A 240,593-nucleotide genomic window follows, 5' to 3' on the forward strand; every position below is an offset into this window, starting at 1 on the left:
GATGAGTGATTAGTAAATCCGATCAGTCTATATGTGGTTACACACAGCGGAGCTGAAGCTTAGATAATTATTTGGACTGACCTTAGACTGTGTGTGACCGCACACAGGCTGATCAGATTCAAATCATGCACAGAGCAGATCTGCTTCTCTCAGCCTACAAAATTACTCAGGCTGAAACAGCCGCTGACAACAGCCTATGTTCCCATAGCATAAGACAAGACCCAATCGTTTGGTGAGGTTGCCAAACAAGCGGATCTTTCTCCTGATATGTCCACCCAATGCATCATACTAATTCAATCATTCGGCCCTAGGGCCAAAAGATCAGATTACAAGAATGGGAATGGGAATCAACTAATCCTCGATCTCAGGGTAAATCAAACCTGCCTGATCAATATCTGTTCTATTTTTGGCCAGATATCGGGTGGGGGGGGCCGTCGGACGGACCCGTACATGGGCAGAATCGCCTAAAGGACCCGAATCGGCAGCTTAAAGGAACAGTTCAATGTGAAAAGAAAAACTGTGTAAATAGATAGGCTGTGCAAAATAAAATATGTTTCTAATATAGTTAGTTAGGCAAACATGTAATGTATAAAGGCTGGAGTGACTGGATGTCTAATATAATAGCCAGAACACTACTTCCTGCTTTTCAGCTCAACTCTGAATTAGTCAGCGACTTGAAGGGGGGCCGCATGGGACATATCTGTTCAGTGAGTTTGCAATTGATTCTCAGCATTAAGCTTAGATTCAAAAGCAACAGATATGACCCATGTGCCCCCCCCCAGGTCACTGATTGGTTACTGCCTGGTAACCAGGGTAACCGGTCAGTGTAAACCAAGAGAGCTGCAAAGCAGGAAGTAGTGTTCTGGCTATTATATTAGACATCCAGTCACTCCAGCCTTTATACATTACATTTTTGCCTAACTAACTATATTAGAAACATTTTTTATTTTGCACAGCCTATCTATTTACCCAGTTTTTATATTTACACTGAACAATTCCTTTAAATCTGCCTGTGTATGTCCACCTTAAGCCTCTGTAGAGGACTGAGCTTTTATACTATTTATAGTGGCAGGTTGTAGAACGCCTACTGGCAGGGGCGATCCTAGCCCCTCCACAGCCTGAGGCAGTAGCAGTTGCTGCCGTCCCCCTCCCCTGTGCGCTTACCTTTTTGCGCCTGAGGGGGTCCAAGGGGGTCCACGAGGGTGGTTGGAAAACCAGAAATTCGGTTCTTAAAGTACCAGGAGCAGCATTTTTGCCGCCCCTGGTACCTAGTGGGGCGCTGCCGCCTGAGGAGAGAGCCTCAACTCGCCTCATTGGCGAAGCACCCCTGCCTACTGGTGTGTTAGACAAACGAACGCTAATGTTTAACAATATAAACCCATTATATGCTAATTTTGTTCAAGTTATCCATTAACCTGCAAGTTGAAAATCCCCCATGCGGCTCTTTTTTCCAACAGCTGAATCAGCTTGCTTGATCATGTGCTTTCTTTCCCTCTAGTTGGCATCTGGGTACTAATCCAAATTCGACTATTCACCACCTTAAACCTGCAGAATTTCTGTATAAGTCAATGGGAGAAGTCCAGGGATAATTTTGGTGTTTGCAGCCTTCCTGGCATTTGAGGGTTTTTTTGGAGAAAAAACTTGAATCAAGTTATTTTAAATTCAATCCGAGTTTTTCTAATTCAAATCAAATTCAATTCGAGTTTTCGGGTTGATTCAATCATCCGGGATGATAAAATTAGATTTTGTTAATAAATTTCAATTGGTCGAATTTCGAGTTTATGGGAGTTTTAAAAAACTCACATGAATTAGAAATTCAACCCTTGATACATGTGCCTCTAATTGTTCTAAATCAGCCCAATGAAATAATTTACAGTGATACACTATATATCTGCTGCACATTGATTCACCCCTCATGACCTCTTTACTGAGTACCTACTTGCTGTGCCTTAGCCATTCTATTGCCTTTCTCCCATAACACTTAAAGAAGTCAACCAGAACTATCTTTCTCCTAGGTCCATAATCTAAGGCTGCAAACAAAAGGTGGGAATGCTTTCAAGGCCTCCTAAATATCTACCTTCACTTTGGCTGACACAACGCCTGGCAGTTGCTCAGCCTCTCTTTGTTTCACAACAAAGACAGCATCATCAAACAAAGAGCCCTAATATAAAATAAAGAGGTTAAGCATATTCTCAAATTTGGCTTACACCACTTTATCAAAACACTCCTCTGTCTGATATCTGTAAAAGTGTCTCACAAGGTTTTTTCATTTGTTTTTAAGTACTTAGCAGGTCAATTATGTGGCTAATACCCTGTTGCTGCAAGGTGATACACAAAAACAAAAGGGCCTATAGCAGTTGGTATGTTTGTGTTTGTTATAAAACAGTCTTTCCTTTTAAGGTGTAAACCCCTTTGTAAGATCAGTGGTTTAGTGTGATTGGTCTGCCACTGCTGAGTGATAGCATGATCCTTTCTGACAGCGTAAATGTTTTATAAGAAAATAAAACAATATAGATGCAAGCGTTTGAGTTATCCTACACCTTCATCAGTTGTTAAGCAAAATGTTATTCACTGTACAGGTATGGGACCTGTTATCCAGAATGATCGGGACCTGTAGCTTTCTGGATAATGGATATTTCCGTAATTTGGATCTTCATACCTTAAGTCTACTAAAAAAATCATTATATAAACCCAAACAGGCTGGTTTTGCTTCCAATAAGGACTAATTATATCTTAGTTTGGAAAAGTACAAGCTACTTTTTTATTATTACAGAGAAAAAATGGACATTTTTTAAAATTTGGATTACCTGGATAAAGTGGAGTTTATGAGAGACTGCTTTTCCATAATTCTGAGCTTTCTGGATAATGGATTTCTGGATAACGGATCCCCTACCTGTACTATTGCATTATTGTCCTCTAAATCCAACATGATGGACTATAAAGTCATTTGCAAAAAGATACAAAGCACTTTCACTTTTTAAAATCTAAGCATGTTCCACAGACAGAGCAGGGCACACAAAGGCAAAGTATGGCACACTCAAGGACCATAGGTCAGGCAGTGTATGGCACATCCAGGGAGCATAGGGGGGGGGGCAGAGTATAGCACACACAGGGAGCATAGGGCAGGCAGCGTATGGCACACACAAGGATCATGGGGCAGGCAGAGTATGGCACACACAGGTAGCATGGGGCAGATAGATTATGGCACATGCAGGCAGAGTAGAAACAGGCAAAGTATGGCACACACAGGGAGCATTTAGGGTTGTAAACAATAGAGGTGTTACTAGTGTAAACAATGCAGGGGGTTAAAGTCAATTTGAGGTTTAAACAATGCAAGGGCCAGTTAATCACTGTAGTGATACCTTTTAAAGCTTACACATGGTAAGCAGACACAACAGGCAGACTTTCATGTGGGAGGGGGCACACAAGGGGGCCGCCAGTTTGACAGCCCTTCTTTAAAGGATACACCCCCTGATGCTTGATGATGGTGATGGCTGAAATGCTTTGTGTAGCAGTGCGTGACTGGAGAATCACTATTGTACAGTATAGAACATAACAGGAAAATACAGCATATGCCGATTGAAACCTAAGATCCAAAATGAGTGCAAATAGTTGACTATAATGCGACCACACACAGAGAAACACTGTGAAACAGTTTGTGTGATTGTTGGACACATGGCCTTAAAAGTGTTTTATGTGGGTTTTGAGTGGTAGTTTTGGCCTCTGTTATTCACAATTCATGGCCTTTGTCATTCACGATATAGGGTTCTCATATTTTACCCAATTGTTATGGTCCAAACTTAATGCATTAAAGAGGAGAAGGAAAGGTACCGAAAGCAGTTTATTCTCAGTAGATGAGCTGCAATAGTGCAAGCTATAACATTATTTTTTTTTCTGTAGAATGCTTTACCATACCTGGGTAAACAGCTCTAGATCCTCTCTGTTTGTTCAGGATAGCAGCTGCCATATTCACGTGGTGTGACATCACATCAGGCCTGAGTTTCCCTGCTCAATCATAGCTGTGGGTTCAGATTACAGCAGGGAGGGGAGGAGGGAGGGGGAGAGGAGTAAACTGAGCATGCTCAAGCCCTAGCCCTGGAGGTTTAAGATGAAAACAGGAAGTCTGATACAGAAGCCCATGTGTACACAACTGAAGGACAGAAATGCAATGTTTCTTTTGACAGAGGACTCAGAGCAGCATTACTTTGAGGGTTTACTGGTATATTTATATAGACCTTTCAGATAAAGCTTACTTAAAGGAAAACTATACCCACAAAATGAAAACTTAAGCAACAGATAGTTTATATCAAATTGAATGACATATTAAAGAATCTTACCAAACTGAAATATATATTTACATAAATATTGCCCTTTTACATCTCTTGTCTTGAACCACCATTTCGTGACTCTATCTGTGCTGCCTCAGAGATCACCTGACTAGAAATACTACAACACTAACTGTAACAGGAAGAAGTGTTGAAGCAAAAGGCAGAACTCTGTCTTTTAATTGGCTCATGTGACCTTACATGTGGTTTGTATGTGTACACAGTGAATCTTACGATCTCAGGGGGCGGCCCTTATTTTTTAAAATGGCAATTTTCTATTTATGATTACCCAATGGCACATACTACTAAAAAAGTATATTATTATGATAATGGTTCATTTACATGAAGCAGGGTTTTACACATGAGCTGTTTTACTCAGTGGGGAAAATTCACTAAGATTCGAAGTTGCGCCAGGCGCAACTTCGCCGCTCTTCGCCGCACTTCGCCAGGCGAATTTTCGCCAGGGCTCGGCAAATTCACTAAAATGCGAAGTTGCGCACAGGGGTAGCGTAAGTTTGCGAAGTTGCGCTAGCGTTGTTTCGCTATATAAAGCGAAGTTGCGCTAGCGAAGGCTAATTTGCATACGGCGCGAAATTCAAATTTCAATGGAGGAACACATATCTGCACTACAAATGCCTAGAAAACCTTCAAATCAGCCAATAAAAATTTTATTTTGCCCTACACATGTGCCCACTGTCTAGGTAAGTTGCCATGAGTCAGGAAATGTAGGGGGGAGGAAGGGGAGCCCCAAAAAAATGTTGATCTTTTTCAGCCTATCACCCGTCATGTAGAAAACACGCCAGCGTTTTTTGGGACTTAGAAAAAATGTTGACTTTTTTTTAAACAATCCCTATCTACTCTTTTGCGCTTCGCCAGGTCGGAGGTGGCGAAGGAAGTCTAGCGTAAAAGGTAGCGTTCGCTACACTGCGAAAGTTAGTGAATTTGCGTAGTTTTGTCGAAAATTCGTTAGTGAATTTGCGCAGTAGCGAAAATGCCGAACGCTAGCGAAAAAACGCTAGCGTTCGGCGCTTCGCGCCTTAGTGAATTTGCCCCAGTATCTTTTAAAAGAGACCTACATTGTTTGGGGGGTATAGTTTTCCTTTAATTTTAGCCTTTCCTTCTACTTTAAATTGATATTTAAAAAATGTGCATGGCTCTGTGAAACTAAATTCTCTACATCTAAATCAGGCAGTGGTGACCAAATCCTCTTAGCGGTGTCTGCCTTTAAAACAAACCTAACAATGCTAAAGTGAGAGCAGCACGTAAGAAGTAAGAATACTCTGATGGAAGCCGACATCCATGAACATGCTCTGTGGTAGTTAATGAACTCTGCCAAAGGAAAATAAAGGGATTATTTGTTTGGGATTGATAAATAACAATGTTGTATGGATTGTGAAAAAGAAACATCCTTGATGGATTCAAGTAGGATATCAATTCAGAGAAGGGTGACTAAGACCATCACTTTACAAAGAGCTAGCAGAAGTACAAGTGATCAAATTCCAAACCTGCGTCTTAGATGTTCCAAAAAATTTAAATGGAGTAATAAGAAAAAACATCACTAAACCAACAAGGTGCTTTGTTCTCCTCACTTCTGAAAGAACATCTCTTAAGCTGGTGTCTGGGACTAGGCAGTGGTCAGATAGAAAGCCCTATTCCTTACCATAACGTTAATGTGTTAATCCACAAAGTCATTTGCTAATACCCTTTTCTAGATGAAAAGGTTCAGTAAGTGATGGCAGAAAATAGCTATAACAAGCAGCCTATGAGTTACAAGAGAGACAGCCAGTAACGGTTGCATCACTTTATATATTTTTAGCTCTGACACATCTTTCAAGCTCAGTTCCAAACCCTTACTCCAACTCTCCATAGACTATGCATCTCTAGAAAACTGTTGTCTAGGATCAGTGGAACCCTACCACAGGCAAATAATAAGCTCTTTGAGTGCACTTTTCAACTATGGATCCCTAGTTTGACCCCAGACCAATGTGAAGAGGCAACAGCTACAATTTGCTAATTTCCCTCATTGAATAAAAGTTCCTCCACCAACGCTACATTGCACCCCTTAAGCTAAAAAAAGGTTTGGTAGAGCACAGGAAGACCACTTCCCGAGATGTTATTCTCCCAGGGACAATTTTTTATATGGTTTGGTCCTGTCCCTTTCGGAAGTGATGAATACCTTAGTGACGGTAAATAGTAGTTTGCCTCTGGGGAACAGTGAAAGATTTACTGGCCATCATCCCATCCATGACAAGATTAAGTTGCCTCAAATTCTATGCCAAAAAAAAAAAGTCATAAATGGTGGATGAGCACATGGTGTGATTGAGGAGTGTGGAACTGAATGTATTGAACTATCTTAACTCTACTGGGGACCAGGGGGTGGATTTAGAAGGCATGGTTTTGGGAAATGTTATTAGTGTTCCATGTTGGTGCCTCCTACTGTTGTTGGTTGCGGGTGCATGTTTTTAGTCTGCACCAATCGCTCAATGCCAATTTATGTAATATGTAAATTAGTTTTGCTTGGTTTTGAATATGAATACAATACAATATTAAACAATTGTACATGATCATTAATGCAATATAGAAATCATGCCTAGAATATATAATAAAATGTTTACCCCTATCACTCAGGTCCATACTAGCCTTCCTCCAACTTCTACTGTCCACTGTTCTATCATCCCATTCCACCACTCTCTTAGTCCTGTGTCAATTAATTTTGGTAATACTGAGATTGGAGGTTCACTGAATTGAGTTTCTCATTGAACAAAAAAGAAGATGGGGTCACAAGCAGTGGTAAGGGGGTTCCAGTCTGAGGGCCAGTTCGGGTGATATCAATGGATGACAAATATTCTTTGATATTACTTCTGTCCCTTGTAGTGTACAGTCAGCTAGAGCTGCTTCATGTACATGAGTTGTATTATTATGGGCTTCTCATCTTGGGAAAATTAAGTCTTAAAATCACCTACCAATAACTAAACATAAGAAAACTGATGTAATGTTATAGCCTCATCACAAGGAGATGATGAAAGCTATAATACAAAAGTTTTTTTTAATCAGATTTATGAACGTGCTTCAAGTCAAAGGTCAGTGTTATTTACTTATTATTACAGTCTTTTTCAGATTTGTGGAATCAAGGCACCTCATTACAGTCCACTATTTAATTTGCATGGTTGCAGGTTATAGATAAATACAAATTAATTCAGCCACATGGTTATTCATCACAGAGAGTCTTAATTATCTAAAACATGCTGCTTGATCCTCAAAAGCTAACTTGAATTCATCCCTTCAATAAACTCTATCATAAAATGACTGAATGTTTTACTAAGCAAAAAAATCTGATTTAATCATCTTATTGAGATATGAGTGCTCACCACTGGGTGCAAATTTACATGTGTTAAGAGGAGTGCAAAACCTATAGAGCTCTATGCAATAATTGCTTGCAACAATCACTTGCACCTAGCCCCTCCAGCAGTACCTCTGCTCTATAGTTACATAGTTGCATAGTTAAATTGGGTTGAAAAAAGACAAAGTACATCAAGTTCAACCCCTCCAAATGAAAACCCAGCATCCATACATACACCCCTCTCTACTTTTGATTAAATTCTATATACCCATACCTATACTAACTATAGAGATTAGTATCACAATAGCCTTTGATATTATGTCTGTCCAAAAAATCATCCAAGTCATTCTTATAGTCATTAACTGAATCAGCATCACAACATCACCCGGCAGTGCATTCCACAACCTCACTGTCCTGACTGTGAAGAACCACCTACGTTGCTTCAAATGAAAGTTCTTTTCTTCTAGTCTAAAGGGGTGGCCTCTGGTACGGTGATCCACTTTATGGGTAAAAAGGTCCCCTGCTATTTGTCTATAATGTCCTTTAATGTACTTTTAAAGTGTAATCATGTCCCCTCGCAAGCACCTTTTTTCCAGAGAAAACAACCCCAACCTTGACAGTCTACCCTCATAATTTAAGTCTTCCGTCCCTCTAACCAATTTAGTTGCACTTAGTCTCTGCACTCTCTCCAGCTCATTTATATCCCTCTTAAGGACTGGAGTCCAAAACTGCACTGCATACTCCAGATGAGGCCTTACCAGGGACCTATAAAGAGGCATAATAATGTTTTCATCCCTTGAGTTAATGCCTTTTTTTATGCAAGACAGAACTTTATTTGCTTTAGTAGCCACAGAATGACACTGCCCAGAGTTAGACAACGTGTTATCTACAAAGACCCCTAGATCCTTCTCATTTAAGGAAACTCCCAACACACTGCCATTTAGTGTATAACTTGCATTTATATTATTTTTGCCAAAGTGCATAACCTTGCATTTATCAACATTGAACCTCATTTTCCAGTTGTCTGCCCAGTTTTCCAGTTTAGACAAATCACTCTGCAAAGTGGCAGCATCCTGCATGGAACCTATAGTTCTGCACAATTTAGTATCATCTGCAAAAATAGAAACAGTACTTTCAATGCCCACCTCCAGGTCATTAATAAACAAGTTGAAAAGCAAGGGACCTAGTACAGAGCCCTGCGGTACTCCACTAACAACACTGGTCCAATTAGAAAATGTTCCATTTACCACCACTCTTTGTAGTCTATCTTTTAGCCAGTTCTCTATCCAGGTATAAATACCATGTTCCAGGCCAACATTCCTTAATTTAACCAGTAACCCTTTGTGTGGAACTGTATCAAATGCTTTAGCAAAATCTAAGTAAATCACATCCACTGCCATCCCAGAATCGAGGTCTCTACTTACATTCTCATAAAAAGAAATTAAGTTAGTCTGGCAAGATCTATTACGCATAAAACCGTGCTGGCACAAACTATGTGATGAATTAAAAATTTGTAGCAAGGTGAATGCAAAGTGAGTACCCTTGGCTGGTATGCTCTCAACATGGGCACTGTGTAGGCCTTTGGTATAGTAAGTAGGCACGGCACACTTGATGGGATTGAACAACCTCTCCCAGTTTCACAGAGTAGACTAGAGCCAATTGACCAAGAACTTTTAGTTACACTTTACCAAGGATCCTCTCTTATCCTCACTATCTTTCACACAGTATCCTGGAAGATTTCTCTGCTGAATCTTCCAAGATCCATGTAATGTCGAAGTGCAGTGGCCATTAGTCGTTGAGGGGCCTCCTCTCCCAATAACTGTCCCCCTGCTTCTCTGCGGTGTCCAGCGTACAGTGGACCTGGCTTTACCCGAGCTGTCTCAATACAGCTCCACTAAGCTGCCACTAACCTAGTCCTATATGCTCTCAATCAGGTTGTCCCTGCCAGCTACCTGACCTACCTCCTGCTCCTAGAGTGAACAAATAACAATCCCCAACCCACCTATCTAATCCTAGCAAGGAACAGGTACCCACCTAGTCTCAGTATGTCTGCTCACCTGCTGTTGTTAGGCTGAAAAGGAATTCTCTAACTTGTGCACTTCGTTATATAGGCTCCTGAAGGGAAATCCTCCCTGGTAGTTGAACTAAATATTGCCTGAACTATTTACATTTAGAAAAATCAAAAAAATATGTTTTACATGAAGATTGATCTTAGGTGCAAGGGACCCTGTATTTGAGTGCCTAAGTAGGTGGTACATAGAGAGCTCCTTCCATCCCCTGTGACACCAAACTCCAATGAACAAATACCCACTAACTTCAAAACATTTAGCATGAACCAAAGCCGTGAATGATATTACCCAATGACTTAAATGTAATTTATGTAGAAAAAAATGAGAATCAATTTCACAAATTCTTTGGCATAGTGAATTGACTACTCAAAGGCCTACACTTTGCACACAGTTCAACCCTGAATACGCAAAGCAGCCTGAAACAGGTAAGTGTAAATTCAGGGCCCTGTTACATCTTGTGTATTTTGGTGCTCCCTTTTTATTGAGTGGATTGCTAGTTTTTGAGCGCCCTACGTTCTGCGGGTCTGAATCAGCCCACCCATTATGTATACAGCTTACTTTTGGCAGTGCCATATCTAGTAGAGGTGCAGGTCTTTGTGCCGCATTCTGGAACACCTTTACCTACGGGTGCTAAGCTTGGGTAAAAAGTACAAAAACATGGAGGTTGGAGCTTTTTTTGAACTTTACTCCATGTCCCACTTGTAATGAATGTGGTCCTTGCAGTTTGTTTGCACTCTACACCCTGTCCCATTTTTTATAAAAATCCATAAAGAAATAGATGAATAGTATAAGGATGTATTTTTGTGTTTATGGTGTTTATAAACACCATCGCCAGCAGCTTCAGAGCATTGGAGTATATTTCCATACAATCAAAATATACTTTTAAATGCCCTGGCTTGTTTTTGTTTGTAGATGTGGAAAAATGTTTTCTTAGCAGTTGTAAATACCTCTCAGGAATCTCACACATAAATAATAATGTAAGTATTTAATCGACTGATGCTGACAGTATGAAATGGGATCTATCTGTATGGGTATGGTGAATTAAGTGCAGACAAATGAACCGGTGTGGAGAGATGATATCTGAGAACAAGTGAATCTCTGCTGACCATTGTACAAGATTAACTGATGATTTAAATAATGAGGAAGTTAGTTGTACAACTGCTAAGTGTTTTTTTTTTGTCATGCTTTAGGGGGATTATTTATCAAATTAAAATCTTAGAGTAATGTGAATATTTTAAACTCAAATTAGATTTTATTCACAATTCGAATGGTGTGTTATTTGTGAAAAAAATCTAAAATTTGATCGAATAGTTGAATTCGAATCAAGTTTTCCTCAGAAAAAAAACTCGACTTTTGAATGTCAATTTGTTTTTTTGACACGCAATGTTTCTTTTCTCCAATTGGAGTCTAAGGGGGTCATTTTCTAAGCGAAACTTGGCAAAAATGTGGGTCATCACTACTATTAACATCCTCAGATAGTTCAAGGGACCTCTGCCATTAACTTCTACGTGAACTTTGCAGGTTTTAGGTGGAGAATAGTCAAATTAAAACTGTTTCCAGGGTTGAGGAGTGATAAATCTCACATTCAAATTCAAATTTGATTTGGTGGTTTTAAATTCGAAATTTGAACCTTAGTAAATCTGACCCTAGGGGGCATATTTATCAAGGATCGAATATCTCAAGGATCGAATTTCGAAGTAAAAAAACTTTGAAATTCGACCATCGAATTTGAGTATTTCGATAGTCAAAGTATTTTTTCCAGCGAAAACGGGCATATTCGATCAAAGAACGATCAAAGTAAAATCGTGTGATCGAACGATTTAACCCTTCAAATCAAACGATTCGAAGGATATTTTAAAAAAAAACTTTGACTTCTCAAAACTTGCCCAAAAGCCTCAGATAGGTTCTAGGAGGTTCGCTATAGGCAAAACAGCAATTCGGCAGGTTTTCGGTGGCGAAGTGTCGAAGTGGAAGTTTTTTAAAGAGACAGTATTTCGATTTTCGAGTGGTCGAATTTTCAAAGGTTTTTCAATTTGAGTCGAAGTCGAATTTGGCCTATTCGATGGTCGAAGTACCCAAAAATTACTTCAAACTTCGAAGTTTTTTACTTCAAAAATTCACTTTGACCTTTGATAAATCTGCCCCTAAATGTTCAGTACCATTTGTATATAGATCATTGTTATTCAGGCTCAGTTTTCATTATTAGCTATAAATAAATTATACTTTTAAGATGATGGAGTATATGCTGTTTCTCTACCAGTCGTAATTAACATTGAAAAAAATTTTGAACTAAGAAAAACTTTTTGAAATTGTTATTCTAGTAACTCTAAAATGTTACTGTTTTAGACTTATTTGTGCAAGTAACTGCTACTGCAAGCAGTGTTTGTCTAATTCTGTTCTCTGCACTGCAACTTTTAACTAAAAAATTAAGCAGAATCCAGCCTATTAACAGACTTTCAGTCCTGCTGGCTGCTGCATTGTTTTATGGGTCAGTGCCAGCAGTGCAGAAAAAAGACAAATAGGTAGCAAGTAGGTAGTAGAGTTACTAAGTACTGTGACCATCAAAAGGGAAGTCCACCTTTAAAAAACTATTAATTTGCTCTAGGCATTGATTAAGACAAATTGAAATTGACATTAGGGCGCTGATTCAATAAGGGTCGAATATCGACTGGGAATTGAAATCCTTCGACTTCGAATATTGAAGTCGAAGGATTTAGCGCAGGTAGTACAATCAAACGATTATTCCTTCGATCGAACGATTAAATCCTTCGAATCTAACTATTCGAAGGATTTAAATCCAACGATCGAAGGAATATCCTTCGATCAAAAAAAGTTAGCCAAGCCTATGGGGACCTTCCCCATAGGCTAACATTGACTTCGGTAGCTTTTAGATGGCGAACTAGGGGGTCGAAGTTTTTTTTAAAGAGACAGTACTTCGACTATCGAATGGTCGAATAGTCGAACGATTTTTACTTCGAATCCTTCGATTCGAAGTCGTAGTCAAAGGTCGAAGTAGCCCATTCGATGGTCGAAGTAGCCCAAAAAAACTTCGAAATCCGAAGTTTTTTACCTTCGAATCCTTCAATCGAAGTTAGTGAATCGGCCCCTTATTTATTTTGTTTTGTAAATTTCATTATATACAAAATTTATTTCCGTATATACTCGAGTATAGGCCAACCCGAGCATAAGCCGAGGTACCTAATTTTAAAACTCGGCTTATACTCGAGTATATACGGTATTTAGCTTTTTGTTCAGCAGCTCTCCAGTTATTTACCCTAGCATCCAGGCAATGGTTTGCATGAGAAATTGGAATATGAATAAAGAGAGTGAGTGTGTAGCATGATAACTAATAAAAATTAGCAATAACAATAAAACTGAAGCCTCAAAGAGCAATAGTTTTTTTGGCTGCCAGGGTCAGTGAACCCCATTTAAAAAAAAGAAGTGGAAAGATGAAGACAAATAATTTAAAAAAAGGACAAAAGAATAAATAAGGAAGACCAATTGCAAAGTTGATAGGAATAGGGCATTCTATAACATACTTAAAGGTAAATTAAAGGTGAACCACTCCTTTAAGTTCTTTTAAATTATGTGCAATAAAAGTTGCTTTGTTAGCTTAATTTTATTATGCAAACAAATGTGTAATGATTTCTTATCTTATGTGCATAAATGAGGCATATATGTGTATTTAACTCCATATTATAGCACTTTATCATTGGTCTCAAATGGATCCTCCCTCCTCTTTGTTTTCATGATGGTGTGTGTGTGTTTTTGAGAGAACACTAATAAAATGAAACGCTTGTTAACAGATAGCTTCATTTGTAATGTCTGTTTGTAATGTAATTTCTTTCCTAGTTTGTCATAATTTATCTACATCAGAACGATACAAGACTGTGATTTGTTTTACAGTTAAAAGAAATCTTCAGAAAGAAGAATGAGAACACGGAAAAGAGAAGAGGAGAAATGTGCACAACTGGTAACAAATATTTTTCTTTTTTACTACCATAATGCATTGGGACATGGTATCCAAATCTGGGGTATGCGCCATACAGCATAATGTTCATAAGAATATTCTCTGGGGAGTCCCAGGAGGCCCAGTCCAACACTGCCTTTAAGCCTCATTTAAGTATGTCCTGTTCAAAATTGTTAGAGTACTAAGGGGTATTAAATATTAGTTCATCTAGGGGCATATTTATCAAGGGTCGAATTTAGAATTGAAAAAACGTCGAAATTTGAATTCAAAAAGTTCTTTTGGAGAAGTTTTTTTTTTTGGTCAAATAGGTCCATTTTCAATCGAATAGGTCTATATTCGGCCGAATTCGAATCGTACGAATTGAAGGAATAATGCATTCGATCGAATTTCAACGTTTTTCCCAAAAAAAACTTTGATTTTTCAAAGTCCACCAATTGACTCCAAATAGGTTCTATGAGATCCCCATAGGCTAAAACAGAAATTTGGCAGGGTTTAGATGGCGATAATGATGATAATAATGATACATGATAAATTTCGATATTCAAATTTTTAAATTTTTTTCAAATTCAAATCGAATTTGGACTATTCCCTAGTCAAAGTACACAAAAAACAGCTCAAAATTAGATTTTTTTTTTCATTCGAAAATTCACCTCGACCATTGATAAATCTGCCCCCTATTTTTCAGTTTAGATACCATTTATACATTTTCAAATGTTAAAATCAATGAAGGCTTTGGGGCATGAAGAACTACAGCCACAAGTATAATACAGCTTAGCTCGATTTTAGCCAGGCAATACAGGTTTTATCAGTTATCCAGTATGGTACCAATGGATTGAAGTCAATGTAATTTCAATGTTTATAGAAGGTTTACGGCCTGTACGTTTGACCTATGTTGTTAAGAATTTATGGCATTATAAGTAAGAAAATTTTTACAGGACAGGTCGTGTCAAAGAAATCTACTTGCAATGTAGTAAGCAGAAAGTTGTAGATGAGGACTACTTAGTGCCGAGACCCCAGGTACCAGGTTGAATTAAATTCTTCTTTCTGAAACAAGCTTCTTTGGTCTTGGTGAGATTAAGTGGGTTATTTATCAAAGTCCGAAATTTATCTCAATATTTTCTGAAAAAACTCTGACTAAATACGTTCGATTTTTTCCGATTTTTCACCCGAAAACTCAGAATTTTGCCCGAAAACTCAGAAAACTTCGGGGTATTGCAAAAAACCCAGCGCACATCAAAAAATCATTGGGACTTCTCCCATTGATTATATGCAACCTCGACAGGTCTGAGATGCTGGATTTTCATATTCAGACTTTCCCAACCTTGGGGTTTAATAAAAAAAAAAAATTGTGATTTTTTTTTAAATAATTTTTCATGTTTTTCATTCAGAGTTTAGTAAATAACCCCCTAATTGTGCATGGATAGAGAACTGGCCTGGCATTGGATCAGAGCAGTCAATTCTACCTTTTGTAACTGGACAAAGAATTTGGAGAATTATTTAGAAAGAAATTAATTTAAATCAGCAAACATTAAGGGGGTGATTTATTAAAGTTTTTATTTTTCTGATTGTACTTTTAAAGGGGAAAAACACAATTTCTTTGTGGGGAAAAAAAAACTTTTTTTGTGATTTATTAAACCCTGATGGTGTCAAAAGTCCAAATAAAAAAGTACTCAAACTCAGACGCCGAGTTCATGTAGAAGTCAATGGCAGACGTCCCGAAGATATCCTGATTTGCGATGGGTTTCTGAAAAAGTTGTGGTATTTGCCCATCAAATCCAAAAAAAATTGCGCTATTCGGGCGTCAAATCCAACAAAGTTGCGGTATTCAGGCATCAAATCAAAAAATTTGTGTATTCAGATTTTTCTTACAATTTTATTGCGGTTTTCAACAAAATGTATTGATAAATAGGGGGAATAATCTGTGCCGATTTGTTCGCAGTCGTTTTCAAATAATTGTCAGATTTTGTTTCAGATTAGTTTTCAGGAGATTTTCAGATTTCGATAAATAACCCCCCTAGATGTTTGGATTGTTTGATTGTTTGAATCCAAACCAGTAGCAAAAAAGATTTTTCTACACTGCGTTCATGTAGTAGCTGTCACCTTTAAACTTTTATTTAGTGTTTCCTCTAAATAAACTGTCTGTAACTTGTGGGTTCCCTTTGTCATGTTTTGTTTTGTTGCTCAAATTCTGTTCCATTTACAGTGGGACAGATGTGTTATCTCAGATGGGATTAGTATTTATGCTCCAGCTGTTCTGTACAGTAGCAAAAGCCATAGGCAAATTATACTTTTATTTTTCTAGAGCAAATATATTATTTCTTACGTTTGGTTTGCATTCGACCATATTATATCTGAATTTGTGGTCTTTTCTGTCACTTCTGATGTGGAATATTATTGTGCTTGGGAAACAATGAACGAACAGGGCAAACAGGCACTTGATAAAACAAAACTCAGTATTTCCAGAGTTTCTTCACACATGAATGTTTAACTGCAGCAAAATTACTCATTTAAAACATTTATTGTGTATGTCAGGCTGCTTAAAATCTTTGCATAGTTTTCCTTTAACAGCACATTTTAGCTCACGTGTTTGGTTAAGGCAACTGTTTATGGGACTTATACAAGAATAGACATTTTAGTAGAAGTGGAACAACGAGTCTGCACAAGCACGGTTGGCTAGTGGGTTTCATCCGAGTTTTCTGTTTGGGACCACCCAGTATGATTTTACGTTATGAGCAGCTTAGCATTTCTGCACTGAGATCATCCATATTAACTGACAGTTAGAGCGGCATATCAGGGACAGACCTTTTGCACTCCAGCTGTTGCAGAACCATTTCCAGCACCCCTGTCTTACTTACAGATCAGGTGATGTTTCCCAAAGATTCCAATTAAAGGGCAACCAAGTTTGGGAGTTTTACTTTGAAAGCAGCAAGTAAGTTTCAGGTAATACTTAGGGGCAGATTCATCAAAGGTCGAGGTGAATTTTTGAATGAAAAAAATTCAAAATTCAAGCTATTTTTTGTGTACTTCGACTAGGGAATAGTCCAAATGTGATTCGAATTTGAAAAAAAAAATTAGAAAATTAGAATATCAAAATTTATCATGTATTGTCTTGTATTTATCATGTATTGTTTGATCGAATGCGCTATTCCTTTGATTCGTACGATTTGAATTCGGCCGAAAACAGACCTATTTGACCATAAAAAACCTTCGACTTAATATCGGTTGGTCTTTTTGAATTCGAATTTCAACGTTTTTTCAATTCAAAATTCGACCCTTGATAAATATGCCCCTTAGTCTCTTTTTAAAATGTATAATGAAGCAACAGAATTCTAAATGAATCAGATGAAAATTGAGCATAGGACTGGCCAGATATGGGATGACTTTGACGTAGTTGGTCAGCTTAAATATATTGCAATATATGGACAAACAATCCCTGTTTTGTTTAAAGGGGGAGGCATTTTTAGTAGCTTAAGGCACAAAATGTTTCAATGTCCATTGCACGCCCGCTTAATGTTTTTAAAAATTAGTGGTGAGCACAACTTTCCCTTTGTGAAAGTTTCCCAAAGATTGGCTGTATCTCTTGAGTGTTTATCTGGTACTTTAACACACACAAAATCACCTTTCCACTGGCTGCCAAATCAGCTAACTTTGGACATTTCATGTTGCAAGTTATTTCTCTCATTTCAAGATCTTTTTCTAGGACAGGAGACCAGTATCTTGAATATTGTGGCCAGATACAATAAATTGCACAGTGTTCTAGAACCAGCTACCTAAGACTGTGAAAGTACAGGTATGGTACCTGTTGCCCAGAATGTTCAGGGTTTTCCAGATAAGGGCACTTTCCGTAATTTGGATCTCCATCTCTTCAAAAAAAATAATCGAATATTAAATAAACCCAATAAGATGGTTTTGCTTCAAATAAGGATTAATTATATCTTCGTTTGGATCAAGTACAAGGCACAGTTTTATTATTACACAGAAAATGGAAAATTATTGTTAAAAATGTGAAGTATTTGATTAAAATGGAGTCTATGGAAGATGACGTTCCCATAATTCTGAGCTTTCTAGATGACGGGTTTCTGGATAAATCCTTTATTCCTGTTATAGAAATTCTAGTAAGTGATAGTGCCTGCTCAAGGAATGCACAGGAACTAAAGAAAAATGGTGACCATGTGCACCAGGCTGATTTGTTGCACCAACCTGTGGCATTTTTGTTTACTAACAGTGCCTATAAACGTAGTCCCCTTTCCACTGATTGAAAAAAAATCACAGTTTACCTTTTTCTGATCCAAGCACAATGACTGCACACAGAATATAATATATAAATATAAATAGAATATAAATATAATACATTTAAAGAGAAATGTATTTGTATACTCTTTAACTGTGCTAACCATTTAGGGAAGTATATATCTAAATAATACTCCTATTTCTTACTTTTAAATGCAAGGTTTTCTCATCTCCTATTTATACACAATCTGCAGTGATTTATATAGGTATGAGAGCCCTTATCTGGAAACCCTTTATCCAGAAAGCTCCAAATTATTTTAATCAAATACTTCACATTTTAAAAATAATTTTCCTTTTTCTGTGTAATAATAAAACAGTAGCTTGTACTTGATCAAAACTAAGATATAATTAATCCTTATTGGAAGCAAAACCAGCCTATTGGGCTTATTTGATTTTCTAGTAGACTTAAGGTATAACGATCCAAATTACGGAAAGATACATTATCTGGAAAACCTCAAGTCCCAAGCCTTTTGGATAACAGGTTCCATACCTCTATATATATATATATATATATATATATATATATATAGTCCCTAGTTTTTTCTGCACTCCATACGTAGTAAGTGACCCAGGTGCTACCCATAATAAAGTAAATAATAAATATTCAAATGAGTGGGTGCACACCAGGAACGTTTAAACAACTTTTTTAAAACGTGAACATATTTTATTAGAATGATTAAAAACAGGTCAATGTTTCGGTCTCCTCCTCAGACCTTCGGGTCTTGATTAAGGTCTGAGGAGGAGACCGAAACGTTGGCCTGTTTTTAATCATTCTAATAAAATATGTTTAAATTTTAAAAAAGTTGTTTAAACATTCCTGGTGTGCACCCACTCATTCAAATATATATATACAGTGTCCGACTGGCCCACCGGGATACCAGGAAAACTCCCGGTGGGCCCAGGTGTCAGTGGGCCCTCATGCTGGTAAACATTTGCTCTATTTCATGGTCATTGCCTATTTCTATAAGAATAAAGGCTAAATAGATGGAATAACAGGTGATAGTATGTAAAGAAAAGAGAATTGGAGAATAAAGGTTGAGTCAGGAGAGAAATAAAATAATTCTTAGAGTGGGCCCCTGGTCTAAAGGTTTTTGGGTGGGCCCCTGGTCTAAGGGTTTTTGGTGGGCCCTTGGTGTCCCAGTCTGACACTGTATACTGTATATATATTATCGACAGAAAAGTATTTGATGATTGTTCGTAGTCGGAAAAATGTTTCAGTGACGTTGCAAAATGATGTTCAAATAGTAAGCTTTCTGTTGTCTGTATATTTTGAACAATGTGCATGCCTTAACCTATTCTGTTTGTCTTCTTTCCTTTTATCCTGCTTGTCACGACTTCACTCTGAAATGTGATACTTCACTTGGGCCTTGTTTGTAAGTGTCTTCAACTTTATGGATACCTTGCAACAACTAACGGTGTATGTACTTTATAAATGTGCAGTTGTTTACCATGCTGTATACAAGATGGCAAAGGGGGTCTAATCAAATGTTTGTTTAGCATAGCAAACATTACACACATTCTCCTTTGTTATGATTACATACCAATTTGGAAAGCATAAATGCTAAATAATAGGCATTATTTCTCACTCTGGACCAGCAACATGATGTTACAGACTTAGGAGATGTGATGACAGACTGGTTTGACTTAAAATTCTATGGAATTAAATCTTTCCCCATACTCCCTTTCTCTGGAATAATATTCTATCCAACAAGTCCACAGAATGAAAATTAACTACCGTATATACTCGAGTATAAGCCGACCCGAGTATAAGCCGAGGTACCTAATTTTACCTACGAAAACTGGGAAAACTTATTGACTCTAGTATAAGCCTAGACACAACTACAGCCCTGTCTCCCAGCAGCGCACATTCTGCCAAAGCGACCCCCCCAGCGATCAACCGGACTTCTTTGCAAAGTTGATGGTGACAGAGAATTGCCAAACGGATTACTGTGTGCATTGTCCCACTGTCCCACTACCATGTGCAGAGGGTGCTGTGTGATATTGCCATCACTGTTAATCTTTCATATAACCAACAGAGGGCGCACTGTTATTCTTTCATATAACCAACAGATGGCGCTGTGTGATATTGCAGTCACTGTTATTCTTTCATATAACCAACAGAGGGCGCACTGTTATTCTTTCATATAACCAACAGATGGCGCTGTGTGATATTGCAGTCACTGTTATTCTTTCATAAAACCAACAGAGGGCGCACTGTTATTCTTTCATATAACCAACAGAGGGCATTGTGGGATATTGCAGTCTCTCCCCAAGTGAACTGTTGGTATAGGAATGATTAAAAGTGACTGCAATCTCAGCTACTGCCCGCTGACCCGAGTATAAGCCGAGGTAGACTTTTTCAGCACATTTTGGATGCTGAAAAACTCGGCTTATACTCGAGTATATGCGGTAATAAAAACAATAAATGGAATACAATTAAACAGTGGCATAACTAGAGTGTGCCAGGACAAACAAAACATTTTTGGAGGGGCCTGATGCACTGAGATCCCCATCCTATCTCCCGCCCATTCACTGCCCTGTGTCCACCTGCTTCCCATCCCCATCTGCCTACTCCCACACCCCATTAAGAAGTTTCCCAACAGCCCGTTTCCCCCTTCCCTGCCACAGTTAAAAAAGGGGGGTATTCTTATCAGCATAGAGGAAGCAGATCCCATGGTCTAGGCACCCCTATGATCTTGGGGTCTGTGTCCAATATAGTTACGCCATTGCAATGAAATGGTTTTCTAAAAACTTGGTTTAGTCCTTGAGGCTTAAGGCCAATAAAACTGGATTTCAGATAAGTAGCGGTATGCATGTCAACATTTTTTGACCTTCAAGGAATCCTGTCATCGGAAAACATGTTTTTTTCAAAATTAATCAGTTAATAGTGCTACTCCAGCAGAATTCTGCACTGAAATACATTTCTCAAAAGAGCAAACAGATTTTTTTATATTCAATTTCTGACATGGGGCTAGACATTTTGTCAATTTCCCAGCTGCCCCATGTCATGTGACTTGTGCATGCACTTTAGGAGAGAACTGCTTTCTGGCAGGCTGCTGTTTTTCCTTCTCAATGTAACTGAAGGAGTCTCAGTGGGACATGGGTTTTTACTATCGAGTGCTGTTCTTAGATCTACCAGGCAGCTGTTATCTTGTGTTAGGGAGCTGCTATCTAGTTACCTTCCCATTGTTCTGTTGTTTGGCTGCTGGGGGGACAAAGGGAGGGGGTGATATCACTCCAACTTGCAGTACAGCAGTAAAGAGTGATTGAAGTTTATCAGAGCACAAGTCACATGACTGGAGGCAGCTGGGAAATTGACAATATGTCTAGCCCCATGTCAGATTTCAAAATTGAATATAAAAAAATCTGTTTGCTCTTTTGAGAAATGGATTTCAGTGCAGAATTCTGCTGGAGCAGCACTATTAACTGATTCATTTTGAAAAAATGTTTTTTTCCCATGACAGTATCCCTTTAACCCCTATGTTTCCCCACTACAACTCTGGTCCTCTCTTCCACCAACATTACATTCAACCAATAGCTGGACCCAACTTCATAAAGTCACCCAATGGCAGTGACAGCCAGAGTGGTTATTTAATTTTGTCCTGCACCCATGGGTGTTGCCTGATTTTTCTGCTCTCACTTTCTTAGCCCCTACATTACCATTTAAAAGCATTTTTTGTAATTAAAGTGTGACTGTAACAAGGGTAGAGAGCATGAATCAGAGCATATAGGGCAAAAACCAAAAGCTAACATAAGGAAGCACTGCTTTTAAAAAGGGTAAATAAATGCACGGAACAGCCCTAATGGTGACTAATTTAGTAAGGGAATATAAAGTTCATATAAAATAGATACAAATCAAGATAGACTGCCAAATATAACTCTTGCTCTAACTGTCCTTTAAGTTGCAAATGAACAATTGCTCATTTGTAATGGATTTAAATATGTGTTTTATGATCACAGGGATTCTCAGGACAGGCTTTGCAGTCACCTTCATTATGATGAAGCCCGGAAGGACAAACCGGCTGTGTGTGAGTAGGTTTCAGGACATTCTTATCCAATGCTAGCGCTGCTACAAATATTTGCTATACAGCTACTTCATATATCTCCGACAGCATTGCACTACAAATACAGATCTGCATGCTGTAGTAGAAAAGCATTTGCTTGTATTCTAGTAGATGCTTATTCACTCAAAACTGTGCCTTGAAGGAAGGCGAATATTTTTTCTTAATATTGCTTTATAAGGGTTCACAATGTATAATCTTTACTCACAGGAATACATTCTCAGTTCCCTACATTGCAGTCATTATATTACAGATAATGTTCATATTAAAGGGCAAGTGAACCCCAAAATAAAAAAACTGGCTAATAAAAGAAAATATACGTCTAAGTAACTTTCCAATATGCATTTATTAAAAATGTTCTAAATGTTGCTATTGATAGAAGCATTTGCTTAACTCCTGCTTGTTATATTTTAAACCCTGTTGCAAAAGTCTTAGTTCCCCAGCAAATACAAGTCTGTTAATCAGCTGGCTTTTCTTACATTGCTTCATAAGTCGGAGTCACCAGGGCAGAGAATGGAAAGGGGCAGATAAACACTTCAATGGCAATAAATATACAATGTAATGTATAAAGGGTTGAATAGTAAATTAAAATTATCAAGTTCCAAGATTCACACATTCGAATTTTAATCCTCCTATTCGAATGTAAATTATCACAGCTCAACCATTGAAACAGTCCTAATTTGAATATTCGCTACCTAAAACCTGCCGAGTTTATGTGCAAGTCCATTGCAGAGATCCGTTGAGCCATTTTGAGCTGTTAATAGCCTTCCTGACATTCAAGTTTTTTTTTAGGGAGAAAAACTTGATTTCGTACGAATCAAATACAAATCAAATATGATTCGAATTTTCGGGTCGGAACCATTCGATCGAATATTAGAAAAACGTGATTTGTACGAATCAAATATGATTCGAATTTTCGGGTAGGAACCATTCGATCGAATATTAGACATTCGACCTTTGATAAATGGGCCTCCCCAAGTCATTTTAAACTGATTAGTAAATGTTTAAATGTATGTACATTGTAAATTTGCTTAGTATTATATTTCAACATTATATTATTTGCTTAAAAAAAACTGTTTTGGGTGGAGACTCTTTTTGATTTTCACTAGTAACACAATTTGGGTTGGTACTTTAATTAGGCCACTCAAATTCATTGATGCAGAGTCAATGTTTGTTACTGTATTGCTAATTGCACCTTGAAATTCTGGATGTTAAATGCAAGGTTTGGACCAACTTTGGTAAAATGACCAAGAATATCTCTAATAAAGGCATAATATAATATTGAATCCTTTTCCAGAAGCAATTTATAATTTTTCCTATGCAAATAAAAGATACATTTCCGATGAATAACAGTGACATTGCCATAAGAATCCCAAGCACTTCTGCACACTGGCATGTTGTTGTAAGAAATGCTGAAAACATTTGTAATTTTGATAATTCATTATAAAAACAAGCTTGTGTGTTCATAAAGGCCAATAATAATAATACTTACATGTATTTATACAACTTGGCTTTGGTGGGTTGTATCTGTCTTCCGATTGAAGAAGGAATGTTATTGTAAGGAGACACTGCAGTTTAGCCGCAAGCAAAGAATGAAAACGTACATAAGGAAGCCTTTATATTCCCCCCATTCAATAGGCCTCATTTACATTGTAGTATCTCTGCTTACTTCTCCTTCCCAAACACTTGTACATAACTGAAAAAACTCCTCAGTGCCACAAGATCATGATCATAGAGGAGCAATGCTAAAACCTTTTGCTCTCTAGAGTGAGTTTATTATTTTTTAGTGTCAATACCAACTAAGGAATCCAGACCACAGCACAAGTTCTGCAATGTAATGATTGAGTTATGCCATCATGATGGCCTTGCCCAGGTTTATCTTTACATAAACTGCTATACCAACATAACCTTAGCCAATTCTGTCCCCACACATAGGGGCAGATTTATCAAAGGTCGAATTTTGAAGTTATGTGCATTTTTTTTAACTCTAATACATTTGAATGTGCTCATAACTCCAATGGGAGCTTATTTATAAAAAAAAAACTTGAACGATTGAATACAAACAACCCGAAAATTCTAATAAGATTCAGTTTGAATCGAGTTTGCCTCTGAAAAAAACTTGAATGTCACGAAGGCATTAACATCTTCAAAATGATCCAACAGACCTCTGCTATTGACTTCTACATGAATTTGGCAGGTTTTAGGTGGGGAATATTCAAATTAGAACTGTTTCCAGGGTTGGTGGTTTAAAATTCGATTTATGAGTTTTGACAAATTTTTTTTTTAGAAAACTCGAATTTACCATTCGAACCTTAATAAATCTGCTAGCAAATGTTTACTTTTTTGATGTTCAAGTATTAACCTGCTGGTAATTACATAAGAGCAGGAGTACAATTACACAGAATCTGTTAAGGATGATTCATTATTTCAATAATAGTGTAAAGGTGCTCCATTTGTGTCTGGTTTCAGTTGACGAAACAGACAGGAATTTAGTCTCTTTTTCCTTTGGTTTATACTAGAGATACTAAAGCCATTACCAATTATAAAGCATATAGAAGCCATATGTTGTTTATTATAACAAAATGGTATTGTGGTCCAAAATCAGCCTTATTCCTTCATGTTAGAAATATATCAAGTATGTTTAATCGCATCAATAGCATAATTGAGTAAAATACTTTAGCCTGAAATTTTGATTTATAGATGACATTTATAGATGATCAAAAGATGAGGGGGGTGTTGGGAGCAGATAATATTACTAAACCAGCGGATAGCATTGTAATGTTCTACCCAATTATCAAGGACCTCTGTCATAATACATATATATGGGTATTTATTTTTTGTTGTATTCATATTATCTTTTAGGACAATCATCCTGAACATCTTGTTATTATGAGAATAATATACTGTGTAATTTTAGATTTCATTAGTTTTGACTAAAATAATTATTGCCCAGACAAATTAGTGGTAACGTATATACAATGATATCTATTTATTGTTTATTTGTTCTTATGTTGTGATTAATTTGCTAATTTGACTAATACAGCTCAAATAAATATTTAAAATTACATTTCCTCAGCTCTACTAATTTTTTATGTCATTTGCTTGATCTTTGTCATCTTCTTTTCATGGGAGAGAATGTACTGAGATAACAGAGCCAACAAAACTCTTTCTTCAAATCACTACCCAGCCAGCATTTTAACCTGTATTGCCAATTGAACCCATCTTTATATTTTGTAATAATTTCTACAGCCAGTAGAATAGATGTACAGTCATTAAATTCATGCTTGTTCCTTTTAATAAATGTCTCGCAGTATTTTTGCAGTAATTAACTAAACTCAGCTCTGTAATTAAATGCGGGTATGGGGTATATTATCCAGAAACATTGGGACCTGGGAGATATTTCCATAATTTGTAGGAAATTTACAGGGGGGCATGGTCAGGGAATATTAAGTTAAGATAACTTCTAATACTCTGTGCATTATCCTTCATAATATATGAGATGCTGGGTGTTTATGAGCAGTTTTATACCAGAATGTGGTGAATGTGTGGCATAAGGAGCTAGAATCTCTCTTTATATATATCCAGGAAGTGTTTTCAAGCTAACCTACACATTGAGAAATATTGGTTTAGGACAAGTGTGGATATGGAAATATGGAAATTCCCAGCCTACACATAACTAGCAGGCACCAGTTGTCTTAACTGTTTGATACATTAATTGATACATTTACATGTATTTTACAACATTTTTTCTAGCCCCCTTGAAAATGTAAAATAGGGTTTCTAGTGTAAATCATAATGGTATTTAAAAGTACAGAGTACTAATTTAAAAAGTCATTATTTGTGGTCTACTGCTTGCAAACAAGGTATGCAGGTGAACTGCTACTTGAAGGCATTGTGATGGTATTTAACTATTATTATAAAAGTGACCGATGTGTACATTTCATCTCCCAAGAAAAGTGGTCTTTGTGCTGACTATCACTAACAGATGGGTAATTATGTATAGGCACAAGTAGAATTGCCAAGTAGGACGTGGTTTTCTAACAATTCATGGGGAAAATTCACTAAAGGGCGAATTTTCGCAAGCGACCACTTCGCCAGGCGCAAATTCGTTACCACTACGCTAATTCCCTAAAATGCGAAGTTGCGTCTTAGTAGCCGAACGCTGATGAAATTTTCGCTAGCATTACTTCAACTGGGTGAGCATTTCCTAGTGAATTTTCGCTAGCGTTCATTTCAGCCTAGCGAACTCTTATGCTTAGGTTAATTTGAATATGGCGGGTACCTAATAGTCGTATGGACGTCTTTATTAGTAATGTTGGTGCAAATGTTTGAAGTGGCCACTTTTTTAAACACATGTCCACATGTCCAAACCTCCTAACGGAGGTTTGGGAATTGCTCTTTATAAAATAGATTCATTGGGTAGGTTTATTAAAGCACTGGTTCCTAAACTGCGAGGAGGAACCTAGAGCAGAGGGTGAGGGGCTCAGTCTGAAGGCCGGTTAGTTTAAAGCCTGGGTATAATGCCATTTTCCCTCCTCGATGCCTCTGAAAGACCATCTTGAAAGTCAGGGTGAGATTTGGGTATATATAGTACACCTATATTCTGTCTTAGTTATTCCTGGAACTGAATGGCTAATACAGTCTCCTGTATCTGTTACTTTGTTATAAACTTAGTGGGGCCCTAAACAAATATTGGTCCTCCAAGGAAGCTTGACCAAAATAGTCTGAAAGCCTTAGTATTAAGGGGATACAAGCATCAAGGACGTGTTTTATTCTCCTGAAACTTTTGTACATAGTGCAGATCCCCTTGACTGACACCTTCCACGCAGATTGATATTCCTTTTGTTGGTCATTTGACCTGTGAGCTGAATGTTGTATATATACCAAAGAACACCACAGATTCATTGTAATCAGCTTGAAAAATGAACTAAAATGTTCTGAAAGCTTGCTATGATTATATTAGTTAGTCAATAAAAGTATCACCTTTATATCACTTTGTTATTTTTTATTTCAAAATGGTTTCCCTGTTACATACAGTAGTTTAGTTGATTATTTAGTTGATAAGTTGCCTTATACACATGGGCTTATCATCTGTCTGAAACTTGTGATTGTCACTCTGACCAAAAAACTTTTTAAACAAATTGTCTATTTTACTCAACTTATATATACTTAAAGGGGTTATTCACATTTGAATAAACTTTTAGTATGATTTGGAGAGTTGTTATGATCCAAATTAACCATGCAACCATGCATTTATTTGAATAAGAGACTGGAATATGAATAGGAGAGGCCTGAGTTGAAAGAGGAGCAATACAAGTAGCAATAACAATACATTTGTAGCCTTCCAGAACATTGTTAGATGCAGTCAGTCATTTAAAAAGCTAGAAAGAGTCAGAAGAAGAACTAATAATAATAATAATAATAACGCTAATAATTCAAAAACTATGAAAATGAAAAAATTAAGGCCTCCGACATATATCAGCAATTTCACTTCACTCTTTCCTGTTTCAAAGGATGTTCTTGGAAAACGTAACATAGTTATTGATCGCTGAAGATCCAAGATCCATGGAATGGACTGATTGTGTGAAGCCAGTCTGACTGACTCATTTTTCATGAAGTTGTTAACTTGGTACCTGAGCCATAGAAATGCCTATTAGCAGTGAAATGCATCAATGCAAACCAATAAGGTTACAAGTAGCCCTTGAGGCGTGGGATGTTTTGGATAAATTCCTCTGTTTGTATTTGTGGTGGGATCAGCTTAATCTGTTCTTAGGAAAACTTCCAAATAGTTTGCCTTTGCCTGAAATGGCTACACTTTGAGAGCGTTGACAGTTAATCTTGTGGAAGTAGAAAACTCAAAGTGTAACGTCTATTGTTCCAGTGACTTTCATCCTGCTTAGTGGCCGAAGGTTGAATGACCTTTAATTGAGTTAAAAGTAAATGGCACCGTGTAAATGCAGTTGTTGTTACAGAATGCAAAGGGATGCTGTTGCTTTTCACTTTGCTCTTTATTTGCATCATATAATTACCCACATGATTAGGATTTATTTTAATTGTAATAAATATAGTTTCTTTAATCATGCATTAACTAACATATTTATATGGGCTTGGATTAGCCATATTAATGCTAAATAACAAGTCTAAAACACTATGGCCTGCCTTTGTTGATCCCATTGCTTTATAGAGTCTAAGAGCAGTGGACAGTTGGTTAAAATTTCACTTACACTGACATGTTTGCACCTGGGCATGAACCCATAGCAACTGATAAATGATAATCTTCATGTTCAGCCAACTGAATGTACAACAATGAAATCAAATGATTGAATCTAGTACAGGCATGGAACCTGTTATTCAGAATAGTTGGGACCTAGAGTATTCTAGATAAGGGGTCTTTCTGTAATTTGGAACTTCTTGCCTTAAGTCTGCTAAAATAATTTAAACAAAAAAGCGGTATATTTTAAAATGTTTAATTATGTAATTTAAATAGAGTCTATGGGACACAACTGTCCTGTAATTCTGATTAGTTCTGGATAATGGGTTTCAAGATTACGCATCCTATACCTGTATATACACAGTTGGAGTAAAAGTCATAAGCTACATGTTGCTCACAAGCCACTGTTTGGGGATGAAAAAAAGTGTCAAGGATGTACCACCTTACCATGCGAGTGGTTTTCATGCCTCAGATATCCAATTCATTATTCTGGAATTTCAATACCATTGTATACTTCTGGTTTGCTGAAAATTGTCATCTTTTAGGTGAGTTTAGAGCTCTTTAGTTTCCCAGCAAACAGTGGTTTTTGGAATTTTGGAATTTTTTACATAAATATATTCCCATCCTTTGAGAATCCTGTTTTGGGCTTTGACATAGTTCCTTTGAATACGCCAGGCAGTGCCAGACCAAGGCAACCAAGCGCCCTAGGTAACACAGCCAGCCAGGCCACTACCAGTTGTGCGCATGTGCACAGTAACAGAGGGGAGGGTAAAGGAGGGGAGGGAGAGGGAGAAGGAGGGGAGGGTGAAGGAGAGGGAGAAGGAGAGGGGATGGTGAAGGAGAGAGGAGGAGGAAGGGTAAAAGAAAGTGGAAGAGGGAGAATAAGAGGGAGGTGAGAGAGGGAGGGAGGGAGGGAGGGAGGTGAGAGAAAATGAGTGGGGAGGATGAAGGAGAGGGGGAGGGAGGAGAGGATGAAGGAGAGGGGAGGAGGAAGGGTGAAGAAGTAGGGAGGAGAGGGAGAAGGAGAGGGGGAGGGTGAAGGAGAGGGGAGGAGGGAGGTGAGGGAGAAGGAGAGGGGAGGAGGAAGGGTGAAGGAGAGGGGAGGAGGAAGGAGAGGGAGAAGAGAGGGAGAAGGAGAGGGGAGGGTGAAGGAGAGGGGAGAATGGAGGGTGAAGGAGAGGGGAGGAGGGAGGAGAGGGAGAAGGGGAGGGTGAAGGAGAGGGGAGGAGGGTGAAGGAGAGGGGAGGGGGAGGTAAGGGAGAAGGAGAGGGGAGGGTGAAGGAGAGGGGAGGAGGGAGGGTGAAGGAGATGGGAAGAGGGAGGTGATGGAGAAGGAGAGTGGAGGGTGAAGGAGAGGGGAGGGGGGAGAGGGAGAGGGGAGGGTAAAGGAGAGGGGAGGAGGGAGGGTGAAGGAGAGGAGGGAGGTGAGAAGGAGGGAGGGAAGGGAGAGCTAGAGAGGGCAGAGAACCCAGACTAGGGGTAGGCAGAAGATGCTTAATGAGTACCTGCGAAGCTCCCCCTTATCGTTGCACCCTAGGCAGTGTCTCTTCTGCCTACCTTTAGTTCCAGCCCTGACACCAGGCAAGGCAAGTAGCATTTGTCACTGTACCTTGCTCAGATAAATGAGCGCACTCTTAGGAAGTCTGAAGGTGAAAGAGTTGAGTTGGAGCCATCTTCTGTCCTACTTCTGCTGTTCACCTACAGACTAATTTATAAAAATTTGATTTTTTGTGCCATCTAACTAAACTGCAGCAACAACTACTTATAGGAAGATAGATGTGAGGGAGTTATAAAAAAAAACAAACTAACAAGGTGAAATAATGCAACACAACACAGATATAGTAAACAGAATAAAACAGTGAGTCACACTGTGTATAGACACATTCAGCACACGTAGTCCATAGTCTGGATGCACATATAATTACCAAAGAATTGACTTTCAACTTTCTAGGACAAAGGGATGAATACAAGCGAACAGATACACAGATGAGCGTGCATTTGCTAAACTTCAAAGATATTGGCACAAGCAGACATGACATAAAGTCACTGAGAAATTCACACACACAGAGGTGCTGACAGACTTCATGCCTCACAAAAGGGTCATCTATCATGAAGCCAATGACACGGTTAGAGAGCATACCCTCCATGGCTTTTCAGTGTTGGGCTCTTTGCTCTAGGGCCATTAAATACATCAGCAGGTTCTTGAGGCCATCAACACTTCCTATGAGAATACCCACATTTGCTCATTGGGCCCATGTCCAAAGCTTATCACAGACTGGTTACTGTGGTTGTTGGATGGAACAAATTGAAACCCTTATTACTAGAAAGTCAAGTCAATAGGGTTCATTGTGGTGAGTGCTCTAAATGTTTAAAGGGAAATAGATGGAATCATTTGCTTTTAACATATATTTTCATACATACAGGGGCGCTGCACCAATGAGGCAAGTTGATGCCTATAGTGGTAGTGCCAAACAAGATAACAGGGGCAGCAAAAAGCTGGAAAATTGGTTCTTCTATTGCAGAAAGTGCATTTAAGTTCTCTGCACTAGTGATGTAGTCCCCAGACCCCCTCTAGCACTGAAAAGGTGAGTGGGGGAGGGGGAACGGGGGGCACAAGAAAGCTGCCTCAGGGAGATATTGTGGTCAGGATCCCCCCTGCAAACATAGGAATGAGTTTCTCTCCTCTATGGTATATACATTAAAGAGGCAGATTCATCAAGGGTCAAACAGTCAATTAGAATTAGAATTTTCGAGTTTAAAAATTCACACATTTCGAATCTTAATCCCCCTATTTGAATGTAAATTAGAATGTGAGATTTATCCCCTCCCGACCATGGAAACAGTCCTAATTCGAATATTCGCCACCTAAAACCTGCCGAGTTCATGTACAAGTCAATGGCAGAGGTCCGCTGAGCCATTTGGAGATGTCAATAGCCTTCCTGACATTTGAATTTTTTCGGAAGAAAATTTTGATTCGTACGAATTGAATATGAATCGAATACAATTCAAATTTTTGGGTCGGAACCATTCAAATTTTTTCATAAATAACCTCCCAGTCGAATTGCGAGTATATCGAATTTTAAAAAATTCACATGAATTCTAAATTCATGGGCCTCTAAATATCAATTGCATCCGCAAGTTAGGGTCATAATTTTAACATCTGACAAAAGTAACAATAATTACTTGTATGGGGGCTACGGGATTGTCAACTGGAGGTAGTTGCAATATAAAGCTCTGAGAAGACTCCAAAACCACCATAAAACAGAGCCACTAAGAATAAAGATGTGGAAGTTTGTTCTGTTCTGTAGTGGTTTAGGAGTGTGCTAAGTCGTTTACTATAGCTGTATAAATATGTGGTTTTCTCTATCTTTGGTTTGAGAGTTAACAGTGGGAGCCAGTACTGTATTTGTGCTACAATCATTTAACTATGAGGTTATCTTTAGTACAAGCTGAATTGTCCAGTATTGTAGATACTTTGTCAAGTCTGGCTCTTTTAATAGTGTTAAAACGTTAAAGTAGGTGTTTGCTTATACATTTGTAGTGTGTCTTTCATGTAAGTAAACACTATTTGGAACTGCCTTTCCTTTTCTTTTCTTTCTGACTCGTAATTGATGTGAATACCCCAGTTAAAAATCGAACATACCTTCCATTCTTTGAAGGTTAACCCATTCTACGGGAACCTTTTTCCTTGCAACTTACAGAGAAGAAAAGTTAAAAAAAAAAAGGGAAAACAAAACCAGTAAAGTAGATACCAAATGAAAAGTAAACAGTGCTCATCTATGACAAATTAATAATACAGTAAGATACGTTTGAAAATGTTCTTCTGCAGGAAAAAGGAGTCAGGAGAATTTAGTTACAATTTTAAGTTTTGAGGGAAAGCAAAAAAAAAAAAAAAGGTTGTAAAATCCAGGAAAATCAGGGCAATGCATTATGAATTACAGTATACTGTATATTGATGGGAACATAACAGTTTAAATGAGGGAAAACTTAAAGGTGTGGGTCACCTTTAATTTAACTTATAGTATACTATAGAATGGTTAATTCTAAGCAACTTTTCAATTGGTCTTCATTTTTTCTTTTTTATTGAATTATTTTTCTTTTTCTCTTTCCAGCTTTCAAATGGGGGGTCACTGACCCCATCTACAAAAGAAATGCTCGGGAACGCTACAAATTTAAAATTATAGCTTCTTTTTATTAGTCATCTTTTTCTTATTCATATTCCAGTCTCTTATTCATACTGTATAAGTGCATGGTTGCTAGGGTGACCTAGCAACCAGATTGCTGAAATTGCAAACTGGATAGCTGCTGAATAAAAAGCTAAATAACTCAACCCCCGCAAATAAAACAAATTGAAAGTCAATTGCAAATTGCATCAAAATATCACTCTCCACTTCATACTAAAAGTTAATTTAAAGGTCAACAACCCACTCTGCACTTCAATGCCAAATATATAAATAACTATTTTCAGACCAACACACCCTATAAAAAATATGTGACTTTATTATAGACACATTGTATAAACCAGAGTTTCTGTCCTGTTTAGGACCAAATGTTGGTCACATTTTTTTTATAGGGTGTGTCTGTCTGAATGAATTATATATATATATATATATATATATATATATATATATATATATATATATATATATATATATATATATATATATATACAGTGTGTAAAGTTTAAAGCTAAAGACAATCATAGGCCATATAATATCAGCCTTAGAATAAAATGTAAATAAAAATTCAAGGGCTATTTGAGCCTTTGTAGGGAAATTAGTGACAGAAGGGTCAATATCAAAATCATTGCCATGCCTTCTCCACCCCTAATAAAAAGTTTCCCAGCCTTAAAACTATTAATTAGCCTCAAGCAAAACTACTGTACTAGCATAATGATTAGGGCAATTATAACACACAGCTTATTTTTAAAGATTACATCCACTGTTGCTTTTAAGTCTGCCCTAAGCTTAACCCATCTTCAAAAAATGTCGGCAAGTACACCTTGAAAACCAAGAAACCAAGTTTCTTTCAGGTGAGTTATTTATGTGACATTATAGTGACCAATACTGGGGCTTCAGGAGTAGAAAAAGATGGCATTTGGTTTGAATTAAAGCCATCAAAAACTTTTCTCTTGGGTGCACATCATGAAGCCAAAGAAACTGTTGGCAAAATGAACAGGTTACAGCTCTGATTTTAGTTTTAAATTTCATCATTAAGTTGATCTCATTGCCCTTCTACGGCACTTTAAAAGAAAAGCAATCTAGCAATTTGAAATTACTCTTAAATTAGCTCATTACTGTTGATGTGGATTAAGTCGAGCTTTGGGCTATTTTGCAGAGGAAATTAAGAATTCTCTAGAAAACTCTAGGCAAAATATACGAGCTAAAATAGACAACAACTATTTTAAGACATTGAAACTAGTCAATGGATTCAAAGGGTAAGATGTTCTTAGCTGCAGGAACTTTTTCTTGCACCTACCATCCACTGAAGCTGATGAATAAAAATGTAAATTAAATTTTTTAGGCAAACAAGGATCTATCCTCTCAAATCTGGCATGCTTTTTTAATGTTTTTATTTGTGTTTTTTAAACATATTATACAGAAGGAAAGAAGAGACAACAGAGCTGTCACTGAATAATCTTGTCTGCAAATCACACATATACTGTACATGGTACCACATAAGGAGATCTATGCATGGGATTCTACGCTTGGAGGGTAGGAACCTAAAGGTCTGAAAAACAACTCCCAACAGTAAAATTGAACATTTCCATCTCTTTGTGCCTTTGTAGCTTAGTCAAGTTGGGCTTCAGGGTTGAAATCCAACCAAGAGGCCCAAATATTTTTAAATTTATCTGGGCAACCATCGGGCCACGTAGGTTACTTTGTAAAACTTTGTTGACCAGTGCAATCCAGAAGACCACAAGCGAGGGTGGCTGAACTGCTATCTATTTGGTTATCAACAGTTTTTTTGCATAGAATAAAATCTGGCAGGCTTTGCATCTGTTAAAACAAGTGGAAGTTTTTCATGTCCACAACTTACCATAAGATATGGGATTTTTTGGCACCTGGTGCACATTGAGCTCACAACATTTCCACTGATATCATAGCACCGCCCATAAATTCCTTATATTCTGGACTTCTCTGCATAATATCCCTAAGAAAATAGGAAAATAGAAATTACCCTTGAGCTTTGCAGTAAAAAAAGATACTTGATCATTTTATGCAACCCACTATAATATGGTGATTCCATAGGAGGTTCCAAGGTGATTTACTGTTCTTTTAAAGCATGTGGTGCCTCACATTCTACATAAAACAGAACTTAAAATCTCATGCATGCATTAACTTAAAAGTCTAGTTAAAGTGGACCTGTCACCCAGACACAAAAATCTGGATAATAAAAGTCCTTTTCAAATTAAACATGAAATCCAATTTCTATTTTTTATTAAAGCGTTCATAGCTGTTGTAAGCTCATTGTCAGCTGTCAATCAAATATTGTCTGCCCCTCCTCTATGCCATGGGCATAGAGGCGGGACAGACAATTACTTTCACTTTCCATTCAGCACTTCCTAGATGTCACTGCTCTCCACACATTCCCCTGTTCTCTTTACCATTTAATTGTGTAGCCAGGGCATGGGGATGGACATCGGGATAGACATCGGGTCCTGTTCTGGCGCACAAACAAGATTCTGAAATGACGCAAGGCTCGTCTTAATAACAGTGTCCACAAAATGGCTGCTGCCTGCTTGCTATAATTTTTAAATCCCAGACTGAAGGAAACAAGATTCAAATAATTTATATAGTGTAATTAAAGTTCATTTTGCTTGACTAATGTGATAAAATAGGATTTTGAATAATTTTTTTGGGCGACGGGTCCCCTTTAAAGGAATTAAGGTTTTATTACTAAATTACACTGTGTACATTGCAGGTAATTAATTCTACAATTTACAATTTTATTCTTAAAACAATACGTTTTTTTTTATTTCAGTTGTAATACAGGTGTGTAGGTAGCCACCTCAGGTCATTGTGTCTGATGCTGTGTTTTCAGAAAGAGCCAGCACTTCACAGTGGAACTGCTTTCAGCTATTGTTTCTCCTTCTCAATGTAACTGGAGGAGTTGCGACATGGGTTAGCTGGACTTGGATTCTGTTCTCATATCTACCACCAGGTTGGGCATGGTAACTGTTTTAGCAATGCAGGTGTAAGGGAGCTATTATCCTCTTATCCTCTTCCCATTGTTCTGTTGATAGGCTGCTGGGGGGGAGGGAGGGAGGATATCACTCCAACTTGCAGAGTAGCAGTAAACAGTGATTCATCACATGACTTGGGGCACCTTGGAAACATTTCTAGCCCATGTTAGATTTCAAAATGAAAAACAGATTTCAATGCAGGATTCTGCTGGAGGAGCACTATTAACTGCTGCATTTTGTCATGCCATATTCCTTTTATGTTAGCTGTTATATCACTGTAAAATGTCTTATATGTACTAAATGCTTAACAATGTCTGCATTCCACTTACTGCTGCTAACAGACATTTTAAAACATGTCAGCTGTAACCTTCAGTAATGTCTTTGCCTCGGTGTAATTATGAGATCTGTGTTCCTTTTGCTGGCTGAAGCACAGAGAGATATGGAGGTTTAGATCAGCACAGGAAATATCACATTACATGTTATAACTTCTAAATGACTTTTATTCATCGCCTGCCGACACTTTCATCTGCATATCTCGATAAAGTTGTATAGAATGTAATGTAGACTTTTTTTTGTTTGTTCCCTAGGGAATCTCATTTGACAAATTCAGATCTTTATGAACAAACTGGAAGATTTTGCAATTGCCATTCAGATGTACAACTTTGCAAATCAATCTATTGGCCAAGGTGAGAAAAAGACAATACTAACGAATAGCTGAGAAAATCACATTTTAGCAGGTTTTTTAACTTTTTTTTGTCTATGTACAGGAACTGTGCATTATTCATGTTTTACTTTTTATGACAGGAATATAAATGAAAGAGAAAAATAATGGTTAGTTTATAAATTTCTCAGCAGCATCTGTGTTCTATTGTATCAATTGCAACAGCTCAGGGATTCTGCTCAGCAGGGATGAAGATATCATTTAGAACAGTTATCTGATAGGGCCATCAGGGGGGCACAGTGGGTACAGCTGTACCGGGCCCGTCAGTTTTTAAGCTTTTTTAAGGCCCCCTTAAGTCGCAAAGAAGCAAAAGCCCCCACCGAATGGACCTGAAAGGACCCGAAGCTGATGAAAGGATCCGAAAGGACCCAAAGCCACCGAAAGGACCTGAAGCTGCCAAAAGGACCAGAAAGCTGCCTAAAGGACCCCAAGCTGACAAAGAGCTGAAGAAGAGGAGAACTATCTGAAAAGCAATATGCTGGCATGTAATTGCCCCTCTGTGCTTAAAGCTAGGCCTGACTCATCTAGACCTACTCAACTATCCATTTGGGAGTAATACACTTAAAGGGGACCCGTCGCCAAACAAATTATTTAAAATCCTATTTTATCACATTAGTCAAGCAAAATAAACTTTAATTACACTTTATAAATTATTTGAATCTTGTTTCCTTTAGTCTGGGGATTCATAATTATAGCAAGCAGGCAGGAGCCATTTTGTGGACACTGTTATTAAGACAAGCCAGAATGGGGGACTCGATGTCCATCCCCATCCCCTGGCTACACAATTAAAAGGTGAAGAGAACGGGGGAATGTGTGAAGAGTAGTGACATCTATTTAGCTGAATGAAGTGAAAGTAATTGCCTAAGGCATAGAGGAGGGGCAGACAATATTTGATTGAGAGCTGAGATGTTTAAATGAACTTACAACAGCTATGAATGCTTTAATAAAAAATTGAAATTGGATTTCATGTTTAATTTGAAAAGGACTTTTATTATACAGCTTTTTGTGTCTGGGTGACAGGTCCATTTTAATGGATAATATGATACAGCAGATTTTTTTTTTATGGCCACTAACTTTTGCAAAGCATTCTCAGCACTCCAATACTTCAATTTGCTGTTGGGTGATGGGAGTTATCAGCACCCTCCTCCAAATTCAGTGCAAAAGCTAAACTTACTTCAGCACACTTGATGAAAGGGCACAAAAATATTGTGTATAGCTGTTTTTGACACAATAAACCACTGGGACATCTGAATCTGTGTGATCATTATGTTTTTGCATCCACAAATGGTTTGAGGCATATATCAATAAATGGGTGGACACACAGTAAGGGTCATTTACAATTGTAAGTCCAGTGTGCAAAGTGCAATTTCATAAGCAAATATGCCATGTTTTTTTACCAACAATGAAGCATTGTTTCTATAATTCCAACATTATTGTTAATGAGCGGGGAATTCCACCCAGTGAGTCAAAATGGAAATCTTTTTTTTTTTTTAAATAAAAAACAATATAAAAATATAAACCCATGAATTCAGTATAATAGATCCTTCCCATACATTTTATAGGCACAAAAGTCTATATCCTCCCATGGAAAGCAAGTGATTCATCAAAAAAGCACAGAGGAAATTGCACACAGCCATGAGACATTGACTTTTCTGTGTGTCGGGCCGTTTCCTCTTCGTGTCTGCCACCTTTTTGGGAAATCTTTTGAATTTAGCAACATTTCCAAGAAGAAGCTCATCTACGGGTTTAAAAGTTATTTGCATTGGAAAAAAGACTGCTTACGCACACTAACTTTGTTTCAATTTACTGGACCCTGCTTAAAGTTGCTGTGAATACAATGAGTTCTGTTTAAGGCAAGTAACTACATCTACCTACATGTGCATATACGCATCTGTGCATAAATAATAAGCCTTCCCTACAGAAATAATGTCTTCTAAATGCACTTCTTTACAGGAAAGCCTAATGTAGACCACATATCCCAGACCACCTGGTGAAGGGCAGTAGTAAACAATAACACCAGTGTGCTTAGTAAAGGTATGGGATCAGTTACCTGGAAACCCGACATCCAGAAAGCTCTGAATTATGGGAAGGCCATCTCACATAGATTCCATTTTAATCAAATAACTCAAATTTTACAATATTATTTCCTTTTTTTCTTCTGTAATAAAAATAATAAAGCAATACCCTATACTTCATCCTAACAGAGAATTAATTAATTCTTATTCAGTGTCGGACTGGCCCAGCGGGGCACCGGGAAAAAACCCGATCCTTAATGAGCCCCCGCCGGGCCAGTCCCCACTCCCGATCAGATTTGGGGGGAAAAAAGTTTTTTCAGGCGCCGCAGCGCCTTCATCCATGTGCGCTCTGCGCGTCATTGTAGGGGAGGGTCGGCAGGAGGGGGCCCTGGACACTAGTCCTGGTGGGCCCTGGGCCCCCAAGTCCGACCCTGTTCTTATTGGAGGCAAAACAATCATATTGGGTTTATTAAATACTTAAATTATTTTAGGAATACTTAAGGTATTGAGATCCAAATTGCACAAAGATCCCTTATCCAGAGTACCCCAGATCTCGAGCTTTCTGAATAACAGTAAATGCCCATATTTTGTTGTTCCATTTCCAAATACAGATATAGACCTGTAGTTGGAAATGGAACAACAAAGTATGGCCATTTACTTCTGTCAGTGAATAGCTAGGCAACCATTCACTACCAAGCATCCCTTAACATAACAAAATATGTAACATATGGATAACCACTAAATACTCCCTTAATGGGATCGTATGACTCAGTAATGTTTATAAGCCTTTACAAATTGTCATATTTTAACATTTATTCAAGTGAGAGATGAATCAAGCCCTGTACCTGTCCCAGTAATGAATCACTGAAACAATGTTGGGTTTGACAGTTACAGTACATAGGGGCAAATACAATAATTCACTAAAATGCAAAGTTGCATCTCAGCAGCCTAACGCTGGTGAATTTTCACTTGTATTAATTTGTCAGCGCAACCATTTCAAAGTGAACTTTCCCTAATGTTCAGTTCTGCCTAGCGAAACTTCGTTAGTACTCTTGCGCTTAGGTCAATTTGAATAGGGCAGGTACATATAGGTCATGTAGACGTCTTTATTAGAGATGCAAATGATTGAAGTGGCCACTTATTATTACACATGTCCAAGGAAGCAAACCAAAGAATAAAGAGATCCTCTATTGTCCTAGACATGAGCCCACCCTAAAACAAATGTGGCATGCCCCTCAAATGGTTGGTAAAAAATGTTAACACAAAAAATTTAACTTTAATAGTTAGAACTTTTGAAGACAATCTTTAAAATATGAAAAAACGCCAGGGTTTTTTTTTTTAGAACTTTTATGACTTTTCAGCACACAGGATATGATGTCACTGACATAAGATTGGGGAGGATGTAGCTTCATCTTATCAGTTCACCAGGTCTAAGCTGGTAAAAGAAACTCTGGTGAAAGGGGTAACGTTATGGAGAAATCGTAACTAGTAATGATCGTTTGCCTGAGCAAAATTTCACCTGGAGATATGGCGCAAAAGTGAGCTTCGAATGTGTCTCTTTCGCTAGCGAATTGTCCTCTATGAATGTTAGTAAATTGGTGATGTCCCTGCAGATGGGATTTCTGGTGAATTTTTGCTAGTGACCTTTAGTAAATCTGCCCCATGATCTCATCTGTATAATAGCACTAAGCCATTAATGTATACAAACCTATATCTGCTAATATATACAGCAATGCCATCCTCACAAATTGTGGATAACCAATTAAATTTTTTATATTTTCTAAACATGTTTCTGAATGTAGTAATTAAGGAAACAAAAGTGATGTCAAGCCTCATGTAATCTGTTTTTACTGTTAACCTAAAGACTTTGCTTGTTGAACACTAGCATGTGAAAACTATATGTTAAAAGATATCCAAGCCTGCAGCAATCGCATGTATCTCAGCCTCAGAGCTGATTATTAGAGCTGTTAATGGCACAACATGAGCAGAAGATTTCTCCTTGATGGTAATGATCGGTTTCACGCATTTGATGTGTTTCTCAACAGATGAGTTCAAGCGTGCTGTATATGTAGGAACAGGCCTGAAGCTGTCTCCACATTTGGTCAACACAGTCTTCAAGATCTTTGATGTTGACAAAGATGATCAATTGAGCTATAAAGAGTTTATTTAGATTTATTTAGGATTTAGGGTAAGGCATTACATATAATATATCTGAGTGCCATTGTATCAAAACAAACAGTATAAGTATAAAATACATGATACAGTCACATCTATTACTGCTTACTACTGTTTACAACTAATAAATGCAAACTATCTCCAAGGCACCCATGTCTAAATGGCCTAATGAGGGCATATCAGAATCACACTTTGCTTAAAGCTAAAAGCATAGGTCAGAGGAGAAATGTGAAGCTGTAAAGAGATTTTTGTTTATACCTTCCCTAGAGAAGGACAAATAAGTGTGATAAATGTCAAACTCGGAATCAGTGTCGGAATGGCCTGCCCGCAGGTGTCACGGGGCCCTCATGCTGCTAAAGATTTAGCCTATTTTATGGCCATTTCCTATTTCTTTGAGAACAAAGAGGCTAAATAGATGGAATAATAGATTATAGTATGTAAGAATAGAGACTAGGAGAATAGAAGTGAGTGAGGAGAATAATAATAATAGTACTGAGAGTGGGCCCTGGTCTATGGTCTATTTTTCTGGGCCCCATGTCCAAGGTTTTAGGATGGGCCCTTGGTGTCCCAGTCAAACACTGCTCGAAATGCCCAGTGTGAATTCTAATTCCATAACCTTTTAGAAATGATAGCATGACTCATGAAACAACTACCTAAGTAAAAAAAAAAAGACCCATCTGCTACCTGTTCCATTTGTAGCATGCTTCAGGTTACTAAACAATAGGCATGTTCAAAGCTAATACAAGTCCATTGTTTAAAAGTGTTAAAGGACACTCCAACCGTGATCCCCAACCAGTAGCTCGCGAGCAACATGTTGCTCACAAACACCTTGGATGTCGCTCCCAGTGGCCTCAAAGCAGGTGCTTGTTTTGAATTCCTAGTTTTTAGGTAAGTTTTGGTTGCATAAAAACCATGTGTGCTGCCACAGGGCTTCTTGTAGGCTGCCAGTCCACATAGGCCATAGACCAAATAGCCAATCACAGCCTTTTTTGTCATCTACAGGAACTTGTTCATGCATGTGTTGCTCCCCAACTCTTTTTGCATTTGAATGTGGCTCATGGGTAAAAAAGGTTGGGGACCCCTGCTCTAGAAGCATAGCAAGAACTTTACACAGTTTGTCTGTGCCACATGAAAGCTGCCCAGAATTAGTAGATAATTTTTGTTTGTTTGTAGAGTCATGCAACATGACTGTAATATATAGAGCCAAAGGGAAACGTAGATGAGAGACCTTCTATAAAATGAGCTGTTCTGTATTGCCACAGAGACATCACACCGTTGGGATAGCTGCATTCTTTCTTCTGGCACCATGCTGTCTACATTTTTGATATGTGAGACTGAGTCTTCCTGCTGATTATAGTCACATAGTTAAATCGGTTTGCAAAAAGACCAAAATCCAACCCCTCCAAATGAAATGCAGCATCAATACATACACACACTGACACTGACCCCTACTTAGACTCACATAAACTATATATACCCATATCTATACTAACAATAGAATTTAGTATCACAATAGCCTTTGATATTATGTTTGTCCAAGAAATTACCCAAGCCCCTCTTAAAGTCATTAACAGAATCAGCCATCACAACATTCAACAACCTCACTGTCCTCACTGTGAAGAACCACCTACACTGCCTCGTATGAAAGTTTTTCTTTTCTAGTCTGAAAGGGTGGCCTCTGGTGCAATGATCCATTATCTGTCTATGATGTCCTCTAATGTACTTTTAAAGTGTAATCATGTCCCCTCTCAAGTGTATTTTTTCTCCAGACAAAACAACCCCAACCTTGACAGACTACCCTCATAATTTAAGTCTTCCATCCCTCTAACCAGTTTAGTTGCACTTAGTCTCTGCACTCTCTCCAGCTCATTTATATCTCTCCTAAGGACTGGAGTCCATAACTGCACTGCATACTCCAGATGAGGCCTTACCAGGGACCTATAAAGAGGCAAAATTATGTTTTCATTCCTTTTATGCCCTTTTTTATGCAAAACAGAACTTTATTTGTTACCATAGAATATTCCCAAATATGTAACACATATGATTAATGTTTAGATACATCACATAATTATGTTTCTTTCATATTTCACAGATAGATACACTTCTAGAGAATTGGGTATGATTTTTGTCTCATATATTTTCATTTTTGATTACTTCCTATGGATCATTTATTTACCGGTTTACAGCTTTTATTCCACCTCTTGACATGTAGTTTGCTCGGTTTTAGATCGATCTGGCCAACATACCTGTAAAGCCCTAGCGCACGTTTTTAGATATCCTTTGGATATCTATAGAAAGGTTTCACTAAGTAAAACTAATTTTTTATAGCATACAAAATTGTGTGGTCCGTAAAATCTCATTATTAGTCCATTTTAGTGTTTCAACGTAACTTTTAATTACATGACAATATAAACTTAAGATAGAGATCAATTCAAAGAGGGCATTTTAGATAAATTTGCTTAAATTGAGATTATTTATATGGGTGCTATCTTCACACTATTACTCTTCAATCTAGTAAATGAACTTTCGGCATTCCATTTATCGCTTTCTGCTTATTGTTATGATATAGATTAATTTGTTTAATGAATTGTGAAATTGTATAACGCGTTTGTGTTTGAATTCATTTCAAGGGTTAAATTGTTCATGTTGTTTTTAGTCAGGGTTAATCAATAGTGTTTTTTCAATTAAACAATTAATGATGTAATGTCTGTTTTTCAGATTTAAATAAGCCAATGTGCACCCCTGAATGTTTTGCCTATGACTATGTATCGTGGATACGAAACGCGTCAGGTGTTTTGTTTTTAACCTGTTGAAATAAATTCTTGATTTTACCCACTGTGTGGACCTGGAGTGCTCGCCGATTTGGTACACACTGCTGCTCACCTCAAGCTACGGGCTCGGGGCGATGCACCCGGCCACCCTCTTCATTTGGTGAGTACGCTTCTTCCCCTGCTTGCATTTCCTCAGCAAGTTAGCAGCAACAGCTGACCCAGGAGTGGGACCCGGGGTTTATACATTTACACCTGGGTCACTGTGTTTAATGGGTGCGCAGATTTTTAGTCTTGGGATGGACTGCTTTCACATATATATATTACATTAATAATGCTTGTATTTGGCAAAGTTCCATAAGATGCATTAGCGGTAATCCCTTGACGATTAATCAATACATTTTAAATGAGCTGGACCAAACAAAAATCCCCTTTTTTTCTTACCATAGAATGACACGGCCTGGAATAGAACTTGTTATCTACAAAAAACCCTAGATCCTTCTCAGTTAAGGAAACTCCCAACACATTGATTATTGTGCTACGTGTGGAATTCTTGTTGTAAGTCACCCAGTCAATCAGGAACAAACATCCTGTTGGAGTGTCATTCATAGTGAGACATGTTTCATTGGGGGGAAAAAGTAGGCTCCTCAAGCAACTGATCATTCCTCCCCAAAAGTCAACATACTTAATCAGTGCAGTTTGAGTGTCAAGGAATTGACCCATGGACTAAATGATTGCACCACTTTTTGACTTATGGAAGATCTCAAGGAACACGATCCCCTTGTTGTTGTATCAATAGGAAAGCAGTCAAGCACTGAATGCGCATAAGATGCTACATGTTGCATCTCATGTGTGTGTTTTAATGTAGTCCTGTTGGTATAGGCATAATAAGAAACTTTATTTGTCCATCATAGTGGAAACAAGGCATCCAAATCCATTGAATGTAGTGAATGATTAGTAATTTCTTATAGTTATGGTGAAATTATTAGTGTGCTCCTTCAACCTTAATTTTTCTTAATGCAAGCAACTAAAAACATACATTGTACCAGTGGTACATTGCAAATAACTCATTCTGGAATCACCAAGTAAAAGCAGGTGAAATCTGTCAGTGACTGCATGAAGAAAATAAAATGTTAAATATATGAACAGCTGTAATGATACAATTAAAAAACGAATAAAGACTAAAAGGGTTATTAAACATGTGCTATAATCTATATAGGAATGTCTGAATACAACATTGAATACTGGATAGCCACCCTATCATTCTTTACTTCCTAGTTCTAAGGGGAAAAAGACTGCAAATATGTCTTTAGTAGACAATATTAGCATGAATTATGGACAACAGAAATATTTGGGGTATTTGTGAAGTCTTGTACATGAGAGCTTGTCATTAAGTGACAGCAGTTAAACACTGAGCAGGCTTTGATATTTGGAATCACACCTCAGCCAAGCCTTCTAGCTAGTATATTGTTATTTTATGACATACATTTTATTTTTAGAGCAAGCCCAAATATATCTATAATCTTTCCAGCATGTTTTGAGCATGATGTAAGGATCTTCCAGATGTTAATAGTGCAGTGTCTTCTTTTGTTTTGCCTTTGAGAGAAAGGAGACGAGTAGTTAAGAGAAGCATATCACATACTAAACTGCCACCTGCTGTCCAGACCTTGGATTTGTTTTTTGCTGGAATTCTATGGGGCAAATTCAGGATGAATTTTCGACAGCTACTGATTCGCACACTTGCGCCACTTCTCCAGGTGCAAATTCATTACCACTATGTTAATTCACTAAAATGCTAAGTTGCGTCTGAGTAGCCGAGCGCTGGTGAATTTTCGCTAGCATTACATCGGAATCTTTACTAGCAGCCTAGGGAAATTTCGTTAGTACTCTTAAGCTTAGGTGAATTTGAATAGGGCGGGTACCTAAAAGTCGCATGGACGTCTTCATTAGTAATGTTGGTTCAATGTTTGAAATTAACACTTTTTCAAACCACGTCCAATGAGCCATAATAAAGACAGAAGAGGTCCTCTAATGCACTAGACATGAGCCCACCCAAAAACAAATGTGGCATGCCCCTCAAATTAGTTAAAAAAGATTTTCACACATAAATCTTTAATAGTTAGGACTTTTGAAGGCAATCCTGCTTTAGGGTAGGACTCCACGAGCGTTTTCAGCGCAATCCGACGTGACGCGTTTTGTCGCAGTGCGTCGGAAACTCTGGTGAGAGGTAACGTTCAGTAAAATTCACAGCTTAGTGAATTTGTGGATTAATGACCATACGACAGAGTGAAAAGTCGCCTTGTGAAACGAACGCTAGAGACAGTCTCTTCCTCTAGAGAATTGTCCTCTACGTCAGTGAATTGGCGATGTCCCTGCGGATGAGATTTTTGGCGAATTGTTGCTAGAGACGGCCACTTCGCCCTTTAGTAAATCTGCCCCATCGACTACAAAAAGATAAGTAGGCCTTCAATACAAACCATTGGTTCCACTGGTTATAGTCCAGAAGACAGGTGCAGAGCTCCATGTTTTTGCAGTCTGCACCTTGCGCAGCATTTAACATCTGAAGTGCAGTTCTTGTGATCTTAGATCACTTTACATAAAATAATCAACATTTCATAAACAGTTCACAAATCATACAACAAATATAACCAAAAATTTCACGAACCCATCCATATCGCAATAGTCCATCGCTCTGTCCTTCGGTAACTTTCCACCAAGCACACCAAATCAAAGGCCAGTTTCCAAAGTTTTGGTTTGTCCATACAGTCTTCCATCCCAGAAGATGAACATCCCAGAAAAGTCTTTCCTGGACCAACCTCTTCCAGTTTCCATCACCAAACAAAAACAAAACATCAAACTTTCTTTCATATTCAGATCTGAATCAATTCTCCCAGGCTACAGAAGGCTGCACCTCCAGCATTACATATCACTAGAGGTTTTTACCATAACAGCTGATGATCAAGGTTACAGTGTGCTCTAATTACAATATGAACTATATATCATTATTATAATATATACAGTAAAACTAATGGTAAATCACAGTTCACACACACACATACACATACACACACACACACACATACATATATATATATATAACTGACCACAAGCTGGTGCACTCTAAACTCCTCGAGTCGTCACTGCCTGGGTGCTGGTTATATATACTTATGTAAGAATTCCAAAAAAGAACCGCCTGAAGACAGCTTGTGTTTAGAGCCGAAACGTTGAAATAAATAAGTATTATATTTTTTCACTTTACAAAAGTCCTGAGTGTGCGGTTCTTTTTTTGAATTCACATATATATATATATATATATATATATATATACTATTGGGTCATAGTAACTTGTTTTTGAAGTATATTTTACTCTGGGCTATATTATTTTAGCATGAAGTCACTCAATAATTGGGTATAAAATACATTTGCCACTAATAATTATAATGTATTACGTCCGATGAAACAATCGGCTCTATGTCATGAAGAGTACTTGTATAGCAATCATCACTTTGCTTCAGCACAGAGGTATCTTACTTTTTTCATTGTTGCTCCCCTGGCTCCAGAGAGACTCATTTTAGAGGGGGTTGTTGAATGATTCTGAAGGAATCCACAGAGGCATAGATTATAACAATGTAATCGAGACACAAAAAATTCATATTTTGTCTTTTTTTTTATACAGGGTTTATTAAAAAGCAACGTATGCATCTTTTGAAAGCAGTAATGTTTGCCAACAATATATAATATTCCTCCTGTCATTGAACAATGCAGTAACATACTGTGTTGTTATATATAATTTTATTTGTAAACCTGTAGTTTTCCGGATAATGGATCTTTCCGTAATTTGGATCTTCATACCTTAAGTCTACTAGAAAACCATGAAAATATTAAATAAATCCATTAGGCTGGTTTTGCTTCCAATAAGGATTAATTATATCTTAGTTCGGATCAAGTACAAGCTACTGTTTTATTACTACAGAGAAAAAAGAAATAATTTTTAAAAACGTGGATTCTTTGATTATAATGGAGTCTATGAGAGGCAGCCTTTCCGTAATTCTGAGCTTTCTGGATAACGGGTTTCCGTGTATCGGATCCCATACTTGTATTTATTTTATTTCTTTTAAAGTTCAGTGCTTCTCCTTACAGCTCCTCAATAAGTCTCCTGGCACTAGGGGTATAATCTCTATTGGTATTATCAGTTAGCACCCACACCTGATGGAGGAGCCATAGGGAAAAAAAATCACAGTGACAAGTAGAGTGAAAAATTTACCGAACTACATGTATTACTTAACACAATATTATCCATTGTTTTCAGCAGCTTTAGGCTCATGTAATAACAGGTGCAAAGTTTGCTCTCAAGCAAACCAAATGTTTTCTTTTATCAGTAAGTGCTTACTAATGATTGGTGGATATTGATTACTAGAACTCTAGCAAACATGTTACCTCTAGCATAGGGTCACACAGGAGTCGAAATCAGCTAGCTCAAATTTAGGGCTTACAAATGCGGAAAAGAGAAGAAGCTACTGCTGCAGTTAATCTGAAATCAGCCAGCATATTTCGGGTAGCTAATTACGGCCCATGTGTGGTCCTTGCCTTACAATCCCCTCTCATTATTCAGAAGACACCAGCTCTTTACCTAAGAGTAAATACATTGTTTACCTTGTTTAAGTATATATGCTACTTCTACCAATGCAGGTAAGATAAAATGGAATACGGTTAGTTGGTCATATACAAGTTTGCTTGCACTGATCATTTGGCTTCTGGCTTAAAGGGCATGTGAAGTGTAAAATAGAATAAGGCTAGAAATGCTGTATTTTGTATACTAAATATAAACATGAACTTACTGCACCACAAGCCTAATCAAACAAATAATTTATGCTTTCAAAGTTGGCTACAGGGGGTCACCATCTTGTAACTTTGTTATAGATCTTTGCAAGACTAAGACTGTGCACATGCTCAGTGTGGTCTGGTCTGCTTGGGGATCGTCATAAACAAAGTTGCTTGAGTTCTGCATGGCTGGGAATTAAGGTGGGGGCTCCCTCTGCTGTTCATAAGTATGATTGTTTCCCTGCTCAGCAGTTAGGGACCGTCTGACAATTCCTATCCACAGCAGTAAATGAAGGAAGAATTTCACTGCATACAGTCAGGTTCCTTATAAAAACGGTACACATTTTTGGATTAAAGCATATTGGAGATAGGTTTCTTTTTCATTAAAGAAAGTAAAAATGGGATTTTATTTTTTTGCCTTTACATGCCCTTTAACAACCATTTTAGAACATGGTAGAAAGGACCACAGCCATGTCCCAGTGTAGTCCTAGCCATCCGAGATATCATTTTTTGCTTATGCCTGAACCTGTTAGCTACCAAGAGTAAACAAGTCAACAGCTAGTATTGGCCTGTGTATGACCAGGTCTACGACCTTGCAGGATCTACAAGACAAAAATTGAATAACTTGTTAAAAATGTCTTGGAAATCCCCCACTATAAACTACATTATGTTTAAAAATAAAATCAACTGGATATTCACAAATGAGAAGCTAACAGGCATAGCTACTGACAGGCTACAGACGGTTCAAAAGGTCTGGAAGCAGTGGATAACATACAGGTTCAGTGATGTGCCCCCAGATCGACTCCTCGCAACATAGCAATAATGTCCCTAAAATAGAGGCAAAGGACAGGTACTTAATTTGAAATTATATCCAATAGTTTAGTTTAGCTTTGACTAGACTAGTTAGTCTTACTAAGTTAAATGGTTTGTAATACTCACCTTTCCTTTTTCGTATGATTTTTAAAAGATATTTGTCAATATCCAGGAGTAATCTTCGGTTCGGGAATCTGAGTTAAATAAAATTTGAGCTATACTGCACAACTTACGGTAAATGTAAAGAGCACTAATACAGAAATTAACAGGACTGGATATGGCACACCATTGTAATGTTTATATTTGTAAAAATTCTCAGAAATAAAAATATTTTTAAACTTTTCCACTAACAGTTATTATGATATATTAGCACAGGTAGACCTTTCCTTCTGGTACATATAGACATGGGGTGCACCAAATCTACTATTTTAGGATTCGGCCGAATCCGGAATTTTTCACAAAAGATTTGGTCAAATACCAAACCAAATCTGAACCCTAATTAGCATATGCAAATGTTTTTACTTTCTTGTAGTGTGACAAAAAGTCACTTGATTTTTAGGATTTGGATTCATTCTTCTTTCTCTCAGTTATACCCTAACCAGCACTTTAGTTCCTATATTAAGTACAACATAATCTTTTTTTTTGGTTCCATTCCAGCCAGCACACTACCACTTCCTACTTGTTTTCATTCCACACCACTACTCCTTCACCTTCACATTTACAGTCGCATACACATTCTTTCAGTTGTCAGAGAAGGAATTTCGGCAATGTAGCTACTGTGTTAATTCATTTGTACCCGTGATGCACATTTTTAGAATTCATTTTCGTACTGAATGTGGCTTAATATTCTTAAACAGTGTATTCATATTGATACAAACAGAAGAATACATTCACTAGTATATGTATTTGTTATACCTCATATTGTACCAATGTTTAGCTTGATATAAAGTCTTCAATTTCACATGCACAGAGTACCCAAAGTTTTACCCCATTTGCTTTTGGAGTGGAATTTCATTGTGCCTTATAATCTGGCTTGCCTCAGAATCCTGTTCTGCCCACTGACGCCTCTTGAAGGGAGGCACAATATCCTGGTAGGCTGTATAAACAATACAATAAGGATTGGAAGGTAGAGAAGAGGTTCTACATTTAGGGGGTTATTTATCATAATCCGAAAATATCTCATTATTTTCTGAAAGCTACTCCGATCAAATCCACACTGTTCTTTCCCCTTTATTTATCAATACATTTTTCAGAAAATTTCCTGTGCAGGGAAAAAAATCTTGAAAAAAAATGTACGAATTTTTCAGATCTGAAGGTCAAGATCAGCAATTTTCCAGCAGACAAATTTACTTTTATAGGCATTCACTTGTCATACAAAATACTTTCCTTTGTGAAAGATTCAACCGAATACTGAACTAAATCCGACTCTGCATATGCAAATTAGAGGCAGGAAAGGAAAAAGTGGGGAAATTTTTTTTTTACTTCCTTGTTTTGTGACAAAAAGTCACCTGATTTCTCTTCCTGACCCTAATTTATTTATGCATATGCAAATTAGGATTCAGATTAGGAATGACTAGGCACAAGGATTCATCAGCCGTCTCCGGATCTGGTTAAAAAAGGCAGAATCCGGAACCAAATCCTGGACTCGGTGCATCAATAGTATATACCCACACAAACACACACTTATGCAAATAGAAACAGTTGCATGTTTACAGGCCAGGGACACTATACAACGCACGTTGATGCATAATGATGAAGTGTGTTCTGGTGCTGTAGTGTTAGGTGGCATACAGTATCTAGTAAAATGCTTGCTCAGAAAACACTCAAATTCTCTCAGAAATAAAGGGCAATTGATGACAAATGTGGTGTTCAAAACAGATTAATTCTCCACTATGTTTCATTGGCCTACGAATTCGGATGTAACAATAGTAAAAGAATAAAAAGGGTTAGAAGGTGCACACCCAACAGAGTCACCAAAACATAGTACACATTCAGAAAAAATTGAAGATTGCACACTCAAAGGAAAAATGTATCCGTTTTATTCTATACAAAATTTACAAAAACTAAAATATTGGCCCTATTGGCCAAGTTTTTAGGTTTTTTGTAACTTTTATATGGAATTAAACGGATTAATTTTTCCTTTGAGTGTGCAATCTTCAATTTTTTTCTGAATGTAACATTAGTAAAAGGGAATATTTGAGAGTAACAGATGTTACAGAGAACCACTAACTTAGCCTTTGTATCCATTAAAAAGCCATTAGACACCAATGGAATATTGAAGTATGTATTACGTCCATGTCAGTCGCTGTTGTTACACAGAACATCACAGAGTCAATAGTCATAACAATACACGAAAGGGATACCTGCATCAGACTGAGAACAAAAGCCACAGCACACAAAGTGACTATGTGCACCAGACATAAATCAAACCACAAACCAGAGACACAGTTAATAATTGATGATTTCTGGCCCACGTGTATCAATCGCCCTATACGAATCAAATGGCTATCTCACCTAAAAAATATAATGCTTGAAATGTGTATATGTAGACCAATAATATCTATAATGCTGTTATAAATAGAAATGCTAATAGAGAGGTGCAGAATAATCATTTTGATGTATTTTATACCATAGGCATTAACATGAGTGGAGCCATAAAGCAGTGTAATGACTGTGTAATTATTGAGATTTTGTTGGCAAAAATAAAAATAAGCATAGATTTGAAACTGGCATAGACACAACTTTAACAATCCATACAATTTTACATTCCATACCATGGTGTGGTGTATTTCAATGCTGTTTTTACACAAATGTATAAATGTATGTTATCTAAGGCTCCCTTAAACAAAAGGGACATGGTGGGTATTTTTAAGGCAACAGATAACATCAGCCGAAAATAGAAAAGCTGATAGCAAACACACTGCAGTAAACAGCTGGAATTCTGCTATATAGGGCCAGTAATACCGTACCATGTAAAGGTTATATCTGTTCAACACCTACAAATACAATATCTTCTACAGACAGAAACAGATCCCCAACCTTTTTTACCCGTGAGCTACATTCACATGTAAAAAGAGTTGGGAAGCAACACAAGCATGAACAAATCCCTGTGGGTGCCAAATAAAGGATATAATTGGTTATTTAGTAGCCCTTTGTGGACTGGTAGCCTACAGGAGGCTCTGTTTGGCCATAAATCAGTTTTTTTTGCAACCAAACCTTTCCCCCAAGACAGGAATTTAAAAATAAGCACCTGCTTTGGGAGCAACATTAAAGGAGTTGGTTAGCAACATGTTGTTGGGAGTTTAGGAGAATTTTAAAACTCACATGAATTTGAAATTCGATCTTTGATAAATGTGTCTCTAACACATTTTGTGTAAAAAGCTACTAAGAAAACGCCTTCCGTTTTAAACAAAACAGGGGTTGTTTATCCATATATGGCACTATATTGAAGCTGGCCAACTATATCACAAGTCCCCTTGGTCTGGCCAATCCTACAATCCAAAATGGTTGTCCCTTTTTTAACTGGACACCACATAGATCACCTAATAGAATCTTGGAATTATAACATTATTGGCCTATATCTGCCTCAACGTTTGTAAAATTCCACTTCTTTAACAAGATACAGTATGTGGCTCTAAATACCTGAAAAATGGAAATAAAATAACATTTTTCATAATGTAGAGTTATATATATGAATGAAATATTACAACAGATTTCATAGACCCTATATGCCCCAGTAATCCTAACTTACATTGCCAGGCCAAAAAATCCCATAACAATAAGTCAAGTATACAGTCTAACAAATCCCGACCCTAAAATTAAAATAATGCACACATATTTTCATGGCAGACTATTCAGCTAGAGCAAATACAAAACAAATGGTGGCATGACTTCACAGCAGTCAGTCCTAAGAGGTGTAAAAAGTAGTGATGGGTGAATTTATTTCCGCATTTCGCCATCTGAAATTTTTTTCGCGAAAAAAAAAAAATTGCCGCTGAGAAATTTTGCTGTGACAAAAAATTGGTTGTGTAAAAATTGTCGCGCATCAAAATAATTTTGATGCCCATTAACTTTAATGCATTTCGCAAATTTTCCGGTGAAGCAAAATGTGACAGATTCGCTCATCACTAGTGAAAAGATGGATTATTATTTTGATACAAATTACTATTATTCTCCTAAAGGGGCCTTGCCTTTATGTGCTCATTTTCCTGGCATGTGCATACATAGAAGCTCAGAGAAAGAGCAGGTACATTCTTATCCTTGCTTTCCCTCCAAAGGACTCCCCTGTTTCAGTAGCTGATGTTTGTATGGCAACTTAACACCACATTTGTCAGCAAGAATGGGCAAACTAGGTGGGCCAAGTGATCCTTATCCGGCACTAGTTTCCTATAACACCAGCAATGGGAATACTTCTCATATCTACAAGGCAGAATTCTTTCATTTGACAAGCTTATTAAAGAATAAAGAATGCTCACACTTGACAAACCAATTCTTTTGTTATGGTTTGTTGATTTAATGTATTGCCACTCACATGAGATGAGTGGGACACAATGTTGCAGACAGCATGCATCTATGGTGCTTCTTTGAGTATAAGAGATAGATATATAGTGAAAAAAGTACCCCTATTGGAAAATATGAGGATATTATAATTTACTGAGGAGTTTTATGATCATATAAAAGCACAAGGCTGAAGGCCGAGTAATTTTACACAGGTCATGGAACTCCGAGGTTACTTCTAATATCCTCATATTTTCCAGTGAGGGGTACTTTTATAATACACAAGTTTCAGGGGGTTATTTATCAAGCTCTGAACATCCGAACCTCGAATAATTCATAGTAGAGTCCTGCAGCGGGTCAGGTACCGCAAAAACCTGCGGTACCCTGCAGGTTGAAGTTCCTGGTGCGGGTATAGACATGGGTCGGTCGGTGGTTTTGCAGGTTTGCGGGTCGGGCCGTGGGTCTTCTCAATAGCGTTTTTTACTCCTTTCTTCCGATCACGCCTATTCCAATGATGTCCCTTCCGGTTTACAATGACAGCACTTGTTGGTCAGCGGGTCCGGGTTGCGGATAAGGTACTTGCGAGTTGGGGGTCCAAGCGGGTAAGAATGCGGGTTGTGGGTCCGGGTTCCAAAAAATGGACCCGCGCAAGACTCTTCGTAGTTTTTGGAGGAAAAGAAAAGTCCGATGGTTTAAAAACTTTGAATCCGAGACCCCGGCATCTAAAAGCTCTCAAGGTCCTATATAAGTCAATGTGGAAGGTCCCAGTGTCTGTAAATTAACATTTTTGAATTGTTTTTTGGTCAAAACTCACAAATTCGAATTTAAAAGCACCAACTCGAATTTGAAATCGAATGTAAGATTTGTCACATCTCAACCCCGGAAACAGTTCTATTTCGACTATTGTCCACCTAAAACCTGCCGAGTTCATGTAGAAGTCAATGGCAGAGGTCCCTTGAACTATTTTAAGATGTTAGTAGTGATGAGTCACAAGTTTTGCCTTGTTTCACTTCGAAAATGTGAAGTTTTGACCCATAGACTCCAATGGGAGAAAAAACATTTTGCGCATCAAAAGAATTTGTCGCACAAAACTCCAGTTTTTTTTTTTTCAAATGAAAATTCAATTAAAGTTTTCAAGTTGAGACTTCGATCGAATTTTAGACGTTCACATTTTTCATAAATAACATACCATTAGATTTGTGAATAAAAACGATTTTATTAGAGTTTACAAAAATCAACCATTGAATCGACCATTGATAAATAAGCCCCTAAGAGCTGATATAATTTACAGGATATTCATGGCTTTAGTATTATATATATATATATATACACACACACACATACATACATACATACAGGTATGGGATCTGTTATCCAGAACTCCCGGGACTTGGAGTTTTCCGGATTACGGATCTTTCCATATCTTGGATCTTCATACCTTAAGTCTAGGCTGGTTTTGCTTCCAATAAGAATTAATTATATCTTAGTTTGGATCAAGTACAAGGTACTGTTTTATTATTATTACAGAGAAAAAGGAAGTATTTTTTAAAAAATTTGATTTTTGGGATAAAATGGAGTCTATGGGAGACGGCCTTTCAGTAATTCAGAGCTTTCGGGATAACGATTTCTGGATAACGGATCCCATACCTTTATATATACCTTTATATACGTGAAGACTAACTGCTGGTTAGTATGATTGTGTCAAGGTACTTTGCTTTATTTCTGTGCTTGGTTTTAGAGATTGGGACACTTGTGAGAGGTGCGATGTGGGTGAAATGGGATTTTGCTACGTGACTGGCATAGAAGAAATGAAATAACCAAGAAATAATTTTTAAAACAATGGATATGTGCCAAATAAAAGAAAATATAATCCCAAGTACATTTCAATATACATTTATAACAAATCTGCAATGGGTTTAATGTGATTTGTAAGCAATTCAATTAACAAAGAACTGTGAGACTGGAGAACATTTTTCATTAATGTATATTGGAAAGTTGGCTGGGATTACATTTTTTTTTTATTGGCCAATGTTTTATTTTTGTATATACATCCCCTGTGTTACCGCATCACAAATTGTACTGCATTGCTGTATTTCCCAACTAATATTAACCACGTCATCACAATCACAGCAGAAAGTTAAATACATGAGGATAGTTACATAGTTAAATTGGGTTGAAAAAAGACAAAGTCCATCAAGTCCAACCTTTCCAAATGAAAACCCAGCATCCATACACACACCCCTCCATATTATATCAATGGCCTTTACACATCTTATTAGATCATGGTTAATAGAATATAAAAAAAGGAAAGTTTATATTCAGTGTAATATTGTATAATATTGTTCAGCTAACAGCAATACAACTAATGATTCCCGACATTGTTTGGTTATAGTACTACAACACATTCTCTTTACAGTAGGTACTTAGCTGCACCATTAGAATTATCAATAGGAACCAACAAGAGCATTGCATACATTTTATAATAACTGGTAGTAGACTGATCATAACTACTTGCTGATTGGCTGCTGGCGTAACTGTACTGATGCACTTTACATTAGTAAACGCCATTGCAGCAGTGCATTGGGTTACCAACTTTAAAGGAACAGTAACACCAAAAAAAACCAAGTGTTTTAAAGTAATACAAATATAATGTGGTGCTGCTACTAAACTTTGACACAGAGCGCAGAGTTCATCCCTATACTTTATAGTTTTAAAAGGAAGCTCGATTGGGATCACAATTTATCGTATTAAATAAAGGAAGGGGGGCGCAAATGAAAATCAGAATTTTTAATTAATTTCGATGAGGCTGTAATATAACGACTGAACATCAGGTTCAAATACATCACCCACCCCATTGAGTTTTTTATTCTAATTATCAAGACTGTTTTCATTTGCTAAATCTTGAAAATTCAAAACTATGTGTGTATTGTGTATTTTTTTTTGTTTTGAATTGCAGAAAACTGCAAAAAATAAATGATAAATTTGCAGCCATCTGCAGACAAATACAGTATGGGGCAAATTCATCAAGGGTCGCATATCGAGGGTTAATTAAGGAATGAAAACCCATCGCGTTTGAATATCGAAGTCGAAGGATTTTGCGCAAATACTGCGATCGAACTATCGAAGGAATAATCGTTCGATCGAACGATTCGAAGGATTTCAATCCAACCAGTGTCGGACTGGGGCACCTGGGGCCCACCAGAGAACCTGATCTGAAGGGCCCCTCCATATACTCACGAAAGCCAACAAGGGGGGAAAAAAAAGAAAATGCATACCAATGTAAACATTTTTATCATCAAGCAAAATCGGTAGCAAGCATACAATTGCCCAAATAAACGTATATTTAATATATACGAGTGTTGGCATAAATGGATTGCATAAATTTATAAACATACAACTAACTATAGATCACCATCCAAGCCCTTCTTAAAGGCATTAACAGAATCAGCACGAAATCACAACATCTTCTGCATTCCCCAACCTCACTGTTCTCAATGTGAAGAACCATATCCACTGCTGCAGGTTAAATTTCTGATAGGAATTTTATAGGGCCTTCTGATAGTATGTGATAGGGACCTTACATTGTAAGCTCACCGAGGCAGGAACTGATGTGAATAAAATAGGGACTTTAGATTGTAAGCTCAATGGGCAGCGACTGATCAAAATGTGATAACACCTGGTATGCAAAGTCCACACAACTGAAGCTTGAAAGGCAGGCCATTTGCAAATAAAGTAGGAAAACTATATTATACACATTTTATAAACACCAGTACTCAATCAGCTTTATGAATTGTATTCTATTTAATCAATTGGTAATTCATTCATTGATTTAAAAATTCATGTTATACTGAATTAAGCAAGTAAAAAAATCATTGAGCATTTCATTTATTTTATCATTTTTATTTCATTTTATTTTATCATTTTTACTTTAACCATTCCCATCCCAGTCCCAATAAAATAATTCATATATCAGCTTCAATGCAACTACTGGCAAAGACTGGAGATTGACAGTGACTACAGGAGATGGTCAGATTAAAAAAAAAAAAAAAAAAAGTCCATGTGGATTATGGGGCTAATTAAGGCCAACATAGTTCATAGTCCATGTCCCCCAGCCCCCCCCCCTTCCGCCCCCTTAGATCATTGCTCACTAGTCCAGCACTGAATGTAGTTTATTCTCCTGGACTGGCAGAGGAGACAGGGAGAAGAGGACTGTCCGACTGCTGCTGCAATAGTCATCACCAGCCCAACTTGACAAGAAAAAAGCAAATGATGTAGCCAGGAACCTGGAGCAGTATGGCAGCAGTACCGCTCGCACTCTGATGCACGTCGCAACTCTCTCCTCCCCCACGTGAAGGACGCCGGCTAGTCCGTGATGTCATCATCAGGCGCAATGTCGCATAGGCAGGCACAGCTAATACGTGATGATGCGCATAGCAACCACCATCCAACCGGAGCACAGCGCGCAAAATCAGGGAGCAGCTTTGCCAGTTCGGTACTGGGCAAGGGGCCCAGTAGGAGTAGTAATGGCAGTGCTGTGGGGCCCATTGCTGGGGAGGATTGCGCAAAACCGGAGCGCAGCACTGACAAAAAATACATTATTGTGGTCGTGGGGGCCCACAAGGACTGGGGCCCACCAGGATTTTTCCCGGTATCCCGGTGGGCCAGTCCGACGCTGAATCAAACGATCGAAGGATTATCCTTCGACCAAAAAAACTTAGCCAAGCCTATGGGGACCTTCCCCATAGGCTAACATTGAGTTCGGTAGGTTTTAGGTGGCGAACTAGGGGGTCGAAGCTTTTTCTTAAAGAGACAGTACTTCGACTATCGAATAGTCGAACAGTCGATTTTTAGTTCGAATCCTTCGATTCGAAGTCGTGGTCGAAGGTCGTAATAGCCCATTCGATGTTCGAAGTAGCCCAAAAAACACTTCGAAATTCAAAGTTTTTTTACTTTGAATCCTTCACTCGAGCTTGGTGAATTGGCCCCTGTGTGTATCGTGTTTTTTTTTTTTTTTTGAATTGCAGAAAACTGCAAAAAATATTTGATGAATTTGCAGCCATCTGCAGACAAATACAGTATATGTAATGGGGACAAACTATTCTTCTGCCTGTCACGGTCTACAGAAAATAGGCAAAAGCAAAACACTTCTCTTTATTCACAAATATTTTCCAGTTATTTAGCAAGTTATTCAGTTTAGCCTGGCAAGATTTCTGCCCATTAGACTTATGCAGATTACTACTTTAAAGTGGTGGATGCCTTCTAATGAAACTGCCATTGTTATCATTTAAGATTGATCATATGCTCTCACGGTGCTACACCGATGTCCGGGGGTAACTGTAATCAACTAATAACGGGCATATATTCGCTTTTTCCACTAGATGGCAGCATATAATTTAAAAAGAGAAAAAATTCCCAAAAGCAGGCAATATCCTGTAATACTTCTGCAATACCATTTTGACCAAATAGACAGTTTGAATCAGAAATATTAAGGGTGCATTTTCAGGCAAAATTTGCCATATTTTTACCCAGAAGGCAGTCTTTCGCCCATAATCAATGCCTAATTGCCGCTGGGGGGGGGAATATACACCTGATGCAGTTGAATCAGGATTGCATATTTTCCAATGCTTAGAGGCACATTTATCAAGGGTCGAATTTCGAACTCATGTGAGGTTTTTTTTAACTCATATGAATTTGATTTTACTCGAAATTCGAATATTTATTAAAAAAAATTGAATATGTGAAACTCGGACGAATTTTACAGACTCCAAAACTCGAATTGGAATTCGACCAAATTCGATTTGAGTTTTTTGTCAAGGAAGGCTAGAAACAGCTCCAAATTAGTCACTGCACCTCTCCCATTGACTTATACAGTAATTCACCAGGTTTTAGGTGTAGAATAGTCGAATTTGAATTCTTAAAGGGCAAGCATATGATAAATCTTGAAAATCAAATTTGAATTTAAAAAAAAAAACGCGAATTGAGTTTGGATAATTCCCTAGTCGAATTTGACAGTTTTGACCATAAAAAAAAATTGAAAATGTAAATTTTCAATTTGACCCTTAATAACTCTGCCCCTTAATGTCAAAATAACATGTGTGTGTGTGATTCTTTAGGCACACGTATGGTGCATCCATTGATGCAGGATACTGTGGAAACAGAGCATTAATAAGTATACTTTTGTGTGTTATCATTACAGTGATGCAAGTATGCAAGATTCAATATAGATTCAAATACCTTTAATACCTCCAATGCATGGAGTCAATTACCCCAACGTGTCAACATTATCATGAATAACAACATAGTGCATTATACCATTCCCTTCACAGATTACTTGCACTGGTTTTACATTTATATAAAATTGGTCAGAACTTTATTTTTAAAGGGTACACATACAGACTAGAGAATATACAGTAGCAGTATATAAGGGGTTAACAAACCTGCTAAGACCTTTCTATAATTTTATAGACCAAGGTCAGTGCTTTGTTCTGTACATGGGGAACAAAAGTAGTATGTGTATGTCATTAAACTGTAATAGTACAAACAGAGGGACAATCATTTCAATGTATGCACAGTATCAAGCTTTGGCACAAAAAAGTGGCATCTGTTAGGAGACAGAGGAGCAAAGCAGTGTCTGTCCTGTAGAGCTTACAATCTAACCATTAAAGTACCTTTTTACATTATTTTAAGCTTCACCTGTGCTTCTTTGGTTAAAAGCAGCAATAAGGGCGCAACAAAATATATTTCCTGCCATAAGATAGATTCTGCCTCATGGCAGCGTATCCATATCCTGATAAGAAATGTTAAACCCATATATAAATGTGCTATAAATTATAATATTTGGGAAAACCTGCTCTTTACTCTTTCACTGCTAGCTAGAACTTGTAGATCTGTGATATAAGCTCTTTAGGACAAGGACCCCTGTCTGTTTTTCCAGACCAGGGATTTCCAACATTGTTTTCCCTGAGCCACATAGAAATGTAAAAAGTGTTTGGGAGCAGCACAAGCATCAAACAACAGCTGTGATTGGCTTTTTTTTATAGGCCCATGTGGACTGGCCACCTGAAGGAGGCAGTCCACATTCAAAGCCAGGAATTCAAATCCTGTGCATTTAGAACACTAGGAGCAACATCACAGGGGCCAACACGTTGCTTGCAAGACACTAGATCACTGCTCTAGAATGTGATGCTGGTCTGCTTGTCATCTATTTGGCCTGTTTTACCGTTTTTGAGCTTTACTCTCTCATTGCTGACCTTGAACCATCACTGGATTACTGCTTAAAAGATGTAAGAGTTTTATCTTGCCTCTTTCTAACCAGGGATGCTTTCGGGATTTGGAATCCTTCTGACCGAATTTGCATATGTAAATTAGGGGTGGGGAGGCGTGACTTTTTGTCACAAAACAAGGAAGTACAAAATGTTTTCCCCTTCCCACTCCTAATTTGCATATGCAAATCATGATTCGGTTCAGTTTTTGGCCAAATCTGTCTCGAAGGATTCGGGGGTTCGGCCGAATCCAAAATAGTGGATTCGGTGCATCCCTACTTCTAACATCTGTATTCATCCTTTTGCCATGAGTCATGTTCTCTGTTACTTATCGTTTGCCTTAGGCATATTGCAGAATTTGGCATACTAACCTACCCACAGTTATTTAGAAAAGAGATGCCACCAACCAGAACATAGGCAATACTACATGCAATGCAAGAAGTGCACTGGGGCACAGAAGCTTAAGGTGACAACAGGCATGTGATTATGAATGTTAACAATTCTTTAGTAGAATGACTTGTGTGTTTAAGATCATTGTCTTGCTGCATGATCCACTGTCTCTTGGGATTCAGATCTGGACAGATGTCTTGACATATTCCTTTACAATTCTCTGGTATAGTTCAGAATCCATTGTTCCATCAATGATGACAAGTTGTCCAGGCCCAGATGCAGCAAAATAGGCCCAAACCAGGACACTCCCACCACCATGTTTGGCTTCATCTTTCCATAAAACATCCTTCCAGTATCCTTCTGGTTTGTCCACATGATCTTTAACAAACTGTAGAAAGTCAGCAATATTTTTGGGGGAGAGCAGTGGTATCCTCCTTGCTACCCTGACATACACACCATTGCTGTTTAGTGTTCTCCTGCTGGTGGACTCATGAATATTGGCCAATGAGAGACAAGCCTTCAGTTGCTTAGAAATTACCCTGGGTTTCTTTGTAACCTCTCAGACTATTAGACGCCTTGAAGTTTGATGGTCAACCACTTCTGGGTAGGGTCTTGAATTTTCTCTATTTGTACACAATCTGTCTGACTGTTGATTGGTGGAGTCCAAACTCTTCAGAGATAGTCTTGTAACCTTTTTAAGCTTTACTCTTTTTCTGATGTGCTCAGTCACTTCCTTTGTTCAAGACATGATACACATCCACAAATGTGTTGTATGTGTGATCAGACTTTGCTGGATCTCCATTCTTTAAATAAAACAGTGTCTCTCACTCACACCTGATTGTCATCCCATTGACTGAAAACACCAGACTGTTGTTATTGGATCTTTTTTTTTTCAATAATATATGACCAAATATAATCATTTTTGTTTAAAGGAGAACGAAAGTTAGGCACCCCCGAGTGATTCTATTTTTACTTACCTGACACCCCGGGCGGTGCTCCTATCAGCTCCTATGCACTGACCAGGTTCTTCCAGTGAGCACCACGGAGCGATCCTCTTCCTGTTTCCTCGATCTTCTAGCAGGTGTGCATGCCCAGCAGAGCAATTAGCTGAATTTTAACAGAAAAGCCAACTGTTTTGTTCCACTGTGCATGCGTCTGCCCTGGGATATTTGAAACCCGCAGAAGAAAGAAGAGGTGAACAACCCCTTCATTCAAAAATGAGCAAACCCTTTAAAGGAAAGAATATACATATTTGCAGAACATTATTGTAGGAACAACACATCCTGAATTAAAATGACATGTATTTTCTCCACATATCTTTTCTACATTTTCAAATGGAAATATCTACTGGCATATTTGGTCTATAAATAAATGCAGTTTAGTCACGCAAACTATTCCCAGCATGAAATTTCTGTTGTTGCCTTAGCAAAAAACTTCCCTTCTGTACCAAACATTAACATATTAAAACCAAAGTCATCTGGGCCTTGTCAGAAAATCTTTTCTGCTGCTCTGGCTTCTCACCGGTGACATATATATCGATAGCTTCCTTCTCTAGGCAAATACTTAAGAGAAACTGAGAAATAATGCACCCAATCAAGTCCTAACATATTGATGGCAACACAAGATCTCTCCCTCATTCTGACTATCTCTCTCTCTCTCTCTATATATATATATTTATATATAACTTAAGATAATTAAGACTTCATTGATTACAGTATATACATGAAATGCATAAAGTTTGCAGAATATTGAATAAAAGTGTAAGTTCAACTTACAATGATGACAGGATGCCACAGTTCAACTGTGCCGCAAGTGTTATCAACATGGAGCCATATGCCAGATCAGACACTTTATATTGTCTCATCCTGATACTAACAGCATAATGAGACAAACAGCATACTGCAAGTGATGACAATCCATCTGTCCATATAATAATGCACAGGATCCATGATTATCATGTAAATTGTACCCTTATACACAGTGATCAGTGATATCATAAGGTATAATCTATTATTAGTGATGTCATTTGTCACGTCTGAAACTTGCATGTTATATTAAATAATTTACCTCCTGTTCCATGTCCATATGCCTTTATATGAGCATGGACAGGGCCGTAACTAAGACATGACACAGGTTGTTTTTAACTTTTTAATAATTTTACAAAAACAGTTTTAATTGTGTTATACTCTTTATCTCCTAGAAAACATCATCTCATTGACCATACAGGAACAAAAGAATAGATGGTTGTATAAGTATCTGTGTATTATGATATACTATGATGAAATACATGAAATCACATCTGTTGGTGATTATTATAGTAATGTGTATCAACTATATATGAACCCTGAGATATGGATGGTTAAATTTAAATATATGCAATTATGGGTGATGACCACTAGTTGATATGGGTATAAAAAAGGGAAGTGCTAATGATGCTTTGTTAGCTTGAAAAAGGACCTTGTGTGTCCAAAACGTCGCTATGCTATACCTGGAATAAAGGCGGTTTTCATTATTTATTGGGAGTGCTGCAATTTTTGTATATCTGCAGTTGAAGGTATGTGGAGATGAACACATTCCATTGCGGGCACCCTACGAAGGAAAAAGTGAAGTGTGCTGGATAATTGATGTGATTGGTCTAACAGGGTGTGACCAAAAAATGCAAAACCAGCATGTATTTTTGGTGGTGTAACCCTGGTATGACATTTGGCTTGCCCATAACATTACTATGCTCTTTATTGGACAGTAGGTTCTTGCACATCACCAAGGGAACCCTTGCACTAAGTAGGTAGTTTAAGGATATGGCAGTACCTGCTTCATTTGCATCTGTACAAACAGCATAATTAACATAGGAAACTGCTAATTAGCCTGGCAAATTTCCCATCTAAACCTGATTCTCAGTCAGGGGTGCAAAGTATGAACTGTATTGACTATAGAGCAAGTAATTTCTCAGAAATCTGCCGCCCACTGACAATAGATTGTACAGTAGAACCCCCATTTTACATCCCCTGATTTTAAGTTTTCCCCCATTCTACATTGTTGTTTTGTGGTCCCACCTATACTGTAAGTGTATATTATGCATAATACACTTCTATGGTTTTACATAATTTTTTTCTGGTCCCCTGAAAAACATAAATTGGGGGTTCTACTGTATGTTCCTGCTATTTTACCAATAATAAGAAAAGACTACGGCCTCTGGCACACAGGCCTGGAAACAGGTGCAGTGCAAAAAAAGCCTCAACCCCAGTGGATAGAGGTGACGGAGCAGTAGGGATGCACCAAATCCACTATTTTGGATTTGGCCTAACCCCCGAATCATTCGCGAAAAATTCGGCCGAATACCGAACCGAATCCTAATTTGCATATGCAAATTAGGGATGGGTAGGGGAAACATTTTTTACCTCCTTGTTTTCTGACAAAAAGTCACTTGATTTCCCTCCCTGCCCCTAATTTGCAAATTAGGATTCGAATTCGGCCGAATCCGAATCCTGCTGAAAAAGGCCGAATCCCGAACCGAATTTTGGATTCGGTGCATCCCTATGGAGCAGTGTATTGACAGATGCCTATTGTTGGCCTGTGGAGAGCAGTGGGCAAATTACCCCATGTGCCATTAGCTTTAAAGGGCACCCATTTGGCAAAAATATTATCCCCAATGAAGGAGCGGGCTAATGGAGCCCACATTCTGGTTGGCGGTAACAGTGTTTTTTGCGCTCGGCCACTTGCACAGGGAGGGAGCTCGAAATGCAAGCAGCCATGTCGTGCATAGCGCATGCTCATAATGACCAGGTTGCGGCATTTGCTCATTATGCGCATGCATCGTACCCGGAGCTCCCTTATAGTGCAGGTGGCCCAGCTCTGGAGGGGGGCGATTTATAAAAAATAATCTACAACTATACTATATAGGGTTCTGGGTAGGCTGTTTTATTGAGTCCTATGGTAATGCAGTCACTGTATATTTAGTGCTTCTTCTTGATAATTAAAGTTTTGGTCAGGGATGTAGCTCTGCTAGTATAAGCTGCAGGTACATCAAGTTTTAGTCTAAATATATATTCACACTGCATTTGTAGATTTGGTTTAGAATCTCAAAATATGCCTGTTGTTTAAAGGAATTGTTCAGTGTAAAAATAAAAACCTGGGTAAATAGATAGGCTGTGCAAAATAAAAAATATTTTCAATATAGTTAGCCAAAAATGTAATGTATAAAGGCTGGAGTGACTGGATGTGTAACATAATAGCCAGAACACTACTTCCTGCTTTGCAGCTCTCTTGGTTTACACTGATTGGTTACCAGGAAGTAACCAATAAGAGACTTGAGGGGGGCCACATGGGCCATATCTGTTGCTTTTTAATATGAGCTGAATGCTGAGGATCAATTGCAAACTCACTGAACAGAAATGTACCATGTGGCCCCCTTTCAAGTCGCTGACTATCTCAGAGTTATAGAGCTAAAAAGCAAGAAGTAGTGTTCTGGCTATTGTGTTACACATCCAGTCACTCCAGCCTTTATACATTACATTTTTGCCTAACTAACTATATTAGAAACATTTTTTATTTTGCACATCCTATTTACACCGTTTTTATTTTTAAACTGAACTGTTCCTTTAAGGCCTGAAGTTTTGCCTATTCACTGAACATACAGCATATCACAGTAAAGGATGGTACCTGCATTATCTCAGAGTCTCAGTCTCTGTGGGCTGCTCTTTGCTTCCTACTGGGCACAATTGTGACTGAAACCTCTGTGCCAGACAGAAAGGAAACATTGCATGCGCCCTGCCGTTTCACTCAGCTTCATATGATATTGATTCTTTCTTTACAAAACTATATAAAGGCATTGGGCATTTGCCAGAATCTTTATTGGTCAGAAGAACCAAACTTGACTCCAAACCTTTTGTGGAGGATTTAATATTCAGCCAATTCTAAGGGCAATATTAAGTTTCCTTGTGAGGCAACTTCTGTTTTATCTTTGATTCACTTTATAACGGGTGGGAAGCATTCGGAGGAGATTAGTCACCTGCAGAAGAGGAGATCTGTCACGGGCAACTAATCTCCTCATCTACCATTGCCCTAAAATGTATAAACTTAGTGCATCAAATTAAATAAAATATATATTTTGAAGAAAGTGCTTTGAATTTCTTGTAGGGATGCACCAAATCCACTATTTTGGATTTGGCCGAACCCCCGAATTCTTTGCGCAAGATTCGGCCGAATACTGAACTGAATCCTAATTTGCATATGCAAATTAGGGATGGGTAGGGGAAAACATTTTTTACTTCCTTGTTTTCTGACAAAAAGTCACTTGATTTCCCTCCCTGCCCCTAATTTGCATATGCAAATTAGGATTCAGATTCGGTTTGGCTGGGCAGAAGGATTTGGCCGAATCCGAATCCTGCTGAAAAAGGCCGGATCCCGAACCGAATCCTGGATTCGGTGCATCCCTACTTTAAATGGGAACTATCATTAAAATTAAAATGTAATACAAGTTTCAGTTTACTGAAATTAGAAACTTTCTAAATACGACCAATTAAATAGTCTGCATTGTTTCTGATATAATCAAGTTTATCTTCACCATCATTCTGTCTTCTTACAGCAGTTGGTTGCAGATATTCATTGACATTTAGATCCAATATATCTTATAGGGGGGCTCATGTCTCTCTATTTGCAGGATTTGTGCAAAAGGCAGTTATTTTGTTAGATTTTGTTTGTACTGGAATCAGTTATTTGAGTGAGCTCTAATTCATCTACTAGGAAAGGTCAATGAATATCTGACACCCAACTGCTGAATGAAGACTGAATGAAGAGAAACAGATGCTGAGAGAGGAATAGTGAACATAAACTTGATTATCTCAGAAACCATGCCGCATTTTTAATTGATTGTATTTAGAAAGTTTATTTCAGTATGAGGAAGCTTACATTAACTTTTCATTTTCACAATAGTTCCCCTTTAAAATAGAGCATGTGACAGAGAAAAGGGGAATAATTCAGCCCTGTAAGCACATGTGCCATGTCATGGCTCCTCATTATACCTGAGCCCTAAATTGCCCATTGCTATCAATCTGTAGTGCATTTGAAATCACTGAAAACAATGTGAACTGAGTAGGGAGACCTGGGGGTATTTATGGCAGAAATTAAAAATTCACTTTAAATTCAAATCGTCTGATCAAAGCAATTGTGCGAGTTTACAAACAAACAAAAACAGATCAGTGTTGATTATACTTCACATTTCAGGCACGGCTCTGTGGGGTAAAAAAAACAAAACAGGGTGAACGGTGCACTTTAAGGTTTTGGTAAATGTGATTCTGTTTACTTCGCTTTACTCCAATTTCAGTTTACTCCACTTTACTTACCCTTAAATGACCAGTAACATCAACATTTTTAAAAAAAATTAGTTAGAATACATCAAAAAAAAAAACCACTAAGACAAATTAAACTTTCAAATCGCAAAGTCTTTATTAAGAAATAACTTACTGAAATGCCGCTTGTGTTCCTCTTCAGAAAGCGATCATGCGATCCATCGTGCGACGCTCAATTTCTCCTCCCTGCCTTCCTTATAGGAGATAGCCAGGGAGGAGAAATCGAGCACAACACGATGGATCTACGCTGTGTTGCCTTTTCTGAAGAGGAGGGCAAGCGGAGTTTCGTAAGTTATTTCTTAATAAAGATTTTGCGATTTGAAAGTTTAATTTATCTTGGTGGTTTTTTTCGATGTATACTAATGAATTTTTTTAAAATTTTTTATGTTACTTGTCCTTTATAGGAGAACAAAACCCCTTCGGCGCTAAACACAGGGGAGGGATTTTAGCGCCAAAGCGGTTGACTTCTCCTTTAACGGAGAAACTCTAGTGAGAAAGTCACGGAATGGTTAGGCTACACCAGTAAGGAGCTGCTTGCTCTAAATCCTGAATGGCAACTAGGCACAAGTAGGCAATCGTAATACAGGTATGGGATTGTTATCTGGAAACCCGTTATCCAGAATCCATAGTTTACATATATTCCATGCTCCAGCAGTCCAGCATATATTTCAGAGAAAGAATAGAAAACAAAAAAATCCAAAAGTCATTATCGGAGGCAGTTCGATAGTTAGGTTGAGCAGGCGAGAAACTGAATAAAAAAAAAGAGAAGGATTAAAAACTAACAATAACAACATTTTAGCGTCACAAAACAATAGTTTTTGGCTGCTGGAGTAAATAACTTCTATGTAAAGCTGTAAAGAGTCAGATGAGGAAGGCAAAAAAAATAAATAAATAAATGACAAATGAAAAGTTGCTAAGAATGGGACATTCTATAATGTGCAATTACATTTATTTGTTTAATGAGAAAACCAAGTAAATAATTAATCAGCATCCATTACTCTTACTCTAAGCACTCACGGGAGTCGACGACTGTACAAACACATTATCAGATGAGCAGTAACAACAACAGCAAGAAGTGGGCACTGTAATATCTGCTTCTGTATCAGAGACAGTGATGTAACTAGATGTTAAAACTGTAGACTGCTAGACCAAGGAACGTAGGGCTGTAAACTTTTTCAGCCAAATCCTTGTACGTACCTCCTCCTCAAGTACAAATTCAATAGAGAGCACGATTATAGAGGGGAAGGAATGGACAAATTTAATTTAGGGCCCTAAAATATTGGTAAACTGACCTATTCTACCAAAATATACTGAAATTGCGGATTAATTATAGCCTTTTATAACTTCTAGGGGGGACCCTGGTAACCAGTGGTTTTTTTTTAACTTTTATGGAGGCCTGCCCACCTTTTTTTACATTTATGGGGGGGACCTGGCCTCCAATGTTTTTTTTTTTAACTGCAGGAAGGGCCTGGCCACCATTTTTGTTAAGTGTTATTGGGGAGCCCTGACCAACAATCATTTGTTTTACTTTTATGGAGGGACCTCGACCCCCTATGGGTTTTACTCACTGTTTTTACTGTTTCAGCACTCACATCTGTGTGGCCTTTTTACTGCGGTGTGGGGCCCTTGGGGTGAGCCGAGCAATTCGGCAGGTTTTAGATGGCGAATGGTCGAAGTTGAAGTACATAAAAAAATTGCTCAAAATTCGAATTTTTTTCATTTGGAAATTCACCTCAACCTTTGATAAATCTGCCCCTTGGCGTGAGTGTGTGTGTGACAGATACATTAGAGACAATTCAACAGGACAGCACCCATCTCTGTTGTTATCTTCCTTCACGACTTGTAAAATTAGTATGGAGTATCCTTTCCTTCTTGGTGACTGGCATGGTTGCCAGGTCTAAAAACCAGCCAAAGTTTTTTTTTTTTAAATTTCTTTATTTTCAGTTTTCCAACAGGGGTACAGAACAAAAACAAAGGGAAAAGGGAAATGAAAAAAGAAAGGGTGATATAATTTGCACTTACATGTATCCACGCATATAGTTTATATATTACATATACAACATTTCACTTCTTTTATTTGCCTATTATTATATCCTTAAAAGGTCATTCAAGTAACCAGCCAAAGTTTGCTACTAAGTCAGCCCAAAACTAGTCAAGGGTACTTCAAAAGTAGCCCAAAAATAGCACAAAGTGTGCAGTGAAAAAAAGTTTAAAAAATAAATGAATATATGTGAGAATATGCCTTTTACAAATTCTCACTGTTACGCAAATTTTTCCATGAAGCAAAATGGGACAGATTCACCCATGGGCGTAACTACAGAGGGGGGCACAGGATGTATAGGGGCCCCATAAAGCCCTAATACACATACAGTTTCAATAAATATTGGTAAAACAGGTCAGTCCCATTTAGTGTTGCCACCTGTTCGGTTTTGACCCGAATAGTTTGGTTTTCAGCCATGTGAAACCCGAACATTAATCTGGCAAAATAAAAAAAAACAATTAAATACCAAGATACTCGCCTTGACATGGCTTAGATATTATGCAGTTCATTTCTTGTTATTAAAGAAACAGAAATAAGCCAATCAATCAAAATTAAGAAATAGTTTTTCTAAATGATCATTGCTGTATTTCAGAGCTTTCTGGATAACTGATATCTGTATAATAGATCCTATACCTGTAGATAAAGGATTGGTCTTACTCGTCAGGCAGAATAGATAGTTACATAGTAACATAGTTAAATTGGGTTGAAAAAAGACAAAGTCCATCAAGTTCAACCCCTCCAAATGAAAACCCAGCATCCATACACACATCCCTCCATACTTTTAATTACATTCTATATACCCATACCTATACTAACTATAGAGCTTAGTATCACAATAGCCTTTGATATTATGCCTGTCCAAAAAATCATCCAAGCCATTCTTAAAGGCATTAACTGAATCAGCATCACAACATCACCCGGCAGTGCATTCCACAACCTCACTGTCCTGACTGTGAAGAACCCCTACGTTGCTTCAAATGAAAGTTCTTTTCTTCTAGTCTGAAGGGGAGGTCTCTGGTACGGTGATCCACTTTATGGGTAAAAAGGTCCCCTGTTATTTGTCTATAATGTCCTCTAATGTACTTGTAAAGTGTAATCATGTCCCCTCGCAAGCGCCTTTTTTCCAGAGAAAACAACCCCAACCTTGACAGTCTACCCTCATAATTTAAGTCTTCCGTCCCTCTAACCAATTTCGTTGCACTTAGTCTCTGCACTCTCTCCAGCTCATTTATATCCCTCTTAAGGACTGGAGTCCAAAACTGAACTGCATACTCCAGATGATAGAAGTAGGGTTTCCAGCCATGTGGGTTTCAATCTCAGTTTGTCTAGGGCTGTCCTTTCAAAACTTTCTGTCCCATTTAAAACATTGCGAAAACTGGACAGAAATCCATCCATTTGCATATAAGTGATGTAATAACCCTAACCCGGCATCATAACTCCACGACATCTCTATAATGGATTTACACTCATTAGCCGCACTTTTGGTATAGCTAGACGTTGTGTTTCCCTGGAAGCTCCGTCCCTGGCCTCCTCTTATAAATCACAGTTTTGTCGAAGTATGGGAATCACACGCTGTAGGCAGAATAACTGCATTTAAGATTTATTAAATTTCCACACAACATGTTTCGGGCACCAAGGCCCTTTATCAAGTGTGAAGAACTCCACGACATCATTGTGCCTGCCTTTGATGTCATCATGCCAATCCCAAGATCACTGTACCACCCACAATGCTATCTGCCCCACCCCCATTGTTCGGGTTTAGCCACCGGTAAAGGTGGCAACATTAGTCCCATTGCATGCTGGGTATTGTAGTCTTACATTAAACTTGGCCATTGGCAAACTATTAAACAAAAATTACATTACCCAACATGCATTGGGAGACACAGGCTTGGCACTTTAGGGCCAATGTACAAACCAGCCAAAGACCCAAAAAGTAGCCCAAATCTGTAGCTTGGCTAGTTTGTACTTTGAACCCCCCCCCCAAGAGTTTAAATTATTAGCCCAATTTGGCTGGACCAAACTGGCAACCCTGGTGACTGGTTAAATGCCAGCTGGCACCTCTGCATTGAGAGAGAGAGTGAATGAGAGAGTGTGTGAAAGAGAGAGAGAGAATGAGAGAGTGAATGAGAGTGTGTGAAAGAGAGAGATAGAGTGAATGAGAGTGTGTGAAAGAGAGAGAATGAGAGAGTGAATGAGAGTATGTGTGAAAGAGAGAGAATGAGAGAGAGTGAATCAGAGTGTGTGAAAGAGAGAGAGTGAATGAGAGAGTGTGTGAAAGAGAGAGAATGAGAGAGTGAATGAGAGTGTGTGAAAGAGAGAGAATGAGAGAGTGAATGAGAGTGTGTGAAAGAGAGAGATAGAGTGAATGAGAGTGTGTGAAAGAGAGAGAATGAGAGAGTGAATGAGAGTGTGTGAAAGAGAGAGAATGAGAGAGAGTGAATCAGAGTGTGTGAAAGAGAGAGATAGAGAGAATGAGAGAGTGTTTGAAAGAGAGAGAAAATGAGAGAGTGAATGAGAGTGTGTGAAAGAGAGAATTAGAGTGTGTGAAAAAGAGAGAATGAGAGAGTGTGTGAAAGAAGAGAGAATGTGAGAGAGAGAAAGAGCAGTATTTCCCTGTGGGGAGGGCATTATTTCTATGTGTTGAACAATACTGCAGGCTGTTGATTCAATACGATTTGCAGTATGTATCAGGTATTTAGTTTGCGGTTTAATATGAATCTGTGGTGGGGGCGGTCTGACAGGAGGCAGGGTGTTACTCGGCACAGCTGGGCGCAGAGTAGGGTTGCCAGTGGAGAGAGAGAGGCTGCAGTGGCCTGGGCTCGCACTGGGAAACTGTCTGGACAGGAGGGAGGGTCGGGGAGGAGTCGCAGCTGCACAACAAACACTACACACGCACTGCACCTCTCCCCGCACACTCCGCCTGGGCTCTCCCTGTCACGGCCACTCACTCGGCGCCGGATCCCTGTACCTTGGCCGAACTGTGCCCTTCCCACTGCCCATGAAGAAACCCCCGCCGGATCATGGCGCCAGCGGGCCCTAGCAGCGTGAGGCGGCAGTGCAGGAGGTGCCTGTACTGGATCCCGGTGCTTTTTATCTTCATCATCGTGTGTTGGTCCTACTACGCCTGTGTCATCCAGCTGTGTATAGGTGAGTGCTGCCCACTAGCCCGTCTACTGCACCAATTAGTAGCGCTCTCCACTCCCGGCGCCCTCATTGGTCGCTAATGAACCTTCACAGGACAGTTCCACTATTACTAATCGGGTGGGTCCGCTGTGTCTCCCCTCATTGTGTCCCACAAGTAAAGTCTCCACATAACCCTCATTTGTATTTTATCATAACAGGGGGGTGAAATGTGCTGCTCACTGCCAGCCTCCTGCTCTTGTCTTGTTTGTTTACTTTCTCTCTCACCTTCTGTTTCAATGTATCCCCCCGAGTTATTCATAGGCGATTCCTTGGCCTCCAGGCTGGACACAGGGCTGTTTTTCCTTTAGCATTCCTATCAGCTTTTAGATTTATAAATAGCCAGTGTGATGTGGTTTCTATGGGTAATGTATACAAAAAGACTTTACTACAGGTGCTGCTGCTGCTGAATTATTGATCCAACATAGGAATGTGTCAGGATTGATTTGCTTTATGATTATTAACATGTATTCCTCCTACCTGCTGCACAATAGGGTATTAAAGAATCTTAGTGCGCCCACATGCTCCATAGTCTGGCTTTGTGTGTGGCCAATGGTGTGGCCAACTGCACTGCTACATAGATGTTTCTTGGGTGCTCAGCCATATAAAGTGGCAGGTTAAAGGAGAAGCAAAGGCTTGGTGCACTTGGGGTGCCAAATGTTATGCACACCCAAGTGATTGTATTGACACCTGAAAACTGCACCAGCCGGGGTTATACCAGTGAACAACACAGAGCGATCCCTTACTGGCTTCTTCTATCTTCAAATTTCCCGGGGCAAACACATGCGCAGTTAACTAAATAGCCGACTTTTTAGTTAAGGTTCAGCTTTTAGTTCTACTGCACATGCGCAGCCGCACGAATAGAGAGGTAGAAGGAAGAGGATCGCTCCGTGGTGCTCACTGGTATAACCCTGGGCCCCTGCAGTTTTCTGCTGATAGGAGCAACAGCCCGGGGTTTCAGGTAAGTCAATGCAATCAGTTGGGGGTGCCTAACATTTGGAACCCCGAAGTACACAAAGCCTTTCCTTCTCTTTTAAAAGAGTGTAAGTTGTTGGTGTGTAGTATGCACAAAACTGGGCCTAGGGGGGGACAACTGCCCATTATATGGCCATGATGGAGGAGAGATCAGTGTTAGGAGAACCCAGATGATAATTGGGGCATATAGCTGGTTGCATAGAAGTGGTGTCCTGTATCACCAGTAAACCAATGATATATTGGGTTTTTGTACTTCAGAACTCACGTTAACTCTTCCTTCCCTGCCACTATACTAGAACAGTTGGGCTTAGGAGGTCGTAGAGTCTAGCTAAATGATAGCCCCCTCTAGCTCCGTGGGATCTAATGCAAACACACCATTAATCTGCCCATGATAATGCATCAGTATTACCCTACCTAGATGGTTGTAGGCAATGCCTGGCGTGCTCTTTCTCTGCCGCCCTTAATTCACGTGTCTATAATAAGCAGATGCCATGAAGTCACAAGCTCAAGCAGTGGGCGAGGCTTATACTCTCAGAACCTTGAATAAGGTGTCTTGAATATGTAAAAACTAAAAAAACATTGGAACTGGAATGTGGTTGCTAGGGGCCACTTTCCCTAGAAACCAGTTAGTGCTTTGAATGACAGGGTGGAAGATAAGCAGTAGAGGGTCTGAAGAGAAAGATAAGGGTTAAGGAAAGCCAAAATTGAAAGCAGATGTCGAAATAAAAAAATGAAGACCAATTGCAGATGGCCTCAGAATATTGCTGTCTTCATCGTGCTAAAAGTTAACTTTAACTAGTTGTTTTGGGTTAAAACAGGAAAAAACATAAAGGCTGTATCTGCAGTAAAAACAAAGGGCAGAGGTTGGCATGTGGGGCTTCCATCTGCAGTATCTTTATCAGAGAATGGAAAGACTCATTCCCAAAAATGATAATATTATATAAATATAAATAATACTAGAAATAACAGCTATATAATGATTTGCTTGATACAGCAGCAAAGCAAAGGCAAATGATTGTAGCAACTGTGAGTATACATGAGTTATCTTCAGGTCTCATTCACTTTATCTCAATGACTGTTCCCATGTGTAAGCACAGAGCTCAGCCAGAGTAAGGAAATAATTAAGCAAAGAGACCATATTGGAGCCAATTTCCCAGGCTTCATAGAGTTTTTCTGAAAAGCATTTGGCTGCATTGCATGAGCAGTATGTCTGATCAGTACTGGCTATGGTGTTTTTTCTATAAAAAGAACTGCATCAGATTAATAAACTTATATATATAGTGAACAAGGATTGCGGCACTCACAGGGTTTTAGTGAAAAAACAAAAACAATTTTTATTATTAAGCTTCAACGTTTTGATCCCCCATAGGGATCTTCATCCTGACGAAGGTCCCTGTGGGGGATCGAGGCTTAATAATAAAATTTTGTTTTGTTTTTTCACTAAAACCCTGTGAGTGCCGCAATCCTTGTTCACTGCTTATTTCCCATGCTGGCACCCAGGTATTAATTTTGTCTACGGAGTGCACCATTCCTATATATATATATATATATCAGTAGTACAGCTTAATGGGACCAGTACAATGAGTAGTGGATGCTGAAAGATAAAGGCATATAGATGTCCGTACTGGGTGGGATCACTGTGGCCCTCAGGAAAAAGAGCAGCATCCAAAATTCCTTCAGATCTCTTCCCATCCCCTTCCTTTTCGCACCTGCTGTGACAGCTCATTTCCTTTATACTCATTGAGGTGCATCCCAGGTAGTTTGGGGTATTTCTTGCTGATTATACCCTAAGAACCCTTTTAAATATAAAATGTGGCTACTATATTATTTCCTCTATACTTCTTGCTAGGTTTGAGCAGATCTTCTGCATTGTGGCTCTCATTTAGCAGCATAGGTGCCAAAGTTCATAGCCAAGGAGTCATAACTCTTGGTTAGTTACTAAGGTAGCATAGACCTGTGTTATTAGCTCAGGGCATGTGTGTTTAAACTGTGAGTGATGGCGTTTTCTGTTTGGTTCATAGCTTTACACTTACAACCCATGTGGCCCTTTTTTGCCAGCTGAGAAGCCCCCTTATTGCCCACTGCTCCTCCCCATTAATTCCAATGGCAAACCCTAAAAATGTAACAATCAGATCTTTGCCTTCATGGACTGATTGTCTACTTGTGTGTAATTGCATTAGTGCAGTGTAGCACCTCCGATAGTAAATGGTCCATCCAGTCTAAAGCCCATTGCTTACGTCACTGCAGAGTCTGGAGCGCTTAAACACAGTGATGTAAATAGCCTGGCAACAGCTCTGTGGTAGATTTAAATATCACATTTTATGAGAACCAGATATATTAAGTAACTGAAAACAGCAAAATTCTATTTACAGCATAATAAAATGTTGTTTTTTGAAATAAAAAGTGAAATTTGGGTGGGGATGGCTAATAAAGTTCTTTCAACTGTGGGCGAGCTCCTCGAAGGAAACCAGTGGAAAGGGGGCTTCGGCCCCAATAGTGACACTATCAACCATGTTTTGATGTATCCATAACCTTGTTATGAGCAAAAGGGGTCTGGCCAAATGTTTGACAGCCAAGAGGGGGGGGGGGCTAAAAGTCTAAAGACCTGTTTTAAAGTTTTAAGCCAGTGTATAACTTTTTGGTGGCACCTCCATTTCCGCTGCATTGGCCCAGAAATGCTGTGTCTTCATTTAAAAGTATCCATTAACCCCTTTGTTTATAAATTCATTCCTTTTGGGGACTTTTTGAGGGGGGGCAAGTTGGTACAATTGGGGTAGGGGCTCTACTGCCTTTCACATAAGGGTTTGGTTTTTTTTAAAGTACACATTCTACTACCTTGTTCTTGTCATGACAAAACAGCAGTCCACTGAAAAATAAGTCTGTATAATGAGTTGCTCCTCTTACAAAGGGAAGTAGAGGACTGTTTATAAAGAGGGCTTCTCAATAGACTGCTTACTTATTTTGTCTGTGCTCGTAAGAGCCAGAAGTAGATGTAGCAAAAACCAATGCATATTTCATTGAACTATGACTGCATAAAGGGCTGCTGCCCCTTTAAAACATTTTAGAAGCATTTTTAGCTGTGGAAGTCAACTAAGGTTATTGATCTAGCAAGAAATCTGATCTGTTGAGGTCAGGTAGGAATTCATTGTTTTAACCTCTGTGGCTAAATAAGCTAATGCCTTGTGGATCAATATATATTTAGGCAACTTGTAATGCTGAATATGATTTGTATATTATTATTATGATCATGTATTTATAAAGAGAAAATGTATTCTGCAGCGCTGTACAGTAGGTTTATACATCAAACATATGAATACTGACCAATACATGAGGGAAAGAGGAATGTGAAATATTTATTTTACATCTTTATTATTGGGATGTCATTTGTAGAAAACGAGTGCAATATATATATATCACCGAACCGAACAGTGTTGGTGTCAGCCCATGAAGTTTTATATTTCTCTAATAGTACAGGTAGGGGATCCCTTATCCAGAAACCCCATTATGGAATGGAACGTCTCCCATAGACTCCATTTTATCCAAATAATCCAAATTTTAAAAATAGATTTCCTTTTCTCTGTACTAATAAAACAGTACCTTGTACTTGATCCAAACTAAGAGATAATTAATCCTCATTGGAGGCCAAACCAGCCTGTTAGGTTTATTTAATGTTTACATGATTTTCTAGTAGACTTAAGGTATGTAGATCCAAATTACGGAAAGATCCCATATCCGGAAACCCCCGGGTCCCAAGCATTCTGGATAACAGGTCCCATACCTGTAATACTTATTTGAATTTGTCCATTTTCACTGTAAGTTTTTACATCCAGAAATTCAAGGGCAAATAAACAGCCTGAAAGTTTTACATACTGCAGTGCTTCTTGCGGTATTTCAGTTCAATCCCACCATGGAGGTCCAGCTTTTGGTCAAATACCTTATAACACATTTTCAGATATTGGAAAATATCAGTGTATCAGCCATCCAGTCAATGTTTAATATCTAGAACCTAGATGTCTAGCATTTTCCCCCACTAAGTCTCACTTTAATTGATCTTTTTGCTTGGTTTTTACATGTATCTAGGAGAGTAAATAGACTGAGCACATCTGCAAGTTCTCTGAGCCCCTTCCTCCACCAGACAAACAGTTTGGGAACCAATTTCTTGTTACAGAAGCAAACTGTTGGTGGCAAGTCACTCAATTAGACTTGCTTTCTTTAGATTCAAGTGACAGTAACAAAGCTTCCTAGTTTTTCCTCTCGTCTCATGCCTTTTGTTGGGACTGGTACACGTGAAGCAGGCAGACTTAAGCAGCACTTTTCTTGAGCTTTGAACAGAGATCATCTGATAGCATGTGGATGACATATAATGCAACAATACCACACTTTCTCATAATTGGTTGAATTAGCACATGATTACACATGTGAGCAGTAACGCCACGTCAAGGCTTCAACCCTGTTACTGTCCATTCACTCCGGGTGTAACATTCCTCAGGGGGTCTAATAATATTATAGCAACAGTTAATAAATAATATCATTAGAAAATAGCGAGGCTTACTCATGTCTGTGAAGTTTACCCTTTGCGCAATACATTCCTAATAAACTTCTAGTTCATCTGCAGGAAGGTAAAAAACCCCCATGTTCTGGGGGGAAAAAAACCCTTCCTGGCATAGATGATTGGACTATAAGCATTAATATCAGGGTGTGGGTTCAACAGACATGTGTATGAAGGCAAAGCTGAATGTTAAATGTTAGACCCCCTTGCCCTCTTGTTACACCCTTGGCCTTTCATATCTCACATTCACTCACACATTCACACACCATTCACTTCAACAATTAACTGTAACTAATAATTATACTTACCCGTACCTGTAGGAAGGAAAATGTTAATAAAAACATTTAATAACTATATACATAGTATAAGGTCCTACAACAGGAAGGACAGAGGATTGTCCTCAGTTGGCATGGAATGCTCCATTGGAGGCTGCAGGAAAAAAGAGAAAAACATTCTTTCAGCCAAGATGATATGGAATATGCTAACATGTAATGATATTAATCCAGTCTATATTTATATTTAATTATCATTCAGCAATCATGTACTTACTGCTCTTAGCAGGGAAGGGGGTGGTATTGTTTTCCTTTCCAGCTCCACCCAGTCGATAGAAGAAAAAAATGGGTGGTGTTTTATATTTCCATGAGCACCAAGGCGCTTATGTGGATCCTTCTCCAGGAGCTAAAGGAAAAAAACAAAATTGCATATTTAATATTTGTATTTCTTCCAAGTAACATGTCTACATGTTACATGGTTGGTATTTGGAGTGTTTGAGCTCCCTAGATTTGAATGCATAGATGAGCCCATTTTCTCACTTCATCCAACTGCTCACACTCACCTTTGTCAGAAGATCCTTTAGATCGTCATTCAGCCAACGAGGAATCCTGGGCTCATCATTGATGGTAGAGTTTATGATTTCCTCCCTGTTGTTGCCTTCATAAAAAGGGGAGTCCCCAGATGCCATCTGACAGATGATGATTCCAACTGCCCACCAATCAACTGCAGCATTGTATCTCTGCCTTTGCAAGACCTTGAAAACAAAGTGAATGCCAAACTTTAAAATGCTCTGAATTAACTCTCCCTGTGACATACTGAATAGTGAAACTACACTGCTCACCTCTGGAGCCATGTACCCCAGTGTCCCTGCCCGGCCTTTGGTGGTCCTGTTGCCAAACATGTTAGGAACTGCCAGGCCAAAGTCTGATATTTTGACATGGCCGTCTTGGTCCAGCAGGATGTTGTCAGGTTTCAAATCTCTGTAATATAGAAAAGGAAAATGTCTAGAGGCAGATAGGATAGCTCAAAGAGATATAGAAACATTTTAACAGAATCAAATTGAAGATTGGAAGCAATGTAAGAGTGAATAAAATATAGATAACCCAATAGAAACATTATTGAAATGAGAAGCTATACTGACCGATGAACAATGCCGCAGCTGTGCAGAAACTCCAGGCCGCACACGATCTCCGCTGCATGGAAACTTTTAAAGAAAAATAAAATGTCAACAATGAATAAAATAATTCATAGCATATTCACTTATTTTTATCACTTTTATGTTGCCAAAAAAACAAGTGTAATGCTTTATTATTTATTTTATTTTCCTAAAATCCCCCCATATCACTTACAGCACTGTGTCAAGCTCCAGGCTCCCGTAGAAATCCAGGTGACAGGCAAGGCTTCCTCCACTGAGGTAGTCCATCACCATGAAAACATGACGCTGGTTATACGGACAAATGAAAAGAGATTAAAACTCTGGAAACAATGGTGCAAAAGTGAATAAATGCCAATATTGTCCCAGTTTTTTACCTCCGTCTCAAACGTTGAATAGCCTTGGCAAAGGAATGGATTCAGATGAGGCATCATGAGCACACTGGCCTCTATCCGGATGCTGTTGTAATTGCATTTAGGCGTTTTCTTGATGACCTTCACGGCCAGTTTCCGGTTGGCAAATGTAGCCAACATAACCTGTGAAAGCCATAGAGAAATAAGTATTACATGTTTTCTTGTAGGGACACTACCAATCAGTCATACTGATACACTTATTAGGTAGAAGGATCAGAGCACTGACTGGACTTCAGTACAAATAATGGAACTGTGGGAGAAGTACAAACTTATTAAGTAAAATAACATTTAGAAACCATAATAAAGATTATATAAGATAATCATGTTAGTTGCAGAATATGTCTTTAAAACAAAAATAATTGCCTGTCTTTGCAACCACTTTTAGTTTTTACAATAATAATCTGTTTAAGGAAACTGGTCACTCACTTTGCCGAATCCTCCTTGCCCAAGAATGGAATGGAAGTCGTAATTGTGGACATCCAGTGGGCTCAATCCAACTCCTGTGGGGAAAAAAGCGTAAACTCAGCTTTGGACCCATTAACCCTGATACATAATGCATTCCAAACCATATCTCTCTTCTAGTAAGTGATGCCACCTATTGCTTCAATGATATAGGCCAACTTAGCAACATAATGATGAGACTTGGGATCCAGCACTAACATAGTAGGGGTGACTTTCTAACTGAAACAAGCCTACTTGCAATTAGAAACCAAGATAATTGCTTTTATCTTTATATTATTCTTATGGTATACTGAAAAAACTGATTGCTCATTGGTTGTTACTGGCAGCTGCAAATTTTTTGCTGATGTTATTTTGGCAATCGAATTTGGAATGTAGCACCTATTTTCATAAATATTCTCTGATATATAAATAGATGGATAAAAAAACACAGCTATATATTGATGCCCAAAAAGTCTTACTTTATTAATCAACACCACACAGGGGTGGTCTTCCTCAAGACAAATGAATCCACCAATATACACAAAATAAATCACAAATACATGGAAAATATTTGTCCTGCTTAAAATGTGATTTACTACTAAAGATCCCAATTCCGTAAAGATATGATGCACACAGAGTAGGGAGAATTCAATGAAAAAAAATCATTATTTGCTGCATACTGTAATATGGACAGGTAACATGGTTATATTTGTGCCTAAAACATGAGGGAGATCCCTGCTAGATAATAAACTTTTTCTCCATATATAAAATAGCAGCCAAACTAATCCACATCTCAGCAAGATAACAAATAATAAATATAAAAATCCCCAAAAAGCAAATTGTGGCAACACAACAGGGGCCAGTGACAGTTTAACAGCTTTTCCCAGAGGGATGTCCCTTTACCTCTCTGTCTCTTCTCCATCTTCTCTTGGCGACGATCCTTTCTTCTTTTCTTCAATATCTGACCTTAATGCACCTCTGTCTCCTTCTCTCCCACTCCTAGAGGGCTCAGGTACAAATATCTCTCCAAAATTCAATGCTCTGTATCCGCTTTGAAAGCCAAAAAACTTGCGAGACTCTCACCAACACTCCTCTCTCACAAGCAGTCCCATCAAAAGACAGTTGGGCACATGCACGACATCATCACCTTGGGCTCATGCTGGAAGATACCATTGCAGCAGCGCAGGGGCACAGCTCAACAGTTACTACAGAGCAGACACAGTTACACCTGTACCTGCAGTGGTTTCTGGTTGGAGCCATCTTGAGCAATTAGGGGGGGTTAAGAGTGTTCAGAGGCTGATTTGTTTAAGAAATTGCACTTCAAAACACCTTTCATCGTGACCTTTTCTTCAATCAGATCAACATTTGAAGTACCACTGCCTGCACAAACCTCATATCACTTATACCGAATCTATGACTTGGCAAGTGCAAAGTTGCAAGTGTTGCCATGGCAATACACTAAAACAGCATCACCATAATATTATGGTAATATATCATTGGCAAACAATGGCCCAGTGAAAGTACTAGAAGTCCTGGGTTCTGAGTTCAGTTGTGTCTTTGGCACTACATTATATGGATCTCTGTAAAGTAATATCTGTGCTCCTGTCTGAATGCTGCATTTAAAACGCCTCGAAACGCCTCTGCACTTGGTCAGTATACACATTTTAGTTTGTTTTTACCACGGCAGGTTATAGCAATCTTGAAACCATTAAAGATGAGTTACATTCATAATAACGGAATATTGTTATTATAAGGAATTTCCTGGTTTTCTGGCTCATTTAGGGGGTTATTTACTAAGCCCCGAATGCAAAAATCATGAAAAATTTGTGATTTTTTTTTATAAAAAAAAAATTCTGAATTTTTTAAACCCCCGAGGCTGGAAAACTCAGAACCTGAAATCCCGACATCTCAGACCTGTGAGGTTGCATATAAGTCAATGGGAGAAGTCCCAATGATTTTATTGTTTTTAGCTGGGTCCCGTGCCAAACCCTGAAGTTTTCAGAGCAGTGACGTAACTAGAGGGGGGCGGGAATCGTGGCGCATGAGCTGCCGGGGAGGGGCCCTGAGGGGATGCGGGCCCTGGCCCAATCGCACCCCTTGCTCCCCCAGTAGTTACGCCACTGTTTCAGAGGTTTCGGGCAAAAATCTGAGGTTTCGGGTAAAAACACAGAAAAAATCATGAAAATCTGAATATTTACCGCAAAGCAAATTTTCGGGAAAATTTAATAAATAACCGTTAAAAACCAGAGCGGCTTAGATGGGAGTTTGTAGCAGCCAATATTGAGTTAATTTTGGACCTTGATAAATAACCCCCAAAGTGTTATTCTTATTTTTCATTGCTTATTTGTCTTTAATATTCACCTTCCATTCTGATTTACTAACTGCTGGCAGTTCACTGGGTTAACAAAGCACTAGAACCCAGACAGCCATTTAAATTAGGATTACACCACACACAAAAAAAAAAGAAAATGAAATGCAGATCACATTTTGAACACTGTACAATAGCAATATTTTAAGGTGTACTGCCCTTTTGACTGTGAGTGCCAGTAACAACCATTATGGGTGGATAGCATTTGCATTATACTGTATTTTGTCATGAGTACTTACAGTTGCAACTTCATCTCTCCATGGTTTTTTTAGTAATTAGAATTAGGTGCAATCGGATGGCTGCACTGGTTTCTAACCAGTCACACGGCATGTGCATTTAATACGTCTCTAGTTTTATGAGGATGAAGTTGCAATCCCACCAATTTCTAACGGTGTGCAAGACTACATAGGTTTAGCAAGAAATAACACAATCTTCTAGGCTAGAAATGTCACCAATATTCCATACAGGGAGGGTTCCCAACACATCCATTCAAGTCTCAGCATATAAAATCAATGTGCTACATGGAGCATTAGTAGTAACTATATGCAGCCTGGAGGGTTACACAGGAGCCAATATTAGGGTCATTGAAAGAGGCCCCAAACGCAAGTGCTAGACCCCCAAGTGTTAAATTATACCCCTTTCTTCTGTCTGTCTGAGGCATCTTAAAGACCACTGTGGGAAATAGGACAAAATCTACCCTGTATGAAAGTTAGCCTGTATGCAGCCAGCTTAACCCACCCAATATTTATGTTTGGTCTGTTTGCAAATCCCACACATTTATATTTCACCAGGAACCTTATTCCCTGATCTGAGATACCAGTCAAGTGGGACCTCCCTATGTATCAAGAGTCTAACTAAATATACTGCATTGGGAGGTAATCATCATGCATCCACATCCAGTCTCTCTAGGCGTGAAAAGCTATTATAATAATGCTCCAAGTAACACCTACTGTCCAGCTGGTGCAGCATGAACTTTAATAATTGTATATCTTCTGACTTAAGCCTAAGGCAGAGGCACAGTGGGCACAAATGGTAAAACCTGGGGGAAGCACTTTAAGAAATATAGTGTACATGATCGTCTTTAGCAACCATACATTTAATATACTTTTCATTATTTGTGCTCCTTTTGTAGCAATTCTGTCATCAATTCCTGACCTAGGCTACTAATATTCAAAAGGGGAAAAATAGTGACACAGGTATATTTTTTCACCCACCCAGCAACCCACAACAAAAGAATCATTGATTATCTTTGGTTTGTGTGGTGCCAATAAACTTATGAAATACAATATCTGTGGTTACTCGACCAATGCCATGTTGTTTTGGTTGATAAATGATAAACTCAGTTTTAGGAAACAGTAAGAATTTTTGCCAGTATTGTTTCTTATTTTTCACAAAAGCAATAATTTATTTTTAGTAATCCTTTCCTGCCCCACACCATCAGTAAGGTGAAAATGAGACCAAAAGGCAAACCATGTGTAGAGACCACAACATAGACATAGACAGGATGATTCTGTTATCCTGAAATCTGTTATCCAGAAACTCTAAATTACGGAAAGGCTATCTCCTATAGACTCCATATTATCCAAATAATCCACATTTTTAAAAAAACGATTTCCTTTTTCTCTGTAATATTAAAAAAAGTAGCTTGTACTTGATCCCAACTAAGATATTATGAATCCTTATTAAAAGCAAAACCAGCCTATTGGGTTTACGTCAATTTCTAGTAGACTTAAGGTATGAAGATCCAAATTATGAAAAGAACCGTTATCCGAAAAATCTCAAGTCCCGACCATTGTGGATAACTGGTCCCATACCTGTACTGTATGGAACTGTACCATTGGATGCATCCTTCTATAGCCTTTTGTGTTAAGCTAAAAACTGACCTAATATTTGTGAACTTTTAGTGAGTTATTTGTGAGACTTCTTTATTAAGAGTAGGGAAAGGAGACTGCATCTTGGGGAGAGTAAGTGTATGCCTATTCTTTTATATTTGTATATTCTTTATAATGAGTGAAAATGCTTATTTAATGAAAGCCATTCTCAAAGATTATTTTAAGCATTTCAGTGCCTCAGGACAGCACCATATTTGATAACTAAATTGCTTAATGTTTTAGACATCTTACCTGGTCCCTTGTGAGACACCAGCTCAATTCTGCAGCTAATATTAATGATAAATTGGCTTCCCGGGAAACTGTCAAACATCTGAAGGAGCTTGGATATTGACTAATCTTCCTAAGACACTATCTCTCAAGAATCTTGTGAAATTAGATTACTCTCTTTTATTCGCTGTCACTTTGAACTGCAGAACAAGATGCAGACGGAGCAATATGTGTGTTAAACTGTCATTAGTCAGCAATTGTATATACAGTGTCCTATCCCTTTAACAGCATGAATAATTGTTTACTGTTTGTCATTTGACTAGGATTGGAATAACCCCAGGGATGTTTGTTGCCAGATTTTTATAAATCTGCACTCTCTGTACAATCAGGACGTTGGTAATTTGCTAATATCATGAGCTGTGAATAAATAAAAGAAACAGTTTCTAGGCTTCAGCAGCCAGTTCTACTCATTAATTCTGTCAAGTTCTGCATACAGAATAGATGGCTTGATTATTCCCGCAACAAAATGTTATAATGGCTTATCTACAAGTAACAAATCATTAAGAATGAGCTTATTTCTGCCACATTATGATTGATTTAGGGGTCAGAAACTTGTCTAGACGAGTAAGCTTGGTCTTCAGTATTCCTTCAGTATTTCCCATAGTATCCAGTTGTATCAAGAACTAGAACTGCCCTATATGCATTTACTTGTATTATATATTTAATGTGCAGATGGTTTCTGGTGACCCCTAAGCCCAGCTTCTCATCAGCAGCACAGAGCACACTGAGCATGTGCAGTGTCACTGACACAAAAAAGATGCGCTCCTGTGTACAAAGGCATGGATAATTACTATAATAGAGCTGCTGAACCTATTTGCTGTTACCGTAAATTCAGCATATAAAATACAACAGTGCTAGCCATAATCTTTTTTTAGTACTGGTTATATATATATATCTATATATATATATATATCTATATATATATCTATATATATATATATATATCTATATATATATATCTATATATATATATATATCTATATATATATATCTATATATATATATATATATATATATATATATATATCCTTCAAAATGGACCAGCACACCAAGTTTTCAAGTGTTCAAATTTCCTTTATTGCCATAACACTCGTGCATCCAACGTTTCGGCCCGCATTGGGGCCTTTATCAATCCTTGATCAATCCTTGATAAAGGCCCCAATGCGGGCCAAAACGTTGGATGCACGAGTGTTATGGCAATAAAGGAAATTTGAACACTTGAAAACTTGGTGTGCTGGTCCATTTTGAAGGATATATATATGTGGGGTAGTTTGTAACACTCCAATAAAAGATATACTTTGATCACTACAACCGTGAGTGCTCCTGATTGCATCTATTTGTTCCCCCCTGAGGAGCACCCGGGACTTGATATATTGAGGGTGAGTGCCGGTGGATTATTTGACTATATATATATATATATATATATGCACTCATGCACTCAACCCATTATCAATATATTTAAGACAGACATTTTGTGCATACTGCTACTGAAAAATGCCTTACCCTTGAAACAAAACAGGGATTGTTTGTCCATATATTGCAATATATTTAAGCTGGCCAACTACGTCAAAGTCATCCCATATCTGGCCAGTCCTATGCTCAATTTTCATCTGATTCATTAAGATGGAATGGAATTCTTATTGAATCAGATGAAAATTGAGCATAGGACTGGCCAGATATGGGATGACTACAGAACACACACCATTATCCAAAGAATAAAGCCTGGGTGGCAGCTTGGAAAAAATAGACATCTGGAACAGTAGACGGCACACCAAGGACACCGTTACTCCAAGTTCAACTTGAAAAATTGTGGAGGTTTATTAAACCTCCACGATTTTTCAAGCTGAACTTTGTGTAAAGGTGTCCTTGGTGTGCCGTCTACTGTTCCAGTATGTTTTGAGACAAAGGTTTCAGCAAACAAAATTAGGTTTATTGGTTCCAACGTTTCAGTTCCACACTGGGATCATCATCAGTTCCACACTGGAACTTTCCCTGTTGAATAAACCTACATTTTGTTTGCTGAAACCTTTGCCTCAAAACTTCCTTGGAGTGTTGTCAACTCACCTTGTTATATATATATATATATATATATATATATATATATATATATATATATATATATAGATAGATAGATAGATAGATAGATATATAGATATATAGTTATAGCTATATATATATATATATATACATACATACACATACTTATAGATCTATCTATGCACCCACATATATAAACTATATATATGGAGACATAACTACTAACTGTAGATCTTAAGATCCCTATATCTATAGCTTTAGATATTATGCCTGTCCAAGAAATCACCCAAGTCCCTTTTAAATGCATTAACAGAGTCAGCCATCACAACAGCATCCGGCAGTGTATTCCACATCCTCACTGTCCTCACTGTGAAGAACCACCTACACTGTTTCAGATGCAAGTTCTGTCCTAGTCTTTTGTATTTTCTATTGGGGAAAAAAAAGATCCCCCACTATTCATACTTGTAATAATGTCCTCTCACTAGCACCTTTTTTCCTAGAGAAAACAACCCCAACCGTGACAGTCTACCCTCATACAGTAGTTTAATTCTTCCATACACTATTTACAATTATAGTATAAAAATAATAACCAGTACTATATATCAATTGAGTGGAATAATCTTTGTCATGTGTGTTTGGGCTACAAGTTTAGCATTATGCATATTGCTTGAGATAAAGACCTCATATTTATGGGTTTATAGTTGATGGCAGTTTAGTTGTCTTCTCAGTATGCACTGGATACAAGGGTTGTTTTACAGAAATACTATGCCTCCTCATGTACAGCACTACAGAATATGTTGGGCCTTTTTATAATAGGTGTTAATAATTCATAAGAAATTGAGCATGCATTGAGAAGATGCCTGAAGTATGAGATACAGATGTGTTACTGTGGGTTTTCACAGAAAAGCTTTACGAGTACTTAGACTGTAGCTCCGTGGGAATTTGCTAGAAGACTGTGTATCCTTCAGGGACTACTTTCTTAAAAGAGACATTATGGCGTTGTGGGATTCTTAGTTTCCTATTCTGCATTCCACCTGTGTTTTCAGTGCAACCTAGCGGCTAAAGACGTATTTAGGCTATAACTACATCTGCCACAGATTTGCTTAGGGACAACATTTCTTGTAGCATAATCTTTGTCTTAATACTCAGGACTGCTACACTAGCTTTCTTGTTCATTATTGTGCACCACTTAACAACCTCTCTGAATGCTCCCCCACGAAATCAGAAACCTGCATGTGGAAATAATGTTTTTGTAATAAATGTATAGGATGTTGGAAGTCACCAAGAGTTTCATGAGTAGGTACCATGGACCACTGTATGAGTGCTTGTTATTGCTGAGGGACCTCTGGCTGTTCCTGCAGGAACATATTTACAGAGGGGTTATTTTGTCTTTATGAATAACCTATTTCTAGAAGCAGTCACCTGTTGTTTCTTGGTTTGAAATAAATATGATATTGTGTGCTACCTGATACTGTTGCTAAGCTCCAGGAGGGTTTTGCTGCATAATCATTTCGATGTAAAATGCAAAAGATCTGCATTCTCGTATGAAAGATGAACATTTGACAAAATCCTGCCATAAAGAAATGAATACACATGCAGGACTAATGCTGGCCAGTTGGGAGCAAGAATACACCAGTCAGCACAATCTGGGGACGCTGAAATGGCTGCGCCAAGTAAAATGAGCAGTAATGCTCCCGGGGAAGTGAAACGCATGGGGAGATGTATTGTGAATAGCAGAATAGCTCACCTATTTATACTGTGTTTTTCTTTCATATTCTGTAGTTGTATACTTTATGCAGGAAAAATGCACTTGCAAACAGGGTCACATAATACATGGGCAAAAGCAGCATTTGCCCAGGTCCAACCTGACCGAGGCGTGCCATTTAACCTTGTTATCTGTAGGGATGCACTGAATCCACTATTTTAGGATTCTGCCGAATACCGAACTGAATCCAAACCCTAATTTATGCAGGGCTGAAAGAACAATTTGTTACTTCTTTTGTCACATGAATTTTAGGATTTTGATTGCCTAGTGACTTTGGCCAAATCCAGGCGGAATCCCGAACCGAATACAGGTATGGGATCCGTTATCTGGAAACCCATTATCCGTAACTCAGAATTATGGAAAGGTTGTCTCCGATAGACTCCATTATAATCAAATAATTTTCTTTTTTCTCTGTAATAATAAAACAGTACCCTGTACTTGATCCCAACTAAGATATAATTAATCATTATTGGAAGCAAAACCAGCCTATTGGGTTCATTTAGTATTTAAAAGATTTTCTAGTAGACTTAAAGGGGTTTTTCATCTTCCAAACACTTTTTTCAATTCAGTTGTTTTTAGATTGTTCCCCAGAAATAAAGACTTTTTTTCAATTACTTTCCATTATTTATTTTTTACTTTTTTTCCACAATCTAAGTTTAAAGATGAATGTTCGTGTCTCTGGTGTTTTTTAGTCTGGCAGCTCAGTTATCCAGGAGCATATTCTGAACTGTTGCAATTTTGCAACATTTAGTTGACACATTTTTCAGCAGCATCTCTGGAGTATTAGCAACTATTGTATCAATTCTAACAGCTGCCTGTAGTGAAACCCAGAGATTCTGCTCAGCAGGGACAAAGAAATGTATCAACTAAATGTATCCATTTAGAACAGTTTACAGGGTCGGCGACCCCCCTTCCCAGAGCTGCTTCGCTTCAAAAGGTGAAAAATTACACTTTGCACTTCAATATTAGAAAAACAGTCACACGTAGAAAATAGGAAGTCATTGGAAAAAGTCATTATTTCTGGTGATCTATCTGAAAACAACTAGTTGTTTGAAGGTGAACCACCCCTTTAAGGTATGAAGATCCAACTCATGGAAAGATCCGTTATCCCAGATGAGCCCCCCCCAAAAAAAGATCAGGAATACCCCAGTTCCCAAGCACTCTGGATAACAGGTCCTATACCTGTACTGGATTCCCTAGTTTTCTGTAATAAAATGTGAATCAAGCATCCCATTTAGCTTTCATTTACCAAGACCTAAGCACTAAGGAGTTGAAAAGAAAGATGACAGCCTCAGTTGCACACCTGGATGCCAGATAGAGGCAATACTGTACATTCTAGATATTGTACACAAAACATGTTCAAATTACACAAACCTTTTTCTAATTTTACTTTGTACAGGATTTGATCTGACTCAACACGTGCCTCGGATCTGACTCAACACGTGCATCAGTCAGAGGGAGAGCTAAACTTTAACTGGGCCATGCTATTCCCCCTAAACAGGATGGTCACTGATGTGGCTCCAGTACTTTCCAAAACAAGCAGCTTGGCAATTTGTATGAAAAATATGGCAACTTTTTAAATTATAACTGCATTTGTAGAAAGCATACCTCCCAACTGTCCCTTTTTCGGAGAGACAGTCCCTCTTTTGACAGCTCAACCGGCAGTCCCTCATTTGTACTGGAAAGTCCCTCTTTTCTCTGCACTGAACAGTCAGAAAAAGAAACAAAGTTTCTCACTTAATTGGCTTTTAGCAGAGAGCCCAGAACAGCCACAGGTGCAAATAAGATACTTTGTAACAATTTTGAGACACAAAAACACAGTTTAGATAAGGAGAAATATTTTCAAACTTTCATAACCTGGCAAATTTTGTAAAACAAACATGGTAATTAGGGGGTGTGGCCACAGAAAGGGTGTGGTCAAAAAATTGCTGCGCTACAGGCGGAAAAAAATTTTTTGTCCCTCTTTTTACTTCCAAAATGTTGGGAGGTATGGTAGAAAGTACTGGGCCGATTATTCAGTTCAGTGGCACCAAGCCGCTCTGGAGAGTATAACATCTCACAATTAGAGTATTGCACTTTGAGTCCTACTGCAGATTTCTTTGACGTTGCAGCAATCCTATTGGCTGCCAATGCCAATAAAAACAAAAGAGACCTGACATGCAAATTAACAATTCAAAATCTCTCTGTCCCATCTTCTCTGAACTTTTTTCTTGCCAAACACTGAATGAGCACTGATGGGTGCCACTAAATCCATTGATCGAGTCAGAACTCATTATATTCATATATATATATATTATGAATCCAAATTGCTAAACTACTTATTTTAAAAATTAAATTACAAGAGCAAGTTCATTGAATGGGAAAATCCCCTTGAATATGCCCATCGAAATTACGTTAACTCTAAATATTCTGTACAAAAAAATATACTCCTAAAGCATAGGAGCAGATGCTGCTTTATTGTTTTGTGCCATACTTATTTATGATATCCCTACATGCCTTAAATATTTCCATGCAATAGTGCATGCATGTAATGCATGTCAGATGTGGGTTCCATATGGGCCTAAGTGCATGCCAGAACTGTAGAAAATGTCCCTGAAACTATAAATAGGTAAATATTATTCCAAGCTCCTTTACAGGCCTACAATTTCAAACTGCTCATCTCCTCCCCTCTTTTCCCAGAGGAATACATTACAAGGTTCTTGCAAAACATTAGCTAGCATTATTTCTTTAGATTAAAAAAAAATGACAGCTGTTCTAAGTATTTAAATCACATCAATGAATTAGAATCCTACAGCGGGTCAGGTACATGCAGGTTACCCGCAGAATGAGGGAAGGATTTTCAGGTGCGGGTATACCCGCAGATCACAGGTCTGTGGGTCGGGTTTGGGTCTCATCTAAATTTCTTATCTTATGTAATATTGTCTATATTTTACACCTTTTAAAGTTTTACTAAATTTGTTTCTGTCCCCACCCTCTTTTGATGATGTCACGTCCGGTTTGCAGCACCATCACTTCCTGTTTGACGGTGGTCGGCGGGTTGCGGGTCTTAGAAATTGATTCCTCGCAGGACTCTACAATGAATATCATATAGTAATAATTAGGGATGCACCGAATCCACTATTTTGGATTTGACCGAACCCCCGAATCCTTAGTGAAAGATTCGGCCGAATCCGAACCCTAGTTTGCATATGCAAATTAGGGGTGGGAAGGGGAAATTTTTTTTACTTCCTTGTTTTGTGACAAAAATGCATGCAATTTCCCTCCCCGCCCCTAATTTGCATATGCAAATTCGGATTCGGTTCAGCCAGGCAGAAGGATTCGGCCGAATCCTGCTGAAAAAGGATTTGGTGCATCTCTACTAATAATGTTTGGAAAAGTCCAAATGCTTTGCAGGTTGGGTGCTTTGATTCAGAACTTTATTTAGGAGCATGCAATCAAAATCCAGAAAAGGTTATAGCCCACTTACAGTGTGGGTAACACTGCATTCTTTTAAATCGTAATACCAGAATTTTTTTATCTTTTCAATTTAAACAAGTAGATTTTTTTTCTTTTACTATCTGCAATTAATTGAAGGGGGACTGTTTTGTTGCATGATATACTGTCTGCCATGCAAGTATTCCTTTACATAATATCATATTCATGCACAGTATCCGTTGTTTTTTTTTCTAGAGTGGTTATTGCTCTATATTTATCGGCTAGGTATGATACCATATGTTTCATTTGATGCATTGGGGCTTTAACTGCCTATTTTTCCAGCAGAGGATGTTAAATGTGGCTGACCATATGGCATGTTGTGGGTTGTCCCAGGAATATATATATATATAGTAACTTATGCTAAATGAAACCTTTTATTAAATGCCTTAATAAGATCAAGAACAGCATGAACCATTTATTAAGATTCAGTTGATTCTGTCAGTTTTCAGAGTATTAAATATAATGCTGTATAGCTATTTAATCTTTTGGAAGTTAAACGAACAGTAAGACCAAAAAATGAAAGTATTTTAAAGGAATGACAATATAATGTACTTGTGCCCTGCACTGGTAAAACTGGTGTGTTTCACTTAGAGTTCCTAGTTGGCAACTAGGTGATACAAGTACTGTTTTATAATAATAGAGAAAAAGGAAATATTTTTTTTAAATTTTGAGCTATTTGTATAAAATGGAGTCTATGGGAAATGGCCTTTCTGTAATTCAGAGCTTTCTGGATAATGGGTTTTGGGATAACTGATCCTATACCGGTAATCATAATTCATACTTAATAGTTGCATAATCTTTTTATCAATTTGTATGCAAATATTAATGATGAAATATGATCACAGGTATAGGATCAGTTATCCCACAACCCGTTATCCAGAAAGCTCTGAATTATAGAAAGGCCATTTCCACTAGACTCCATTTTATCCAAACAGACCAATTTTTTTAAAAATGATTTCATTTTTCTCTGTAATAATAAAACAGTAGCTTGTACTTGATCCCAACTACGATATAATTAATCCTTATTGGAAGCAAAACCAGCCTATTGGGTTCATTTAATGTTTACATGATTTTCTATTAGAGTTAAGGTATGAAGATCCAAATTATGGAAAGATACGATATCTGGAAAACCCCAGGTCCCCAACATTCTAGATAACCAATCCAATACCTGTATTATGTTATAAGGTCATTTGGACTTTTGGAAGTGAATAGGTTGTGGTAATCTTATTGAAGGCAAAACAATGCTATTGGATTTATTTACTGTTTCAATTATTTTTAGTAGATTTAAAGTGTGGAGAGCCAAATTATGGATCTCTTATGCAGAAAACCCTAGTTCTCAACCATTCTGGATAACAGTGTACCCTTATTAGCATTTTATTTAAAAACCAAAAACATATAGGCATGGAATCTATTATCCAGAATGCTTGGGACCTTGGGTTTTTTAAAATTCAAATTATTTACGATAATTAAAACTAAGCCTATGGCGGATGGCAATTCAGAGCTTTCTGGATAATGGGTTTCCGGATAATGGATCCCATAACTGTATAACCATAAAAATTTTTACTTTACAGTCAAACTACTTTGCAAACCATAGGGGCCACCTATCTAAGCAACCAATCAAATGTCTAAATTCCATGTTGATCAGATGCAATTTTTTAAGTAAAACGTCTTTATGTTGGGTATATATATATATATATATATATATATTCTTATCCACCCTAGTTTGCCCCTAATCTAACAGACAGCCATTTGAGGTCAATTTGCTTAGGTTTACCAAGGTACTGGAGATATTATATTAGAAGGGGGTGTTCGCTTTAAATGCAGAGGATAAAAACTAGAGGTTAGTTTCAGCATGAAAACCCTGAAAATTTTAGCTCAGGGAAGATGTGCTTCATCACCTATGGAAATCACTACTCTATTTTATTTTCCTCCTAAATTAAAAACCCTTGACCCCCTGTACCCTTTTCCTAAGGCACGGCTGTTCAGCATGGTTGGAGTTCCCTAGGCTTTTAGTTTATCCAGGCCAGCAGTCGGCACAAGAAAACATGGCAGCAGAAGTGAAGAGGCTGAACATATAGGAAGACATATATGAGGGAGCAAGGTTGTTTTGGGATGCAAGGTTGCATTAGTTCAGGAGAGGAGGGGGCCCTATGTTGATTAAGTATGTAATGTTTTTTTCTGTTTCAAGTTCTTTCTTTGCATGAATAATGTTGGATTATTACACTTTTGTCTTTACAGTGACCATGGAGAACATTGGTGAGAAAAGTAAGTTACCGTATGCACTTTTTTATGTTATTTTGTTAAAATTTCACTTGTGTTCATAATAATTGTGTTGCCTGTAAGCCGTATTCATCGTGTGGCGTTCTGCTAATTCTCTGAATCGTAGATTCCAGTAATACATAGCCCCCCTGGTCACTCTGTACCTGTTTGACAACAACTAAACTTAACCAACTCATTACATCTCCACACAGAACTTGTTGCACCTGTGGGTGCCCTAGTTTTACTTACATTTCAGCACATTTCATTGGAGAAGTAACATCTCACATTGCCCCTGTTGCCTCCCATTGATGCAAATGGGAACCACTGGAACATTTTTTTTGGCAGTTCCAGCCTTAAGATGTTCTAGTACTTGTTTTCTGGACCAGAATCACGGATACTGTCTGCTGTTTTCACCAATGCTGACACTTCTCATAATAGTGGTGGTTTGAGATGTTTCTGTGCCAATGGTGGTGGAGTTATTGTATTGAGTGATTATAGCTTAAAGAAGAAGGCTTCTATATCATCCTGCCGGCAATTTACTAAAATATAAATAGGCGGTGGGATGGTACTCGGAGCGATTCGTTTTCCGAAATTGCCTGATGTTTCCTCTTGAGGCAACTTCAGGCAACTTCAGAAAACGAAACGTTCCGAGTGCCATCCTGCCGGCGATTTACATTTTAGCCGACAGGGAGGCAGTTTGGGGAGATTAGTCGCCCTGAAGAAAAGGAGATTTGTTGCCGGGCAACTAATCTCCCCGAATCTGCCTGTGTACCCTGACCCTAAACCTCCAGGGCACGGCATGAGCATGCTCAGTTTGCTCCTCTCACCCCCCCTTTTTTTTCTCCCCTCTCTGCAATAAACTGAACCCAGAGTTATGAGTGAGCAGGGAGAGACTCAAACAGGAAGTGATGTCACACCATGCTAATATGGCAGCTTCTATCTTAAACAAACACAGACAGTTTCTAGAGCTGTTTACTCTGGAATGGTAAAGCATGCTGCAGAATAAATACAGGGTTATAGCTTGCACTATTGTGACTAATCTATTGGCAATAAACAGTCTCTGTAGCTTTCCTTCTTCTTTAAGATGATAGAAACCAGCTTTTAGCATGTCCAATAATGTTTGCATTGATTCCTACAGTTTCTTTAATATATGGCACAGGCATATGGACACTGTAAGTGAAACTTTATAAGATTGTGTTGTACGAAAATTGTGGGTTTTTAGATCTGGCAGAATGCCAGAGTACATGGGCCTAGGCCCTAGGAGCTGGTGGCTGGTAGAGTACTTTGTGTTCCTATTTGTTTGTGGAGTAAGCAAAAACTACAGGTCACAGTTAAAGTTCTATACATGGTTCCCCATAATTGCACCTTGTTTTAAAACACTGATTCTGACACAGTGGAGCACTGCAGTTAACACCTGTCTCGAGGACGTATTAATTCCAGGGCTCCTTTTACATACTGTAGCAGCCCTACCCACGTACCAAATAATTCCTTGATGCAGTTTACACCCACATTGACGCCAGCAAAACACAGATTCAACTTGTACATGATTTACCAATTCTATCTTGTGTCCACACTGGCAATTGCAATTTGCAGCTGTTTCAGTTAAATGCACATTGCACTTGTGTTACTCAATGAACCCTGTAGTGTATCACCTACAATTTTAAATCATCAGCAAGAATATCGAACACCCTAGGACTAATTTATGAATTGAGCACAGTGTTTAAAGTGCACTTTTCATGCACAAGCTGTGGGTTTTTTTTCGTTACAATTCCAGCATCATTGGGGGCACACACTAAATTGCCTTTGGTGCAGTTGTACATAATGGGCCAAAACGTGCGGTAGTTACTTTGTGTAGTGAATAGGATAAGTTGTGGCATTTTCAGAGTAGAGATGGAGTCACTATAGTTGGCAGACCTTTAAGTCATGGACAGGATTCAAACACAAATTGGATATCTCCTTAGTGTAGTTGTGTCAAATGCTCAATCACACAGTGGTGGGGTTCGCCAAGTCCACATATTATTTGTACCTTTAAGTCATGGACCCTTTAACAAAACATACTTTGTACTTTTCTTCAGTCTTTCAATTTTAGAAGCAGTAAAATAAAGGCAGAATGGAGCCCAATTTGAAACCCAAATCTATTTTTCAATTCCTGCTCGAAGGAGACCCATTTAGGAGAAGCCATTGTTCTGTTCCTCTAATGAGAGACATTTATGCAGAACAGTTCTTGGATGTTTCACTGATAATAATTCAGTTTAACATGTAGCAATATAAATCATTTGGCGATAACAACCAAAAATGTCTCCGAATGTGTCCTCGGGAGATTTTGTTTCTACACAACTCTTATATTCAAATGATATCTGTCTAAAAGCATGCGCTGTGAATTCTATTTAATCTATTCCCATAACAGGAGGGAGCGCTCCCCTAATGTGTGTTGCACCACAAGTCATTTGTTGCGTCTGTAATTCATCAGTCTGAAACAACAAAGATCTGACATTTATATCTTGTTTATTTACAGAAACATGCAAATAATCTAGGCTACTATACAGCCTTTTTTTTTTTCAAGCCACACTTTCAAGACCAGCCTTGATCCAGCTCCCCCTTAGCGCTTAACAAAGTTACAGATAGAGGGAAAACGTGTTGTGCATACATTTAATTACATGCTGTAGGTTTTGTTGATGTCAACATGCCTTTATTGCTGTCAGTATAATATATCTTATATTTAACATTGGATTTACAATATTTTCCAGTTTGTATGGTTATTTTGGTTATTTTAAATCTTAAACCTTAGAAAATCCCTAAACATAAAAGTGTTTTATTATGTTTTCTTTTCTCTGTAATTAATATCCCATAAAGATTAAGACTGCACATGTTCTTATCCAAAAAGCATTGCTTCAGAATGAGATTCCAATGAAATTGAACATAATTGTAATCTTTCTTTGAATCACTTTCTAATAATTATAGAGTGAAGACGCAGGAAAGGAGAACCATAATTTTTTTTCGCAAAATACATTGTTCTTCTGTTGCAAGACACAATCACTGCAGATGAGAAAATATGAATATCATTTCAGTGGTTATTTTTAGTTCCTTTCCAGATATTTTAAGGAATATTATCAATCTAGTTTAGACTTTGTTGCTCATCTCCATGTGTGTTAAGGCACCATATACAACATGAATCAAATAAATATAGTATTTAAAATGCCCACATTTTACACATAATACCCACTTATTGGTTCTTTTGAGAAATAGAAAAATATATTTTCCTTCTCCTTTTTAGATGAACTTCAGATGAACACTTTTTCCAGTTCAGCCTTTTTTCAGTTCCCTTCATCTTTTATTTTGTTACTGTTTTCCAAAATGTCATTTTAAAGTTTAAAGGGCATGTAAAGGCAAAAAAATAAAATCCCATTTTTTCTTTCTTTAATGAAAAAGAAACCTATCTCTAATAAAAAATGTGTACCGTTTTTATCATAAACTGGCCTGTATGCAGTGAAATTCTCCCTTCATTTACTGCTGTGGAGAGGAATTGCCAGATGGTCCCTAACTGCTCTGCAGGGAAACAATCATACTTATGAACAGCAGGGGGAGCCCCCACCTTACTTTTGAGCCATGCAGAACTCAAGCAGCTTTGTTTGTTTCCCTGTAGAGCAGTTGGCGACTGTGTAAAGATTTGTATTGGATTTTATTTTTGCCTTTACATCCCCTTTACTGTTTCCAACTCCAGCTGCAGGGACAAAGATCGTGGAGCCGGATTAGAACAGATAAACTGGGATTCTATTTGGAGGATTATTTTGCTGCAGTCACTGGTTCTGCAGAGTTGGAGAAAGTTTGTATTAAACAATACAAAAATAATAAAATCCACATTAGATTACCTGACAACACAGGTCCCAGTGCAGTCTGCCTAATCTGATTATTGATCAGTCTTGTTGTATCGACTTCTGGCAGATATTATTTGACTTGTGCTGTTTTGATAATTTATGATGATCCCTAAGCAGCCCAGACCACATTGAGCATGTGCACAGTCTTGGTCTTAGAAATATTTTTGTACAAGTCATTCTGAATTGAGAAAAGCCAGTCGAATGATTAGTGAAAAAATACAGTCCAGTTGATTTGACTTATTTCTATAGCTGTACCGGTAAGTCTGCTGTGCTGGATAATTAAGAGTTCAAAGAACAGTAACACCAAATATATAAAGGTTTTTAAGTAATGAAAATATAATGTAGCCTTGCACTGAACTGGTGTGTATGCTTCAGATACACTACTGTATTTTATATAAAGAAGCTGCTGTGTAGCCATGGGGCAGCCATTTAAAGCTGGAAAAAAGGAGAAAAGGCACAGGATACACAGCCAATAACAGATACTGGGTATCCTGTGCTTGAATATATAAACTATAGTTGAGTTTCTAAAGCAAACACACCTGTTTTACTAGTGTGGGGCAACAGTACATTTTATTATCATTCCTTTAAAGGAGAAGGAAAGTTGTTTACCACTTGGGGGGTGCTAAATGTTATGCACCCCCAAGTGAATGTATTTACTTACCTGAAACACCGGCAGAAAACTGCACCGGCCCGGGGTTATTCCAGTGAGCACCACAGAGCGATCCTCTTCCGGTTTCTTCTTTCTTTACGTGGCTGTGCATGTACATTAGTGTGAAAAGCTGAACTCTAACTTAAAAGCCGGCTATTTCATTCTACTGCGCATGTGTTTGCCCCGGGAAATTTGAAGGAAGAAGAAGATGGAAGAGGATCGTTCTGTGGTGCTTCGGGCCGGTGCAGTTTTCTGCTGATAGGAGCACCGGCCCTGAGTTTTAGGTAAGTAAATACATTCACTTGGGGTGCCTAACTGTAACGATCGCCGCCCGGAGCAGGCCCAGGAGCTCCGGGCGGCGCGTCCATCTTCGCCGGCGTCGCTCCCAAAATGGCGGCGCCCATGGCCGCCACGTGGGTAGCGGCGCCGGGCGATGACGTCAGCGCGCCGACGTCGGCGCAAGAGCGTCAATGATGTCAGAATGGCGCCAAATTTGAAAATAAAAACGCCAACTAGACGCCAGAATGGCGCCCAAGAATAGGATTACTTTCCTGAAGCATATCCTGGGTTTCCTGTGTGCCTTATTGCCTAATCTTGTTCCTGCCTTGTATCCTGACCCTTTGCCTGGACTTTGGACTTTGTTTGTATTCTGCCTGCCTGTGAACTCTTGCCTGATCCTGACTATTCTCCGTTTAACCCTTTGGATACCGCGACCTTGTTCCCTCAAGAGGGCTTCCTCCTTGATCCAGACAACCTCCCTGGAGGGAGCTCCCGGCTCCCTGACATTATTCTTGGGCCATGGATCCTTCTGAGGAAGCCACACCTCATGTCGGACGAGCGCTCCGCGGACTGGCATCCCGCATGGAGGACTACGAAAACCAGCAGGTTCGCATTGGGCAAGCACTTGATGTCCTGCTGGCTCAAGTGCCTTCTGCGTCCTCCACTGCTCCACCTTCTGGGGATCCCCCCATGGCGGCAGCCCCCACGAACACAAGCTACCCGACAGGTGAGCCTCGCATTCCACCTCCCCCTCGTTTCAGTGGGGACCCACAAGCTTGCAGGGGATTTGCCACGCAATGCCAAATTCAATTTGAGTTCCAACCCACACAGTTTCCAAGCGAGCGTTCCAAGGTGGGGTATGTGATGTCTCGATTGGAAGGCAAGCCACTGGAGTGGGCAACGTCTCTTTGGGAGAAGAATTCCCCGCTGACTTTTGATGTTAAAGACTTTCTCCAAGCTTTTCGTATAGTCTTTGATGCTCCAGGTCGGGTTACGAACGCCCCTGCCCGTCTCTTGCAGCTCCGGCAAGGAAGCCGCAGTGTCAATGAGTATGCTATAGACTTCCGAACACTGATGGCGGAGACTTCCTGGTGTGATGACGCTTACAAGGCTGTATACTACCAAGGCCTATCCATCCGCATCAAAGATGATCTCGTCTCCAGAGAGACTCCTGACACCCTGGAAGGGTTGATCGCTCTATCCATTAAGGTGGACACTCGTCTCAGAGAGCACCAGGTGGAGAGAGAGCGCAGTAGACGATTTTCTCCCATGTTGGCCCCTCGCTTTCAAAGGCCGATTCTGCAAACACCCGCTGTTCCTGTGACCCATGTGTCGACGTCTCCCTTGGAGGAACCCATGCAAGTAGGAAAGACTCGCCTCTCCGAGCAGGAAAGACTCCGAAGACGTATGGCAGGTCTCTGTTTATACTGTGGTGGGCATTCCCATTTTGCCAACGCCTGTCCTGCCAAAGCCAAGAGTTTTGTACCCCGAGGTATGTCTCAGGTTTCTCATGTAGGGGGCATCACTCGAGGTTCTCTGGAGAAGTATCAAGAAAATTCACGCAGGCTTCTCCTTCCTTTGCAGATTCACCTGGCAAGTAAGTCTATCTTCGAAAGGGCCTTCCTCGACTCCGGAGCGGATGGCAATTTCATGGATGCCTTTTTTGCCGAACGCATGAAGATTCCTCTGCTTCCATTGTCTTCTCCCCTGCGAATTACTGCCATAGATGACAAACCCCTGGAGTTTGAATTCGTCACAAAGTTCACGGCGGAACTATCTGTACAAGTTGGGGCGCTGCATCAAGAAAAACTTTCATTCTTCATCATCCCCTGTCCTTCTACTCCAGTGATATTGGGTCTTCCATGGTTACGTCTGCATAACCCCACCATAGACTGGTCCACTGGGCAGATCTCTCGTTGGAGTTTATTTTGCCTGCAACATTGCCTTCCGCCAAAACCCCTCGAGAAGGTGAATGTCTCCTCTGCGGAATTAAAGACTTTGCCCTCCACTTACAAGGGATTTTCCGATGTGTTTTGTAAAAAGTCTGCAGAGTTCCTTCCCCCACATCGCTCCTACGACTGTCCGGTTGAACTCCTGCCTGGAGCTATGCCCCCCAGAGGGCGCACCTACCCTCTCTCTCCTGCAGAGACTACCGCTATGAAGGAGTACATCCAAGAAAATCTCCAGCGGGGGTTTATCCGCCCTTCTACCTCTCCTGCAGGGGCTGGGTTCTTCTTCGTGGAGAAGAAGGACGGAGGCCTTCGGCCTTGTATAGACTATCGGGGTCTGAATAAGATCACCGTGAAAAACAGATACCCTCTGCCCCTGATTGCCGAGCTCTTTGACCAGCTGAAAGGGGCAAAGATTTTCTCCAAGTTGGATCTCCGGGGGGCCTACAACCTCATTCGCATCCGGGAGGGTGACGAATGGAAGACGGCATTCAACACTCGGGATGGGCACTATGAATATCTCGTTATGCCCTTCGGCCTATGCAATGCCCCTGCCGTCTTCCAGGAGTTTGTGAATGATGTGTTCCGAGATCTCCTAGGAAGGTTCGTAGTCGTATACTTGGACGACATCCTGATCTTTTCCAAGGACCTTGAAAGTCATCGCTCCCAGGTGAAGGAGGTACTCTCTCGTCTGAGGAAGAACTCTCTCTTCGCCAAGTTGGAGAAGTGTGTTTTCGAGGTATCCAAGATCCCCTTCCTAGGATACATTATCTCTCCAGAGGGATTTGAGATGGACCCCGTGAAAGTGTCGGCCATCCAGGAGTGGCCTCTCCCACTGAGTACCAAAGCAATCCAGAGATTCATCGGATTTGCTAATTATTATCGACAGTTCATCCGGGGGTTCTCTTCCCGCATTGCACCTATCCTGGCCCTCATCCGAAAAGGGGGTAAACCCAGCCTGTGGCCTCCATCTGCTATAGAAGCCTTTCAGTCCTTGAAAGAGGCCTTCACGTCCGCTCCTGTTCTTCGACATCCCAATCCTGCACTACACTTCTGCATCGAAGTTGATGCTTCTGAAGTCGGAGCCGGAGCTATCCTGTCTCAGAGACATTCCTCTGATGGAAAATTGCACCCCTGTGCGTTTTTCTCCAAGAAGTTCTCATCCGCAGAGCAGAACTATGACGTCGGGAATCGAGAACTCTTGGCAGTCAAGCTTGCCCTTGAAGAATGGCGTCACCTCCTGGAGGGTTCTGAAATTCCTGTCCAGATTTTCACTGATCACAAGAATCTGGAGTTCATACAGTCCCTCAAGAGGCTAAATCCCAGACAAGCCAGGTGGGCCCTTTTCTTTTCCCGATTTAACTTTGTTTTGACTTATCGCCCAGGTTCCAAAAATCTGAAGGCCGACGCCTTGTCTCGTAGCTTCACTCCGGTGGACCGTGACCCTGAGAGACAGGAACCAATCATTCCACCAGTCAAGATCATTGCCTCTCTGTATCCCCAATTTGCCGACCAGATTCTGGCTGGGCAGTCCTCGGCTCCTCAAGATACTCCGATTGGCATGGCCTTCGTCCCTCCAGAACTTCGCCTGGCCATCCTGCAACAAACCCACTGCTCCAGGCAAGCTGGACATCCTGGTTCGGCTAAGACCCTTGAACTCTTGAGGCGCCTAGTCTGGTGGCCTGATATCCGCAAGGATGTAAAGGACTTTGTGGCTGCTTGTAATGTCTGCGCCACTTCTAAGCCTAGCCATTCCCGCCCCAGTGGGTTGTTACAGCCTTTGCCGGTACCCTCTCGTCCATGGACGCACCTCTCTATGGACTTTATTGTCGAACTTCCTCCCTCCGGTGGGAATACTGTGATCTGGGTTGTTATTGACCGCTTCTCCAAAATGGCCCATTTCATCCCTCTGAAGAAGTTGCCCTCTGCGGTGGAGTTGTCCCAGCTATTTATCCAGTACATCTTCCGACTGCATGGTTTCCCGGTGGAGATCGTCTCCGATAGAGGCACCCAGTTTACTGCCAAGTTCTGGCGTTCCTTATGCAAAGTCCTGGGAATTGTTCTTCAGTTTTCATCTGCATACCACCCGCAAACGAATGGGGCAGCTGAACGTGTCAACCAAGCCCTGGAGCAGTTCCTGAGGAACCACGTATCCCTCTGCCAGGATGACTGGTCTGATCTCCTCCCATGGGCGGAATTCGCTCATAATAATGCTTGTCATTCCTCTACAGGAAGGTCTCCGTTCATGTCGGTGTATGGTCAGCATCCTCAAGCTTTTCCCCAAGACTTTGTGCTATCTGACGTCCCGGCTGCTGACGACTCCGCAGCCCATATGTCTGCTATTTGGGCTGCGACCAAGTTGAACCTAGAGAAGAGTGCTCTTGTTCATAAGACTTTCGCGGATCGTCGTCGAAGATCCTCTCCTCTCTACAAGGTGGGTGATAATGTCTGGCTCTCTTCCAGGAATATCCGGTTGAAGATACCATCTCCCAAGTTGGGTCCAAAATTCGTGGGACCATTTCCCATCTTGGAGATAATCAACCCTGTGGCTGTCAGACTCCAGCTTCCACCAGAGATGAGAATCCCCAACGTGTTCCACGTGTCTCTGGTGAAACCCGCCATCACCAACCGGTTCTCTGGCGGTCAGTCTCCTCCTCCTGCCATCTCAGTGGAGGGTCAACTCGAGTACGAGGTGGAGAAAATCCTAGACTCCAGAATCTCCAGAGGGTCCCTTCAGTACCTCATTCAGTGGAAGGGCTTTGGCCCTGAAGAATGCTCCTGGGAAGGACACCGTGATGTTCACGCTCCTCGTCTGGTGAGGGAGTTCCATTCCAAGTTTCCCCAGAAGCCAAGTCCTGGTGGTCCAGAGGCCCCCCGTGAGGGGGGGGGTACTGTAACGATCGCCGCCCGGAGCAGGCCCAGGAGCTCCAGGCGGCGCGTCCATCTTCGCCGGCGTCGCTCCCAAAATGGCGGCGCCCATGGCCGCCACGTGGGTAGCGGCGCCGGGCGATGACGTCAGCGCGCCGACGTCGGCGCAAGAGCGTCAATGACGTCAGAATGGCGCCAAATTTGAAAATAAAAACGCCAACTAGACGCCAGAATGGCGCCCAAGAATAGGATTACTTTCCTGAAGCATATCCTGGGTTTCCTGTGTGCCTTATTGCCTAATCTTGTTCCTGCCTTGTATCCTGACCCTTTGCCTGGACTTTGGACTTTGTTTGTATTCTGCCTGCCTGTGAACTCTTGCCTGATCCTGACTATTCTCCGTTTAACCCTTTGGATACCGCGACCTTGTTCCCTCAAGAGGGCTTCCTCCTTGATCCAGACAACCTCCCTGGAGGGAGCTCCCGGCTCCCTGACATTAACATTTGGCACCCCCAAATGGTAAACAACTTTCCTTCTCCTTTAAAATACTTTAATTTTTTGGTGTTACTGTTCCTTTAAAACAATAACTAAAATAATCTGTGTGACAACATGTAATTGTTTGTATTCCTATTCTTTTTTCAGTTGTGTGCCTGATAGCCTATCACTTCTTTCTGCTTCTCTTTGTGTGGTCCTACTGGAAAACCATTTTTACATCACCGATGAATCCTGCTAAAGACGTAAGTGGAACCTTTGATGATTAAAACGTTTTTAATCGATAAAGCATGTGTGATTATTTTGACCTAGAATGTTAATGTTTTGTAGTAATGGACCTGTAAGAGCAAACATTGATACACGTCAAGTGAGAATGGACTTCCTAGAATAACTGCAGTTGTTCAAGAAAAACAATGGTTTTCATATGTTCTAAAACTGCTGAGTTATGTAGCATTATTAAAGGAAAACTACAACTTTTCAATGTTCTGACGATGTCCACGAAGGTTTCCAAACTGATATCCTACTCAAATCTGTTTGGTCGAGCTTAGAATGAATCAAAGAGTCTATGAAGTTCACTGTTTCAGATGGCATACCTTGGTCAGTTTATTTGCTGGAGTATCAGGGGAGACTCATTCCTTATGTGAAACTTGATTTTGGATATCATGGATTGAGAGAAGTTGAGCCCAAGCAGCTTGTTAGATTATATAGACTTTATAGCATCGATCTAGCTAAGGTAAACCTTTAAAATGCTGAGAGTAAAAGTTTTATTTTAAATAAACTGGTGACATAAAACACATATTGGACATAGGGTAGTCAATGGTGATAAAGTCCCTCTTAAATGTACCAGATGATTTTAACAAACAGACTATGTCCATGTGTACAGGTATAGGATACCTTATCCGGAAACCCGTTATCCAGAAAGTTCTGAATTAGGGAAAGGTCATCTCCCATAGACTTCATTTTGTCCAATTAATTAAAATTTTTAAAACGTGTTTTTCTCTGTAATAATAAAACAGTAACTTGTACTTGATCCTAACTAAGATATAATTAAGCCTTATTGGAAGCAAAACCAGCCTATTGGGTTTATCATTTTTTAGTAGACTTAAGGTGTGAAGATCCAAATTATGGAAAGATCCGTTATCCGGAAAAACCCAAGTTCCAAGAATAACATATCCCATACCTGTATATATGTGTAGCTGTTTTTATGATGTATAACACCTAGTAGAGATCACAAACATATCATGTGCTGATCTGCAACTTATTTAAAACTTTAGCTTTAGGATAGGACTACATTGACGTTTTCGGCGCGATCCAACATAACACCGGCTTCAAAACGCATGCGACGGAAATGAGGTAAGTAATGGAAATGTCGGATGGTGTCGCAGCGTTGATCTCTCTGAAAACGTCCATGTAGTCCTACTCTTAAATGGAGTTTAATTAATCATTACACAAAATGTAAACCAAACCCTTGCCGCAGACAAACAAGTCATCAAATTAAAGCAAAAGGCATGGTTTAATGCACGATCAGAATTGCATTCTGTGCTGTAATTAAAAATAGTCCAACTCACAGCTCAGCAATCAAAATGCTATAGGAACTATAGAATAGTTATTTTCGCCATAAATAGTGGTAGGGGTGGAGTTTGGTGATTTTTATGTTAGAATCAGCAGCTGCTCCTCCTGGTTCACTTGTTTTTTGTCATCAATTCACAAAATCTGTGAATTGTTTCTTTGAGAAACGCTTTGATTAAAACACTGTCACTTCTTAGGGGATGGTGACATCATTTTGAGTGAATATGAAATTGATTAATTTTCAATGCACGATACTAATGAAGAGTTACAATGTGCCATTGTGATTGGATTAGTGGAAGAGTTTAAATGCTGAGAACTTCCCACACCAGTCAGTTGAACTGAAGAAGCTGCTCGGATGAGTAGTGAAACGTCTTCATTGATTACTCAGCAAGTCCAGTTGTTTTTAGATTTACCTATACTAGATATACCATGACCTGGATGATTGAAATCTTCATAGTCATAATGAATTAATGCAAACTCAATATTCGATGGATTTAGATGAAATTGATGTTTCTAAAGAAGGCAATAATGAAATGAATTAATGCAAAGTAAACAAGGGAACTCTCATGGTGATCAGATTATGAATTTATCTCAGTATGTGTTGGATCCAGATGAAATTGATGTCCTTACATTTCTGCCCTACTGCTGAAATGAGCCAATTTAACGCTTATGTAGATGTGCCGAAATTTATTTGAAAAATTGCTTTAAAAATTTATATGCGGACAAAGATAATTGAATTAATTCAGATGTTTCACTTGAGGCTAATATCATGGTGTCTGATTTTGATGTACAGGAAACAGAAATTATTAAATTCATGGAGCAATGTCAGAGAGAAGGGGAAGTAAATCAAATAGTAGAGAGTGAAGATAACGATGTTTCAAATTGTGCATAGTGGTTTAAAACAAAATTCAACTTTTCAACCAAATGTCCCCCCAGGAAGTGGTATTCTAATGTCTAGAAAACCAATTGAACAAGACTTAGTTAAGATTTTCTCCCACAGACCGTTAAATTATAGATATAAGGGTAATATTAATAACAAACAAAAAAAGTAAATTACAGAAAAATGACCAAATCTGTATATAAAAAGGGCAGATAAAGGTGGCAAAGTGGTTATTTTAAACAAAAGTTACTATATAAATATGGTGGAAGAGATTTTGAAAGAGGAAAATTCTGGATAGCAGGTCCCATACCTGTATTACTATGTTGTCCTGGCTATTGGGAGCCCCCATTATTAATCTATCTAATAATATACACCAGATATAGCATATTAATCTAAATAATAATAGAAATACTATCAGTATAAGCCCAATGCAGCATATCACTTTCACAGCAAGATATGTCAACATAAGGATCACATCATCCACACAAAACACAATCATAACTAGATATGGATATAAAATTAGCAATATATAGTCATCCCGGCCAATATAAATATATATATATATATATATATATATATATATATATATATATCAATAGTGTAGTAGAACCGGCACTCACCCTCAAATCATCGAGCCCCGGGTGCTGCTTCAAGGGTTTGCATATTAGATCATTTAAGAGCACTCACGGGTGTTTGTGAAGAATACTTTTTATTGGAGTGTTACAATCTACCCCACATCAACGCGTTTCGGTTCTTTCTGAACCGTCGTCAGGATGCATCCTGACGACGGTTCAGAAAGAACCGAAACGCGTTGATGTGGGGTAGATTGTAACACTCCAATAAAAAGTATTCTTCACAAACACCCGTGAGTGCTCTTAAATGATCTAATATATATATATATATATATATATATATATATATATATATATATATACTCGAACTGATCGATTTGCACCCCTAAATGATCTGATCATTGGTACTGCTATTCAGCCAGATCAGTGCAGTTTAAATGTGTGTGAAATCACATTACACAATATTCCACTGACTGTCCTATAGAAAGATGGGTTTGCCATTGGGGTCTGGGACTGCTTTAATCATACATCAGGGATCTGGATTGATAAAAGGGATGCTGTGTATTATAGAGCAGATGATTTATCTTGCAAACTGCCAACCTTTCAAGAATTAGTTTGCAATAATTTATACTGACAGTAACATATACAAGAAAATGTTCGCATTTAGCTGTAAATCAGATCAATCACTCACATAATATGTAATTACAATTTTAAAATAATAGTTTAAAAACCCAGAAATACTTCAAAAGAAAAACCTTTGCCAAGCAAGCTTGCTCATATTGTATTTAAGGAAGATGAAGCCAGTTGAATGGAACAAACGTCTAGCAACACGGAAGCAGCATTAAATATTTACTCTGCCTGCTGAATGGAAATTGGATGCCAGAAAAGGAAACCTCCGAGCTTCCAACTCTTCAATTTGTTGGCTCAGAGTGCCAGCAAAAATACAAACGTTACTATCCATATGCCATCCTGCATGAAATGTATTACCCTCAAGATGCCTTTTCTACGTTTCAATAACAATGCATATGCTGATTTGGAAAATCAATTTTGAAGAAATAAAACTGCTTTGGAAAGTCCAATAGACCAATAAATAAGGGAATAAATAAATGCGTGTACAAGCGATAAACTAGGCTTTGTATAATGTTAAAGGGAACCTGTCACTCAGACATAAAAGTTGTACAGGTATGGGATCTGTTACCTAGAAACCTGATATCCAGAAAGCTCCAAATTACAGAAAGATCATCTCCCATAGACTCCATTATAATCAAATAATCCAAATTTTTAAAAATGATTTCCCTTTTCTCTGTAATAATAAAACACTAGCTTGTACTTGCTCCCAACTAAGATCTAATGAATCCTTATTGGAAGTAATGTCAGATGATAGGGTTTATTTAATGTTTACATGATTTTGTAGTAAACTTAAGGTATGAAGATCCAAATTACAGAAAGATCTGTTATCTGGAAAACCACAGGTCCCAAGCATTCCTTTTCAATTTAAACATGAAATCCAAATTCTTTTTTTCAATTAAAACATCCATCCATAAGTTATAAATGTATTTAAATATCAACTGTCAGTCCCTTACTGGCACATAAAGAAGATTTTGTCGTGATGGAAATCTTGCCTTAATAACCGTTTACAAAATAGTACCTGCTTCTTGCTGTGATTGTAAATTCCCAGACTGAAGGGAACACAATTTATATAATTTATATAGTGTACATTTATTTTTCTTGACTAACATGATAAAATAAGATTTGGAATTATTTGTTGGGATTACCAGTCCCCTTAAAGTTTGTAGTTTGGGCCTTGGTTAATTTTCCCTTGGAAGTGGAATTTAAACAGCCTGGAGTCTATGGGATAGGGGAGATACCTCTTTGGGGGCCCAGGAGGTATAGGAGCCCCCATAAGGCCCTAGTTAATGAGCATTTCAACATATATTGGTAAAACATGACAACCTCTGGATATGTGGGAGCCCTAAAATCAAATTGCCCAGTAAAATCAAGTTACGCCACAGAACATCTTAGGTGGAAACACCAGGATCCCAGAACAGAATTGGCAAGGCTTGTTTGTTGCAGAATATATAGGGTCTTGTTAGTGGCAGGTTATTTCAGTTATAACCTGCTTCAGAAATAAAAACCAGTGAGTCCCCAAAGTTAACCCACAAGGGCAACTTTGCCATAAAACTGCATTCATGTAATGCAAATTGGTCTAGAAATGGGTGAAAGAATCATAACTCTGTGTGGGTGCCATTCCAGTGCTCCATGACTGCGGTTCAATAAAAACGAAATGCTTGCAAAATGTATGCTCTCTAAACACTAAAGACCTGAACTGTTACGTGTGTGTTCCAGCTGTGACACACTGGGGCAACTGGAGCAATGAGAAAAAATAGGGGGTTTGATCAATGCACATTCCCTGGTCCCCTGTCTCATAAGTAATTCATTATCTATGCAAGTGTATGTGTTTACAAGAAGTTATCATAAAATTGGTAACCACCATACCACGTCAAGGTAAACCCCGTATGGCGGTCTCTAACTATTTACCTCTGGTCATAGTATTCAAAGGCTGGCACCTCCCTGCATGGTAGCATTTCTTGGGATAAGTGTCTCCTGACCTGGGCATTGGTTTCAGACAGAGGCCATAGCCCCCCCCCCCCCCCCCGCTGTTAAGTGAGAGAGATTAACCACAGCATTGGTTCTACAGGTTTAATCCTCCCCTGCTTGCGGCTTTTAAAGGAGAAATCAACCTGTGGGGTAAAAACCCTGTGCCCCCCACCCCAGGTAGACCGCCCTCCCTTCTCCCCTCAGGCTAACTACCCCCCCAGGGAAATGCCCCATACTCCATACTTACCTCACAGCACAGATTCTTCCAGAAAAGTTCCACGCGTCCATCTTTCGACTCCTTTGAGAGATCGTCAATCTCCGTGTAATTCCGCGCATGCGCAGTTTTGCAAATCGACAAACTGCTCCAACTGCGCATGCACAGAAATACCGATCTCCCAGTCAACTTACAGAAGATGGATTTGTGCAACTCCGCTGGAAGAATATGCGCTGATGGGAAAGTATGGAGTATGGGGCATTTCCCCCGGGGGGGGGGAGTAGTTAGCCTGGGGGAGCAGGGTGGGAGGTCTATATAGGGTGGGGGGTACAGGGTTTTTTCCCCACAGGTTGATTTCTCCTTTAAGAGAGAAAGACTGCCCACACCTACACCTATTTTTAAAGGCATTGAATGCACATGCAACTCCAAGTAATTGCCATTGAAATGAAAGAGCAGCAATATTGTCACCAGCCCTACTGAGCTGGAACTTGGGAGTAAACCACATTGGGGCTCAATATGTCATATATATAATGTTATAGTTATAAGAGGTGTGTTATGAGCAGTAAGATAATAGTAGCCATAATTATCAAGTATAAAAGCCACTTGAGTGCAAGTAAATATAATCAAAGCTATGAAAATGCCCTCATACACCAACATGGTATTCCCTGGTACTTCCTTCCTAATATTACTTGAATATACACCTACTAACCAGGGTTATTATGATAACAGATTTATTTTAGTAGGGTTTATTTCACTGTGAGAAATATCTATCATACTATCGTGCTATAATAAGGCAAAAGTCACCCCTACATTATCATATCATTTATGTTGTTTTAGTTTCATCTGTCATATTCAGATAAAGAAATTTTGGAGAGGGAGCCAAGGGGAGAATCTCAGCAAGATATTCTGAGAAGGATGGCCAAGGATCTTCCTGTCTACACCAGAACAATGTCAGGAGGTAGGTATCTATATTTCAGATCTGTAACTGACCAATGTCAGGAGGTAGGTATCTATATTTCAGATCTGTAACTGACCAATGTCAGGAGGTAGGTATCTATATTTCAGATCTGTAACTGACCAAAGCAGAAGCCACTAATGACTCTCCACAGGTGCGCGAATAAAACTTGTAGCAGTATAAAAATACTACAGGTATCTGTTCAGCAAGACTCTGAGCACCATTCAGCATTAAATACTGTTATAACTATTAGATGGTTCAGTACTGTAGAAATCACTTTCTATCAAACAGAGAAACTGGACATTATTAGCACACGGGAATTAGAAAGGCTTTTGATTTCGTTTTGGTGAAGAAATGGCTAGATAGTTATTATAAAAGATGCTACATTATTTTGCTTGTTAATTAAGTGGGAAAAGTTCAACTTGTAGATTTCTATGGCAATGGATCTGAGAGAGAAGAATGACTAAGCCAAGGACAATCTATTACCAATGCAGTTCCCTGTTAGAGCTGAGTCACATATACAATCTCTCCTTAATTTGCACCCATTCCAGGAACTCTCTAGCATCTTCTTTTAGAAAAGCTTCCACAGAATCCACATCTGACATTTGTTTTGGGATAACTGTGAGCTAGGGGAGAGACTAATAGAAATGATGTAAAATATCTGTAAATCGCTGCTGTGACAGTATACAGTATATATAACAGATAAATAAATTTTTTGCCATATGGTGGAGGTTTATACTTTGCATATCTTGCCAACACATTCATCAATATACTTCACTGCAGGCCTGTACCCAGATGCAGTTTAAAACCTTATGAGGACAGAGTCTAACGGAGTTATTTATTGTGAAAATTTGCATATGTGCAATTTTAGAGTTTTTTTATACCTTGATTTAAACTCACATTTAAAAAGCCACATGTCTACTTATTTAATAAAAGATCCGAATATAAATGCTTGAAGGAATAATAGGGATGCACCGAATCCAGGATTCGGTTCGGGATTCGGGCATGATTCAGCCTTTTTCAGCAGGATTCGGATTCGGCCGAATCCTTCTGCCCGGCCGAATCCTAATTTGCGTATGCAAATGGGGAGGGAAATCACGTGACTTTTTGTCAGAAAACAAGGAAGTAAAAAATGTTTTCCCCTTCCCACGCCTAATTTGCATATGCAAATTAGGATTCGGTTCGGTATTCGCCCGAATCTTTCACGAAGGATTCGGGGGTTCGGCCGAATCCAAAATACTGGATTCGGTACATCCCTAATGAATAAAAACGCAGAGTCAATATGAAAATATCAAAATCCTCTTTTTCCCAAGAATTTTTGTGCAATTCCAAACACCCACCCCCCAAAAACCTCAAAAGGCAAAGAAACATTTTATAATTGAAGCATAAATCGCAATAACTTCTTCATGAACTCCCCAGCTTTAAGATAGCAGGATTTTGTATTCAAGTTTTTTTTGTGGTTTTTACATTTAATAAATAATAAAAAAAATTGTGGTTTAGAGTCATTATTCAAATAGAAGGATTTTAGCACTGAGACGTTTGATTTGACGAAATCAGTAAACATAATGGGTGCGGATCGATAATGTGGAGGGATGGGCCGATTATATCAGGGATGGGGCTATGACATGGAGATTAGCCACTGCCAAATCACCAATTCAATCTCGGCAAATCCTGCCTGGTTTGGAAAACCGACCAAGCAGTTTTTACCAGGACAGCCCTTCAAAATACCAGGCTGTCCGGGTCAAAACTGAACAACCTTACCTCAATTGCATTTTCCCTTTTGTAATTTTTTTTTTATAACCATGAACTGTGAGGTGTTCAGGGAATGTACCTCCAGTGATGTTCCTCCTTTTACTCCCACATAGTTGACCTCGTATTGGAAGACCTGAGCTATCTTAAAACCCTGTCCTTTCCCCATTGCTTATTGGTGATTGTAGATGATTTATTCCACCAAATGATGCTAGAACAACTTCTGGGCTTTTCACCTTGGAGTACATGATGCTTAAAGTGGACCTGACACCCAGACATAAAAAACTGTATAAAAAAGTCCTTTTTAAAGGCATAGAGGCGGGGCAGGCAGTTATTTTCACTTTCTATTCAGCACTTCCTAGATGTCACTGCTCTCCCTACATTCCCCCCATTCTCTTTACCATTTAATTGTGTAGCCAGGGCATGGGGATAAACATCAGGTCCCCCATTCTGGTGCACAAACAAGATTCTGAGATGATGCAAGACTTGCCTTAATAACAGTGTCCACAAAGTGGCTCCTGCCTTCTTGTTATAATTCAGACATCTCAGACTGAAGGAAACAAAATTCAAATAATTTATACAGTGTAACTAAAGTTTATTTTGCTTGACTAATGTGATAAGATAGGATTTGGAATATTTTTTTTAGATGATGGGTCCCCTTTAAGTTGCATTTTATACTTTTCCCCAATCTCACACCATTTTTTTCCCAGTAGAATGTGGGTTCTACAGTCCTGGTAACTAATGTTTATTTAAATGATTCTTTAAGTTTGGTAAATCTGATGGATTCATATTATCGTAGGGCAGCTGCTGATAAGACTTAATATATTATCCAGACTGAGATAATTTCTATCAAGATATTAACTCCCGTCCTATAATTTTCTCTTCTCAGCCATCAGATACTGTGACAGATGCCAGCTTGTGAAGCCTGACCGCTGTCATCACTGCTCCGTCTGTGATAAGTATGGCCTTATTTTCCTCTGATCACTGGTTCAAGATTAGATACAGGGGTTGGTAATGCCCTGTCAGGATGCCTGTATAAATCATGGTTTTGTTTCGCTATGAGACGTATTGACAGTTGAGCTCGGCTGCTCTCTAATGCTTACTGTCGTAAATTGAACGAAAGCCAGAAAAGCCATAATTAACCACAAAGCTGAGCTGTGTTTCAGTCTTAGGAATCTATATGCTGCACGCAGGGAAGTCTAGTTATTTATCACATACACAATACTTTGCATTGTCCAAAAGTTAAATAAATATGTACACAATGGCAAGCCAGCGTACAGTCCATCTGCTAATGTACATTGGCTGCACCATCGTAGTTGAGCATTCATACAGTATAATAGCTATCTCCTAGCACCTAGCATAACTAATCCTAAAGAAATTACACCCCCTAGCAACACAAGAGTACAGATAGTGCCAGCCTTTAGGCTGAGTTGTTCTTAATAATACAGGTATGGGATCTGTTATCCAGAATGCTCAGGACCTGGGGTTTTCTGGAAAACTGATCTTTCTGTAATTTGGATCTTTATACCTACGTCTCCTAGAAAATCATGTAAACATTACATAAACCCGATAAGCTGGTTTTGCTTCCAATAAGGATTAATTATATCTTAGTTAGTTACTTAGTATTGTTTTATTATTACAAAGAACATTTTGATTATTTAATTATATTGGAGTCCATGATTTTGCATCTTTCTGGATTATAGGCTTTCAGATATCAGATCCCATACAATGGCGTAACTTTGGTCTGCTTCCTCGGAAGTTACGCCACTGATCCCACACCTGTACTTTGTTAGTGAAATATACTAATAAACACTAACTTGAGATATTGAAGTCTCTAGTGCTAGTGCTGTATTGATCTTATTAGATCAATACATTAGTGCAATTGGAAGCAGTATTTGAATTATAACAGGCACATGTAGGGGTTATTTATCAAAACCCAATTTCTCTAAATACAAAAAGTCCAACCAAGCTAGAATCCACAATTTGACCTCATTTATTATTAGGGATGCACCGAATCCAGGATTCGGTTCGGGATTCGGCCAGGATTCGGATTCGGATTTCAGCAGGATTCGGATTCGGCCGAATCCTTCTGCCAGGCCGAACCGAATCCGAACCCTAATTTGCATATGCAAATTAGGGGCGAGGAGGGAAATCACGTTACTTTTTGTCAGAAAACAAGGAAGTAAAAAAATTTTCCCCTTCCCACCCCTAATTTGCATATGCAAATTAGGGTTCGGATTCGGTTCGGTATTCGGCCAAATCTTTCACAAAGGATTCGGGGGTTCGGCCGAATCCAAAATAGTGGATTCGGTGCATCCCTATTTATTATTAAAGGGATACTGTCATGGGAAAAAACATTTTTTTCAAAATTAATCAGTTAATAGTGCCGCTCCAGCAGAATTTTGCACTGAAATCCATTTCTCAAAAGAGCAAACAGATTTTTTTATATTCAATTTTGAAATCTGACATGGGGATAGACATATTGTCAATTTCCCAGCTGCCCCAAGTCATGTGACTTGTGCTCTGATAAACTTCAATCACTCTTTACTGCTGTACTGCAAGGTGGAGTGATATCACCCCCTCCCTTTTCCCCCCCAGCAGCCAAACAAAAGAACAATGGGAAGGTAACCAGATAACAGCTCCCTAACACAAGATAACAGCTGCCTGGTAGATCTAAGAACAGCACTCAATAGTAAAAACCCATGTCCCACTGAGACACATTCTGTTACATTGAGAAGGAAAAACAGCAGCCTGCCAGAAAGCATTTCTCTCCTACAGTGCAGGCACAAGTCACATGACCAGGGGCAGCTGGGAAATTGACAATATGTCTAGCCCCATGTCAGATTTCAAAATTGAATATAAAAAAATCTGTTTGCTCTTTTGAGAAATGGATTTCAGTGCAGAATTCTGCTGGAGCAGCACTATTAACTGATTCATTTTGAAGAAAATGTTTTTCCCATGACAGTATCCCTTTAAAAGCTCAATTTAATCGGTTCTGGTAAAAATTCGAGAAAATCAAGCAAAAATCCAAATCGTACGATTTTTCTTGGAGAATCAAACGCTATTTTTTTGGGCTTTTTTTCGAATTGCCCGAAAAGGTTAGATTTTCGGGCTAATTCCAGCGCAGACTACAGAAAATTCAACAAATTTGCACCTGTGCAGTAACCCCTACCAACTATTTAGTGATTAGCATTTTTAGCCATCTGAAGGTAGACCAATGAAAGTGGAATGAATGTATGAGAAGTGCATTGGTTCATAGATCTCAGGAAAAGATGAGTGGATTTATTTGAAATTCTTTAAAGAAGAACTTGTGGTATACAGTATCAAGTTTTCAATTGGTCTTCATTATATTTTTTATAGTTTTTTTAATTATTTGAATTTGTCTTCAGAGTCAGAAAGGCTACAGTAAGGATACAAATGTATTGTTATTGCTATTTAGACCCTAGCAGCAAGATTGTTGGAGAAAAATAACTCATAAACCACACATAATAAAAAAAATTTAAATCAGTTTAAATTGTCTCAGAATATCACGCTCTATGTCATATTAAAAGTTACCTCAAAGGTGGGATGGTATAGTAGTACGGAACTCAATTTTTTTTATAGGAGTTGGCAATTTGTTTAATTTTATTTACTTTTGTTCATTCTTCTTCTTTCATTTTAATTGTGTTTTTGGTCCGTTTAGGTGCATCCTGAAAATGGACCATCATTGCCCTTGGTAAGCACCAATTTTTTCTTGCTTGGAAACCCAGTATACTCTCATGTTTATTACTGAATAAAAATCAGACACTGAGACGTTGAAATTGTGATGACCCATTGAGAATGCCGGTGCCATTGTTTTCCTCAGCAGGTCTGTCTCATTACCCAGTGGTACATGATTGTCCCTGTGTGCACAGTACAGAATGGCCACTACTGTTCATGGTAGAGGGTTAGCAATGGCAGTGCTGCAAATTATCCCAAATATTCTCAACATACTTTGTATGTAGGGCAAAATTTGAAAATGAAATTGAAGCAATATTCTTCTGCCCGATCTGAACAAGCAGTCAAACAAACAAGCAGTGATAAACTACACAGCTGGTTAATCTCACCACAGGTGTCAGCCCTGGTGTTCCATATTGTCCTGTGGTGCTTCAAGGGATTACACAGTACACCCCATTAACCCCGCTGCTAGAGTCCTGCGCGGGTCCATTTTTTGGGACCCGACCCGTACCCGCAACCTGCAATCCGCAACCCGCACCCGCAACCCGCATTCTTACCCGCTTGGACCCGCAACCCGACCCGACCCGCAAGTACCTTCTCTGCAACCCGGACCCGCGACCCGCTGACCATCAAGAATCAGGAAGTGCTGTCATTATAAACCGGAAGTGACATCATCGGAAGTAGATATGATCAGAAAAAGGGGAGTAAAACCGGAAGTGCTGTCATTCTGTACCGGAAATGACATCATCGGAAGTGGGCGTGACCAGAAAAAAGGAGCAAATAGTTATATTGAGAAGATCCGCAGCCCGACCCGCAACCCCGCAGAACCGCCGACCCGCGGGTATACCCGCACCTTGAACTTCAACGAAAAACCCGCATGGTACTGCAGGTTTTTGCGGGTAACCCGCGGGTACCCGACCCCGGCAGGACTCTACCCGCTGCTTCTCAGCACAGAACTGCTCTTACTTACTAGTGCGGGCTATCTTACACCCCCTAGAATGTAGTATAATAGGAGATAGAATGCAACTAACTGTTTCTCATTCATGGGGCCCCTACAGTACAGCAACCACCCGCCCTCCCTCCACCCGCTCCCGCTCGAGCCTGACTTTCAGGTTCCTTTTATAGACACGCACCGCCGATGACGTCACAAAAGGGGCAGGTCGTGTAGGCGCGCGTCTATAAAAGTTCAATCTGGAAGTCGAAAGCCGGCATTAGTAAGGTCGCGGGCGGGGAGAGCAGCAACCCGCCCACGACCCGGAAAGGGAGGTGCAGGGTCAGCCCGCACATCACTACTACAGCCCTGACTTGCTTTGTTGTTCTTGAAGCCTTTCTCCACCTCACGCTGTCAGTGCCGGATTTGCCGGGCAGGAACCCCTAGGCTGCGCAGTCGTAGCACCTGGCCACGCAGTCCTAGTGCCTGCCTGCACTACCCCCAGCTGGCGCAAGAGCACTGGGGAGCAGCGCGTCCCCAGTGCTCCCCATAGAGCGGCTGGGCGGCATGCCTTCCCTAATAAATTGCCGCCCTAGGCCCGAGCCTTTGTGGCCTTGCCACAAATCTGGGCCTGCAGGATACTACTATATTAAGGGTATTTTCATCTTATTTAGTGTGTGTAAACATTTTCCATGTAGTAAAATAGAGTACATGTCACGTCTAAGGTTTGACTGTAATAAAATCATAATGTTATACAGATAGGTCTTTGCAGTTGTTAAGCAGGGGCCATAAAAACTCTTTAAAGGTCTTTATCCACATTGTAGGCCTTTGGTTGGACAGCACTGCGTTGTCTGTGTGATCAATAATTGGTTTAGCAACTTTTGGATATTTCCAAAATCTTCCCAAAGCATCTCTCTAGTTTTGCTTCCATTCTGCACTGCACAAACCCTAAAAATGGAAAATTAACAGCTACTACATGCTGTGCTTCTATGCCTATTTTTAGAAAGTTAAATCTGTTTCTGGGAGCACCTCTTTTGAGCAGCCTATTCATGTCTCAAGGGAATTCAAGGACTACGTTGTTGTATTTCAGGCAGTCTATTGGCACCGGGTCAAATTGATTAAATAAGAAAGGCAAAATCGTAGGGCAAAAAAGAAGCAAGATGGGGATTTAACAGTAAATTTGAAATGTGTGTGGGTTTTTGCTTTTTTTTTTTTTTTTTAGAAATACGTGCATAAATATCCCCCAAAAAACGGTATTATAACTTATTTTTGCTCTTTTTATTTGAGAGTTGGACATTTGTATGAAAGCTTTTGTCTTACTAATTCTATCCACCTTTCTTTCAATTAGGGTGAATAATTGTGTTGGATTCTCCAACTATAAGTTTTTTCTGCTCTTCTTGGCCTATTCGCTGCTCTACTGCCTTTTTATTGTTGCCACAGATTTACAGTATTTCATCAAATTTTGGACAGTAAGTTCTGATAACATGTTTTTTTTCTAAATGCATCAGTTAATAGTGCTGCTCCAGCAGACTTCTGCACTGAAATCTGTTTTTCATAAGAGCAAACATATTTTTTTATATTTCATTTTTAAATCTGACATGGGGCTAGACAAATTGTCAGTTTCCCAGGTACCCCCAGTCATGTGACTTGCGCTCTGATAAACTTCAATCACTCTTTACTGCTGCAATGCAAGTTGGAGTGATGTGAGAAAGAGCTATCCACCTGGCAACAAATCTCTTCTTCTTCAGGGCCACTTATCTCCCCAATCTGCCTTCCCGCCGGCTAGAATGAAAATCGTAGACGGGATGGCACTCGGAGCACTTAGTTTTCCGAAGTCGCCCAAAGTTTCCTCGTGAGGCAACTTCAGATGACTTCAGAAAAAGAAACACTCTGAGTGCCATCCCGCCAGTGATTTTCATTCTAGCCGGTGGGGAGGCAGTTCGGGGAGATTAGTCGCCCCGAAGAAGAGTAGATTTATCGCCGGGCGACTAATGTTCCAGAATTGCTGCTTGTGTCTCTACCCTAAAGTGTCAGTTTACTGCAAAAATAGATATGTAAAGGGGGTATTCTAACATAATTTGCAGTTGTTCTTCATTTTATTGTTTGGTTTGATTTTAAGCTACCTCCCGAACTACTAACCACACTACTTCACATTGGAGCACAGAGCTTTACCCATCTTCACCTTTCAGCTTTGCCTCATTTTATCTTGAATAGCTTTCTAGGTGTCAGGGTCAGTGACCCTCATTGCCCCCCCATTACTATTTTGTATCTTTTCATTCAGTCCCACCCCTATTCATCTTGCGGTTTGCTATTAAATACACTGAGCCTAGCAACCAGTTAACTGTCCCAAACTGCAAAAAAAAAACATTTATTTATATAGCGCCAGCAAATTACATAGCACTTATATTCTTACATAAATTTATAACAAACAAGAATCTTGCAAAAAATTAACAAACGGGTTTACAGAGTAAGAATAGAATTATATATATATATATATCTCTCTATATATATATATATATAGATATATAGATTATATATATGGCCGACAGTACTAAGCCTAATGCTGATACTTTTGCTGTTCTTTTGGCTTCAGATTGACTACACCTTTATATTCTTACAGTGAACATAAACCACTAAAAACAATAAAACTACTAAAAACTGTCTCAAAGTGTCTCAAAACACTTCCTAGATAAATCAATACATTTTTTTTTAAATTTCTTTTAGTCAAATAAACAGTGTCCATTCGTATTGGCCTGATGGATATAATAAGAGACTAATACATTTATATAAATGAGTAATATAATAAAACTTGCACAATTTGAGTATCTCTAGTAACTTGTAGCAACCAAATATTTGTCACTAGTGTCTTAAAGCAACTCACCAGTAACTGCCAACTGCTTATTAGTTGCCATGGGAAACTAGACCACTAGGAAGCTTCTCAACTTTTAATATGTTACGCCCACTTTTCTAATCCTGTCTTAAATGCCGCTTGTTCTAACATGTTTTAGTCACTAAAGTTTATGGCAGACATGGCATATCCTCAATAATGAAGAAACATCAGTGAAAATCTGATATTGCCATTTGCTTCAATGGCATCCACCCATCATCAGAAGCCTAAGGAAAACCATCTGTAGCTTCAAAGGATGACTTGGGAAGTGGTCTTGCTGTTGTGCCATGGGCTAATTGCATTGGAGCCACAAAGAGAATGAAATAAACGTTTAATGATATTGAGCAGGCACGACATTGATATTTTGATATTAGACTGCATTTAGATAGATCACTGACTGCATCCTTTCTGCTTCTACTGGCATGCAAGCTGCACATATATTAACCTGCCCATACTGTATAGTAAGAATTATGGAGCTAAATATTTTACAGACAGCTGGGAATCCTTTTGCCCTCTCTGTGTTCAAATGAACTTATAAAACACCTGGTTCTGGCCATATCTTCCTAATCATCCGGACATTTTCAGTAATATTCTCAGACAGTATCTGGCCTTGATTATTACAAACACAATATTTTCTGCAATTGCCCCAGTGATGCTGGATGCAAAAACTTGTGACTTCTAATTAGAACACTTAATTGTTAACAGTTTTAAAGTTGACCTTTCATTGCTCAGCGTCTTTCCTTCTTCTAACTCTGAGGTTTAAAAGGTCAGGAGATAATTTCATTTTATGTCTGATGTCTTCTCCTTATTTCCCCAACAGAACGGCCTGCCCGACACACAGGCTAAATTCCACATCATGTTTTTATTTTTTGCTGCTGCCATGTTCTCCGTGAGCCTCTCTTCTCTTTTTGGCTATCATTGTTGGCTTGTATGCAAGAATAGGTCTACATTAGGTAAGTCCTGTATGAAATGGAATTAAAGGAGACATATTGTGTAAAAAATAAGAATGTACCAGTGCATTATACTCATTTAGATATAGAAGAATTGTGCTTAAAAAAGTAGTGTTTCAGGCTGATTTATTTAATATTTCTGCAAAAAGCCTAATAATCCCTCCCTTCTTTTCCACTTCCTGCTCCCTGAATTCCCAGGCTGTGCAGGGGAGCCGGCAGCTCTCAGCTCACTGCACTGTAGGACAGGAACCAATCAGCAGCTAGCAGGACTTGATAGGGAACTGAAGCATGTCTGTGCTTGTGTGACTGCAGGACTGTGATTGGCTTTCCCCCTCCTGCTTCTGGCAGGGACCGTTAGGACATGCCCACTCCTCATTCGAAACACGACAGGGGCCAGAGAACATCTATAGGGAGCTCCAATAAAAGGGGCTATTTTTAAAGATAATATTAATTTTTAGCACCATGTAAAAGCAACACCATATATTACCTATAATTGCTTAAAAAATTAGGATTTGTTTCACTTATCCTATATGTCTCCTTTAAAATTGCTGGTGCTTTTGCATTGGTGTTCTGCATTCGTTGCTCACTGTAGTTGAGCACAATCTGGTTTATGTGCAGAATATTCCTCCTGGTCAGCTAATACTTCCAGCATTCTCTGCACCAGCTCTTGAAGATACACCGAATTTTAATTCTTGGATAATGTCTCTTTACCTTGATATATCCATTTATTGTTTATGAAGAGAAATTTATGAAGAGAAGTGGGGATAAAGCATCATTAAATGTCAATGTTATGGCATGCCACATTAGAATTACAGGATAAGGATTAGTTAATGGAGTATTAAAGTGATATTACAATTAGAAGAGGGATATTATAGATCTTTTAGACCATAACCATTTTATAATATTGTTACATGAGTGACATGAGTGTGTAGAGAACCTTGGGTGATATGATTCCTATTTAGCTGATCCAGATAAATCCCATCTGAAAGCATGGGCAAGTCTGTTCTAGCTTTAGTGTGGCTTAGTTAACAGTTCCAGTCAGTGTTGTACTATATATATGAATTCCCAATTTCCCATAGCCATGTATTATCTGACTTGGTGAAAATTATTCAACTTTTTAAACATGCACATGCCTGTGACCTCAGGAGCCAGGTTGTTTTTTGGAAGAAACCAGACCATCTGTGCGAAATCACAATCAAAACAGGGAGAATATTTAATTTCCATACACATAAACTATGGGGCAAATTCACTAAGAATCGTCGTTGCGCCAGGCGCAACTTCGCCGCACTTCGCCACACTTCGCCAGGCGTAGTTTCGCAAATTCAATAAAATCCGAAGTTGCGCACACAGGGGTAGCATAAGGTTGCGAAGTTGCGCTAGCATTGATTCGCTAAGCGAAGTTACGCTAGCGATGGTTAATTTGCATACCGCGCCAAATTCAAATTTCAATGGAGGAATACGTAGAATCACTACAAATGTCTGGGAAACCTTCAAAACATCAAATAATTTTTTTTTTTTTGCCCTACACATGTGCCCACTGTATAGTTAAGTTGCCATGAGCTAGGAAATGTAGGGGGGAAGGAGGGGAGCCCCAAAAATGTTTTCGATCTTTTTCAGCCTATCACCCATAATATAGAAAACACGCCAGCGTTTTTTGGGACTTAGAAAAAATTTGACCTTTTTTTGAAGCAATCCCTATCTACTCTATTGCGCTTCGCCTGGTCTGAGGTAGCAAAGGAAGTCTAGCGTAAAAGGTAGCGTTCAGTACACTGCGCGCGTTAGTGAATTTGCGTAGTTACGTCCGTATCGAAAATTCACCAGGCGTAAGGGTGCGAAGTAACACTAGCGAATTTACACCAGCGTGCCCAACGCTAGCGAATTGACGCTATCGTTAGTCCCTTAATGAATTTGGGTCTATGTCTCTAGTCATCAAATCAAAGAGAAGACCTCAGCGCCACTGTTTTTACTGCAGAGAGAGACTCTCCAAATTCTGCACAGCTCCTTTCTTCTCCTCTCAAGACATGTCCTATGAAAAGTTCTATTAGGGAATAGACTACATCTTGACACAAAATGATCCTGTGTTCCCCAAAAGCTCCTGTCCTATGATTACGGATGCACCGTTTTGGATTCAGCCGAAGCCCCGAATCCTTCGCGAAAGATTTGGCAGAATAGCAAATCCTGATATGCATATGCAAATTAGGGGTGGGAAGGGGAAAACATTTTGTACTTCCTTGTTTTGTGACAAAAAGTCACGTGATTTCCCTCCCCGCCCCTAATTTGCATACATAGTTTAGAATTTGGATTCAGTTTGGCCGGCAGAAGGATTCGGCCGAAACCTGCTGAAAAAGGCCTAAGCCTGGCCAAATCCCGAACCGAATCCTGGATTTGGTGCATCCCTACCTATGATGCAAACCATCCTATCTTAGACGTAGTCTATTAAGAATAAAATCATAATTGATCCCTCACTCTTGTCTTTTTGGTGAGGAATGTAATTTGAGACTCTTGGCATATGAGTCAAACATGCATTAGCAGAGCTTTGCAATCATAAAGTGTATTTGTAATGTTACTAAAAGAAAACATGGCATTAATGTATTCATTATGAATAATCGTTCAAAATACACTGAAATAGCCAAGTGTGAAAATGATTATCATTTTATCATAGTTAAATATAATTAAAGCACATAAGAAATTGATTACAATATAAATATGGGTCGAGCACAACTTATGTTAATGCACTAGAACTAAGTATTATGTGCCATGATACTCTCTTGTTTTATGATTGTCCAAAAAATGTCAAATATTTGTGTACATGTTCCTATATACACAAATGTACATGTTCATATAAGCCCAGTAATGTCAAGGCAAATGTGTGCGTATTCTTTTCACTAGAGGCTTTCAGAGCTCCAGTATTCAGGCATGGGACAGATAAGAATGGCTTTAGCCTTGGCTTTAGCAAAAACCTGAGGCAGGTATTTGGGGATGAAAGGAAGTTCTGGTTGCTGCCTGTATTTACAAGGTAAGTTACAAAATGTATCATCATAAAGAAAATCACTGCATAGGTGCACCATGCTGAATTTCTAACTTAAATGAAGGCGCCTAAAGTCTATAACATACTATATAAATGTTTTAAAATAAGCTTTGCTAAAAAATGAGCATAGGCCAGCAACCCTTGTGATGTTCTTCTACAATGTCTCTGCTTAAATATGACCCTCAATATTCACATGGGTTTGACATTGTATAGTATTTGCTATCTGAAATATATTTTGCAGTTAAAGGGACACTCTCAACTCCTGTAACCTTCATTTAACTTAAACTAAATGTATACATGTGTATTAAAAACCTATATTCTAATTAGAAATCCAGTAATGGACGGCTGCTAACAAAACAGTAACAGCAAAGGGGGGAGGGAGGGGTTGTATAATAGTATCTAATTATCTGCTTTGCAAGGACCAAACATGAAGTAGCCTCAATTTTCTTGTTTGCCCTGTTGGTCAAGCGTTCGTCACATGTTACTTTGGCCCATGAACATTGTATTTAACCAGCTAGAGTTTCCCACCCAGCCTGTTGAATATCTGAACAAATATGAGTAGATACCAATCAGAAATAAGAATCTTTCAACTTTTCGGTCAAGAAAAGTGAAGTAAAGTGCTCATAGCGGAACAAAATAACTACTACAAATGTTCAGCTGCATAAAGGTAAATAAAAAGATGTGTAGTGATGTGCGAATTTGTCTCGTTTCTCTTCGTCGGAAAATTTGTGAATTTCCCACAAAAATCGTGAAACGGTGAAAAATTTGCGAAACTTCGGCGACAATTGGACCGCATTAAAGTCAATGGGCATGCGTACAAAACTTTGACGCCAACGAAAATGCGACCTCGAACTTTCGCAGCAATTTCGCAAATTAATTAGTTGCCGACGAAATGCGGAAATTTGACCGTGAATTCGCACCTGGCAAATAAATTCACCCATCCCTAGTGATGTGTAATCATTTTCATAAGAATAATAGATACCTTCACAGTTTACATCCGCACAATTCATTTACAATCCGCACGACTCAAGTTTAAGTTTATTTTTTCAATTATTTTATTGTGGAGCCTGCACAATAAAATATTTAAGCTGTTTCGCACTGAGCCCTGAGTTGTGCAGACTTACTTGTTCTGCTGGATACCTACTCTATGGACTGCACCAAGGCAAATATATATATATATATATTGTTAATCTAATGTTTAATCATACACTACTGGATCCAATTCTTACAACAAAGGCAATCCAGTAATGTACTTTACCCTATCCGGAATTTTGTGTTCTTTGTATTGTGTAATAATGCAGTTTATGTTTTTGACAGGATATATCCTCATATTACCTGTATAAATCTGGAATTGATTTATATGTTTTCTTGTAGTTTGGGTGATGGTTGCTCATTCCCTACCTGCCTTGTAAACCAGGATCCTGAGCAGGCCTCCACACCAACTGGCGCTAACACAGCAACAAAAAGGTAATGCATGTAAAAACATCAGTTGCTTCTCTCTGCTTATATATAATAATGTCTATTGTTCATAAGAGAGAAAATATTCTGATGCTGTGATAAACCGGTTTTAGGAGTAACATATAATTGATTTCCTGGCTCCATTCTACGAACCATAAAATATACTAAATAGTACTATCATTGTAGGCTTTGGGATTGATATTATCCTGCCTTGAAGCCTACCTGGGTGTGGGCCCACTAGGAGATTCCTTGGCACCCTGGTTGGCCTGTCCCATGCAGCCTAGATGCTTACTAAACCTTAAAGCAATTTTAACCAATTACTTAAGGAAGGGAAGTCCTTGCTCCTTGTACATGACAGTAGGTATGAACAGCAAAGGTAGTGGCTTTGACCATTATAACTACTGTCATGTACAAGATGCAAGGAATTCACTCAGTACCTCAGAAGGCCGAGTCTTAGAAGTGAGGTTGGCCACACATAGAAGAATGAAGACCAGTTTTCTTTAAACTGTGGGGTATACCTCCTAGTGGTAGGGTCACCCCCTGCACATTGCCTCCCTGCACTGTCCCACAACTGAGCATAGACCTACTCCCTACTCTTTCCCCCTTCTGTCCCAATAACATTAGTTGTTTACACCAGGTCTAAAGTGGTGTCAAATACTGGTGTCATTTAAGGCATGGCATTAATTCATATAGGACTACAATTAAGCTTAATAAACATTGTAGTTTGCAGTCAACTTTATTTTGCATGATTGCCTTACCTTTACAACATTAGTTTTTTCCTTCTGCCACTCTCTGGTCCTTACATGACTGGACCATAAAACAGACTTGATGAGACTGCCTGGAAAGCATTCCATTAAAAAATGCCTTTATCACAGATCAGGAAAATAGAAGCAGTGTGTCCAAATTTCTGCTTCTGTGGCCCTGTAGTAAAATAATGAACATTTTAATTTTCTTTATAGTCATTTGCAGTCTGGCTGCACCAGTTGTTATTTTGTCCAGAGGGATTAGTCTGAGCCTCCTGCAAGTAGTGATTATACATGTTGTGATGACACATAGGCTAACGCAAAGCAACAATGCACATCCCCATATAAACCTCTGGTCATGTCCACGTAGCAAAAACGTGCTTTTATTCTATATTTCAGTATCTAAGCACTTCGTTAATGCAAAATAGCTCTGAGAAGCAATTTGTACCATTATGTGGCTAAAATGATTCTAACGCCAACAAATCTTGTTAACTTGATCAGCAAAGCCTTAAATGCACCATGAGTTGTGGCTGCTGGGAATAACCAATGTAGAACTGCTGTGTCTAGAACAGAACTCTCTGCCTAAAGTCTTCTTAGCGTAGTGTTTTCATTTGCTCTTATTATTCTCTGTAATGGTCAAAAGGCCCATCATGCCATATGATTTGGATCTTATCTTAAAAGTTGATATGAAATTTGCATTAAAATCTACCAGAGCTTAAAACTGTCTGCCATTACCCTTAACTGATTTTTAAGCAGTGGTGTACCTAAATGTTTATGGACCCCACCGCAAATTGATTTTAGGGCCCCCAACATATGCAGAGGTTGTCCTTTTTTACCAATATATGTTGAAATTGCTCATTAATTAGGGCCTCTATACCCTTGGCACCCCCTGCAGTCTCAGGGTCTGCTTCCTCTGTTTTGCCCCTGTTTTGTCCAGAAAATAGATCCATAAATATATAATTTTTATACTTATTTTAAAAATGTGACAGAATTATTTTATCCCATGGAAATGTCATTTTTTTAAATGAGAATCCATTTTGTGCTAAAGATCAAACATTCAAATAAATCTGAAAGTTCCTAATGTAATTAGAGAGAGTCTATACAGTATAAAATCATTATTTCTGAAATCAGTTGCAACAGCATTGGCCTAAATGTCATACTTCATACATTCCTTCATGTGAAGAAAGTCCCACTAGCCCTTGCTCCAGTCCAGTAACCTGTGACTACCAGTCATTTACAGTGACTAATAGTATACTTTAAGAAGTAATTCATATTGTCCCGTGCTCATATCTGGGTTAAATTAATCACAAATAGTTAAAAAGAAAATTTCTTAAGAGGCCTAAATCTACACTAAGATATAGTATACAAAATAACTCTTGTGTCTATTCAGCATTGACTTGTGACCACCGCCTAAAAGGCAGCAGATGACATTTAACCATTTGAATCTACTTTACAGCTAAAATGCAGTTAATTCAGCCATGACCTGAATTCCCAAATCGCCAACAATCCTCCCCTTGTTAACTACAGCCGACTTGGAATTTACAAAATAGATGGAAGGCCCGAACAAATCACAGTGCAATACTTTTTAGATAATACAGGTATGGGATCCAATATCCAAAAAAACATTATCCAGAAAGCTCCAAATTAAGGAAATGCTGTCTGCCAAAGACTCCATTTTATCCAAATAATCCACATTTTGAAATATGATTTCCTTTTTCTCTGTAATAGTAAAACCGTACCTTGTACTTGATCCCATCTAAGATACAATTGATCCTTATTGGAAGCAAAACCAGCCTATTGGGTTTATTTAATGTTTATATGAATTTCTAGTAGACTTATAGTATGAAGATTATGGAAAGATCCGTCATCTGGAAATCCCCAGGTCCCAAGCATTCTGGATAACTGGTCCCATACCTGTACTGCTAAAAAATACATTAAACCCAACTCAACCCATCAGTTAAAATATAAGTAAAGGCAATAAATACATAATTTAATTTTCAGTAGCCTTATAGTGATTCCCTGCCTGCAAGTGAGTGGGACCCCTGCACAATCAGCAATATGTTTATATAGAAAAACATAGTGCACTGTAACCAGGACCATATTTCTATACAGGCACTTGAGGCCTATGCCGGCAGCTTTAGGTGGGTCTATGTAGCCAAATACTTTATGCTAAATCTTCAGTGGACCAGAGGGTACCCTTTTCTCCCACAATCGGCGCATTTCAAACCATCCTACACAAGCTCCATTAGGGGAGAGGGTAGAAGTCCAGTGTCTAGGCCAGTGTCGGACCTAAACACAGTCCGTAATTATTATTATAGCATGGTGGTTTAGTCTTATCTTGCAACAAAACCATTTGTCACATCACAGCTGTGACATTTTTTTTTAACAAATGCCAGATATGTCTCTATATGGTTTTTTTTTAACAATGGCTTCTTGTGTGTCATCCTCCCATATAGGCTGGTGTTATGGAGAGTACCTGACTGATGCACCTTTGCTCCTCTCTGTGGTTTATAGTGAATAGCTTATTCCAGTATTTTTATTTTTCATAATATATATATTTTTTTAAAATGTTTTTCAGTATTGAAAACCATCCGTTCCCAGCAAAGCCTCTGCGTGAATCTCAGAGCCACCTTCTTACAGATTCCCAAACATGGAATGAGAATAATGGGAACAGTGAAAAAGGAAAACTTGGTAAGATACAGACCATTTTAAATATAATAGTCATTCTCTGGGGATATATCCATTTGTGAAGGCTTGCCTTGTAACTTTATGATACAAATTTCTATAAGAGAGACTTTCTTTCCGTTAAAGCTGGACACATAACACAATTTTGGGGCTATCCAATCAGAATGCTAATAGAATAATCAGTGGGATCATTACAGAAGGGTGGCCCTATCTGCTTACTATACAGCAGTGTGGGTTCTGGGTCAACAATAGTTGCTGTTTTGGGTTATTCTTCTGCGATTTTGACCTTGCAGACAAATTGCAGTGTAGATACACATGTAGGGTGCCCTGCATGGATGCATCTAATTTTAGATTACACTCTGAGATAATCCGTTGCATTTAAGGGACATTAGTGGTAACTAACCAAGTAGTCACAATGTAGTAAATAAACTGGGCAAATACAGCTTTATTGAAGAACTTAAAAGCGACCGACTACCCACAGTAATTTCAGTGTCACCCTTAGCTTAGTTACTGGACACCGTCTCAAGATGACTAGTAGTTATTTCTGCCCTCATACACAAAATTGGGACTAGGTTGCTGGATATCACTCAGGTACCAGCCCCACTCACACTTCTTGATGAAGGAATAGACTAGACTGCCTGCTAATTTGTCTCTAGCGTCTCAGTGTAGGCTCTAGCCCTATTATTGGCTATACTAATCCCTGATTTAAAATGAACTTACATGGAAAGATCTGCTTGTATGGCAAGATGACCAAATATGCATCTTTCTCTGATATACTCACTTGAGGTGCAAGGACCAAACAATGGGATCATAATTGATGGGAATACAGGCAATTGGGGAAAGGACTGCATTAACAAGCTGATGTGGTCCTTGTCCGACAGGGTTTTTAAACCTATCTAATCTGCATCTGGGCAAATCTTGGGAAGGCCTGTTTGAGTGCCCCATGCATGTGCAGGTCTGAATGGACTCAATCAGCAGCTTAATTCTGCGCTTGTATGGCCACCTTTAGGCTTTACTGTGGTCTTATGTCCCAGTTGTCTTTCAAGAGAATGATTGTGAGTCTTCCATCTCCTTTTATATACAGTAGAACCCCCATTTTACGTTTTTCAGGGGACCAAAAAAATTGTGTAAATTCCAGGAAAATGTAAAATCAGGAAATTTTATTATGCATAATATATTGGTGGGACCCCGAAACAACGATGTAAAATGAGGGAACTTAAAATCAGGGGATGTAAAATTGAGGTTCCACTACCAGATGTTTAAACAGGTGACCAGTAAATGCTACCCACTGTTAAGCTGCTATGGGTTATTAGACCTGGTGCAAATTATAGGTGGCCATATACGGGCCGATAAAAGCTGCCGACAGACCGAGACGGCAGCTTATTGGGCCATGCTGGCTTTAATATTGTGTCCATCCTATCTTATGCCTTAGTTCGTTGTAATAATTTCCAGGTCAGTTCAAAGGGAAACGTGGGCTTCTTTGCCATGATAAGTGGGTGGATTGGCAGCATCAAGAGGAACTAAGTGGATTTAAGTGGCATTTAAGTGGCACAACAGAGCTCCACTCCCAAAGTAAAATGGTGGCTATGATGCCTAGTGCCCCTTGTGCCTTCTGAAGTTTCCCATATGACATTAGATTTGTTAATATATGGCTTTGCTTCCAGCAGGTATGAGCAACCCGGGATTAACCATCGAAAATGAAACCTAGATCTTCACAAAAGATGGAGCCGGTGTACAAAGTATGTTGTATTGCAGTCAGATTTCTGACCCAACTTGGTCCATTAATTGGCTCATGTGACCTAACATGTATGTGTGCCCTTGGTTTGTTTGTGTGCACTGTGAATCGTAGGAACCAGTGGGGACCCTTAGAACTTAAAATGGAAATATTCTATTTAGGATTAACCAGCAGGGTATTATATATATGAGTTTTTTATAGAGACCTACACTGTTCGGGAGTATAGTTTTCCTATAATATCTCAGTGTAATGAAACCAATAACATTCCCAATAAAGTTGCTGCTGGGAGAGATATCAAGAAGTGCAGTGAAAAGGTTCTCAGATTAAAAAGCAATAATACATTTTTTTATCTGAATAAATGCTCTAGGCGCTTCACTTTTGTTCCTGGATTTCTGGTGATGGAACAACCCTCAATTCATATGCTCCACTCCTTATTCATATGCTCCACTCTCAATTCATATGCTCCACTCCCAATTCGTATGCTCCACTCTCAATTCATATGCTCCACTCTCAATTCATATGCTCCACTCCCAATTCGTATGCTCCACTCTCAATTCATATGCTCCACTCTCAATTCATATGCTCCACTCCCAATTCATATGCTCCACTCTCAATTCATATGCTCCACTCCCAATTCATATGCTCCTGTGTGCTGATCAGAGCCAGTAACATGTCAGACACGATGGCTGTCAATTGTGCACAGTTTTGTTATTGTTCTTCACTCACTGCTGGTTCTGACTATTGAAACAGTAGAGCAAAAGCCAGCTCCAGCAAATGCCTTATGGTTCTTCAGCTGTAATGTTTCGATAGTCAGAAAGACTAAAGTTAAAGGGATGGTTAACATTTAAGTTAACTTTTAGTATGTTGTAGAAGGGCCAATTCTAAGCATCTTTTCAGTTGCCCTTTATTTATTTCTTTTTTTTATCGTTTTTGAATTATTTGCCTTCTTCTACTGACTCTTTCCAGCTTTGAAATGGGGGTCACTGACCCCATCTAAAATCAAATGCTCTGTAAGGCTACAAATTTATTGTTATTCCTACTTTTTATTACTCAACTTTCTTTTAAGGCCCTCTCCTAATCATATTCCAGTCTCGTATTCAAATCAATGCATGGTTGCTAGGGTAATTTGGACCCTAAAAACCCGAAATGGCAAACCGGAGAGCTGCTGAATATAAAGCTAAATAACTCAAAAACCACAAATAATATAAAATGAAAACCAATTGCAAATTGTCTTAGAATATCACTCTCTACATCATTTAACAACAAAGACCAAACGTTACAAGGTCAAAGATGCCTCCTTTAAATTCCATATAGATATGTATTTTGGGGTCAAACAGGGCTATCTGATGACTGTGCATGCGCTGACAGCAGGATTGGAATTGGCCCGGCTGAACCGAATCCTAATTTGCATATGCTAATTAGGGATGAGGAGGGGAATTATGTGACTTTTTGTCACAAAACAATGAATATGCAAATTAGGCATATGCAATTTAGGATTCGGTTCAGTATTCGGCCAAATCTTTCTCAAAGGATTCGGGGGTTCGGCCGAATCCAGAATAGTGGATTTGGTGCATCCCTACTTTCCAAAGATTCAAGTCCCAATACCAACGCGCTTCGTCACTCAAGGTGACTTCTTCAGGGTTAAAAAATAAATATATTGACATAAATATTTCTAGAGGCAGAAGTGATATCAGAGTCACGCAGTGTCTTTGTATAAATAGTGCTCCAATTACCATCAATCTGGTGAATTTTGCCCACATGTAAAATGGCTTCAGTTGCCTCAATTTGGCAAATGCGCATGTGCCAGAAATTACAACCAATCAGGCTGATTTCCAAAAGTCACAGGAAGTTCTTCAGTGCTGTGCAGGCCGGGCAACGCTTCCTGGTCATTACGTTGCTGCCCGCAAATATAAACTGGCCCTTAATGCTTCAATTTGGCAAATGTGCCAAAATTTGTTATTTTTTATTTTTTTTGTTTTAAGATCATCCAGCTTAATTAAAACTGCGCATGCCTAAAGTTTTTCCTTTAAAGACTGTTATAAAGCGCTCCTTACTTACTAATATATTTTTTACTAATTGATAATACATTCTAAATGGATGGATTCATCCTCATGCCTCAAACCAAAACCAATTTTGCAGAATATTCCACATCATACTAAAAAGTTAAATGAACGGTGAACAACACCATTAAAATTATATTTATCTTCAATAGGCAAAATGTGTTTCTTAACGCTCACATCCCCTTTATATAAAAGGCAGCTCCGATCTTTATTTATTACTCTCTTCAATCCATTGTGCAGGTATGAGAGCAAGCAGTTTATGTTGGAAAGAAGTCACGCTCCCATTGGCTCACTTTACATTTGTGATGAGGCGGATGTGATCACAGCGAACGATAACAGCACCTGATTGGCTCCCTCCATCCCCGCTTCAAACATGGCAACAGCTTCCTGGCGCTCTGGTATTATACGAACAGGGAAAGGTGAACAAACAAAAAAACTCCATTGTGGAACTGTAGACTAACGAGGTTGGAAGTCATTATAGTACATAGCTGGAAGTCGTACCTGTGTTGTAAGCAATGTAAGACTGTATTCTGACTGTGTTTATGATACGATAGCACAAACCACATCAATGTGATTCCTGCTCTAAAATCCCTTTATCTTCTATTTCTTGAATGCAAAAAAAATTGTTTTCCCAAAATAGAACAATGGCAGTATATTTTGTACTGTAGGAGTAACAGTATCCTATTTAATGAGGCCAAAATAAGTCTCACCGATATCATACACTCACATTAAATGAAACAGAAAATAATGTTATTTGCACATAGGGGTTACTAGGTAAATAATCACTGTAAAATGCTATTTAAGTCCAATGCTAACAAGGCCTGTATTTTCCCCAAAGCATTCCTTTCATTCATCTGGACTTCTTTCTACTAGTTTTATTGTTTTACCCTGTAAAATGACATTTTTAAAAAACAAAAAAAAATACTTCTTTTGGTTGGAATGTAGCACGTTTGGCAACACCGGAGCATTATTTTTGCACAAGTTCTGGAATGCCCTCAGTTCTTTATAGGGACTGCTCGCGTCTCAAAAATAAACTCATCAAGTATTTTAATGAATTTTATTCCGAGCCGTAAAGCAGCAGTAAAACAAAAATAATTCACTGGACTCAACATGCTATTTCTTTCTTTGCAATACATACAGAATTAACACACTTATTTCATTGTTTGTTTATATGCTCATGTCTGCAGATGACTTTAATATGTTGAATAAGCAACCGCCCATTCAGTTCCAGAGTATAGTAATAATAAATGGGTTTCTGTGTAAATACATGTGTGTGTGTGGCCCTTTGTGCCTACAGGTACATCAGCTTTTTCACACTAACATATTCCCCTTTAAAAATCCCACTAGAAAAATGTGAGCTTTAAAGGACAAGGAAAGTCTAAAATAGAATAAGGCTAGAAATGCTGTATTCTGTATACTAAACATAAGCATGAACTTACTGCACCACAAGCCTAATCAAACAAATGATTTATGCTTTTTAAAGTTGGCCATAGGGGGTCACCATCTTGTAACTTTGTTAAACATCTGTGCCTGACCCTGACCCTGCACATGCTCAGTGTGGTCTGGGCTGCTTAGGGATCGTCATAAACAAAGCTGCTTGAATTCTGCATGGCTGGTAAGTAAGGCGAGGGCTCCCCCTGCTGTTCATAAGTATGATTGTTTTCCTGCTCAGCAGTTAGGGACCATCTGACAATTCCTATCCACAGCAGTAAATGAAGGGAGAATTTCACTGCATACAGTCAGGTTTCTTATAAAAACGGTACATATTTTTTAATTAAAGTATATTGGAGATAGGTTTCTTTTTCATTAAAAAAAGTAAAAATGGGATTTTATTTTTTTGCCTTTCCTTGTCCTTTAATAAATAGGTCCCTTAAGCTGGCCATAGATGTTGAGATTTTTAAAAGATCCGATCCTCATCGTGAGATCACGATTTTCTCGGAACGATCGTACGAATTTACCATCAACTAAAAGACCAATTTGCCAGGAAAACAAAGGGGAGCTGCCTGCTTGGCCCTGCAAACATAGATAGATTGCACTGGGACCGACAAAGATTTTTTGACCTGGCCGATCAATTTCCCGACAGATGTCGGCCGAAAAATCGTAAGATGTACGATCGTTCGAATCCCACTAACCGCACGATTATTTCGAAGGATTGGTCGGACTTCCCTAAAATCGGTCGTTCGGCAAGAAGAATCTATGGGGAGTCTATGGGGAGCTTAAGTTACACCACTGACTCTTGGAAGAATGATACAACTTTCATTGCACATTTAATTCCAGAGAATGCCTCTGCCAAGGGAAACAACATAAATGCAAATAGAGAACCTGGCAGCACAACTGTATATTGCTTCACTTAAAGATTATTAAAAATGACAATAAACCCCCCCCCCCAGAAAAGCCAATGGAACTTAGAAGATGTATTGAAATTGTACAATTGTGTTCAGAATAATAGCAGTCAGACATCACTAACCTGATCAATCACTTTTTTGGTAAAAATTACATTTCCTCATGGCAAATAATTTACTAGTAGGTGTAGTAGAGGAATAGAAAACCAACAGACCCAACAGTCATGACATTTCTGATTCTGTTTCATTGATTAATTGAGGCTTGTTCCAAATAATATCAGTGTTCAAAATAATAATAACTTGTTCCTAATAATAGCAGTGTGGAGTTCAATTAGTGAGGTTATTCATTCTGTGAAAAAACAGGTGTCAATAATGGCCCTTATTTAAGGAAGGAAGGAGCAAATGTTGTGCTGATTATAGTGTATTTCTCTCTGAAAATCTTAGTAAAATAGCGCGTTCCAGACATTGTTCAGAAAAACAGCGTACTTTGATTAAAAAGTTGATGGGGGAAAACATATAAAGAAGTGCAGAAAATGATAGGCTGCTCAGCTAAAATGATCTCAAATGCTTTAAAATTGCAACCAAAACCTGAAAGCTGTTGAAGAAAACTACCATTGGAATGGCTAGAAGAATAGCCAAAATGGCAAAGACTCAGCCAATGATCAACTCCAGGAAGAGAAGGTCTAAAGTTACCTGTGATAATTTTACAATTAAAACATGTCTATGTGAAGCAAGGAGAAGTGCGGAAGAGCTTAGAATTCGCCAAAAACATTGACTGGCCTAAAGAGAAATGGCGCAACATTTTGTGGACTGATGAAAGCAAAATTGTTCTTTTTGGGTCTAGGGGCTGCAGACAGTTTGTCCGACGACCCCCAAACACTGAATACAAGCCACAGTACAGTGTGAAGACAGTGAAACATGGTGACATAAGCAACATTATATGGGGATGTTTCTCATACTATGGTGTTGGGCCTATTTATCTCATACCAGGGATCATGGATCAGTTTCAATACATCAAAATACTTGAAGAGATCATGTTGCCTTATGCCGAAGAGGAAATGCCCTTGAAATGGGGGTTACAACAAGACAATGACCCCAAACACACCAGTAAATGAGCAACATCTTGGTTCCAGACCAAAAAGATTGATGTTATGGAGTGACCAGTCCAATCCCCAGACCTTAATCCAATAGAAAACTTGTGGGGTGACATAAAAATGCTGTTTCTGAGGCAAAACCAAGAAATGCAGAAGAATTGTGGAATGTAACAGGTGCCAGACGTTGGTGGACTCCATGAAACACAGATGTGCAGCAGTTCTCAGAAACACTGATTATACAACTAAATATTAGTTCTGTGATTCAAAGGAAAGCAAAATCTTGAAACAATTTTCAGTTTATACAGTGAATGAGTTTGTAAAGAAGAATGCAGACAATGATATAACATTCCCTTTTCTTCACTTTCTGTAAAGGAATAACACAAATTTGATACATTTTGCTTCATGTTTTCATTTGGAATAGAATGTGCAGTGTCCCCAGTCCATTTGTGTGTATGGAAATAAAAGTTATTATAAGGATTTTGAGCTTGATTTTGTTTTTTAAACACACTGCTGTTATTCTGAAGACTATATAGCTGTCAATAGGAACCTCAGTCTCATTGGCCTGTCAATATCTCTGGATTGTACTTATTTGGGAACCAAACGGTTCACTTCCCAACTATCAACAGATTCATTTTAAAATGTTATTATTTTGGTGCCGTACTGAAGTAGGAACTCTAAAGTGGTCTGTCCTCTAATCACCCGCCCCGTCTCCCACTCCCATTAAAAGTGTACCAGGCTGTTTGCTGCATGAAAACAAATGAAACATGGCAGTCTTATAAATAACATCACCTGTGTTTAAATGTTAATGTTATAGTTGTGCTGAAGTGCCTTCTGCAAGTCGACGATTGTATCTTATATATTTCTCTATAACTGATTAAAGGCTGTCACTTTTTGAATTCATTTGACCCTAATTTTGCAGCTCACGCAATTACAGATGAGCACCGGGGCCCCCAAAACAAAATTCAAAACAAGAATCAGAATTACAACTATAAAAATATATACATTTTAGCAGTACTCATCCATAAAAAGCGATTTTTGGAGAATTTTGGCCTGGTATGGTAAAAAAAAAATGAAGACCAATTATAAATGGTCTCAGAATATTACTATTTGTTGTGGTTTTTGAATTATTATTTTTTAGCGGCTTTCCAGTTAGGAATGTGTTTGCTTGTGTTCAATTTAGCAACTAGGCTGTTTGAATGTGAGACTGGAATATGAACAGGTAATAAAGAATAAAAATAAAATCGTAGGCTTATGGGGCTAAAACTATTTTGGGATAATGGGTTAAGGCTTCAAAGTGTCAGAAAAGGAAGGCTAATAAACTATAAGAAATTAAGACCAAATGAAGTGTTGTTAGGAATAGGACATTGTGTTACATACATACTGTACATACATGCTAAATCACCCCATAAATGACCAGACCTATGGACCCAGAGTTTGCTTGGGGCTGATATATTAAAGCTTCATACATTTTTTGCAACAAGATGTATATAAGAGAAAGGGGTGCTAACTGGTTTAAAGGAGAAACAAACCCCCTATTGAAAAAAAACCCTACCCTACAAAGACCCCTCCTCCCCTCAGCCTAGCTGCTACCCTGGGCAAATGCCCTTAACTTTTTACTTACTCCTCGGTGCAGATTCAGGGATCGCAGTTCACGGCAGCCATCTTCTGGGTCTTCGGTAATCTGAGAATAAGACCGGTGAAGCAGCACATGCGCAGTTGGAGCAATTTCCCGGTTCGCGACAACTGTGCATGCGCCGAAATTGACGGAAGTTGCCGAAGCTCTGGAAGAAGCACAAAGACCCAGAAGATGGCTGCCGTGAGCTGCGATCCCTGCAGTGCCGGGCCAACCTGGGCAGGCGCCCCAGGCAGCCTGGCCCGGTAAAGCGCCCAATACCCGAGTGCGCATGCGCAAAGAAAATACGAGTGCGCATGTGTGGAAAAATACGAGTGCGCATGCGCGAAGAAAATACGAGTGTGCACTTCCGGTTTTTCGCGCAAACACGCATACGCCGGCCAGAACAGGGACCGGACTAGGGGGATAGCAGAGGCAGAGTAGGTGCGTGCCTGGCGCGCCTCCAGCTTTGCGCCCTAGGCACGTGGCTTCTCTGCCTACCCCTAGTTCCGGCCCTGGATCCCTGAATCTGCAGGGTAATTAAAAAGTTAGGGGCATTTGCCCAGGGTAGCAGCTAGGATGGAGCGGGGAGAAGGGAGGGGGTCTATGTGGGGTAGGGTTTTTTAATAAGGGGTTTGTTTCTCCTTTAAGGCAGTTATGTGTAGAAGCGAATAATGCACACGAATAACAAAGTCCAAATACTCCAAAAGGTCAAATACAAATGTTCGATGCTCCAAGGGTTAAATACAAATTATCCGACAACTCCAACAAATGTTCCACGTGGGGTGCTGCTTCCTTAATCTGCTGCTGCCAAACAGGCAAAGTCTACAAATAAACATAAAAGAAGGGGCGCTTTCCCATCGTGTAAAATTGTATCGGCACCTTTAATCAAAGAAATAAATGTTTCTCTTACAATTTAACAGAAAATGATTCATCAATAAAATCTGTTAAATCTGTTTACCCAGCGCGTTTCATCGTGTCCCGACTTTCTCACTAGTGATGGAGTGTAATGGTTACAGGGGGGGCTCCAGTCAGAGGCCTCATGGCAGGGGAAAATAGAAGAAATACAGAAGTGCAGCTTTTCTACTTGGTGCAGTTTTGGTGGATCATAGGCACAGGTTTGGCATAACGGGGCATGGTCAGAGCAGATCAGGGGCATGATGAGGCTGTGCAAGTCTTTTTTTCCATTTAGGACCCATTTTACTTACACATAGGGCACCCAGCTGACCAATGGGCTAATAATTGTGGCCCTTTGGGAGGAGGGGGCTGCTAAATTAGTAGTATTAGGTATTTCAGTTTCACATGGCACAGTCTCTAACATTGCCTCCCACTGTACCCTGCGTCTAATTGCCGGCCTGTTTTCACACTGGATCAAGCTGTTCTGATTATAGGGTAAGATTTCAAGCAAACGACTGGCTATGAACAAGGAACAGCTAGTTGTGTGCTGTAGTTGTGGAATAAATGACATTTTAGCAGCTTGAGATTAGAAGGCTGGCCTAAAAATATATCTGGTCCTTTCAGCAAATTGCAATTTTATATATGTACTGTAATTACTTCTGCCACTCTTTCATCTCCTGAATAAAGGATTAGGCCTGGTAGAGATCTGCTATGTGCTGAACTATAACCAGAGACAATTAGCACAGGCTGCAAGTAAAGGACTCGTGTATCTGATGGAAGTGACAGTGTACTTGCCAGGAAACTTCAACATGGCACATACCACTTGTGTGCCTCCATAGTCTATAACTTCTTCTGGTACCTCTTCTATTAGCCTTGGGGGGGGGGGGTTCCCTGGTTCCAAGATTGCAATAAAACCCGTCCCTGAATCAACAATGTACAACCACTGATTTCTCCTCTTTGAACCTTCAAATAACTATTTTCTTCTAATCTCAAGCAGTACAGGGATCTATTCCCTCTATAGCTGCTCTACTGCTGAATAAAGTTTGTCTCCCACTGCAATTTATTTACAGCGACACAAGTGCAGGCAGAGGATTGATTGCCGGACAGGTTTCTCTGCAAGCTCCGAGGATTATTTTGCTGGGGGTACCCAGCGCCTTGTCATTTCACTACTGGTCTCAAGAAATACTCTCATCTTCTGGAAGGAACTACTAGTGAGTTGCCCTTCTTTAGACTTTTTATGACTATCCTGTTTCATTACTGGAGACCAACAATTCTTAAGCTGGCCATAGACTATTTTCGAACCATGTGTGGAGAGTCCCGACATTTTTCGTCCCACGGAGATCAGTCGATCGGACAGGTTAAAAGAATTCTGTCGGCTGCCGATAATATCTCTGCATGTATTGCCGATGGGACGATTTTGAGTGCGAGACTGTCACTAGCCTTTGTCGGACATAAACTTTCGTACGATTGCTGTCAGGGGCAGAACATCGGCTCATCTGTTCTTTTACTACTTTATTTGATCTGAATGGTTAGTGGCAGGTCTGGAGATGGGGAAGTCCAATCTTTCCAGGATTCGAACAATCAGATCTTTGTGTCTATGGCCAGCTTTAGTAAGCAGATGAGGCTGTAGGTGCTTAATGGACAAGGAAAGTTAAACTAAAGAAGTAGCTAGAAATGTTGTACATTATGGGGCACATTTACAAAGCTCGAGTGAAGGATTCGAATTAAAAAAACTTAGAATTTTGAAGTGTTTTTTGGGTTACTTCGACCATCGAATGGGCTACTTCGACTACGAATCGAACAATTCGAACTAAAAAACGTTCGACCATTCGATAATCGAAGTACTGTCTCTTTAAGAAAAACTTCGACCCCCTACTTCGGCAGCTAAAAGCTACCGAAGTCAATGTTAGCCTATGGGGAAGGTCCCCATAGGCTTGCCTGAGATTTTTTGATCGAAGGATATTCCTTCGATCGTTGGATTAAAATCCTTCGAATCGTTCGATTAGAAGGATTTAATCGTTCGATCAAAGGAATAATCCTTCGATCGTTCGATCGCAGGATTTGCGCTAAATCGTTTGACTTCGATATTCGAAGTCGAACGATTTTAGTTCCTAGTCGAATATCGAGGGTTAATTAACCCTCGATATTCGACCCTTCATACATCTGCCCCTATGTTTTGTGCTTCTGTACCAGCCCAAGGCAACCACAGCCCTTTAGCAGTAAATATCTGTGTCTCCAAAAAATGCCCCAGTAGCTCCCCATCTTCTTTTCTGCTGATTCACTGCACATGCTCTGTGCTGCTGTCACTTACTGAGCTTAGGGACCCACTCACAATATACAGTACACATAGAATAGAAATGTCACAATATAAGGCTGATTAGTAATTAATACAGATAATTACTACATGGCAGCACAGAAACCAGTGCAACTAGCATCAGAATTTAATAGCCTTGTAGCATCAGCTTATATTACAGACCAACCTCATTTTCTGCTTGTAAATTTGTGACGTCCCCTAAGCTTAGCTTCTCAACAGCTGCTTTCCAAGATGGTGACCCCCTGTGACAAATTTAAAGTCCTGGATCATTGCTGCTATTGACAAGCTGAAACTTTAGGCTGGTGCAATAAGTTCAGTGTATAAAACATGGCAGTTTTAGCCCTATTCATTTTTTGGGTTTAGTTCTCCTTTAATGTAAACCTTGCACAGCAGAGTGGAAGGATCTGGAGGAATGGCGTCTGCTTATCCATGTTTTTTTATCAACTCCCCCCTGAGAGTAAATATAGATGTGTAGTAGAGCTGCTACTGCCCACAACAATCACTGCTGTTACAACAAGGCTGGTGTGGGCTCTGTATAGGGGTGAGTCTGTGCAGTATGTAGCTTTATGCATTCAGATTTGCCTTTCTCTCTTATTCTAGGCTCTGGCAGCTGTAGAAAGACCCACTCAGTTGATTCTCTTCCCTCGTGTCTCTCCAAACATTAGTACAATACAATATGGTGCACAATATGGTGTGCTGACATTAAATTACTACAAAATCATATGTTCTGTGCCTCTGTTGTACTAACATGCCTGGAAGTTTCCAGTTGGAACCATAATGATCTGAAAAAAATGGAATATTTAAATGTACGGCACACTCTTTCTTTCATTATCAAGATACTTGGCCATTTCAGAACATACACTTTATTATTTTTTATACCATTCTATGGTAGAACGACTTGTGTGTTTAGGATTGTTGTCTTGCTGCATGATCCACTGTCTCTTGAGATTCAGTTCACAGACAGATGTCTTGACATATTCCTTTACAATTCTCTGGTATAGTTCAGAATCCATTGTTCCATCAATGATGACAAGTTGTCCAGGCCCAGATGCAACAAAACAGGCCCAAACCAGGACGCTCCCACCACCATGTTTCAGAGATGGGAAATAATTCTTATGCTAGAATGCAGTGTTTTGCTTTCTCCAAATATAATGATTCTCATTTAGGCCAAAAAGTTCTATTTTGGCTTCATCAATCCACAAAACATCCTTCTGGTTTGTCCACATGATCTTTAACAAACTGTAGAAAGTCAGCAATATTTTTGGGGGAGAGCAGTGGCTTTCTCCTTGCTACCCTGCCATACACACCATTGCTGTTTAGTGTTCTCCTGCTGGTGGACTCATGAACATTGGCCTTCAGTTACTTAGAAACTGTCCTGGGTTCCTTTGTAAGCTCTTGGACTATAAGGGCAGGGTCACACAAAGCTACTGGGGAAGATAAGTCGCCCAGCGACAAACCGATTCCGGCGACTAATCTCCCCAAACTGCCTCCCCGCTGGCTAGAATCTAAATCGCCGGTGGGGTGGCTTTGTTTTCCTCGTGAGGCAACTTTGGCCGACTTTGGAAAACAAAGTCCTACAAGTGCCATCCCGCCGGAGGGGAGGGAGTTTGAAGAGATTATTCACCCGAAAAAGAAGTGATTTGTCGCTGGCCAACTAATCTCCCCCAGTAGCTTTGTGTGCCCCTGCCCTTAGACGGCTAGTAGTTGGAGTTAACTTTGATAATTGACCACTTCTGGGTAACAACGATATTGAATTTCCTCCATTTGTACACAATCTGTCTGACTGTTGATTGGTGGAGTCCAAACTCTTTAGAGATCTTGGAACCTTTTTAAGCTTTATGGGCATCAACAACTCTTTTTCTGAGGTGCTCAGTCACCTCCTTTGTTAGAGCCATGATATATATCCACACATGTGTTGTAGGTGTGATCAGGCTTTGCTGGATCCCCGTTAAATAAAACAGTGTCTCTCCCTCACACCTGCATCTGATTTCACCTTCAAATTAGATAATAATCCTAAGGATTCACTTACTTTTGCCACACACAGAAATGTAACTGGATCATTTCTTTTCAATAAATACATGACCATTTGGGAGTACAGCTCACTGCCAATTTTGATTCCCTATACGAGAAAAATGAAATACCTCTGCTCACTACCCTAAAAACAAATCTACAGACCTGGAGTAAATATGGTATATTATGGTTCAGTCGGATCTCAGCGAAAAAGATGACACTGCTACCAAAAATCCTATACTTATTCCGAGTACTTCCAGTGCATTTCCCGGAAGGAGTAGCTAACTGCCTACAAAAATCCATTACACAGTTCTTCTCAAACGCCCCAGAATTAAATTAGACATTATGACCAAACCAAAAACTGTTTGGCTTGGGAGTGCCTCATACCTTCCGCTACTACATGGCAGCCAGACTCTCTGACATAATTATGATGCATAGATGTTGTTGCTAGACATAGAAAATGATAGTTTCACCCCCGCAGATAATTTGGATACCTAAATGAGACAGGAGAACAATTGAGGACTTACCTCCCACGACAAACCATTCTATACCGTTATGGGACAAATATAGAGAAAAATTGCCCATAAAAAAATATGTTGCTCCTTTCTGGGAAAGAAATGATTCCCCCCGGTGGAAGACATGAAAGCTTTTCTCCCCTGGATCACAAATAAAGCCCTGTTATGCACCACGCTAGTCTCAGAACAGGAAGTACGGACATTTCATGATCTCAAAGAAAACCTTCTGATGTTGTCCAGTCAGTTCTTCAGGTACCTGCAGATACACCATTTCATCTCCCAGACATTCTTACAAAGGGACACTCCCCCGCCATCCCCCACATATTTTGAGCTTTTATGTAACGCTTCAGACCAGAACACCCACTTCATAGCATCGTTATATAACAATCTGGCGGTTGATAATACCACTTTAAAGCAACCCTACATGATAAAATGGGAGGAAAATCTAGGGGAGGAAATCACTCCTGAGACTAACAAACTGGCAACACACTTAAGGGCCGATTGACTAACTTCGAGTGAAGGATTCGAAGTTAAAAACTTCGAATTTCGAAGTTTTTTTTGGGCTACTTCGACCATCGAATGGGCTTCTTCGACCTTCGACTTCAAATCGAAGGATTCGAATTAAAAATCGTTCGACTATTCGACCATTCGATAGTCGAAGTACTGTCTCTTTAAAAAAAACTTCGACCCCCTAGTTCGCCATCTAAAAGCTACCAAAGTCAATGTTAGCCTATGGGGAAGGTCCCCATAGGCTTGGCTAACTTTTTTTGATCGAAGGATATTCCTTCGATCGTTGGATTAAAATCCTTCGAATCGTTCGATTCGTTGGATTTTATCGTTCGATCGAAGGAATTATCCTTCGATCGTTCGATTGAACTATCTGCGCTAAATCCTTCAACTTCGATATTCGAAGTCGAAGGATTTTAATTCCTAGTCGAATATCGAGAGTTAATTAACCCTCGATGTTCGACCCTTAGTGAATCGGCTCCATAGAGTCAGATTTACTGAGGAAAATTCGCTAACGAAGGAGATAGACTCAAGCGGTAATTCACTCCCTTACGCCTGCCAAATTTGCGCTTTGGCCAATGGAAGTTACTACGCAAATTCACTAAGATGCGGATTTACCTGAACGTTACCTCTTGCGCCAGACTTGCCTTCACTACCTCAGACCAGGCGAAGTGCAATAGAGTAGATAGGGATTCCTCAAAAAAAAAAAAAAAAAGACATTTTTTCTAAGTCCCAAAAAACGCTGGCAACTTCATTTTTCAGGGTGATAGGCTGCAAAAGATCGAAATTTTTTCTGGGGGTAACCGGCTTCCCCCCTACATTTCCTAACATATGGCACATAAACTATACACTGGGCTCATTTAACAACTTTATTTTATTTTATTAAGCTTCCCAGGCTTGTGTAGTGTAATGTATTTGCTGCAACATATACGTCCATTGTACTTTAACTTCCCGCTGTATGCAAATTAGGCAACGCTAGCGCAACTTCGATTTTAGTGAATTAGCGTTGTCCTGGAGAATCTACTCCTGGCAAAGTGTTGTAATGTGAACGAAGCGGACGCTATCGCAAATTCGGCGCTTAGTGAATCTGCCCCATATTGAGGACTGCAAAAATACTCTGAGCAGCTCAGTGGAAAAGTACTTCTCTCCCAAACAACAGGCTCTCATTAACAAATGGGTCAGAACAATGGAAACTATTAGAGCATATTTGCAAGGCAAGGGATAGTTTTTTTTTAATTATTTGCCTTTTTCTTCTAACTTTTCCAGTTTTCCAAAGGGGGGTCTCTGACCCCATCTAAAAACAAATGCTCTGTAAGGCTACACGTGTATTGTTATTGATACTTTTTATTACTCCTCTTTCTATTCAGGCCTCTCCTATTCATATTCCAGTCTCTAATTCAAATCAGTGCATGGTTGCTAGGGGAATTTGGACACTAACAGACAGATTGCTGAAACTGCAAACTGAAGAGCTGCTGAATAAAAAGCTAAATAACTCAAATACCACAAATAATAAAAAAAATGTAAACTAAATGCAAATTGTCTCAGAATTTCACTCTCTACATCATACTAAAAGTTAACTCAAAAGTGAACAAACCCTTTAATGTTTCAGTGATTTTTAGTAGACTTATGGTATCGAGATCTAAATTACACAAAGATCCCTTATCCAGAAAACCCCCGGCCCCAGCCGTTTGGATAACATACCTGTGTTATGTGTCTTGTGTAATTAAAAAAAATATATAATGCTGTAAAACAATGGAAAATTACTCCATAAAAAGTACTTTTTGCAAGTTACATCAGGTCTTTTTTACTTTCAAAATATCAGCAGGTTTTTACAGTCAATAAAATGAAGTTGAAACAACAGAGCCACCTTGTGTTCATTTAGTCACATTGAACACAGAAAATGAAATGATAAAAGATTGTGATGTCAGGAAATGATGTTCATGAGAAGTCCTGTCTTCATCAATACTCGTGATCTGGATCTCTGAAACTGCACTGCAATGCTGAGGGGTTGCACAGACATTATTAGTACATTAGTTTAAAAATAATAATCCTTTAAAAATAGGCCTGCATGGATACCAAACTTTCCTTTAGAGTGTGACTTTAATACTTTACATTGAGCCCATTTATTTTGATGGATGTGCAATGCACTGCTCAGTCTGACTTCAATCAAATCTCCTTTTAATGCATAAGACCGTTGTACCCACTATCTGGCACACAGAGCAGAAATCCAAACTAAATTTATTTTAAATCACGTAAAAAATGAATTAAATGCATCCGTGTAGTATGTAGGTTGGTTCAGGCAGGTCTACATTACTAAGTTTGCAGATGAACTGTATCTACCAGTGCAGATCAATTTCTGGAGTGATCGTTCTGGATCTGTAAGAGTTAGGATACTATCATCTGCAAAAAGTGTGAGTTTATGTTCCACAGTATTTGTTTTCATTCCTGATATGTCTAATGTGTCTCTGATTCTTTTGGCTAATGGTTCTAGAATTAAGTTAAATATTAGTGGAGACAATGGGCATCCCTGCCTTGTTCCGTTGGTAATGTGAAATCTGTCTGATAGGAATCCCATATTTATGACCTGTGCTGAGGGTTTGTAATATAGCGCCATTATAGCATGAAAAGTATTCCCTTGAAAGCCAAATGATTGTACAGTTTCTGCCATATAATGCCAATGTACTCTGTCGAACATCTTCTCTGCATCAAGTGCTAGTAAAATTGTTGATGTTTTTTGTCAAGTGACGTTTGCTACGATTGATATTTTCCCAGTGTTGTCCAATACTTGTCTCCCTGCGGTGAATCCTGATTGGTCTTGATGAATGATTCTTGGCAGGATTCCTTTCAATCTGTTTGCTAGCACTTTTGCATATAGTTTGGTGTCATTATTTAACAGATAGTTGGAGCATTGAACTGGAGATTTACCTGGTTTGGGAATTGTCAGAGGGGAGGGCAAGAGCGACAGACGGGAGGATGGAGAGTGGTGGAGGGGGAAACCAAAGAGGGCTGCAAAAGCGGACTAGGGGTAGGCATATGACAATTTAAGAGGGACCTGCCGAGTACGCTCCTATCATTGTGCCCTAGGCAGGTGCCTCTTCTACCTACCTGGCCCTGGCTACCCCCTGCAGGGTCTATATTTGTAGTTACACCACTGATATTATGAACTTTTGTGCATTCAACAGCTATCAATGGTAAAACTAACAAATGTTTTAATGTCCTAATTATATTGTAATGGAAGTGCAGAGGATATTGTCTTTGTCTGCGTGGAGTTTGTGGTCACGCCTATATTGCACCCCTGATTCATGGTTTAAAATGGTCAGTGTCTTCCTTTGAACGCTGGAAAGAGGCAAAAATTCAACAACTGTTAAAAAAGTGGAGACCAATTGATCATGTACCAAGCACAGGACAAAAGCTAGATATTAAAGGGGACCAGTCACCCTGAAAAAAGTAATCCAAATCCTATTTTATCACATAATGAACTTTAATTACACTATATAAATTATTTGTATCTTGTTTCCATCAGTCTGGGAATTCATAATTATAACAGGCAGGAGCCATTTTGTGGACACTGTTATTAAGCAAGCCTTGTATCATCTCAGAATCTTGTTTGTGCACCAGAATGGGGGACCTGATGTCCATCCCCATGTCCTGGCTACACAATTAAATGGTAAAGAGAGAAGCGGAATGTGTGGAGAGCAGTGACATCTAGGAAAGTGAAAGTAATGGACTCGGGCATAGAGGAGGGGCAGACAATATTTGATTGAGAGCTAAGAATTTTAATTGCGTTTACAACAGCTATGAATGCTGTAATAAAAAATAGAATTTGGATTTCATGTTTAATTTGAAAATGACTTATTATACAGCTTTTTATGTCTGGGTGACAGGTCCCCTTTAACATAAATGTGAACTATACCTTTAATGAAATAAGATCATGGGCCAGACATAGCTGAATCATGACTAAAGGACAACTAATAGGGCTTGGCATGTTCAGGATAATTCACATCTCAGCTGTCCAGTTAATAACACACTAGACTGAAAAGAGCAGCTTTTTTTCTGTGCATGTTCCTTATCAGCCACCATCCAGGGATCACCACTAAAAACCACAAGCTGACAAAGGTCCAGGGGAGCCCAAGCATTGCTGTGCCCTTTACTTGGAAATGAGAGTGCTCTGATTTGAATCAATACCGCTGCTGTTAAACTTGTGTGGCTTCTAGTTCATAAACTGTTTATAAACTATAACCGGATATCAATAAAAAAAAAAAAAGCACAACAAATATTTTAAGCCTTTATTTACAAAAGCTCTAAAAACAAATAATATCCTTTGTTTGCACATTGTTTTTCTTATGCATTAAAAAGGACCACTCTCGTTACACAATTGTAACTCATTTGGAAAGAAAATAAAGCCATTCCAAAGGTAGAAAGGCAGGTGTATCTGAATGGCAGACTTGCTGGTATCTCACCCACGTTGGTGTGATGGTACAATCCACACGTTTAAGGTTTGGGGAAACACTCGTGAGCCATTGTCAAAAAAACCAAAAACTCCTAGTCTACGATTTCTCTAGTTAACATCCAATGACAGGACAGGAAAGTACTCCCACCGTCTACACCGACAATATATATTTATATATAAAAATATATTGCAGAGATATTGTCAAAAAAAGTAATCTACTATTACACTACAGCTGCAACGATTGTTCAGCTACGACTTCAATAAGGTTTTTTTTGTTGTTACAACAAATAATTACACGTCATTTTAGCGAATACAAAAGAATATTGTATATTCCTCATCTAAACCAAGCCAAATTAATTTGCAAGCTTCTGTTTTGCCTGTCGTGGGTTTTCTTTTGTTGTTGTTTTTCTTTTTTTTTTTTTTGCATGAGGCTTTTTTGTTTTTTTTCAACAGACTTTTTTTCTTCACTTCCATGAAAAACGAAGCACCCAATAAATAATAAACGGAGCCATGTTGGAGTTTAGGTTTACAGATTGCAAAAAAAGGGCCAGGCATACGGCAGTTTATAAGGAAAAAACCGGCAGTTATCCAGTGGGTTGGTAGATCTATAGATGACAGATCTATGTGCGGAGGCAAATGAATGGCATGTACTCAGTGGTTATCAGTGTGTAGGTACAACAATGTACGGATGCTCGAAATGATTCATTTATGGATACATCGTCTTTTCTCTATTCATGGAGACAAAAGAACTCAAGGCCAGAATCAATAGAGCTAAAAGTACTGATATTGAGGACAATAGTTGGAATATTGCTGATCGTTTCCACTTTGGAAGCATGAGGATGGTTGTTGTGAAAAGGCGAGTAAATAAGGCAAAAACATCTTTCACCGTACGATGAAGCGTTACTGTGTGATGTGATGTTCTGATTGGTGCAATGCGGTCAGCTGATCTCTAGCTAAGGCAAATAGGAGTTAAGAGACACAGATCTCCCCAAGGTCAAGTGCTTCCACGTAGGAAAATAAAGGCAGAACACGGGGACATTTAGGAATATCACCAGAGATAAAACGTGTACAAATTCTATAATGAAAAGTGCAGTTTGTCTTGGTGTCAAGATTGTTTATTGGCTTCCTCTTCATATGCGTTGCCTGTACCGTTCTGTACGTAAGAAGACCCCGAGCCCAAGCCGTATAAATGGCCGCAGTATTTTGCATCATCTATGTGATCTTCGAAGAACATCTGAATAAACACACAAGCATGCGATGTATTAAAGGTATTGGGTGAAAGATGAACATACAGTAGTAATAATATTGAAGTAACACCATCCAGGCAGTTTACACTTTAAAACCCAACCACTGCTGAAGGCGATTTAAAGGTTTTTAAAACAAGCTGAGAACATAATTACTAGTGCTGCACATTCTATGATTGGCCAACTAAGGTCACATGTCAGAGACACCTAAAGATCTTGACTTGGAGGAATCCTGAGTTAAGTATCTCACTTACTGCACTTAAAGGACAATTCAACCCCCCCAGTCAAAAGTCCCCACTGCCCTCACCCCCTGCACACTGTTACACCAGAATTGTGTCCCTTTAAAAATATTGACCCGCATATGCATAACAGCACAGCGGCGCCATGTACACCGGCCTCAGCCTCTTCATTAAGCGAACGTGATATGTCCATATATGGCAAATGCGCAGTTGCAGCCGGAAAGCTCCGTAAATTACCAAACGGCAAGAAAAGGATCCGGAAGAAGCCAAGGGTGACGAACATGGCGCCCCTGTGCTCCGCTGCGCTGTTCTGCATGTGTGGGTCAGTATTTCTAAAGGGACACAATTCTGGTGTAACAGTGTGCAGGGGGCGAGACGGGGGGGGGGTGCAGTGAGGACTTTTGACTGTGGGGGGTTGAATTCTCCTTTAAAGTAGGGATGCACTGAATCCACTATTTTGGATCCAGCCGAACCCCCGAATCCTTTGTGAAAGAATCGGCCGAATACCGAACCGAATCTGAATTTGCACATGCAAATTAGGGGTGGGAAGGGGAAAACATTTTTTACTTCCTTGTTTTGTGACAAAAAGGCATGTGATGCAAATTAGGATTCGGTTTGGCCAGGCAGAAGGATTCGGCCGAATCCGAATCCTGCTGAAAAAGGCCGAATCTCGAACCGAATCCTGGATTCGGTGCATCCCTACTTTAAAGGTCAATTCAACCCTATTGAAATAACCCCGTTATATTTTATATAATCATCATCATACTGAAATAAGAAGTTTTCTAAATACAATTAATTAAAAATTCTGTACCATTTCTGAAATTATCAAGTTTATCTTCACTATTCCTCTCTCAGCATCTGTTTCTCTTTATTCTGTCTTCATGCAGCAGTTGGGTGTCAGATATTCATTGACAGTTCCAATATATCTTATAGGGGGGCTCCTTTTGCCTAGAAGATGTATTAGATAGAGCTCCCTCTATTAAAATCACCAGACATCATGCCTCTCTACATGCAGAACTTGTGTAAAAGGCAGTTATTTTGTTAGATTTTGTTTGTACTGGAATCAGTTATTTAACTGAGCTCTTATACATCTGCTGGGAAAGGGAGCCCCCCTATAAGATATATTGGATAATTCATCTGACACTCAACTCCAGCATGAAGACAGAATGAAGAGAAACAGATGCTGAGAGAGGAACAGTAAAGATAAACTTGATTATTTCAGACAGGCAGAATTGATTATATTTAGGAAGTTTCTTATTTCAGTATGAGGCTTATATTAAATTTTCATTTTCGCAAGTTTAAAGAACTGTTCAGCGTAAAAATAAAAAAACAATATATATATATATATATATATATATATATATATATATAATATATATATATATATATATATATATATATATAAAATTAATAAATAAATATAAAATTGGGGGGCACATGGGACATAGCTGTTCAGTTCGTTTCTGGGGCATGCAGGTCAGATGCCAAGGCAAACTAGCTGGATATAAAAACGGTATTAATTTTCTAACTGAAGTATTGCAAATATGATTCTTTTTACCGTATATACCCGAGTATAAGCCGAGTTTATCAGCATCCAAAATGTGCTGAAAAAGTCTACCTCGGCTTATACTCGGGTCAGCGGTACCCGACCCGAGTAGCTGAGTTGCAGTCACTTTTAATCATTCCTATACCAACTGTTCACTTGGGGAGAGACTGCAATATCCCACAATGCCCTCTGTTGGTTATATGAAAGAATAACAGTGCGCCCTCTGTTGGTTATATGAAAGAATAACAGTGACTGCAATATCACACAGCACCCTCTGTTGGTTATATGAAAGAATAACAGTGCGCCCTCTGTTGGTTATATGAAAGAATAACAGTGACTGCAATATCACACAGCACCCTCTGTTGGTTATATGAAAGAATAACAGTGACTGCAATATCACACAGCACCCTCTGTTGGTTATATGAAAGAATAACAGTGCGCCCTCTGTTGGTTATATGAAAGAATAACAGTGACTGCAATATCACACAGCGCCATCTGTTGGTTATATGAAAGAATAACAGTGACTGCAATATCACACAGTGCCATCTGTTGGTTATATGAAAGAATAATAGTGACTGCAATATCACACAGCGCCATCTGTTGGTTATATGAAAGAATAACAGTGACTGCAATATCACACAGTGCCCTCTGTTGGTTATATGAAAGAATAACAGTGACTGCAATATCACACAGCACCCTCTGTTGGTTATATGAAAGAATAACAGTGACTGCAATATCACACAGCACCCTCTGTTGGTTATATGAAAGAATAACAGTGACTGCAATATCACACAGCACCCTCTGTTGGTTATATGAAAGAATAACAGTGACTGCAATATCACACAGCGCCCTCTGTTGGTTATATGGAAGAATAACAGTGACTGCAATATCACACAGTGCCCTCTGTTGGTTATATGAAAGATTAACAGTGACTGCAATATCACACAGCGCCCTCTGTTGGTTATATGGAAGAATAACAGTGACTGCAATATCACACAGTGCCCTCTGTTGGTTATATGAAAGATTAACAGTGACTGCAATATCACACAGCGCCCTCTGTTGGTTATATGAAAGAATAACAGTGACTGCAATATCACACAGCGCCCTCTGTTGGTTATACGAAAGATTAACAGTGATGGCAATATCAAACAGCACCCTCTGCACATGGTAGTGGGACAGTGGGACAATGCACACAGTAATCCCTTTAGCAATTCTCTGTCACTATCAACTTTGCAAAGAAGTCCGGTTGGTCGCCGGGGGGTCGCTTTGGCAGAATGTGCGCTGCTGGGAGACAGGGCTGTAGTTGTGTCTAGGCTTATACTAGAGTCAATAAGGTAGGTAAAATTAGGTACCTCGGCTTATACTCGGGTCGGCTTATACTCGAGTATATACGGTAGGTGGTATAGCAGTAAATGCAATATCATTTTTCGCCTTTACATGCCCTTTAAACAACCATTCACTCCAGCTTTTATAGATTACATTTCGGCTAAGTATATTAAAAAAGTTATCTATTTAGTGCAGCCTATTTACTTACCCAGCTTTATTTTTACACTGAACGGTTTCTTTAAAGGAATTCTGTCATGATTTTTATGATGTCGTTTTTATTTTTAATTACACTGCAAATAATTCACTCTACAATATATAATTTAATTTGAACCAGCAAGTGTATTTTTTTCAGTTTTAATATTGGTGTGTAGATGCTCAGATCTCAGGTCATTTTGCCTGGTCATGTGCTTTCAGAAAGAGACAGCATGTTAGGATGGAACTGCTTTCTGGCAGGCTGTTGTTTCTCCTACACAATGTAACTGAATGTGTCGTAGTGGGACCTGGATTTTACTATTGAGTGCTGTTCTTAGATCTACCAGGCAGCTGTTATCTTGTGTTAGGGAGCTGCTATCTGATTACCTTCCCATTGTTCTGCTGATGGGCTGCTGTGGGGGGGGGAGGAGGTAATATCACTCCAACTTGCAATACAGCGATTAAGAGTGACTGAAGTTTATCAGAGCACAAGTCACATGACTGGGGCACCTGGGAAACTGACAATATGTCTAGCCCCATGTCAAATTTCAAAATTAAATATAAAAAAATCTGTTTGCTCTTTTGAGAAACTGATTTCAGTGCAGAATTCTGATGCAGCACTATTAACTGATGTGTTTTGAAAAAAACATGTTATCCCATGACAGTATCCCTTTAAAGGAACAGTAACTCCAAAATATGAAAGGGTTTTAAAGTAATGAAAATTTCATGTACTGTTGCCCTGCACTGGTAAAACACTACTATAGTTCATATAAACAAGCTGCTGTGTAGCAATGGTGGAAACGGAAAAAGGCTATATGGCACAGGTTAAATAGTGGATAACAGATAAAGCGATCATGTTCTACAGAGCTTATCTGATGTGTAATCTGAGCCTTTTCTCCTTTGAATGGCTGCCCCCATTGCTACACAGCAGCTTATTTATATAAACAATAGTAGTGTTTCTGAAGCAAACACACCAGTTTTACCAGTGCAGGGCAACATTATATTTGTATTACTTAAAAGCACTCATTTTTTGACGTTACTGTTCCTTTAAGGGATAAGGGCATCCAAGCTGCCTTTTAATGTTTTCTTTATTTTATTATTATCTAATATTTGCTTTGCAACTGCAAAATGACAACATGCAAGCATTTCATGAACACGTGATCTTACTTCTCTCATTTTGAAGAATGCCATCCCTGTAAGTAAGGAGTCAGATCCTGCCTGATGCTGAGGGCCAATCCGCTCAAGTTCCAGCTGCTCGGCCACTTCCTGCAGTCCACCCTGCCACGAGACAATGGGAACGTGTTACACAACTCAAGTGCTATGGACCAAGTTTTTTTTCTTTTAGTGGATTCTGTATGTGAGCACAGCAATGCCCATCACTGGAAGCCTTAGAATACAATAGTAATGTTTAGCCAAACGAATTCTAGCAGAAAAATATCCACATTTCCACCATGTTTTACAAGATTCCTTTGTCAATACAGACCATATACAGTTATACAGCTGTATCGAAATCACGTTTCACTCAGCCCCCCCCCCCATGGTGCATTTACATATAGAAAGAGTATTTGAGGAAACATATAAGGTGACGGGTGCAGGAAATATAATCGATATATAATATCGTTTTTCGATATTATCGTGTTAAAGGAGAAGGAAAAGGAACCAAAGCAGTTTATTGCCAATAGTTTAGCCACAATAGTGCAAGCTATAACACTATATTTATTCTGCAGAATGCTTTACTATACCTGAGTAAACAGCTCTAGAAGCTCTCCGTTGGTTTAGGATAGCAGCTGCCATATTAACTTGGTGTGACATCACTTCCTGCCTGAGTCTCTCCCTGTTCACTCATAGCTCTGGGCTCAGACAGCAGGGAGGGAGAGAGGAGCAAACTGAGCATGCTCAAGCCCTGCCCTGGACATTTAAGTTGAAAACAGGAAGTCTGATACAGAAGCCCATGTGTACACAATAGAAGGAAAGAAATGAGTTATTTCTGAGGACTGAGAGCAGCATTACTTTGAGGGTTTACTGGTGTATTTATATTGAACTTTCTGATAAAGCTTACTTAGTTTTAGCCTTTACAGTTGGGAGATGGGTGGGAGAGGTTCTCCTATGATTTTTTCTGCAGTTTTCACAATCCGCTGCAGAGATTTTTGTTTTGCGACAGTGCAGTTTCCAAAATATAGTGTGATGTAGCTGCTCTCGATGGTGCCTCCATAGAATGTTGTGAGAATCTTTGGGGGAAGACCGTCTTTCTTAGCTTCCGTAGAAAATGGAGGCGTTGTTGGGCTTTCTTTGTGATAGAGATAGTGTTTAGGGTCCAGGAGAGGTCGTCTGCCATATGTACTCCTAGAAACTTCACACTGTTGACTATCTCATTGATGAACAGTGGTGAGTAGCAGAGTTCTTTCTAAAGTCAACAACCATTTTAGTTTTTTCGACATTTAGAGTCAGGTTGTTGTTGTTGTTCTGGCACCAGTCTGACAAATGTCTTACTTCTTCTCTGTATGCAGACTCAGCATTTGTCCTAAAACAATGTAACTTCCAAAACCAAGCGTGTTCCCAGTCCAGCAATTGTCAGGCTCTCTTCTGCCTCCAAAAACAAATTTCAAAAGTGAATTGCTGTACTCCTCAAAAAAGGTTTTTTGAGGGGAAAAAACCAGAAAAATTAATATAGTGTAGTAAGCTTATTTAGTATGGCACCAAGCACATGTTAAGTGTTATTTTCTGCCTCCAGTCCACTAATCAAATAACACTAAACACGTGTTTGGTGCCATACTAATTAAGCTTACTACACTATATTAATTTTTCAGTTTTTTTCAGCTCAAAAAACCTTTTTTGAGGAGTACAGCGATTCAGTTTTGAAATGCATAATTTTTTCTAACAAGACCAGTCGAATCTCACGACATTCTATCGAGGCACCATCGAGAGTGTTCTCTGCAGCTCCATTACGCTATGGTTTGGAAACTGCACTGTCGCAGAACTAAAATCTCTCCAGCTGATCATAGGAGAAAACCTCCCACCCAACTCTACCGGAAACACATTATACGGTGAGCAAATTTGTAAGCAAAAGACATCTCCCATCCGTCTCATTCTCTGTTCTCTCTGTTGCCATCTGGAAGAAAGTTCCGCAGCATTCAAACTAAAACTACCAGACATTGCAAAAGCTTCTTCCCACAAGCAATTAAGAGTCCTTAACACGATAATATCGATAACTGTTGTATCACCTGCGAACTTGATGATGCGATTTGCACTGTACTGGGCAGTGCAATCATGTGCCAGTAGGGTAAATAGAAGAGGGCTAAGCAGACATACCATTATATTTAACAAAACAAGACTTGTACGTTTTGGCTTCACCCACCTTGAGATTTTTGCAGCTTTTCATCAGGTATTTGACATCGTATATCACAGGGAAAAACAGACGCAGGATTTCAAAAAAGTCTTGTTCTACCTCAGGCAAGTTTGAATTTGTCAGAATTTTTATTAGGTAGCCAAAGTCATAGCCACTGCAGCGGGAAGAGGTACAGAAAGGTCAGCCATGATATGGCATCCATTCACAACGCTAATGCACACAAATCAAGCTTGTCTGCGAATGAGAATGAATGTCATTTGTATGATTTTAATCAGGCCATGACATCATCTAAAAGTGGTCCATAAGCAAATTACTAGGGATGCACTGAATCCACCATTCGGGATTTGGCCGAATCCCTGAATCCTTGGTGAAAGAATCGGCCGAATACCGAACCAAATCCTAATTTGGGACAGGAAAGAAAAAAGTGTAAAAAAAATCTACCTGCCCCTAATTTACATATGCAAATTAGGATTCAGATTCTGTTCGGGCAGGCACAAGGATTTGGCCGAATCCAAATCCTGCTGAAAAAGGTTGAATACTGCCCGATTTCCGAACCGAATCCTGGATTCGGTGCATCCCTACAAATTACAGTACCGGCCTATTTTGTTCATATGAAAATATATACTGTAATGTATAAATGTATCCCTGTAATCAGGTCCGGACTGAGATTAAAATAGGCCCTGGTATTTCAGGTACACAGAGGCCCAATCAGCCCACATAGAGGCCCAAACAATCCCCACCAGCCCACGAAATACTGACTTTCTATGGGACCTTATAGCAGCCCCTCTGGGGGGCCAGTCCGGGCCTGCCTGTAATAATGTATAACGTAGAGGGAATAATGTACCCCCTATTGTAAAATATAAGCATATTATAAGCCAAAGAGGAGTTCCAGGGCTATTAAAGGCACAAGGCTGAAGGTTGTGTTCTTTTATACATTTCATGGGCTTTAATATCCTCATATTTAACAAATTGGGATTCATTATTTATTTTAAAGGGGTTGTTCACCTTTGAGTTAATATTGTTAGTATGACGTAGAGAGTAATATACTGAGACAATTTGCAATTAGTTTTCGTTATTAGTGGTTTTTGAGTTATTAAGCTTTTTATTCTGCAGCTCTCCAGTTTGCCGTTTCAGCTGTCTGGTTGCTAGGGTACAAATTACCCAAGCACTGACTTGAATAAGAGACTGGAATATGAATAGGAGAGAGCCTGAATAGAAAGATGAGGAATAAGTAGCAATAACTATCACTTTGTGCCTTACAGAGAATTTGTTTTTAGATGGGGTCAGTGACCCCTATTTGAAAGCTGGAAACAGTCAGAAGAAAAAGGCAAATAATTAAAAAACTATAAAAAAAATGAACAATGAAGACCAATTGAAAAGTTGCTTAGAAATGGTCATTCTATAACATACTAAAAGTTAACTGAAAGGTGAAGCACCCCTTTAATACATAAATGGCAGGGAGTCATGTGACAGAAATGACATCATTTTAGAACATTCATGGCTATTATGTATTCTATCAAGATACTAATTAGACATTGAGCCTAGCTTACAGTGCAACATAAAACATTATAAAGGGTTAGCAAGTATGGAGTCACAAGCACTGATCCCAATGACCCGCCAGAGACCTGCCTCATTGTACTGATTGCACAGTATGACAAACTCTCTGTAGAAAGAATAATTCAGCAATAAAAGAACTGCTGTGGAAGAATGAAAGAGGATCTCTAGTGGAAAGTTCCAGAGTACAGAACAACTGCCTCTGTAGAAAGGAGGGAGAGATGGGAAAACATTCTCTTGCTTATACAGAGAGGCCACAGGTACATGTGGATAAAATAGTCTTTTATAGTTTTTAATTTTTAAAAAAACTGACTGCGGTAGCTTACTCTTCATTTTCAAAATTAACTAAACATGCCATTTGGCATAGGGTACCCAAACTTTTGCTTTCAGCTGTAAATTAGGTGTATAATATAAAAGTCACCTTGCCTTTTCCTTCTGACTTTCAAACGGGCATCACTGACCCCATCTAAAAAAACAAATGCTCTGTAAGGCTACAAATGTATTGTCATTACTACATTTTATTACTACTCTTTCTATCCAGGCCTCTCCTGTTCATATTCCAGTCTCTTATTCAAAGCAATGCATGGTAGAGTCCTGCAAAAAAAGCAGGCACCCTGCGGAATGAGGGAAGGATTTTCAGGTGCAGGTATACCCGCCGGTCTCATTTTATGTAATATTGTCTATATTTTACTCCTTTTAAAGTTTTACAAAACTTGTTTCTGTGCCTGCCCACTTTTGATGACTTCACTTCCGGTGTGCAGCACCATCACTTCCTGTTTGATGGTGGTCGGCGGGTTGCGGATAAGGCAGTTGCGGGTCCTGGTCGGGTAGCGAATCAAAGTAGGTACATATGTGGGTTGCGGTTCGGGTCTTAGAAATTGGTTCCACGCAGGACTCTAATGCAACGTTGCTAGGTAAATTTGACCCATTGCAACTAGATTGCTGAAAAAGCTACCGCAGTCAGTTTAGAAAAAAAAAACAAGGTACAGTGACCCATTTGACGATGTTAAAGGGGAAGTATGATTACGTATCCTTTGATACGAAACGCAGTAGGACGCATTCCTTTTAACTAAATGGAATAAAAGTTACGAATTTTTAACCTCCATTGCCATGGTCGCAGGAGTGCGTGCATATTTATTTTAAAGGGGAAGTAAAGTCAAAAATAGAATAAGGCTAGAAATGCTGTATTTTGTATACTAAACATAAACTTACTGCACCACAAGTCTAATCAAACAAATAATTTATGCTTTCAAAGTTGGCCACAGGGGGTCACCATCTTGTAACTTTGTTAAACATGTTTGCAAGACCAAGACACATGCTCAGTGCGGTCTGGGCTGCTTAGGGATCTATAATAATATCTGCCAGAAGCCGATACAGCAAGACTGATTAATAATCAGAATAGGAAGACTGCACTGGGTCCTGTGTTGTCATGTAATCTAATGTGGATTTTATAGTTTTTATATTGTTTAATACAAACTTTATCCAACTCTGCAGAACCAGTGGCTGCAGCAAAATTATCCTCTAAATAGAATCCCAGGTTATCTGTTTAAAGGCAAAAATAAAATCCAATACAAATCACTACACAGTCCCCGACTGCTCTACAGGGTAAAACAAAGCTGTTTGAGTTCTGTATGGCTGTGAAGTTAGGCGGGGGCTCCCCCTGCTGTTCATAAGTATGATTGTTTCCCTGCAGAGCAGTTAGGGACCGTCTGACAATTCCTATCCACAGCAGTAAATGAAGGAAGAATTTCACTGCATACAGTCAGATTTCTTATAAAAAACTGTGCACATTTTTTAATTAAAGTATATTGGAGATAGGTTTCTTTTTCATTAAAGAAAGTAAAAATGGGATATATTTTTTTGCCTTTACATGCCCTTTTATAGCCTTCCTGACATTCGAGGTTTTTTCGGAGAAAAAACTCGAACCGAGTTTAGTCGAATTCGATTTGAGTTTTTGAGTTGGTAATATTCGTCCGAGTTTTTGGATTTTTTCTTAAAGAACCTCCCATTCAAATTTTTAAGTATATTCGAATTTATTAGAGTAAAAAAAAAAATACACAGACCTTTGATAAATGGGCCTCTCGGTTTCAAAATTACTCTTTGATCCAGAGACTTATCAAAGAGTAAAGTTAGAGATCACCACAGTCCTCTAGAGTAGGGGTGTCCAACCTTTTGGCTTCCCTGGGCCACATTGGAAAAAGAAAATTTGTCTGGGGCCACACATGAAATACACAAACACTTTTGATTTGTAAAAATAAAGAAAATACACAGAAAAGAACTACAATACCAGTTGGATAACCAGATGGAGCCATACACTGGAATATGGGAAACGTGGATATTTAATATACTTATTTATTACATTATTATGATGTTTCCTCGGGAACTGAGCATTTCAAGCTGGGCCACATTCATATTCATCCTGGGCCGCAAGCGGCCCTCGGGCTGCAGGTTGGACACCGTTGCTCTAGAGTAAAATTCCGCCACTCTATTCATTTCTATGGGATTTTTAAATGAGTATTTATCAATAGGTGAGAAGAAAGTTCATCCTTTGATAAATACGCCTTTCAAAATCCCATAGAAATGAATGGAGAGTGGCGGAATTTCACGCTAGAGGACTGTGGCGATCTATAACTTCACTCTTTGATAAGCTCCTGTTTGTAAGAATGCCATTTACAGGATATTTGAGGCTTTTGTGTATTATTCTAATAGTGTAACTTACCTGTGAAAGGAAAGCCATTTTACTCCTTCACAAAGTACTACCCCAGACGTCATAAATAACTCTGCAAAGTACTGGGTTTCAATGCCTTCCTCCTCGTGCTTTTTAAACTGGATCCCAGAGGATGTGAGCAGCTCTATGGAATCTTGGGCGTACATGTCTTCCCTGCAGAAGAGACCATAGAAAGTCTCCTATACACAGATCTGATACAAGATTTCATAGACAATTGACCAACATACAGCAAATGTCCATCAACAAAACTAATAGGACTTTGTGCAGCTAAATCTGATGTGATGGAGTCTTTACCTTCCAAGTTTAAATGTCATTTTATTGCCTCTTGGAAAATTCTGTGTTCTGAGATTAGAAACACTAATCACATCTCTACCATATGTTTATTATGTTTGCTAAAGCTGGCCATAGATGTAAAGATTTTTAAAAGATCCGATCATCATCGTGAGACCACGATTATCTCGAAACGATAGTACGAATTGTCCATCAACTAAAAAGAACAATTTGGCAGGAAAACAAAGGGTAACTTTCAGCTTGGCACTGCAAACAGATAGATTGCACTGGGACCGATAAAGATTTATTAACCTGGCTGATCAATTTCCTGACAGATGTCGGCTAAAAAAATTGTAAGATGTTAGATCGTTCGAATCCCACTAACCGGACAATAATTTCGAAGGATTGGTCGGACTTCGATAAAATCGATTGTTCGGCAAGAGAAATCTTTGCGTCTATAGGGAGCTTAAGATACTGGCCATAGTAACTAGCTTAAAGGAAAACTATACCCCCAAAATGAACACTTAAGCAACAGATAGTTCATATAATATTAAGTGGCATATTAAAGAATCTTACCAAACTGGAATATATATTTAAGTAAATATTGCCCTTTTACATCTCTTGCCTTGAGCCACCATTTCGTGATGGTCTCTGTGCTGCCTCAGAGATCACCTGACCAGAAATACTACAACTCTAACTGTAACGGGAAGAAGTGCGGAAGCAAAAGACACAACTCTGTTAATTGGCTCATGTGACCTAACATGTATGGTTTGTTGGTATGTTTGTGAGTACAGTGAATCCTACGATCCCAGGGGCCGGCCCTTATTTTTTTAAAATGGCAATTTTCTATTTATGATTACCCAATGGCACATACTACTAGAAAAGTATATTATTATGAAAATGATTTATTTACATGAAGCAGGATTTTACATATTAGCTGTTTTATGCAATATCTTTTTATAGAGACCTACATTGTTTGGGGGGTATAGTTTTCCTTTAAGCTTTAGTAGCAGAAGTATGGTCTTGTTATTGCAGCACATAAAGTATGTCTCATCAGTCTGAATGCATTTCAGGGATGCACAAATCCAGGATTCGGTTCGGGATTCGGCCCCATTCAGCAGGATTTTGAAATGCATATTCAAATTAGGGGCAGGGAGGGAAATCACGTGACTTTTTGTCACAAAACAAGTAAAAAATGGATTCCCCTTCTCACCCCTAAATTGCATATGCAAATTAGGATTCGGATTCAGTCCGTTATTCGGCCAAATCTTTCGTGAAGGATTTGGGGGTTCGGCCGAATCCAAAATACTGGATTCGGTGCATCCCTAATGCATATATATATTTATTTATATATATATATATATATATATATATATATATATATATATATATATATATATATATTTTTTTTTTATACAGGTATGGGACCTGTTATCCATAATGCTCAGGACCTGGGGCCTTCCGAATAACGGATCTGTTGGTAATTTCAATCTACTTACCTTAAATCTACTAGCGAATCATATAAACATTTAATAACTCCAACCAGCTGGTTCTGCTTCCAATAAGGATTAATTATATCTTAGTTTGGATCAAGTACAAGCTACTGTTCAGAGAAAGGGGAAATCATTTTTTAAAATTTAGATTATTTGGATAAGATGGAGTCTATGAGAGATGGCCTATTCGCACTTCGGAGCATTCTGGATAATGGATTTCTGGATAATGCATCCCATACCTGTATTTGTTAATGGAATATCAATCCAAAAACTACTAAAAAACGAGGAGCATTCTATAAAGGGATTCTGTCATGATTTTTATGATGTAGTTCTTATTTCTAATTTACACAGTTTACACTGCAAATAATTCACTCTACAATAAAATATTTCATTCCTGAATCAACAAGCGTTTTTTTTTTTTTTACTTAAAAAGTAATATTGGTGTGTAGGCGCCATCTCAGGTCATTTTGCCTGGTCATGTGCTTTCAGAAAGAGCCAGCACTTTAGGATGGAACTGCTTTCTAGCAGGCTGTTGTTTGTAACTGAATGTGTTGTAATGGGACCTGGATTCTACTATTGAGTGTTGTTCTTAGATCCAGGCAGCGGTTAGCTTGTGTGAGGGAGCTGCTATCTGGTTACCTTCCTATTGTTCTGTTGTTAGGCTGCTGGGGGGAAGAAGGGAGGGGGGTGATATCACTCCAACTTGCAGTACAGCAGTAAAGAGTGATTGAAAATTATCAGAGCACAAGTCACATGACTGGGGGCAGCTGGGAAACTGACAATATGTCTAGCCCCATGTCAGATTTCAAAATTAAATATGAAAAAATCTGTTTGCTCTTTTGAGAAACGGATTTCATTGTAGAATTCGGCTGGATCAGCACTATTAACTGATGCATTAAGAAAAAAACATGTTTTCCCATGACAGTATTCTTTTAAGTTAGCCAATTAATAATCTAAATGTATTACTTAAAAATAATTGCACTATAATAAAATAAACAAAAAAAAATAAAACAACAAAATAGAAAAAACAATGTATTGTAAATATTTGGAGTTATCGATTCTGATAAATAATTGGATTGTGCAACTTACGTTAAATTAAATTTAAAATTAAATTGCCACGTGGAGGTTCCTGGTGGGTATTCTCCTTGTTCATTCATAAATGTCAGCCCTAACTGTATGATCTTTAACAGGTCAACGTTACATCGTAGAAGCTGGTATTGATAGTCAGCATTGCTTCGGAATTCTCCTATTGGTCTCGCCACAACCCCTGGAAACTCTGTGTCCTGCAATGGATAAAGGCAAAATAAGCTGCAACTTACAGTCATATGAAAAAGTTTGGGAACCCCTCTTAATTCTTTGGAGTTTTGTTTGTTATTGGCTGAGCTTTCAAAGTAGCAACTTCCTTTTAATATATAACATGCCTCATGGAAACTGTAGTATATCAGCAGTGATATAAAGTTTATTGGATTAACAGAAAATATGCAATATTCATCATAACAAAATTAGACAGGTACATAAATTTGGGCACCCCAACAGAGATATTACTTGAATACTTAGTTGAGCCTCCTTTTGCAAATGTAACAGCCTCTAGACGCCTCCTATAGCCTTTGATGAGTGTCTGGATTCTGGATGGTGGTATTTTTGACCATTCGTCCATACAAATTCTCTCCAGTTCAGTTAAATTTGATGGCTGTCGAGCATGGACAGTCTGCTTCAAATCATCCTATAGATTTTCCATGATATTCAAGTCGGGGGACTGTGACGGCCATTCCAGAATATTGTAGATTTCCAAATTTGTTTAGGGTCATTGTCTTGTTGGAATATACAACCGCTGCGTAACTTCAACTTTGTGACTGATGCTTGAACATTATCCTGAAGAATTTGTTGATATTGGGTCGAATTCATAAACCCAATAGGCTGGTTTTGCTTTCAATAAGGATTAATTATATCTTTGTTTGGATCAAGTACAAGCTACTGTTTTATTATTACACAGAAAAAGGTAATCTTTTACTAAAATTTGGATTATTTGCAGTTTATGGGAAGACTGTCATTCCGTAATTCAGAGCTTTCTGGATAACGGATCCCATACCTGTATTATCTGTTGAGTCTCTTTAATTGATTAGATAGAGCTTGTAACTGTCTATACACTTTCCAGGCAAACACTGGCCCAAACTCTTATCAGGTGATTCTTATGTAACTCTATGAAGGGCTTGTTTTGCAGTCACATTTTGGACTCCTTAAAGATACGGCGCTCAAAGTCCCAGCACCATGTGCAACTATCCTAAGGGGTTTTGTGGCTACCTAGACTGCTCAAGGCCCTTTTATATATGTTAAAAGTGATCAACTGCAAAACGAACCTGTCCAAGATGCAGAAACGAAAGATTACTGGAAACAGCAACAATATTAATAACAATACTTGTTTACTTAAAGGAGAACAAAAGCTCAACAAATAATTAGGCAAAAGGTGTAGCCCTTATCTTTTGTGCTTTGGTACCAGGTCAAAGCCACCATAGCCATTTTGTTGCAGTTAATGTCTGTGCCTTTAAATATGTCCCAAGCAGCTCCCTTATTCCTTTCTACTGATTCACAGAGCATGATCTGAGCTGCTGAGAGTTAATAATTAGCATCGTATAGCAAATTGTATATTATATACTGAATGTTGGTCCCTACTCTCAGGAAACAAATTCACACTCACATGGTCTGAGCTGCTATCAGTTTCCTGAGCTTAGGCCCCAACATACTGTATATAAATTTGCTCTACAATGCTAATTATTAACAAATTCAGACTCACATTGCACAACAGCCTTGAAACCAGTGCATCAGGAAGTATTAATATCCTCACTTTCTGATAATGCTTTAACGATTTCCAACAAGCATTAATATTAGCGTCTCAGCAGCAGAACAGAGCACAATGAGTATGTGCAGTGCCATTAACTCTCAAAGATGGTTTAAACACATCAGAGGATGGAGAGATAAATTTCATGGCTGTACCATTATAAATCTGAAGAACCTCTAGGCTGCTTCAGCAGGCAAAGCACAGTAAGCAGCTTATAACACTCCAATAAAAGTAAGTTATTCCGTAACAGTGTGTCTGAATCAAGGAAATGGTTTCTGCATCCCTTTGGAATGGTCAGAAATAGAAATTGCCATTTCCCTGTAAATAATCAAATTTAATTATGCCACTGACAAAAATTGCTTATAAACATTCCCTTAAATGAGAACGTAAGCTTAACTAAAGAAGTAGCTAGAAATGTTGTATATTATGTTTTGGGCTTCTGTACCAGCCCAATGCAACCACAGGCCTCTAGATCTGTACCTCCAAAGATGCCCCAGTAGCTTCTCATCTTCTTTTCTGCTCATTCATTGCCCATGCTCTGTGCTGCTGTCACTTACTGAGCTTAGGGACCCACTCACAATATACAGTACACATAGAATAGAAATATCACACTATAAGGCTGATTAGTAATTAATACAGATAATTACTACATGGCAGCACAGAAAAACAGTGTAACTAGCATCAGAATTTAATAATCAGCCCTGTAGCATCAGCTTATATTACAGACCAACCTCATTTTCGGTTTGATAATTTGCAACGACCCCTAAGCTTAGCTTCTCAATAGCTGCTCAGAGCCCACTGAGCATGCGAGTGTCGCAGACACTTTCCAAGATGGTGACCCCCTGTGACAAGTTTGAAGTCCTGGACTTTAGGTTGGCGCAATAAATTTATTATATAAAATATGACATTTTAGCCATATTCATTTTTAGGATTTAGCTCTCCTTTAAAGGGGGCTCATAAACCTATAAAATATTCTATTCCTGAACTCTGAGAGCCAATTTAAGAGCATAAAACGTTTTTTTTGTGGGGCAACAAACAGCCTAAACATACCATTGCAACGTAATTATACTTGCGTATAACTTGTCGGATTCTTTTCATCTGATCATCCAGGTTGCAAGCCCAGACTTCGCAAATTCGCTGGCTGTGGTCCACTGTTGCGGCTGGCATAGTGGGTCTGGGGGAGGGACTCAGAGGCAGGCATCAAAATTTCGCAATTAGCTATTTAAGGGTTTCATAGGTGGTGGGCCGAGGCCGAAATCCGCAGGTAAATCTAAAATGAAAGGAAGAAAAATAGTTATTTTTTTTTATTACCAAGAATAAAGGTGTACATAATCACATAGTGCTTTTATATCCATGGCAATAACTTTAAAGGGATTGTTCACCTTTGAGTTAACTTTTAGTATGATGTAGAGAGTGATATTCTGAGACAATTTGCAGTTGGGTTTTCTTTTTTTTATTATTTGTGGTTTTTGAGTTATATAGCCTTTTATTCAGCAGCTCTCCAGTTTGCAATTTTAGCAGTCTGGTTGCTAGGGTCCAAATTACCCTAGCAACCATGCACTCATATGAATAAGAGAATGGAATATGAATAGAAGTGGGTGTGAATAGAAATATGAGTAATAGAAAGTAGGAATAACACACTCAGTGACCCCTATCGGAAAGCTGGAAAGTGTCAGAAGAAAAAGGCAAATAATTAAAAAAACTATAATAAAAAAATAAATAATGCAGACCAACTGAAAAGTTGATTAGAATTATAACATACTATAAGTTTATTTAAAGTGGACCTGTCACGCAGGCATAAAAAGCTGTCTTTTCAAATTAAACATGAAATCCAAATTCTTTTTTTTTCTTTTTTAAAGCATTCATAGCTGTTGTAAACTCATTCTCAGCTGTCAATCAAATACTGCCTGCCCCTCCTCTATGCCTTAGGCATAGAGGCGGGGCAAGCAATGACTTTCACTTTGTATTCAGCACTTCCTAGATGTCACTGCTCTCCCTACATACCCCCAGTTCTCTTTACCATTTAATTGTATAGCCAGGGCATGGGGATGGACATCAGGTCCCCCATTCTGGTGCACAAACAAGATTCTGAGATGATACAAGGCTTGTCTTAATAACAGTGTCCACAAAATGGCTCCTGCCTGCTTGTTATAATTGTGAGTTCCCAGACCAATAGAACAAGATTCAAATAATTTATACAGTATAATTAAAGTTCATTTTGCTGGAATAACATGATAAAATTGTATTTGAAATAGTTTTTTTGGTCGACGGGAGCATTATATTTCTGTTTTGCCTAAAAGGAACAGTAACACCAAAAAATTAAACTGTTTCAAAGTAATGAAAATATGTTGTGTAGTCATGGGGGCAGCCATTCAAGCACAGGATACAAAGTAGAACAGATATCCCATTAGAATCCCATTGTATACTACAGAGCTTATATGTTATCCGTTATCCTGTGCCTTTTCTCCTTTTTCAGCTTTGAATGGCTGCCCCCCATAGCTACACAGCAGCTTGTTTATATAAACGATTGTAGAGTTTCTGAAGCAAACACACCAGTTCACCAGTGCAGATCAAAAGAACATTATATTTTCATTACTTTAAAACATTTTCATTTCTTGTTGTTACTGGTCCTTTAAGCTTCTATACAATTAAAGGCCAACAATCTGAGCTTCTATTTACAGAAGAGAAGGCCAACAGCCAAGTTTGGAGGCTTCTATAGGTTAGTTTAATTTGGACTAGTGGTACTCTACAAACCCTGTATAATGACAAAAGTTATTTACATAAGAATCTTGTGAGTTTGTCATGCATGTGTAGAGATACAGTACTGCTGGTAGCTTGGGTTTGAGCATTAAGGGGGTTATTTACTAAACTCCGAATGCAAAAATCACTAACAATTCGTGACTTTTTTTTTTTTTTATAAAATTGGACATGTTCAGGTTGCATATAAGTCAATGGAAAAAGTCCCAATGATTTTTTGATGTGCGCTGGGTTTCGTGCAATACCCCGAAGTTTTCGTGCAAAAAGCATGAGAAATCTGAGTTTTCGGGTGAAAAATCCAAAAAAATCGTGAAAATCGGAGGAAATATCTGAAAAAAATCATGAAAATCGGATTTTTTTTTCCCGCAAACTAAATTTTAGGGAAAATGTTATAATAAGTGTATAAAACCCCAAGCATATTTGATTGGAGTTTGTAGCAGAAAATATTGAGATAAATTCGTACTTTGATAAATAACCCCCTAAAACATGCAGCAGAATAATATGCCAGGAGTACAATACAGATCTAGCATTCAAATATGTATGAATCCAATATATTATATACTACAGGTATGGGACCTGTTATCTGGAATGCTCGGGACCTGGGGTTTTCCGGATAACGGATCTTTCCATAATTTGGGTCTTAATGCCTTATGACTACTAGAAATTCATTTAAACATTAAATAAACCCAATAGGCTGGTTTTGCTTCCAATAAGGATTAATTATATTTTAGGGATCAAGTACAAGGTATTATTACAGAGAAAAAGGAAATCATTTTTATTTGGATAAAATGGAGTCTATGGGAGACAGCCATTCCGTAATTAGGAGCTTTCTGGATATCAGGTTTCCGGATAAGGGATCCTATACCTGTACTGTAAACAAAGTTGTATTCTAAATGTCATTTCCTTTAAACCTATTAGATAGGCTGGATGGACAGATGACAGACAGACATGAGGTATTTTATAAACAAGTTCAGCAACTTATGTAAAACATATAAACATATATTATATAAAAGGAATATGGATTTTGATGTGTTCTATGAATATCAGTGATGTCCCTCCAGAGATAATTATTGGCCAACGATGAGCATAATGCCCAAATAATTAATCACTGCAAATGTATCCAAGCCTAAATTCCATAGCTGAAAAGCACCAGGCAGTTAATGAGATCAACAGAAGAGGCACCCCATGTCCATAGGGGCCCAGAAAACAATGTGGAATATGTAATAAGCCGAGCTATATCCAGACTCATTCCCTAATATATAATTGTGAAGAATAAAATCATGGGACTGCAGGGATGGGCTGGACAAGAGATATGGCAGGCGTAGCCATGTGATGAGAAGGGACTTGGGCAAATACTATCTGTGCTCCAGCCTGAATAAATAGATGCCATGCGTTATGTGGATCATGTGTTAGAGAGGGGCGGCGTATACCTTTATACAACATGGGCAAAATAATGAGAATTTATGCAGAAAATATGGGTGGTCTGTCCTTTTAATGATCTAGAGACGCTGAGTTCTGTACAGACAGCCCCAATTCCTTCACCCTTTGTTACGCCTGCTTTGTCTCAAAGATCAAGTTCCTCTGGGCACTGGTAATGATTTACCTGGCACACTGAGTGTTGCAGCTTTAACTTCCTTTTTAGCCCAAGAAATAACAAAAACTACAGATTTTTGGAAATTAAAACAAGGGGCAAAAAAGCATGTTCAGCACAAGCCCTATCCATTGCACTCATAGGGGGGGCTGTTAAACTGTGTTTAATAAAAGGAAGAATGAATAGGGAATATACTACGACATATCCTTTGGCTGCTGGGGGATGCTGGGTATTGTAGTTTATCAGCTAAGGGTTCGCCATGCAGTTGAAAGCTGTCCAAGTACAAGTATCACAGTCTTCCATCCCTTGTGCTTTAACGTACACTCGGACTGGAAATAAGCTCAGGGTCACGTTATTGTACATTACACCGCTGCTCAGCAATGCCTAGGGATGCGTGTGAGAGACAATACAGCCATCTCTGTGTGTATGTGTTACAGCCCTCTGCTCCATTACTCACATCCCCACACTCTCCCTGCCCTACCTAAGGTAACTCTGGGCGCCGGCGGTCTGTCACTGAGTCTTTCAGTTCCTCCTCACAGCCTCGCTCCCACAACTCGCATAGCCGATTACCGAGGCCCCTACACGTCATAGGAGCGACGCGCCAGTCCCACTGCAGGTCCCTGGTAACCTCCTCCCGGGCGCACTTGGATGACGTTTGCCCGCCAAGGTAGGCGTGGAAAACCACGCCTCTTCTCAGTCTGGTAGGTGACATAATGTCACAGGGGCTGTGAGTCACATGGCGCGACCTATGGAGAGTGAAAGTAAGTGGGAACTGTGGTTGCACTGGGTGGGGGTAAACACAGAACTGTGTTATTATCATTTATGTAGTTTTTTGTGTGTGTCTGGCTTGTGTGAGATAAGCTGCTGTGTATGCAGTGTTACATGTTGTGTTCTATGTAAGGGATAACTGGGCGGATAATGTGTATAAAGTGACAGCTGACTGTATAGTGTGTCAGATACCGGCCTCTTAGACTATGCTGGGCGATATATATATAGATATATAGATATATATGTATATGTATATGTGTGTGTATATAATGTGTATGTGTATATATATATATATATATATATATATATATATATATATATATATATTGTGTCTATATAGGTGTGTGGGTAGAATCTGGTTGTTAACAAGAGCAGTGATTAATAAGGTGTGTTTATGAAGTGGGGGGAGGAACAAGGGGAGAGGTTAATAGGGAGAAAACGTATGAATTGGTGGGGGAGAGGTTAATAAGCTCCATTATAAAGTCTGTATATCAAGGATACACCCATTTCATTATTTGTAGAGCTAAATGAATATTTATTCTTTATCCAATGATTCAGCTGAATGTCAGACTGACTTATCACCCCCCCCCCCCCATCTGCATTTCTTTAATAATTGTATCCTCTGAATTAGGGATGCACCAAATCCACTATTTTGGATTCGGCCGAAACCCCCAAATCCTTTGTGAAAGATGCGCTGAATACCGAACCCTAATTTGCATATGCAAATTAGGGATGGGAAGGGGGAAACATTTTTACTTCCTTGTTTTCTGACAAAATCCTGTGATTTCCCTCACTCCCCTAATTTGCATATGCAAATTAGGGTTCGGCCGAATCCTACTGAAAAGGGCCAAATCCCGAACCGAATCCTGGATTCGGTGCATCCCTACTCTGAATACAGATTGTTCATATTCAGTTGGCTGGTGTGTCAGTCATTTAGTTTTGGAACGGTAGCACTTTGTCCTTATCCTACAAGTGTGTTGCTTTGTCCAAATCCTGGATTCCATGCAACCCTAGTGCCGTTATGGGATCTATAAGGCCAACTGAATGCTGGGCTGGCTCGTAGCCCCCAGATAAACAGCCCCTATACTTGTATCAGTTCTCTCCTGCGCCTGAACTGGGTCTGGTGCAGGAGCACAAAGCTTAGTTCAGCAGTAAAAATGTAGTAAATGCTATAAACTGGTACTTTTTCCTCTGTGGTTTAATTTTGGTATCACAGCACCTTGCTTCCATCCAAAGCCATCAATAGTGGTTCCAAAATATATAGGTGTCGATACAAAACAGCACAGAAGTTCTGCTGCAAAAGTGCCTTTATTTAACACAACATGTTTTGAGCACCAATGTCCTTTATCAAGTGTACACTTGATAAATTGCCTTGGTGCTCGAAACAAGTCGTGTTAAATAAAGGCACTTTTGCAGCAGAACTTCTGCGCTGTTTTTTATCGACACCTATATATTCAGCAGTAAACATGTCAGTATGCAATTCAGCACCAAAATCTGTTCCATGTGCCTGCAGCCAGGCCAATGTAGTGGTTGTGGGTGCAGGCACAGAAGAACAAGCTTAGGGGCTGACTCTGCATTTATCTGAGAATCAGCCCAGTCTGCCTTAACCCGGAAGACCAATATCCAGAAAAACAAGAATTACATTTTCCACAGACTCATATTTAGGCAGACCGTTATCTTTTGACTGCTTGGATCTTTCTCTGTAATAAATAAAACAGTACCTTGTACTTAACTTACCTTTGTAAATCCATATTTGTGGCAAATGTGTTGCATCGCATTGAATATTGTAGTAAGCATTCTGTATAACTGATTCCACATTTGTATAAGCAGTTCACAGTAAGAGTATAGATAGCAGTTTTAGAAAACTGGATGTTTTTATTTTCATGATCGTTCCTAAAAAAACTGTTCTGAATTTTTCATTTCACTGTCACAGCTGACTTGGCGTCTTTGCCTGCAATTAATTCTTGTTCTGGCTCTGGCTACAACCAATGTATTACTACCTATGCTCAGTCGTCTGACAAGATTACTTTAGGATTTAGCTTTCCATACTATTACTATACTTATCTGGGCAGTCTCAACATACAGTTCATTCACATCCTGGCTGTGACCACTGCCAAAAGGTTTCTTACCTTGGCACAGTCAACTATCCAGATTACTTTCCTACCTAGTGGCCTTTTAGTCAAATAAATCTATATTTAGGCACAGTGGAGGACAAACGGAATAATTGGCTTGCTGAGTTACAATACAAGAATTAAGCACCAGCCACTATAGGAAGCAAAGAGACTTCAGCTTCCAGAATTCATCACTTTACAATGGTAGAAAATGAGGAAGGGGGCTGTAATCACCAAATCCACTATTTTGGGATTTGGCCAAATCTTTCATGAAGGATTTGACAGAATCCTAACTGTAATATGTATTTTCAAATATTGTTCATGTAACAAAAATCTTGTGATTTTAAGGATTTGGTTAGGCCAGGCACTCTCAGCAAATCTTGCTGAATTCTGATCTGAGTCCTGGATTTGGGGCATCCCTAAGCATAAGGGTCAGTCCACACGAGCAGATTCAGGGAGATTAGTCGCCCCATCGACAAATCGGCTCTTCTTCGGGGCGACAATCTCCCTGAACTGCCTGCCCTCCGCCGGCTAAAATGAAAATCACCTGCGGCAATGCATTTCTAGGGAATTTTGAAAGGCGTATTTATTAAAGGATGAACTTTCACTTTCACCCATTGATAAATACTCTTTTAAAACCCACATAGAAGTGAATGGAGAGTGGCGGAATTTCACTCTGGAGGACTGCGGCGACCTCTAACTTCACTCTTTTATAAATATACCCCTATGTGTTTTGATTATTTTGAATTACATTATTGTACAGGTGTGCGTCCCCATCATGGAAGAGATGTCTGACGATCCATATAGTCTGTGAATGCCAGGAAGACTCTCTTGTGTAATACCAGAAACTCAGCTAAGCTGTTCCCTGCATCACCCCACCCCTTTGAATTCTGATTCTATTTACCACTGGGCTTCTGAGCTGAGATTACCTGCAGGATGAGTTGGATCTTCCCTTCGTCTAAGAGCCCCAGACCTCTTCAACAACTTACAAGTTTGCAGCAGCAGAAACAGAGGCAGATTGAGTCCCTTAAAGCTTCCCACAGCAGGTAAGGCAGCACATGTCATGTATATAAGCAGAAGTGTTATACTACCCATTGACAGTAGAAGACAGTCTTCAGACTGGTGGTGTGCTGCAATGCAGGTGTCTTTTAAAATCATTTGTGGTACACCTCAATCAGCACTGCAAATATGTAGCTAGCGTTTACAGATAAGTGTTAATAGAACAATTTTTTGATGCCAGAAACGTCATTCCATTTGTCCGGGACCCTATGAAATTGAAAAAACACTGGTAATTTGACTCTCCATCTCACTTTACTGCAGGTGGCTTGCCTTACTAACAACTTTTTTTGTATTTGCAAGTGAAATGCCTGCACATAGCACCAACTACTGTGTTGGTGCTGCCAATATATACATATATATAGTGAATAAAGTTCCCCCTCTTGTAAAATATAAGGATATTTGAGTTACCGAGGAGTTTCATGACCATATTATACCATTTTATACAGGTCATGGAACTCAGAGGTAACTTCTAATATCCTCATATTTTACAACTGGGGGTACTTTATTTATTATAATACACAAATTTCAGTGAGTCATGTGACAGAAATGACATCAGAACTCACCGTTTATAAGGATATAATTTACTAGATATTGATGGCTTTTGTGTATTATATAATATATATATATATACCGTACACCGTTTTGTTGTGAATTACACAGTGCTTCCAAAAAGTTTGTCACTTTAAATAACAGAAGATGTATTAAGTAAGGGTTTCATAGAAGCCTGATGAGCTATTCTTTGTTCGTTAAAGGGCAACTACTGCTTTGAAATCTCTTATGTCGGCCTTGTTTACCAGACATAGGCCACAACAGCAACTGAACATTGATCTGTGCTTCCGAAGAAGCCCCTGGTAGCTCCCCATCCTCGCTTCTGCTGATTCACAGCACAAATTATTTGAGCTGCTGAGGAATCTCTCAAAACAAGTCTGTTCAATGACACAGTTATATAGAGGGCTATTGTAACTGAAATAAACCGTACCAGTTACCTTTTCTTATCAGGCAATTCTTGTACTTATGCTGCCTGTACAAACCTAATGCTCATTGCCAATTTGTTTCCTGTTGCAGCTGTACAAATAAATTCACATCCTCGTCATTGTATGTGACATTCACTCACAACATGGTCCGTTTTCATTGCAACACATGGTTGCATACAGTATTTTTGCAACACAATATGATGAAAATGTAAAGGAGGGGAATTTTAAAGGATTAGTATGTGATCTTCATCTGACTTCACTGAAATGACCTAGAATGTGATTTTTAACACTTTCTGATACTTCGTGTCAGATTGCATGGTGTTATGGGCCATACTGTAATTTATAATCAGGCAATGATATAGTCATGTATCAAATCACAGATAAAACAAGCATGTGCAGTCGCTGTCCCCAGGTTTGCTTTTAAATGGAACTTCATATCTCATCCATTAACTATAATGCTGTAAATCTGATTTCTTAAATCTTCGGTTTAGCCTAACAGTATAAAGGTAAGTTTACCGTTGCAATTGAAATGTTTTAGGGGGTGGTCTGAGTATGTTTTTATGGCCAGTGTATGGAATCCGTTTTTAAAACACTACGGGACAGATTTACATATGGTTGAATATTGAGGGTTAATTAACCCTCTTTATTCGACTGGCGAATGTAAATCCTTCGACTTTGAATATCGAAGTCGAAGGATTTACCGCAAATCGTTCGATCGAACGATTAAATCCTTTGAATCGTTCGATTCGAAGGATTTTAATCCATCAATCGAACGATTTTTCTTCGACCAAAAAATTGCTAGGAAGCCTATGGGGACCTTCCCCATAGGCTAACATTGCACCTCGGTAGGTTTTAGGTGGTGAAGTAGGGGGTCGAAGTTTTTTTAAAGAGACAGTACTTCGATTATCGAATGGTCGAATATTCGAACGATTTTTAGTTCGAATCGTTTGATTCGTAGTCGGAGGTCGAAGTAGCCAAAAAAAAACATTCGAAATTCTAAGTTTTTTTTGTTCTATTCCTTCACTCAAGCAAAGTAAATGGGCCCCCACTTGTGAAACTCAATTACCCCTTTAAAGGACCAGTAACATCAAAAATTTTTGTAAAAAAATTCATTAGTATACAACGAAAAATAAACACCTAGACAAATGAAACATTTAAAATGCAAAGCCTTTATTAAGAAATAACTTACCGAAACTTCACTTCCTGTCCTCTTCAAAACAGGCGATATGGCGACCATCCATCCTGCAGAGCTCGATTTCTCCCCCTGGCTATTCTAGTGACAGCTGTGAAGGAGGCTGAGGCTCCGCTCTCGTGTTGGCTGGTGGAGCAGGGTTTGTAGTGGGGTTCATGGGCAAAGTTTTCCCGATGTGCCCCGAGCCTGCCAGTGCCTGAGTGCACCTCACCTTCACGCTGCCTCCCACTCTGCTCTGCTGCTGCTAACGCTGTCACGCTGATGATGCGGGCCCTACATCTGCTCCCCACTCAGTGAGCTCAACTAAAGTATATTGGCGCCTTGGATAGGGAAAACTAAATGTTTACTTGCAGCACTGAGTTAATCATTGGACTCGGGGAATGTCGGGGGCAATGGGCTGTTAGAGCAATTACAGTGAATCGCTGTTGGGTTCTGTTGTTTTGCGCTGATCTACTGCGCTGGCTGTTGCGTGTTACTGAAATCTCTGCAAGGAGTAGACAGAATGCGGTTCCCTCACTCATACCCCCTAGCAGCAGGGCTGAACAATATAAAAAAAGGACTAGGGGAGGTGAATCGCTGTTGGGTTCTGTTGTTTCTGATGTACTGCGCTGGCTGTTATGCGTGGCAAAGTTTTCCCGATGTGCCCCAAGCCTCTGCTGCTAACGCTGTCACGCTGATGATGCGGGCCCTACATCGGCTCCTCGCTCAGTGAGCTCAACTAAAATATATTAGCGCCTTGATCCTTGCAGATATTTCAGGTAAGAGAAGCAGACCGGGAGGTGTAGGCGCTTACTCTGCCTTGGGCGAATCATTCGTGGTTTTCCATCGACCTGCCAATCGAGATGCTCTGCATACATTGCACCACGCATAACAGCCAGCGCAGTTGAGCTCACTGAGCGAGGAGCCGATGTAGGGCCCGCATCATCAGCGTGACAGCGTTAGCAGCAGAGGCTTGGGGCACATCGTGAAAACTTTGCCACGCATAACAGCCAGCGCAGTACATCAGAAACAACAGAACCCAACAGCGATTCACCTCCCCTAGTCCTTTTTTTATATTGTTCAGCCCTGCTGCTAGGGGGTATGAGTGAGGGAACCGCATTCTGTCTACTCCTTGCAGAGATTTCAGTAACACGCAACAGCCAGCGCAGTAGATCAGCGCAAAACAACAGAACCCAACAGCGATTCACTGTAATTGCTCTAACAGCCCATTGCCCCCGACATTCCCCGAGTCCAATGATTAACTCAGTGCTGCAAGTAAACATTTAGTTTTCCCTATCCAAGGCACTAATATACTTTAGTTGAGCTCACTGAGTGGGGAGCAGATGTAGGGCCCGCATCATCAGCGTGACAGCGTTAGCAGCAGCAGAGCAGAGTGGGAGGCAGCGTGAAGGTGAGGTGCACTCAGGCACTGGCAGGCTCGGGGCACATCAGGAAAACTTTGCCCATGAACCCCACTACAAACCCTGCTCCACCAGCCAACACGAGAGCGGAGCCTCAGCCTCCTTCACAGCTGTCACTAGAATAGCCAGGGGGAGAAATCGAGCACTGCAGGATGGATGGTCGCCGTATCGCCTGTTTTGAAGAGGACAGGAAGTAAAGTTTCGGTAAGTTATTTCTTAATAAAGGCTTTGCATTTTAAAAGTTTCATTTGTCTAGGTGTTTATTTTTCGTTGTATACTAACGAATTTTTTTACAAAAATTTTTGATGTTACTGGTCCTTTAAGTTTCCATAAGTAATCACATCTAGTAAACTGATGTACCTGCCAGATGTTAAGATCTGCAGCCAATTTGACCACTAACTGTTTCAGTCATCCTCCCTCACTGCGCTAGATTTATAAACTGAACTGAAAAATCAGGCCGCTATCATGTAGATCACATCAGCAGATGCAGTTACTGGCTGCCTGGAAAATGATACCTGAGCAAGTGAATTTTTTGAGGTCCATGTTCGGTAGTTCATCAGTTTCCAGCTTCCATACCGCGTAATCTAGAAATGTTGTAGACAATTAGAATATTGCACTGTACAGTTTATTTTCCTTGTCCTGTATATAAAGACAAATATAGGAGAAATGGTTGCATTTGTTTTCATATTTTATTAATTCTGTGCATTTACACAGTATTGCAGAAATTCAGAAAGATGTGGAATACAGGCTGCCTTTTACGGTTCAAAACCTGACCATCAACATAAACATGTAAGTATACATATATATATACATTACAGCTATTTTATTTCTCATTTACATGTCTCCTCTTGTCAAAAGTTTGTGTACATGCAGATTTAAACAAATTTTAGCCAAGGTTTGGGTACATTAATGCTCCCGATCACTTGACGAAAACAAGTAGGCTTTTTATACAACTACTTCCAATATAATACTTCTAACATGTCATTAAGGGGCAGATTTATCAAGGGTCGAATTGAAAATTCGACTTTTCTAGATTTATTTTATAGAGAGTTATTCAAATTTGATTCAAGTTTTGTAAAAATGTTGAATTCGATTTTCAAGCTTTATCATACTCTATTCGCCACCTAAAACCTGCAGAATTGCTGTTAAAGTCAATAGGAGACGTCCAGGGATTTGGAGTTGTTTGCGGCCTTCCTGACATTCGGAGAAAAAAATCTTCAGTTTTCAGGTCGATTCTATTCACCAGAGTTTTAAAAATGTGATTTTATTAATAAATTTCAATTGGTCAAATGTCACGTTCATGGGAGTTTTAAAAAAAAAAAAAAAAAAACTCACATGAATTTGAAATTCGACCCTTGATAACTCTGCCTCTAAGACTAAGGGGCAGATTTATTAAGGGTCAAATGTTAAATTCAAATTTGAAATTCAACCTTTGATAAATCTGCCCATAAGTCAGTACTTCTCTGCATGTTTACCTTAAAGGAGAAGGAAAGCTACCAAAGCAGTTTATTGCAAATAGATTAGCCACAATAACGCAAGCTATAACACTATATTTATTTTGCAGAATGCTTTACCATACCTGAGTAAACTGCTTTAAAAGCTCTCTCTGTTTGTTTAGGATAGCAGCTGCCATATTAGCTTGGTGTGACATAATTTCCTGCACGAGTCTCTCCCTGCTCACTCATAGCTCTGGGATCAGATTACAGCAGGGAGGGGGGAAAGGGAGGAGGAGAGAGGAACAAACTGAGCATGCTCAAGCCCTGCCCTGGAGGTTTAAGATGAAAACAGGAAGTCTGATACAGAAGCCCATGTGTACACAATAGAAGCAAAGAAATGCTGTGTTTCTTTTGACAGAGGACTCAGAGCAGCATTACTTTGAGGGTTTACTGGTGTATTTATATAGACCTTTCTGATAAACCTTACTTAATTTTAGCTTTTCCTTCTTCTTTAATACTGTACATCTGTATGATTCCTTTATTTTAGCCAAAGCAGCCAATTGCTTACCTCAGTCTATTTCTGCTCCGCCTAAGTCTTAAGCTTGAGAACAGCAGTGTTATCACAGTTGCCAACATTTGGATATTAATCCCAGGGGCACATTATTGCTAAGGTCTTTGTGTCTGAACACTCAAAAGCTGTTTAATTTATAGAGTCAGAACTGATTCTTGTTGGTTTTAGAAACCATTGCCATTTGCAGTGGGACAGATAAAGGAATTTTCTCTTTATAGTCTTCTTCAACCAGTCCTACTCCTCGGTGCACTTTATTTACTTATTTATTTTTGCAGTTTGCTTCCGCCGCAGTTTCCTCAAGAAAAACCTCACATCAGTGTTTTCCCACCTATTCACCATCACCTAGTGGATAAGCAAGGCATGAATGTCATCTTTCCCCCTGTTAATAATGTAAGTTACTCATATGTTGCTCGTCATGAAAGTTTTTTGATATTATTATTTGTCAGCAAAATATTTTTATATTGAATGCTGCTTTCCAGGAGTGTCTGTGTGTTGCTTATGCTTTATCTCTGTGTGACAATGAACTGCCTGTTATACACCCATCATGTGCTTTAGAACTGCTCGGTGCCCTTGGCCACAGTTCTGTGCTTTAAAGGACAAGGAAAGGCAAAAAAATAAAATCCCATTTTTACTTTCTTTAATGAAAAAGAAACCTATCTCCAATATACTTTAATTAAAAAATGTGTTTTTATAAGAAACCTGACTGTATGCAGTAAAATTCTCCCTTCATTTACTGCTGTGGATAGGAATTGTCAGACGGTCCCTAACTGCTGAGCAGGGAAACAATCATACTTATGAACAGCAGAGGGAGCTTCCGCCTTACTTCCCAGCCATGCAGAATTAAAGCAGCTTTGTTTATGACGATCCCTAAGCAGCCCAGACCACATTGAGCATGTGCAGGGTCAGGCCAAGATGTTTAACAAAGTTACAAGATGACAGCCCCCTGTGGCCAACTTTGAAAGCATAAATCATTTGTTTGGTTAGGCTTTGTGGTGCAGTAATTTCATGCTTATGTTTAGTAAACCAAATACAGCATTTCTAACCTTATTCTATTTTAGACTTTCCTTGTCCTTTAAAGGAATTGTTCAGTATAACAATAAAAACTGAGTAAGATTGTGCAAAATAAAAAATGTTTCTAATATAGTTAATTAGCCAAAAATGTAATGTATAAAGGCTGGAGTGACTGGATGTACATTTATAGCCAGAAACTTCTTCCTGCTGTGCAGCTCTCTTGCTTTCCACTGACTGGTTACCAGGCAGTAACCAATCAGAGACTTGAGGGGGGGGGCACATGGGTCATATCTGTTGCTTTTGAATCTGAGCTGAATGCTGAGGATCAATGGCAAACTCACTGAACTCCCCCCCCCCCCCCAGCCTAACTGCCCCCTCGGGGAAATGCTCCATACCTTATACTTACCCCTCGGTGCAGAATCTGCCATCGGAGTTCCACGCATCCATCTTCCGAGTCGTCGGTAAGCTGAGTGGGAGATCGGCATGTTGGTGAATGCGCTGTTGGAGCAATAAGTCGGTTTGCGACAACTGTGCATACGCCGAAACTCACGAAAATTGCCGAAGCGCCGGAAGAAGACATGAATACCAGGAAGATGTCTGTGTGGAACTCCGATTCCAGAATCTGCACGGGGGGTAAGTATAAAGTATGGGGCATTTCCACAGGGGGAAGTTAGGCTGGGGGGAGGAGGGAGGGGGTCTCCTTGGGGTGGGGGGTACGGGTTTTTTTATTAAAGGGTTGAATTCTCCTTTAAAGTCGCTGACTAACTCAGAGTTAGAGAGGTGAAAAGCAGGAAATAGTGTTCTGGCTATTATGTTACACGTCCAGTCACTCCAGCCTTTATACATTACATTTTTGGCTATGTAGAAACATATTTTATTTTGCACAGCAACATCTATTTACCCAGTTTTTATTTTTACACTGAACTGTTCCTTTAATAATATAACCATGCTTTATTGTTGATCTTGTGCACATTGCTGCTTCCAATCAATCTAGTGCAGTAGTAACATTTATGATCATAAATAAATATAGAAAGTTTAAGCAGTCTGTATACTGCTGTGGAATGAGTAGCTATTGCTATCTTTATGAGGCATAACCGTTGCTTAGCATACAAGTTAGTGATTCTAGAACTGAAGGAAATACTAATTCTAGGCTAAATGATAAATGTAAACAGTGCCCCATCCTGTCTGGAATTTTCCCTGACCCCTTCCAATCCATGTCCAAGTTTACTTACAAGGCTGCTCTGTTTGAAGTTGCAAAAAATCTGTAGTAGGGGCATAGGAGCAAATTGGACCCATTCCCATTGTAGATAACAGTAGTCAACTGTACCTGTGATATACTAGTATGAAATTGCGGCTGCCCAATATCCAGGTGAAAATCAGTGGACTGTGCCATACTTGCTTCGATTTCCGTATAGTTTGTTTGATTTTAGCCATTCTAGAAAATAACGTTTAAAGATTAAAAATGGTTGTGTTTAGTAACTACACCTTTTTTCAAAACCATGTTTTCCTTTCAGTTTACGATGCACTCTGATCTTGGGAAAATAGTACAGACTTTACTAGAAGAGTTTTGGAAAAATCCCCCCACATTGGCCCCTAGTTCTGGCTCCTTTCCTTAGTAAGTATCACTGTAGTGTATAATAAAATAGCTACATATAGGGGGTTATTTTGCAAAATCCAAATGTATCCCATTATTTTCTGAAATATACTCCGTCCAAATCCGCACTGGTTATTTCCCGTTATTTAACAATACGTTTTCGTGAAAAATTCCAGTTCGGGGAAAAAAAGCGAAAATCATCCAAAAATTCAAATTGTACAAAAATTATTTGGATTTTTCCGGCAGAAAACTTTTTGCCATAAAATCACAAAATCTTCTGATTTTTGCACTAAACCCATTGCAGGTCAGGCTCTTCAGGGCTTCTCCAATTGACTTGTATACAACCTCGGCAGGTCAGAGGTGCCGGATATTCGGATTCTGACTTTTTAGTATATAAATCCCAAAAAATGTATGAATCATCATTCTTCTTAGAATAATACTGTAGATGAGTGGGGATATATATGATATATTTATGTGCATGCCTGCATACATACAGTGGCACTTGAAAGTTAGAGAACCTTTTTCTATTTTCAGTATTTCTGCATACACCTAAAACTAGATAATTAGGTAACTAGATAATTAGAACCCAATTAAGTAAATGGTTCAAAATCATTATACTTGATCATTTATTTTTTGAGCAAAATCCATATTTGTATGTGAACCTTTGCTTTCCAATCGGTAGCAATACTTTAGTTCCTGGGTCTCTACCTGTCAGCCATATATATATATATATATATATCTATCTCTGAAATAAATAAATCTGAATATATATATATATATATATATATATATATATATCTCTGAAATAAATAAATCTGAATATATATATATATATATATATGTGTGTGTGTGTATATATATATATATATATATATATATATATATTCAGATTTATTTATTTCAGCAACCTTTCTGAGCACAATATCTTTGGAGCTGCTATAACCTGGGTTTATAGGCCAATCACGCCAAGTTGATGTTGTTCCCATTAAGAATGGGAGACTAGATAATTAGGAGGAGGAGACTAGGACGTATTCTTATATACCCTGTCAATAACCTGAGGCAGCTTAGCACATCTAAGGGATTTTAGGGTAACTCTGTGTTAAGCTTTCATTGCCTGCCAGACACCTACATACCGACATACGTTATGCTTACATAATATATTCATTTCAAAACAGTTTTAAAGAAGCAAATACACTTTACTATAAATAGGATTTATTTATTTTAATTCTAATAATAACTTCTCACCTCTTCATATATATTAGTGAGACCGGCTATTTTGCTTTGGTAGGCTGAGGCTTCCGTCACACAACATATTTAAATGATGAAATTCCTTATAGATTGAGGCAATTTCTGAAAATAATATTCTGTTGAGGAAAATTATGCAGCAGCAAGCAGTATAGCAGCTTACACTTTGTTTCAGGTGTTCTTTATTTGACCCATGTTACAGAACTTAACTCATTAGCATCAATGCAGCTAGTTAGTCAGATGTGGTCAGATTGGCTCTTTTGACCTCACAGTAGTTCTTCATTTGTGACTTTTTATGGTGTTTAAATGATCAGCCTTCTATTTATGACCTGGTTGTCAGGGTCACTGACCCCAGCAAACCAAAATAAAAAAACTGAGGCCGAGAGCTTCACAAAAAAAAAAAAAAATACCACACACTGAAACATCAAGACCACAAACTCAAAATGATCTGTATCTACAGTAGATTTTCAGGTGTGTGCTTCCTTTAGGGTATAGTCTAAAGTAACTGTCACACAGGCACCCTATAGGATATAGTCTAAAGTCACACAGGCACCTGTTTCTTTAATAGGCTGTAGTCCAGTTTACAGGGACCAGGGTCATAACCACTGACCTATTAGAAGGCTCATTGAACCTGAGTGATCACATATGACTAGTTAGTGGATTGGGTAATGACTCTTCTCTGCGTGGGAGACCATCAGATGTGGGAATAGCCCTGTAGCAGCTCTGTCCATACAGGAGACTTTAAATAGGATATATATGTATAAAAGGAGCAGCAGTCGGCACGAGTTCTTACACTTTTTTTTTTTCCTTTTTAAGTTGTAGTGCAGGTTCCCCAGTGGCCACCTATCACCGGTCAATATTGAAGAAATGTTAATTGAACAGCACCACTCAATCTTTGTAAGATAAAAATGCCTTTATTGCAGCCTTCTGGGCATCACAGCAGTGATGCCCAGAAGGCTGCAATAAAGGCATTTTTATCTTACAAAGATTGAGTGGTGCTGTTCAATTAACATTTCTGTAAATAGGATATAATCCAATACACCTACTTATTCACAGTGCAGGGCTGTAAATGATAACTAGGAAAATGTGCATTTTTGCTTAAAGTAAGTCAATTGAACATAGAAAACTCTACTTTGTCGATTAATCTGTAGTACAGTACAAATGCAAACCATTCTAAGCGATGCTAGAAAAGCAATTGTAACTTTGGTGGAATAAACGCACTTTGATTTGTATTAGAAGGGGACCGATTTTTGGCATCCTTCAGTAAGTATATATTTTATTTGAATGAGAGAAAATGAATGAATTAAATCTCACCTTTGTGTTTGTTGCTGCTTTAGTTTGTTCAGCAATCCTACAGGACCACACGTGTTCCCTCATCCTGGGTTCCCGTATCTTCCATCATACCCGGCGCAAGAATCCAATAGATCTGTCCCAGAAGCTGTTCCTCCAGCCTACAACACTGCCAAAGCTGCTGCTCCTGCCTATGGCTTAATCACAGATCTTCCCCTACCAGTCCCTACTTCTGACGTAAGTATAAACAAATCAGTCTTAATGCTGGGATTGCACAGTCTCACATCTATTTGTCATCAATCTACCTGTCTCTCTATCATCTATTATTATCTATTGGTCTTCCTAGAATTATGAACACCGGCAATGATTCATTTCTGACTTTTGACCTTTAATTTAACTTTCAGTATGTTTTTGAATGGCCAATTCTAACCTCTGTGCTCTTACAAGTTCATGAAAATAGGTTCTGGGTAAAACATATTGATCGCCATTAAAGGAGTATGATATAGAATGGTCCGTTCCAAGGAACTTTTCAATTGGTCTTAATTATTTATTTTTTATATTATAATATTTATATTATATTATAATATTTATATATTTTTGAATTAGTTTCCTTCTGCTTCTGACTCTTTCCAGCTTTCAAATGGGGGTCACTGACCCCATATAAAAACAAATGCTCTGTAGGGCTACACATGTATTGTTATCCTATTTATATTCCAGTCTCTTTATTCAAAGCAAAGCATAGTTACTAGAGTAATTTGAACTCTAGCAACTGGATTGCTGAAATTGTAAACTGGAGAGCTGCTAAATAATAATCTAAATAACTCAAAAACAATAAAAAAACTAAAACCAATTGCAAATTGTCTCAAAATATCACTCTCTAAATCAGGGGTCCCCAACCTTTTTCACCCATGAGCAACATTCAGATGTAAAAAGAGTTGGGGAGCAACACAAGCATGAAAAATGATCCTGGGGTGCCCAATTATGGCTGTGATTGGCTATTTAGTAGCCCCTACTGCCTGGAGGCTCTGTTTGGCAGTACAACTGGTTTTTATACAACCAAAACTTGCCTCCAAGGCTGGAATTCAAAAATAATCACCTGCTTTGAGGCCACTGGGAGCAACATCCAAGGGGTTAGTGAGGAACATGTTGCTCATAAGCTACTGGTTGGGGATCACTCTCAACATCATACTAGAAGTTAATGTAAAGGTGAACAACCCCTTTAAGTTACCTTTAACCAGGTTAATTCAAAAGCTCAATTTGGCATGGACCTCCCTATACTTGCTCAGCTGCACTTAATACCTATGTGTTAAAGGTTCCTTTTAAAATGTAGGCTAATCCTCCTCATTGAGTTCATTGTTATTTAGTGCCCCCCATGTATATCTGTAATCTCTTGTAATTCTTCAGGTGGGTATCAACGGCTTTACCTACACGATGCCTGACATCCCGGAAACTTTTTCCGAACTTCTAGAGCTAAGGTAAACACGTGGAATGAACAAGTGTTGCACTTAATATCTTGAGGTGCAGTAATGAGTGTATAGACCATCAACGCCACCTCCATTTGTCCAATATATAGTGAATAAAGTACCCCCCCTCTTGTAAATTATAAGGATATTATAAGTTACCGAGGAGTTTCAATTCCCTTTTATCTTTGTATATGTTTTCACTGCCCAATAGCCTAGTTTATTCTGCACAAGACGTATTTACTTATGACTATCTGTGCTTACATTAATGAGAGCCGCCATAATTGTTCTATCAAGATAATCTCACCCAGAATCTCTACTGAAACTCTGACACTTGCTTTCATTTATGTACCACACCACTGTTATTAAATTCTCTATTGTGTTCTTTAGAAATATGAAGTAACAGTGACTCTGTGGGCAATAAGACTCCTGAGTAGAACTCCTCTTCCTTCTCAAAGGGGAAGTAATGTATTTGATTGATTGTATTGCTTTTGTAGTGTCTCGCAGCTCTCAGAAATGTCAGATCAAGAGGATTTATTGTTGGAGCAGTTTGTGAATCTTCCGCAGTTGAAACAGGTCATTTCTGATAAAGAAGAGTTAGTGAGGAACATTGAGGAGATGGCAAGTATGTATGTTAATACAGTTACTATATGAAATAGGTATTTATTTCCTTGACTTAAACTTCACAACTGTAGCGCTGTTCCCAACAATGGCGGCTTAAAGGAAAACGATACCCCCGAACAATGTAGGTCTCTATAAAAAGATATTGTATCATATATAAAACCCTGCTTTGTGTAAATAAACCATTTTCGTAATAATATACTTTTCTAGTAGTATGTGCCATTGGGTAATCATAAATATGAATTTGCCATTTTAAAAAATAAGGGCCGCCCCCCTGGGATCATAGGATTCACGGTGCACACAAACAAACCATACATGTTAGGCCACATGAGCCAATTAACAGACAGAGTTCTGTCTTGTGCTTCCCACACTTCTTCCTGTTACATTTAGGGGCAGATTTATCAAAGGTCAAGGTGAATTTTCGAATGCAAAAAATTAAAATTTCGAGTTATTTTTTGTGTACTTCGACTAGGGAATAGTCCAAATTCGATTCAAATTTGAAATAAATTCTCATTCGAATATTGAAATTTATCATGTACTGTCTCTTTAAAAATTCGACTTTGACCATTCTCCCTCTAAAACCTGCCGAATTGCTGTTATAAAATATACGTAACTTTTTTACTTAATATAAGTAACTTTTAAAGGAGAACTAAATCCTAAAAATGAATATGCCATATTTTATATACTGAACTTATTGCACCAGCCTAAAGTTTCAGCTTGTCAATAGCAGCAACGATTCAGGACTTCAAACTTGTCACAGGGAGTCACCATCTTGGAAAGTGTCTGTGACACTCACATGCTCAGTGGGCTCTGAGCAGCTGTTGAGAAGCTAAGCTTAGGGGTCATCACAAATTAACTAGAAGAAAATGTAGCTGATGCTACAGGGCTGATTATTAAATTCTGATTCCAATGGTTTATGTGCTGCCATGTAGTAATTATCTGTATTAATTACTATTTCTATTCTATATGTACTGTGTATTGTGAGTGGGTCCCTAAGCTCAGTAAGTGACAGCAGCACAGAGCATGTGCAGTGAATCAGCAGAAAAGAAGATGGGGAGCTACTGGGGCATCTTTGGAGACACAGATCTTCCTTGGGCTGGTTCAAAAGCTTTAAAACATAATGTACAACATTTCTAGCTACTTCTTTAGTTAAGCTTTACTTCTCCTTTAAAGCATAAAAATATAACTATTTTAAAAACAGGTTCACTGTCTAGGGCTTGTGTTGAAAATACTTAATTCTTGGCAGCGATCAGTGCAGAAAAATTAAATGAACAGCACTTCCCACTTTCTCTGGTTCTTCAGAGCACTTGTAGTACGTGAAGGTAGTTAACAGTAACCATTAAACCCTTTATGTGGAGAACACTTCCTTATCTGTAAAGAAGACCAACTAGTTGCAGCCAGAGCAGCGGGAGAACCTGCTCTTCTCCCATCTCTTCCCTGTGCTCCGCCATCAAACCTTGAACCCCTGAGCGTATATATAAAATGGATAAAACTAGTATTTGCTCTGAGATGCTGAGATTGTAATTAAATAATTCTAGAACATAAGTTCATGAATATTACATGTGTATATTTTTGCTAAATATATATTTATTTAAATCCTATTTATTATTTATAGAAAGAAATCTTCAGATGGAGCCAATTCTGGAATTTAAACGACAAGCAATACTAGACAAAGTAAGTCCGTCTGGTTTTGGTTTGTGAACTAGTGGGTTTCGGTTTGGCTTTGCCTTTACATTGTGTATATTTTGTTGTAGTATGAACAGCTGATGCAGCTGAAGTCCTCATTTGAGAAGAAGTTGCAACGACAACATGAGTTGAGTGAGGTAAAGCTCTTTTCCTTTACGTATGTAGCATCTACATTGGGCCTATGGTAGCAGTAATGCTCCAGAATTATACTAAGGGGGTTATTTATTAAAGTCCGATTGCCAAAAATTTGAGGGTTTTTTTTTTATAAATTAGGATTATTCCTTCGATCGAACAATAAAATCCTTCGAATCGAAGGAATATCCTTTGATCAAAAAAAGTTAGCCAAGCCTATGGGGACCTTCCCCATAGACTAACATTGACTTCGGGAGCTTTTAGATGGCGAACTAGGGGGTCGAAGTTTTTTTTAAAGAGACAGTACTTCGACTATCGAATGGTCGAACGATTTTTACTTCGAATCCTTCGATTCGAAGTTGTAGCCGAAGTAGCCTATTCGATGGTCGAAGTAGCCCAAAAAAACCTGCAAAATTCGAAGTTTTTTTAACTTCGAATCCTTCACTCTAAGTTAGTGAATCGGCCCCCAAATGTAAGAACTTTCAGCTGCTGAGCTCATGTGTATAATAAATAGCATGAAGCACATTGTTGTGTTTTTTTTTATTTTTTTATGTCTCCCCCCCCCCCCCCCCCCCAGAGCTGCAGTTTGAGTGCTTTGCAGGCAAGATTAAAGGTCAGAGCGCATGAATCTGAAGAAGAATCTGACAAGATTGCAGATGAATTCCTTGAGGGCAAAATAGAAATCGACGAGTTCCTCGTTAACTTCATGGAGAAGAGAACGGTATGTCATTAATGTTCAGTGACACATAATAGAATTTCTATGAATGGTTGGAACATGAGGGATTGCAAGATACTATAATTACCAGTGTTAGACTGAAACTCCTCTCGTGCTGCTCCATATCTTCCCTATACTACACCAGGAGCCATTAGGACTTTCCTGTTTTTATTGTTTTCCTAATTACAGACCCTCCTGCCATTAATTCTCTCACAAGGAACCAGCATAGGGGAGGAATCTAGTAATGGTCTATAGGCTGATGTTACATAGGGGCATTGTCCACTGAATATGGCTGAACGTGTCAATGAATGTTCAAGCAGGAACAGGAACTTGTTCAACACTAGTTCAATGAATAGGCTGGTGCTGAACTTTAATCAAGAAACATTTCTTGAGCTAAACAAGGAAACTGAAGCTTACTCCATGGCTTGTCCTTGCACAGTAGGAACAGTAACACCAACAATTGAAAGTGTTTTAAAGTAATGAAAATATCATGTAGTGTTGCCCTGCACTGGTAAAACTGTGTTTGCTTCAATTGCAAAGATTTCACATTCTGCACAATTGAAATTGCTTTGCATTCGTATGACACATTTTCTGCCTTTACATTTGCTCAGTGATTCCATAAATGACCATTTAGCACAATTATTGCAAACACCTTAGAGTTTAGAAGAAGAAACACCTTATTTAAAGGGGAACTCCACAACAACATAACTTAAGCTTTTTAAAAAGTAAACATAATTTCAAGCAACTTTGCAATATACATCATTTAAAAACTATGCAGACTTTTCATGATTTTTAATGGTTTGGAACAGTTCCCTAAGCCTAGCCCCCTGCTCTCCTGCTGATCTCTCTGACTACTTTGCTGAGCTGGCTGACTACTGTTACTTTGTATCAACAGCCATCTGTCCTCAGCCTGTATCCTCCAAAGCCCACAATTCCCTGCACATGTGATTTGAATAAGGAAGAGAACATCCCAGTGCAATGCATTGTGGGTTATGTAGTTCCTGCATGCTGTCTGTAAGCTGTGGAGAAGTTGTTACAATTTGTAACATCAGTGTTTAGTCCCTCCTTCCCTGTCAAAATTTCAAATGATGCAGAAAGAGAAGAACTGTTACACAGCTGGATTTCATCATAGAAAATGGCATTTATTCATACTTTTTGAAGAAACGGGTAACTGTGATGGATATATTACGGGTTTCTGTATTATGTGGCCTCTTTATTACATTTTGGTTTGGAAGCCGGAGTTCCCCTTTAGGATAATAAAGAGAAGGTCGGTTACAGTGTATGTACATATATATATATATATGCTAGGGATGCACCAAATCCACTATTTTGGATTCGGCCGAACCCCCAAATCCTTTGTGAAAAGTTTTGGCCGAACAGAATCCGAATCCTAATTTGCATATGCAAATTAGAGGTCGGAAAGGAAAAACATTTTTTACTTCCTTGTTTTGTGACAAAAAATCGCTCAATTTCCCTCCCAGCCCTCAATTCGCATATGCAAATTAGGATTCGGATTTGGTTTGGCCGAATCGGAATCCTGGTGAAAAAGGAAGAATCCTGCCTTAATCGCGAACTGAATCCTGCATTCGGTACCTCCCTAATATATGCTGTATATATTTATACATTTACATGTGTAATTTCTTAGTTTTTCCACAGAAAAAAGGGAAGTCAAAGGATGTTGTGTTCATTGTTAGTGAATGACTTGCCGTATTTGTGTTTATTATACTCTGTAGTGTTGCCACAGTAGAAAAGCCAAAGAAGAAAAGCTTCAGCAAGTAATATCACTACACAGCCAATACCAAGCACCCTGATAGGTACTGTATCCTTCCGCTTTATTGCTTTCATGTGTGTCACCCTCTTTTATAAAGAATCCAATCTTTACCCTGTGCATCTCTACAGACTGTGCTCAAAGTGCATCAACCCACTGTTATTACAGTAATATCAGCAGTATACAACTGCAGGGGACAATTTGCTGGTAGGCCACATGTTAAAGAAGCCAAAATAAACGATGGGTTTTACTACCCAATCCCAGGTGCTCTCTCTTTTCAGGGTCGGACTGGGCCGGCTGGACACCAGGAAAAAACGGTGGGCCCGGATGGATGATAAAAAGTAGCAATAACAATACATTGTAACCTTACAGAGCATTTGTTTTTAGATGGGGTCAGCGACCCCCCTTTTGAAAGTTGGAAAGAGTCAGAAGCAGAAGAAAAAAACTATAAAATATAAATAATGAAGACCAAATGAAAAGTTTCCCGGAACGGACCATTCAATAACAAACTAAACATTAACTTAAAGGGGTTGTTCACCTTTAAATTAACTTTAAGTATGATGTAGAGAGGGGTATTCTGAGACAATTTGCAATTGGTTTTTTATTATTTAAGGTTTTTGAGTTATTTCACTTTTTAGTCGGCAGCTCTCCAGTTTGCCGTTTTTAGTAATCTGGTTGCTAGGGTTCAAATTCCCCTAGCAACCATGCATTGATTTGAATAAGAGACTGGAATATGAATAGGAAAGGGCCTGGATAGAAAGAGGAGTAATAAAAAGTAGCAATAACAATACATTTGTAGCCTTACAGAGCATTTGCTTTTTAGATGGGGTCAGCGACACCCGTTTAAAAGCTGCAAAGAGGCAGAAGAAAAAAGGCAAATAACTATAAAACCATAAATAATGAAGACCAATTGAAAAGTAGCTTAGAAATGGCCATTCTATATCATACTTAAAGTTACCTAAAAGGCGAACCACCCCTTTGATGGACTATGTCTGCCATCGATATGTTTTACCCAGAACCTATATATTCATGAAGTTGTAAGAGCACAGAGGTGCTTTGTGGTTATAGAAGGACAATCTGTGCATTTTCTCTGTTTCACCTGCAACATAAGGGGGGCACATTCCCTGAATTTTCTGAAAATTATGGGCAACACTATGGCTGGGATTAGTTTTTTTTGGGCAAAAGAAAAAAAAAATACGCTGCAAGGGAATCCATTACCCGGAGACGGGAACAAGAAATCTTGAGCCGTGCTCTCCCCTGACTGTTCCATTTGTCCCTTGTACAATGATTTTATCAGAATAATTAAATACATTTGGATTTTTTTTACCTACACACTCACATTTTGAAGTCCAGCAATATGGTGAGCCTTTAGGGTAAGGCCACACTGGGCGTTTTGGGGAGATTTGGTCGTCTGGCAACTAATTGCCTTGTCTTTGCAGCGACCAATCTCCCCAAACGCCTTCCCTGACTCTGCGCCGGATAAAATGAAAAACCGCCAGCGTTAATCACATTTGGTGATTCGTTTTCCGAATTTGACGGAAACTTCGTGGTGACTTCGGAGAATGAATCGCCGCGTGTGATTAGTGTTTTTTTTCTCATTTTAACTGGCGTAGAGTCAGGGAAGGCGTTTGGGGAGATTGGTCGCCGCAAAGACGAGGCGATTAGTTGCCAGGCGACCAAATCTCCTCAAAACGCCCAGTGTGGCCTAACCCTTAGGTGCACTTTTGATGAATAGTTTTTTTTGGGAGAAGTGGAAGGGCTTTTGCCATTATTCCAGCTCACATGAGCTTCAGTTTGTGGAGGATGCTGGGAGATTCCCATATGAGAGCAGCTGGTTGCCTGCCGGTGATAAATATGTAAATACTGAAATTTAGTGTCAGTCTTGTCAATGAACGATCATTTACTTTTTCTGTCTTTTTTAGATTGTTCTTCAAATGATGGGCGGAGTGATGAAACTGTAGCGCAACAGAAGCACTTTTTGTATTTACAAATGGAAAAAAAGTAGGAAGACTGAAATCATTATAACCTGCTCACACTTTAATATTAATAAGTGTTAATTACAAATCTAATTTATTTCCTGTTATACTGAAATGATTTCTTGCACTGACATTAAATAATCCATTTAACACAAAGAAGCCCCTTTTTTTTATTTTTTTTTTTGGACAAAAACATTCACTGGCCCCAGCTCCAATCAGGTTTGCACTAAATATGTTTGTCTGTGTCTAAGTATGGGACTTGTGATTTCTGTAACTTGGATCTTCATACCTTAAGTCTACTAGAAAATCATGAAAATATTAAATAACCCCATTGGGCTGGTTTTGCTTCCAATAAGGATTAATTATATCTTAATCGGGATACAATACAAGGTACTGTTTTATTATTACAGAGAAACAGGAAATCCTTTTAATACATTTGTATACCTGTACTAATATATAAACTAATATTTGTATACCTGTACAGGTATGGGACCTGTTATCCAGAATGCTCAGGACCTGGGGTTTTCCGGATAACGGATCTTTCCGTAATTTGGGTCTTCATGCCTTAAGTCTACTAGAAATTAATTTAAACATTAAATAAACCCAATAGGCTGGTTTTGCTTCCAATAAGGATTAATTATATCTTAGCTGGGATCAAGTACAACGTACTGTTTTATTATTACAGAGAAAAAGGAAATCATTTTTAAAAATTTGGATAAAATGGAGTCTATGTAAGACAGCCATTCCGTAATTCGGAGCTATCTGGATATCGAGTTTCCGGATAAGGGATCTAATACCTGTACTAATATTTAAACCAGTGGATCACCCCACCCATTTATACTGATGTAATGCAAAATGGCTAATGAAAATAATATACCATTGCTTTAACATTTATCTAATCAATTGAACCTATAGTAACCAATCAGCAGACAGTTTCTACTGCCTGTGGAGCTTTAAGGGATAATGAAAGTTCTAATCTATGGGAGATGTTTGGAGATCCCACAAAGATTGTAATGACTTACTTGATACCTCAGGCTAGTGCTCCGGGTCACAGAAACGGACACCACCCAGGGAACTAGCGAGCAAGCGATCCTCTACCTTCACTTGCACATTAGACTTTAATGGAGAACTAAACCCTAAAAATGAATATGGTTTAAAATGCCATATTTTATATACTGAACTTATTGCACCAGCCTAAAGTTTCAGCTTGTCAATAGCAGCAATGATCTTGTCACAGGGACTTCAAACTTGTCACAGGGGGTCACCATCTTGGAAAGTGTCTGTGACACTCACATGCTCAGTGGGCTCTGAGCAGCTGTTGAGAAGCTAAGCTTAGGGGTCGTCACTATTATCAAGTAGAAAATGAGTTTTGTCTGTCATACAAGCTGATGCTACAGGGCTGATTATTAAATGAGAATTCAACCTGTGGGGAAAAACCCTGGACCCCTTCCTCCTCCCCCCAGGCTAACTACCCCCCCCCCCGGGAAATGCCCCATACTCCATACTTACCCCTCCATTCAATCATCCAACATCAGAAGTTGATCAAGACTTCACTCCATTCATTTCTTGGTCCCATGGGTGCCATCTAGTGACTGTAACTATAATCACTATCACCTTTTCATAATTTAAAACAAATAAAAATATACATCATGCTTTTAGTGTCCAGTTTGCATAACCAGAAGAGCTCTGGGTCGCTATGAAGATTTTTTTGGTGTTGTTAAACCACTGACTTGAACCATGGGAAAAGGGGGTGTGGCCAAGATTTTAGCTGCCACGATACACGCTGCTGTTAATTGTGTCCCCCTTTTTGCATTTCAAATGTTGGTAAGTATAACACTATTCCCTACAGCAGACAGGCATTAACTGGTACACTTCATTTTTGTGGGCAGGGGCAGATTAAAAGAGCACCAGGCACTTTTGAAAGAATGGGATGTATTTGTTATAAACCATTAACGTACTGTAGACCTAAAACTGCAGATATCTTGGGGGAAAAACTTGTTAATGATAATGCACAATGCCAGGACTCTCCAACTCATTTCTCTTACCAATTGTCCCCTAACCCCTTAACACACATACAATAAGATAAAAGAGTTTATCGGTCGCCCTCCCTAAGATCCTGAGCGGCTATGGAATCCCTTGAGGTGTGGCCATCATTGTTATTAAAACACAATTCCATGTAAACAGCATTGGGCTTAACAGGCTGTACAATGTACATAAATATGTGATAGTTGCTTGTCCAACCAATGAGCACTTAGACAGTGTGGGAGTTAGTACAATTATAATACTTTCTATGCACCACTCATTTTTCAGAGGCACCTTTACATGTGCAACATCATACATACAATCACAAAATCACTACACTGGGCGGCAACACTTTGAAATAACGCCAGCTGGCTCTTCCATCCTTGTACTGGGCATTGGCCTCCATAAACACAAGTAGTGCTAACGTTTATTTCATTCTGTACACTGATCAGCCTGAGGCTACTATAGAAAGGCAAACAACATTGTATTAGGGGAACACGTGTGTAGTATCCAACTGCAGTAAGGGATAAGCAAATACTTCTTTCAATATATATTATGTTAACAAATAAAGTTAAAATCATTGAAAGTTGATTACAATTACATATGCTTTTCTATTGGAAAATGTTACATTTGCATTTACAACACTTTTTTAGCTGCATTTGTACCAGAAGAAATTTTGCTCTGCACAAAGATACGTTGGTTCTAACAATACAACAATACCATTCCCACTGTCTCACAATTGGTTGAATTAGCACATGATTACACATGTGAGCAGTAACGCCACGTCAAGGCTTCAACCCTGTTACTGTCCATTCACTCCGGGTGTAACATTCCTCAGGGGGTCTAATAATATTATAGCAACAGTCATTAAATAACATCATAAGAAAATAGTGAGGCTTACTCATGTCTGTGAAGTTTACCCTTTGCTCAGAATATTCTTAATAAACTTCTAGTTCATCTGCAGGAGGATAAAAAAAACCCCATGTACTGGGGGGAAAAAACCTTTCCTGGCATAGATGATTGGACTATAAGCATTAATATCAGGGTGTGGGTTCAACAGACATGTGTATGAAGGCAAAGCTGAATGTTAAATGTTAGACCCCCTTGCCCTCTTGTTACACCCTTGGCCTTTCATATCTCACATTCACTCGCACATTCACACACCATTCACTTCAACAATTAACTGTAACTATAATAATTATACTTACCCGTACCTGTAGGAAGGAAAATGTTAGTAAAAACGTGTAACAACTATATACATAGTATAAGGTCCTACGACAGGAAGGACAGAGGATTTTCCTCAGTTGGCATGAGAGGCTCCATTGGAGGCTGCAGGAAAAAAGAGAAAAACATTCTTTCAGCCAATATGATATGGAATATGCTAACATGTAATGATATTAATCCAGGGCTATATTTATATTTAATTATCATTCAGCAATCATGTACTTACTGCTCTTAGCAGGGAAGGGGGTGGTATTGTTTTCCTTTCCAGCTCCACCCAGTTGATGGAAGAGAAGTATGGGTGGTATTTTATATTCCCATGAACACCAAGGCGTTGATTTGGATCCTTCTCCAGGAGCTAGGAAATGAAAAATGCATATTTAACTCAACAGTTTTATTTCTTACCAGTTGCATTTAGAGCTCACTAGATTTTTCTGCATTTATGTATAAAAAGGGATCCCAATGGGGAATTAATTAAGTAATGTGGGGTTCAATGTTGAACACAACCTGTTAGTCCATCACATTCCTCACACTCACCTTTCTCAGAAGATCCTTTAGATCGTCATTCAGCCAACGAGGAATCCTGGGCTCATCATTGATGAAAGAGCTGATGACCTTCTCCCTGTCGTTGCCTTCATAAAAGGGGGAGTCCCCAGAAGCCATTTCACAGATGATGATTCCAAGCGAAAACCAATCCACTGCAGCATTGTATCTCTGCCTCTGCAGGACCTTGAAAACAAAGAGAATGATCAAAAAACATAGGAATGATCACCCCCTATGACATTCTGACCTTCCTACAATATTACAGGAACTGATCATATCGTTTTATTTGTGACACCCAACAACAAAAACAATTTACATTCAGGGGAGAGGCAGACGATTTAAAGTAGGAATAGATTTGAATCTTAGTTGGTTATTAGGACTAAATATTCATTTTCCAAAACATTTTGCCATGGCAAGTAAGGTTGTTCTTGAGATATAGAATGAGATCAAAGACAAAGGGATAGGAGATTTTTAGCTAGAATGTCCATCACTGGCAAATGAATAATAAAATACAGATCTATGCACAAATATAAATGGAGGTATGACCCTATATAAATCCCAATATACATTATTAGACAGCTACTAAAATATTAATTACATACCACAATTCTGATACCCCTATGTTTGGGAAGTTGTATTGTATATTGCTGTTATGGGCACATTCCTATATACTTATTAAGTGTGTTATGTAAATGCACTGGAATTGCACTGCTCACCTCTGGAGCCATGTACCCCACTGTCCCTGCTCGGCCACTGATGGTCTTGTCACCGAACATGTTTGGAACTGCCAGGCCGAAGTCTGATATTTTGATATGGCCGTCCTGGTCCAGCAGGATGTTGTCAGGCTTGAGATCTCTGTAATATAGAAAAAGGAGAGTATTTGTAGAAGTAGATAAGTTAAACCGATATAGAAAGAATCAAATTGAGGTTAGGGACAGGGGCAACTATAGAGGAGGCAGACCCTGCAGGTGCTGCTGGGGGACCCATGAGGTATAGGGGCCCCATGAGGCCTTTATTCATATACAATTTCAATAAATATTGGAGATACATTTTGAGGGCCTGAAAAAGAATTTGCTGTGGGGCCCAGTAATATCTAGCTACGCCGTTGGTTAGGGAGCAATGTAAAAGTGATCAGAATACAGATAACCAAACAGAAACCTTATAAAGATGAGATCTGGAGAAGCTATACTGACCGATGAACAATGCCGCAGTTGTGCAGGAACTCCAGGCCGCACACGATCTCCGCTGAATGGAAACTTTTGAACAAAAATAAAAAGTAAACAAAGCATAAAGATAATCAGCATTTATTCACTGGTGTTTGTCTCTTCTTTTATGCCAAAAACAGGTGCAATTCCTTTACAGCATTATTTTCAGTCCTTGCCATCTAACTGCCTTTTCCTAAAATCCATCCATATCACTTACAGCACTGCCTCTGGCTCCAGGCTCCCGTAGTAATCCAGGTGACGTGCAAGGCTGCCCCCACTGAGGTACTCCATCACCAGGAAAACATGACGCTGGTTATACAGACAAAGGAAAATGAGATTAAAACCCTGAAAGAGATGGAAAAAACACAATAAATGCCAATATTGTCTCAGTTTTGTACCTGAGCTTCAAAAGCCGCATAACCTTGGCACAGGAATGGGCTTTCATGAGGCATCATGAGCACACTGGCCTCTTTCCGGATGCTGCTGTATTTGCATTTAGGGCCCTTCTTTATCACCTTCATGGCCACGTGCTGGTTGGCAAATGTAGCCAACATAACCTAAGAAAGATAATTATAAAGATTACATAGCATAGAAATTAATCATGTCAGTTACAGAATAACTCTATCAAAACACAGAGTTACATTTGCAACCACTACTGGATGTTTTTAGCTTTTACAATAATAAAGTATCACTCACTTTGCCGAATCCTCCTTGCCCAAGAATGGAATGGAAGTCGTAGTTGTGGACATCCACTGGGCTCATTCCTGTGGGAAAAAGAGACACATACTGTATCATTTGTCTGTTGAGATAAACGTTTGTTCTATATGTCTCCAGTTAGTTAGGAAGTTGAAATGTGTTATGGTTGCCAGGGTCCAATTACCATTGAAATGGGAGGTGGTATAAATACACAAGCAACCTGTGACATTTAGGCTCTCACCCTACAGCAGGTTGTTATTTTGGCAATGTAGCACCATTGTTCATAAATAATCTCTGATATATTGAAATTGTGATATATTTTGTATATATTGTTAATATACATTAATACCCAATCTCTGCCTTTAACAATATATACAAAATATATCACAATTACGTAGACATGTTAATGGTAAATACAATCAATGTTACAAGGTGATTCCCCACTAATGATATCATGCAAACTGATGCACAGTAGGGAGTATTCAATGAAAAAGCAGTATTTGCTGCATACTGTAACGTGATGAGGGAGATCCCTGCTAGATAATAACATTTGCCTCCACATACAAAACAGCAGCCAAACTAATTCATATCTCAGCAAGACTATAAACAATAAATACAAATCTCTTAAAAGTAAATTGTGGCAACACAACAGGGGCCAGTGACAGTTTAACAGCTTTTCCCAGAGGGATGTCCCTTTACCTCTCTGTCTCTTCTCCATCTTCTCTTGGCGACGATCCTTTCTTCTTTTCTTCAATATCTGACCTTAATGCACCTCTGTCTCCTTCTCTCCCACTCCTAGAGGGCTCAGGTACAAATATCTCTCCAAAATTCAATGCTCTGTATCCGCTTTGAAAGCCAAAAAACTTGCGAGACTCTCACCAACACTCCTCTCTCACAAGCAGTCCCATCAAAAGACAGTTGGGCACATGCATGACATCATCACCTTGGGCTCATGCTGGAAGATACCATTGCAGCAGCGCAGGGGCACAGCTCAACAGTTACTACAGACACAGTTACACCTGTACCTGCAGTGGTTTCTGGTTGGAGCCATCTTGAGCAATTAGGGGGGTTGTGTGAGTTCAGAGGTTGGTTATTAGGGAGATTGTCCTTCAAAACAACTTCAGATGTTGCATGTAAGATGGTTTCATTGAATAATGATTTTTACATTATTTATATATTTATTAACATGTGTGTGGGAGGTGGTAAATATGAAGTGTGATTGCAGGTAAGAGAAAGAATTACCCCCGCTTCATATAACTTGTTCCTAAGGTACATGGATGGATCCTACAGTGAGGGATCTGCAGTATGTAGCACTTCAGCATTTGCTGCATTGAAATTCCCAGCAGTCTCTGAATGCCACTAACCACAGTACAACAATAGGAAATATGAATATGAAATACCACGGACTGCACAAGCCTCTTATGATATATACATTTATATACTTTATATTAAATATAATTTGTTTTCCTAGTCCATCCTGTAGGTCTTGTAGGATGGAGTTCAGCTCTCTGGAAGGAATTGGGATGTAATCTCTGTAATACAATAATAAGTCCATGGTCTGCTCACAGAATATTTACATTGATGTAAACACCTGCTTCCAAGCTTAGAATGATCTTAGATTTTCTAGACCCAAAACATACAATAAGTGCAAATGTAGTCAAATTATAAGGGTGATAGAAAATTCCCATGTGAAGCCGCCCAAAGCCCATTATACCCCCTTGTTTAACTTGAGTTCAATGAATTGCACTTGTGCCAGACATACTTTTTGCCTATTGTTCTTGGCAGGGGCAGATTGTAAATCTTGGGCCCTGGACTGTTCTCAAGATGTCGGCCCCCACCCCAACTACTCTTCCATTTCTGGCTACTGTAACATAGAGTTTGATAGGGTAATGTCCATGTTACAGACTGTAAGCAGAAAACATAGGGACCACTGCTGACTTTTTTTAGGGAGAGTACAAGCACAAGGGAGGAGCGACATGCTGTGATTAATAATAATATCCCTGGCTAATAATTATGGTAATTGGCAAGAGAACACACGTAACATAAGGGGGTTATTTTTTAAAGTCCAATTTTTAAAAGGGAAATCCATCTAAAACCTGCCAAGGTCATGTAGAAGTCAATGGCAGATGTTCCATTTACAACTGGCAGATATCAAGATCTGCACTGGGTTTCATACAAAAATTGAGTGTTTTTAAGCGTCAAATCCAAAACAAACCGCACAATTTGGATTTTTTTTCACGATTCGAGTCTTTTCCCCCCCACCAGATTTTTTTCAGTTAATTTATTGATAAATATGGATGGGAGTTTGGTCGAAGTGGTTTTAAGGAAATAGTGAGAATTTTTTAGATTTTAGTAAATAAGCCCCAAGTGTGTCAAGACAGTGCCTTGTGCTACTGAATGGCATGCTCATTGTTTTATAGATATAAATTGAGGCTCGTTGAAAAATCATTATGTATGATGTAATAGGAATGAATTATGAAAACACAATTTTAACGCTCCTAATTATTAGTTTAATACCAGAATATTGGTCAGGGAACAGGATTAGAGCATTATTAGAGAAGAGTGGACAGTAGCAACCCTATTATACTGCACAGTTACAGAAACGGGTAATGCCATTCCCAGCATATTATTGTATGACAGCAATAGACAGAGAGATCCCTAGCAGATTATTTTGTGACAGCAATAATGAATAGCATTCCTAGCACATTATACAGTAGGAGCACTAGGTAAGAGCAGCCAGAGGATGTTATACAGTGAGACTGGTGGGTAATAGAGTCCATCCACAGCACTTAATCAAGTGAAGGCATTTAGAACTGGCATGTCCTGCAATGAAAGCCATTGGATACTGCCACCCCAAGCTCATTATATACAGTGACAGACAGGGCATAATGATACTCCAAACATATTTATAATTAGAGGAAATAGTCACTGACACCCTAATCACATTATATACAGGCAGGGGTTACTGACTTTTTTTTAACTTCTGTTTTTCAAATGTGAAATTTTTCCCTCACCATCCCATTGTTTATTCCTCACTCCTACACACATGGGGGTCAATTTACTAATCGGTGAAAATTCACCAGGGACAGCTTTGCAGCCATCGCAACACTTCGCCAGGCAAAAATTTACTCAGACAACGCCAATTTACTAAAATGTGAAGTTGCGTCCAGGGAGTCGAACGCTGGCAAATTTTCTGTAGCGTTACTTCGGCAATGTGAGCAAATCAAAGAGAAGATGCGCAATCGTTCAATTATGCCTAGCGCAACTTTGTTAGAGGTCAATTTGCATAAGGTGGGAAATTTAAAGTTGAATGGACGTATATGTTGCAGCAAATACATTACGTTACACAAGTCCAGGGAACTTTAATAAAGACAATAGAGTTGTTATGATGCCCTACACATGAGCCCAGTGTATAGTTTATGTGCCATATGTTAGAAAATGTATGGGGGAACCCGGTTACCCAAAAAAATGGACCTTTGCAGGCTATCACTCTGAAAAAATGAAAAGATGCCAGCGTTTTTTGGACTTTTTCCACTAGAAAATATGATGTAAGTAACAGAAGAATGAGGAAGATCTATGCACTCCAATGCACTTGGTCTGGTCTGAGCTGGCGAAGGCAAGTCTGGCGAAAGAGGTAACGTTCAGTAAAATCCAAATCTTAGTGGATTCGCGGAGTAACGTCCATTGGCCTGAGCGAAAATGTGCCTAGTGATAGAGTGTGAATCCCTGCTAGTGTCTATCTCCTTGGCTAGCGAAGTAACACCTGCACCAATAAGTAAATCGGCAAAGTCCCCAAAAACTGTGACGATCTTCGCCAACTTTAGTCACTTTGCCCTTTAGTAAATCTGCCGCTAAGTGTGATGTAGAGGGTGATATTCTGAGACAATTTGCAAATGGCTTTCAATTTTAATTATTTCTGGTTTTTGAGTTATTTCGCTTTTTATTCAGCAGCTCTCCAGGTTTGCAACCTCAGTAATCTGGTTGCTAGGGTCCAAATAACCCTAGCAACCATGCATTGATTTGAATAAGAGACAAGGAGAGGCCTGAATAGAAAGATGAGTAAGAAAAAGTATCAATAACAATAAATGTGTAGCCTTACAGAGCATTTGACCAAGTTGCCATTCTATACTAAAAGTTAACTCAAAACTGAACCACTCCTTTATGCTTCTGTGCTTGGAAACTTTATCTTTAAAAAAATAATCCAGTAGAGTACCAACAGTACTACAACAATTTGCTGGAATTCTGAGCTGTTAAAGTGCTACTCACACCAAGGACTGAGTTTTCTCACAGCCGGTGCTCTGTGAGGAGTTGAGTCAATATTAGCAGTTCATAAGATACTCATATTGATAACATTTCTGTATTTACATTTGTTAAGAAGTCAGTGTCGCTTTAAGGGCTTCAGTTTAGCACACGGGCAGATTCGGGGAGATGTAGTCGCCTGGCGACTAATCGCCTCTTCTTCGGGGCGATAATCTCCCCGAACTGCCTTTGAACTGCACTCACGGCGCTTCGATTTCAGAAGTCATCCGAAGTTTCCTTGAGAGGCAACTTCGGGCGACTTCGGAAATTGAAGAGCCGCGAGTGCATTGCCACGGGCGATTTTTCAATTTAGAAGGCAGGGGGAAGGCAGTTCGGGGAGATTTTTGCCCCTAAGAAGAGCAATTTCAGAGAATCTGTTTCACATAAAGCTGAAATATTTCACATAGCTGTAATAAAACCCTCTGAAATGGGATGTTCTCCTTCCAAAAACTTTTTTCCAGTTTGGTTGTTCCCCAGAAATGAAGACCTTTTTTCAATTACTTTCTATTATTTATTTTTTACTGTTTTTCCAAAATCTAAGTTTAAAGGTGAATGTGTCTCTGGTGTTTCAGTCTGGCAAGTCAGTAATCCAGGTGCAGATTCTGAACTGTTACAACTTTGCAACATTTAGTTGATCCATTTCTCAGCAGCATCTCTGGAGTATTAGCAACTATTGTATCAATTCTAACAGTTGCCTGTAGTGAAACCCAGAGATTCTGCTCAGCAGGGACAAAGATGAAATGGATCAACTAAAAGTGGCCATACACAGGTAGATCTGCTCGTTTTGGCGATGTCCGATGAGCTGATCACTCTCCGATATGCCCACATGAAGGCAGTACAGGCGGTTGGATCACAGGACCACATCAACGGACAGATGTGGCCGCAATCCGACGGGATTTTTTAACCTGCCCGATCAACATCTTCCCGACTTTCAGCCAGATATCGATCGCGGATGCCCGTCGGATGGCCCCACACACGGGCCAATAAACTGCAGACTTGGTCTGTCGGCAGCTTTTATCAGCCTGTGTAATGGGGGCCTTTAATGTATCAATTTAGAACAGTTTACAGGGTCGGCGACCCACCCCCCTCGCAGAGCTGCTTTAGAAGATGAAAATGACAATTTACACTTAAATATTAGAAAAATTGTGACACGTAGAAAATAGAAAGCAATTGGATAAAGTCATTTCTGATGATCTGTCTGAAAACAACTAGTTGTTTTGAGAACAGGGAAATAGCAGAAAATCTCAATCTCAACAGACACTCCCATATAAAAATTCTCAATTGTTTATTTCTATTTTACCAATGTTCAACGTTTCGGTCCTTGTTAGGAACTTTCTCAAGGATGATACAAAAATATTTTAGCCAATCTTAAATAGCATAACAAATTCAAACTCTCGAATCGGTGCTTGTCATCCAAACCTTGTTAGTTAAGTGATTTAACCCATTGTGACCATCTTCACCCGAGTGCCATAAAAATATTTTTTACCCTGATAGTGTTACCTTTATAAACACTCATCGCATGTACATCATAAATACCATAAATTAGTGTGTAAAAACGTGATAAAAAACGGTGTAAAGGTTATGTGTACTTGTAAAATTAATTTTGTCCACAAGATGTCACCGGTGTGTTTCATTAGCTCGTGTTCCAGTGCTCATTTAACACATGGATTTTAAATGAGAAAATTTAATTTGGAGAATTTGAATTTGTTATGCTATTTAAGATTGGCTAGAATATTTTTGTATCATCCTTGAGAAAGTTCCTAACAAGGACCGAAACAATGGACATTGGTACAATAGAAATAAACAATTGAGAATTTTTACATGGGAGTGCCAGTTCTCTTGAATACAATGATGGAATCTGGAATATACTGTATTTATACGCGCTAGGATTCATTTGGAGGGGTTGAACTTGATGGACCTTGGTCTTTTTGCAACCCAACTTTACTATGTAACTATGCAACACTCCATATTGTAATTGATCTGTAAGAAAAGATTGGTTGGTCTATGGCCAGCTTTAATTTGCCAACCTGAATACATAACCCAGTTAGCTGGCAGGATTCGGAGTAAAAGTAGATTTGAGACTCAGGGCCGTAACTAGGATAAGACAGAAGAGGCACCTGCCTAGAGAATGCTGATAGGGGGCACTGGCAGGTACTTGTTAAAAGGTCTTCTGCTTACCTCTAGTCCATGTTTGCTCCTCTCTGTAGCTCTTTCTTCTCCCCCCTGTTGCAGCGAACATGCGCGGTCAGTAAGCATCGTGGCCAGCCTGGTTACCTAGGGCACCCGATGGACTTGGCCCAGCCCTGTTTAGACTGGCCCACAAGCCCAGCCCTATCAGATTCTCTATCCATACTGTGTAGCAAAATCATACACCGACATGGCCCCACAAATCTCTTGTACTTTTACAACATCCATAAAAGATATTAAAGGGATACTGTCATGGGAATAAAATTTTTTTTTTTCAAAATGCAATAGTTAATACTGCTGCTCCAGCAGAATTCTACACTGATTTTTTTATATTTAATTTTGAAATCTGACTTGGGGCTAGATATATTGTCAGTTTCCTAGCTGCCCCAGTCATGTGACTCTGATAAACTTCAGTCACTGCTGTACTGCAAGTTGGAGTGATATCATCACCCTCCTTCCCCCCCCCCCAGCAGTCTAAAGCTGGCCATAGACGCAAAGATCCAATAGTACGAATCCTCGATTCGTACGATTTTCGGACCGTGTCTGGAGAGTTCCGACATTTTACATCCCATGGAGATCAGTCGTTTGGTCGATCGGACAGGTTAAAAGATTTCTGTCGGCTGCCGATAATATCTCTGCATGTATTGCCGAACATACAATTTAAGTGGGAGACTGTCACCAGCTTTGTCGGACATAACTTTTGTACGATTGCGGTCAGGGGCAGAACATCGGCTCATCTGTTCTTTTACTACTTTATTTTATCTGAAAAGTTAGTGGCAGGTTGGGAGATGGGGAAGTCAATGGGAAGGTAACCAGATAACAGCTCCCTAACACAAGATAACAGCTGCCTGGTAGATCTAAGAACAGCACTCAATAGTAAAATCCAGGTCCCACTGAGACACATTCAGTTACATTGAGTATGAGAAACAACAGCCTGCCAGAAAGCAGTTACATTCTAAAGTGCTGGCTCTCTCTGAAAGCACATGACCAGGCAAAATTACCAGAGATGGCGCCTACACGCCAATATTACAACTAAAAAAAAAATACACTTGCTTGTTCAGGAATTACATTTTATATGGTAGAGTGAATTATTTGCAGTGTAAACGGTGTAATTTAGAAATAAAAATGACATCATAAAAATTATGACACAATCCCTTTAATTAGGCAAATTTGAGGAATAGAGCATTGGAGAAGAAATTGGGTCTTTATTATACACAAAAAGGTGCACTGACATTTTCTACTATATACATACAGTATTTACATTGGTCCAACTACACATTCAATAAATACTTTATATATTCTCACCTATATATAGATATATATATATATAATATTCACAAAACAATATATACAGTGCAATGACGTGGGTTTTATTTAGCACATAAAACTGAATATAGATAACCACTTACTTAAAGCTTGTGCAAAAAATGATGAATTTAACAAAACAAAAACACAAGGTGGCAACTGAATGTTTTGTCACCCCCAGGTCACCCCATGAATGAGAATTTTACTGGCATCCATTGTGGCTCATTTTTTGCACTAACTCGCTTAAAGAGGACATATATCCTGCCATATAACAATGTCAATTTGCTCAGAATGTTGTTCTAAACTGTACATTATTCTTTACTTTGTGTTGAATGTGACAGGAGTGTTTGAACCAAACAGGGAAGGGCCAGGAAATAATTTTTGCATCTTCTCGACATTCTGCCAGGCCAAATAGCATGGGACGCTCATGTATAGATAATGTGGATATCATGAAATATATTTTAAAAAAATTTAAGTTGCAGAAGTGCATTTATGCCCCACCCCTTTGTCACTGGTGGGATAGTGGTTCCTGGATTCTACATCTCCAACCCCATCAGAACATGTTGAAGTTGAGCTCAGGCTACAAAAGTCCTTTCTCAACCTTAGACGTGGTCAGGCCTGGATTGAGATTGGGCAGGTGAGGGTGGGTGCAAGTAGGAAACTGTCCAACTCACGTATCTCTATTAGGAAGATATTCTTTGGGTAAAATGTCAGATATTTGTGTGCATTAACAGGGTTGTAACACTGGAAAATTCCTGGAGATACCTAATGAGTTGTGCCAACCATTTACACAGCAGTTAAGACACACGTTTATACGTGATGTGACTAGATTCTTGCTTAGTACCATAACATGTGACTTTGCCTATTTTCCCGCACAATCCATTGAATGTAGCATGTATTATAAAAGCCTTTGGTATGCTTCTAACCAGTAGTCTCCATACAGTACAACCTGAGACTTTGTGGGGGCCTGGATTCCGGGAAGAAGTAAGCCCCAAGAACCCACATTCACCCCAACCTCTTCCATTCTCCAGTGTTCCTGCCTGAGCCAAGCCATGAAAGCAAGGTTTGGGGGAGAGGGTCCTACAGGTGTTTCTTGGTGGGGCTCTGGCTGAAACTTTACCCTATTGGCAATACCCACAGAGAAATCTAAGAGGCAATCCATCTCCAGATACAGGGTACTCTGACATAGGGATGATGGTGCTGCCATAACTATTGCACTTTTGTAGGTATCCCATGGGCACATTCCACCACAAAGGCAATTGTTCTACCAGCCAGGCCTCTGTGAAGTGAATCTCCTTCCGCCCTCTCCAGGAAACAGATGAACCTCAGATTGTTGAGGTGGAGCCTGTTTTCGAAGTCATCGGATTTCGATGTACAGGCTGAGATTGTCTGGTTGAGGTGTTGTACCCAGTCCGGGAGTGGATGACATAGATCTTCCACCGAGCTGACTCGCTGTTCTAACGCGGCTGTCCTCTCCCACAACATTTGTAGGTCCTGCTTTATGATAGAGAGCTCAATTTTAGTTTTCCTCGGTCTTAGAGCATTTTAGAAGCCCGTGTCTCCATAACTAGGGCTTGGTCTTGATTGGCCATTTTGATCACTGTGGGCCTCTCTGGCCTACTTCTACAATCCAGCTTCTGCCTCCGATGCCTTCTTTTAAGCTCTAGTTTGCCCCATGAGTGATCTTTGGGGTAAAGGCTCCCAAAGGAGTTCACTTGGCTCCATTGTTAAGTAGGGTTTTACGGTATATTTCAGGATTTTGTAGACCAAGATGAGGAGCTCTCTGTAGGTGCCGACCCTCCACACACCATTGTGCACTATAAACACAAATGTCTGGATTGCTCCTAAGCATCATGGAGTATCAGCAGCTCAAACAATACATCTCATAGCAGCTAAAGTGGATTTTATAAAGTCTTAGGTTACAACATAAAGTGGATTTTATAAAGTCTTAGGTTACAACATTCCTTTGATTTGAAGGGTACAAGGAGCTATATAAGATTCAGGAGATAGTTACTAAGTTACTAATATCTTACACTAACACACAAAGTGAATAAATAAATGGTAGTGTTTGCAGGATTGAATAGAACTGGCAAACACTCATATTCACTATTCAATATTATAACAGTTGTACAGTTTTTCATAAACGCTAAAATATGGCATTTGGTAGGAAATGAACAACAATTGTCTGTGGCGGCGAGGATTTCATTCTGCTGTACCCCACTGGTTTCAATGCGCATTCACATATGAAGCAGGTTATTATCATGGGGGGGGAGAGTATATTAATCAGGGAGCCACTGCTAAAGGCCAATTTGTTGGAAATGATCTTATAATGCTGCTTCTTCTATAGATAATTCACATTTTATACTGGGAAGTTCCACAAGCAAGTAAAGATATAAAGGGTATACGATTTGTGCCAATATCTATTGAACAAGACAAGTCAAGTTAAATATATCTAATATAAAATGTGAATTTTCATATTTAATATGTTTGCTGTAAACGATGTTTGCTCCTGAAATTGTCTGTGGCAAAAGCTATGGAAACAATAATGTTCTCTTCAATGAAATGCAAAACCTGATTTCTTGTAACTCTTGTGTCCTGTGAATAGCCATAATAATTGTGTTAATTACAGGACCAAGCAATGACAGGAGCTCAGCAGTTCTAATATTTTAGCAGTTAAAGGGGATGTAAAGTCCTTTGCTTGTTTCCCACAAACAAAGTGGAGAGTAGGGGCTTAGATTTTGTTTAAAAATGTAATTAATGTATATTGAATATAGGTTTCTTTTCAGCAGACCCTAAAAATTAACTTTTATTTTTTAGACTTTACATCCCCTTTAATTAATTAGAGCAGCTAATTAATCACACTACCAGTCTCCCTATCCAAATGCAGACACAAATGTAGACAATTGTGTTACCTTCAGGAACCCTGAAACTGCATGTATTACCCACACACCTAGCTTCAAGCCTGCAAATCCTTAAATCCTTTTGAAAAATTGGAAGAAAAATGCTTGTTCTAAATGAACATTGGTCAAGCCCCTACATAAGCCCTATAGGCAGAAACAACTTGTAAGCTCTTCTTTCAAACTCAATGAAAAGAATAATACGACAACAATATGGAACCGTATGAAGATGCATCTGAAGCTTGTATAGTCTCAGTGACAACAGTAGAGCTGGAATCCCACCAAGAAGCTCCTTCTGGACTTAGCTGGCCATACACCAAGAGATCCGCTCTTGATGGTGATTTGTCAGTGTAGTCAGATGCATGACTGCAGTGCATGAGTTCAGCAAGAATTCTAGAGGGAAGATCTGACTGGAAGAAACATGGTTTGCGGGGAGAAGAGCATATATTTGCCAAAACTGCATTCTCCATCTTCAGCTTTGGCATAAAAATCTTCTGCCTGCTTTCTAATGCAACACTCTCAATGTAACCAGGATAGAGGCAATTAGGGATGCACCGAATCCACTATTTTTGATTCGGCTGAACCCCCGAACCCTAATTTGCATATGCAAATTAGTGGTTGGAAGGGGAAAACATTTTTTACTTCCTTGTTTTGTGACAAATAGTCACGCGATTTCCCTCCCTGCCCTTAATTTGCATATGCAAATTAGGATTCGGATTCGGTTCGGCCAGGCAGAAGGATTCGGCCCAATCCGAACCCTGCTGAAAAAGGCAGAATCCTGGCAGAATCCCGAACCGAATCCTGGATTCGGTGCATCCCTAGAGGCAATAGCTCCCAAAATATATGCAGGGGTGTTAAAATAAGCAACATGAGCTATGGTCTAGTTGACAATTAGTTACAACCAAGAATAATCAAGCAGCGGTTTACAATGAGACCATTTCCAGCTACAATAATTATTTGGAAAATATTTCTAGATTAACCGTCAAAACTGCCATCAGGATAGTGAAAGCTGAAATAAAGGACTACAGGTTTGGAATTTATAGTAGATGAAATTTATGCATCGCATGGTCAATTTCTTCTATCTACTTTACTGCATGGATTTTAAACATAAATATTTCCCATATTTGATCCTAAATGTCAAATGTCAGTAATGTCATCTCTTGAAGTTGAACCCAGTAATCTGCTGAAAGTTAACTCATAATAAACTCACAGTTTGTCTGTTTGTTACATACACTGTATCCAGACCACCGTGCAACTCCTATAACTGGGCTTAAAGGAGAAGGAAAGGCTAAAACTAAGTAACCTTTATCAGAACGGTCTATATAAATACACCAGTAAATCCTCAAAATAATGCAGCTCTGAATCCTATGTCAAAAGAAACACTGCATTTCTTTCCTTCTATTGTGTACTCATGGGCTTCTGTATCAGACTTACTGTTTTCAGCATAAACCTCCAGGGCTAGGGCTTGAGCATGCTCAGTTTGTTTCTCTCTCCTTATCCCCCTTGCCTCCTCCCTCCCTGCTGTATTCTGAGCCCAGAGCTATGAGTGAACAGGGAGAGACTCAGGCAGGACGTGATGACACACCAAGCTAATATGGCAACTGCTATCCTAAACAAACAGAGAGCTTCTAGAGCTGTTTGCTCAGGTATAAAGCATTCTGCAGAATAAATATAGTGTTCTAGCTTGCACTGTTGTGGCTAATCTAGTGGCAATAAACTGCTTCGGAAGCTTTCCTTCTCCTTTAAGCATGCAGGAACATGGCTTCATCAGAATCAGGGTCTTTGCCACTGTCCTCGCTTGGTAATGAATCACCTCCACTCGGTGACCTACAACTCAAATCCTCCACCCCCGATTCCTGATCACTATTAGCAGATAGATCTGGATCTGAGCTCTTCAAGTGTTCCTGAGTAAGAATGAGGACTGAATTCTCTTCGCCCTGTGAAGGGCTGCGGGAAGGGAAGGACTTCAGGTTGCATCTATAATCCTGGGGACTGTTAGCGGAGGTGAAGGCGGTAGCACTAAACTGCAACTTGTCTCCTTCTTGTCTTTCATCAAAATTCTTTGTGCCATTTAACTGCTGCCATCTCTAAAATCAATAAAATAAAATACCTTATATATATACAGTATATATCTATCATTTAAATCAACCCCTAAACTAGAAATATTACACGTTATCTCATATAACAAAACACTGATTCATTTGGGCACCTGTATTGGTGGAAAATAGATAAGACCAGATCATTCTTAAATACAGAGTTTGCATGGCCACCTAAGACTGCACTGCAACAATGATTATAGTGTTGCCATTATAAGATGACATCGGGAAGACCATATTTCTGTTCTGGATTTTGGAGTCTCCCCCCTCTCCACAAAATAAATTTTAGCACAATTAAACCAACTATGTTGGCAAGAGGCCATTAAAATTAAATCAGAGGAACCACACTTCAAACTCAGGTTTATGGATATTTGGTCTCTTTATTTTGATCAAATAGACTCTAGACATAAATCTAAAATTTTGGAGCTACTAAAATTTAACTAACTCAGTTTTAGGGGTATTAGAAAAGTGTCATCACAAAACTTTCTTGCCTCAAACTCCACCATGCGAGATTTAGGGGCAGATTTATCAAGGGTCGAAGTAAATTTGAGGGAATTTTCTAAGTAAAAGAATTTGAAATTCAAAGTCATTTTTTGGTTACTTCAACCATCGAATTGGATACTACGACTTCGATTCAAAGTTAAATCGTTCGAATATTCGACCATTCGATAATCGAAGTACTGTCTCTTTAAAAAAAAACTTTAACTTCAATACTTCGCCAAATTAAACCTGCCAAAGTGCTATGTTAGCCTATGGGGACCTTCTATAGCAGTTTTCTAAGTTGTTTGAAGTCGAAGAAAAATCGTTTGATCGATGGATGAAATCCTTGAATCGTTCGGAACGGTCAAAAAAACTTCGACTTTGATATTCGAAGTCGAAGTAAAGCCATTCGATGGCCGAATTTCGAAATATTTATCACTTCGAAATTCCACCCTTGATAAATCTGCCCTTAAACGTTAAGTGCTTTTGGTTATATACCATTTTTTCTGGTGTTTTTGTTTTTCCTGGCTCATTTTCCTTATACATAATAGTTTTCTTATACAATTGTTGTATATTCTTGTACTGTAAACTGCATGGTATATGATCATATGTAATTTCATCATTTTAGATATGCTTTATTAAAAAGTTCATCTCTCATGCTTGGGAAAACCCAATAAAAATGTTGAAAATAAAAAAAGATGACATTGGGGTCCGTTTACTAAAGCACGGTAAATTTGACGATATGTTTCCGCATGTTATAGCCGCGAATATTTTTCCGCCAAAATATTCGCAGCAACTAAATTTACTAAACAGCGATACACTTGCGGTAACTACGTTGACGAACCAGCTTATATTAGCGGTAATTGTAGCAAGCTGCGAATTTTTGGGCGATAAAATAGTCTTGTTTTAAGTTTGCGAATATTCCTGCTATAAAATAGTCTTGTTTTATGGCGTTTATTATGGCATGATTCATGGCCAGATATGTATCTTCAAAAGTGCTTAACTTTATAGATATTATCAGCAAGACAGTAAACAGATTTCACCCAATCAAACATGTAGGCATCATATAAATCCACATTCCAATACATCCAGTCACAAGACTTACCCCCGGCAAATAGAATCATATAAATAAAATTCATTAACAAGTTTTACCAATTAATTTGTGTGCATCATATAAATGTAGTTTAATCTAGGCTGACGAAGCTTTTGGTCCCTCCTAGCCATAATAAATCGTCTTTCAGCTGAAAAAGCTGCTGTAGCAGCAGACAAAAGAATAATCCAAAACATCTTTGATTATCCTGTCACTTCTCTCTTCTCCTGTCAGGAATGACAACATGAACAGAATGATGGGTAAAACAAGGTGTTATGGGATGTTTCCTCTCCCCTTCAGAATTTTCTGGCGAAAAAATAAATTACTGCCACTATATAGATTATGGTAAAATGTTGTGAATATTCTGCCGTTAATTTTGTCTTTTGTACATTTGGCTGTTTAGTAAACCAGACATTAATGTGTACGTAGCATTATTTTCAGCAAATGCAACATATTCAGCGACAAATTTGTCTATATTTTGTGCACATATTTTTATTTGTGCTTTAGTAAACGGTTTCCAGCGATGACCTGAAATCACAGCAGTAGGTCTACTCATGCAAGTAATGAGCAGCTCAATTGCAGAATCCCCGTACATGTGAATAAGCCACTACCTTTTGCATGAACTCCAGCTCCTCCTCTAGTTGCTGAGTCTCTTCTTTCACTGCCTGGAGGAAGTCCGTCACAGACTGGCGAGGGTGCATGCCTTTCTCAAAGCGATTGTACAGACCCCTCCAGAACCTGCAAAAACAATGAACAACTAAAAACCAAAATAGGGACCTTGAGCCTCAAATATTTTTCTGTGTTTCAAAAAGCCAAACAGATTTACATTCCTTTTTCCAAACAGATAGTTTACATAAAATTAAGTGGAATATTAAAGAATCTTATCAAACAGAAATATATATATCAGTAAATATTGCCCTTTGACATATCTTGCCTTGAACCACCATTTCGGGATGGTCTGTGTGTTGCCTCAGAGATCACCTGACCAGAAATACTACAACTCTTAGGAGCACATTTACTAAGGGTCGAATGTCGAGGGTTAATAAACCCTCGAAATCGACCCTCGAAGTAAAATCCTACGAATTCGAATATCAAATTTGTAGGATTTACCGCAAATCCTACGATCGAACGATCGAAGGAAAAATCCACAGATTCGAAGGATTTTAATCGAACGATTGGAAGGATTTTAATCGATCGATCGAAAGATTTTCCTTTGATCAAAAAACCCTTAGAAAACTGATGGGGAAGGTCCCCATAGGCTAACATTGTAGCTATGTAGGTTTAAAGAGGGCGAAGTATGTAGTCCAACTTTTTTTTAAAGAGACAGTACTTCGACTATCGAATGGTCGAATATTCGAACGATTTTTAGTTGAATCGAAGTCGTAGTAGCACAGTCATGTTGCATCGCATCAACACTGCGACAATTGAACTACTTACCTTATTCCGTCGCATCCGGCGTGACGCATGCGTTTTTGCACAGCGCGTTGGATCGCAGCAGAGTCAGCCATGTAGTCCTGCCCTTAAAGGTTTCACAGATGTATTAACTAAACTTTCACCTAAACTTTATTTATCAGTGTGGTCGTGCATCAATATATCACCAGTGCAGTTCCATGTGATGCCAGACATACAAAAGGGTACAGATTGCATTGGGAATACAATTGGTCACAAAGGAAAAAATAACTTCTTCACTCGAGTTTCATATGGTGCTTTCGATACAAATAACTAAGACGTATATATATGTACATACTTGAAATTGGAGGGGGAAGTGTTAGGCCTCAGGGTGCCTTGCGTCTGACTGTGATCTGATCGATACAGTGGGTTCATATAGTCCAGTCTCTGCTTCCACAAGTACAACCAGAGTGAGTAGGTTCTTTCATGGACTCTGGCAAAGAAGCAAATGATTAGCTTAAATGAAAAAAATAAATATATGTATATTTATTTAATGACATAGAAAATATATCTTTTTTAAAATGTACTTTTTTCAAAATCCTATTTACAGTTATTGTGTAACTAGACTATTTACTCCTGGTAATGTCTAAAGGAAATGAAATAAAAATTAAAGGAGTGGTTCACCTTTAACTTAACTTTTAGCATCTTATATAACGGCCAATTCTAAGCAACTTTTCAATTGGTATTTGTTATTTATTTTTTTGTCGTTTTTGAGTTATTTGCCTTTTTCTGCTGACTCTTTTCAGCTTTTAAATGGGGGTCACTGACCCCATCTAAAAACCGATGCTCTGTAAGGCTACACATCTATTGTTATTGCTACTTTTTATTACTCATTTTTCTATTCAGGCCTCTCCTATTCATATTCCAGTCTCTTATTCAAATCAGTGCATGGTTGCTAGGGTAATTTGAACCTTAGCAACCAAATTAAAAAACCAGACAGCTGCTGAGCTAAGCCACACATAATAAAAAATTGCAAATTATCTCAGAATATCACTCTCTATATCATACTACAAGTTAGTTTACAGGTGAACCACCCCTTTAAGGAATAAAGTTCATCAGGTGGCTTATGTACCATTTGGAGACAATTAAAGTTCTGCTAATGAGCTTACCTCATTTCTCTCCTCTCTTTCTGGCAGTTGCATAGGAAGTTGCCATATTGGCAGGAGTAAATATGATGATGAATGTGAGCCAGAAACCTCTCATTAAACTCAAATGCACACGGGAACTGTTCCATCAGTTGCCAAACGCACTCTATAAACTGATCGATCACTGGGGAAACTTCCTTTGGGTCGCCATCCAAATTGCCATACCTAAAATTCATCAGAATAGCAGGCATGTTTACTAACATTGGAGATACTGTAAATATCTGGAGAGATTTCTGGAGATGTTGCCCATGGCAACCAATCAGCAATTAGATTCAAACAGCCATCTACAGTATATAGTGAATAAAGTACCCCCTCTTGTAAATTATAAGGATATTATAAGTTACCGAGGAGTTTCAATTCCCTTTTATCTTTGTATATGTTTTCACTGCCTAATAGCCTAGTTTATTCTGCACAAGACGTATTTACTTATGACTATCTGTGCTTACATTAATGAGAGCCGCCATAATTGTTCTATCAAGATAATCTCACCCAGAATCTCTACTGAAACTCTGACACTTGCTTTCATTTATGTACCACACCACTGTTATTAAATTCTCTATTGTGTTCTTTAGAAATATGAAGTAACAGTGACTCTGTGGGCAATAAGACTCCTGAGTAGAACTCCTCTTCCTTCTCAAAGGGGAAGTAATGTATTTGATTGATTGTATTCCTTTTGTAGTGTCTCGCAGCTCTCAGAAATGTCAGATCAAGAGGATTTATTGTTGGAGCAGTTTGTGAATCTTCCGCAGTTGAAACAGGTCATTTCTGATAAAGAAGAGTTAGTGAGGAACATTGAGGAGATGGCAAGTATGTATGTTAATACAGTTACTATATGAAATAGGTATTTATTTCCTTGACTTAAACTTCACAACTGTAGCGCTGTTTCAAAAAATGGTGGCTTAAAGGAAAACGATACCCCCGAACAATGTAGGTCTCTATAAAAAGATATTGTATCATATATAAAACCCTGCTTTGTGTAAATAAACCATTTTCGTAATAATATACTTTTCTAGTAGTATGTGCCATTGGGTAATCATAATTATGAATTTGCCATTTTAAAAAATAAGGACAGCCTCCTGGGATCATAGGATTCACGGTGCACACAAACAAACCATACATGTTAGGCCACATGAGCCAATTAAGAGACAGAGTTCTGTCTTGTGCTTCCCACACTTCTTCCTGTTAGGGTAAGGACACACTGGGCGATTTGGGGAGATTTAGTCGCCTGGCGACTAATCGCAGCGACTTTTCTCCCCGAATGCCTCACCTCACTCTGCGCCTGGATAAAATGAAAAGTCGCCGGCGCTAATCACCGAGGCGATTCGTTTTCCGAAATCGCCCGAAGTTGCCTCACGAGGAAACTTCGGGCGACTTCGGAAAACGAATCGCCGCGTGTGATTAGCGCAGGCGATTTTTCATTTTAGCCAGGCGCAGAGCGAGGGGAGGCATTTGGGGAAGATTGGTCATGGAAAGTCGCGGCGATTAGTCGCCAGGCGACTAAATCTCCCCAAATCGCCCAGTGTGTCCCTACCCTTACATTTAGGGGCAGATTAATCAAAAGTCAAGGTGAATTTTCGAATGCAAAAAATTTAAATTTCGAGTTATTTTTTGTGTACTTCGACTAGGGAATAGTCCAAATTCGATTCGAATTTGAAAAAAATTCTCATTTGAATATTGAAATTTATCATTTACGGTCTCTTTAAAAATTCGACATTGACCATTCTCCCTCTAAAACCTGCCGAATTGCTGTTATAAAATATACGTAACTTTTTTACTTAATATAAGTAACTTTTAAAGGAGAACTAAATCCTAAAAATGAATATGCCATATTTTATATACTGAACTTATTGCACCAGCCTAAAGTTTCAGCTTGTCAATAGCAGCAACGATCCAGGACTTCGATCTTGTCACAGGGGGTCGCCATCTTGGAAAGTGTCTGTGACACTCACATGCTCAGTGGGCTCTGAGCAGCTGTTGAAAAGCTAAGCTTAGGGGTCGTCACAAATTAACTAGAAGAAAATGTAGCTGATGCTACAGGGCTGATTATTAAATTCTGATTCCAATGGTTTATGTGCTGCCATGTAGTAATTATCTGTATTAATTACTATTTCTATTCTATGTGTACTGTATATTGTGAGTGGGTCCCTATGCTCAGTAAGTGACAGTAGCACAGACCATGTGCAGTGAATCAGCAGAAAAGAAGATGGGGAGCTACTGGGGCATCTTTGGAGACACAGATCTTCCTTGGGCTGGTACAAAAGCTCAAAACATAATGTACAACATTTCTAGCTACTTCTTTAGTTAAGCTTTACTTCTCCTTTAAAGCGTAAAAATATAACTATTTTAAAAATAGTTTCACTATCTAGGGCTTGTGTTGAAAATACTTAATTCTTGGCAGCGATCAGTGCAGAAAAATTAAATGAACAGCACTTCCCACTTTCTATGGTTCTTCAGAGCACTTGTAGTACGAGAAGGTAGTTAACAGTAACCATTAAACCCTTTATGTAGAGAACACTTCCTTATCTGTAAAGAAGACTAACCAGGTGCAGCCAGAGCAGCGGGAGAACCTGCTCTTCTCCCATCTCTTCCCTGTGCTCCGCCATCAAACCTTGAACCCCTGAGCGTATATATATAAAATGGATAAAACTAGTATTTGCTCTGAGATGCTGAGATTGTAATTAAATACTTCTAGAACATAAGTTCATGAATATTACATGCGTATATTTTTGCTAAATATATACATTTAAATCCTATTTATTATTTATAGAAAGAAATCTTCAGATGGAGCCAGTTCTGGAATTTAAACGACAAGCAATACTAGACAAAGTAAGTCCGTCTGGTTTTGGTTTGTGAACTAGTGGGTTTCGGTTTGGCTTTGCCTTTACATTGTGTATATTTTGTTGTAGTATGAACAGCTGATGCAGCTGAAGTCCTCATTTGAGAAGAAGTTGCAACGACAACATGAGTTGAGTGAGGTAAAGCTCTTTTCCTTTTACTTCATGTATGTAGCAGCTCAATTGGGCCTATGGTAGCAGTAATGCTCCAGAATTATACTAAGGGGGTTATTTATTAAAGTCCGATTGGCAAAAATTTTAATTTTTGAAAATTATAAAAAAAAATTAATTTTTAGTGGAAAAAAAACTTTAATTTTTCGAGATTCATTATACCCCGAGGATGGAAAAAGTCCTAATCCAAAAATCCAGGATCTCAGACCTACAGAGGTTGTATATAAATCAATGGGAGAGGTCCCTATCTGTGCTCTACGCTGGAATTAGCCTGAAAATCAGACTATTTCCGACTTTTTGGGCAAAAATGTGAAATACTCAGTTTTTTTGTGAAAAGCCCGAAAAAATCGTTTGATTTGGGGAAAAAAAAAAGTACGCTTCGGGTTTTCGCACAATTTTATCCCCGATCTGTTAAAATTGTTCAATCGTGGATTCTAGTTTGGTCCCACTTTTTTAATATAAATAGTCAGAAAAAATCATATTTTGATAGGGATGCACCGAATCCACTATTTTGGATTCGGCCTAACCCCCGAATCCTTTGCGAAATAAACTAATTTGCATATGTAAATTAGGATTTGTTCGAGTGGTCAGAAGGTTTGGGCCAAATCCCGAATCGAATCCGGGATTCGTTGCATCCCTAGATTTTGATAAATAAGACTCCTAATGTAAGAACTTTCAGCTGCTGAGCTCATGTATATAATGAATAGCATGAAGCACATTGTTGTTGTTGTTTTTTCTCTTTATGTCTCCCCCCCCCAGAGCTGCAGTTTGAGTGCTTTGCAGGCAAGATTAAAGGTCAGAGCGCATGAATCTGAAGAAGAATCTGACAAGATTGCAGATGAATTCCTTGAGGGCAAAATAGAAATCGACGAGTTCCTCGTTAACTTCATGGAGAAGAGAACGGTATGTCATTAATGTTCAGTGACACATAATAGGATTTCTATGAATGGTTGGAACATGAGGGATTGCAAGATACTATAACTACCAGTGTTAGACTGAAACTCCTCTCGTGCTGCTCCATATCTTCCCTATACTACACCAGGAGCCATTAGGACTTTCCTGTTTTTATTGTTTTCCTAATTACAGACCCTCCTGCCGTTAATTCTCTCACCAGGAACCAGCATAGGGGAGGAATCTAGTAATGGTCTATAGGCTGATGTTACATAGGGGCATTGTCCACTGAATATGGCTGAATGTGTCAATGAATGTTCAAGCAGGAACAGGACCTTGTTCAACACTAGTTCAATGAATAGGCTGGTGCTGAACTTTAATCAAGAAACATTTCTTGAGCTAAACAAGGAAACTGAAGCTTACTCCATGGTTTGTCCTTGCACAGTAGGAACAGTAACACCAACAATTGAAAGTGTTTTAAAGTAATGAAAATATCATGTAGTGTTGCCCTGCACTGGTAAAACTGATGTGTTTGCTTCAGAAACACAACTTTTCTCAGTTGCAAAGATTTCACATTCTACACAAATGAAGTTGCTTTGCATTCTTATGACATATTTTCTGCCTTGGAGGGGGGGGTATTACATTTGTCCATAAATGACCATTTAGCACAGCTAATGCCCTCTACCAAGCACAATTATTGCAAACACCTTAGCGGTTAGAAGAAGAAACACCTTATTTAAAAGGGAACTCCACAAAAGCACAACATAAGCTTTTTGAAAAGTAAACATAATTTCAAGCAACTTTGCAATATACATCATTTAAAAAATATGCAGACTTTTCATGATTTTTAATGGTTTGGAACAGTTCCCTAAGCCTAGCCCCCTGCTCTCCTGCTGATCTGTCTGACTACTTTGCTGAGCTGACTGACTACTGTTACTTTATATCAGCAGCATCTGTCTTTAACTTGCATCCTCCAAACCCCCACAATTCCCTGCACATGTGATTTGAATAAGGAACAGAACATCCCAGTGCAATGCATTGTGGGTTATGTAGTTCCTGCATGCTGTCTGTAAGCTGTGGAGAAGTTGTTACAATTTGTAACATCAGTGTTTAGTCCCTCCTTCCCTGTAAAAATTTTAAATAATGCAGAAAGAGAAGAACTGTTAAACAGCTGGATTTCAGCATAGAAAATGGCATTTATTTATACTTTTTGAAGAACGGGTAACTGTGAGGGGTATATTAGGGGTTTCTGTGTTATGTGGGCCTATTTATCACATTTTGGTTTGGAAGCCGGAATTCCCCTTTAAAATAATAAAGGGAAGGTCGGTTACAGTGTATGTACATATATATATGCTAGGGATGCACCAAATCCACTATTTTGGATTCGGCCGAACCCCCAAATCCTTCGTGAAAGATTTGGCCGAACAGAATCCGAATCCTAATTTGCATATGCAAATTAGAGGTCGGAAAGGAAAAACATTTTTTACTTCCTTGTTTTGTCAATTTCCCTCCCAGCCCTTAATTTGCATATGCAAATTAGGATTCAGATTTGGTTCGGCCGAATCGGAATCCTGGTGAAAAAGGAAGAATCCTGCCTGAATCGCAAACCGAATCCTGGATTTGGTGCATCCATAATATATGCTGTATATATTTATACATTTACATGTGTAATTTCTTAGTTTTTCCACAGAAAAAAGGGAAGTCAAAGGATGTTGTGTTCATTGTTAGTGAATGACTTGCCGTATTTGTGTTTATTATACCCTGTAGTGTTGCCACAGTAGAAAAGCCAAAGAAGAAAAGCTTCAGCAAGTAATATCACTACACAGCCAATACCAAGCACCCTGATAGGTACTGTATCCTTCCGCTTTATTGCTTTCATGTGTGTCACCCTCTTTTATAAAGAATCCACTCTTTACCCTGTGTATCTATATAGACTGTGCTCAAAGTGCAACAACCCACTGTTATTACAGTAATATCAGCAGTATACAACTGCAGGGGACAATTTGCTGGTAGGCCACATGTTAAAGAAGCCAAAATAAACGATGGGTTTTACTACCCAATCCCAGGTGCTCTCTCTTTTCAGGGTCGGACTGGGCCGGCTGGACACCAGGAAAAAACGGTGGGCCCAGATGGATGATAAAAAGTAGCAATAACAATACATTGTAACCTTACAGAGCATTTGTTTTTAGATGAGGTCAGCGACCCCCCTTTGAAAGTTGGAAAGAGTCAGAAGCAGAAGAAAAAAACTATAAAATATAAATAATGAAGACCATATAATGAAGACCATTCTATAACAAACTAAACATTAACTTAAAGGGGTTGTTCACCTTTAAATTAACTTTTAGTATAATGTAGAGAGGGGTATTCTGAGACAATTTGTAATTGTTTTTTATTATTTAAGGTTTTTGAGTTATTTCACTTTTTAGTCGACAGCTCTCCAGTTTTTAGTAATCTGGTTGCTAGGGTTCAAATTCCCTTAGCAAACATGCATTGATTTGAATAAGAGACTGGAATATGAATAGGAAAGGGCCTGGATAGAAAGAGGAGTAATAAAAAGTGGCAATTACAATACATTTGTAGCCTTACAGAGCATTGGCTTTTTAGATGGGGTCAGCGACACCCGTTTAAAAGCTGCAAAGAGGCAGAAGAAAAAAGGCAAATAACTATAAAACCATAAATAATGAAGACCAATTGAAAAGTAGCTTAGAAATGGCCATTCTATATCATACTTAAAGTTACCTAAAAGGCGAACCACCCCTTTGATGGACTATGTCTGCCATCGATATGTTTTACCCAGAACCTATATATTCATGAAGTTGTAAGAGCACAGAGGTGCTTTGTGGTTATAGAAGGACAATCTGTGCATTTTCTCTGTTTCACCTGCAACATAAGGGGGGCACATTCCCTGAATTTTCTGAAAATTAGGGGCAACACTATGGCTGGGATTAGTTTTTTTTGGGCAAAAGAAAAAAAAATACGCTGCAAGGGAATCAATTACCCGGAGACGGGAACCAGAAATCTTGAGCCGTGCTCTCCCCTGCCTGTTCCATTTGTCCCTTGTACAATGATTTTATCAGAATAATTAAATACATTTGGATTTTTTTACCTACACACTCACATTTTGAAGTCCAGCAATATGGTGAGCCTTTAGGGTAAGGCCACACTGGGCATTTTGGGGAGATTTGGTTGCCTGGCAACTAATTGCCTTCTCTTTGCGGCGACCAATCTCCCCAAACGCCTTCCCTGACTCTGCGCCGGCTAAAATGAAAAACCGCCGGCGCTAATCACATGCGGTGATTCGTTTTCTGAAGTTGCCGGAAACTTCGTGGTGACTTCGGAGAACGAATTGCCACGCGTGATTAGCGTTTTTTCATTTTAGCCGGCGTAGAGTGAGGGAAGGCGTTTGGGGAGATTGGTCGCCGCAAAGATGAGACGATTAGTCGCCAGGCGACCAAATCTCCCCAAAACGCCCAGTGTGGCCTAACCCTTAGGTGCACTTTTGATGAATAGTTTTTTTGGGAGAAGTGGAAGGGCTTTTGCCATTATTCCAGCTCACATGAGCTTCAGTTTGTGGAGGATGCTGGGAGATTCCCATATGAGAGCAGCTGGTTGCCTGTCGGTGCTAAAGATGTAAATACTGAAATTTAGTGTCAGTCTTGTCAATGAACGATCATTTACTTTTTCTGTCTTTTTTAGATTGTTCTTCAAATGATGGGCGGAGTGATGAAACTAGCGCAACAGAAGCACTTTTTGTATTTACAAATGGAAAAAAAAGTGGGAAGACTGAAATCATTATAACCTGCTCACACTTTAATATTAATAAGTGTTAATTACAAATCTAATTTATTTCCTGTTATACTGAAATGATTTCTTGCACTGACATTAAATAATCCATTTAACACAAAGATATGTTTGTCTGTGTCTAAATATGGGACCTGTTATCCAGAATGCTCGGGACTTGGGGTATTCCAGATAACAGATTTCTGTAATTTGGATCTTCATACCTTAAGTCTACTAGAAAATCATGAAAATATTAAATAACCCCATTGGGCTGGTTTTGCTTCCAATAAGGATTAATTATATCTTAATTGGGATACAATACAAGGTACTGTTTTATTATTACAGAGAAACAGGAAATCCTTTTAATACATTTGTATACCTGTACTAATATATAAACTAATATTTGTATACCTGTACAGTTATGGGACCTGTTATCCAGAATGCTCAGGACCTGGTTTTTTTACGATAACGGATCTTTCCGTAATTTGGGTCTTCATGCCATAAGTCTACTAGAAATTAATTTAAACATTAAATAAACCCAATAGGCTGGTTTTGCTTCCAATAAGGATTAATTATATCTTAGTTTGGATCAAGTACAACGTACTGTTTTATTATTACAGAGAAAAAGGAAAAAAATTTTAAAAATTTGGATAAAATGGAGTCTATGGAAGACCATTCCGTAATTCGGAGCTACCTGGATATCGGGTTTCCGGATAAGGGATCTAATACCTGTACTAATATTTAAACCAGTGGATCACCCCACCCATTTATACGGATTTAATGCAAAATGGCTAATGAAAATAATATACCATTGCTTTAACATTTATCTAATCAATTGAACCTATAGTAACCAATCAGCAGACAGTTTCTACTGCCTGTGGAGCTTTAAGGGATAATGAAAGTTCTAATCTATGGGAGATGTTTGGAGACCCCACAAAGATTGTAATGACTTACTTGATACCTCAGGCTAGTGCTCCGGGTCACAGAAACGGACACCACCCAGGGAACTAGCGAGCAAGCGATCCTCCACCTTCACTTGCACAGTAGACTTTAATGGAGAACTAAACCCTAAAAATGAATATGGTTTAAAATGCCATATTTTATATACTGAACTTATTGCACCAGCCTAAAGTTTCAGCTTGTCAATAGCAGTAATGATCCAGGACTTCAAACTTGTCACAGGGGGTCACCATCCTGGAAAGTGTCTGTGACACTCACATGCTCAGTGGGCTCTGAGCAGCTGTTGAGAAGCTAAGCTTAGGGGTCGTCACTATTATCAAGTAGAAAATGAGTTTTGTCTGTCATACAAGCTGATGCTACAGGGCTGATTATTAAAGGAGAATTCAACCTGTGGGGAAAAACCTTGGACCCCTTCCTCCTCCTCCCCCCAGGCTTACTACCCCCCCCCCCGGGAAATGCCCCATACTCCATACTTACCCCTCCATTCAATCATCCAACATCAGAAGTTGATCAAGACTTCACTCCATTCATTTCTTGGTCCCATGGGTGCCATCTAGTGACTGTAACTATAATCACTATCACCTTTTCATAATTTAAAACAAATAAAAAAAATATACTTCATGGTTTTAGTGTCCAGTTCGCATAACTAGAAGAGCGCTGGGTCGCTATGAAGATTTTTTTGGTGTTGTTACACCACTGACTTGAACCATGGAAAAAGGGGGGTGTGGCCAAGATTTTAGCTGCCACAATACACTCTGCTGTTAATTGTGTCCTTTTTGCATTTCAAATATTGGTAAGTATAACACTATTCCCTACAGCAGACAGGCTTTAACTGGTACACTTCATTTTTGTGGGCAGGGTCAGATTAAAAGAGCAGCTGGCACTTTTGAAAGAATGGGATGTATTTGTTATAGACCATTAACGTACTGTAGACCTAAAACTGCAAATATCTTGGGGGAAAAACTTGTTAATGATAATGCACAATGCCAGGACTCTCCAACTCACTTCTCTTACCAATTGTCCCCTAACCCCTTAACACACATACAATAAGATAAAACAGTTTATCGGTCGCCCTCCTTAAAATCCTGAGCGGCTATTGAATCCCTTGAGGTGTGGCCATCATTGTTATTAAAACACAATTCCATGTAAACAGCATTGGGCTTAACAGGCTGTACAATGTACATAAATATGTGATAGTTTCTTGTCCAACCAATGAGCACTTAGACAGTGTGGGAGTTATTACAATTATAATACTTTCTATGCACCACTCACCTTTACATGTGCAACATCATACATACAATCACAAAATCACTACACTGGGCGGCAACACTTTGAAATAACACCAGCTGGCTCTTCCATCCTTGTACTGGGCATTGGCCTCCATAAACACAAGTAGTGCTAACGTTTATTTCATTTTGTACACTGATCAGCCTGAGGCTACTATAGAAAGGCAAACAACATTGTATTAGGGGAACATGGTTTACAGGGCTATGGGAAACAAGGGAAAGTTGTGCTCACCACTAATTTTTAAAACCATTAGGCCGGGGTGCAATGAGGCTGTGACCACAAAATACATATAGACAAATACAAGAGACTGCAGAGGACCTCTTGTATTTATTTACAGGGCTATGGGGGCAGCAGGTGTGTAGTATCCAACTGCAGTAAGGGATAAGCAAATACTTCTTTCAATATATACAGTATTATGTTAACAAATAAAGTTAAAATCATAGAATATTTGTAATTTATTTCTAAGTTGATTACAATTACATATGCTTTTCTATTGGAAAATGTTACATTTGCATTTACAACACTTTTTTAGCTGCATTTGTACCAGAAGAAATTCTGCTCTGCACAAAGATAAGTCAGTTCTAACAATACAATGATATTTTTCCCACAGTCTCACAATTGGTTGAATTAGCACATGATTACACATGTGAGCAGTAACGCCACGTCAAGGCTTCAACCCTGTTACTGTCCATTCACTCCGGGTGTAACATTCCTCAGGGGGTCTAATAATATTATAGCAACAGTTAATAAATAATATCATAAGAAAATAGTGAGGCTTACTCATGTCTGTGAAGTTTACCCTTTGCTCAGAATATTCTTAATAAACTTCTAGTTCATCTGCAGGAGGATAAAAAAAACCCCCATGTACTGGGGGGAAAAAAACCTTTCCTGGCATAGATGATTGGACTATAAGCATTAATATCAGAGTATGGGTTCAACAGACATGTGTATGAAGGCAAAGCTGAATGTTAAATGTTAGACCCCCTTGCCCTCTTGTTACACCCTTGGCCTTTCATATCTCACATTCACTCACACAGTCACACACCATTCACTTCAACAATTAACTGTACCTAATAATTATACCTACCCGTATCTGTAGGAAGGAAAATGTTAATAAAAACGTGTAACAACTATATACATAGTATAAGGTCCTACGACAGGAAGGACAGAGGATTTTCCTCAGTTGGCATGAGAGGCTCCATTGGAGGCTGCAGGAAAAAAGAGAAAAACATTCTTTCAGCCAAGATGATATGGAATATGCTAACATGTAATGATATTAATCCAGTCTATATTTATATTTAATTATCATTCAGCAATCATGTACTTACTGCTCTTAGCAGGGAAGGGGGTGGTATTGTTTTCCTTTCCAGCTCCACCCAGTCGATGGAAGCGAAGTATGGGTGGTATTTTATATTCCCATGAACACCAAGGCGTTGATTTGGATCTTTCTCCAGGAGCTAGGAAGGGAAAAATGCATATTTTATTTCTTACCAGTTGCATTTAGAGCTCACTAGATTTTTCTGCATGGATGTATAAAAAGGGATCCCAAATGGTAATTAATTAAGTGGGGTTCAATGTTGAACACAACCTGTTACTCCATCCCATTCCTCACACTCACCTTTCTCAGTAGATCCTTTAGATCGTCATTCAGCCAACGAGGAATCCTGGGCTCATCATTGATGATAGAGTTTATGACTTTCTCCCTGTCGTTGCCTTCATAAAAAGGGGAGTCCCCAGAAGCCATTTCACAGATGATGATTCCAAGCGAAAACCAATCCACTGCAGCATTGTATCTCTGCCTCTGCAGGACCTTGAAAACAAAGAGAATGATCAAAAAACATAGGAATGATCACCCCCTATCACATTCTGACCTTCCTACAATATTACAGGAACTGATCATATCATTTTATTTGTGACACCCAATAACAAAAACAATTTACATTCAGGGGAGAGGCAGACGATTTAAAGTAGGAACAGATTTGAATCTTAGTTGGTTATTAGGACTAAATATTCATTTTCTAAAAATTTTTGCCATGGCAAGTAAGGTTGTTCTTGAGATACAGAAAGAAATCAAAGACAAAGGGATAAGAGATTTTTGGTTTGAATGTCCATCGCTGGCAAATGAATAATAAAATACAGATCTATGCACAAATATAAATGGAGGTTTGACCCTATATAAATCCCAATATACCTTATTAGACAACTGCTAAAATATTAATTACATACCACAATTCTGATACCCCTATGTTTGTGAAGTTGCATTGTATATTGCTGTTATGGGCACATTCCTATATACTTATTAAGTGTGTTATGTAAATGCACTGGAATTGCACTGCTCACCTCTGGAGCCATGTACCCCACTGTCCCTGCCCGGCCACTGATGGTCTTGTCACCAAACATGTTAGTAACTGCCAGGCCGAAGTCTGATATTTTGATATGGCCGTCCTGGTCCAGCAGGATGTTGTCAGGCTTGAGATCTCTGTAATAAAGAAAAAGAAGAGAGTATTTGTAGAAGTAGATAAGTTAAACCGATATAGAAAGAATCAAATTGAGGTTAGGGACAACTATAGAGGAGGCAGACCCTGCAGGTGCTGCTGGGGGACCCAGGAGGTATAGGGGCCCCATGAGGCCCTAATTCATATACAATTTCAATAAATATTGGAGATACATTTTGAGGGCCTGAAAAAGAATTTGCTGTGGGGCCCAGTAATATCTAGCTACGCCACTGGTTAGGGAGCAATGTAAAAGTGATCAAAATACAGATAACTCAACAGAAACCTTATGAAGATGAGATCTGGAGAAGCTATACTGACCGATGAACAATGCCGCAGTTGTGCAGGAACTCCAGGCCGCACACGATCTCCGCTGAATGGAAACTTTTGAACAGAAATAAAAAGTAAACAAAGCATAAAGATAATCAGCATTTATTCACTGGTGTTTGTCTCTTCTTTTATGCCAAAAACAGGTGCAATTCCTTTACAGCATTATTTTCAGTCCTTGCAATCTAACTGCCTTTTCCTAAAATCCATCCATATCACTTACAGCACTGTGTCTGGCTCCAGGCTCCCGTAGAAATCCAGGTGATGTGCAAGGCTGCCCCCACTGAGGTACTCCATCACCAGGAAAACATGACGCTGGATATACAGACAAAGGAAAATGAGATTAAAACCCTGAAAGAGATGGAAAAAACACAATAAATGCCAATATTGTCTCAGTTTTGTACCTGAGCTTCAAAAGCCGCATAACCTTGGCACAGGAATGGGCTTTCATGAGGCATCATGAGCACACTGGCCTCTTTCCGGATGCTGCTGTATTTGCATTTAGGGCCCTTCTTTATCACCTTCATGGCCACGTGCTGGTTGGCAAATGTAGCCAACATAACCTGAGAAAGATAATTATAAAGATTACATAGCATAGAAATTAATCATGTCAGTTACAGAATAACTCTATCAAAACACAGAGTTACATTTGCAACCACTACTGGATGTTTTTAGCTTTTACAATAATAAAGTATCACTCACTTTGCCGAATCCTCCTTGCCCAAGAATGGAATGGAAGTCGTAGTTGTGGACATCCACTGGGCTCATTCCTGTGGGAAAAAGAGACACATACTGTATCATTTGTCTGTTGAGATAAACATTTGTTCTATATGTCTCCAGTTAGTTAGGAAGTTGAAATGTGTTATAGTTGCTAGGGTCCAATTACCATTGAAATGGGAGGTGGTATAAATACACAAGCAACCTGTGACATTTAGGCTCTCACCCTACAGCAGGTTGTTATTTTGGCAATGTAGCACCATTGTTCATAAATAATCTCTGATATATTGAAATTGTGATATATACTTGTATATATTGTTAAAGGCAGAGATTGGGGATTAATATACATTAATACCCAATCTCTGCCTTTAACAATATATACAAAATATATCACAATTACGTAGACATGTTAATGGTAAATACAATGAATGTTTCCCTAAATTACAAGGTGATTCCCCACTAATGATATCATGCAAATTTATGCACAGTAAGGAGTATTCAATGAAAAAGCAGTATTTGCTGCATAATGTAACGTGATGAGGGAGATCCCTGCTAGATAATAACATTTGGCACCACATACAAAATAGCAGCCAAACTAATCCACATCTCAGCAAGATAACAAACATAAAAATCCCCAAAAAGTAAATTGTGGCAACACAACAGGGGCCAGTGACAGTTTAACAGCTTTTCCCAGAGGGATGTCCCTTTACCTCTCTGTCTCTTCTCCATCTTCTCTTGGCGACGATCCTTTCTTCTTTTCTTCAATATCTGACCTTAATGCACCTCTGTCTCCTTCTCTCCCACTCCTAGAGGGCTCAGGTTCAAATATCTCTCCAAAATTCCACGCTCTGTATCCGCTTTGATAGCCAAAAAACTTGCGAGACTCTCACCAACACTCCTCTCTCACAAGCAGTCCCATCAAAAGACAGTTGGGCACATGCATGACATCATCACCTTGGGCTCATGCTGGAAGATACCATTGCAGCAGCGCAGGGGCACAGCTCAACAGTTACTACAGAGCAGACACAGTTACACCTGTACCTGCAGTGGTTTCTGGTTGGAGCCATCTTGAGCAATTAGGGGGGTTAAGAGTGTGAGTTCAGAGGTTGGTTATTAGGGAGATTGTCCTTCAAAACAACTTCAGATGTTGCATGTAAGATGGTTTCATTGAATAATGATGTTTACATTATTTATATATTAAAGTGTGTGTGGGAGGTGGTAAATATGAAAGTGTGATTGCAGGTAAGAGAGAGAATTACCCCCGCTTCATATAACTTGTTCCTAAGGTACATGGATGGATCCTACAGTGAGGGATCTGCAGTATGTAGCACTTCAGCATTTGCTGCATTGAAATTCCCAGCAGTCTCTGAATGCCACTAACCACAGTACAACAATAGGAAATATGAATATGAAATACCACGGACTGCACAAGCCTCTTATGATATATACATTTATATACTTTATATTATATATAATTCGTTTTCCTAGTCGATCCTGTAGGTCTTGTAGGACGGAGTTCAGTTCTGTCTCAAGCGCTCTCTGGAAGGAATTGGGATGTAATCTCTGTAATATAATAATAAGTCCATGGTCTGCTCACAGAATATTTACATTGATGTAAACACCTGCTTCCACTGTCTCCCTCAGTGACTGACCAGATAAGCAGAAAACATAGGGACCACTGCTGACTTCTGTTAGGGAGAGTACAAGCACAAGGGAGGAGCGACATGCTGTGATTAATAATAATATCCCTGGCTAATAATTATGGTAATTGGCAAGAGAACACACGTAACATTAAGGGCAGGGGCGTAACTATAGAGGAAGCAGACCCTGCGGTTGCAGGGGGGCCCAGGAGTGTAGGGGGCCCAGTGAGACCCTAATTAATTAGCAATTTTAATATATCTTGGTAAAATAAGCCAACTTATAAATATTTTGGGGCCCTAAATTGAATTTGCTATGGGGCCCAGTAACAACTAGTTACGCCACCGATTAAGGGGGTTATTTTTTAAAGTCCAATTTTTAAAAGGGAAATCCATCTAAAACCTGCCAAGGTCATGTAGAAGTCAATGGCAGATGTTCCATTTACAACTGGCAGATATCGAGATCTGCACTGGGTTTCATACAAAAATTGAGTGTTTTTAGGCGTCAAATCCAAAATCAAACCGCACAAATTGGATATTTTTCACGATTCAAGTCTTTTCCCCCCACCAGATTTTTTTCAGTTAATTTATTAATAAATGTGGATGGGAGTTTGGTCGAAGTGGTTTTAAGGAAATAGTGAGAATTTTTTAGATTTTAGTAAATAAGCCCCAAGTGTGTCAAGACAGTGCCTTGTGCTACTGAATGGCATGCTCATTGTTTTATAGATATAAATTGAGGCTCGTTGAAAAATCATTATGTATGATGTAATAGGAATGAATTATGAAAACACAATTTTAATGCTCCTAATTATTAGTTTAATACCAGAATATTGGTCAGAGAACAGGATTAGAGCATTATTAGAGAAGAGTGGACAGTAGCAACCCTATTATACTACACAGTTACAGAAACGGGTAATGCCATTCCCAGCATATTATTGTATGACAGCAATAGGCAGAGAGATCCCTAGCAGATTATTTTGTGACAGTAATAATGAATAGCATTCCTAGCACATTATACAGTAGGAGCACTAGGTAAGAGCAGCCAGAGGATGTTATACAGTGAGACTGGTGGGTAATAGAGTCCATCCACAGCACTTAATCAAGTGAAGGCATTTAGAACTGGCATGTCCTGCAATGAAAGCCATTGGATACTGCCACCCCAAGCTCATTATATACAGTGACAGACAGGGCATAATGACACTCTAAACTTATTTACGATTAGAGGGAAATAGTCACTTTTTTTTTAACTTCTGTTTTTCAAATGAGAATTTTTTCCCTCACCATCCCGTTGTTTATTCTTCACTCCTACACACATGGGGTAAATTTACTAAGCGGTGAAAATTCACCAGCGAAGGCTTTGCAGCCATCGCAACACTTTGCCAGGCAAAAATTTGCTCATATGCCAATTTACTAAAATGCGAATTTGCATCCAGGGAGCTGAACGCTGGCGAATTTTCACTAGCGTTACTTCGGCAATGTGAGCAAATCAAAGAGAAGATGCGCTATCGTTCAATTATGCCTAGCGCAACTTCGTTAGAGGTCAATTTGCATACGGTGGGAAATTTAAAGTTGAATGGACGTATATGTTGCAGCAAATACATTACATTACACAAGCCCAGGAAACCTTAATAAAATAAAATAGAGTTGTTATAATGCCCGACACATGAGCCCACTGTATAGTTTATGTTCCATATGTTAGAATATGTATGGGGGAATCCGGTTACCCAAAAAAATGGACCTTTACAGGCTATCACTCTGAAAAAAGGAAAAGACGCCAGCGTTTTTTGGACTTTTTCCACTAGAAAATATGATGTAAGTAACAGAAGAATGAGCAAGATCTATGCACTCCAATGCACTTCGCCTGGTCTGAGCTGGCGAAGGCAAGTCTGGCGAAAGAGGTAACGTTCAGTAAAATCCGCATCTTAGTGGATTCGCGGAGTAACGTCCATTGGCCTGAGCGAAAATGTGCCTAGTGATAGAGTGTGAATCCCTGCTAGTGTCTATCTCCTTGGCTAGCGAAGTAACACCTGCACCAATAAGTAAATCGGCAAAGTCCCCAAAAACTGTGACGCTGGCAAATCTTCGCCAACTTTAGTCAGTTCGCCCTTTAGTAAATCTGCTGCTAAGTGTGATGTAGAGGGTGATATTCTGAGACAATTTGCAATTGGCTTTCAATTTTTATTATTTCTGGTTTTTGAGTTATTTCGCTTTTTATTCAACAGCTCTCCGGTTTGCAACCTCAGTAATCTGGTTGCTAGGGTCCAAATTACCCTAGCAACCATGCATTGGTTTGAACAAGAGACTGGAATATGAATAGGAGGGGCCTGAATAGAAAGATGAGTAGTAAATATCAATAACAATAAATGTGTACCCTTAAAAGTGCTGCTCACACCAAGGACTGAGTTTCCTCCATATATTCTGGTTGCTTCAATGGGCAATAACCAGCATAAACCTGACTGCCGGTGCTCTGTGAGGAGTTGAGTCAATATTAGTAGTTCAAAAGATACTCATGCTGATAACATTTCTGTATTTACATTTGTTAAGAAGTCAGTGTCGCTTTAAAGGCTTCAGCTTAGCACACGGGCAGATTCGGGGAGATTTACTCTCCAATATGCCCACGTGAAGGCAATACGGGCGGTCGGATCGCAGGACCACATCAACGGACAGATGTTGCCGCAATCCGAATGGATTTTTTTAACCTGCCCGATCAACATCTTCCCGTCTTTCAGCCAGATATCGATCAGGGATGCCCGTCAGATGGCCCCACACACGGGCCAATAAACTGCAGACTTGGTCTGTCGGCAGCTTTTATCGGCCTGTGTAATGGGGGCCATTAATGTATCAATTTAGAACAGTTTACAGGGTCGGCGACCCCCCCTCGCAGAGCTGCTTTAGAAGATGAAAATGACAATTTACACTTCAATATTAGAAAAATTGTGACACATAGAAAATACAAAGCAATTGGATAAAGTCATTTCTGATGATCTGTCTGAAAACAACTAGTTGTTTTGAGAACAGGGAAATAGCAGAAAATCTCAATCTCAACAGACACTCCCATATAAAAATTCTCAATTGTTTATTTCTATTTTACCAATGTTCAACGTTTCGGTCCTTGTTAGGAACTTTCTCAAGGATGATACAAAAATATTTTAGCCAATCTTAAATAGCATAACAAATTCAAACTCTCGAATCGGTGCTTGTCATCCAAACCTTGTTAGTTAAGTGATTTAACCCATTGTGACCATCTTCACCCGAGTGCCATAAAAATATTTTTTACCCTGATAGTGTTACCTTTATAAACACTCATCGCATGTACATCATAAATACCATAAATTAGTGTGTAAAAACGTGATAAAAAACGGTGTAAAGGTTATGTGTACTTGTAAAATTAATTTTGTCCACAAGATGTCACCGGTGTGTTTCATTAGCTCGTGTTCCAGTGCTGATTTAACACATGGATTTTAAATGAGAAAATTTAATTTGGAGAATTTGAATTTGTTATGCTATTTAAGATTGGCTAGAATATTTTTGTATCATCCTTGAGAAAGTTCCTAACAAGGACCGAAACAATGGACATTGGTACAATAGAAATAAACAATTGAGAATTTTTACATGGGAGTGCCAGTTCTCTTGAATACAATGATGGAATCTGGAATATATATATACGCGCTAGGATTCATTTGGAGGGGTTGAACTTGATGGACCTTGGTCTTTTTGCAACCCAACTTTACTATGTAACTATGCAACACTCCATATTGTAATTGATCTGTAAGAAAAGATTGGTTGGTCTATGGCCAGCTTTAATTTGCCAACCTGAATACATAACCCAGTTAGCTGGCAGGATTCGGAGTAAAAGTAGATTTGAGACTCAGGGCCGTAACTAGGATAAGACAGAAGAGGCACCTGCCTAGAGAATGCTGATAGGGGGCACTGGCAGGTACTTGTTAAAAGGTCTTCTGCTTACCTCTAGTCCATGTTTGCTCCTCTCTGTAGCTCTTTCTTCTCCCCCCTGTTGCAGCGAACATGCGCGGTCGGTAAGCATCGTGGCCAGCCTGGTTACCTAGGGCACCCGATGGACTTGGCCCAGCCCTGTTTAGACTGGCCCACAAGCCCAGCCCTATCAGATTCTCTATCCATACTGTGTAGCAAAATCATACACCGACATGGCCCCACAAATCTCTTGTACTTTTACAACATCCATAAAAGATATTAAAGGGATACTGTCATGGGAATAAAATTTTTTTTTTTTCAAAATGCAATAGTTAATACTGCTGCTCCAGCAGAATTCTACACTGATTTTTTTATATTTAATTTTGAAATCTGACTTGGGGCTAGATATATTGTCAGTTTCCTAGCTGCCCCAGTCATGTGACTCTGATAAACTTCAGTCACTGCTGTACTGCAAGTTGGAGTGATATCATCACCCTCCTTCCCCCCCCCAGCAGTCTAAAGCTGGCCATAGACGCAAAGATCCAATAGTACGAATCCTCGATTCGTACGATTTTCGGACCGTGTCTGGAGAGTCCCGACATTTTACATCCCATGGAGATCAGTCGTTTGGTCGATCGGACAGGTTAAAAGATTTCTGTCGGCTGCCGATAATATCTCTGCATGTATTGCCGAACATACAATTTAAGTGGGAGACTGTCACCAGCTTTGTCGGACATAACTTTTGTACGATTGCGGTCAGGGGCAGAACATCTGCTCATCTGTTCTTTTACTACTTTATTTTATCTGAAAAGTTAGTGGCAGGTTGGGAGATGGGGAAGTCAATGGGAAGGTAACCAGATAACAGCTCCCTAGCACAAGATAACAGCTGCCTGGTAGATCTAAGAACAGCACTCAATAGTAAAATCCAGGTCCCACTGAGACACATTCAGTTACATTGAGTATGAGAAACAACAGCCTGCCAGAAAGCAGTTACATTCTAAAGTGCTGGCTCTCTCTGAAAGCACATGACCAGGCAAAATTACCGGAGATGGCGCCTACACGCCAATATTACAACTAAAAAAAAAATACACTTGCTGGTTCAGGAATTACATTTTATATGGTAGAGTGAATTATTTGCAGTGTAAACAGTGTAATTTAGAAATAAAAACGACATCATAAAAATTATGACACAATCCCTTTAATTAGGCAAATTTGAGGAATAGAGCATTGGAGAAGAAATTGGGTCTTTATTATACACAAAAAGGTGCACTGACATTTTCTACTATATACATACAGTATTTACATTGGTCCAACTACACATTCAATAAATACAACTGGAAAATGACATTCAACACATCTTATATTGAAATATTTATCACTTTATATATTCTCACCTATATATAGATATATATATATATATAATATTCACAAAACAATATATACAGTGCAATGACGTGGGTTTTATTTAGCACATAAAACTGAATATAGATAAAACCACTTAAAGCTTGTGCAAAAAATGATGAATTTAACAAAACAAAAACACAAGGTGGCAACTGAATGTTTTGTCACCCCCAGGTCACCCCATGAATGAGAATTTTACTGGCATCCATTGTGGCTCATTTTTTGCACTAACTCGCTTAAAGAGGACATATATCCTGCCATTTAACAATGTCAATTTGCTCAGAATGTTGTTCTAAAATGTACATTATTCTTTACTTTGTGTTGAATGTGACAGGAGTGTTTGAACCAAACAGGGAAGGGCCAGGAAATAATTTTTGCATCTTCTCGACATTCTGCCAGGCCAAATAGCATGGGACGCTCATGTATAGATAATGTGGATATCATGAAATATATTTAAAAAAAATTTAAGTTGCAGAAGTGCATTTATGCCCCACCCCTTTGTCACTGGTGGGATAGTGGTTCCTGGATTCTACATCTCCAACCCCATCAGAACATGTTGAAGATGAGCTCAGGCTACAAAAGTCCTTTCTCAACCATAGACGTGGTCAGGCCTGAATTGAGATTGGGGAGGTGAGGGTGGGTGCAAGTAGGAAACTGTCCAACTCACGTATCTTTATTAGGAAGATATTCTTTGGGTAAAATGTCAGATATTTGTGTGCATTAACAGGGTTGTAACACTGGAAAATTCCTGGAGATACCTAATGAGCTGTGCCAACCATTTACACAACAGTTAAGACACACGTTTATACGTGATGTGACTAGATTCTTGCTTAGTACCATAACATGTGACTTTGCCTATTTTCCCGCACAATCCATTGAATGTAGCATGTATTATAAAAGCCTTTGGTATGCTTCTAACCAGTAGTCTCGATACAGTACAACCTGAGACTTTGTGAGGGCCTGGATTCCGGGAAGAAGTAAGCCCCAAGAACCCACATTCACCCCAACCTCTTCCATTCTCCAGTGTTCCTGCTTGAGCCAAGCCATGAAAGCAAGGTTTGGGGGAGAGGGTCCTACAGGTGTTTCTTGGTGGGGCTCTGGCTGAAACTTTACCCTATTGGCAATACCCACAGAGAAATCTGAGAGGCAATCCATCTCCAGATACTAACAGACAGTTCAGGGTACTCTGACATAGGGATGATGGTGCTGCCATAAGTATTGCACTTTTGTAGGTATCCCATGGGCACATTCCACCACAAAGGCAATTGTTCTACCAGCCAGGCCTCTGTGAAGTGAATCTCCTTCTGCCCTCTCCAGGAAACAGATGAACCTCAGATTGTTGAGGTGGAGCCTGTTTTCGAAGTCATCGGATTTCGATGTACAGGCTGAGATTGTCTGGTTGAGGTGTTGTACCCAGTCCGGGAGTGGATGACATAGATCTTCCACCGAGCTGACTCGCTGTTCTAACGCGGCTGTCCTCTCCCACAACATTTGTAGGTCCTGCTTTATGATAGAGAGCTCAATTTTAGTTTCCTCGGTCTTAGAGCATTTTAGAAGCCCGTGTCTCCATAACTAGGGCTTGGTCTTGATTGGCCATTTTGATCACTGTGGGCCTCTCTGGCCTACTTCTAAAATCCAGCTTCTGCCTCCGATGCCTTCTTTTAAGCTCTAGTTTGCCCCATGAGTGATCTGTGGGGTAAAGGCTCCCAAAGGAGTTCACTTGGCTCCATTGTTAAGTAGGGTTTTACGGTATATTTCAGGATTTTGTAGACCAAGATGAGGAGCTCTCTGTAGGTGCCGATCCTCCACACACCATTGTGCACTATAAACACAAATGTCTGGTTTGTTCCTAAGCATCATGGAGTATCAGCAGCTCAAACAATACATCTCATAGCAGCTAAAGTGGATTTTATAAAGTCTTAGGTTACAACATTCCTTTGATTTGAAGGGTACAAGGAGCTATATAAGATTCAGGAGATACAAGTTACTAATATCTTACACTAACACACACAGTGAATAAATAAATGGTAGTGTTTGCAGGATTAAATAGAACTGGCAAACACTCATATTCACTATATTATAACAGTTGTACAGTTTTTCATAAACACTAAAATATGGCATTTGGAAATGAACAACAATTGTCTGTGGAGGCGAGGATTTCATTCGGCTGTACCCCACTGGTTTCAATGCGCATTCACATACAGGTATGAAGCAGGTTATTATCATCGGGGAGAGTATATTAATCAGGGAGCCACTGCTAAAGGGCAATTTGTTGGAAATTATCTTATAATGCTGCTTCTTCTATAGATAATTCACATTTTATACTATATCTCTGGGAAGTTCCACAAGCAAGTAAAGATATAAAGGGTATACGATTTGTGCCAATATCTATTGAACAAGACAAGTCAAGTTTAATATATCTAATATAAAATGTGAATATTCATATTTAATATGTTTGCTGTAAACGATGTTTGCTCCTGAAATTGTCTGTGGCAAAAGCTATGGAAACAATAATGTTCTCCTTCAATGAAATGCAAAACCTGATTTCTAGTAACTCGTGTCCTGTGAATAGCCATAATAATTGTGTTAATTACAGGACCAAGCAATGACAGGAGCTCAGCAGTTCTAATATTTTAGAATGTAAAGGCCTTTGCTTGTTTCCCACAAACAAAGTGGAGATTAGGGGCTTAGATTTTGTTATTAATGTATATTGAAGATAGGTTTCTTTTCAGCAGACCCTAAAAATGTACTTTTATTTTTTAGACTTTACATCCCCTTTAATAGTGTTCCCCAACCTGAGCAGCTAATTAATCACACTACCAGTCTCCCTATCCAAATGCAGACACAAATGTAGGCAATTGTGTTACCTTCAGAAACCCTGAAACTGTATGTATTACCCACACACCTAGCTTCAAGCCTGCAAATCCTTAAATCCTTTTGAAAAATTGGAAGAAAAATGCTTGTTCTAACTGAACATTGGTCAAGCCCTATAGGCAGAAACAATTTGTAAGCTCTTCTTTCAAACTCAATGAAAAGAATAATACAACAACATTATGGAACCGTATGAAGATGCATCTGAAGCTTGTATAGTCTCAGTGACAACAGTAGAGCTGGAATCCCACCAAGAAGCTCCTTCTGGACTTAGACAAGAGATCCGCTCGTTAGGCATCGGGGTAATCCGTACATTCGGCCCTAGGGCCAACGATTGGATTACTATGAGGAGCAATGGGCTCCGACTGGTCGGCAGAAAAATTAAACCTTCCCGATCGATATTGTGGCCAGATATCGATCGAGAAGACCCGTTGGAAGCCCCCATTTACGGGCAGATAAATTGCCGAATTGGTCTAAAGGACCGATATCGCAGCTTTATCTACCCGTGTATGGCCACCTTTACGCTGTACAGTATATCCACCAATATCACTTATTTGTAAACAGACAAGCTGGGCTTTCAGGTGTATCTAGGAGAGCAAATATCCAATCTTCCGTCATTAGGTGATTCACTGCCTTTTTGATGTCAATAACATCTCCTGGGTCCAAGGACATGGTGATTTGTCAGTGTAGTCAGATGCATGACTGCAGTGCATGAGTTCAGCAAGAATTCTAGAGGGAAGATCTGACTGGAAGAAACATGCTTTGGCAAAAAAATCTTCTGCCTGCTTTCTAATGCAACACTCTCAATGTAACCAGGCTAGAGGCGATTAGGAATGCACCGAATCCAGTATTTTGGATTCGGCTGAACCCCCGAATCCTTTTTGAAAGATTCGGCAGAATACCGAACTGAACCCTAATTTGCATATGCAAATTAGGGGTTGAAAGGGGAAAACATTTTTTACTTCCTTGTTTTGTGAGAAATAGTCACACGATTTCCCTCCCCGCCCTTGAAGGAGAAGGAAAGCCCCTGGGCGCAAAAATAACTCCCCCCTCCCATGTGTTGCCCCCCCCTCCTCGCCTACCTGTCCCCCCGGGCAAATGCCCCTAACTTGTTACTCACCTCTGTGCGCAGGTCCTGTCCGAATGTCACGAAAACGTTGTGACTTTTGGCGCATGCGCAGTAGATCCGTACCAGTAAATGCTCCTACTGCGCCAAAAACGCAGATTAATCCAGGAAGACCGATTGGGAGAAGATGACGCCTGTGAACTCCATAGACAGGACCTGCGCAGAGAGGTGAGTAACAAGTTAGGGGCATTTGCCCGGGGGGACAGGTAGGCCAGGGGGGAAGGTTTTTGCGCCCAGGGAATTTCTTTCTACTTTAATTTGCATATGCAAATTAGGATTCGGTTCGGTCAGGCAGAAGGATTCGGCCGAATCCGAATCCTGCTGAAAAAGGCCGAATCCTGGCAGAATCCCGAACCGAATCCTGGATTCGGTGCATCCCTAGAGACGATAGCAGGGGTGTTAAAATAAGCAACATGAGCTATGGTCTAGTTGACAATTAGTTACAACCAGGAATAGCAACGGTTTACAATGAGACCATTTCCAGCTACAATAATT

General features: G+C 39.1%; 4 protein-coding genes and 1 long non-coding RNA gene across 7 annotated transcripts; 2 read left to right on the plus strand and 3 right to left on the minus strand.

Annotated features, from left to right (window-relative positions):
- Positions 1-71,935: 71,935 nt before the first annotated feature.
- Positions 71,936-134,431, plus strand: zdhhc2.S (zinc finger DHHC-type containing 2 S homeolog). Of its 2 annotated transcripts, none has more exons than XM_018243165.2 (13): positions 71,936-72,449; positions 94,328-94,354; positions 104,608-104,702; positions 111,128-111,248; positions 113,884-113,953; positions 116,677-116,709; positions 118,970-119,090; positions 121,329-121,461; positions 124,348-124,474; positions 125,861-125,953; positions 129,266-129,378; positions 131,040-131,111; positions 133,408-134,431. In XM_018243165.2, the coding sequence occupies exons 1-12, from the start codon at positions 72,323-72,325 to the stop codon at positions 131,078-131,080; spliced, it is 1,101 nt and encodes a 366-aa protein (XP_018098654.1). In that variant the 5' UTR covers positions 71,936-72,322; the 3' UTR covers positions 131,081-131,111; positions 133,408-134,431. The 2 variants fall into 2 exon arrangements, with proteins under 2 accessions (XP_018098654.1, XP_018098653.1); XM_018243164.2 differs by having other exon boundaries at positions 71,940-72,449; positions 131,037-131,111.
- Positions 134,432-150,007: 15,576 nt separating this feature from the next.
- cnot7.S (CCR4-NOT transcription complex subunit 7 S homeolog) lies at positions 150,008-170,602 on the minus strand. The gene is given in 7 exon segments (NM_001096220.1): positions 150,008-150,142; positions 154,623-154,733; positions 156,811-156,955; positions 161,075-161,236; positions 163,936-164,129; positions 166,733-166,952; positions 170,512-170,602. Coding segments are annotated over 6 exon segments (858 nt in total). The 5' UTR covers positions 166,850-166,952; positions 170,512-170,602; the 3' UTR covers positions 150,008-150,013.
- Positions 170,603-170,668: 66 nt separating this feature from the next.
- On the plus strand, positions 170,669-223,475 carry vps37a.S (vacuolar protein sorting 37 homolog A S homeolog). Of its 2 annotated transcripts, XM_041572093.1 has the most exons (13): positions 170,669-170,791; positions 173,673-173,955; positions 178,249-178,323; positions 179,817-179,931; positions 182,067-182,167; positions 184,729-184,918; positions 186,086-186,156; positions 186,639-186,766; positions 188,378-188,436; positions 188,517-188,585; positions 189,158-189,301; positions 191,029-191,109; positions 192,986-193,195. In XM_041572093.1, the coding sequence occupies exons 2-12, from the start codon at positions 173,846-173,848 to the stop codon at positions 191,104-191,106; spliced, it is 1,140 nt and encodes a 379-aa protein (XP_041428027.1). In that variant the 5' UTR covers positions 170,669-170,791; positions 173,673-173,845; the 3' UTR covers positions 191,107-191,109; positions 192,986-193,195.
- LOC121399282 lies at positions 206,349-207,270 on the minus strand. Its single transcript, XR_005964873.1, has 3 exons — positions 207,261-207,270; positions 206,615-206,616; positions 206,349-206,501 (listed from the first exon to the last, which is right to left on the minus strand). It is a non-coding gene; the product is annotated as an uncharacterized LOC121399282 (long non-coding RNA).
- Positions 211,092-215,880, minus strand: LOC108706606 (myotubularin-related protein 7-like). Its single transcript, XM_041579493.1, has 4 exons — positions 215,639-215,880; positions 214,828-214,962; positions 213,692-213,818; positions 211,092-211,501 (listed from the first exon to the last, which is right to left on the minus strand). Exons 1-4 carry the CDS (start codon positions 215,875-215,877, stop codon positions 211,157-211,159), a joined length of 846 nt encoding a protein of 281 aa, XP_041435427.1. The 5' UTR covers positions 215,878-215,880; the 3' UTR covers positions 211,092-211,156.
- Positions 223,476-240,593: the final 17,118 nt, after the last annotated feature.

This window comes from Xenopus laevis, chromosome 1S (assembly GCF_017654675.1).
Source record: "Xenopus laevis strain J_2021 chromosome 1S, Xenopus_laevis_v10.1, whole genome shotgun sequence".
Lineage (NCBI taxonomy): Eukaryota > Metazoa > Chordata > Amphibia > Anura > Pipidae > Xenopus > Xenopus laevis.

Bases quoted from the DNA above. Each gene is read 5' to 3' on its own strand.
- zdhhc2.S (XM_018243164.2), top strand. From the start codon at position 72,323: ATGGCGCCAGCGGGCCCTAGCAGCGTGAGGCGGCAGTGCAGGAGGTGC. The intron at 116,710-118,969 runs GTAAGCACCAAT...TCTTTCAATTAG, and splicing joins ATGGACCATCATTGCCCTTG to GGTGAATAATTGTGTTGGAT. The intron at 119,091-121,328 runs GTAAGTTCTGAT...TTTCCCCAACAG, and splicing joins ATTTCATCAAATTTTGGACA to AACGGCCTGCCCGACACACA.
- vps37a.S (XM_041572093.1), top strand. From the start codon at position 173,846: ATGAGTTGGATCTTCCCTTCGTCTAAGAGCCCCAGACCTCTTCAACAA. The intron at 184,919-186,085 runs GTAAGTATAAAC...GTAATTCTTCAG, and splicing joins TACCAGTCCCTACTTCTGAC to GTGGGTATCAACGGCTTTAC. The intron at 186,157-186,638 runs GTAAACACGTGG...TTGCTTTTGTAG, and splicing joins TCCGAACTTCTAGAGCTAAG to TGTCTCGCAGCTCTCAGAAA.
- LOC108706606 (XM_041579493.1), bottom strand. From the start codon at position 215,877: ATGTTAGTAAACATGCCTGCTATTCTGATGAATTTTAGGTATGGCAAT. The intron at 213,819-214,827 runs GTATGTACATAT...TTGTTTTTGCAG, and splicing joins ACTTCCCCCTCCAATTTCAA to GTTCTGGAGGGGTCTGTACA. The intron at 211,502-213,691 runs GTAGTGGCTTAT...TATTGATTTTAG, and splicing joins AGCTGGAGTTCATGCAAAAG to AGATGGCAGCAGTTAAATGG.